Source organism: Plecotus auritus (genome assembly GCF_963455305.1).
Source record: "Plecotus auritus genome assembly, chromosome: 9".
Lineage (NCBI taxonomy): Eukaryota > Metazoa > Chordata > Mammalia > Chiroptera > Vespertilionidae > Plecotus > Plecotus auritus.
Genome location: NC_137783.1, coordinates 154,302,684 through 154,565,732, shown reverse-complemented (window position 1 = coordinate 154,565,732; position 263,049 = coordinate 154,302,684). Strand labels below are relative to the sequence as shown.

The following is a 263,049-nucleotide window of genomic DNA, read 5'->3' as shown; positions in this document are numbered from 1 at the left end:
TGTGGCCCGTGGGCCGTAGTTTGAGGACCCCTGCTCTAGACTCAAAGGCAGGCTCCCCAGCTGGTGGCCGAGAGGGTTGGCCCAGAGCCCTCGGCACACGGAGCAGGCGTGGTCCCTCCTGGAGCTCAGGACCCGCGAGACCGCGTCCCTGAGGCCTGGGGCCGCTCCCGCGCAGCCATGGGCGCTCTCGCTACCTTCCCGGCTCTCCTGGTCGCTGGTCCCGGGTTTGCCCTTAGCTGGTTCCCCCAGTGCCTCTTCCTGCGCTGGGGCCAGGCGCCTGCGGTCTCTCTCCTTCGCTTGGTCCCCTTGTTTTCTCAGGGTTCCTGGACGTTCTGTGCGTTGGCCACCCCCCCCCCCCCCCGTATCATGCACTGTCATTCCTGTGTTCCTTCTGGAAGTACCTTTCCTGTCCTTGGAAGGAGTTGGGGGCCTACAGAGGGGGTTCTGAGTGCAGCGTGCCTCCTGCTGGCCCCGTGGACAGGGGAGCCGGGCCCCACTTAATCTGTGGACACCGCGCCCGCACCAGCGCCCGTCTGTGTGCTTCCCCGCAGAGCGGCCCCGTCCGGCTCTTTGTCCCCTACAAGCGGCGCAAGAAGGAGAACGAGCTGCCCGCAGCCCCGGGCAAGAAGGAGGCCCCCAAGAACATCACGCTGCTCCCGGCCACGGCCGCCACCACCTGTGAGTCCTCGACACGCTTCCCCACTCCCCGCGCACGCTGCTGTCAGCACTCCGTCCCCCGCTGCCCCTCCCTGCCCTGCCTGCCTCTGCGGGCAGCCCGAGGTCCCCCCCCCCCGCCCCCGACCCGGCGGGCCCCCGTTTCTCCCGGGCCGCGGAGGAGTCTGCAGCTGCGTGGCGTCCCCGCCGCCGGCTCCTGGGGTCCTCCCGAGGCCCCGCCCTGCAGTAAAAGCCGCCTCTGCTCCTGCAGTCACTGTGACCCCCTCAGGACAGATCACTACCTCTGGCGCACTGACCTTCGACCGGGCGTCCACCGTGGAGGCCACGGCCGTCATCTCGGAGAGCCCGGCCCAGGGGGACGTCTTCGCGGGAGCCACAGGCAAGTGGCCTCCGCACCGCCTGACCCGCACGCGCCGCGCCCGCCTCACCCTGCGCAGCTGGGCTTGTGGGCGGCCCGGCACCCCGAGGGCCTCGGGCGGGCAGTTTCGCTGGTCGGGAGCCACGTGGCGCCGGGAGGCACGAGCTGGAGGCGTAGGGAGCTGGGGGGGGGGGGGGGCGGGCGGCGAGGGGGGCAGGACCCGGCCACCTGGAAAGCTCACAGCTGCCCAGCCCGCTCTGACCGGCGTGGCCCGTGGGGACCCACGTGGCCCATGTGCAGTGTGTGTCCTAGCAGCCATGCTGGGGAGGGGCCGTGGGAACCAGCGTTGGCTGCCTGCGCTCTGCCTCACCCCGTTCTGCCTCTTGCGCAGTTCAGACCCACCCATCTCGGGCCGCCGCCGCGCGTGGCGGGAACTGCCCCGGGGAGGGCGCCACGGGCCGTGTCTGCGCGGCCTGTCACGAGCGCCCCCCTTTCTCGCTGCAGTGCAAGAGGCGGGCGTGCAGCCCCCGTGCCGGGTCGGCCACGCGGAGCCCCACTACCCCGGGTACCAGGACAGCTGCCAGGTCGCGCCCTTCCCGGAAGCTGCGCTGCCGACCGCGCACCCCAAAATAGGTCAGTCCGGAGGGCTCCCGCATGCGCAGGTGGCTGGCCTCGGAGTTGCTGCTTTGGCGGGGATCCTGCATGACGGAGCGGGTGCTTGGCCTTGTCTGCTGGTGCCCCGGGTCGGTGCCGTGCCCACCGCCTGTTTGTCACAGGGTTTTATGAGGACCCGGGCACGCCTGGGCACACGTGTGTACAGAGACCGTGTGACCTGAGAAGCCTGGGTCACCTTCCCCCACGAGGACCGGCACGTCCCGTACCGTGAAGGGGCCTCACCCCACAGATGAGGCCGAAGTCCTATAAACTGTGGCTTCAGTCTCCCTTGCTTGTTCCATCCCCCTTTTCCCGTGTAAACCCCCTCCTCCCCCCGCCCTTACATCACGCTGCTTCTGCCCCTCCGCCGGCAGCACCTCTAGCACCCGGGCCGGGGAGCGCCCGGGCTGGGCCTGGAGGCCCGGGACCGATGGCTGCTCCCACGGGCTGTTGCCTGTTCCTGTCGCTGCTCCTGCGCTGCCCCAGGTCGGCCTGCTGTCCGAGCGCCCTGCCTCTGGCACAGCGGGCACCCGCCGGGGGCTCGGGTCGGGGTCTGCTCCTGGCCCTCTCCCGGGGCTGGCGTTGCAAAGCCGAGGGCCGGCCCCCACGCCCAGTGACCTCAGGTGGGGAGGGCTGACACCGGGAAAGGGGCCGCGCTCCCAAGAGGGCTCTCCCTGGAGGGCTGGGTGTGGACGCCCCAGCGGCCCTGGGCCCTGTGCTAAGTCCCCACTTGGTCCAAAGCACAGAATCCACAGTGTCCCGGTTCCCTTCCTTCCTGTCTTTGTAACTGTCTCCTCGGAACTGAGAAGCCTCAGTTCCCCCGTCTTCGATCGACGGGCGCGACCACAGACGCCCGGGGCTCCCTGCAGCCGGGGACGCCGCCGCGGACCCCACGCCTCCCACTGCTGGCCTTTGAAACGGAGGTTTGTGCCCTGGCTGCTGTGGCTCTGTGGTTAGAACGTCAGCCCGCCGACCCCGGGCCGAGGGTTCGATTTCTGGTCAAGGGCACGTACCTCGGTTGCAGGTTCCCCAGCCCGGTCGGGGCACGTGCAGGAGGCAACCCATCGATGCGTCTCACATCGATGTTTCTCTCTCTGTCTCTCTGCCTCCCTTCCGCTCTCTCTAAAAATCAATGGAAAAATATCCCCGGGTGAGGGTTAAAAAACAATAATAAAAACAAAATAAAAGTGAGGGTTTTGTATTATTGTCTTTATCCTTACCCAAGGACATGTTCATTGATTGTCAGAGAGAGAGGAAGGGAGAGAGAGAAACATCGATCAGTTATCTCTCGCATGTCCCTGACCGGGGTGTCGAACCCGCAACCTAGGTATGTGCCGTGACTGGGAACCGAGCCGGTGGCCCTTTGGTGTGTAGGCTGCCGCTCCCGCCAGCGGAGCCGCACCGGCCAGGGCTGTCACTCACCTCTAAGCCGAGGTGGCTATGCTGACACAGAGTCCCAGGCGTCGCCCCCGTGATGTGCGTGTTTCCCGTCACGGGCTCCCAGCAGAGGCCCCGCTTCCCCGTCACCTCCCCCCTTCCCGGCCCCGCCCCCGGGTCTGGAGGTTCCCCGTTGTGAGGCTCATCCTGGAACCCCTGTCCCCGTCGCTGTCCCCTCAGCCGGGCCGGGAAAGCTCACGGCTTGTGTCTGTCACCGGAACGTCCGGCCTCCCGCCCGGGCCGTGGAGCTGGGAGACCCGCGCGGCATTCAGCCACCGACCCCGCCCTGCGTTCCGGTCGGATGCGGTTCGGGCGGGCCGTGGGGAGCGGGGAGCCGCGCTGATGCTGCTTTTGTCTTGCTTCCCACACGTCCCAGTGCTGACCTCCCTGCCGGCCCTGGCGGTCCCGCCCTCCCACCCCGCCAAGGCCGTGTCGCCCGCCGTGGTCAACGGGCTGGAGCTGTCGGAGCCGCGGAGCTGGCTGTACCTGGAGGAGATGGTCAACTCCCTGCTCAGCACGGCCCAGCAGCTGAAGGCGCTGTTCGAGCAAGCCAAGCAGGCCAGCTCCTACCGCGAGGCCGCCGTGGCCCAGGCCCGGGTGCAGGCGGACGCCGAGCGCAAGGAGGTACCGGGAGTGCGCCGGGCGGGGGGCGTGGGGCCGCGCCTGCGGAGGCACAGGTGTGGCCAGAGACAAGTCAGAGTCGGGGCACGGGGTGAGCAGCGTGGTTCTGCCCCTTCTCCCGCCCGGCTGGGAGAGGCTGCGAGTGCGTGGGGCGGGGGGGGGGGGGTCAGGGGGGTCGTGCTGCGTGCCGTGCGTGCTGGGGTGGCGGCGTGATGTTAACTGAGCTTCGTGGGGTGCGCGAGCAAAGGTCCGATTGACTCGCTTCCACCAAGTCTGCCTAAGAAAGAATTCTACGCAAGAGACCGTTTCCACTTCCTGCATTCCCACTTCCTACAGGTCAAAGGGGAGAGAACTCTTAAGGTTTTTAATTCCTAAATGACTTCTCACCGTGCGGCTAACGGTTCTCCTTTAAAAACGTTTTACTCCCGATGACAGCTGACAGATGACGTTACGCTGGTTCCAGGGGTAGCTCAGTGGTTAGACATTTCCGGACCGCATCAGGCGACTCCCCGTAAGTCTAGCGCCCGCCGGACGCCGTAGTGATGGATTTGTTTTCAAGGAAGAAAGACGTTGCTTCTACCCGTGAAGAGAGAGAGGACTTAGAAATACTAAAACATGTCACTCCAGCCCTGGCGGTGCCAGGCGTCGGCCTGCACCCCGAGGGTCGCAGGTTGGACTCCCGGTCCAGGGCACGGGCCTCGGGTGCAGGCTCCATCCTGGTACAGAGCCGCTGGGGGGGCAGCCAGCCGTGTGCTTCTCTCCCATCGCGGCTCCTCTCCCTCTGCGGCTCCCTCTGCGGCTCCCTCTGCCCACTGCCCTCTGTACCCGCACAGCAGTGGGAAGACGCCCGGGGGCGGACAGCAATGCGCACGCACGGCACCGCACTGTCAGGAGAGGAGAAAAGCTTAAGGACCAAAAGGTGGATAATTTCTCACCCAGGTGACGCGGGTTCGGCTCTGTGCCCCCAGACCCCCTGGGGGGCTTTAAAACGAGAAGCCAAGTCGGGGCCGCCTGCGGATGAGCGCTCGCTCTCCACGTCCCCGTCCCCCGCAGCGTGGACCCTGCGGGGCCGAGACTATAAACAACGGGAGAACGGGAGTGGCTGCGCTCCCGACGACGGGGAAATGAAACCAGTGACAGCGGCTGGGCGCCGAGCCGGCCGCACCTGCTCCGCGGAGAAGTGAAAGCGCAGCCAAGAGGGAACCGAGCGGCAAGCCGTGGGGGTTCGGTTTCTTTTCACAGCGATCGCCTCAGCAGCGAGTGCGTGGGGAGCGTTTCTGTGGCAAAGGTGCTTGTGGGGACATGCCAGACACGGCCCTGGCCCGCGTGACCCGGCCTGTGCCGGGAGCTGCGTCAGCCTCCTCTGGCCCCCCCACTCTGCGTCGCCCCCTCCTCTGGCCCCCCTCCTCTGGCCCCCTTCTGGCCCCCCCTCCTCTGCGTCGCCCCCTGAGTCACCCCTCCGGGGGAGCTTCCCTGCCCCCACGCTGGGCATTGGTCCTCAGGGAGGACGGGTGCGGGTCTTGCTGGCTGAGGCAGCAGGTGCAGCCCCTGCAGGGCTGTCCCGCGTGGTCCCGTCGCTGCTCCTGTCCCGCTGCCACGCGGTGGCCCCTTGGCCTTCGTGCGCTGAGCACGTTCCCGTCTCCTTCGCCGACCCGACCCCGGCCACAGGGTCTGTGTCTGGCACCCGCTCGCCTCCTGGCTGTGGATGCGTCCTCCTTCCTGCGCCTGGCCACTCCCCGTGGCTTGTGGGGCACATTCGGGTGGAGACGGTGGGCGTCTGTTCCTTCCCCCAGCACCGTCCGGTTGGTCCCGGGAAGCGGTCGGATCCCTGGCGGGTCCTCTTCCCCTTCCTCCCGGTGGCCTGTGCCCGGCCCTCCGCCGGGCTCTCCCGGGTTTGAGGGGAACCCCTCTGGCCTCTTGCTGGAGCTGCAGCCCGCGCCTCGCACCCCGTGATTCCTGCTGTCGGGTTGCACCCCGCCTGCTGCCGGGGCTGCCCCCTCACGTCCGTGTTGTGCTACGTGGGATGTCTGAGAGGGCCTGCCCCCTCACGTCCGTGTTGTGCTACGTGGGACGTCTGAGAGGGCCTGCCCGACGCAGCGGCTCTGGCCCAGCCATGACGGTGGCCGCGCTTGCTCTCCGACGCGGCCCGGGCAGAGGTGCCGCCGCCGGGTAACCGACCGCGAACCACGTAATCCTACGCGTTAGGGGCTCCTAGGTACCGTCCTGGCCCTGATTGTTAAAATACATCCTTACTGGTTTTTAGAGAGAGTGGAAGGGAGAGGGAGCAGGAAGAGAGAGAGAGAGAGAGAAACACCAACGAGAGAGGAACGTCCATCAGCTGCCTCCTGCACGCCCCCCACTGGCGACCGAGCCCACAACCCGGGCACGTGCCCTGACTGGGAATCGAACTGTGACCTCCTGGTTCACGGGCCGACGCTCTAACCACTGAGAGAGCTGGCCAGGGCTTTGGGGATGTTTTCTTAAGGTGGAACGCTTCACGGATTTGCGTGTTATCCTTGCACCGGGCCGTGCTGCCTCGGTCCGTTTCAGTAGATGCCCGCCAAAGCGAGCGAGCGCGGAGGATTGTTTTACAGGGCGGCGATGAGGGACCCTGCGCTGGAGCGGACGCTGTGGGGCCGCTCCCTCGTGCCTGCATCCGGCTGCCCGCCCCGCCCCGCCCGCCCCGCCGGCAGTTCCCGCAGGTGAGGGCTCCGGGCTCCGTCCCGTCCAGGTGCCGGTGTGCCTGCGGCAGGAAAAGGCGGCCTGTGTGCGTGTCTCTGACAGGCTGTGCGGAAGAGCGGGGTTGGGGAACAGACACCTGGGTCCTTACTTAGAATCGTTCCCAGCCCCCCTCGCCCAGGCTGCTGAGACGGGAGTGTGGGGACACCGCGGTTCCCCCCGGGACACAGGCCAGACGGACGGACGGACGGACGGACGGAGGGGCAGGTGGAAGCTCGGGTTGGGGGCGCCCGCCGCGCAGGAATCTGGACTTGGGGCCGGCGAGGAAACGAAAGGGGAACGCTCTCCACTTAGTTCCACATCTTCCTTCCTGCCATCGGCCCCCCCGCACCCCCCCGCCCTGAACGCTCTCCAGGGGTGAGCGGACACAGACTGCAGCCACGTGTGTCCCGCGGGCGGGGCGGGCGGGGCGGGCGGGGCGGGAGCCGCTGCTGCGGGCCGTTCCCACGAGTGAGCAGCCACAGCTCGGCCGCCTGCTTCCCAGGGGCCCAGCCCGGTGGCAGTCGCGGGCAGCAGGGTGCCGGCCTGTCCCGGGGGGCAGCCAGGCCCCGCCCGGGAAGGCTGGCTCCGGGTTTCTCCGAGACCCTCTGCCGAGGTGGCTCAGCCTGTTGGGGGGCTCAGCCGGTGCCCCCGCCAAAGCCCCGGCCTTTGAAATGGTCCTTTCTCTCGGGCTGTAGATACAACGTGTCATCTTTTTTTTTTTTTTTTTAATATATTTTTATTGATCACAGAGAAGAAGGGAGAGGGAGAGAGAGGGAGAAACATCCATGATGAGAGAGAATCATGGATCGGCTGCCTCCTGCACACCCCACGCTGGGATCCAGCCTGCACCCCGGGACCTGTGCCCTGACCGGGAATCAGATTATGACCTCCTGGTTCCTAGGTCGAGGCTCAACCCCTACGGCGTGTCATTCTTGGACAGTGTATGGACTCATGGGCACAGACTGTATGGTGACCGGGGGGCGGGGTAGACAAGGGTAAAGGGGGTTAATGTAAATGGTGATGGAAGGAGACTCGGGTGGTGAACACACAACACGATGCACAGGTGACGCATTGTGGAATTGTACCCCTGAAACCCAGTGTCACCCCAGGAAATTCAATAAAAAAGAACAATATAATTTTTAAATATATTGATATTTCACAGAGAGGAAGAGAGAGGGATAGAGAGCTAGAAACATCGATGAGAGAGAAACATCGATCAGCTGCCTCCTGCACACCTCCCACTGGGGATGTGCCCGCAACCAAGGTACATGCCCTTGACTGGAATCGAACCCGGGACCCTTCGGTCCGCAGGCCGGCGCTCTATCCACTGAGCCAAACCGGTTTCGGCAAGAACAATTTTTTATTGAAAGCTGAGCACGGAGGCCCGAGAGGGTAGGTCCTCACCCTGTCAGGCTGAGCCACCCCTGCCCAACACGTGGGCCCAGCACCTGCCTGCCGGTGCACAAACCCTGGGGCCCCGAACGGTCACGCCCATTGGTGAGCGCGGGCCACCCTCAGCACCGCGGTCCTGCGGAAGGAAGGCTCTCGGGGGACACTTCGCCACTCGGAGGCTCCCTCCCGCGGCCTCAGGGGCCTGGGGCTTAGAGGCGCCGTAGGCACGAGGGAGAGACCCCACGCGTCCCTGGGGGATGCGGGCGCGGCCAGGCGGGCGGTCCAAGCGTTTCCTGCGGTCGTGCTGAGTGGCCTGTCGGGGACTTGCGGCGACAGGAACGACAGCCAGTCGCGGGTGAATTCCCGTCCCTGGGCCCACACCGCGGAGGGACCAAGGCCGGTTCTGTGCCTTTAAACGGTCATCCCAGGAACTTGTGGTTAACGCGGCGTTGGAAGGAGTCGGGGCTGGACCGGCAAACCCTGGTGACGAGAGGGAAGCTCGTGAGGACCCCGCCACGCTGTCCTCCGCGGAGTCCGGTGTGCGGACGAAGCCGGGACAGGAGGCCGCGGGGTAAGAGGGCAAGACCTCGCCCCAGCCCCAGGACCGGGCGCGCACGCAGGGCTTGGCGGCCCTGGGCGGCCTGCTCCCCGTGGACTGGAATGTAAAAGGCCACGTTTAGCGCAGCCGGACCCCTCAGGGGTTGTCCCAGCCCCGACGTGGGCGCAGCATCCATGTGTGCAGTCCGCGCAGCCGGTGAAGTGGGCGAAGAGCGGGGCCCTGGCCGGCAGGGCACAGGTCCAGCGTGTGGCCGCGTGGCTGGGGCCGCTGCACCGCAGCCTCCGTGGGGGGCATCCTGGGCCGGTGCCTCCACCCTGCCCCCCTCAGCAGACCTGCTCTCCCTGGGGATCCCTCTCCCCTGCAGGCCCCTTCACTTCCCCCCGCCGCAGGTTTCGTCACGCGCAGTCCCGGGCGACGCGAGCGCCCACGGCGGTGGTTTTCTGAGTGGCAGCGTCCGTGTTAAATATAGCCTCTGCGAAGACGGAAGCTGACGTTCAGAACAGAAACCCAGCGGCTTGCTGGGGCGGCTGCCACGTGCGGGGCTGGGGGGCGCCGGCAGGTCCTGCGGCAAGCACGTCACACGCACGGGCACACACGGGCCAGCAAACAGGTGTACGCGCATGTGGCCACAAAGAGCAAAAGCTTCATTTTCATAGAAACGGCGGTTCATTTCGACAGAGACCTGTGAATACAAAGGGCTGAAACAAATGAGTATGAGTCATCGTTAACATAAAATAACAGGACATGAACTTACCAGGCACGGAATAACTGCACAAATGAATAAGCGTAACACAAATAAACCTATTTCTCTCGTTCTCCGAAAGCGAAGTATTCCCTGTTGCGCACACCAAACAAGTCAGTCCAAGACCAATGACGTGGCCGTCGGCTGCTAGAATATTCGCTGCTGGTGTTCGTGGAGGGAAGTGGTGCGCCTGCACGTAAGGGAGATGAATGCAACACGATGATAGCAATCCGCCATTAGCGAACGTTGTAGTTCGTTATTAATTATGTATAACAGGACATTGTTAAAATTAAGTTACAGCCGAAACTGGTTTGGCTCAGTGGATAGAGCGTAGGCCTGCGGACTGAAGGGTCCTGGGTTCGATTCCGGTCAAGGGCACATCCCCAGTAGGAGGTGTGCAGGAGGCAGCTGATCGATGTTTCTCTTCCATCAATGTTTCTAACTCTATCCCTCTCCCTTCCTCTCTGTAAAAAAATCAATAAAATATAAAAAATAAAAATAAAAAATAAAAAAAATTAAGTTAAAATTTTTATTTAAAACGTGTTTTTTTAATCCTCACCTGAGGCTATTTTCCCATTGATTTTTAGAGAGAGTGGAAGAGAGAGGGAAAGACAGAAACATCGATGTGAGAGAAACACATCGATTGGTTGCCTCCTGCACGCGCCCCACCAGGGCCCGGGCCAGGGAGGAGCTTGCAACTGGTGTACGTGCCCTTGACCGGAATCGAACCCAGGACCCTTCAGTCCGCAGGCCGACGCTCTACCCACTGAGCCAACCCAGCCAGGGCTTAAAATGTTTCTTACATCCCGTTAAGTTGGCTGGGCCGCAAAAATATTTGTTGTGGGCTGCATGCGGCCCACGAGCTGGACATGCATGTTCTGGCGTGTGCCCGTCTGCTGCCTGCTGTTGCGCTCCGCACGTGGTGCTGACCTCGGGGCTGGTGTCTGCTGTGTCACCCGGTGGCGCCACTGTCACCCGGTCCACCAGGGTCAGGCTTGCATCCCTGTGTGCGGCCCTCAGCGGATCAGAGAGAGAAGCTTCAACCCCCTAATTTACACAAAATATACATTTCAGGGAGCCTCAGGGCTGGAGGGCTGGGACGGGGCGGGGACGGGGTGTGGGCCGCTGGGCAGGATCTCCTGTCACCGCCCAGGGAGAATTCTGTCCCCAGCCTTGGTCCTCTGCACACGGCGAAACGGGACCAGCTGCCCTGGAGGTGGCGGGCGCGGGCGTGGGGGCGGCCCCGGCCCTCCCGCCCGTGCCCGCGCTGGTTGCCGCGTCGCCGGCACTGACCGGCTCTGTCCGGCTCTGTCCTCCAGCAGTCCTGTGTCAACTGCGGCCGGGAGGCCCTGAGCGAGTGCACCGGCTGCCACAAGGTCAACTACTGCTCCACCTTCTGCCAGCGCAAGGTAGGCTGCCCCGGGGGGGGGGGGGGGGCGGCTCACCCTGCTTTTGGCCTGTGGTCAGCGCCCAGCCCGGGGCCCCTGTGCCTGTTCCCACCGTTCGGCCTTCCACCGAAGGAGGGTGAACGGGTGTTTTCCCGGGGCCTCGAGGCCGCCTGGCTGGGCTCGGCCTGTTGGGGGATTTCTACGGGAAGGAGGATGGCGGTGGGGAGGACGGGCAGCCTCTCCCCGGGCAGGTTCGCACCCGTGGGGGCCCTGAGCACTGTCCATTCTCAACAGAAGCGCTCGGGAGGGTGGCCGAGCAGGACCGTGTGGGGTGTGGCACGGGGCGCGGCCGGGGCTTCCCGGGGGCGGGGGCAGGGGCGGGGGAGGCAGGACAGCGCAGAGAGCCCGGCCACCTCTGTCGGGAGCCCGTCCAGGTGGCAGGCCCTGGTTCCTGTTCCTCCAGGTGTGCGTGTCCACACGCCTTCCCGTCACGCCACTGGGTACCGTGCCCTCCCCTCGCCCTGGGCCAGGCCACGTCTGCCTGGAGGGACAGCGAGGCCGGAGGCTTCCCTGGCGTCCAGCTTCCTGCAAGCCCCGGTCCAGGTTCCATGCCCACCTAGGGGTGAGGGCGGCTGGGGCCTCGCTCAGTGCCCGCCCCGTTCTCCCGGGAACCCCAGCCTCCGCCGCCCCTTGGCTGCAGCTGCAGTTTCGTTGTTGCGATTGTAAACGGCGCTGTGGCAGCGACGCAGATACAAGTGTTCCTTGGACATTTTTTTTTTTAATGTATTTCTATTGATTTTAGAGAGGAAGGGAGAGGGAGAGAGAGAAGCATCAGTGATGAGAGAGAATCATCAGTGGGCTGCCTCCTGCACGCCCCCCGCTGGGGATCCAGCCCGCGGCACGCGCCCCGACCGAGAATCGACCGGCCTCAGCCACTGAGCCGCGCCAGCCGGGCTGCACAGACATCGCTGTGTGTAGATCCCTGGGTGCCTTTCAGGGCCTCGGGGTCTGAAGGCTCCTCCTGGTTGCTGGCCTGTGAGCTGGTCCCTCAGACGCAGGTGGGCCCGGCTGGGCACCCAGCGCCCAGGCTGCGGCCTCGGCGGAGGCTCCTGGCGGCTGCCAGGGGCCAGCTCCTGTAACGGTGCCTCTCCCTGCAGGACTGGAAGGACCACCAGCACATGTGTGGTCAGGCAGCATCGGTCACCGTGCAGGGGGACGAAGTCCAGGTCGCCGAGGGCGTGATCGAGAAAGTCGCCGTGTGAGGCTGTCTCGGGCCCAGGACCCCTCGAGGACTTCGCGGGGGTTGGGGGGCGTTGAGAAGGGAAAAAACTTGCTGGCCAAGTTATGAACAGAGTTGGGGTGACCTGTGCCCTTGGAAGTGAACCCCCGCCACCCCAGGAAGGCCAGGGCAGCGAAGGCCGGGCCTCGGCGGCCGGACGGAGGGGCGTCTCACGGTGCTTTTTTATTCTTGGATCACGAGGGTCCGGTCTTACCCACGGGTGTGTTGTGTGTGTAACACGCGTGTATATATATGTGTCTCAGTAAAGTCGATCCCTAACCCAATCCCAGCTCTCACCTCCCAGACACTGGGAGGCGGGTCGGCCTGCCTCAGTCTCCCTCCTGATCTTGTGGTGAGAGAGCCTCAACTGAGGAGGCGCACAGACCTCGGGGACACCAGGCCCTGCAGCCATCTTCCCGGCCGGCTGTCACCCCAGGGGCTGGAGCAGCGGCGGGAGCTCAAGGGCCGCTCTGCCCAGGGACCGTCCCGCAGGCCTCGGAGCTGTCCGTCCCGTTTGGAAGTCACAAGCTGCGTGTAACCTCATCCCTTCAGCTCAGGCCACAGGAGACTCTGGGCTATGCCTGCCCCTCCCGGCACTGACCACTGAGCCCCACGGTGCTGGTGAGGCCGCCTCACGGCTCAGCACATGCTCAGCGTGGAACCTGGTCCTCAGGCGGCGGGAGACCTCCCCGAGGGTTGCATGGGGCCTGTGCCCTGGCACCGTCTGCCCCTGCTCCCGCCACCCCTGCTCCCGCCGCCTGGCGGCACCTCCTCTGCGGGCTGCGCTGGCTGAGCTGGGGCTTCTCTTACTTGTTTACCAAGCGCTTGTGCGGCGGCTGTGCCCTGGCGTTTCCTCTTCCTCTTCCCGCTCCGCCACCACCGGGGGACTGAAGGCTGGAGTCGGGGCCCGGGCAGAGGTGGGGCACCGGCTGGGTCGGAACCTGGCCCAGCCTGCAGCCCGCCGCCGCCCCAGCTGGCCCTGTCCTGGGATGGGCTGGTCAGCGGGTTCTGTCCGCAGAGTCTGCGACCTCAGGAGCGTGGACAGCGCTACCGGCTCCTCCCAGGCCGGCCCGGCAGGAGCAGCTGGCTCTCCTGGGAGGCTCCCTGGAACCGGGGGCAGTCACACTTCCTTCCCCCTTTTCTTCACAACAGAGAGAGGCCTCAGGCCCAGCCGGTGGCTTGGGGGGTTGAGCGTTGACGTATGTCCTGGGGGGTCTCGGTTCAGTTCTTGGTCAGGGCACACACCCCGGGTTCGGGCTCAATCCCCAATAGGGGGCGTGCGGGAGGCAGCCAATCAGGGATTCTTACCATCGATGTTTCTATCTCTCCCTCTCCCTTCCTCTCTGAAATATCCTATCTAATAATCTAATAAAGAGGGAATATGCTAATTGACCCTCACATCATCGCAAAGATGGTGGCACCCACAGCCAATAAGGAGGGAATATGCTGATCGACTGCCCCCCCTCAATGATGGCTCCCACAGCCAATATGGAAGGAATATGCTAATTGATTGCCACGCCCTCAAAGATGCCGCCCAGTCCCCTCAGCCCCCCAGGCCGCCCAGGGCTGCCCAAGGCTCAGGTAACCAGGGCCGGCAGTGGCAGCAGCAGAGGTGTGATGGGGCGTAGCCTTCCCCTGATCGCCGGGTTGCCTCCCACCCCTGAGGGCTCCCTGACTGTGAGAAGGGGCAGGCTGGGCTGAGGGACCCCCCTCCAGTGCATGAATTGTCATGCCCCGGGCCTCTATATAGAAAGAAGGTGCCCCAAACTCCAGCCACCACCAAACCTGCGTTCTGCCCCGTTCCCCGCACCCCCACCTCCGTCCGTTAGACCATTGTCCGCAGGAAACCGTGGTGACACAGCATTATTCAGCAGGGACGAGGTGGCCATGGGACAATCTCCAAGGGGGTGGGGTGGTCAGGGAGGCTTCTTGGAGGAGGGGGCAGTGGAGACCAGGAGCAGGAGAGGGTGTGTGCCCAGAGAGGGGCGATCTTCACAGGCAGAGCCGTGCCTGGTGCCCCACACGGCACAGCCATACTCCGCAGATTTAGGAGCGACCTCGGCACGCAGCCGCTGTCTCCGGGACAGACAGGAGAGCACCCGGGAAGTCCACGCTGGGCTGCGCTGGTTGGAGGGGCCGAGAGCTATGTCTTCCTGAGGGGGGTGGGTAGCTTGGGTGGCTCTGCCCTGCCTTGGCCCTGGGCCCCACCCCTCGGGCTGAGGGTGGCCAAGTGCCTCCAGGGAGGAGGGAGTCTGCCTAGGTGGGCCCAGCACCCCGGGCCCTCTCCTCAGGCTTTGGGTGTCTCTGGCAGGAGCTGTGCTCTGACCTGGAGTCAGCTCAGCTGGGTTTTCCCGGGACAGCGGAGCGCCACCTTGGCTGGTCTGGGAGGGGCCCCCCTGTGGGACGGGGCCCACACTGTGGGAAGCTTTGTCCCCAGCCCAGTGCAAAGCCCTGCAGGGTAAACTGTCCACTCTGTCCCATTGGGGCTGTGGGGGGGCAGCCAGGGCATGGGGGAGGAAGCTGCTAGCCCAAAGCACTGGGTGGGGGGCTGGGCCCTGCAGCTGGGGCTCAGGTGTGGGGGAGGGGGCCTGCTGGAGCTGTGGGCACGGTGGTGAGCCCCAGGGAGCAGAGCCCGGGCCTGGATGCCTCTCTTTGGGCCGAGCTGAGCACCCACCAACCCCTCACCCCACCCAGTGCTCCTACCTCACCCTGAGCCAGGAGTCAGTTTGGGGGGAGGGGGGTCTGTTCTCTGGGCTTCCTCAGAAGAAAGGAGGGGATGAACTGGCCTGATGGGGGTCAGGGGGCATCTGGGCTTCATGTGTGCCAGTCTCCTCCTCCTTGGCCCCTCCCGGGCTCACCCTGAGGAGACTTCTGGGCAGGTGTTGGGAAGGAATCCGTTTATCAATTTAAAAAGAACTCACGTGTCTTTAATGATTTCAGGAGGAAGGGGGAGAGAGAGAGAAACATCAATGATAGGAGAGAATCATTGATTAGCTGCCTCCTGCCCGGGAATCGAACCGGAGACCCTTCAGTCTGCAGGGGACGCTCTACCAGGGGTCCTCAAACGTTTTAAACAGGGGCCAGTTCCCTGTCCCTCAGACCGTTGGAGGGCCGGACTATCGTTTAAAAAAAACCCACAAAACTATGAACAAATTCCTATGCGCACTGCGGGCCCGGGACGCGTCGGCTGCTAAGCAGGACAGGCAGCGGCACCCGGCGGGCCGGATACATGTCCTCGGCGGGCCGCATGTGGCCCGCGGGCCGTAGTTTGAGGACCCCTGCATCCACTCAGCAAACCAGCCAGGGCAGGAGTCGGTTTAACACGTGGTACAAAATCGCCTCCTCCCCTGGCCAGGGCCTGGCCCCAGAGGCAAGGTGGGGAGCTCAGAGACGGCTGTGGGGGGGCAGGGGGGGCTCGCTCAGCAGCAGGGGCGCAGGGCCTTGCGGAAGACGGTGCGGAACTCGGCGTTGAAGAGCGTGTAGATGAGCGGGTTGAGGGCGCTGTTGAGGTAGCCCAGCCAGGTGACCGCGCTGACCAGCCGCGGGGGCACAGCGCAGGCGGGACACAGCGCCCGCGTGACGTGCACCACGAAGAAGGGCGTCCAGCAAACCAGGAAGGCCCCTGGGCGGGGCGGGGGGGGGCGAATGAGCCAGGGCCCTGCAGAGCCCGGGGGGCCCAGGGCCGCCACCCTCCGCGCCACGCCGGGAGGGGCGGGCACCCACCGACCACCACGGGCAGGACCCTCATGGCCTTGCGCTCCCTGCCGGTGATCTTGGCGCGTCTCCTGCGGGCTTGCGGCGGGGGCTGGGGCTGGGGCGGGCCGGCCTCGGGGGGCGCGACGGCGGCGGGAGGCGGCGGGCCGGGGCCGCTGGGCCGGCGGGGCGCGCGAGCGTGCAGTTTGGCGCGGCGCGCGGCCTCCCAGCGCCGCAGGCCCCGGAAGGTGGCCCAGTACAGCAGCAGCATGAGCGGGCAGGGCAGGAGGAAGGAGCACACGGACGAGTACACCACGTAGTCGCGGTCCTCCAGGCGGCACGCGGTGGGGTCGCGGCCGCGCGTGTCGTTGAGGCCGCACAGCACGGGCGCCGCCACCGCCGCCGACAGCAGCCACGTGGCGCCGATGAGCAGCAGCTGCCGCCCGCCTCGGCTCTGGCGGTTGTAGCGCAGGGGCACGGCCACGGCCACGAACCTGCGGGGAGCACCCAGAGGGCGGCGGGACTTGGGGGGAGCTGGGGCGGGGCCAGAGGAGAGGGACAGGGAGCTGGGGCGGGGCCAGCTAAGAGGGGGCGGGAGCTGAGGGCGGGGCCAGGGGAGGTGGGGCGGGGCATTGGAAGGCGGGGCCAGGGGGTCTGGGGGCGCGGCCAGGGCTGGGGGCAGGACGAGTTGGGAAGGAGCGGGGGTGTGGGGGGGAAGGGGGGCGGGGATGCGGCGGGCCCGGTGCTGGGCCGCCCACCTGTCCACGCTGATGGCGCACAGGTTGAAGATGGAAGCGGTGCACAGCATGACGTCCATGGCCATGAGCGCGTCGCAGAGGCCGGGGCTCAGCAGCCACACGCCGCCCTGGACCTGGGCCGAGAGGAGCGGGCGGGGCAGCAACAAGGGACACAAGACGCGCTGACTCCCCGGCCAGGCCCGCAGCCCCTCGCCGGGGCCCCCCCGCGCCTCCTTTTGTTAGGACTGGGAAAGGCCTGGGGAGGCGGGGGGGGACAGGGGAAGTGGACCCTGATCTCTGATGACCAGGGGCCCAGGGGGTCCCCACCCCGGGCGGAACCCAGCTGCCCTGAGGGACGCCCGCCGCTCATGTCCTCCCCAGAGCACGGCTGAGAGTCGACCGGCTAAGCTCTGTCACTGCTCTGGGATTTTGGACAAATGGCTTCACTCCTGTGCCCTCACGTGTGCAATTGTCCGGAGAACAAACGAATTGAAAATACAAAGGCCTCCTCCCTGTGCCCCGCGCCCCACCGAGGGCAACGGAGCAGCAGCCGCCCCCCCCTTCCTTCCTTCTAAATCCCCTCCCGCCCATTTGGGACGATTAGGAGCTTAAGACCTTCACGGTGACGTCTGCCCTGGGCTCTCAGGGAACCGCAGGCCATGCGTGTCCGTGTCCTGCTGGCCTCCGCCCCAGCCCTGCCCATTCACCGTCTCCGCGTTAGAAACCCGCGCCTCCCTGCCCCGCGGCCAGGACACGGTGTCCCCGCCCAGCCCTCGGAGTGGACGGGACGGCGCCCGGGGGCCCACCCAGGCCCAGGCTTGGTCTAGAGCGGAGACCCGGCCCCGTTCTCCGCGAGGCCTCTAGACCCCACAGCCACTCCCTCAGTTCTGCTGGCCCCCCAGACCTCCCCCCTCCCCGCTCACTGCCCCTCCCACTGGGGCTGCGCCCGTGCACGAATGGGGGGGGCTCCTTCCATGGGTTGCACCAGTGTGTGTTCCTGGTCACGCGCGGCTGTGGCCTGTGCAGTGATGTGTGTCTGTGCCCCAGGGGAGCCTGACTCTGTCGGTCCAGCTGTCTCCCTGGGAGGTGGAACCCCGCTGAGGGCGGAGTGGGGGGGCGGCTGGACTGCCCACGTCGCCTGCTGGGGGGCCCCGGCTGGAAGGACAGAGGCCTCTCTTGGGCAGTAACGAACGCTAAGACAGGAGGCGTTCGAGGAAGGCAAGAGGCAGGGTCACGCTGGGTCGTGGCGTGGCGGGGACGCGGCACGAAGGCGCGGGAGGGGAGCGCGCGCGGCCGGCAGGCGCTCACCTCGGAGTAGACGAACAGCGGCAGCACCAGCAGGGCCAGCAGCAGGTCCGCGGCCGCCAGGCTCACGATGAAGTAGTTGGTGGGCGTCTGCAGGGCGCGCTCGGCCGCCACGCTCACGCACACGAGCGAGTTCCCCGCGAGCACCGCGCCGATGAGCAGCACGCCCCCCACCAGCGCCGCCGCCGCCCCCGCGCCGCCGCCGCCCGGTCCTCGCGCCAGCAGCCCGTCGGCCTCTGCGGCGCTGCGGTTCCCCATGGCGCCCGCCCCGGAGCCCCGCAGGCGCTCAGCACCGCGGACAGCGCCCAGGTCGCGCACCCGGAGCCCCGCCCTCCGGCACGCCCCCGCCCGCCTCGGTCCCACAGGGTCCGCCGGGCTTGTGGGGCCCGGCGCTCGGGGTGCGCCTGTGTTTGCCCATCTTGGACTTTCCACTTCGGGGGACGGGTAGGGGGGGCAATGCAATGGCCAGGTGGGATGGGCACGGGCGGGCCCAGGTCAGGGTGGGGTGTGGCGCGCGGGTCTGAGCTCCGGGAAACCCACGGAGATGGAAGGTGGGCCGAACCACACCCCGAGGCGCTCGCGCGAGCACCCACGCCCGCGCCGTTCCACCGGCCGCGGGGATCCCCGGGTCCCCACAGTGCCCAAGCTGGGCTCCACCTCCCAGGGATACTCGTGGAGGCGCCTGGAGGCGTCGGAGGGGCCGGTTCTCACTCCACCCTGTTCGCGAGGCGTGGGAACGTACTTCCCAGGCTCCACCCGCGGGGAGACTCCACCGCAGGCTTGGGGCGCTCAGGCTCCGCCCCCTTGGGTCCCCGAGGATCCCCGGTGCTTGAGGCCCGAGGTCCGCCCTCACCCTCCCTCCGCACCCCTCTGACCCCACCCCCGCGTGCCCGGGCACGTCCCCCACAATAACTGCCTCCAGCCCAGGGCCCTGCACTCATTCCAGGAAGCAGCCCTTCGCCTGGGACCCGGGACCCTCCCAGCCCCTGGCCACCGCCTGACCCCGCAGCCTCCAGGTGGGCAGCTAAGTGGTCAGCCCCAAACCCGCTCTATCACCTTGGGGCCTGTGACCTTGAGCCCGTGTGCGCCTCCCTCAGCCTGGGACCTGGCGCTGACCTCGCGCCTTAGGTGAGAGAGGAAAGGGGGAGGGAGGGGATAAGCCCTCGGGGAGCTTAGCCATGCCTGTGGCCGAGAAAAGGAAAGCTCATGAGCCCCTCTCACCCTGCACCCCCCCGGGTCTGCAACTCACGGGGCCCATCACCCCACGTGCCAACACCATCGGGGGAGCCGGGAGGCGGGGGGCCCTGGTGCACGCAGGAGAGACGGCCTTGCAGAGCAGGTGCCCGCAGCGCCCCGGTCAGCCCGACTGTCTGCCCTCAGATGAGAGCCGGGCACAGAAAGAGCCGCAGGGAAAGTGTCTCCAGGAGAAGGCTCACTGTGGACGTCCAGACATCGCGCACCTGGCACGGAGCCCTGTCCCTGGGGGCGGTAAAGGGGGCCCTCTGGGTGGGGTACCCCAGGAACGCTGGCTTCATAGGACCCGGTGGGGAGGGCTCCCTTCCCCTCATGTTGTGCGAGAGACTGCATAAGACTGACACTGACCCTACCCACTAAAGGCATCCGGAGTTTTCTTTTCTTTTTTTAATATATTTTATTGATTTTTTACAGCGAGGAAAGGAGAGGGAGAGAGAGTTAGAAACATCGATGAGAGAGAAACATCCATCGGCTGCCTCCTGCACACCTCCCACTGGGGATGTGCCCGCAACCCAGGTACATGCCCTTGACCAGAATCGAACCTGGGACCCTTCAGTCCGCAGGCCGACGCTCTATCCACGGAGCCACACCGGTCGGGGCTGGAGTTTTCTTTGTTGGACAGAATTTTGTTGTCGTTATTGTTAATCCTCACAGACTGTGAGAATGGAAGAGAGGGAGGGAAGGGGAGCGAAAGAGAGAGAAACATCAGTGACGGCGCCTCCTGCACACGGTGGATGGAGCCTGCCACTCAGGTATGTGCCCGGGGCCTGGAGTCGAACCCGGGACCCTTCGGTGCACCCGTCCCTAGGCCGCAGCTCCAACCATTGAGCACACGAGCCGGGGCTTGCGGACCGGTTCCCGGTGAAGTCGGCTTCTCCGGCACCCTCCGGACCGCTCAGGCGCCTTCTCCCGGCTTCGTTTTCCGGCGCGGCCTAGCGGGCTGACGGTGTCCCCGCGCCTCTCCCACCGCGTGCTTGTAAATGGTATCTTTCCTGTTTTTCCCTGGTCAGTCTTGTTAGAGGTTTACCCATCTTATTGTCCTTTTCAAAGAAACAGCTTTGGGTTTCATTGATTTTTTTTAGATTTTTTATGTGTCTGTTTTCTGTTTCATTGATTGCTACTCTCATCTTCGTCATTTCCCGTCTTCTGCTGGCTTCGTCCTGAGCATCCCTTTTCCCAGTTTCTCAAAAGGCCATCGCTTTTCTTCTCTAACCTGAGCGCGTCACGCCACGGAGTCCCTCTAAGATGCGGCCCCCCCGTGCTTGTGCTTTCCGTTGTGTTCGGGTCAAAGTCCTGCCGGCCTCCCCCGAACCTTCTTCCGTGGCCCACGGATTACTCAGGCCAGTGGTCGGCAGACTCGTCAGTCCACAGAGCCAGATAGCAACAGCACAACGATGGAAATGTCTTTTGAGAGCCAATTTTTTAAAGTTCTTCTAACGCCACTTCTTCAAAATAGACTCGCCCAGCCGAAACCGGTTTGGCTCAGTGGATAGAGCGCCGGCCTGCGGACTGAAGGGTCCCAGGTTCGATTCCGGTCAAGGGCATGTACCTTGGTTGTGGGCACGTCCCCAGTAGGGGGTGTGCAGGAGGCAGCTGATCAATGTTTCTCTCTCATCGATGTTTCTAACTCTCTATCCCTCTCCCTTCCTCTCTGTAAAAAATCAATAAAATATATTAAAAAAAAACAAAAACAGACTCGCCCAGGCCGTGGTATTTTGTGGAAGAGCCACACTCCAGGGGCCAGAGAGCCGCATGTGGCTCGTGAGCCGCCGTTTGCCGACCACTGATTTAGACAGTGGTTCTCAACCTTTCTAAGGCCTCAACCCTTTCATACAGCTCCTCATGTGGTGGTGACCCCCAACCATAAGATTATTATTTTCGTTGCTACTTCATAACTGTCATTTTGCTACCGTTATGAATCGTAACGTAAATATCTGTGTTTTCCGATGGTCTCAGGCGACCCTGCTGGCGGTTCTCAGCCTGTGGGCGGCGGAGGAAAGAGAATCCACATCCTACTGCCTGTGAACCCGCACACAAAACGCAGACCAAACGGAGCGAACGGTGTCGGCCGCCTTCGGAAAGGGTCGTGCGCCGCGGCCCCGTGGAGATTTGCTGCCGGAAGCCAAGGCGGCGCCAGCTAACGCTCTCAGTGGGCGGCCCACAGCACTTGAGCAGAAAGGAGGGGGACGGGCGTTTAAGCATCTCAGTGGGTGCGGAAGCGCCTCTGACAAAATGCAACGCACTTCCGTCATCAGAAGACTCGACAGGCGAGGGGTAGAGAGCAACTCCCTCTTCGTGATGGAGGCCGCACAGCTGACCTCAGACTCAGATGAGGAACAAGACAAGGACGCCCACTCCCCCCCCCCACCCCCCATTCAGCACAGCCCTGCAAGTGCCGGTCGCAGCAATCAGGCACCCAAGAGCAAAGACATCCAGTCCCTGGCTGGTGTGGCTCAGTTGGGTGGGCGTCCTCCATGCCCCGAAGGGTCGCTGGTTCAGTTCCCGGTCAGGGCACGTGCCGGGGCTGCAGGTTCAATCCCCAGCCCTGGTCGGGGCAAGTGTGGGAGGAAACCAGTTGATGTATCTCTCACATCCATGTTTCTCTCTCTCTCTCTCTCTCTCTCTCTCTCTCTCTCTCTCTCACCTCCTTCTCCCTTCCACTCTCTCTAAAAAAAAAAAAATCAATGGAAAAATATCCTCTGGTGAGGGTCCAGGAAAATCTAAGCAGCAGGGACAGTGGGTGACCGCCTTTCGGACGAGAGGAAGGCAGTGACAGCATCCTCTGTGACAGCCGCCACACACCGTGACCCCCCGCGCTGGGCGGGCGCGGGGCAGCGGGGTTGCTCTGTGCCGGGGACGCAGATGGTGCTCGGAGTATTAGCAGACGTGAGCGGCCACGCCATAGCAAGGCGCGGAGGGACGGTCAAGGCGAGAAGCCCGCACTGTGGTTCCAGCTCTGTGACCCCTGAGGCCGGGGTGGGGGGCGCAGGTGCAGCAGGGGAGCCGGGGGCGGGACACTGCTCCCAATGAGACTGGGCGGTGGACGCGGTCACCTCACCTCTGTCCAGACCACAGGACAGCGCGGAGAGTGGCCCCCTCAGCTGGGCCTCCGTGGTAAGTCCTGTATCCGCATGGGCTCCTCCCGTCACCAGGCCGCCCCAGGGTGGGCCGAGGGGCTGGGGGCGGCGGGAGCTGTTCCCTGCAGCGCAGAACTGCCCCGGGGGACCTGCTGCTGCTGCGCCTTAACCGCCACGACCTTCAGCGCCAGGATCAGTTTATGGCGTCGTTTCCTGGATGTGAGATTGACGGTTAAGGATTTCCTGCGTCCGGCCGGGCTGTTAAAAAGCCCAACTTAATCCCCTATCGATCCCAGCTGCCTCTTCCCCCCACCTCCTGCGGCGGCCCCACCCCTCTGCTGCCTGGAAAAATACAAATAGCAATGGCGAGGCACCCCAGGCTCGGATCTGCTCCCCCCTTGCTCCCCCACACCTCTCCGCCCGCCCCTGCCCCGCAGTGAGGTGGTCACAGGTGGCCCCCACCCCGCCGTCTGCGGCCAATGGCAGTGACGTCATGGGCTAGGCTAGCCCCCGCGCCGCCCCCCGCCAGCTGGTCGCGCGCATCGCCTGCGGGGGGCCTCTCCAGGGGCCCCGCGACCAGGATCGCCCAGCCTTTCGTCCCAGCCCAGACCCTCCCGAGCCCATCTCCGAGGCCCTGGGCGCGCAGGTGCCAATGCTTAGCCTGTCACCCCCCCACCCGCCCCGCCCTGCCCCCCGTGGAGCTGCCGGTCCGCTCCGGCTGACTTCCACCCCAAGCCCGCCCAGGGGCGCCGATGCGGCGGGACTTGGGGACGGGCTGCCAGCCGGGGCAACAGATGGGGGGGCGGCCCTGACCTTCCCCGCGGATCGATGGGGCGTGACCGGGGCTGAGCGGAGCCGGGGCGGTGCTGAGGCCCCCGGCCCGCCCCTCGCTGGCCCCGGCTATAAGGGCCGCGCGGACTGGGGCCGGACAGCCGTGCTCAGCTCGCCGGGCGCCCACCATGGCCCCACGGGCCCTGCTGCTGCTGCTGCTGCCGCTGCTGCCGCTGCTCGGGGGCTCCGCCGCGCGCCCCGCGCCCCCCAGGTGAGCCGCGCGCTCCTCGGACCCCCCCACGCTGTGCCCCTCCCCGCCCGGCCAGGCCCTCACCCTCCTGCGCCCTCCCCAGGGCCCCCCGGCACTCGGACGGGACGTTCACCAGCGAGCTCAGCCGCCTGCGGGAGAGCGCGCGGCTGCAGCGGCTGCTCCAGGGCCTGGTCGGGAAGCGCAGGTGAGGCCGGGCTGCACCGGGGGGCGGGGACCCTCAGGGGGCAGGCCGGCTGGGGATGCGCCTCCTCAGCAGTCTCGCCCCGGCTCCAGGACTAACTCTGATTTGGGGTTGCGGGCAGCGAGCAGGACACTCAGAACAGCACATCCTGGACCAGGTCTGCCCAGGGGCCCTTCTGCCTGCTGTGGTCCAGCGCGCCCGCCCTGCAGACCTGGTGAGCGCCCGGGCCAGGCCTCCGCCCGGAAGCCCCGCCCCAGGCCCGTCCCCTGGACCCCTGGGGCCCCCTGGGTCAGGGCGGGCATCCTGGGTCAGGGTGGGCATCCTGGGTCAGGGCGGGCCCCCTGGGTCAGGGCGGGCATCCTGGGTCAGGGCGGGCCCCCTGGGTCAGGGCGGGCCCCCTGGGTCAGGGCGGGCATCCTGGGTCAGGGCGGCCCCCCACCCCCCTGGTCAGGGCGGGCATCCTGGGTCAGGGGTGCCTCGGACAGCGTTGGGCCAGGGGTCTGAGAGTGAGACTGAGTCAGTTCACGAGGTGGGCGGAGTCCCAGCCCCAAGCCCCGCCCCTAACCCGACTGTGGCTGCAGGACGCCCCTGAGGGCCCCCCTGGATCAGGCCTGGTCCCCCAGGCTGCCTCCTGGACCGAGGTCTGCAGTCCTGGTTTCCGGCCCGGTGGTCCCTGCGGAGACCCAGATGCGGCTGTGATGACGGAGGAGCCGGCCCTCCTCCCCGCCTCGGACCAGGGAGCCTGGACAGGGAGGGCGGGACGGGCTTGCCCTTGGCACCAATAAAGGAGGAATTCAGATCCTGGCCTGTGAGCCCGTGTGTGCAGCGCCACCGTGCAGGCAGCCTCTGGGCAGAGCTGTGGGAGCGGAGGCCGTCCGGGGAGTCCAGCGCTGTGGCCGCGCTCACTGCCCTTTAAACCTGGGGAGCCACCTGGGAGCCTCACCTTCCCGGTTCCTTATCTCTGGCATCAGGGCCGCCTCCTGTCCCACTGACTGAGCTCCCCAGCACCCTCCCCCCCAACACACACACACCCCTTGTCACCCATTCAGCAACATCAGGGACATCAAGGGGCTGAGTTTGGGGAGGCTCAGGATGGGCCGGAAGAGGTGACAGGCGGGGAGGGGGCGTCACAAGAGGCCAGGAGTCTGGGCTCCTGTCCGTGTGTGTGTGTGTGTGAGTGTGTTTGTGTGTGTGTGTGTGTGTGTGTGTGTGGTCTTGGGCGAGGGGCTTGACCGGAGCACCGTCTTCTCCAGGACGGGGGCCTTGCGGCTCCTGCGGCTCGGTGCTGGGGCTGCACACCCACAGCCTTCTCCTCCCGGACCGAGGTGGGAGGTGTGGGGAGAGGTGGGGCCCAGAGGAGAAGTGGGGTCCCCAGGGACTTTGCCCCAAGATGATTCTGGCAGAAGAGCCCGGCAGAGGGGCAGCGGGTGGGGGCGGCACCGCAAACTCAGAAGCCAAGGCCAGCCCCTTCCCGGTCCTCTTCCCCTCCGCCCCCCCCACCCCTAACCCCCTGTCCCCGTGACTTCCCCCCCTCCCGCGACCACCCTCTCCACCTCCCCGGCCCGGTGCCCGGAGCAGCCCCCGGTCTCCTTCCCGCCTCATGTCTTGTGGGCTGAGCCCCTGCATGTGACCTGGCTCCTGCCCAGCAACCACCAGGCCTGGCGCTCGGCCGGCGGGAGCCCCCTTGGTGGAGGCCAGTCCCCGGAAAGGCCATAAAGTGGGGCGGCGCCGGCAGGGGCGAAGGTCGTGGGCAGAGACTGCACCGGCACCAGCACAGCTCGGAGGGCCCTGGACGCCGGGCTCTGACCCGACCCCACCGCCCGAGATGGGGGCTTGGGCCCTGCTGCTGCCTCTGCTCCTGGCCGCGGCCCAGGCTCAGGGTGGGCTTGGCCGGGCGGGCTGGGCAGCGGGCGGGCGGGCTGGGCGGTGGGCAGGCTGGGCAGCAGGCGGGCTGGGCAGGCTGGGCGGCGGGCGGGCAGGCTGGGCAGCGGACGGGCAGGCTGGGCAGCGGGCAGGCTGGGCGGCGGGCAGGCTGGGCGGCAGCAGGAAGGCCCTGACCCTCCCGCTCCCACTTCCCAGGCTGCTCTGTGAACCAGACCTTATTTGAAATTGAGGAGAACACGGTGCTCAGTGGGCCCCTGGTGGACATCCAGGTCCCCGAGGGCCAGCAGGTGACCCTCGGGCCCTTGACCACCCTCCACGCCTTTCGGATCGAGGGGAACCAGCTGTTTCTCAACGTGACGCCCGACTATGAGGTGCGACGGCGGCCCCAGGGCCCCTGTGGGGAAGGGCTCTGCCCACAGGCCGTGACTGACCCTCTTGGGCCCAAAGGCCTCGTGGAGGGCAGACCAGGGGGGCCAGGGGCCCTTGGGGGACAAAGCTGCCTGGGCCCCTGGACTGTGGGCAAGCACCTGCCCCTCTCGGCCTCGGGCTTCTCACTGAGGAATGGGGTCGGTTCCTGACGCACGTCCGCCCCACAGGACAAGACGATGCTGCTGGCAGACCTGCAGTGCCGGAGAGGCGACACTGTGGTGAGTGCCCCCGCCCTCCTCCCGGGCTGGGCGCCCTAGTCCGTCCCTCCCCTGGGACATCAGAGCCCTCCCCGCCCCCCCCCACCCCGCCCCAGCTCGGGGCCCTCTCCAGGGACCTCACCCAGTGGCCTGTTGTCAAGCGTCACCTGTGCTGGCAACGCCCACACTTCCTCCAGCCAGACTGTCCCTGCGCCGCAGACTCGCAAACCCCACCGCCCGAGTAAGCACCTCGCCTCCCACAAGATGCCCCGGCCCCCTCGCCCCACGCGCCTCGGCTCCTGACCCTTCCGTGGAGGGAAATGGCAAACACGCAGACACAGTGAGGACGGCCAGGGAGCCCCAGGCACCTGCAGCTCAGCTGCAAGCGGCGCCCCACCCACCTCACAGCGCCCGCCTGTGCGGAACTCAGGGTGTCTCCTCTGAATCATAAGGACGCCTCTTCCTCTCCGCCTAAGGGCCCGGAGACACTCGCTGCCGGGGTCACGGAGCGCCTCTCGGCAAGGGCCCGGGCAGGGCGGCCGGATGCGCTGCTGACGCGTCCCCTTCCAGCTCCCCGCTCTCTGCTTTGATGCACGTTGGACCGAACTGCCCCGCCCTGTCCTCAAGGGATTTGGCTGGTTGCACCCCCCCCCCACCCCGGTTATTTCTCCCCAGGGCACTGGCACCGATGGTGTTTCACAAGTTGGGGGGGGGGGAGGTCTGGGCCCTGCCCAGCAGAGCTGTCCTGTGACGCCTCTGCACCCGCGCCCGGAGAGCAGGGCCACCTGCACGCACGCGGGGGGGACTGGGGGGGGGAGCGCTGACCACCACCTGCCCCCCAGGTGGCCCAGCTGAAGGTGTTTGTGACCGTGCTGGACGTCAACGACAACCCTCCCGTGTTCCCCTTCGAGGTCAAAAGAAAGGAGGTGCCCGAGGTGAGTGCGAGGGACAGCGGGGGCGGGGGGGGGGCAGTGGGGACCTTGGCCGGGGGATGGGTCCCCGGGGGTCAAAGGCATGGCCAGACCAACCCCTTTGTCCCCCAGGACACGAAAGTGAACACCATCGTCATCCCCCAGGAGGAGCTGGCGGCCACGGATCTTGACAAAAGTGACATCTTGTTCTATACCCTCCAGGAGGTGACACCGGTCAGCACCCCTCCCTCCCCAGCTCCCTCCCTCTGGGGCGCCCCCGCCCCCCCCCCACAGCCTCCCAGGGTCTCAGCTCCGTCCCCCTCAGGGTGCCGGGAGCGTCTTCTCCCTGGTGGGCACCAACTTGCCTGCCCTGCGGCTGGACCAGCCCCTGGACTTCGACAGGAGTCAGCACATGACCCTCCTGCTGCGCGTGCGGGTGAGCGGGCCCTGCCCGGGTCGGTCCCTCCCGGCCCCGCCGACCCGCCCCAGCCGGGCTCCAGGCTGACGGTGGGGCTCGGGCCACAGGACACCTGGGAGGAGAACGCGGTGCCCAGCCACAGCGCCACGGCCACGCTGGTCCTGGAGGTGCAGCCGGCGGACCTGCGGCCGCCCTGGTTCCTGCCCTGCCTCTACTCAGACCCTCACGTCTGCGTCCAAGCCCAATACCACGGGGCCATCCCCACAGGCCACAAACTGGTACTGGGGGGGGGGGGGCAGGGCGGGCTGGGTGCCCTGGGGCCAAATTGAGTCGTGCTTTTTTTTTTTTTTTTTAATATATTTTATTGATTTTTTACAGAGAGGAAGGGAGAGAGATAGAGAGTTAGAAACATCGATGAGAGAGAAACATCGATCAGCTGCCTCCTGCACACCTCCCACTGGGGATGTGCCCGCAACCAAGGTACATGCCCTTGACCGGAATCGAACCTGGGACCCTTCAGTCCGCAGGCCGACGCTCTATCCACTGAGCCACACCGGTTAGGGCTGAGTCGTGCTTTTTAAACAGCCGTGAGCATTGCTTTGTAAACCTGTCCAACCCTCTGCCAGTGCGCGGTGAGCAGACGCCTCTGAAATGAGAATGAGGTGGACAGGCCCGGCTGTCCTGGGCCAGAGCCAGACCCAACGCGGGGCCGGGGGACTGGTGGGCCCTGTGGGGCCGCCTGTCCCTGCTCCTGCCCCGAGGGGTGCACAGAGGCACCGGAGGGGGTCCAGACCTCCCCTCAAGCTGCCCGTCCCCAGGGGTGCCACCTTCTGAGACACCCATTGCTCAGACCAATCCAATGTCTTTGGGCAAAATGACTCGTTAACAATGGGTCCATAAGGGTGTCATGGGTCACCCTGCCGAGGACAGGCCCCCGGGGCGTGGGGTGCTCCGGGCACTGTGAGGGGAGCGGGAGGGGCCGCGCTGGAGTCCTCACACCAGCCCACGGCCTCCCCTCCCCCCTGTCCCACAGCCAGCCCCTCTCATCCTGCGACCTGGGCCCATCTATGCCGTGGACGGGGATCGGGGCATCAACCAGCGTATCATCTACAGCATCCTGAGGGGTGAGTGAGCCAGTCCCCAGCTTCTCTCCACTTCACGCCCGACCCCAGACCCACCCCCACATGGGCAGAGCCAACTGGGACCCTGGACCGCAGGCCTCTGGAGGGGGCCGGCCAAACCCTCCTGCATCCCCCCGCCAGGAAACGAGGATGGCACTTTTGTCATCAACGCCGACTCGGGCAACCTCACCATGGCCAAGAGCATCCCCAGTCCCAAGACCTTCCTTTTGCTGGTCAAGGTGGGTGCCCTGGCCAGGTCTCCAGGACCCTCCCCGAGCCACCGGGCGCAGGGCTCGCCCTGCGAGGACCCACGGTCACTGCTGCCTCCCCCGCCCAGGGTGAGCAGGAGGACCAGGCCCGGTACGCGGTGACCCAGGTCACGGTGGAGGCCCGTGCCGCCGCGGGGAGCTTGCCCCGGTTCCCGGAGGGCCTGTACCGTGGCACCGTGGCTCTGGGCTCCGGTGTGGGCGTGACAGTCCAGGATGCAGCCGACCCCTCCCAGCCCCTGAGGATTCAGGCCCAGGACCCCGAGTTCCCAGTAGGTGCCGCCCGGTCCCTGGGTGGGCCTGGCCTCCCCTCTGGGGGTAGGTTGGGGGCCAGGGGGGCAGCCTGGGCTCAGGGCTCACTGGGGCCATGTCCAGGACCTCAACTCGGCCATCACGTACCGAATCACCAACAACTCCAACTTCCGGATGGACGGGGAGGCGGTGCTGACGGCCGCCCCGCTGGTGCGGGCTGGTGTCTTCTACGCGGAGGTGAGGAGCCGGCAGCACCTGAGGGGCGGGGTCCAGGGGGACCTAGGAGGGACAAGCCCCCTTCCCTCCCTAGGTGCAGGCCAACAACACGGTGACAGGGGGCACAGCGACCACAGTCCTGGAGATCCAGGTCTCCGAGCAGGAGCCGCCGCCCCCCACAGGTGAGTGCCGGCCTGGTGACCTCAGGGAGGGATCTGCCTCGGGCATGCTGGGGACAGAGGCAAGCGGAGCTGTGTCCCCGGCCCCCAGGCCCCCCAGGCTCCCCAACACCCCCAGAGACTGGAAGAACAACCCAGCCCTCAAGCAGCTCCACTCCGGAAGCCCCCAGGCCCCCCGAGCCTTCTCAGAAACCCTCCACGACCAGCGCTGGGGGGAGCACGGGCCCGCATCCCCCCTCAAGTAGCTCCACTCCAGAAGCCCCCAGGCCCCCCGAGCCTTCTCAGAAACCCTCCACGACCAGCGCTGGGGGGAGCACGGGCCCGCACCCCCCCTCAAGTAGCTCCACTCCGGGAGCCCCCAGGCCCCCCGAGCCTTCTCAGAAACCCCCCTCAAGTAGCTCCACTCCGGAAGCCCCCAGGCCCCCCGAGCCTTCTCAGAAACCCTCCACGACCAGCGCTGGGGGGAGCACAGGCCCGAAACCCCCCTCAGGCACGACTCTGAAGCCACCTGCCTTGTCCACGCCTGGGGGCCCCTCGAGTGTTGGAACCAGCACCTCCCCCTCATCAGCCTCGTCCAGTGGGGGCTCACAACAGACCTCAAAGCCAGGTACCTCCCAGACGTGCCCAGGGCCTAGCAGAACCCCGCACCCTCGGTAGCACCCCCTGGCCCTGGAGTCACCCTTGTTCCCTGACCATGAGGCTGGGCGATCCTGGGGATCATCGTAGGGCCTGCCCTGCCCGCCCCAGGTTGGACCAGCAGGGCCACGTGGACTGTGAAATCCCAAGGGGAGAGCCCTGGGGAGGTGAACTGGGGGGTGTGTGTGTGGGGGGTGGGCAGGCCAGAAACCAATTTGGGATACAGTGCAGGCCACAGTTCCCAGGCCGCTCACCCCACTGGCCGAGCACTGTCCTCGCCTCCCACCTGGACCCCTCCCCTTCCTCCCCTTCGGCAGCCTGGCCCCCTGGGGTCCCTGGGAACACAGCTCCTGGGGCAGGAGAGTTCGGGGTGCTGGCCTGGCCTGTCCCAGGGCGTTCTGAGCCTGGCCACGCTGGTAAGGGAAGTGCTGGGGCTGAACTGACAGAGGGGCGGTGGTGTGGCCTGCAGGCTCGCCCGGGGCTGGAGGCGGCGCTGGGGACAGCGGCCACGGGGAGGACCAGCGCTTCTCGGCTTTGGAGATGGGGGTCCTGGGCGGGGTGCTGGGTGCGCTGCTGCTCCTGGCGCTCCTGGCCCTGGGGATCCTCGTGCACAAACACTATGGTCCCGGGTTCCAGTGCTGCTCCAGCCACGTCCTGGTGAGCCGGGGTGCAGGCGGGCAGGCGAGGGCGGGAGAGCAGGGGACAGGGGCGGGACTAGCGGTGACCCCTGTCTCTGGGGAGGGCTGGGGACGGGGTCTGCGCCCAGGCCCAGGGTCCCTGCTGATGCCTCGGCTCCCGCCTGCTCCCCAGAAGCCCCAGCCCTATGGCTTCGACAACAAGGCCTTCCTCCCCGACCACCGCGAGCCCAGCTGGTCTCCGGCCCCCAGCCCTGTCCCCAGCGGCACCCCAGCCCAGGTCCCGCCCGCGACCCCGGTGCCCTCTCCGCCCACGACCCCGTTGCCCGCGCCTCCCCCGCCTCCCGCGCCCCCCTCCCCGCCGTCCCCCGGCCAAGCCCCCGAATCCTCCGCGGCCCGGGACGAGGACGGGCCCGCGGGCGTGAGGTCCATCCTGACCAAGGAGCGGCGGCCCGAGGGCGGCTACAAGGCCGTGTGGTTCGGCGGGAACATCGGGGCAGAGGCCGACGTGGTGGTGATCAACGCGCCCTTCTCGGACGCGGACGACGCGGACGGCGCGGGCGACTCCGGCAGCGACTCCGGCGGCGACAGCAGCGGCGACGAGGGCGCGGACGCAGGACCTGGCTGGGGACCCCGCGCCGACGCGCCGGGCACCGACTCCACCTACATCTAGCGCCCTTCCCCCCTCGCACTGAGCGGAATAAAGTGTCACCTCGAACCCCGGCGGCGCGTCCGTGGCTGGGCCCCAGTTGGCACGCGGGGCGGCGGGCGCGGGGCGGGGGGCAGGGGGTGGGGGGCGGCGCGGGCGCGGGGCGTGGGGGGGGTGGGCAGGGCGATCCCTCCCGCAGCTGCGGGGTTTTCCCAGGTCCCGGCCCCCTAGCGGGCAGCCAGGCCGAGGAGGACGCCTGCACTGGGGACCCCCGCTCCACTCGACACGGAGATGCTTGGCCTGCGGGAGGCTCAGGAGCCCCCTCCAGAGCACTCGGAGGGCACAGACCCGGGACGATTGGGGAGCACAGCCTGTGCCCCCGTGGGTGGGGTCCAGCTGGGACAGTAAACACTCAGGCCCCCGACAGCGGCCTCCGGTGCGGGTTGGGGCGCCGCCCGGTGTGGCAGGAGCCAGGAGCAGTGGCTAGGCCCCGGCGGGAGATGGCGGGTGGGACCCCTCCCGCCCCTCCGCGACCCCCCACCCCCAACAACTGGGGCTGCCCCGCACGCTCGGCGCGTACACACCGCCCCCTTCCCGGCCCACACGGTACAGTGGCCGCAGCACGTGACGCCTGCGCCTGCCATGGGCTCCGCGGTGCCCGCCCCGCCCCGCCCCCGGCCCGCCCCCCATCGTCCCAGCATAAAAATGCGGGCTCCCGGCTCTCCGTTGAGACGAAATTTCCCGTCCCGGCGGCTCCGGTTCCAGGTATGCGGGGTCCCTACCCATGTGGAGCCGGAGGGGCAGCTCCTGGTTGGAGGTGGAGGCGGGGGTCGCCGAGCCGGGCGGGAGCGGGCGGGGCGGGCGGGAGCGGAGGCGCAGCCTCGCGGCGGTGGGTGGTTAGGTTTCGTTTCCCAGCGGCGCGGTGCTTCGCGGTTTCGCTTTCCCGGCGCCGGGCCCTCCAGCGGCGGTTCCCCCGTCTCCGCAGGGTCCAGGCTGCGCACCACCAGGCCAGGGCGCTGGCTCAACACCTGTGACTTCACGTGTGCGCGCCGCCACACCTGTCCTCACACTCCGCGCCACCTTTGCCGAGAAGCCCACACCTCGGCACCGTCGTGGCCCTCAGCCCTCCACCCACATCTGTGACCCTCACACCTGTAACAGCTGGGCCACACCTGTGACACCGGCCACGTTACCGTGGCCACCCATGAGCAGCCCTCCCCTCCCCTGTGGGAACACCTGCTTGCACCCGTGACCACAGACCCTCGCTCGCTGGGGGAGCCATGGCCGCTGACCCCGAGAGGTGAGAGCCTGGCCCGCCTCCCGAGCGCCCGACCCCGCGCACAGGTCCGCGCCCTGACCCGCCGGCTGCTCCGCCCACAGGGGGGCCCCGCGCGTGCTGTTCGCAGATTGGCTCCTGGGCGAGGTCAGCAGCGGCCGCTACGAGGGGCTGCGGTGGCTGGACGCAGCCCGCACGCGCTTCCGCGTGCCCTGGAAGCACTTTGCGCGGAAGGACCTGGGCGAGGCGGATGCCGGCATCTTCAAGGTGGGACCCCGGCAGCCCAGGGTGGGAGGGTGGGAGGGTGGAGGGCTGGCCTGCCGGGCGCCCCCAGGCCCACACCCTCGGTCTCTCCGCAGGCCTGGGCCCTGGCGCGCGGCAGGTGGCCGCCCAGCGGAGGCGCATGTGACCTGCCGGCTCCCGACGGCCAGCTCCTGGCGGGCTGGAAAACCAACTTCCGCTGTGCCCTGCGCAGCACCAAGCGCTTCGTGATGCTGCAAGACAACTCGGGAGACCCCACCGACCCGCACAAAGTGTTCACGCTCAGCTCCGAGGAGGGGTGCGGAGGTGGGACTTGGGGAAGCTGCGCGGGCAGAGGGAGGGTTCGCGCGGGGGGTGCTGGGACTTGGTTCTGTCCTGGGGCAGCCGCGAACGAGGTCAGATCTGTGGTTTTAGAAATTGGTCTGGGAGAGCATGGTGCCAGGTTGGAGGGGGCCCTGGGGAGGAAGCTGATGGGGGGGGGGCTATTGAGACTAGGGAAGGGGGGCATGGACCAGCTTCATGTCTCAGGTCCCAGTGCTGCCCCCCCCCCCAACTCTCCCTCAGGAAGTCCAGGCACTGACCAGGGGGACCACAAGGCTCTTGAAGATGCCCCACCCATGAGGGTAAGGCTGCTGTGTCCTCCTGGCACCCGGTGGGGTGTGCCACCTCCTGGGCTGTGGGCTGCTATGCCACCACTATCTTCCCCTGCAGGGGGGGCTCCCTGGGCCATGCCTGGCAGATGCTGGTGAGAGTCCTGGGCCTGGACCAGCCAGGTGGAGCCCCGCGCCCGGCGCCCCCAGCCCTCTGGTGAGCCTGGCTGCCTGCGCCCAGGACCTCCTGCTGGAGGCCCTGCGGCAGAGCCACGTGGAGCACCTGCTGGAGGCTCAGGCGGTGGACGCAGTCCCTCCCGAGGCCTGTGGTGAGGGGCTGTTGAACGGTGGTGCCATGCCAAGGGGAGGGGCGGTCCAACAGGGATGGTGCCAGCCAGTGAGCTAGTACAGCTGCCCCACTGCCGTCCTCAGGCCCAGAGCTGCCTGCTGGGGAACTGGAACTTCCATGGGCTGTGGAGGTGACCCCCAGCCCCAGGGCACAGCCCCAGGTCCAGATGGCAGGTGAGGAGCCAGGGGATGAGTGGGAGAGGGAGGGGCTGGAGGGGCGGGTGCCAACTCAGGCCTTTGTCCCCAGACGCAGGTCCAGCCCCTGAGATCTGGCAGCCCCCACCTGAGGCGGAGCCCTGCACCCCACTGGTGGCCCCGCCCTGCCCACAGCTCGGCCTGCACACAGAGCCCAGCCTGGGGCCCCTGCATGTGACCATCATGTACAAGGGCCGCACGGTGCTGCAGGAGACCGTGGGGCGCCCCAGCTGCGTGCTCCAGTACGGGCCCCCTGGCTTTGCCACGCAGGCCCCGGAGCCCCAGCTGGTGGCGTTCCCCTGCCCCGCCCAGCTCCCCGACCGGAAGCAGCTCCACTACACGGAGAAGCTGCTCCAGCACGTGGCCCCCGGCCTGCGGCTCCAGCTCCGGAGGACTGGGCTGTGGGCCCAGCGCCTGGGCAAGTGTAAGGTCTACTGGGAGGTGGGCAGCCCCCTGGGCTCCGACAGCCCCTCCGCCCCCGCCTGCCTACTGGAGAGGAACCGCGACACCCGCATATTCGACTTCGGCACCTTCTTCCGAGGTCAGTGGCGCCTGCCCTGGGACGGAAGTCCTTCCCGCCCTCCTGGGCCGCCCTCCGCTCACCAAGCCCCGTCCCGCAGAGCTGGTGGAATTCCAGGCTCGCAGGCGCCAGGGCTCCCCGCACTGCACCATCTACCTGGGCTTTGGACAGGACCTGTCAGCCGCGAGGCCCAAGGAGAGGAACCTGGTCCTGGTGAAGGTGAGGGCACGGCCCACGTGGGGGGGGGGGGCTGCCCCTGCCCCAGCCCCAGCCCCGGCCTGGCTGACTGCACCCTCCCTGCAGCTGGAGCCGTGGCTGTGCCAGGCGTACCTGGAGAGGGTGCAGAGGGAGGGCGCGTCCTCCCTGGACAGTGGCAGCCTGGGCCTCTGCCTGTCCAGCTTCAACAGCCTGTACGAGGACCTGGAGCACTTCCTGGAGCACTTCATGGAGGTGGAGCAGCCAGCCTAGGCCCCACGGGCCGCCCGGACCCAACAAAGAGAGCTAAGAGCCGAAACCGGTTTGGCTCAGTGGATAGAGCGTCGGCCTGCGGACTGAAAGGTCCCAGGTTCGATTCCGGTCAAGGGCATGTACCTTGGTTGCGGGCACATCCCCAGTGGGAGGTGTGCAGGAGGCAGCTGATCGATGTTTCTCTCTCATCGATGTTTCTAACTCTCTGTCCCTGTCCCTTCCTCTGTAAAATATCAATAATAAAATATACTTAAAAAAAAAAGAGAGCTAAGAGCCGGAGCTGGTGTTGTCCGGGGGCCGGGTCAGGGAGGGGGTGGTCCCCCGCAGGCCACCATACAGTGAAGACCCTCGCGTGCACACTTTGGAGTCATAACACAGACATGAAGCTCCCTGGGCACCGCGGGCGCCTGCTCCTGCCACATGTGCTGGGAGCGTGGCGCCTGGTCTTCCTCAGTGGCCAGTAGCCGCCCCTGTGCTGTGCCCAAGGCCCAGCCCCGGCCCCTACATCCGCCACGCTGCCTCTGCCCGTGCGAGGCCGCGGAGTTGGACGAACACTTGAGCCATATTTGTATTACGTTACCAGCAAAGAAAGTGGGGGTTCCCTAAACAAGAGACAGGCAGCCCCCTCCCATCCAAGGTCCCCGCTTTAGTAAACGGTTCCCCTTTCAAGTACTGAGTCAACGAGAAGTTTCTAAAGAGAATCCATTTCTGATAAATTAGAACACAATGAAGGTGTATCTACAATGTACACGTAACGTCCAGTTCAATCGGCGCAGGGCGGGCACAGACCACAAGTGATCTCCGGAACCTGGACACAGTGCTGGCTCCCCAGAGCTCGCCGCCGCCGCCGCCGCCACTCCCAACGGCACGCGGGGCCCAGGCGCGCCTCAGCCCTCGGCCGCGGGCTCCTCCCCGGCCTCGGGCCTGCGGTGCCTGCGCATGTGCCTGTACTTGTCCACGTAGGCCTTCACCAGGTTGCCCACCTTCACGGGGTTGATCTCCCCGCTCTTGCTGTGGCAGATCTGGGGGAGGGGGAGGCACCATTACCCAGAGGTCCTCTCACACCCGGACGCGTTCAGTAGTTGCCATGACCGGGCCCTGGGGGCCTGCTGGACCTACCTCCCAGGGCCACTGAGGGTCACACCATGGTGGCCAGAGAGCCCGCAGGGTGTCGCTCTCTGTGATGGAGCCTCTTTAGCAAGGAGGCCGCTGCCCTGGCACCAGCACCACCCACTCCTCCCAAGCACCTTCCTCTGTCGGACCCGGAAGCCGTGCCAGCGCCCACCTTCTGCACGGCCTTGCGGAGGATGTCCTTGTACTCCTCCTTCGTCACCTCGCGCTTCTGGTAGAAGGGCTTGATGGCCAGCTTCACCTCCTCCACCGCCCGCTCCTGCATGTGCAGCTTCTTCAGGTACTGGGGGCGGGGACGGACAGGGTGAATGCCCGCGCCGAGGCCTGCAGGGCCCTTGGGGAGCCAGGCGCTTCCCGCTGTGCCGGGCCCTGGAGGATGGAGCGGCGCGTCTCACCTCCTCGTTCTTGGCTTTCTCTGTGGCTGGCCGGGGCGTGGCTGTCCTCTCCTCGGAGTTGTTGGTGGCGGCGGCGTGGCCAGCTGGCTCGGAGGCTGTGGTCAGGACGGTGGGCACTGGGGCCAGGCTGGGTGCCGGCCCGCAGCCCGCCAGGGGGAGGCTGCCCTGCAGGATGAACTGCACGGTGGGCTGGCTGACCGGTGCGTAGGGCGGCACACTTGCGGGCAGAGCCAGGGCGGGAGGCAGGCTGGGGCCATAAACCTGGGCAGGAACAGTCCGCTGAGTGCAGCTTCGGCTGGCAACACCCTGAACCCCTCCCGAAGGTCTGAGAACCTTGGCCAGAGGGGCAGAGCTGGGAGGCCAGTGCCCCAGCCAGGCGCAGCCCCAGTGGCCCGTGTGCAAGGTCAGCGCCCTCCCCGCAGCCCCGGCACCCACCTGAGCAGGGTCCACAGTGGGAAAGCCAGGCTCTGGAAGCGGGTAAGCAGGAGGGGGCTCGGGGCAGGGTGCCTGCTGGGAGTCCACCACGAGGCCCCCGTCTCCGGGTTCCCAAGCCTCTTCCTGGGGCTGCTGGGGCCTGTGAAGTGGGGTCCCTGAGGGCCAACACAGGGGAGGTGGGTGCTCTGTGGCCACCCAGGACGGGAGGCTACTTCCCGGCTGGAAACTCCAGAGAAGCACCCCAGCAACAAGGACACAGGCTGGATGCAGCCACCTCCGACCAGAGTGACCACAGAGGCCCAGGAGCCACCGGGGAGAAGACCCCAGGTGCCCCCTCCATGCTGCCCAGCCCACCCGTGCCCCTACTCACGCAGGCCCCTGTCCTCAGCCAGAGCGCCGCCTGCCGCCTCCTGCAGGTTCCAGGTGACTCTCTTCACTGGGGCTTTAGCCCGAAGCACGGAGGTCGGGCAGGGGCCTTCCTCCTTGCCCAGCAGCGCGCCGCCCCCGGCCGGGCCTCCCGGGGCACCTGGCACCGCGGCCTTGGCCTGGTCCTGCTGGAACGAGGCCTTCTCTTGGGGACCCTTGGACCAGGGCAGGGGCTGCTCCGTGTCCTCACTGTGGATCAGCGACACCTCCCTTCTGATGGCAGCCAGGCTGTGGTCCTGCTGCTGGCGGGCCGGGGGTGCGGCGGGGGCGGGTGGGACCCTGCGCTCAGGCGAGGACGAGCCCGTGCTCTCTGGGGAGGGCGGGGAGCTCATGTCGTCGAGCTGCGTGAAGATGCCTTCACTGGAAAAGTCGTCGAAGACGTGCCCCGCCTCGACAGAGTCCACGTAGTCCAGGTCCTCGGGGGCACCTTCAGCCGGCACCTCTGGGGCAGGGGGAGCCTTTGGGGGGGCCTGGTCGGCCTCAGCCCCTTCGGGCCACGCTTTAGCTCCTGCTGAGGCCTGCAGCCCGGCCGCATTCTGCCTGCCCGGCCTCGGCTCCTCCTGGGGAGGGGGTGCTGGGGAGGCCTCCTTCACGGGCAACTTCCTCTCCGGGGAGCGGGAGCGGGAGCGGGAGCGGGAGCGAGGCCGAGAGCGCTTCTCACGGGAACGAGGCCTCCGGTGCTCTCGGGACCTGTGCTCCGGGCTGGGCGACCTGGACTTCTGCCGCCTCCTCTCACGGGAGCCCCGCCTGTCTCGGGGCCACTCGCGGCTCCTCTCCCTAGGACGGTGGGGCCTCCGGGCCCTCTCTAGGCTGCTGGGGGGAGAGCACCCCCTCCCCTGAGACCTGGACCCCGACCGCCTCTTCTTCTTTCTCCTGCTCTCGCGGTGCTCGTGCGAGGAGCTTCCCGGGCTGCCTGAGCGGGAGCGGGAGCGGGACCTCCGCCGGCCTCGGCCCCAGGAGTCCCTCTTCCTCTCCCTGCTCTTGTCCTTGGCCTTCTTCCGCTTGGTCCGCTCGTGGCTGCTGGAGCGGTCACTGGAAGACCTCCGAGCCCTGGCCTTGGCCAGGGGCCGCTTGGCCTGGTCCTCACCCATCAGAGGCGACAACGACCTGGAGCTCCTGTCCCCGGAGCGGGAGCGGGTGCGGGAGCGGATCTGCCTGTGCTCCGGGGCGGAGGCCGGCTTCTTCTGGTCTCTCTCTCGGCCGCGGGAGCTGGACGTGGAGCGGGAGCGGGACGGCGACGGGGACCGCAGCTCCACGATTCTGTGGGTGGTGGGGGGCGGGGTGTCCGGCTCCACCACAGTCACGCAGGTCACCGTGCGCTCCTCAGACCCGAAGAAGGTGCTGCGGGGCGGCCGGTCCTCGTCCTCCCAGGGCTCCTGTGGGGATGGCCTTCGCACCCGGGGGACTGAGTCCAGGCCCCCGGCGGGCTCCTCGCCCCGGAGCTGGAGCAGGCTGCAGGAAGGCCCCTGCGAGGACTCGGGCTCCGTCCCAAAGACCGTCTTCACCGTGTAGGAGGTGACGCAGCGCACCGTCTGCGAGGGCGGGGCCTTGGGGCTGCCGATGGAGATGGTGCGGGTGATCTCCGAGGGCAGGAGGCCGGGGCCCAGGCGCTCGGGGCTGCTGCCTGCAGAGCTGGAGTCCGAGCCCGTGGGGTTGAACGGGTCATAGATCTCGCTCTTGAGCTGCTTCGTCTTCCTGAGGGAGAAAAGGGGGGCGGGGTTCTCTTTCCTCTGCACCTTACTGTCGACGGGCTGGAACGTGTGGCAGAAGCCAGGGCTAGAGAATCTGCTGGAATGCGCCGTGTTCCCAGGAATATTGATCCGGAAGCTCTCGAAGGTTGAACTGCCGCCCTTCCCCCTCGAGGGTCCCAGCGGGGCAGGGGACTGAGCGCCGCCCCCGGAGTGCACGCTGGGCTCCTGGGGGCCCCTGCCGCGGGGTGAGCCCTCTGCGCGGGCCCCGAGGCCAGGCTGCCCCGGGCCCTCCCTGCCTGTCAGCCGGCTGATGCAGGAGCTGGGGATGTCCACTCGCTGCCCGCCGGCAGGGGCAGGGGCGGGGACGGGGGCTGTGTCCGCCCACCCACTGCCGCCGTCCCTTCTCATCTTTGGTATCCTGGGGAGCTGGGAGATGTCTGTTCTCCGCGGCGCTGGCCTCGGGGCCTGGCCCGGCACGGCACTCGTGGCTGGCAAGTCAGGGCCGCCGTCCGAGATCTTAGATGTGAGTCCCAGAGGCCCGGCGTGCTCACTGCCGCCTCTAACGTGTGGGCCCTCCTGCCGTTTCAAACCGGGACTGCTCCCATTCCACAAGCTCTGGGCCTGGCCTGGCCGAGGGGTCGCTGAGGAGTCCAGTCTCGCCGGAGCCCCCGACGTGAGCGCAGGGACATGGGAGGTGGTGGACCTGCCTTGACTTCGCGACCCCAGGATTCCCAGGCGCCCCGAGCTCGGTGCTGGGGCCTGGGGGCCGTCCTGGGGCCCAGGGCCTTCTCCCCCTCCAGACAGACCGACTGAGTTTCGCTGAAAAGAAACAGGTGCTAAAAGACAAAAAGGCAAATGGCCATCAGGTGCCCTCCCTCCTCTCCAAAGCTCCACGACTTGCTTAGCCTTTACCACGTGGCTTTCTCATGTACATCTCAAGTTCCTCCTACTTGTTGCTGGTGGGGCCAGCCCTGCGGGGGGGGGGGGGGGGGCAGCCCTGGGGGGGGAGAGAGCCCTGTGGGGGGGACAGTCCTGTGGGGGGGAGAGCCCTGTGGGGGGGACAGCCCTGTGGGGGGGACAGCCCTGTGGGGGGGACAGCCCTGGTGGGGGAGAGAGCCCTGTGGGGGGGGGGACAGCCCTGTGGGGGGACAGTCCTGTGGGGGGGACATCCCTGTGGGGGGGGACAGCCCTGTGGGGGGGACAGTCCTGTGGGGGGGACAGCCCTGTGGGGGGGACAGTCCTGTGGGGGGGAGAGAGCCCTGTGGGGGGGGACAGCCCTGTGGGGGGGGACAGCCCTGGGCAGCGGGAGGCTTGCTGTGGGGCTTTCCTTCCGCCTCCCCCTGTGACATTTGGGATCAGGACGTGCCCAAGCCAGTGACAGACCTTCGACAGGAGGGAGGGTGGGAGGGCTGCCCGCCCCCGCAGCGCTGTCGTCACTGGCTGCCCAGTCCCCACACTGGACCCCACCACCACCAGCTGCCAGACCCAATCAGCGGGAGGGCTCCGCGTGGCGGGCTCCAGGCCGAGAACACAGGCCTCAGGGCGGCCTCGGGCCTGCGGCTCCGTCACCACCCAAGTTATCTGCTCGTAAATGCTGCTCAGAACACGAGGGGGACAACGAGAGGAAACCGCCCCCCCCCCCCTTTACGTCTTCTGTGCGTGGGAAACGCCCCCGCCCCTCCACGCTCCCACCCACACGGAGGCGGCCTCACCTGCCCGCTTGGCGCTGAGCGAGCCGTCGCGGTGGATGGTGACGTCCGCGCTGTCCAGCATGAGGAGGCTCTGCCCCAGCAGGATGCTGCCCAGCAGGTCGGGGACCGGGGCCTCGTCCACGTCCGGCTCGGGGGCCGCGGCAGGAATGCCCCTCCTGTCGGTGCAGACCAGGCCCTGCCATCGCGCCCCCGGCCCCGCCCCGCCCCCCCGCAGGAGGGAGACCCACCCGGCCGCTCCCCTGGGAAACGGGGGCGGGATGACATCAGCGGGTGCACCCCAGTCCAGAGCGCAGCGGAGCAGCTCTGCCGTCGTGGGGGTTCGGTTAGGGTCCTTCTTTCCCCCCAAAGGCTCCCAGATTAGAACAGGTCCAGCCCAAGGCCCCCACCCAGCACCCCGCTGACGGCTCCCCACCCAGCACCCAGCACCCCCACAGACGGGCCTGCCCCGTGGCCTCATGCCCTCGCTCCCCAACAGGAAGCCAAGGGGAGTCTGGGGACTAGAGACCGGCCAGCATGGCTGCCACGCTGGGACCGCTGCCCGGGGGGATGGGAGGCCCTCAGACCCACCGGGAGAGCCCCATGGAGACGGGCCTGGCCACGGGCTGGTGAGACCGCAGGGCCGAGCGGGACAGGACCCTCCTCTTGGCGCTCAGAGGAGAAGCAGGGCTGGCAGACGGCTCTTCACTGCTGGAGGAAGGACACCAGCCGAGGGAACGGTGACCCAGGCCCGAGGCCCACAGGCCCCTCCGGCCCCTGCCCCCGTGCCCAGCAGGACGGCCCAGTGCTGCCCGCGCGGCTCTCCCCCTGGGCCGGGGCGCGCATGCAGTGCCTGGGGCAGGAGTCACGTCCCTCATTTCACTAGTGGCGACCTCAAGGCTTCACCTGCCCCCACAGGGGTGGCGTGCCCACTGTCACCCTGGGAAGGAGGGAGGGGACAGCTTGCTCCCCAACTCTGCAGAGGTGCCTCCGGCACTGCCCCCCCGCAGTCACCTGTCGAAAGGGTCCAGCTCATAGGGGTCTCCAAACACAGAGAGCGAGGCGGCCCCGATGTCCGCACGCATCAGCCCCAGGGAGGGGTCCGCAGGCCGGAACACGGACGGGATGCAGGCCCCGTGGGTCGGCCTCCGGAGGCCCAGCGTCCGCGCGATGCGCCCACGAGCTGTGACTTCGCTCTGAGCAGCCTCGAAGGGAAAGAACCGCTGACGTGAGACGCGTGGATCTGGGTGCGAGCTGGCAACACCAGCGGCGGCTGAGTCCACGCCAGACCAGAGCTGCAGGCCCCCCACCAGGCCCCGCAGGTCCCAGGCCCGTGAGGGTGGACCGGGGCCTCGGCCAGGACAAGGCAGCCGGCCCCGCAGGCCCCGAAGCCAGGTATCGCCAGGGAGCCTGCCCACAAGCCAGCAGCTCTGCCTGTGCCCTGGCCCCTCAGGCCTGGGACGCCCGCCCGCCTGCCCTGTGCGCTGCAGAGACGTGCCCCCGCGCGGCTCGCACCGCAAGGCCGTTCCAGGACACAGGCTCCGCGGAGGGCCCGGCGCCCTACCTTTAGCTTTTGTCCTTTCCTCTTCTTCCGGCGGCCCTGGCGTCTCCTGGGCCTTGTGCCCGAGCTCCTGCTCCTCACGGCCGGGCCGGGCCGGGCCTTCTTCCTCCCCAGCACTTTCCTCCGTCGTCCTGCGAAGAGGACACCGAGGGTGGGTGCTTCACGCGCCCGTGGCGTCCCCGAAGGGTGACCCCCCAAGGCTCAGCAGGGGACCTCCACGTTCACGCCTGGAGCCTTCGGTGGGAAAATCAACTGCCGTTTGGAGACCTGCCGCCCCCAGGGCAGGGCGGCGTGCACAGCAGGCCCGGCTTGGAGAGCCGCCAGCCTCCCAGCGTTCCACCAGAAGGAACACCCGACAGCGAGCAGTGACAGGGACCTGGCTCTGCACCCCTGGGGTCTAACCAGAGACAAGAACCGGGCCACCTCACGGACCCCACCCAGCCCCACCCTGTGAGCCAGCGTTCAGGCCGGACCTGTCGCCTTGGAGCTGCCAGGGCTGCTCAGTGGCAGGAGCGGCCCAGCACCCGAGAGGCACAGGAGCCTTGGCAGGGAAGCAGGGGCGCCAGGAAGGCAGCGGGACCGACCCCCGGCACATCTCCTAAACCACCCGCACGCAGCTGCGTTTGTGAGCTCACAATGGTGCTGACCCCTGTGTGACCCCCTGGGCGGCTGAGTAACGCCGTGGGGCTGAGGTCTGCGCAGAGGCCCAGCCAGGGTGGGGAAACCCCAAAGCTGTGCGGCTGGTGCAGGTGAGCCCCCTCACGGCCCCAGTGTGTCCACGGCCCCGAGCTCTGACAAACACGCCCCCCGCCCCCCCCCCCCAGCGGGCACGCAGAACCAGCAGACCAGCCCGAGCCGCGGGAGCCTCCGGGCCCCACCACCCGGCGCACGGGCAGGGACGGGCCACGGCGCGGCAGGCAGTGCTGACCAGAACACCCGAGACAGAGAACGTCGACACGCGGCAGACGCTCCGCACACCAGCAGCCCTGCCCTGGCTGCGGGCTCGCACAGCCGACACTGTAGAACCCGTGGCCTTTGTGACAATCGGAACTCCACCTGACGCTGCCTGTGCTGGTGGGCACCCTGCTCGTCCTCTCGGCACACAATGCGCTGTGGTTGGACCGACAGGAACGGCTCCCCGTGCCAGGCGCACAGCCCACACCCACAGGGAAGGGAAGACGCTGTGAGCACGGGCGGGCAAGTGCTGGGTGCTGACGAGGGAGGCCAGGGCCGAGCCGGGAGGACAACAGAGCGGCCTGCGGGTCCCTTTCTGCAGCCCGCCTGCGGCGTGGGGCTGACCTACGCCCGCCCGCAGCGCGGCTCTGACCTACGCCCGCCCGCAGCGCGGCTCTGACCTACGCCCGCCCGCAGCGCGGCTCTGACCTACGCCCGCCCGCAGCGCGGGGCTGACCTACGCCCGCCCGCAGCGCGGCTCTGACCTACGCCCGCCCGCAGCGTGGGGCTGACCTATGCCCGCCCGCAGCGCGGCTCTGACCTACGCCCGCCCGCAGCGTGGGGCTGACCTACGCCCGCCCGCAGCGCGGCTCTGACCTACGCCCGCCCGCAGCGCGGCTCTGACCTACGCCCGCCCGCAGCGTGGGGCTGACCTATGCCCGCCCGCAGCGCGGCTCTGACCTACGCCCGCCCGCAGCGTGGGGCTGACCTACGCCCGCCCGCAGCGCGGCTCTGACCTACGCCCACCCAGCGCGGGTCTGACCTACGCCGGCCCAGTGTGGGGCTGACCTACGCCTGCCTGCAGAGTGAGTCTGACCTACGCCCACCCAGTGCGGCTCTGACCTACGCCCGCCCGCAGCGCGGGGCTGACCTACACCTGCCAGAACTTCTTTAGCAAACCAACAAACAAAAACTCAAGCGAAATACAGCCAACAAGGCGTAACCACACACAGCCACCTGCCACCTCACCCAGGTGACGCCCGTCCCAGCGGGACGCTCACAGGGACGCGGGCAGCTCTGGAGCGTCCACTCAGAGCCCGTCCTCCGTGCAGGGGGGCGAAGCGAGTGAGAAACACACATCAGGAGCATAACCGTGACATCAGAAGAGACACACACGTACGACACGAGAAGAGCCGTGATGCTGAATCTTAACCCGAGAAGCGGTGTGACCGAGGCCCGTCGCCCAGCTGCCCGCTGGAAGGGCCACAATGCCCCACAGCTCGCTCCGCGGAGAGGCCGCACGTGCCAGCCCGTCGCAGAGCAGTGGCTACCGCGGTGCCCGTGGTGGGGAACGGCACCGCCTGTCCAGTCGCTCACCGCCCTGCCGCTCACTGCGGGGGAGGGACCCACACCGGCCTGGCGGGAGCGCCCCCGTGGGGACTGCGGCTCCCGGGGAACTTGGGCGCAGAGACAAACCAGGTCCTGCCCTGGCAGGGCCGGCGCCAGCCCCACACCTGGCTTACTTGTTTTCCTCCTCCGCTTGGCGGGGGCCCGCGGCGTCGTGGGGCGCTGATACACGGCTGTGCTCAGACCAGAGGCAACGGCTTCGATGGTCTCGTCAAGCAGAGAAGACACCAGGTACCTCGGGACATGCTGCACGCAGGTGGGGTTGGTGGGCACCAGGCTCACCCACACCCTCCCGAGGAGACCCGGCCAGGCCGCTGTGGGGACACGCACAGCCTGGGCCCACCCCACCAGCTGGCATCACCCTCTCGATTCCACAGACCGTGGTGCTTCCCACCAGCCGGGACCCAGGGGGGAACAGCCCAGGGGGGACCGGCCCGGGGGGAGGGGAGGCCTCCAGGGAGCAAGCTCAGGGCGAGGGTGGAGGATGAGGAGGGCCAGGCAGGCTCAGGAGCAACCGGAGCGGAGGGGCCACCCCCCCAGGACACACGGGCCGGGAGGGGCTGCAGGCGTCCACCCTGGGAGCCGGTGGTGGCGGTGGCGCTGGATGAGAGCACTAGACCCAAGTGCCCCGTCCCCTCACCCACTCCCTGCCCAGCAATGCTCCCACAGGAGGGCACCCAACTGCAGGGGCAGCCTGCCCTGAAGCCGGGCGGTGCCCAGACCCGGGGGAGAGACCCACCTGGATGCTCCGGGCAGTGGACATGCGGTTCCGGTTCACAGTGGCTCGGACACGCTCGCTCTGCCGCGTCCTGGCGATGGCCCGGGTCCGCCCCTCACGAGGCCGCAGCCGGCTGGCAGTGGGCACCACGTCGACCAGGAGCAGAGAGACCTCCTCCTCGGTCACGGGATCCGCATCTGGGAAGAAGGGAGATGCTGGGTCGCTGGTGCGGCTGGCCCTCCAGACGGGCAGCGCCGAAGCCCGGCCCCAGCCCGACTGCCCCTGCCCTGGGCCGCGTGGTCGCCGAGGCGGCGGCAGTACCTGCAGGAAGGGCGGCAGCTCCGGGGCTGGCACATCCCGGACAGAACCACTCGTCCACGGGCACCTCCTGCAGAGGGGGGTCCAAACACTCCATGTGGTACCTGCGGGAGTGGAGGGCAGTCAGACCCGGGCCCAGCCGCACCGGGCGCACATGCGTCCAAGACCACAACGCAGCCCGGGGTCCCAGGTGTCTCCCTAGCGAATCGGTCGACGTCCTGCGCGTCGGGCCTGGGGCCCCCGCTTCTCCGCTGCAGTGAGCAACGCTGGCTGCGGGCGGGCCAGCAGGGGGGGGGGGCCACGCTCACCCGGCATCGCAGCCATCGCAGAGCAGCAGGCGGTCCTCCCGGTCACTGCGGCCGCACACCTCACAGAAGGTGGGGTCCTCCTCCTCCTCTCCGGCCCTGGCACTCTCCACTGGCACCTGGAGGCGGAAGGGCTGCTGCTCACGGGGCACGTGGTGCCGACCCCTCCCCCCGGCAGGGCTGGCTGTGGGGGCCGGAGCAGCTCCCTCAGCTTCTGAAGGTTTCTCCGTGCCCCGCAGACCCACCCAGAGGCTCGGAATTAACACGCATACAGGGGGTCTTGAGTTTGGGGACCGTTTCAAGGTCGTTTATCAAGAAAAAAAAAACAGATTAAACCGAAAACCAAGCGGTGCCATGGGAGGGCCCCGCGCAGAGCAGGCAGTGGGGAGCCCACCCCACACCCCGGGCAACTGTGAGAACGGGAAAGCAACCTTCAGGCAGCAGGCCCTAAGCCAGGGGTGGGCAAACTTTTTGACTCGAGGGCCACAATGGGTTCTTAAACTGGACCGGAGGGCTGGAACAAAAGCATGGATGGAGTGTTTGTGTGAACTAATATAAATTCAAAGTAAAGGAGCGGAGGAGAGAGCAAGAGAACCGGATAGAACAGCCGGATCCGGCCCGCGGGCCGTAGTTTGCCCACGGCTGCTAACCACTCAGAAAAGGTCACATGATGGAGCAGAGACGTGGACCTAGCTGCCCTCATTCAGGCCCTGGCTGCTGCGAGGTCTGTGGACACGCCCCTGCCTCTCCTGCGAGCCCCACCCAGCAACGCTCCCCGCAGGGGTCAGCGGCCGCGGCCACAAGCAGGCCCCGCGTCTGGTGGGCAATCCCCCTGCACCTCCCGTCACACCGAGGCAGAGCCTCCAGGGAATGAAGGTGCCTGCAGGAAAAATGCCCACCCCAGGGCCCAGGCTCGGGGCCAAGGCTGCCCCCTGCAGCACAGACCCAGAGCGCGAGAAAGGATGTGGTCTCAGCAGAAACGTGCACCTCACGCACCCGGCACCTGTGGTTTTGTGCGTTTTGTAACGAAAAGCGGGTCTACAGCGAGAGCCCTGGTGCTCAGGTCTACGGTGCCTCTGGAGCCTCTCTGCTGCTCGCCCCCGATCCAGAGGCGCGGGCCCCCCAGTCTCTGCAAAGCGGAGCAGCCAGCCGACCCGGCCCCACTCCCAAGGGACCGGCCTCCCCCAGGCCCGCTGCGCCCGGGCTCCCCTCTCCCGTGGCTGCGCCCAGGGGGCTCCCCTCTCCCGTAGCTGCGCGGCCAAGGGCAGCTGAGACGTAGGAGGCGCGCTGTGGAGGAGAGGGCGCCTGGGAACCGGCCCCTCACCTGCAATGTCCCGCCCCCCAGAACCCACGCGGCTGACAGACAGGGCAGCACCCTCACCCACGGGCTTCCCGTCACGGCTGCGAATGGCAATTGGTGGGTTTCTACAAAGCGTGGGGCCAGTACGCACTCATCTCAGGAAAACGATTTTGAAAGCGTGCTTTCCCACGAGACAGAGACCATGTCATGAACACGAGTGGTGGGGGCTCCCCACAGCGTGGACACTCACCTTCTTCAGCACTTTGCCACCAAACTGGGCTCGAATACAAATGCACTTGAAGAGAGTCCGATCGACTGGACAGGAATTGGCGTTCTGTGAGAACAGAAACGGGGTCAGGACCCTGCAGGCCACCTGCACTATTAACGTCCCACTCCACACAAGCGCGTGCCAGAGCCCGCAACACGCCCCACACCCAACCAGACGTCGCCTCGTCTCCCCGCGCCGGCCCTGAGCTGAGCGCCGGGACACAGCGCGAGGCAGGAGCCGCAGCCTCGAGGAAGAGGCAGGAAGGGGAGCCGGGCGTGTGCACACGGCGTGCACAGGCGAGAAGGGAGCTGAGGGGACGAGAAGGCGCGCAGGGGACAGGTGACGCCACGGAGCCCCTTCCCTGTTCAAAGCCTGTGCCCGTGTCCCATGAGGCCGCTCCCAGGTCTCAGTACGTCCCCTCAGCAGATGTGTCGCAGAGACCGATCTTCTTGCCTCAATAGCGTTTCGCACACGAGTTCTATTGAACGCCTTTACTAGATACACCGTATACAACGCAATGCATTCATTACTGTGAGTTATAACGCCCCATATCCTGGGGCAGCCCCACTCAAGCCCCCAGCACCCCATCCCCCTGGGGTCTGGGCACCTCTGGCCAGCACAGGACGGGGCTGCACCCGGGCCTCCCACAGGCAGCCCGCAGCTCCTCTCCCTGCTGGCTCTCATGCGGGTGAGAGGGCGGAGCTGCTGTGCACACCCTCGGACGTGCCTGCCGTTTGCATTTGGTTCTCTGGCTCCCAGGGTCCCAGTGCACTCACTGTGCGAGGACATGTCACAGCCCTGGGCTCCGCCCACCCCACGGCTGGTGGCTCCGCCTCCCACGTGGGCCTCCGGGGCTGTGCAGGGCTGTTGCCCTGTGGTGTGCGCAGGGCTGTCCGCGTGCCGCCGGCCCCTGTGCTCACCGTCTACTTTAAGGCCCTCCCCTGCTGCACGCTCCCGGAGGGCAAGGAGGCCGCCAGGCACGGTGTGAGCTGCCCTGCCGCACACTCGCTCACCGAGCAGCCCCTCTGCCCGTGGGGGGCCGCTGTGTCCCCCGTGTACGCGTCCCCTGGCCCTGCCCAGCTCCACGGCCCGGGCTCTGTTCCCGGACGAGGTCCAGAGTAGCCACCACAGACGACAAAGCGCCGCGCCCAGGAGCGATTCTCGCTTGGCGTTCCTCCCCACGGAGCGCCGGGCTCTGGGGAACCTGCGCCACTGCCCCTCGTGGGAGACTCCCGGCGCCAGGGGCCACCCCCCCGGCTCTCAGCTGCCGCCCAGCCCCTTCCTCTGACGGACGTCTAAGCGCGCTCCCGCTGTGAGCCGTGGTTAACCCTGCCTCCAGCGGCCCTGCTGAGCCAGTCCCTGGCCGTGCCCTGCTGGTGTGGCATCACGGGTGGGGTGGGAGCGCGAGGAGAGCGAGGCAGAGGAAACAGGTCCCCAGGGCACGTCAGCAGGCCACACCACCTCATCGCTGCACCCTCCACGTCTGTGAGTCTCACAATCGAGTAGAAAGAGCAGGAGCAGGGCTTGTGACGTCCTCAGGAGACACGCAGGCTTCGGGGCTCTCCGGGGAGGCCCCCGGGACTCCGCACCTGCGACCCACCCCACCACGCGGCACCGCGCACCTGAGCCCCGCTGGCCCCTATGGTCCCCGTCCTGCTGGGAGCCCTCCTCTCCTGCCGCCTCTGCAGTGCGCGTCCCCCACAACCTGAGAGCCAGCGGCGCAGGCGGGAGCCGGGACCTGCGTGAGTGAGCCCCGAGGCCCCACACCTGCGGACCCACACGGGGCCGGGCACAGGCGGGCCCTCACGGACACGAGCCCGGGGCAGCGCCTCACCTTGGCCCACTCCAGGATGCAGTCCAGGCAGAAGTAATGGGCACAGCTCTCCGGCGTCCCCACGGCCTGGTCCCTGAAAGTGTTGAGACAAATCGGGCAGCTCTCCGCTTCGTCGTCAGAATCGCACGTGCCATTGGCCTCCAGCTTCCCCGGCGGGTCTGCCGCCACCAGTGCGTCCACGTCGTCGTCGCTGTCATCGTCTTCGGAGTCTTCGGAATCTTGGGAAAGAGGAGACACACGTGAGCTACCGCCACGCAGGGGAACCCGGCTCCCCCCCCCCCTCCCCCCGCAGCGAGGGGGACCCGGCCTGCCGACGGCCCCGCCGGTGCTGGCAACGGCTCCTCACCTACGCCGCTTCCAAGCCGAGGGGCACAGCACTGGCCGGGCGGCTCCAGCGGCCCCGGCCCCGGAGCAGTCAGACCCCACGGGCGGGCATGATGAGGCCAACTCCCAGGCCAGCGCCCCCAACGGCGGCCACACTCCCAACCCCTCCTCAGAGCAAGCGTGAAAGAGCCGTCTGCCTTCAGACCACACTGCCCGCAGCGGCCCCACTTCCCTCCTGGGGCAGAGAGCGCAGGTCCAGGCGGACCACGAGGCCGCCCAGGTCGGAGGCCGAGGCTGGGCCCCACCCGCAGAGATGTGAGGGGGCGCTCGGGTGGAACACGCAGCCACTGTGTTTAGTTTTCTGTCCTCCCCAAGCGCCTCTAGAACCAGGACCCCAGCGCACACAGACAGGACAGACCAGAGGTGTGGCCGCCTCGCGGTCCCAGGACTCCACCCCTTCGTCCCTCTGCGTGGCAATTCCGGTGCCCACCGCTACCGCCCAGGACCCTGCTGCCGGGCGGAGCAGCTCCCGGGTCGGGTCGACCATCAGGCGAGCCCTCCAACCGAGCCCTCCAACCGCGTTCTCCCTGGCCGGCTGCAGAGGTCCGAGGCCCTCCTGCTGGGCGGCCGAAGATGGCCGCCAGGAGCTGATGACAGTGCCCAATGGGCAGCCAGAAACCGGACCGCAGCCCTGCACCAGACCTGACTGCTGCCAACAAGCGGTGAGCCTGGAGGAGGGCGTCGTCCCAGGCACCGAAAGGTCACTAGTTCGATTCCCGGTCAGGGCCCATGCCCCCGCTGCGGGCTCGATCCCCGGTGGGGAGAATGCAGGAAGCAGCTGCCAGACAACGTTACAACCTCACATCGATATTTCTCTCTCTCACTCTCCCTCCCTCTTTCGCTAAAAAAAAGTCAATAAAAAATCTTAAAAAAAACACGAGTGAGCACAGGCAGGAGCCCCTAGCAGCGAGGACCTGGTCGGAAGCCTGGGCCAGGGTGTGCTCTGTCCACCCGAGACCCAGGGCCTGGAGGGGGGACCAAGCTCTCTGCTCGTTCTTCCAGGAGGCATGGAAGGTGATCTCCCTGGAAACCCGTTCCGTGCTTTTTTTTAAAAAAAAAATATTGACTATTTTCTTTTCTTTTTCTTTTTAAACATATTTTATTGTTTTTTCAGAGAGGAAGGGAGAGGAATAGAGTTAGAAACATCGATGAGAGAGAAACATCGATCAGCTGCCTCCTGCACATCCCTCACGGGGGATGTGCCTGCAACCAAGGTACATGCCCTTGACCGGAATCGAACCCAGGACCCTTGAGTCCGCAGGCCGATGCTCTATCCACTGAGCCACACCGGTCAGGGCTGCTCCGTGCTCTTGCACATTTTAATCTCCTGCCCTCACCAGAGAAGAGGCCTAGCAAATCGCGTCACCAAACCGAAAGGAAGTGTCACTCCGAAGTAAGCCGTCGCCCGTGGGCATGGAGGACACCCCACGGGACTGCCCCACAAGGCCCGCTCTGCACGGCGTTTCTCCCCACCCGCTCCTCACCCCTCAGCGGCCAGCACGGTCAAGCAACAATGTCACTGGGACGTTTTAGAACCAGCTGCCCTCACAGCGAGACCCAGGAAGCCGCTCCAAAGGCAGCGCGCTCACCAGATCCATCCTCCAGGTCCCCCTCCTCCTCTCCATCGGTGGCGTCGCTGAGCTCACTGCCCATGTCCTCAGAGCCCCCACCGGCACCGTCACTGCTTCCTTCTAGACCAAGACAGGAAAGAGAGGCCGGGCAGTCACACCGAGGCAGGAGGGCGGGTGCGCAGAGGCACAGTCACGGGGGCGGGGGTGGGGGGACGGGGGGGGGGGGGGGGGGACAGGGGGCAGCAGCTGCTGGCAGGGTGGGGAGGTGGGGCTGGTAAGGACAGAAGTAGGAAAAGCAAAATCCTTTGCTCTATTTACATCTGTATTGCTTACATTAGAAATGACAATGAGACATCTGTAACACTCTCAACAATAAAGGTTATTTTAAAACATTAAAAAAATAAAAGTAAGACAACAGAATGTACCACTTCTGCAATTTAAAAACCAAGAGTCCTGCAGACATCATTCAGACAAGGACAAAAGGGAACTCAGCTTTTCTTTCTAATCATTTTAAAGAGGGGGGGGGGGAGGGGGGAGGGAGGGAGAGAGAAACACCCATGTGAGAGAAAAACACCCAAGGGAGATGGGACTGCAGCCTTGGCGCAGGGACAACGCTCCAACTGAGCCACGGCCCGAGCGGGCGCTCAGCTTTCCAAGAGTCCGTGTGGCGGTGAAGCACGGGGCGGGGGGGGGGGGGGGGGGGACACGGGACGGGGGACACCCTGCTTCTCCTGAGAGGTGGTGCTGGCAGGAGGGGCGGGGCTCACCAGCATCACTGGCCAAGGTGGCAGCGCCGAGTCCCAGGCGGACATCTGGCCCCAGGCTGTGGTCCACAAGCTCGTCCAGGCTGTCCTCATCCATCGCTGGACATGGGAGTTCGCCTGAAGGAAGAACCAGAGGCGTCATTCCCAGCTGTGCCAGCGGCTAAGAACGGCAGCCATTCCACCCGTCGCACCCTTGGTGACACGCGTCCGTCTGCAGGACAGGAGGCCGAGCTATGCGAGAACGGCACGGCACCCCGGCCACAGCGCTGTGCACACAGGGAAGACAGGTTCTCGTCTACCGATCCGTTCAGTGCGACCTCAACCGGCAACGAGCCCACGTCAGCCTGAGCTGCAGGTTTTTACGGGGACGAAACGGCTTGTCAGGAGCTGAGGCGAAGCAGGGCTTTCGACAGGGGGTCACCCAAAAGGCCTAGGTGGGAAGCAGGGCACTCCCCAGGCAGATCCCGCTCAGCAAAGGCCTGCCAGCGGGTCTCTGCTCCAGACCCCCATGGGAACCGGAGCATTAGCTCGCCCGAAACTTCCCCGGAGCAGCAGGGGGCCATGGGGAGCTACGTGAGGCTCTGCCCCTCAGCCACCATGTCCACTACCCTCGGGCTCCTGATCTCCAAGGGGGACACCTGTCGGATCTCTCTGCAAGGCCTCTGCACGGATAACACAAAGAGCTAGACCAGTGGTCGGCAAACCGTGGCTCACGAGCCACATGCGGCTCTCTGGGCCCTTGAGTGTGGCTCTTCCACAAAATACCACGGCCTGGGCGAGTCTATGTTGAAGAAGTGGCATTAGAAGAAGTTTAAGTTTAAAAAATTTGGCTCTCCAAAGAAATTTCTATGTACTGTTGATATTTGGCTCTGTTGACTGATGAGTATGCCGACCACTGACCTAGACAGACGGCCTTCCCTCACCAGAGCCTCCAACGCTGGTCCCCAAATAAGGGTTCCTTCCCATCAGGTGACCCTCAGAGGACCCCTCAGAGGGAGCCACTCAGCGCACTTCCTGCCAGGCAGCCTCCTGCCCTTCTCCAGAGGCAGAAGCACCAAAGCAGGAACGGGGGGGGGGGGGGGGGGGGGCGGGGCGGGGATGGCTGGGCCAGCAGAGAGCCCAGCCAGGAGCCAAAGGCCCTCCTGCTCGGACCCCACAGGGCCTGCCTCAGAGGACAAGGAGGCCATGATGGGTGCAGGCAGCGGGCTGGGGCTATCACCACACAGAGCTCCCCGGGAACAAGCCCCTGTGGGGCCGGGGCCGGGGCCAGTTCACACCCAGCAGCCTGCTCCCCACACCAAGCTCCAGACTCCGGGACAGCAGCGGGCGCTGAATGTGGTGACACTGCCAACGGCCACATGTGCTTGGACCTGGGAACAGTAACCTCAGAGGGTTTGGCGGAACTGTTAGCCCCGTAAGCCGAGTGGCCCCAAGTTAAGAAACCCAGCCCCAGCCCCACTGAGGAAGGGTCTGCACCCCGAGTGCTTGGTGCCCGGGCAGCGCGGCAGGACCCTGCTTGTCCTGCGCCCACGTCCTGGCCACGACTTCTGCTGAAGACCACAGACCAAAAGGTGACAGGGCCACGGCCCACCCAGGAGCGCGCACCTGTCCACAGGCGCCAGGGCTGCAGAGCTCGGCACAGAGGGCTTGTAACTAACCTGCGGCCGCGAGGAGCCCCAGAGCAGGGGGGCAGCCCTCCCAGGTCCTCACCCCGAGGCCATGCTTCACAGCCACTAAGGCAAAGCATAGCGGAGAGCACCTGGCTTCTCCCCTGGGGCGCTGGCAGGGCCTGCCTCAGAGGACAAGGAGGCCATGATGGATTTGGCACAGGGGGCTTGCCAGAAATGCCAGGGAAGGCGTCTGACCTCGAGGAGGGCTGCATCTGTGGGCAAAGTCCCGCGGGCCTAGCTGTCCCTCCAAAGGCCTCTGCACACCCCTGCACCCGGGCAGGGGAGCCCCGGTCCTGAGGCTGCATCATCACACAACAGTACATGCTGGCTGCACCCCGAGAAGGGACCTGGGTAGCCTCCAAAGGTACTTTCCGGAGCCAGCACCTACACCAGAACCAAGGAAGACACCAGCCAGGGACGCCAGCAGCAGCCAGCTCCCACAGGCCCAAGTTCCAGAGCACGGCCAGAGGCCATTTCTGCGGGGAAGCCCACGGCCCCCCTCCGGGGTTCTGGCTGCCTTTCGGGTGCCGGCAGCATTCTGTGGTTCCGCTGCTCAGCCTCCAGTTCTGGGGGCACAGGGGGGCAGGAGTTAAAGCAGGAAGGAATTTCCCCTTCTCTTCAAATCCAGGGCCCCAAACCAGCCGCAATTCTGACCACTGCTAAGGACGGACAGTCTCCGGAGGGTGGTGCCTGCAACTGGGCCGGGCCTGGACTTGGTGGGCCGCTCTACATTCGCCGGCTGTCATGGCGGCTGAGACCGGGAAACTACCCTGCCCGGAACCCCAGAAAGCTAAGACGCCACCGAGGGGCCACACAGGGGCTCGCCCAGTGCAGGGAACGGGCCAGAAGGGGCAGCTACTGCTGCTCTGACTCAACATTCTTCCCGTAGGTCCAGAGAGAGGAAAGACGTGCTGAACCCCACGTCAAACCTCACCCGAGCCTCAGGTTCTGTGGGTCACCGGGCAGGTCACCCTTCGGCTGCTGGACAGACAAGCAGATTGTAAACTCCCGGGTGCTGGGGGGCACTGGCGGGCTCCTTAACCTCTCTGGGCTCAAAGCGAGCCCCACCGACTCCCGAAAGACTGTCGTAAACTAGCGACTTAAGGACGAGGGGACCATCCCCTGGACGCCACCGGCCTGCCCGGGCGCAGGCGCAGCCGACGCAGCAACGTGGGCCGAGAGCTGGAAACGAGTTGGCGGAGGGTCACGGCTCGCTCGAACGGGACGGCGGCGGCGCGGGGGCGGGGAGTCACAGGAAGGGGCGAGGGCGAGGGCGGGGGCGAGGGCGGGGGCGGGGGCTCCCCGCGGCCCGGACAGGAAGGCGGCCATCCCGGAAACCCGCCTGCAGGCCGCGGGGCCCCCCAGCCCCGGCGCGAGGCCTCCCCCCCGCCGCCCGCCCGCCCGCCCGCCCGGGACGCAGGCCTCGCTCCTACCGGCAGGCCGCAGACAAAGCGCGCGGCGCCCGGGAACCACCGCGCGGCCGGGACGCGGCAGGGACCCTGGGGCCGGCGCCGCCCCCGCACGTACCCGGGAACCTCGCGCCCCGCCGGCCGCTCCCGGGCGCTCGCCGCTACCGGACCAAGAGTCTCGACTAGGCCCGGCCGCCGCCGCCGCCGCCGCGCGCGCCCCTCGACCCGGAAGCGCACGAGCCGGCTTCCGGGTCCCTCCCGCCCCGCCCGTTGGCGGGAACCACAGACAAGGGAGCGCAGGAGAAGCCTGAAGCGGAGGAGAAGGCCGTTCCTCGCGGTCGCGGGCCTCGGGGCGCTGGAAACACTGTGTGGTTGAGGACGCACACCCGGAGACCCGGGTCCGGGGAGAACTTGGGGTGTCCACGCCCCCGCCGCTGGGTCGTCCCGGGCCGCCCCCCCGACCGGGAGCTGGTGCAGTCCGATCCGCGCCCGCCGCCCAAGGCGAATGGGAGCGGCCGTCCGCTCACCTGGGGCCCCGCCCCCGCCCGAGCCCCGCCCCCTAGGGCGAGGCCCCGCCCCCACCAGCGTCCTCGGCCACCGGCTGCTTCGCGCCTCGGTTCCCTTGCGGACGGGGCCGGGCTGAGCCCTCTGTGCGCGGCTCCGGCGAGGACACCCCCCACCGCGGGCCCCGCCCCGGTGCACACCAGAGCTCAGTGACCGCTGTGCCCCGTGCCCCGCGTGGTGTGGGACCAACGGATTCGCGCTGTGGTCGATAAGCAGCGTGGCACCGGGGCGCAGTTAGGGACAAGGACAGACTTGACAAAGACGGAGGAGGGCTGGGAGTGCGGACAGGACCAGCCGGGCGGACAACGGCGTGGCTGGGCCCGTGCGCCGCCGAGTGGCCGAGAGGCCGCCCTGCAGGGCCAGAGGCTCTGGGGAGCTGGAGGGTCCCAGCAGGAGGACGTGCACTGGCTTATAGGAACCCCTGGGAACAGGCTGGAGCGGCGAGGGCGGGCCCGCGGGACCAGTCAGGAGGCCACTTCCGTGACCCCCTTTAGGGACCATCCTGGCCCAGGTCAAGATGGGAGCCATGCTCAGGGGAGGCCCTGGGGAACCTGAGGACACACTTGGGGCTTTTTTTTCAGGGGTTGGGGCTTCCGGAAGCCATCCAGGAAGGGGCCTGGGTGGAGCCAGGTGGTGGCCCTTGGCGACCCTCCGGACAGCAGCACGGGGGGGGGGTATGGGGGAGCTGGAGGGAGTTAGAGAGAATGGGGCCCTAGCCAGTTTGGCTGGCTCAGTGGTTAGAGCCTGCTGACTGAAGTCAAGGACAGGTACCTGGGTGCAGGCTTAGTCCCAATGGATGTGCCTCTCTCACATCGATGTTTCTCTCTGTGGGTCTCTCCCCCTCCCTTCCGCTCTCTCTAAAAATCAGTGGGGAAAATCTCCTTGGGTGACACGGATTAACCACAAGAAAGAGCATGAGAGGCGAGTAATGGAGTAATGGGACAGCCTGCACCACGTCTTTGCGGTGTGTGGCCCAGCAAGGGGAGGTAGCTGAGGGGGGGCCACCAGGGGGCTGAGTTATGTTTTGTTAGGAGAGAGAAGAGCATCCTTACTCGGTCTGGAAAGGACTTTGCAGAAAGGAAGAGTAGACGATGCCAGAGAGGCGGGGACCCCCACAGTGAGCCCTCTCTGTGGGCCCAAGGGGTAGGGTCTGGAGAGGGTGGCTGGCACAGCACAGTCCCTCTTGGGTGTCACCAGGCCAGGCTTGGGCGCCAAGCGTATCCATCGCGGGACCTCGGGAGAGTTTCTCAACCTCTCTGTGCCTTAGGGCCCGTGGCCGTGGAAGAGGGGTGCCGAGGGCTGGGTGGGGGAGTACAGCAGCAGCACTCGGGTGGGGCCCAGCGTGGCAAGTCCCCTCAGCTCGGAGCCTGACTTGTGCTGGCCTTCTACCCACACACCCAGCTGCCAAAGACCACGCGATATAAGGACACCGCCCAGGAGGATGCTCCACGTGGGGGGACGGCGCCCTGCTGAGCTCCTGGGAAGGAACTGGACAAGCAGCTCACGATCAGCTCGGAGTCCCCTTGGAGGGGGCCGCCCTTCTCACTGCCGGGAATTATCACCATAAACACACGCACCATCGATGAGATGCAGAGAACACTGCCTGCCTGGCCCTGGCCAGTGTGGCGCAGTGGGTAGAGCGTCAGCCTGCCCTGAAGGGTCCTGGGTTGGATTCCGGTCAAGGGCACATGCCTAAGTTGCAGGCTCCATCCCCAGGAGGGGGTGTGCAGGAGGCAGCCAATCAATGATTCTCTCTCTCCCTCTCCCTTTCTCTCTGAAATCAATAAAAATACATTAAGAAAGAAAAAAAAAAAGAGAGAACACTGCCTTAGCAGGCATCCTTGAGCAGGGCCAGTTTTCCCAGCCACGCCAGCCTGTGCTCAGACGTGAGACGTCTCCCCGGGAAACGGTGCCAGAGCCACTGGTCTGGGCTCAGACCGAGCACAGGTGGTACCCCTTGAGAACAGAGGCATGTATCTGTACCCCCCACCTGTTGAAACAAATACCTTAACACACACACATTTGGACACCTTCCCTACACACCCCCATCAGTACTGTCCCCTCTGGCCCGCCCTGACCAGCCACCCATCTGCCACCTCTCACGTGCTAGCACCAAGCAGGACACGTGGGCACCCTGCCCACTTGTCCCTCACAGACCTGCACCCTGAAGACCTTGCTGTGTCCCCGGGGTGTGCCGGCACCCCTGCTCCCATCCTCCCAGGCACAGGCAGGCACAGACGGCATGTGCACAGGAGGGTAGATCTGGGCTGGGAGCGTCCCCTGTTCTCTCCAGCCCCGGCCAGCCCCTTCCCCCGTCATGCGGCCCGCACACACCCACAGGCTGGAGCTGGAAGAGGACACAGGCAGGGCTGTGTGCCCCTGCTCAGGAGGGCTGTGTTACTTTCTGGGGGGCCTCTGTAGCCAATGACCACAGACTGAGTGACCCCCTTCAGGGACCATCCTGGCCCAGGTCAAGATGGGAGGCACGCTCAGGGGAGGCCCTGGGGGGAACCTGAGGACACATTTGGGGCACCCCAGAAGAGACATTTTTTCCAGTGAAAACATCCCAGAAGAGACTTTTTTTTCAGTGAAATTTATTCTCTCACAATCCGGGAAGCCAGAAGTCCAAAATCAAGGCTGGCAGGGCCACGCCCCCTCCCACGGCTGTAAGGATAACCCTGTCTTGTCCCTCTGGGTGTGGGTGCTCCAGGCTCCCTCGGCTGCCTCTGGTGCCCCAGGCGCTGCCTCTGTCTTCACACGGCCTCTGCCTGGATGTCTGTCTCATCCGCCCGAGGACATGGATTTAGGCCTGCCCAGGCAATCAGGGTGACCTCACCTCAAGATCCTGGACGTAATGGAAAAACCCTTTCCCAGTGAGGCCACATTCACAGGGTCTCCAGGGGTGGGCAAACTTCTTGACTCGAGGGCCACCATGGGTTCTTAAACTGGACCGGAGGGCCGGAACGAAAGCATGGATGGAGTGTTTGTGTGAACTAATATAAATTCAAAGTAAAGGAGCGGAGGGGAGAGCAAGAGAACCGGATAGAACAGCCGGATCCGGCCCGCGGGCCGTAGTTTGCCGGTGGGCATTAGGACGCGGACATGTCTTTTTTTTTTTTTTTTTAAATATATTTTATTGATTTTTTACAGAGAGGAAGGGAGAGGGACAGAGAGCCAGAAACATCGATGAGAGAGAAACATCGATCAGCTGCCTCCTGCACACCCCCCACTGGGTATGTGCCCACAACCAAGGCACATGCCCCTGACCGGAACCGAACCCGGGACCCTTGAGTCCGCAGGCCAACGCTCTATCCACTGAGCCAAACCGGTTAGGGCACAGACATGTCTTTTTAAAAATATACTTTTCCGCCCTAATTGGTTTGGCTCGGTGGATAGAGCGCCGGCCTGTGGACTGAAGGGTCCCTGGTTCGATTCCGGTCAAGGGCATGTGCCTTGGTTGCGGGCGCATCCCCAGCGGGGGGTTTGCAGGAGGCAGCTGATCGATGTTTCTAGCTCTCTGCCAAAAATCAGTGAAATATATTTTTTTAAAAAATACTTCCCCCCTGGTTGGTTTGGCTCAGTGGATAGAGCGACGGCGTGTGGATTGGGTTTGATTCTGGCCGCGGGCACATGCCCGGGTTGTGGGCTTGATCCCCAGAGGGGAGAGAGGGGGAGGCTGCCAATCAGTGATTCTCTCTCATCATTGATGTTTCTATCTCCCTCTCCCTTTCCCTTTCTCTCTGAAATCAATAAAAGTATATATATATGTACTTTGATTTATTTTTAGAGAGGGGAAGGGAGAAGGAGAGAGAGACAGAAACATAGATGATAGAGAAACATCAATCAGCTGCCTCCTGCACGCCCCCTACGGGGGACAGGCTGCAACCCCAACATGTGCCCTGATGGAGAATTGAACCTTGACCTTTTGTGCAAGGTTCAACGCTCAGCCACTGAGCCACTGGACAGGCCGAACATATCTTTTTTAAAAAAAATATATATTTTATTGATTTTTTACAGAGAGGAAGGGAGAGGGAGAGAGTTAGAAACATCGATGAGAGAGAAACATCGATCAGCTGCCTCCTGCACACCTCGCACTGGGGATGTGCCCACAACCAAGGTACATGCCCTTGACCGGAATCGAACCCAGGACCCCTCAGTCCACAGGCCGACGCTCTATCCACTGAGCCAAACCGGTCAGGGCCGAACATATCTCTTTGAGGGACCACTATTGAGCCCACTAGGGCACCGTTACGGGGGCAACTGGAACTGCCGGGACTGGGGGCACACCTGGGGGTTGTACCAACAGGGCAAGATAGAAATGGGGAGTCACCCTGACTCTCCATGTCCCCGAGGCCCAGACTTCTTCCCTCCGAACCTTTGCCCTGTCTGCCCACCCCCCGTCATGAAGGTGTGGGCCTCCTCGGGGAACCAGGTGATCCAGGCCTTGGTGACCCCTCAAATTCTGACCCACTAAAGCTGATCCACTCATCGCCCTGTGCTCCTTCCCCATCCACAGGTGGCCACACCCCCCAACACCCTGCACCAGCTCTCACGCTCCTGAGGTCCCAGCCCTGAGCCAATCCAGGCGACAGTCTCGAGGGAAGAAATAAAGTGACTGTGATGGTGGGGAGGGTGCAGCAGTGGCCTTGCTGGGTCTGTGGCAGCTGAGCCCAGACTATGAGGGATGCAGACTCGTCACTGGGGGCAGGGAGGCCCAGGAGTGGGCTGTCAGTTGGAGGCAGGAGGGCTGAAGGAGGGCAGCCAGGCGGCCAGGGTGGCTGGGGCCCTCACCCTGGGCCAAGGACCGCGGTGCCAATGGAGAGCCGAGGGGACCTTTGGAGCTGCCTGGAGCCAGGAGAGTGGGGACTCCAGGGAGGGCCAGGCTCTGGTGGATTTGAGGGAGGTGGAGGGAAGGGGAGCTCTTGCTGACCGTGGAGGGGGCACAAAAAGCTTATGAGGACCCCCTGTACCAGGAAGAAAAGGGGAGCAGGCACCTCTCTGCCCAGCCAGGGGTCTGGATGACCTGATTCTGCCTCAGGGATCCCCGGGGCCATGGGGGCATGAAGGGAGCGGGAAGAGAAGGGGCCAGGGCCGAATGTCCCTCGGCGGTCACCTTGGGGCTCCTTGAGGACTCACTAACTCCGGGTCTGAGCCAGTTGCCCTGATTATTCCTCTCCAATGCCCGGACAGGCTGGCAACGCCAGGGGACCAGCCGCTCGGACCCTGGGCCCGCGCTCCGGACTCCGAGCCTTCCCACCGGAAGGATCCAGGGCGCCCAGGGCCGGCCCGCGGGGTTTGCGGACAAACCGGGCAGAGTCAGAGTCCACACCAGCTCTGTCCCGCCAGCCAGACCCCCGAGATGGGTGCGGGCGAGGCGGGCAGTACGTGTGTCCCGAAAGCCGAGGCCCCTCCTCGGTCCCGGCCCCGACCCCCGGCCCCGGCTACGTGCGCCGAGTCCCGCGGATGCCCTGGGAGGCGCCGGCCCCCGCGCGGCGGGTGGGCGGGGGACGGCGCCTCGGGTCGAACCACCGGGACGGGCGGGCGGGGGAGCGGCCCGCGAGGATGTGCTGAGGCGCCCCAGGCCCCGCCCGGCAGGTGGCGGCCCCGCCCCGAGGCCGACGTGCGGAAAGGAACGCGCCGGCCGCGCCCGCGAGGGGCCGCGCGGCGGTGGGCGTGGCGTCCGCACCCCCCTCGCTCCCACTGGCTGCGGCGTGGCAGGACGGGCCCGGCCCGGCCGGCAATTGGCTGCGGGGCTCTCATATTTGCATACGGACCGGGCGCGGGGCGCGGGCGCGGGGCCGTGGGGGCGCGAAGGGGCCGCGGCCGCTGCCGAAGTTGGGCCGAGAGCCGGCGACTGTCCCGCACCGGGGGTGCAGGTGACGCGCTGGGGGTCCCAGGCCGGCGGGCGGGGGCGCATCCCACAAGCCGCCCGCCCTCGCCAGCTGCAGGGGCTCGGACGCCCAGGTTGGAGGGGAAGGAGGGCTGGGGTGCGAGATGACTCCTCCGCCTGCCCGGCGTCCCTCCAGGCGCAGGGCAGCCACTGCCCACCGCACACTGCGCTGCTCCGGACCCACTGTGCGTGTGACAGCGGCTGATCTGTTCCTGGGCAGCGCGACCGCCCCGGCCCCTCTGTGACCCTGCGCTGTCGGGCAGGGGGAGGCCACACCGGGCAGGGAGAGGCCACAGGGTGTCGGAGGGCGTGCGTCCAGGTGAGGGGAGGGGGGCAGGGCGCCCCTATGGAAGGGTCTGCCTGTTGGCGTCCAGCAAACACCCCGGGGGTGGGAGAGAAAGAAGGGGCATTGAGCGGGCTTCGCTGCCCTCATGAGAGGGCTCAGGCGGGAGCAGTGCCCTCTTGGAGGAAACTTTCTTCCCGTGTGTGTGCCAGGGTGCCAGCTGCGCGCGCTCCTGGGATGGTCTTCTGGATGCCGTGCTGACTGGAGCCTCCAGGACCCACTTCTGAGGGCCCCTCTGGGAACTTTGAGGAAGACAGTGACGGACGTGGCTTTTCTGTGCATTTGGACCACTTCAGGGAGGCCACTGAGGAAGTGAGGACGGCAAGGCCCCATGCGTGGTGCCCAGCAGGGTACCCCTGTCCCCCTTCCTAGGTGGGGCCCTGGCGTGGTCCCGCGGTCCCGGGCCTGAGCGCTGGGCCTGCCTCCCCTGCTGGGTGCTCTCAGGTGCACCGAGGAAACGTTGAGCTGAATGCCTACCGCAGGCCCTGGCCCTCTCTGGGCAGCGGGGTTGATGGCTGGCGCCGGGCCTGCTGTTGTCCGAGAGGCCTGAAGGCCTGGGGTGGGCTTGGACTTCGCTTTGGAAGGACCCTGTCCTGATGGTCACTGTGGTGTCACGCCCAGCAGGCTTGGTGGGGCCTGGTTCTGCAGGTGACAGGGAGGCTGTGGCTGCCTTGGGCTTGGGACCTGTGGAGCTGTTTTACAGCCACTGGGCAGTGGCTTACTGTGGGTGGCCCTCAGCGAACCCAGGTGTGTCAGCCAGCCCTAGGGGTGAACAGGAGCTGTGAGGTCAGTGGGGGCGCCAGTGCTGTCCTCCAGCACAACCTGACCCTGAAGAGCAGCAGCGGCCGGTGATGAGGGCTGCTCCGTCCTCACACAGGCAGGTCTTGCCTCACCTCCCGGGGAGCTGGCCTGGCCCTGCCGCTGGGTCCTGCCCTGCAATTAACCGGACACGTGGGGGGAGCTGGGCTTGTATCATTGTTTTCAACGTGGAAGTTAAAACTCGAAAGTAAACTTGTCAGCCAAAGGCTTGCTGAGTGACCGGAAGCGCTTCTGGCAACATTTGGTGGGGTGGCATTTCGTGCATCTGGAATAGCCCCCCTGCCCCACCCTCTTCGCTTTGGCTGCGGGCAGAGAGGACCCCTTCTGAAGTGGGCTCCCGAGCCTGACAGCCAGGAGCAGACCCGGGACAAGCCCCTCGTGGTGGCTTCAGGGCAGGTGTCCCTGGAAACGGGCGCAGAACAGGGGTGCGTGAGCTCAGCCAGCTCGGTGCCTGCTCCCTTTGGGGCTGGGAATCTTGGTGAGGAAGCTCGTCATACCGGGGAGGACAAGGGCTAGTCCTGCCCGTCCCCCGTGTGTGTGTGATTGTGTGTGAGTATGTGTGTGTGAGTGTGTGGGAGTGTGTGTGTGTGTGAGTGTGTGTGTGTGTGTGTGTGTGTGTGTAGGATGGTCCCTGCTGGCTCCTGGCTTTGCCCCTGCTGCCCTGGGTGCTCAGTGTGGGAGGTGATCCATGCAGTGTCTCCGGGCTGGGGCCCAGATCCGTCCCTCCTTCCTGAGTGTGGGTAGGGACTGTGGGTGAGGGGAGCAGGCCCAGAGCTCCCAGCCCTTCCACCAGGACATGGCCCCATCCGCCTTTCCAGTCCAGGCTACACCCCATGTGACCCTGTGCTTGGATCTGTCTGGGGCTGCAGTCAGGCCAGTCCTGGCCCCACGGGTCGGGAGCAGGCTGCTGAGCTGGGCAGCGCAGACAGGAGGGTGGCCGGGCTGGGAGCTTCCAGAGGATTCCTCCTGCCACCTGGAGTGGCCCGGCCACTCCCCATGTGCGCTGTCTCGGCAGGAAAGGCCCCGCCCCCACCCCCCGCCGCCATGGCTCCCCGCAAGCTGGGCTCTTGGCTTCCCTGCTCCTGAGGCTTAGGACTTCACGGCCCCTATGGTCTGCTCCAAAGAAGTGGGGAGCACCAGGCCTGACTCAGGGCCACCCCAGGAGAAGGCTGACTCCATCCCAATGTTGCCAACCCCAAACCTCAGCCCAAACCCCCATGACCTAGGATGTCACCATCCTGGTCCCCAGTACCCGTGGCTGCACCCGAGGCAGAGCGCCCCCCCCCCCGCCCCCGCCCCGCGTTGTGGCCGTCACAAAGGTCTCTGGTCTTCATCACAGCCCTCGGAGCCGGGAGCTGCGGCCCTGCCCAGGGAAGGACTGCGAGTTGGACGCCTGCCCTGACTTCAGGGCTGCAGGCTCCCAGCAGAGGCTTCCCGCCCACCTGGGGAGCTGGGGGGTGTTGGGAGGCAGGCGGCCACACCCTCACGGGCCTGAAATGCTCCTCTGAGCAAAGCTCCCTGGGCCTGGCCCACAAGCTCGGGAGTCCTGGGACCCACCCACAAGCTCTCAGCCTTAGTCAACCTGACAGGCAGGTCTGGCGTGTCCTGGAGTCCTCCTCTCCAGGGCACCCCAGAGTGGGTGGCAGCTCCTGCTGGGGAGGCACAGGCCCGGGAGGGGAGCGAGATGGGAGGGGGTCCGATAAAACCGAAGCCAGGGCTCCCGCCTGACCCACTCTACCACCAGGCTCAAGCTGCAGAGGGCTCCTGGGGGGCACGGCAGCCTGAAATCAAAGGCCCTGGGAGCCCCCCTTCTCAGGAACCCTGGCTGTGGCCAGCCCCCCGCAGCTCGGGGTACTCCCCAGTGACCCTGGGTGGAGTCTGCAGTGTTAGACCTCATAGACCCCGCCTAGGGCCGCCTCAGGACACACTCAAGCCACTTCAGGCAGTTTATTGAGGTTTCAGTGTCGTGGTAGGGGAGGCAGCACTCACACACGCGTGTACTCACGCACTTGAACACGCACACGTACTGAAGGATGCCTCCCACACGCAAGCACAGACCCACGGACTGAAAACAGCATCCACGCATCTCCGGTCCCCAACGGAGAGCGGTGGCCTTTGGGGCCCAGCAAGTTCTGAGCTGGCCGTGCCCCCAGCTTCTCCAGGGGGCTTGGCGGGCTTGGCAAGTACCAGGTGAGAGTCTTCAGCCTCCTTCTGACCCAGTTCCGGGGTGCTCTGTCTCAGGTGTAGGGCCCGAGAGCTTCCAACTGCGTGGGGGCATGAGTCCTCTCTGACGGCCGATCCTTCTGTTACCCCGGCTAGGCTGACCCTGGCTGCCCTCGCTCGTGTCGTCAGAGCCCAGGGCTGGGCTGGCAGTCCATTCATTCCGGGCCGGGGCAGGGGCTGCTACCTCCAGTTCTGCCTCATGGGGGAACCTGTGGAGAGGACACAGGCTGAGGGGGGCGGGGGGGCCGCAGGAGGACCTCATCCCACCCAGAGGGGGGCAGACAGACATACCCTCTGGGCTCAGACTGGACACTAGGGCAGGACTCCGGGGGGCTCCCGGGAGGGGCTTTCCTCTGGCTGGAGGCATGAGATCCTGTGGGGAAAGCAGGTCAGCTGGGAGCTGGGCTGGGCCCCTGCCAGCCCGGCCTTCCTCGGGGACCCCTCTGACCTGCGTGCCGGGAGCAGCCCCCGTCTGCTGGATGAACTGCTGCAGGTTACACTGACGCAACTCCCGGTTCAGCTCCTCGAGCTCCTGGGCCTGGGCCTGGGGCACATGGGACCCTCAGTGGGCACAGCCACGAACCTGGTCGGACCCCAAGACCAAGCCCCGATCCACCCGTGTCCGGTCCGGGTGCCAGTCCCATGAGCTCACCTGCAGGGCGTGCTCTGCGGCCTCTAGGGCCCTGCTCACCAGGGCCAGGCTGCCCTGCACCTCCGCGCTCTGCCGCTCCTGGGCAGCCAGGTCCTGGCGCAGGCGTTCTGTGGCAGATGCTGTGGGCGAAGGGGGCCCGGGGGCCTCCGCAGCCAGGTATAGCTTGTCCTCCAGGGCACGCGCCTGGGCGTCTAGGGCCTGCAGCCGGGCAGCATGCTCAGCAGTGGCCGCGCTCAGGGCTTGCAGCCGGGACTGTGCCTCCCGCTCCCGCGCCTGCTCCCTCCGCAGCTCCTGCTCCCAGAAGGCCTCCTGGCCCAGCTCTGCTGCGTTCCTCTGCACCCTCCGCTCCAGGTCCTGCAGGTCTTCGCAGCGGCCGGGCATCGGTGCTACAGAGGCCACCGGCTCAGGCAGCGCCAGGCCAGAGGCCAGCCTGGGATACCCCAGGCTGAAGGTCAGTGCTTTCTGGGGCTCACGGTCCAGTGCTGGTCTGGGCTTTGGGGGAAGGCTGGCGCGGATTGGGCAGCGCTCAGGAGGTGGGCAGCTGTCTGAGGAGGGCCTCCCGGTGAGGCTGGGCCCTGTCCGCCGCAGGACAAACTGGACATCGCTGGCAAACTGTCCACAGGTGGCCTGGGCACCCACTGGACACTCCTGGGGCAGCAGCTGCCGTTCCTTCTCCCTGAGACGCTGCACGAGCACAAAACGGCCCGTCTGGCCTGGGGTGGGGGAGAGGGGTCAGCCTACATCCCCCCACCCCTTGTCCCCTAGATTGAGAAGCAAGGGGAGGGCAAGAGGGATCAGCAACTAGCCCCACCCTCCTTGGGGGAAGATGGGACCAGAGGGCCAGGCCCCACCCCAGGTCCACCTGTTGGGCCTGTCTGTCCCCAGGGGACTCACCTATAGCTTGAGCTAGTGCGACAACCACTTCCTGACAGGTGGTCTGCTCCGAGACGCCACAGACCACTCGCTGGATGCCGTCCACCCACACCTTCAGCTCCATGGCCGCAGGCCCAGAGGGCATACCCCTGTCCTGCAGGTGAGGGCCACAATGTCAAGCCCTGCCTGGCCCACCTTTCTTGCTCCCCCTGGCCTGTCCCTCACCCACAGAACTGGTTCAGAGCTGCCGCCCTGCTAGCCTGTGCCCAGGCCTAGCCGCAGGCCACACATTCCTGGGGTGGGGGTAGTCAAGACCAGCCCCCCAAAGGGGAGAACCAGTCGGCCCTCCCGGAGCACTCTAGGCTTCCCCACTTCCCAGCCTCCTCTGGCACCGCCCCACTCCCGGAACAAGGAGAATCATTAACCAGATGCGGGACTTCCTGCACCCCCCCCCCCAGTCACCTGGCGCGGAGGGCATTGCCACTCCCGCGGGGCGCCGTCCCCAGTACCCAGGGGCGCCCGTAAGCCAACTCTGCACCCCGCTGCCATGGGAACGCACCCTGCCCCGGTACTGACCTCGGCCCTCTGGACCCACCGAGCCGGGAGCAGGCAGCCCCCGCCCACTCCCGCCGATCGCAGCGCTCGCAGGAGAGGCCGCCGTCCCTGCCGCGGGGCGGGCGCAGGTGTGGCCCCCACGCGCGACCCGGCTCCTGAGCCTCTCTCTGAGTTGCCGCCGGACTCAGGAGGCTCCCGGACTCCGCGCGGCTCACCTGGGCGCCCGCCGGCCTCCGGGACCCGAACTCGAACTGACTCCTTCCCAGCACCCGGCGCCGCGGCAACCTGCCGCCTCCTGCGCCGCGGGAGCGCCCATGTCCGCCACCCATTGGCCCGCAGCCCGTTCGCCCAGTCCCGCCCCGCGCGCTCGTATTGGCTTCTTGGCGCGCCCGCCCACCCCTCGCACACGTCCATTGGCCACCTTCTTTGGGCTCCGCCTCTCCCCATTGGCTCCCCGCCCGCCCCGCCCCCCTCTGCGCCCAGGTGTGGGCGGGGCTTGGCGGCGCGGAGTGGCCGGTGGAGCTCCGGTCCACTCACGTCCAAAGCCCGCGAGCTACGCGGAAGCGCGAGCCTGCAGCTCAAGGCGCCGCGTGGGGCAGGTGTCTGGCCCCATTCCCGGGCCCACTTCCTTAGAAGCCGCCCAATCTGACGAGTCTCCCATCTAGGGCGGGGGCCCGGGCCTGGGACCCCGCAAGCCCGCCAGCGCCCAGAGAGAACCCTGCCTGATGCGCCCCCAGCGCCAGGGTCCCCCCTGTCCTGCTCCCTCGGGGCCTCGGCGGCAGTCATGGGATACATGGGGCCAGGGGGGCTGGGGAGCCGCCGGCCCTCTCTCGCTGCAGCCCGGCTGACCTTCCTGGTGGGGGAAGGGGCCCACCCTCGGAGGTGCTGGTGACAAAGGCCCTGGGCTCTTTGTCTGAGCCTAATTCTCTCCACCCCTTCCTGTCCCTAGTGGGGCCCAGCGCCCTCCTGAGCTGTGGACACGCCCTCTGCCTGATCAGTCCTACTGTCCCACGGCAGAGCCCAAGCCAGCTCTTCAGCCATGGTCCCTGCCCTAGCCGGTTTGGCTCAGTGGATAGCGCATTGGCCTGCAGACCGAAGGGTCCCGGGTTGGGATCCGGTCAAGGGCACCAATCGCAGTTGCAGGTTCCAGGTTCCTCCCTGGCCGGGCCCAGATCGATGGGGGTGCATGCAGGAAGCAACCAATCCATGTGTTCCTCTCACATGGATATTTCTGTCTTTCCCTCTCTCTTCCTCTAAAAATCAATGGAAATCCTAAAAAAGAACCAGTTCTGCCCTAATCAGACTGGACCCGGGGCGGTCTTCCTGCCTGCCCATGTTCTGTCCAACACAGGAGGTCCCACATGAACAAAAGTTGAAGGTCTGAATAAATGTATGTTGAATGGGTGAAGGTGGGGTGTGGTGCGGTGGGGTGGGGTGGGGGGCCAAGGCTGGAGGGCATTTGCCTTGTGGGTCAGGTCTGGGCCTCACTCTTGTTCCAGGGCAGAGGGAACACTTGTCATGATTATGGGAATGTCCCCAGGGGTCCCTCAGTGACCAAGGTGGTGGAGACGAGCAGGGGAAAGTGAGGTTTCTGGCTTGTGGGTCTGGTGGGTGGGCACAGAGAGCAGAGACTGTGGAAGGCGCTCAGCAAGCCCCTCCCCCAGCTTCTGGGGCCATCCACTGCTTCCTCTTCCCCCTCCTGACGGTTCGGCCCAGTGAGGTCCGAATTCTCAGGAGTGTGGTCCTGCTGGTGTGTGGACACACTCACAGGACAGCAATACCCCCAATACTCACTGATTGATCTCCATGGGCTGGTTGGGGAGGGCCTCCCCCAGAGCAGGTTGGGGGTGTTGGGCTGAATGATGGCCATAGCAGGCCCTGCTGGGCACTCGGTGTACCCCGGGCCTTCAGAGGTTACTTTGGGCTTCTCCTTCAAGCTGGACCAGCCCTCCAGGAAGAGGAGGTAGGAGGCCTGGGGCTCACTCAGGGCCATGGTCTGGGGTCACCCTGGAGGCTCCTGGTAACAAACAGCCCCTCCCTTTCTGGGTGCTGGTATCCATGGCAATGCTACAGAGCCTTTCTCTCCCCAGGCCTGCTTGGATTTCAGGCCTCAGGTGAGTGTCAGAGGTAGGGCCCTAGGTCTTGGGGGGTAGGGGGGAGGGACATGGGCATCATGGGTAAAGGACCAGAACCTCTGGGACCCTTGCTGTAGGCTGGGGTGGGTACCTCAGATCCTGGAGGGCAAAGCTGATAGTGAGGAGACTACAGAGAATGTATGAAAACGCAGGTGACATGTTGCTCAGAGGTGTGACCTGCTGCCCTGGCCTGGTCAGAAACACACAGGAGGTGTGGACACCCACATGACCCACAGTCTGGTGTCCCCTGGAGCAGAGACACATGCTCCGGCCTCCCTGGAGAGCCACCCCAGGGGTGCTGCCTGGGGCCGTCAGCCACACACGTGCACGTGGCTAAGGAGAGCCGTGCAGGAATGTGTGCACCTGGCATACAGGGCACACAGCCCCCCTCCCCACTCAGCTCCTCCAAGAACATCCAAAATGGCCCCCAAGTCTTACCCAGAGGATGGAGAAGCCAAGGAAGAGGCCCTCCCATCTCCGGTGGATGGAGAGCCAGTCAGCGGCCCCCTGGAGCCTCCGGCGGACACACCTGCAGACCTGGTGGCTCCCGCCAGCCGCAAGGACACCAAGCGCAGCTCCACACAAGTGGCCTCCGCCAAGCTGCCGTAAGGAGGGAAGGGAGAGGTGGCCAGCCACTTAAAACCCAGGCCAGCCGGCGGGTAGGGCCTGATAAGCAGCTGGGGTGCTGGCTTTGCAGACTGGCCCCCGAGTCCCTGGATCCCCACACACTGCGGCTGCTGTGGAGGCAGCGGGAACTGGAGATCCAGGCCCTGCGGTCCCTCCAGAGCCAGCAGGATACCCGGCGCTCCCGCATCCTGCACGAGGTGGCTAGGCTTCCACAGAAGAGGTAGCAGCGACAAGCTAGGCCCCGGCCCAACCCCGTCCTGGTCTGGCCCTAACCGCCGGTCTCGGCCTGACCCCAACCCAGCCACGGAGGCTGACCAAGAACCCAACCTGATCCCGGCCCTGACCCTTACACTGACCTTTGCCTCTTGCCTGACCCTAACCCCCCACCCTGATCCTGAAAGATCTGATACACTGCCAACCTGCCTAGACCCTGACCTTGAACATGTCCGTGGGTGCTGAACCCAACCAGGACCCGCCTCCAACCCCGACCTCTCAGACTCGACTGGCCCTGGCCGGGGCGGCAGCACCCTGTGCCCTGGGGCCCCTCCCGCTCCCCTCCTTGACTGCCAACCCAGTAGTGGGGGCCACTGAGCTCGCCCCTTCTCCCAGCTCTCACAACCAGGAAAAGCTCCTGCAGACCCAGATCCAGAAGCTGGCTCTGGAGTTAAAAGAGCAAAAGGAACAGGCCCAGCTGGTGAGAGGATGGGGAGCTGGGCAGGGGTTGGCTTTGGGGAGGGGCAGGGGCAGCGAAGGCCCCGCCCACCGTGCGCTCTCCTGGAGCAGGAGAAGAAGCAACTGGAGGAGCAGCTGGAGCAGGCCAAGGGCGCGGTGCAGCAGCTCGAGGCCCAGCTGGAGGCCCTGCACAGGTCCTGCCTGGTGAAGCTGGCCAGCTCCTCCTGGGTGGGCCGCATGCTCAGGTCATCCACCGGCAGCGTGGAGGTGAGCCTGGCCCCGCCCACCCTCCTGCCTCCCAACCCAGCGGGACCAGGTTTGAGCTCTTGCTGGGGATTGCCTGCCCCCCCCCCCCCCCACCTCAGGCTGCCTCAGGACTGTGGCCTGAGACAGGGAGGCACCACAAGCCCAAGGATCCGGGCCCACCTGGCACTCAGCAAGTGTCTGCCTCGGGTGCTGGTGAGGCCGAAGGGGAGAGATGTCTTGGGGGGACAGGTGCCCTCCCCCCAGCCCCTGCCCACTGGCCTCTGGTCCCTCTTGCAGGTGGTGACTGCGGAGACCCTGCTGGACCTCAGCGACGCCTCTGAAAATGATGAGGCCTCCCCTGCTCACGAGGTGAGCGAGGTCCCCCACGGGCATCCATGGCTCTGAGCGAGGGGAGGGCCACATGCCTGTTGCTTTGTGGGCAGGGTTTCCGGCTGGAGGATGTGGACTGGAACGCCGTTGCCCATCGATACCCCAACCTCTTGGCCAACCTGCAGTCGAGCTCGGATTTCAAGTGACTGTGCTGGGCAGGGAGGGATTCCCCCAGGGGCCTGGGAAGGGAGTGCCCCTGGACAAGTCACTTGAGTCTGTTGAGAGTCCGTTCTCTGATCTCTAGAACAGGGTAGGGGATGTAGGGAAGGGCTCCGGGCCATCTCTGTCCTGCCCAGAGCCCTTTTCCCCAGGCTGAGTCCTGGGGCCCTGGACCACAACTTGGGGTGCCCTGCCTACCGTGGGGAGGCTAGTTGGGGGTTGGGCTGGGTCCGGGAGCAGTAGCCCGGCAGCTAGTGAGCAGACTGTGGCCTGCAGGCGCACCTCACGCCGGCAGACCGCACAGCTCCCACCCGCCTCACCGCCTGAAGAACGCGGCTCCGGGCTGGGCAAACCTGAAGAACGCGGCTCCGGGTTGGACAAACCTGAAGAACGCGGCTCCAGATTGGGCAAGCTGCACAAGGACACTGATCGCAAGAGTGTGGAGTGGAGTTCCCTGCCCTTGGTGGGCACCAGCAGCTCGGGGGGCACTGATTCTGACCCCGGCCGCCGCGGCGTGCAGAAGGTGACAGGGCGCCCGCCCCAGGCGCCAGGCCACATTTCCTACGAGCAGATACAGGCTCGGCCCCGGAGTTCCATCCGAAGCTCACAGGACTCTCGGCCCCGGAGCTTCATCGGGGACTCGCAGGACTCTCGGCCCCGAAGCTTCATCGGGGACTCACAGGACTCTCGGCCCCGAAGCTTCATCAGGGACTCGCAGGACCTCCGTGCCAGAAGCTTCATCAGGGATTCGCAGGACCTGCGCGCCCGGAGCTTCATCAGGGACTCGCAGGACCTGCGTGCCCGGAGCTTCATCAGGCAGTTGCAGGACTCTCGGCCCAGGAGTTCCATCCGGAGTTCCACCAAGGACTCGAAGGCAGAGTCTGAAGGTGGCGTGGGGTGGGCCTCCGTGCTTTCTCCCTTCTGCCCTGCAGGGCCCTGGTGATCTGTGTCCAATGCCCTTACGCAAGGTCCCCCAACTGCCTCGCCTTTACGGTAGCTCCGAGGGAGGCTGCTGGGCGGCTCCTTCAGCCTCTCTAGGGATTAGGGGGTCTTGCAGGCCCCCTGCTCTGACTCGGACCCCTCCAAGTACTAGGAGCTACTCCTCTGCTCCCCTCAGCCCCCAGGGTCCAGCCACCCCTCCTGCGCTGGGCCCCTGGCTCTGCAGGCCAGCTGGCCTCACAGGAGATGTCCCCAGAAGATGCTCCATCGGGGGTCCGGCTCCCAAACAGGCCTCCCCTCTCTCGCAGACCGGATCGGCCCGGTGCGCAAGGCCCGCGCAGTTTCCGACCACTGGCCGCTGACGCACCCCTGGAAGTGAGCGCGGGAGACGCAGGCGGGGCAGCGCGGGGCGGGGGGGGGGGGGGAGGGGGGCAGGAGCCATCTCCCCACAGGAGGGGCCCTGACTAGCCACTCCCGCCCCAGCCGGAAGGGCTCCTGCCTGAAGATCGTGGCCGTGAACGTTCGCGAGAGGTTCATCCGCATCCTGAACCAGTCGATGGAGGAGACGGTCGACCTGGGAGGCTTCACGCTGCAGCAGCTCGAGCACGACTTCCCCGTGTACTTGTACCGCTTCCCGCCCCGCACGCTGCTGGCGCCTAAGCACCACGTCACGGTGTGCCCCGCTCCCCTCGAGCCCGTGCGCGCCCGGCGCCGTCCCCAGGTCTGGGGCAAGTGGTCTGGCAGCACCAAGAAGCAGCCGCCCTCGTCCGTGGGCCGAGGGCCCCGCCACGGCGGCTCCAGCCGAAGCTTGGTGACTTTGCTCCTGAGCCCCAAGGGCGAGGTCGGTGCGGGTCCCCGCCGGGAGGCTGGGGGAGGCCTCGCGGGGCGGGGTGACCGAGCGCCCTGCCCGCCCGCCCGCCCGCAGGTCCTCAGCGAGTACCGGGCTCCGCCCAGCGTGACCCCCGCCCCGACGACCGTCGACGACAATACCAACGTGTCCATCGACCGCTTCCCGCTCCCGGACGCCCAGCCTGCGGCCGACACTCACGAGCAGGGGCGCCCGCCTCGAACCCCGCGCAACCATCGGGTGCCCAAGGCCCGGGCCCAGAGCCGCCGGAGGCCGAGGTGGGGACCGTGGGTCCCTGGATCTCCGCCTCTTCCCCAGGCTCTGCCCCCACAAAACGTCCCCCAGATTCCGTAGGCCTCGCCCTCGCCAGGCCGTCTCGGGTCATTCAGGGCTCCCCTCAGAACGCCCCCCTCCCCAGCCCTGTCCCCGCCCGGACCGCCCCTTTATCGCGGGCGGGTGCGGGCCCTCACAACCCCCTCGCCCCACCAGGACACGGACCCTGCTGCCGCGCCTGACCCCCAGCAAGCTCTTCAGCCCCGAGGAGGTGCCGGAGCCCCCCGAGCGCGCAGAAACCGACGCGCGGGAGCCTCTGCCCGCCATCCCCCGTGAGTGTGCGTGCTTGGGGGCCAGGAGGGACGGACGGCCCGGCAGGATGGGCGAGGCCGGCACGACGCCCCCTTCACCATTGTCCCACGCAGAGGACTGGCCGGTCCTCGCAGACTATCAGGCAGGGAAGGAGCACAAGGAGCACAGGGTTCGGGTGAGTGCACGCGTGCGGGGCGTCGCGGGTGGACCGCCCCGCCGTTCTCCGTGCAGCCCCGCCCCGCCCCGCCCCTTCCATCCCCCCTTCCGCCCTGACCCCGCCCTTCTCTGTGCAGCCCCGCCCCTTACATCTCCCCTTCCGCCCCGGCCCCGCCCTTCAACGTGCAGCCCCGCCCCTTCCATCCCCCCTTCCGCCCTGACCCCGCCCTTCTCTGTGCAGCCCCGCCCCTTACATCTCCCCTTCCGCCCCGGCCCCGCCCTTCAACGTGCAGCCCCGCCCCTTCCATCCCCCCTTCCGCCCTGACCCCGCCCTTCTCTGTGCAGCCCCGCCCCTTACATCTCCCCTTCCGCCCTGACCCCGCCCTTCAACGTGCAGCCCCGCCCCTTTCATCTCCCCTTCCGCCCTGACCCCGCCCTTCAACGTGCAGCCCCGCCCCTTTCATCTCCCCTTCCGCCCTGACCCCGCCCTTCTCTGTGCAGCCCCGCCCCTCCCTCCCGGCCACGCCCCCTTCGAGGCCCGCCCACCCAGCCCCTCACGCCCGCGCCCCCCAGGTGTGCCGGAAGAGCGTGGACCGGGACTGCCCGATCGTGGCACTGTCGGTGCAGAGCATGACCGAGAAAAGATTCGGTTTCCGCCTCCTTAGCTGCCCGCCCATTCCCGTCAACGCGTGTCGGCCGGTGTAGAGCCGGGCTGGGGCGGCCTCTCCGTGACTGTGGCGGCGGCGGGGCAGCGTGGGGTGGGGCGCCGGGGGGCCACGGGAGAAAGCCGTGGGAGGCAGGCAGTGCCAGCTGCATAATTTATTGAACCAACGTCACCTACGAAGTAAACTGCATTCTGTACACTTGAGAGTCGAAAGGATTCTCTTGGCTTCCCGGTGGCCGCTCCCCGTCCCTACAAGTCCGCCTGGGATGGGAGGCCTGGCCGCGCGCTTTGATGCCTAAGGCAAGCTCTTGGCCTGGGACCACAGCTCCAGGGGTGGCTGGAGGGAGGTGGCGGGGCGAGTTCGGCCTGGGCCCCATCTGGTCTCTTCCAGGCCTGGAAGGTTTGCCCCACAGAAGTGGGGGCTGGGCAGTCCCAGGCTCTCTCTCCTGTGCCTCCTCCCTGGTGGTCCCAACTCCCCACTTCCCTCCAGCAAGAGGGGCCTCTCCTGTGCCAGGCCCACCTCCTACCCCCACCACTTCCCCCCAGATGATCTGGGTTCCATGAGGCTCCACAAGCGCGCTGGGGCCCAAGGGCCCTGTCCCAGCCAGCCCGGCAGTGGGCGGGGTTTACACTAGGGGTGGGACTGGGCTGGGGTGATGGGCTTCAGGTGTGGCAAACACCACAGGGCTGGGGGTCTGGCTGCTGGGTCTGGTGCTGGCCTGGGGCCTGGACATCCTTGGGCTGGAGAGCTCGGGCCTGTGGCCACTTCCAGGGCTGATCTCAGAGCAGCCAGCCCCGGTCCCAGGCCAGGCCCCGAGCGACCCAGGGCTCTGAGCCGACGGCCCCGGAACTGCAGGTCTTTAGACCCCCAGGAGCTGCCGCTCGAATCAGGTGGCATGGGGACCTTGGGGGGAGAGGGGAGCAGGTTATAGCCCGAGGTCCTGGAAGGCCCTGGAAACCAAGAAAAGAGCCTATCAGACAAGGATCCCACCAAGGAATCATGGGATAGGGGTCACCACAGGCAGAGCTGCAGTATCCACTGGGGCTCCTCCCTTAACCTTTCACTTTCCCAAGGCAGTACCTCTCTGCCCTACTCCTGCTCCCCGGAGAAGCTGTGCCCTCCTCAGGGTCACCTCTGACCCTAGCTTGAGCTGAAGCCACCTCCTGGGCTCTGGCTGTGGGTCACCAGGTCCTGTCCCAAGGACCTGCTCACAGGCTGGTTGGCGGCCCTCGGCCAGTTCCTAAATCTCTGCTGTGGACCAAAGCCTGCACCCACTTTGGCGGACTGGGCAGTTGTCCGGGGTCACCCAGTGCCTACCTGGACCCAGCCTGGAATGGGGGGCTCTGATACCCCTTCCCCCCTCCTCCAGGGCCCCCAGCGTCTGTCATCACTCCAGCCACTCCTTCTGTCTTCTCTGGTGACTTCTCACCCTCCATCCCTCCACTAGGCGGCTGGCCTTTGACCCCTCTTGACTAGCTGATCTCAGGGTCCACCCTCTCCTGCCCCTCCCCCCAGTCCGGCAGGTGGAGAGGCAGAGGCTTGGCCCTGTACCCTTGATGGGGGGGGTGGGGCGCGGGCAGGAGGGCCATTCAGCCAGCCTTCAGCCTGTGCTCCTGCTTACCATGCCCCTGCCTAGGCTCGCTATCCTGCTGTTCCCCTGCCTGCTTAGACCCTTCCTCCAGGAAGCCTCCCTGGGCTGCCCTAGGGGAGGCGGCTCTGCTTCGCAGCCCCTGGGTTTGCTCCACTCTGCCCCTGTCACTCGGAAGCCAGTGTCTCTTGGGGAGAAACTCACCTGGCCTGCGTCTGTGGTCTGAGCCCAGCGCAGGCCCTGTCTGCAAGATGAAGGGAGGCACCCCTCCCAGTCCGGTCTCCTGGGCTCTGTCCCTCTGCCAGAGCCTGGCCCTGCTCCCTGAGAGCTGCCCCGGGCCTGTCCTGCTCATTGGCCATGGCCCCTCGCTGCCCCGACCCTGGCCCTTTTCTGGGGTGCCTTTTGTTTCTCGTTCAGCCCTGGTGACCTTATGGTCCCATGGGCTCAGGGGAGGGGCACTTGGGATTGTCCCCTCAGTTGTGAGCCCCCCACCCCAGGAGAGGACCCCCGGGGTCATAGCCTGCTCAGAGCCCCGGGGGGGGGGGTGGTGGTATCCCGCCATGGCCTGTGGCTCTCAGTACCTGGGACCTGGCTGGGGGAGCTGGGAGAAGTCTTGGGCTCAGCCTTGTCCTCTTGTTCCTCAGGGCCCCGCCGTGGGCCCCAGGGAGCTGCTGCCCCTGCCTGCCCAGAATCCAGGCGCCTGCAGGGGAGAGGGCTGGGGTGGGGCAGGGGCAGGGGCTGCAGCCCTGCCCCGCCTTGGAGCCATTCCCAAATGAGTGTGACCGGGATGGCACCCAGCCTCGGGCTCCCATGACCAGCTCCTCCGGCCGTCCTGGGGACCAGTGACTGCTCAGCCACGCAGCCCCAGCCGGGACCCCCCACCAGACACGACACACATGGCGGGCTCCGTGCAGGGACAAGCACCCACCGCAGATGCAGTTCCCTCCACGCCCGGAGTCCAGCCAATGCCAGGAGGTCCCGGCTGTCTGCAGGGTCAGGCCCTGGGGTGGAGGCCCTGGTGGCCAGGTCTTCAGGCCTGTGTGGGGGCAGCTGCTCTGGGGGCACCCAGGTCTGAGAAGGGAAAGGGCTGGTTTGGGGGCGTGGAGGGGACTGGGCGGGCAGCAGGCTGGGGGGAGAAAGACTTATTCGGCTGCAGAGGGCGTGGGAGAGCAGGGGCCTGGCCCGCAGTGGCTATAGCTCAGGGCGCTGGCAGGCCAGGTTGCTGTCCACTCTGGAGGAGAGCCCAGGACGCCAGTCCATTCTGGGGAGCGAAGCCCAGGACACTGGTGCCCTGTGCGTGCTGGGTCCCGGCTCCTGGGGGACAGGGCGTACCTGGCAGCGGTGCTGATGCTCCCGAAGGCCCTTGGTGGGGTTTCCGCAGAGGACCTGGCCGGAGCCTGAGGAAGGAGGAGTGGCTGGGCCTGGGTTGGGTTGAGGGCTTGCAGGGTCAACTTCCTGCCGAGGGGGCCAGTTACCGTGGGTGAGGTTGCTGGTGTCATCCTCTGGGGCTGTGTCCTTGGGAAGCAGAGCTTCGGCCACGGGTCCCCCAGGGGCCAGCAGGGAGAGGGGCCAAGGCCTGGCGGCCCGGGGCTGGAGCTCGGGCCGGGATAGCTCAGGGCCGAATCTTCGAATGGGGTCTCCGGGCGGATGATCTGCCCGAAGGTCAAAATCAGAGGTCACCAACGACCCCGCCCGCTGGCCAGGCCAAGAGCCCCCCAAGGCTCTGTCCACAGACCAGGGACCCCGGCCACCCAACACCTGTGTGTCCCGGGGCCCAGGTTTTGGACCTCCTTCCTCTTCCTCTTCTGATGGGTGTGGGGGCCCCAGCCAGGCGCTGCTCACAGGGAGGGTCCTGGCCTGGGGGCAGGTGTGCAGGACTCTGGGGTGCCTGGTTAAGGCTGAGAAGAGAGAGTACGCGAGGCGGCTCATCTCTGAGAGGCCTGGGGACGTGGGGGGCTGGCGGTAGAGAGCTTTTGTCTTAGGGGGGGCACGGGTAGAGACCTCTCCTTGGGCAGCCCTTGCCGAGGCCGGGGGTGGGGGTGGAGCTGCGTACCCAGCCTGGGCAGCAGGCTGTCCAGGACACTGCCCTCCTTGATGGCCTCCTTCACCAGGAGCCAGTCCTGGTCCAGCTTCCGAGCGGCGGGCAGGCCCGTCTGCGAGGCGGGCATCTCGTCCAGGACCTGCAGCTGGGGGATGAGCTTCCTCACCTGTGCCCTGTAGTTGTAGCCCTGGGGCACCTGCAGGGCAGAGAGGGGTGGCAGGCCTGGGGCCGTGGGCCCTTGGGGCCAGCTGAGTCCTGGGGCCACTTGCCCCAGACCCACTGTGGGTGGGGGTAGGGTTGGTGCCTGGTTCATTCTTGGGCACCAGGGACTTGGGGGACCTGGGTTCTCACCCAGGTGCTCTCACTGTCCAGGTTCATGGCCAGGATCCAGGGGTGCCCTTTGGCCTGTGGAACTGCCCTGAGCTCAAAGCGCTGGCCCAGTTGGCCAGAGCCGATGGCAGCTGGCAGGGCAGGGGCTGTGAGCTGCAGTGTGCACAGCAGGGCAGGGGCGTGTGCAGCTGTGGGTGTGCAGAGGCTTGCAGGCTGTGTGTGTGTGTGTGTGAGTGTGTACACACAATTCTATGTGGAAAAGGTACAGAGCGTGCGTGGTTCCACGTGGCCTGTGCACGTGGCCCTGTGGGGTTTGTCCAGCCCAGGAGGGTGCACTGGCAGCTGCCAGGCCTCTAGCTCACAGGGAATGAGCCACAGGGTGCAGGTGGCCCCCAGGCCATGGGAGGGGCAAGGACCTGAGCCACAGAGCGGCCCCCTCCCTCGCACACGGCCGGCTGGCCCCGCACGCACCTTGCTGGAGGGGCTTGGCTGCAGGCACACCAGGTTGCCCTCCAAGGTGAGCATGGCCAGCCGCGGGCACAGCTGCAGGTAGCGCACCTGCCCCAGGTCCTCCACGTTGTTGCCCTCGAGGTCTAGCACCTCCAGCTGCTCGAGCAGGCAGAGCGGGCTGAGGTCCGAGACGTTGTTGTAGGAGACATACAGTTCCTGGGGCGGCACGGGAACCTCAGCCAGGGCCTGGCGTGGCGCCCTCCCCAGCCCAGGGCACCGCACACCCACCTTCAGGGCCAGGAGGGAGCCGATGCCATCCAGGTCGGTCAGGCCACAGCGAGCCAGCCACAGCACCTGCAGGCGGCCCAGGGAGGTGCCCAGGTCTCTGCAGAGGGCAGGGCTGGGTGGTCAGTGCTTCCTCGGGTGGCGGGCCATGCCTCGTGCCCAGCCACACCTACACCTGCTGTCCCCGGGTCCACGGCAGGTGTGAGCGTGGCAACCTCCAGGCTGAAGAAGGGCTCCCTGCCTTCCCTCCAGCCGGCAGCCCTGGTCTCGGGCAGGCAAAAGGGAGGGCCCGGGCCGTGCCTGTGCTGGGCAGCTCGGCCCAGCCTCACCACACCAGGCATGCAGTGCACCGTGCCCCCACCTGTGGTCCCAGGAGGGCACTCACCTCACGGAGCCCAGGCGGCTGTCATTCAGCTTCAGTTGGCTGAGGTTGGGCAGGTGCACCCCTGTGGGCCACAGGGAGGAGGTCAGAGGCCCGCCCGCCTGCTACCCCCGCCCGCCTCTCTGCACCCTCGCTGCCCCTCTGCCCCTGCTGCCGTGGCTTCTCTGAGGCGGGTGCAACGTTTCTTTTTCCTTTTGCGGCCAGGCTCACATGAGGGGTGCAGCGTGGGGCGCAGGAGGCGTGCCTGAACCAACAGGGCCACGTGGAGGCCTCCAGGAGCTGGCTTGGAGGAGGGGAGCCAGCGGGCATGGGGGCGAGGCCACCAAAGTTTGGGTCCCACTCCCAGCCACCTCCCAAGGCCCTCCCATGGGCACCCCCAGCCCGTGTCCCTGAGCATCCCCAAGTCCCCGGGAAAGGGTTCTGAGCTACGGACTCCTACCCGGGAATGGGCACTGGCCCTGAGACAGAGTCCCCAACCCCTGGAAAGAGGAATGCGGGGCGGGCCTGTGGGGTGCAGGGAAGGCCCGTGGGGTGCAGTGGTCCAAAGAGCAGAGCCTGGCGGCAGGGCCCGAGCGAGCAGGCCCGCAAAGAGCGGTCTGGCCTTGACCGTGGTGGGTGTGGACAGCGAGGGGCTCTTACCGAAGTTGCCCAGGCTATGCTCACGGGTATCCACGCACATCTCCAGCGTGCTCACCAGCCGCAGGTCGTCCACCTGGGCCAGGGCCTGCTGCAGAACCACGGGGGACTCAGCCCTGGGGGCTGGACAGTGGGCCCTCCCTCCCAGCGCCCCTCCTTGGTGGCCCTCCTGGCCTGTCCCAGCCTTGCCTGTGTGAGAGGCTCCTGGTGTGTGGTGCTGGGCAGGTGACAAGGCCAGGTGCACCTCCAGGCCCAGCCAAGGTGCCATGGGGGTCACTGCCCTGCCGGACCCTGCTCCTGGCACTCCCTGGGCATAGCCAGGCCAGACCCAGTCCCACCCTGTCCTGCTGTCTGGGGTAGGGGTTGCAAAGGACAGGAGCTGGGGGTGGACCCCTTCCGACGTGACAGCTGCCTGCTGGACGGGGGCACCGGGAGGTGTGGGCAGCGGGAGGCACGGGGACAGGGCCTGGTGGGAGTGTCCCGTCCACCTGCAGTGACCAGACAACTAGGACCCTTCTCTACGCTGGCCAGGAAGGTGCGGGACCTCAGGCAGCCAGGCTGCGTGCTGGCGGGTGCATCACCCCGGTGGGTCCAAGGAACCCTCCAGTGTGAGTGTGGGTGCGGCGATGGAGGGCTTGGCAGTGGCAGCGATGGAGGGCTTGCGTCCGCCCCTCACCGCGGCCAATGGTCAACAAGCGTGGCCAGAAAGGGAGGTGGGGTGCTGGGAGGTGCAGGGCTGCCCAGGAGGCCACCAGCGGGGACCTGTAGTCACAGGGCTCAGTAGAACCTGCTGGCCTGAGGGTGGGGCGATGGCAGGAACACCCCTCCCCGCGCCCCGCTTCTGGACAAAGCCTTCATCAGCTGCCCCAGAGATGACCCCACCAGCTCTCGTCTCCTTTACTCCCCATACTTGGCACCTGCGTGCTGTGCGCCTGGAGGGTTTGCCGCCCTCAGTCCTGAGAGCCCAGGGCACAGTGGTGCTCAGCAAACACCTGTGGACTTCCTACCTCGCTCAGCCCCTGCTGGGGCCTGAGCATCTGTCCCCAAGCAGCTGGGCTCGGCCCCAGGGGTGAAGCAGGCACAGGGGCACATCCCTCAAACAGGCCAGGCCAGGAGGGCCGGGACAGAGGGCAGGAGGGACACCAGCCGCCTGAGCCCCGGGCCCCAGGCTCCCCCCACTCACCAGTCGGGCAGCTGACAGGCACTCCTCCGCCAGCCGCTTGCCGTGGCCGTCCCTGTGGCCGCCCGGGGCCTTGCTCTGCGGGCAGGGGTTGTACGGGCCCTGCCAGCTCAGCTCCCGCACTAGGACACGAGCCATGTTGGGCCGAGGCCCAGGGGCCTGCTCCTGGCTGGGTCCATTCGCATCCAACCTGCTGAGGCCAAGGCAGGGGAGGGGTGGCCCGCACAGCGGTCACGGCCCCACACAGCCCCAGGTCCAGAGAAGGCCCAGTGGGGTCTGCACCAGCCCGGCCTGCCGGCAGGCCTTGCCGCCCCTCCCTGGGACTTGGCTCACACCCCCGGTCAGGGCAGGCCACCCTCCCTGTGTGCCTTCAGGGTCCAGGGGAGGAGTCTGTCTGCTGTGACCAGCAGGACCCGGCCTCAGCCTGTGCTTTCTCCATCCGATGGTCTCTGAGCCCGGGGGGGGGGCCCAGGACCGGGGTCGCAGGCATATCCCCCACCCACCCCTGTGCCCAAGGAGCCCCCTCACCTGGAGGCAGAAGCCTTTTCCCACTGTGGGTCAAACATCCGGGCATGGGGGTGGCATGTGGCCCCAGGCGGCACCTGTAAGAGGGAGGAGAGTGGGCCAGGTCCTGGCCCAGGTCACTGTGCCCCGGGGACCCCGACAGGCTGGGCCAGGGCCACAGGGCCCAGAAGCAAGCAGGAGCGGAAGTGGCAGGGCTGACAGCCCGCTCCTTTCCACCATACTGATGGGAGACCTGGCCTGGCCGATGAGGCAGACAGCCAGGTGGGAGAGAGAGGGGGTCCTTCCGGTGCTAATGCCTGGCCCTCATTCAAACCTCCACTTCCTCTAGCCTGAATCCACCCTCTCTCCAAAAGGGGTTCTGGCTCTCCTGCCTGGTCCGTCCCCCAGGGGCTAGCCTCAGTAGCCCCTGCCCCTCCTGCACTCCCCACACCGCAGGCGCTGGGGACCACCTGCACCCGGCTCACGTGGCTTTGCTCCTTAAAGACATAGATGCCTGTGCTGGGCCCCAGACCCTGGAATCATCTCTCGGGCCAGCACCACAAGTCTGCCCGGAATGTCCTGCCAGCCTCAGGCCACCGGGAGGCTGCAGGCTGGCCAGGCTCAGTTCCTGGGGTGCTCACAGGCAGCACGGGGATGGGCCCCGCACCCTCTTCCCTGTGTGCCTGAGAGCATCTGGCTGCAGGGCCTGCCCTTGAGTAGGGCCAGAGGGTCTGTCCAGTCTGGCCCAAAGGTCTTGGGGTCCAGCAGGGCCTGGGTTGGAGGCTGTGGCTCCCATCTCGACACTGTCCCCTCACTTTCATGCGCTGGCCCGAATCTGTCCACACTGTTCACGGCCTGTTCCCTGACACTCCGTGAGTCCCCCACACTGGAGACCTGAGCCCTCTGTCTCCACGACCCACGCTAATGCCAGCCCCTGGCCTGGCTCATCAGCTCTCTGGGTCCCCTCCACCTCTCCATCCTTCACTACTACGCGGGAGAGGCTCTGAAGCCAGGGCCTACTCCCCGCCCAGTCCGCACCAGGGAGACCCCCCCACCCCCCCAGGGTCTGCTCCCAGCCTCCTCTCTCCCCCCAGGGGCAGGGCTTGGCCCCTCCTATCTCAGTGACGGGAGCCTCTTAAAGCACAGCCGGGGGAGGGGGGTGCAGGCAGGGTCCCCAGGGGACCAGATTTAACTTGTGGGGCATCACTGAGTCCCCCCTGACATTGCAGCTTGATCCTCGCACCCGCCCCTTGTCCTGTCCACCCTCTGGCACCAGGCCCGTGACCCACAGACGCGCTGGCCCTCACCTGAGGGCTCCGCCCCAGTGCCCGGCCCTGCGGGCTCGGCCCTGGGCACCCTCCGCCGCCGGGCGCTCTCTCCGATTCCGGGTTGTTCTTCCGGCCGCGGGGTTGCGGGACCTGGGCGCCATAGCAACAGGGGCAGGACCTCATTTGAATAATCAAATATTCATGAGCCGCCGAACCGTCTAGGCTCCGCGGGGCCGAGACACACCCCTTAGCAACGGTTGCTATGGCAGGCTGCCGGCGGGGCGGCGAGGGCAAGGTCGGGGGCGAGGGCAGGGGTGGGGTTCCGGGCGGGTGCAACCCCCCACGTGCGAGGGCGCCCCTCGGGCTGAGGTGAAGGCAAGGCGCCGGCAGACCCGGGGGGGGGGGGGGTGCGCGCAGACCGGCCAGGTGTCTGCCGCCGCAAAGGCGATCTGTGGGAGGCGCCGTGAGAGCCGTCCGAGGGCGGGGTTCACCTCCGCCTGCAGGTGTGGCAGATGCCACCTCAAAAGGAAGCGCTGTGGGCAAGGACCCCCGAGGACAAGGACCCCACTGGATGCCCGAAGGGGAGGCCAGGTCCGCGTCCACGAGGGACGCCGCCGCCGCCTTTACTCCGCGTCTGTTCCAGCCGCGGCACGGAGCGCGGGACGGGCAACCCGGCACCGCCGCAGCACGTGGGGTCGGCGCCGTCGTGGGGGCGGGACGGCCCCCCAAGGTCAAGGCCTGCAGCGGGGTGAGCTGCGGGAAGAACTGCGAACCTTCGCGGGAGGGGGCTGGTGGCGCGGCAGAGGGGTGGGGTGCTGGCTGCGCGTGTATCACACCATTCTTTCTTGTGAATAGAGGGTGTCCACGCGTTACTCTGACATTTTTAAATCATGTTAGAAACATGTCTTTCTGAGAGTCCTGAAAGGGGCCGGTTGGTGCTTTGATGGGTGGGGGAGCTTCAGTTGTGGGGCGCCGTTTGTTAACTGGGCCACACCGCGAGCTTCTGCAGGGCTGGATGTCGGGGTTTGGGGGGAGCTGGTAGGCCGGCAGTCTGTGGGGCCTGCCCAAGTTGGGGGAGGTAGGTAAGGGGGTATGGGGCTGAGCGCTACGTGAGAAGCAAGATCCCGGTGCATACGGGGCAAAAAGATTGAGCCGGCCTCGCTCGGCTGCGGGCTCAGATGCCCCCGCTCAGACCAAGCGCCCCTGCACTGCCCGCCCCTGGGTGCACGACCATGCCCGGCCGGTGGTCCTCGCCGAAGCTGCCAAGCGTCCTGGGAGGGAGGAAGCGGCCATCCCAGAGCCGCCTGCGGGGAAGGGGGTGCAGGACAGCCGGGCCACTGAGGATCTCAGTCTCCGGCTCCTGCCCCCTCCCTTCTCAGCCAGATCCTGGGGGGCGCCCATGGTGCCGACTCTGCGGGCTCCACCCTCCCGGGGGGTTGTTTTCCGCTCCAGGGCCCTCGGTGGGCTGCGCGGCGCCGGGAAGACCTCGGAGGGCGTGGACGCGGCTGTGTGCGCCGTCGAGGTGCGGAGTAGCCCGGCGCGGGGCTCCCGGAGCGGCTCCTGGGCCTCGAGCGGGACTCCGGCGACCCCACCCCAGACCACACCCGCCCGCCGACTCGCTTCCCAGTACGGTCTCTATCTCCCTGGGAGCCCGCCCTGTTTCCGGGAGAGTCCGGGGCCTCCCCGAGAAGCTGTCGCCCGGGACCCTCGGCTCCGGCCCCGAGGACCTCCTCCAGCGCCGGCGGCGACAGCCCCCAAGGCCGCGGCCCACGAGGGCCAACCAACCCGGCACAGCCCTCCGCGCCTTCTGCTCCCGGAAGCCCCGCCCGCCACCGCCCCTGACGGGCGGGCCGGTAGACCAACCGCAGTGTGGCTGGGCGGGGCTGGAGGCAGGGTCCTGGGCGCACGACCAATGGTAGGCCGCGCAGGGCTAATGGACGGATGCGGGGCGGGGCGGGGCGTGCGCGGCCCGGGCGAGTGTCCGCCGCCCGCGCTCGAGTCCGCCGTCCGCAGCCGGAGCCGCACCCGCCGCGGTCGGAGCCCATGCACCGGGGGAGTCACGCGCTCCGGCCCCCGCCCCGGCCCCGGGGGTAGTCGTGCCTGTGAGCGGTGAGTGCGGCGGGGGGCGGCTGCGGCGGGAGGGGGATGTTGGAGTCGGGCGGCGGGGCCGAGCGGCCCGGAGCCGGGAGCCGCCGTCCTCGCTGGGCGCGCGGGGGCGCAGGTGAGCCGCGGGCGGGGCGCTGCGGCTCGGGGTCGGGGCTGCGGGCGCCGGGGCACCGGGTGTGCCTCGTCCCGGCCGGCTCCTCGGGCTCCGTTTTCCTGGCTCCGTCCTCCTGGCCCCCCAAGTGCCCTCAGCTAGTGCGCGGGGCTGCTCTGCGCTGAGGCCTCCCGGGCCACGCTCTAGGCGGGGTCTGCCACCCTCCACAGTGCCAGGATCCCTCCGAAGAGCTCGGGCCAGCGGGCCAGTCTGAGGTTTAGGACGCCCGCTGTTTTTTCTCACAAGGGCACCCCCTCATTAAACATCAGAAGTTGGAGACACCCGCAATAGGGCCTTGGCCTCAGGCCCTTTTTCATTCCCACCTGTCTCCCTGCTCCCACACCTCCTTTGGGTCTCCTGTTGGTTAACCTGTGCTTCCCTGAAACCCTGCCCCCCGCTGGCCTCCTCATCCGCCTGGTTTTCTCCCAAGTTCCCATGGCAGGACGACACCCCGGGTTCCGGGGCTTAATCACAAGGAACAACAACAGCCTGTAATTATTGGAATGGAGAGTCTAGGACCTTCCTAGCCTAACCGTGGGTGTCCTCCACAGCTCTCTGAGCCCACCAGGCCGGGGTTGGGTTCTTCCCGTGCCCGGAACAGCTCCTGGCATGCAGTAGGCGCTCGGGAGCACTTGCCGAGTGCACCCATATGCCTGGTGGGGCCCGGGCCGGCTGAGGGTTGGCACTGGCCTGCCTGGGCACGTTGCTGTGCGCTGCAGTGTGGCAGGACCTGTTCCTGTAAGGAGGGGGCCCTGTAACCTCAGCCCCAGGCGCCTCCAGTTCGGGCGTTCTGCCTACCCAGCAGCTTCTAATTTGGGTGCATGGTCGGGAGATGCTCTCAGCTGTCAGCCCTGCCTGGGGGGCCAGCTTGCTGCCTCTCTCAGTTACCAAGTGCGGCTGCAGATGCCACAGGTGGGCCGCCGGCCGTTATGCTGGCTGCCACCCCCCTTACCTGGATGTTGGGGCCCAGAGCTCAACTGGTCTGCCGGCTGGGGCCTGGGTGCGGCTGACAGGGCTTCCTTGACAGGTGGGACAGGAGGCCGCCACAGCATCGCGAGCCGCGGCCCTGAGGAGCGATGACCGAGTACAAGCTGGTGGTGGTGGGGGCCGGAGGTGTGGGGAAGAGCGCCCTGACCATCCAGCTCATCCAGAACCACTTCGTGGACGAATACGACCCCACCATCGAGGTGAGCGGCCCGCTCCTCCCCCCAGCACCACACCCTCTGGGGGGCCTGTCTTCTGCCTGCTCTGCAGGAGCGGGTCCCCTTGACGGAGGACCTGGGGAGCACAGGAGGGGCTGGTGATGCTGCTGCCACACCCCCCAAGGAGGGGTCCCTGAGCGGTGTCCTCCCACAGGACTCCTACCGGAAGCAAGTGGTCATTGACGGGGAGACGTGTCTGCTGGACATTCTGGACACGGCGGGCCAGGAGGAGTACAGCGCCATGCGGGACCAGTACATGCGCACCGGGGAGGGCTTCCTCTGTGTGTTCGCCATCAACAACACCAAGTCCTTCGAGGACATCCACCAGTACCGGTGAGCGGCCCGCCCTCGGAGGCGTCCCTGTCCTTGGTGTGTGCGCCTGGATGCAACTGTGCCTGCAGCCCGCCCGCCAGCCAGCTCACACCTTCCTCCTTGCAGAGAGCAGATCAAACGGGTGAAGGACTCGGACGACGTGCCCATGGTGCTGGTGGGGAACAAGTGTGACCTGGCTGCACGGACCGTGGAGTCCCGGCAGGCACAGGACCTCGCCCGCAGCTATGGCATCCCCTACATTGAGACTTCCGCCAAGACGCGCCAGGTGAGCTGGCACCCCGCCCACAGCTAGCCAGGGCCCCGCCCCGCCCCGCCCCGCCCCGCCAGGGAGCCTTGCTCATCGCCCCTCTCCCTCAACACAGGGCAGCCGCTCTGGCTCTGGCTCTGGCTCTGGCTCCGGGACCCTCTGGGACCCTCCGGGACCCCCGTGACCCAGCTGCCCCTCGCGCTGTAAGTCTCCCGGGACAGCAGGGCAGCGAGGGAGGCCAGGGCCGGGGTCAGGGCTGAAACAGCTCTAGGGGAAGGTAGAGGTGGAGGTCCCTGGAGAGAGCTGTCTTGAGCCAGGCCGGAGCGGTGACCCTGGGGCCCCAGCCCCTCTGCCCCCAGGGTGCCTCGATCCCTTAGCAGGAGGGCCGTTGGGGACAAGGGCAGTAGCTCAGAGGTGGGCACAGGGTGGTCAGGCTCAGAGCCAGGCCTGGGGCCTCCCTGCACGGGGTGGGGGGGGCTGCTGAGGAGCAGGTGTCTGATGGGGGCGCCCTGAGGCAGTGAGAGGAGCAGCACGCGGCTCTTTGAGGGTGCAGGTGGAGAGGGGGCTGGGATTCTGCTGGAGCTTACGGCAGGCTCCCTAGGCCTCCGTGTCTCCTCCCCTGCTGGGCCCTCCGGCCGAGGCCCGGAGCCCCCTCTGAGCGGCTCCTTCTCCCCAGGGCGTGGAAGACGCCTTCTACACGCTGGTGCGCGAGATCCGGCAGCACAAGGTGCCCAAGCCGAGCCCGCCGGACGAGGGCGGCCCTGGCTGCATGAGCTGCAAGTGCCTGCTCTCCTGACGTCCCTGCGCGTCCTGGGTGCCCGCCCCGCACAGGAGCCCGGAGGTGCCGGATGCTGGGAGGAGGGGAAGGAAGGAAGGAAGGAAGGAAGGAAGGAAGGAAGGAAGGAAGGAAGTGCTGCCCAAGCCTGGCCATCCCAGGGCTGGGGGACAGAGTGACCGTGGACCTCCCAGGACGCTTTGCACAGACTGGTGAACCGAGGCCTCCGGCCCCAGCCGCGCCTCTATTTGCAGCCCGTCCGGCCCCCTGGGCGCAGGTTCAGTTGCAGTAAATTATTTGATGGTCTTGACCCTGGCGTCTGGCCAGCTGTGGTGTGTGGTCTCTCATGGGGTGGGGGATGGGGGGTACGGGGGGGGGGCTCGGACCTCAGCTTCCTCCAGCCAGTGGCCCCTCGGCCTGAGTCGTCAACCCTGCTGCCCTCTCTTGTTGAGGGTCTGGTCTGCCTGTCCCTTTGCACCCCCCTCCCCCCCAGCCACGGGGGGGCCTGTTGCTCCCAGAGCTCTCTGGTCACCGGCCCACGTGGCTTTGTGGGGCGCAGGTGGCCGCGTGCCGCTCTGAGGGCCCGTCCTTCCACCACAGGGGCTCACTCTCGTTCAGACTGCGTCAGGCCAGGGCGCCCTGCCCTCCAGGCCCAGGGCATCACGGGGACGCTTCAGGTCCCGCTGGAAGCAAGCAGGCGGTGAGCTCCTTCCTGGGCCGTGTGGCTGGCGCAGGGCGTGCCCGTGGTGCCCTCATGGCTGCCCTGGGCCGACACTGGTTACCTCCAGGCTGCTGACCCCCAGGGTCTGCTGGGTCCACCCGGATGCCCAGCCCCAACCTGGTTTTCCAAATCAGAGCAGGAGAGGAGGTGCACAGGACCGGGGCTCTCCCTACTCCTGTGACCCCAGAGCAGCTGTGGGCAAACTACGGCCCGCGGGCCGGATCCGGCCCGTTCGGCTGTTCTATCCGGCCCGCGGAGCCGAAAGAGCGGAGGGTTCTCTTGCTCTCCCCTCCGCTCCTTGACTTTGAATTTATATCAGTTCACACAAACACTCCATCCATGCTTTTGTTCCGGCCCTCCGGTCCAGTTTAAGAACCCATTGTGGCCCTCCAGTCAAAAAGTTTGCCCACCCCTGCCCCAGAGGGTGAATCAGGAGGGCTGTGCTGAGGCCCCCTGGGGGAGGGGAGGGCACACTGCAGCCTCCGAGTTCCGCCATCCAGGCTGAAGGCGCCTGAGCCAGCACCGGGCTCCGGGGTCCAGGCTGGCCTCCAGGGGCAGCTTCAGGAGGCATTCTAGGTGTGGGCACGTGTGCCAGGCTGGGAGAGTCCCCGCCTGTCCCCCAAGGTGCCTCGGCGGCGGGGGGGGGGCTGCTGCTGTGCTCTCACAGTGGGGGAGGGGGAAGTGAGGGGCACTGGCCAGCAAAGGGCCCGCCCACTCCTGTGGCCTCAGTGGAGGGGGCCCTGCCCAGCTCCGGCCGCACCTCCTCCGTGGCCTGGGCTCTCGGCCGCACACGGTCACTCCTGTGCACCTTGAGGGCTGTGCCGTGGCCGAGGGCCCATGCTGGCCTCCAGGGTGCGGGCGTCCCACAGCTTCAGTGAGTGAGGGGCCTGGGGACGGCAGGTGCGGGTGGGGCAGCCGAGCAGGGCCCGCTGCCTCGGGTCCAGGTAGTCCCCCCGGGGCACTCGGAGCTCCTCTGGCTGACCTGCAGGTGGCACGTGGCACCTGGACAAAGCTGCTCCCCCCAAGGCCACTGGGTTCGGAGGCCAGTTCAGCTCGACTGGTAACCAGGGGCAACGGCGCCTGCCGCTCAGTGGGACTGACCCCGACCCAAGAGGAGCCCGAGCCTGGTACTGGTGCCAAGTGGGCCAAGGGCTGCGCCACCCCGGGAAGCCGGGAGGGGCCGTGCCCAGGAGCCCAGGTGCCTTTCTCCAGGATGGGCCCGAACCCTAACCCTGTCCCGCAGCGCAGCCGCAGCGCCGAGGCAGGCCCTGGCTTTGTGAGGGTGGAGTGGGACTGGCTGAGCGGGGCCCCAGGGACAGAGCATCCTGTGACGGGGTCTCTCTGGGCAGCCCCACCCCTAACGGAGCCCCGGAGGAACCACCTATTGGGGAGCAGAGGGTGTTCCGGGTGGGGCCTGGGTCAGCCCTGGGGGGGGGCGCTGTGCTCACCAGTGGGGCTTCCCCTTCGGGAGAGCTTTCCCGCGAGGAGCTCACGATGGGCCTGGGACCCCTGGACTGAAGGAGTCTGAGAAGCCCCTCCCCCCACAAATGAGAGCCTGCTCCCAGGTCAGGCACTGGCAGGTGCCCCGCTGAACCCAAGGCCGCCTCTCCCACGGTGGGGCCCCTGTGTGCCGACACCCCCAGAGAGGAGGCTTGCTCCTTCCAGAGAGGACTGAGGGGCCAAGGACAGGCCCCTCACGGAGGCCCAGCATCGGGGCACCCTGTGCTGAGGGGCCAAGCAGACATCCCAGCCCTGGCTACCCACTTCCCCACGATGGCCACCGTGGGCATGGGGGGCCCAGCTCCGAGGGTCAGAGAGCAGACACCTGCTGGGCTCAGGGGTCAGGCTGGGGCACACGCCGCCACCTGGGCCTCGTCCAGCCACGGCCCGAGGCGCTGGGTGCGCCAGGCGTGAGGCAGAGGGTCAGCGGGATGTGGGAGCAGCGGGATGTGGGAGCAGCGGGATGTGGGAGCAGCGGGATGTGGGAGCGTCGGGCGGGGACAGGGCTCAGCTGTGGCTACAGAGCCCGAGGCCGGTGGAGGCCGCGTCCCCGCTGATGGGAGAGGCCGAGGCCCGTGGGGCTGTGCAGGTGGCTCCCCTCCTGCGGTGGGGTCTGTCTCGGCCGGCAGCCGGCAGGCCCGCTCACTGTGCCTCTCGCTGGTCCTGGGCTGGGAGATGGCGACGTAACCACGCACGCCGAGTCCAGTGTCATCCGAGGACTGTCTGTCCATCTTTGTCTAAGTGTCTGTTCAGAATGTAGGCCCATTTTTTAGCGGATCATTTGTTTTATTGAGTTTTAATAATATTTTGTTCCAGGTCTGTGTGAGTCCTATATTAGATGTAGGATTGCAAATATTTTCTCACTCTGTAGCTTTCCTTTTTGTAAAAAAATATGTTTTTATTTATTTATTTATTTTTTTTAGAGAGAGGAAGGGAGAGGGATAGAGATAGAAACATCAGTAAAAGAGAAACATCACTGAGCAACACACACTGATGAACAAAAACATAACCTGAGTCATAGAAGCATCGAACAGACTGTCCAACCTCAGAGGGAAGGCGGGGTGGTGGTGGTGGGAGGGGTGAGGGGGTAAGAGATCAACCAGAGGACTAGTGTGCATGCACATGAGCATGACCAATGGACACAGAGAGTAGGGGGTGAGGGCATGTGCTAGGGGCTGGGGGCGGCCTGGGGGAGGTTAATGGGGGAAAAAGGAGACTTATATAATACTTTAAACAATAAAGAATTTAAAAAAGAAAAAGAAACATCACTGATCCGCTGCCTCCTGCACGCCCCCTACTGGAGAGACGTGGCCTGCAACCTGTGCATGTGCCCCAACAGAATTGAACAGGGACCTCTTGGTTTGTAGGCTGACGCTCAACCACTGAGCCACACCAGCCAGACTCTGTATCTTTCCTTTTCACCCCCCCCCCCTTTTTTTTTAAAGAAACCAATTTTTAAAATTGGTTTTAGAGAGAGCAAGGGGAGAGCGAGCTAGCTAGATATAGAGAGACAGCGATTTGTTGTTGATGCGTTCACTGGGTGAGTCTCGTAACGGGGCTGACCAGGGACCCAGCCCAGATCGGGACAGCGCTCTGAGGGAGCTGCCTGATGGGCCTCCTCTCCACTCCCCGAGCAGTGTCTCCACCGCGTGCAGGCCTTCAATTTGGATCAAGTCCTGTTCAGTTTCTTCGCTCATGCACATCTCACTAGATCAGCCGTGGGCAAACTACGGCCCGCGGCCCGGATCCGGCTGTTCTATCCGGTTCTCTTGCTCTCCCCTCCGCTCCTTTACTTTGAATTTATATTAGTTCACACAAACACTCCATCCATGCTTTTGTTCCGGCCCTCCGGTCCAGTTTAAGAACCCATTGTGGCCCTCGAGTCAAGAAGTTTGCCCACCCCTGACCTAGAACCACCTCTTCCTCAGCTCCCATGGCCGTGCCCTCTGGCGCTGGCCACAAACGAGTTCCCCACTCCACACAGAAGCTGGGGTCACGGATGGAAGCACCGAGTCACACCTATTTCTCAGCCCATCTATTGCCGAGCTTCCCAAGGGCTTTGAGTGCAAACCAAGTACAGGCAGTCCTCGGGTTCCACCGGAGATCCGTTCCTACGGCGCGATGTAACGCGATTTCACCGTAAGTCGGAACCCACCTACATAAGCACCTCCGTCACTCACATGGAGCACAGACACAGCAGTAATGAAGTGAAACAGTAAAAAAATTTACAAGAAAGATAACTCCTGACCTTTACTTGTGGTAAATCCTATCTAATAAAAGGGTAATATGTAAATTAACCAGCCCTCTGTCACAAAGATGACAGCGCCCATAGCCACAAGATGACGGTGCCCAGTCCCCTCAGCCCCACCAGAGTCCCCCAGTCCTGGGGGGGTGGCCGCTGAGAGCGGGCAGCGTGAGCGTTTCACCCGGCTGTGGAGGGCCTCTGGGCAGTGGGCACAGAGCAGCCAGGCCCCACAGAGAGCAGAGAACCACGGGGAGTGGGCCTAAGCCATCAGGGCTCCCGGATTGGAGAGGGTGCAGGTCGGGCTGAGGGACCCACCCCCTGTGCACAAATTTCGTGCACCGGGCCTCTAGTAAATAATAAAAAACATAAAGCACATGTACATTCGTCGAAATGACGAACTTCTTTTTTAATAAATAAATGGGAGATGGTGACGTAACCATGAAGTGATATAAGTCGAGTCTGACGTAACCCGAGGACTGTCAGTACCGGTTGCACTTGGTGGTCTTGAAAGAGGGAGGTGGCCTCATTTCTTGAGAACTAAAGGGCCGGGCACAGTTAATACAAAAACCCACACACCCATTAGATTGCTACCGAGACAGGGAGGGATGTGGAGGCCAAGACCCAGAAGAGGGCTCAGCGAGGTGTCACCTGGAGCACGTGCTGAGTCGGGAGACAGCGGCACGGGGCCGAGGGAAAGTGCATTTCAGGGCTGTGTGAGGGGGGGCCGTAACCCTCCAGGGCTGGATCCTGGAGGAGCGGCGGAGCCAGAGAGCAGGAGGAAGTGAGCTGGGCTTCGAGTGATCGCCGTGGGAGGAAGCTGATCTGACCTCTGCTGGGGCGCCTACCGGGCCGTGTGGGAGGGGAGAGGACCACCCCGTGCACCACCCTGTCACCCAATTCCGATGACTTCTTACACACAGACGTGCAGCACGCAGGCAGACGCCACCAGCACGACAGGAGGCGTGACGTGATGAAAACGACCCCAAAGAGATGCAGATAACGGAGCTATCTTTAAAATACTGGTAACTCTTTAAGGAAAGGACTTTAAAATAATGGTACTTCCTGTACTCAAGGAGCCAAAAGATGAGATTAACCAATCTGGGCAGGGGGAGACCTGAAACAGAAAACAAACAAAAACTGTAAAAGACAAAAATAGAAGAAGTGGGCGGCAGGACGCCCTGGAGGGTGGGCAGTGCGTTACTCAGGTGAAGAGGGACCTGAGCCAGATGGCAGGGGAAGGCCGGGTCTAGGATGGAGCAGCATCAGAGGAGACGACAGCTAGTGACGGGCATGAGGCGTGGTCACGGCGGAAAGGCGGACCCGTCTTTAGCTGGAGCTCAGAGGGAGAGCAGAACAAGAACAAGCATCCGGAACACCTCGGGGAAGAAGCGCTAAGCCTGGCTGGTGTGGCTCAGTGGGTTGGCCATCATCCCGTGTACGGAAAGGTTGCCGGTTCGATTCCCGTCAGGGCACATGCCGGGGTTGTGGGCTTGCCCCCTGGTAGGGGGCGTGCAGGAGGCAGCCGATCCATGTTACGCTCTCACATCAATGTTTTTCTCTTCTCCCTCCCTCTCTCTGAAAATAAATAAACTATTCTTAAAAAAAAAGAGCTGCCCTGACTGGTTTGGCTCGGTGGATAGAGCATCGGCCTGCAGACTGAAAGGTCCCGGGTTCGATTCCGGTCAAGGGCATGTACCTTGGTTGCGGGCACATCCCCAGTAGGAGGTGTGCAGGAGGCAGCTGATGGATGTTTCTCTCTCATCGATGTTTCTAACTCTCTCCCTCTCCCTTCCTCTCTGTAAAAAATCAATAAATTAAAAAAAAAAAGAGCTAAGCATTCCCCCAAACTGATAAAAGATAGCAAGCTACATGTTCTAGAAGCACAATGGGCATCAAGAAGGATAAATTCCAGGAAAGACACATCCAGGCACAACACAACTGTAGCCCCTTATCAGCAGGACACGTTCCAAACCACCAGAGGACGACTGAGTCACGGATGTACGAATCCTACATAGACCGTGCTTCCTCCTAGACATGCATGACTGGGACAAAGGTCAACTTATCTATTAGACACTGTAAGCCTGGCCGGCGTGGCCCAGTGGGTGAGCGTCGACCTGTGAACCAGGAGGTCACAGTTCGATTCCTGGTCAGGGCACAGGCCCAGGTTGTGGGCTCGATCCCTGGTGGGGGGCGTGCAGGAGGCACCAATCAATGATTCTCTCATCATTGATGTTTCTGTCTCTCTCCCTCTCCCTTCCTCTCTGAAATCAATAAAAACATATTAAAAAAAATAAATTAGACACATTAAGATTAATAACTAGTAATAAACTAGAACAATTATAACAATAACTGTAATAGAAGTTTATATAAACACTAGAGGCCCGGTGCATGAAATTTGTGCAGGGGGGTCTCCTTAGCTCAGCCTGCACCCTCTCCAATCCGGGACCCCTTGGGGGATGTCCGACTGCTGGTTAAGGCTCGATCCCAGGTAGGTTTGGAGTTGTGAGAACATGAAACAGTTATCCTGTGTGTGTGTGTGTGTGTTAATCCTCAGCCGAGGATATTTTTCCATGGATTTTTTTTTTTTTTAGAGAGAGTGTGGAAGTGGCTGGCAGTGGGGGAGACAGAGAGAGAGAAACATTGATGTATGAGAGAGACATTGATTGGTTGCCTCCTGCACATGCCCTGATGGGGGTTGGGGATCGAGCCTGCAACTGCGGTACGTGCCCTGGACCAGAATCGAACCAGTGACCTTTAGTCCAAGGGCCAACACTCCAACCACTAAGCCAAGCCAAGAGTTTATTAAACTCTAAGCCAAGGGCAAGAGTTTATTCTTGTCTTATTATTTATTAATGATTGTATCATTTAAAATTTATTTATTTATGGACTTTAGAGAGGAAGGGGGGAGTGAGACATCCTTTTGTTGCTCTACTTATTTATTCATTCATTGGTTGATTCTTGTATGTGCCCCCACCAGGGGTCGGACCCACAATCTTGGCCTATTGGGACTATGTTCTAACCAACTGAACTACCTGGCCAGGGTTATTGCATTATTTTTTAAAAAAATATATTGATTTCAGAGAGGAAGGGAGAGGGGGAGAGAGAGAGAGAGAGAAACATCAATGATGAGAGAGAATCATGGACCAGCTGCCTCCTACACACCCCACACTGGGGATTGAGCCTGCAACCTGGGCATGTGTCCTGAGAATCGAACCTCCTGATTCATAGATCGATGCTCGACCACTGAACCACGTAGGCTGGGCTACTGTATTATTTCCCATAAGAACAACTGTAGCCCTGGCTGGTTTGCTCAGTGGATAGAGCGTCAGCCTGCGGACTGAAGGGTCCCAGGTTCGATTCCAGTTAAGGGCATACGCCCAGGTTGTGGGCTAGATCCCCAGTAGGGGGCCTGCAGGAGGCAGCCAATCAATGATTCTCTCTCATCCTTGACATTTCTCTCTCTCCCTCTCTCTTCCTCTCTGAAAGCAATCTTCTATAATAATAAACGCGTAATATGTTAATTAGACCGGACGTCCAGAAGGACGACCTTCCGGATGAAGCCGGGGCTACAAGGGAAGCCTGGGTCCCAGATGCCAGAGGGAAGCTGGTGCTGGCAGCCGGGGGAAGGAAGGCCTATTCTTTTTTTTTTTTTAAATATATTTTATTGATATTTTACAGAGAGGAAGGGAGAGGGATAGAGAGCTAGAAACATCGATGAGAGAGAAACATCGATCAGCTGCCTCCTGCACACCTCCCACCAGGGATGTGCCCGCAACCAATGTACATGCCCTTGACCGGAATCGAACCCGGGACCCTTCAGTCCACAGGCCGACGCTCTATCCACTGAGCCAAACTGGTTTCGGCAGGAAGGCCTATTCTTGCATGAATTTCGTGCATCAGGCCGCTAGTAAAAATATATTAAAAAAAAAAAAGAACATCTGTAAACCTACGTTTGCCCACCCTGAAAAGAGGAAACCTTCACAGCACCCAGGAAGGCAGGCCATCTTCCAAGGAATAACTGACCGGAAGCATGGGAGCCGGAAGGCAATGGAACGCCATCCCGGGCGTGCTGGCAGGGGGATGTGCAGACCTTAAATCTACACAGTGAAAATGCCCTTCACGCACAGAAGACACGGACATTTTCGGGTCACAAGACTGGCGGAATCCCTCCCCAGCGAGCTTACACCACATGCAACCCTCCCAGGATCCCTGTCTGTTCTGCTCCATGTTGAACTGAACCCTCAGCACGAACCACACGGCGGCAGGAAGGAGTGACTCGGTGTTTACTGCATGAGTGCATTCAGGTGAGACAATCACCAGCATTTACTGATGTGGGCGAAAGGGGCCACGTGCTGACCTGACAGCTCAGGGGAGCCTTGCATGGCGGTCTTGCAAACTCAGAGACCTAAAGGAACCACAAAGCATGGTCTGAAATTAAACTGTAACTAAAAGCATTGATGGTGGGCATTCACCTCCTAGGCCGGTATCTTCCCTGACAAGGTCAACCTTTACCTTAACTGATCCTATCTGTCTTTTTGCATCTAGGATAACACACCCTTGAAATATCTGGGTAACCTTGTAACTTCCCTTTTTCTGGAGCCCCTGGGGCACAACCAGATGTGGTGGGCGCCAGGACAGAGACCACAAATCCCTTCATTATCATGTTCATTGTCCCTGCACCCACCTAAGTATGTGTCCATTATTTTACTTTTTATCCAATCCCAGGGGTTTCCCCTGCTTTGCTTTCTCCCACCTCCTTAATCCATCACCAATGGATTTCATGTCACCCACCTATGTCCCTCCTTTGACGGCCATGTATAAATACAGATGTAACCCGCCGTTCCCCAGAGCATCATCTCAATTCCTTGAGATTCTGCTTCCCGGCATATGTCCCACAGTTTGGCTCCAATAAACTCACACAAATTCTTTACAGGTTTCAATGCGTTTTTTTTTTTAAAGAAAAAACTTTTTTTCATTGATTTTTTTACAGAGAGGAAGGGAGGTTAGAGAGTTAGAAACATCAACCAGCTGCCTCCTGCACACCCCCTACTGGGGATATGCCGCAACCAAGGTACATGCCCCTGACTGGAATCGAACCCGGGACCCTTCAGTCCACAGACCGACGCTCTATCCACTGAACCAAACCAGTCAGGGCAATCAATGCGTTTTTTTTACGTTAACACTGACAATGCCGGATGAATGAAACTTACACAATAGCGATGATCCTTCCTTTCGTGTCTGCCTACCAGTCTATCAACGTCTGTTTGTCTCTCTCTGTGCGGCAAAGTCGGGGCTCCCAGATCTGGACTCTGCTCTAACTCACGGGCCCAGCCCCCTGCCCGCACATTCATGGCCCGGCCCTGGAGAGGCGGGCCCTCACCGTGACCTACGTCCGAGGCCCATTCATCCATCCACCCCAGGTCCCAGCCTTGCCCTGTGGGCGGCAGAGAAGGCCGCACCTAGACCACCGCCCCTCCCCGCTGCCACTCCGCAAAAGAGAGCCGCACGGGCCCCACGCGAAGTCCAGTCTGCTCACCGCCCCGCAACGCGGAGCCGCCCAAGCCCCGCCCCCGCTGCTGGACCCGCAAGTGGCTCCGCCCCTCGACAGAGCCCCGCCCCGTGGCCACGCCCACTAGGCTTGGGCCGCCCAGGCCGGACCACGTCCCCATCGCGGGTGTGGACCGGGCAGTGAGGCCTCGCCCCGCTAGGCCCACCCCGCCTCCCGTCGGAGTGCATGTCTCCTTCCCGGTTACAGTCCAGTGACAGTCCGCTGTGGTCCCGTGGTCGGTCACTCCCGCAGCCCGACCACCCGAGGGCCAAGAAGACTGCGGTCCGCCCGGGGTCAGCCCTTCCCGGCGCCGGCCTCGGTCGGGCCGCCTGTGGACGCGGTCATGCTGCTCAAGCGAAACGCGCTCGCGAGGCGGGGTGGGAGACGCCGGGACGGGCGGTGCTCAGGGGCGGGGAGAAGGTGGCGGCCGGCTCGGGGGCGGGGCAGGCGAGGCGGGCGGATGTCGGCGCGCCCCGCGGACGTCAGAGCGTCCGACGCATCTCTGCGCGTGCGCACCGGCCCTGCTCCCGGGGCACGCTGGGAGTCTGGGCGCGGCGGCGCTGCGCCTGCGCGGGGGGGCGTTTCCGTGGCTGGGCCTTAGCGTGGTCGTGGTGCGTGCCTCCCTGAACCCCTGATGCGGTGGCGCCCAGCCCGCCCGACAAACTAAGGCCGGTGTAGCCAGACTTTCTCCCCCAAGTCAAGTAATCCCCGGCCTTACTCCCGAAGGAACCGAGCCCCTGCAGGGACAGCCTTGGCAGAGGTCCGGCCCGGGCACTGGGCCTTGGGCGTGGCCATGTGCCCGCTGGGGAACTCTGTCCTGTTAGGTCACCTGAGAACCTGGGGGGCGCTGGGTCGGCAACTCAGGTGGGGGAGAGAAGACGTCATTGGGACAGCACCTCGGGGGGCCGCGGGTCCTGGATGGCACAAGGATTGGAGAGATGGAAAAACGGGGCCCACGCTTGGCGGTACTGGGCTGGCACCAGCCAGAGCGCCCACGCCGGTGTGGAGACGCGCGGGTGCGGGGAGAGCTGGTGGACTTGTGCAGCTTTGCAGGACAGCAGGTCAGCGGTGTCTTGGAAGCAGCTTAGAACCAGGCAGGCCCCCCTCTAGGATGGTGTCGAGGTAAGAAATGCCCAAACCTGTAGGGACTTTTTATGCATTTGTTAGAGCCAAGCTGACCGCCTTCGCCTCGGAGCAACATCTCTGCGGGTTGAGAAAACGCTCCGAACACGGCAGCTTTGCCGCTTCTGTTGCAAGTTAGAATAAAAGGAGGCGGCGCAGGGGAGGTGGTCACATGGAATCCACGGGTGGTAGGTTAAGGGGGCGGTAGAAAGCAGAAGTGGGGGGAATCTCTGAGATTGGATGAACAAACAAACACAACAGGGGCTGCGGGTTCAAATCAAAGCGTCCACAGGGCTGGCTCCTTCCCGAGACTCCGGGGGAGCATCTGCTTCTGGACTCGGTCCAGCTCCTGGGGCGCCTTCCTCCCGTTCAGAGTGCATCCGCTGCCACACCCCCCTTGACTGGGACCCCAGGTAACCCAGGACCACCTCCCTCCCTGGGGTCCCTCACTGAGTCACAAAGACCCCTTTGCCATGTAGAGTGACCGCTGGCAGGTTTGGGGATTAGGACGTGGACACCTTTGGGGGCCTTTGTTCGCCCACCGTTCCTAACATCTGGATTTTACTGGACGACGGGCGGTGTGCTGGAAGGGCAGGAGCCCAGGCACAGATGTCAGAAGACGGGCATCCCGGGTTTCCCGTCTTACTGCCTCTGTCCGGTTTCCCACAAGAGCACGCCCTGCTCCGGGCACAGAAGTCATGTTGAAGTTCAAGTTGACAATTTGCACCGGCTGCGGGGCGGCTTCGGGGACGGGGCCTGTGCCTGGTGGCTGGCCCAGTCTAGTCCTGGGCTCTCCAGACCCCCTTGCTACACAAGCAAGGACTGGCCCAGCCGAATACTCCCCCAGACTGAGGGCGCTTCCCTTGATCCCTCCAAAGAACAGACCACCGGGCACCGGTCCTCCTAGCCTAGCACCTCAGCCCGGTGAGCAGCCTCCCCCCGAGGCTTGTGAACGGGCTTCCAGCCCCTCCCCCAGCCAGCCACCTGGCTGCTGTCGCCTGGCCACTGCCTCACCCCATCCCCCAACCCCCCCTTTTATTTTTAATTATAAGAGAATGTTTATTTAGAAAGTTACAGAGGTAGCAGAGTGAGCCAGGGCGATCTAGGCCCAGGGAACACGTAGTAGAGGAAGAGGGCCTTGGAGCATAGGAGAGAATGCGGAGGTACCGCCTGGAGGGAAGAAGTGGGGGACGCAGGCTCGCGCTCCTGTGAGCAGAGCTGGGGGAAGGAAGGGGAGGGGGCTCCCTTTTATTCGCAGTATTACCCCCTGGGCACTTTCCTCAGTCTAAATACTTATCAGTTTACTTCTGAATTTCATGTCCCACTCTGGACTTTGAGCTCCACCAGCGCTGGCTGAGAGCTTTCCCCTGCTTCACTCACGCACGTGGCCCAGGAACTGGCGGGCACACAGTAGGTGTTCAGCGAACGGCTGACTGCCTGAGCGATGAGAACACAGTGCAGGAGTCAGGAGGGGCCACTCAATAGCAACGTCAGCCGGTTGACACGTGCCAGCTGCGGGCGCCCATGGAGGTGGCCTCCCAGGCGGCGTGCACCTGAGTGTTTCAAACAACGCCTGTGTCTTGTGATGCAGCTTAAACATTCCACTGTGCGCCCGAAGCTCGCTCCGGGCAGGAATCGTTTTTTTCTTAGATGTCAGCGTGTGAGTTAACGTGAAAACATTCAAACCTGTAAAGAATTTTTGTGAGTTTGAGCCAAACTGTTGACAGTTGCTGGGAAGCCGTATCTCAAGGATTGGGAGACTAGTGCAGAGAATGGCGTTTTTTTCATCTATTTTTATCCATTGCAATCCAAGGAGGGGACGTGGGTGGGTGACACTAAGTCCACTGGTGACGGATTAGGGAGGCGGGAGAAAGCAAAGCGGGGAACCCCCTGGGATTGGATAAAAAGTGAAATGACGGACACATGCTTAGGTGGGTGCAGGATAGTTAACAGTCAACAGTTGACATGATAACAAAGAAGGAATCTGTGGTATCCGTCCTCGCCTAGGCACCTCAGGCTGTGCCCCCAGGGGTCCGGAGAAGGGGAGTTACAAGTTACTCAGACATTTCAAGATAGGTGTGTTATCATAAATGCAAAAGTTCAGGTAAAGGTTGACCTTGTCAGGGAAGATACTGGCCTGGGAGGTGACTCCCCACCATCACTGCCTTTAGTTGAAGTTTCATTTCAGACCATCCCTGTGGCACTGTAGGCCCCCGCCCCCCGCCCCCCGAGCTGTCAGGGGCCCCTTTCGTCCACAGTGGGCATGTTATACATGAACCATTTTCCTGCTGCTGGACCTTTAGGTGGTTTTCAGGGTTGGACGGTTAGCAAAGGCTGCAAACGACACTGAGCTGTCTCCCAAGCGCGCGCACGAATATTTCTCTGGCCTGGTGGGCAGACGTGGACGTGCACGCGTTCTTCTCCCATCGCTTCGCGTCCACGTACACCCTCAGTCACTTCCTCTTGGCCGGTGTTCCGTAGCCAAGAGGCCCGGGTGTTTTGTTTCGGCTCCAGGGAAACCGGCTGCTGGAAGAGGGCGGAGGGGACCCGGCCGCGGCCTCCAGGGGGCCAGCCCGCCCCTCCCTGCGCCCCCGCCCCCGCCTGGGGCTGGCGCCCCTGCCCGGAGTCGGCCGGTCCCCTGACCCGGATCTGGCAGATAGAACTCAAAGGCCGGGTGGGGGCCACAAGGTGGGGGGCGGGGGGGCGGGAGAGCAGGCGCGGACCGGCTCTCAGGGGCCATGCCCCGCTCGAGGCCCCGCCCCTGCCCCCGCCTTTATCCCGCGTCCCATCCGGAAGCAGCTGGTAGAGTGAGGAGGCACCGGCGGCGCCAGGTGAGCTCTGGGGTTGAGGGGGGACAAGGTGAGGTCTGGGGTTGAGGGTTCCCGGCCGGCGGGTTGCGGGGGACATTCCGCGGCGTCCCCGGCGGAGCGGGCGAACTCGGGTGGTTCCCGCGGGCGTTTCCTGCGGCCCGAACAGGGAGGGCGCAGCCGGGCCCCGATACGTAACACGCGCCGGCTGATCGCGGCCTGTCCTGGGAGGACCGTGCGGGGAGTCCCCGCGCTGCAGAGGGGGCCCACGGTCCCCGGCGCCGGCTCGTGGGCCCGGGGCCCCCCACCCCCTGGATGCAGGCCGCCCTGGCGCAGGTCCTCCGCGGCCTGCTGCGCGCTGGGGACCAGATGGAGCGGCTCAGCCCCGGCCCGGCCCGGGCTCTCGGAGCAGCCCAGCTGGGGGCGGGGCCTGAAACGCGAATGTGCTTGTACCGCGCTAGACGAGGGGTCTTCACTGGGGGCATGTTGGGGGGATGTCACACGTTTTCATGGGGTTTTCAAAGGCCCAACGCAGGGATGCCCCAGTGTCTCGTAGGCCCTGGGGTGGGGGTGCTCTGCGATGGGTGTCCTTTTTGGTCCTGTCCTTAACCTCAGACCCTCGCGGTGGGTGGAGCCCCCATGTCTGGCTGGCTTCCTCGAGGGGGTGCGCCTGGGAGAGCAGTGGGGGTCAGGTGGTCCCTTAGGCAGGGAGGGCCCCGCATGGGTGCTCTGGCCTCTTCCTCCCGCAGGGCCTGAGGGTGGCCTCTGAGTCAGCGTCTGGGTGACCACACCCCGGCCCCCAGGGTGGGTGGGCTCCCTCTTGTGCTCACGTGCTCTGGTGACCGCAGTCGGTGACACCGCCAGTCAGCCGCCCTCGACCCAGTTTCGTCAGGCCCATGTGCTGGGACCTGTGAACAGGACTTGCTGCTGGGAGTCCCTCCTTGCTGCCCTGCCCCCTGACTGGGCCCTGCTCCAGCCGGGATGGGAGGGGCAGCCCCTTCAGCGAGGCTGGGCAGTGCCAGGCTCCATGCAAACAACAGCGGGAGACTTCTCAGGAGTGGGAGGGGGGTTTCGAGTGAGGCAGAGTTCTCAGGAAGCGGGAACCAGGACCTGGCACGGGCTGAGTCATCCTGTTTGGCAGGGCTTCTAAAGGGCAGTTCAAATCACATCGTTTTCTGGGCTTTCCATCGCTCTTGGACGAACCCAGGTCCCTGCCCTGCCCTGCCCACCTCAGCCAGGCTGGCCGCCCCACCAGGCCCCAGGCTCGTTCCGGCTGCAGCTGGTCCCTGGGCGGTTTGGGGCCCTGTGATCTGCTCCGTCACAGACCTGCTGCCAGAGGCCTCGCTCCCCGCAGCCCGCCTGGGTGACCTGGCTCCCCGTGGGCTCACCCAGGGTGGCGGAGGGTGGACCCTGGCCTGCCCAGAGCCCCGGCCCTCAGAGGGGATCAGAGCACTGACTGTGTGAGGTCCGCACCCCACCTGCATGTCCCGTGCTGGGCACTCGCGGCTGGTGCCCCAGAGAGCTGCTGCGGGACTGCAGGCTCCTGTCCCTCCCACCCCGCTGCCTCGGGGTGAGGCCTAGGTCCTCGCATCTTGGGGAGGGGCCTCTGGCTTTGGGCTGCTCTTAGAGGGGAAAGCTGGCCGAGCAGGCAGGCAGGTAGGGCTTCCACAGCACTGCATGGATTGCCAGTCCTGTGCCCCCCATCCCCGTCCCCTGCTGGGGTCCCCCTGCTGTGTCCAGGCCCACAGGCCACCCTCCCAACCCGTCCGTGCCCTGGCCGGGGCAAATGAGAGGTGGCAAGCCCAGGCCCCGCCCTCTCCCGGGCAGGAGGTGCCTAAAAGGCAGGTGCAGAGGCCACGAGGGGAATGCAGCCTCAGCTCCCGCAGCCATGTCCCCAGGCTCTGTGGCCGCCCGTGTCCCCAGGCTCTGTGGCCGCCCATGTCCCCAGGCTCTGGGGACACTGGGGCCTTTGCCAGGGGAGCCAGTGGGTGCAGCTCCCTCTGCCCTCCCCCCGTTTTCACTCCTGGCGACCGAGGGGTACAGGGGCCCAGGAAAGGAAACAGCACTGGCCTGCGACCTGAGAGAACTTGGCTCCAGTGCCCCCCTCCCTCTGCTTCCACCCAGAACACACTTGCCTTTCACCATGAGTCTCAGCCTCCACTACCAGCAGCTGAGCGACGCCCGGTGGACGGAGCTCCTGCCTCTGATGCAGCAGTACCAGGTGGTCAGGTACGGCCAGGTCCCCTGGGGGTGGCCGCTGCGCCCCGAGGGCCTGGTGTGCCTCCTGATCGGGGGCACAGTGTCAGCCGATTTTCACACGGGTGACATGTTCCTGTAATTTTCCCCAAATATTGACAAATGTAAATCCCTTCCTGGCTCAGTGGGCGGGGCTTGGCACGAGGCTCTGAAGGCGGTGGGCAGAGCAGCTGGCCGGGGTCTCTGCCTCGGCCCCTTCCTCGGGGACAGCCACTCGGCTGGCGACATGGAGGTGCTGCCCGCCCCGCCCACTGTCGGGTTCCGAGCCCAGCAGCTCCTCGGGCCTCACAAGAGGGCCCGTGCCTGCTGGGCGTCTCTTGAACTAGTTTAAATAGATTGCGGTTCCAGAAGGGTTAGGAAGATGGTTTTGGGGTGCCCTTTGCCCCGCTTCCCCTGAAGTCAGCGCCCAGGGCCTGGGGCTCTGGTCAAATGTGGAGCCAGCACAGCCGCCTCGACTCCGACGTCACGGCTTTCCCACTGGCCCCTCCGTCCCGGTCAGTGCAGGATCCCGTGTGGCATTTGGCTCCTCCTGACTGGACGGCCCCCCGTCCCTCCTTGCCCGTCTGCCTGCTGGGCCGGCTCAGGGCCGAGTCCCATGGCTCTGGCAGCAATACACAGAAATGAGGAGGCCGAGTCCCGCTGGCAGGTCGTGGTGTGGAGTGTGTGGTCGCGACGGCATCACGTGGTCACCCCGGTCACTGCCCGCCTGTTCGGGGGTGTCTGCCGGTTGTCCCCGGAGCCACTTTCTCCCGTGGTCATCGATAGGCAGCTGGGCCACGTGCCAGGCACTGCTGGCGTCCTGCTTCTGCGCAGTTTTGCCTTCGGACGTTGGCATCCCTCGGGGGACTGTGCCAGGATGTCACGGCTGCCGGGCCTTCAGTTCCTTGTACATTGTGGGTCCCCCCCCGCCCCCCGTGCTATCGGCGTCCTGGTCCTGCTGCTGGTCTCACGGCCGTCTTCTGCTCAGGTCTCCCCCTGGCTGTGCCCTGGGGGCGCTCGCTTCCTGGGAGGTGAGAGCCGCTTGGCATGCTGGCCCCACCCACGAGCCATGGCGTGCGTGCCAATGTCTTCCACTCAAGTGTCCCGAAACGACCCACTCACTCTCTCTGTTCCATTTAAAACGTCGAGGTGTGACTCCCTCATTCCTGGCCCAGAAACGGGTCGTGAACTGCTCCATGGCATGACCACCGCGTGTCCCGCCCGTAGGCTGGTCGACTGTGGCATCACCGAGGGGCGCTGCAAGGACGTGAGCTCCGCGCTCCGGGACAACCCCGCCCTGACCGAGCTCAGCCTCTCCTCCAATGAGCTGGGCGATGCCGGCACACACCTGGTGCTCCAGGGCCTGCAGCCCACCTGCAAGATCCAGAAGCTCAGGTGAGCCCATGTGGCCGCAGCCACATGCACTGGGGCCTGGGGCTCCCCCTGCTCCTGAGGGAGGTGCACAGTGACCCACTCCTGCTCCTGAAGGAGGCACATCTCAGGCCTCTCTCCCCCTCCAAGCTCCCCCTCCTGCCCTGGGCCTGGGACCTGCACCCTGGCCAGCCAGGCCACACAGCCCGTGATGGGCGTGGCCTCCCTGTGATGGGCGTGGCCTCCCTGTGATGGACATGCGCTCCGACAGCCTCCAGAACTGCAACCTGACCGAGGCCGGCTGCGGCACCCTGTCCAGCGTGCTGCGCTCCCTGCCCACCCTTCGCGAGCTGGACCTCAGCTACAACCAGCTGCGGGACGCGGGCCTGCAACTGCTCTGCGAGGGGCTCCTGGACCCCCAGTGCCACATCGAGCGGCTGCAGTGAGTGTGCCCCTGCCGGGTCCCTGATGCCCGCTCCCCTGCCTGGGTCACCACCGCCCCCACCCGCTGTCACTCGGCTTCGCCCACGTTGGTGCAGGGAGGTTTGAGGAGGGGCTCTCGGCACACGTTCCTCCTGTGACTGTGGGTCTGTGACCCTCTCCAAGGAGCTGGCAGCTGGCCCGTGGCCCCGCACTGCCTGTGTGGCAGGCGGCGTGGCACTGTGAACCTGCAGATGGGCTCAGCGATGTGGGGGAGGCTGAGCGTCTTGCTCCGGGTCCAGGACTTCTGAGCTTGGGTACCTGTGCCGGTGGGTGGTCTCCAGAAGGGTCACCGCCCTACCCCCCCGCGCAGCTCTTGGTGTCCGGGGCCCAGGAGGGAGGAGACGTTCCTGGGGGAGGGCTGACTGCCCCCCTGTCCCCAGGCTGGAGTACAGCAACCTGACGGCCGCCAGCTGCGAGGCCCTGGCCGCGGTGCTCAGGGCCAAGCGGGAGTTGAAGGAGCTGGGGGTTAGCAACAACGACATCGGCGAGGCTGGTGCCCGGATGCTGTGCCAGGGCCTGGCCGACTCCACCTGCCCACTGGAATCACTCAGGTAAGCGCTGGGCTGGGGTGGGAGGCGGGTCGGGGGTGGTGTCTGCAGCTGCCACAGCGCTTCCTGTGCCCCAGGCTGGAGGGCTGTGGCCTCACCGCGGCCAACTGTCAGGACCTGTGCGGCCTCGTGGCCGCCAAGGCCTCCCTGAGCGAGCTGCAGCTGGGCAACAACAAGCTGGGGGACGCGGGCATCACGGAGCTGTGCCCTGGGCTGCTGAGCCCCGGCTCCAGGCTCAAGACCCTGTGGTGAGTTGGGGGCTGGGCAGAGGGCCGTGGGGTCCAGGGTAGCTCTGTACAGGCGTGTCCCCGCCCTCCCCCCAGGCTGTGGGCTGGCCAGGTGGGGTGGGGAACGCCCCTGGTGGCCCTGCTGTGACGGGTCCCCTGCCCCTGCAGGCTCTGGGAGTGTGACATCACGGCCAGTGGCTGCAAGGACCTGTGCCGGGTGCTCAGAGCCAAGGAGAGCCTGAAGGAGCTCAGTGTCGCTGGCAACGAGGTGGGGGACGAGGGCGTGCGGCTGCTGTGTGAGAGCCTGCAGGAGCCCGGCTGCCAGCTGGAGTCCCTGTGGTGAGTGCCCGCTCCGGGGACGGGCCTGTGCAGGGAGGAGACGCCCGAGGGGACCTCTTGAGGCCACCCGCAGGCCAGGTGGCCCTGGGGGAGGGGTGGCCTGGTGGGGACACTGCTGGGGGCTGAGGACCAGGACCTGCTGCCGCCCGAGGGGGAGAGGCAGGCAGGTCAGGGGCCATGGAGATGGGAAGGCGCTGAGATTCTCTGGGCGGGGTACGGGGAATCCCCGGGGTGCCCGAGGGCCGGGGCTGCAGGTGTCCTCCGTGTCCCCAGGATGAAGTCCTGCAGCCTCACGGCCGCCTGCTGCCCGCACGTCAGCGCGATGCTGGCCCGGAACCGGAGCCTCCAGGAGCTGCAGATGAGCAACAACAAGCTGGGCGACGCGGGCATGGAGGTGCTGTGCCAGGGCCTGGGCCAGCCGGGCACCACCCTGCGGATGCTCTCGTGAGTGAGCGTCGTGTGTGTGTGTGTGTGTGTGGGGGGGGGGGGGGGAGGGCGGCCAGCATACCGGTCGGCCCCGTCATTGTGGGTCTGTCCCCCCTCACAGAGGAGCCCCTTGGTCCTGTCCTGCTCGGTCTGTGCGGGCCTCTGGGTGCCCACAGCGTCAGGCCTTGGGGGGCTGCTTGTTTCTGACGGGCGCGCTCAGGAACCCCCGTCAGGCCTCGGGGCCCACCCTTGACTTTTCCTTCGCTTTCCCTTCTCTGCATCGTTCCTTTTCTGTCCGTCACAAGTTTCGTCTTTGTTCCCTGTGTCCAGCTTGTGCTTCCCTGGGGACGGCTCTGGCCTCGGGGTCTTGAGTGGGCGGACCCGTTCAGGGCTCCGGGGCATGGCGGTGAGTGGGCCCCGCTGGCCCACGTGGTGGCGGCGGCACAGGCCCAGGTCACGCAGCCAGTCAGTGGCAGCCCGAGGTGGTATGCCTTTGTCCTGACCTCTGCCCTCCTGTCCGCCCAGGCTGGGGGACTGCGAGGTGACCGACGAGGGCTGCACTAGCCTGGCCGCCCTCCTGCTGGCCAACCACAGCCTGCTCGAGCTGGACCTCAGCAACAACTGCATGAGCGAGGTGGGCGTCATGAAGCTGGCGGAGAGCGCCCAGCAGCCCAGCTGCCCCCTGGAGAAACTGGTGTAAGTGCTGGGCGGACGGGGGTCCAGGGCTGCTGGCTCAGCCAGACCAGGGAGGACGTGGAGGGGGTCCCCTGGCTGTGCCCCGGCCCACACGCCCCCTGCCCCTGCGCAGCCTGTTCGACATCTACTGGAGGGAGGAGACGGAGGACCTCCTGCGGGCTGTGGAGGAGAAGAAGCCGGGCCTGAAGATCGTCTGCTGAGCCTGGCCCCTCCCCGGCGCCCAAGTCCCGAGGGGCGGGCCAGCTCTCGGGGCTGTCACTCCTGGTGCCTTAGCTTTAACGGGAGAGAAATGCTCAAACCAGCTTCTGCAAACATTCTGGACGTTTGTAACTATTAAAGCATTTTGGGTAGAAGGTCCTGTCTTCCCCGTGAGTCCCTGAGGTTCTGCATTGCAGGTGACGCTTTTATGAATGCTGCCTTGCAGGCCCTGGCCAGGTGTGCCCCAGGGGACCTGCTCCCTGCGGCCCTGGCCGCCGCCCCGCAGCCCCTTCCTCAGGGCCTGAGAGGACAGCAGGGGTCTGCCCGGAAGCCAAGTCCTGCCCACACGGGGCACCAGAATGTGCTCTCTGCCTCAGAGGCCTGGCTCACCTGTGGCCGTAGGCCTCCACACTGCTGGGCCCAGCGGGGTCCGCTGACGCCCCTCACCTGCCAGCACAGGGTGACCTGCCCTGATGGGCACAGTCAGGAGGCATTCTGGCCGCAGCAGCTGAGTCGGTACCTGCAGTTGGTACAGGAGAGGGGAGCTCAGCCACCACCCACGGGGACGGCACAGAGCGAGGAGGGAGGCTGGGACCTAGAGGCGTGACCATGGACACAGCACCATTGCACCTGCCGTGGCGCGGCTCAGCCTCGGGGACGCGCACTGGGGGTGGAGCTGGGGACCCGGCACCGAGCGGGTCTAGCTCAGGATAGAGCAGAGCCAGCCTGGGGGCCGGGCACTCCACAGCAGAGCCAGCCGATCCTGGACACTCCTGAAGTGAGGGCAGCCCGTGGCCACGCGGCCTCCACAAGCAACAGGGTGCTCGCCGGGACAAGGTTCAGGGGAGGGGCAGCTGGGGCCCCGGTGCTCTGCAGCCCTTTCTCATAACATCTCGGTTTGAAACTCCCCAAAAGGAGTTGACAATCAAACAGCTAAGGAAACCACCCCTCCCCAGCAGGTGGGACTCAAACTCCGTACTTTTCAGGGCAGATGCGCTTAGCCCCCCAGCCAGGGTCCACCGCCCCCACACCCCACCCAGAACCAGCTCCCAGGCCGTCTCCCCATGCAGGCCCCGCCAGGGGCACAGACAAAGCAGAGTGGGTGACCCCTGTGCCTAGGCCGGCAGCCCTGCCCCTGGACTCCTGCCGCTCTGGGCGACGACCCCAGGGAGGGGGTGTGGGGTCAATGAGGACACGAGCTTCGGACCATCGCCATTTATTTGTTCTGTCTGCTCGTGGAGATGACCAACTTGGGGCCAGAGACCCAGGACCCCTCCTTCCAACCTTGGGCACAGCCCCCTGCCCCCACGCCCTCTGTGTCAGCTGGGCTGGAGGAAGGCTCCGAGGAAACGGCTCAGGGCTGCAGCTCGGATTGCCCGTCTCGGCCATCTCAGGAGCTGGTGGACCCCCTCAGGAACACGTGGGGCGCGGGGCGGAGGGGGCTGGCGGGGATCAGGGCTTGGTGTGGCCCAGACGCCTGTGGGCAGATCAACAGAAAGCGGACCACTGCCCAGGGCGCACCCCAGCCGCACTGTCAGATCAGGAGCCAGGAGCCCAGAGTCCAGGGAGTGCACACACACCACACGCACACCAGCCCTGGGCTGGGGCCTCCTCCGTGTCCCTCCGGGGCCTCGCTGCTGCGGGGGGAGAGGGAGGCCTGTCGGAGGCTCCTGACGGGATCCGAGGAGGAGGGGACACCACCTGTGTCCTGGCAGGTGTGGGGAGGTCAGTTCAGAGCCGGTGCCCCCTCCCTCTCGGCCTCCGGGGGCTCCGGGGGGTTGTCTGGCCCAGACGGGTGCCTGTCCGCGTGGCCAACAGTGTTGCCCTGGTCACTGCTGCTCTGCTGCTTCTGCCGCCGGGTCTCCTTGTACCGCAGGGTGATGTCCCTGGGGGCAGTAGGGCGGTCACTCGGCCTGCAGGGGCCCCAGGGCCTGCCCCGCACGGCTGAGTGGGGCGGACAGAGCCACACAGGACCCGACGCGCTACCCCGCCCGGGACGGGCCTCACCGCAGGAAGAAGCGCCAGACGGTCCAGGTGAGCACGAGCACGGAGCCGAGCGTCCAGCACTGGGCGATGTAGAAGGGCAGGGACAGCGTGAGTGTCTGCGGGTCGTACTTGACCACGATGAGCAGCTCCGTGGCCGTGATGGCGGCCACCAGCCAGGCCTGCTGGCCCAGCTTCTTGTGCGGCTTCCTGCAGGGGGAGGCACGCGGTTGAGGGCGCCGAACCGCCTGCGTGCGCACAGGCCCTGCCCTGCCCGCCCCGCCCGCGGCTCACGGGTCGTCCATGAAGTCGTAGATCTCCCGCATGGCCACGCCGCCCACGTTCACGAAGAACACCAGCCGCAGCAGGACCAGGGAGTGCTCCGGGGGCAGCCACAGCACGAACTTCAGGTAGAACGTGTTCAGCTCTGCCAACAAAAACTGGGGGACAGAGGAGTGTGGGCGGCGAGGCCGAGCCCAGCGGGCCGTGCGCGGGAGGCGGCCGGCCTTACCACCAGGATGATGCCGCACACGGCCAGCCAGCGGCGCAGGCTGGAGGCGGGCTTCCACTCGAAGCGCACCCAGCTGTAGGGCGTGAACTGGAAAGCGATCCTCTTCATCTTGCCCCTGGAGCCGGAGGAGGGGGTGAGGGGGACCTCAGCAGGTTCCTCGTCCCGGGCCCCCCAGCCCTGGCCTCGCAGGCCTTTTCCTGGACCGTTTCTCTCTTTTAAATTCGAAATAAAGAAGGCAGAGCCTGCGACCACGCCATGAGGAGGGCGCCCTGAGCAGGGCTGCAGGCGGCGCCGCGGGCCACACAGCACGGGCTGACGTCCCGCCACTGGGAGGGCCTTCGAGGTTCCCACGGGCCGACGTCCCGCCACTGGGAGGGCCTTCGAGGTTCCCACGGGCAGCCCAGGGTCAAATCCCGGGTGGCGAGTACAGGAGGCAAAACCCTCGTCCGCCCCCTCCCGAGACACGTCGGATGGCACAGGGCCTGGCCCTCAGGGCCCCTCCAGGCCCCACCCCGACGCCCAGGCCCTGCAGCAGCACACTCGGTAGACGTACTTGTAGGTCGGAATGTTCCAGAGGCCCTGCCACTTGTACGTCTTCAGGGACAGCCACTTGAGGGTCTTCATGCCGCAGTAGATGCCCAGCCCATTGCAGATCAGCACGTCCATGATCCACTGGAGGCAGGAGGCAGCCCTGTGGACCCTGCAGCTCCGTCCGGCCTCCCCTGAGCCCCCCTCCCCCTCCCTCGCAGGGTGGGCGGGCCTGGGTGCGGGACACGAGGCCTGAGGCCCGGCCAGGGCGGGAGCCCCCGATCACCGGCACCTACGTGGTCCCACCAGCACTCGCTGAAGTTGGGCAGCTGGTGCTCCAGGCTGTACTCCAGGAACTCGAACATCACGCTCACGATCGTGCACGTCCACCAGTCGCGGATCATCAGGGTCTGCAGGCCGGGGGCAAGGGCACGCCCGCTGCGTCAGCCCCTCCCGAAGCCGCCGCTCACTCGGGAGCAGGGCAGGCACAGGGCGGGGCCGGGGGTCTTCTCCATTATTCTCCCGGCCACCACACCGCATGCCACGGACGGGCGCCCGGCGGTCTTGCGCTGTGGCCCCGGCCGTTGCTCATCAGAGTCAGACCACTCGGAATGTCAACCCACGACCAGCAAAGGCCAGGCCCCAGGGCGGGTGGCAAACAGGACATGCCAGCCCACCATGAGCTCCTCACCTTCAGGTACCAGCCAATGAAGTGCGCGGGCACGAAGCCATCCAGCTTGTCCTGTGGGAGAGACGCAGGCCTCAGACACTCCCCCACCTGTGCAGCCCCCAGCCCTGCCCGGACGGGGACACCCGCACAGCCTGAGGCCGCCTCCCCTGGGCACCCCCAGGGCCCCTTGAACAGCGCCTGCCAGGCCCCAGGGACGATCTGGGTTGCACCCCCGTGCTGAGGCTGTGTGGACACGCCCTGACCCCAAGGACGCAAGGCGCCCCTCCCGTGGGGACCGCTCCACACCGCACCCTGGCCCCGCCCCTCCCCTCCTGGGCCGTCCTTACCCAGACGTTGTGGAAGGGGTCTGTCTCGTTGTCTGCGTCGTAGATGAGGCAGTTCCCCCCATAGTCCCTCTCTGGCAGCGGGACCCCCAGCCTGGGGTCCACGTACTTCAGAAACTGGCGGCCGTCCTGCACCGTCTGCAAGGCCAGCATCCGTGTGAGCAGGCCCCGCCCCGCCCGGCACTGACACCCCAGCCGCCCGGCGGACGGTTTGTGGCACGCAGACGACACTTCTGCTGACCACACGCCGTCCCCCTCCTCGGGCTGAGCAGGCTGGTGAGTCCCAAGCTCCAGGTGACGCTCCGCCCCCCACAGGACCATGCCGTGTGGGGTCACAGGTGCGCCTCCCGTGGGAGGGACGGGGTGGCCCTGGCACTGGGGTCTCAGATCGCTGGTCTCGCTGCCCCTCCCCACGTCACACAGCGTCAGGAAGCCCCTCCCTCTCAGATACCAACGTAAGCACACACCCTGGGGCCACGGTGACGGAGGAGGCGACCCCCACACGCTCATCACTAAGACCCCGTCCCCACACCCTCCCCACGGAGCAGCCCAGCGAGGCCGCGTGACAGGCGGCACCCAGACCCGCGTCTGTCCCACAGCTGAGCCCTCCCGTCCCACATCCTGTCCCACGGCTGAGCCCTCCCGTCCCACATCCTGTCCCACGGCTGAGCCCTCCCGTCCCACGTCCTGTCCCACGGCTGAGCCCTCCTGTCCCACGTCCTGTCCCACGGCTGAGCCCTCCCGTCCCACGTCCTGTCCCACGGCTGAGCCCTCCCGTCCCACGGCTGAGCCCTCCTGTCCCACGGCTGAGCCCTCCCGTCCCACGTCCTGTCCCACGGCTGAGCCCTCCTGTCCCACGTCCTGTCCCACGGCTGAGGCCGGGATCTCTGGAAGCGTCCCTCAGACAGGGATGTGCTGCAGAGCTGAGGTCACCGTGTGCTCTGTAACCACGGGTCTGAGGATGAGCAGGGCCGAGTCCTGAGCCAGCGGGCAGCCAGCAGGGGCAGAGTCTTGGACACTCAGCCCTGTAGTGTGAACACCGCGTGGATGTAAGAAGTCATCGGAGGACGGGCCACCGCGGCAGACACACCTTGAGCCCACTCTGCAGAGGCCGGTGAGGCCTGGGCCCTCCCTTGTGACAGGGCTCCCATGACCGGACGCAGCCTGGGGGGGGGGGGCAGACGCAAGGAAGGAGGGTGCGAGAGTGACAACAGTGTTTGTTTACAGACATGAGCGTGGCCGTGCGCCTGCGGGGCCTCGCAGCTCCGACACCCCTGGGCCTCTGCCCTGAGACCTTCCTCCAGGGAAGGACAGGGCTCCTGCGAGAGGGCCGGTCTGGCCGGGCAGGAAATGCCAGGATGGGCCTGCAGTGTCTTCTGGTGCCGGAAAGAAGGGAAGTGCCCAAACGTACAAGACGAAACCAAGTAAAATGCCCAGAACCCACCAAGACGGGGGTGAGGCGCGCAGGAACCGAGTGAGTGAGCTCCCAACGGCCCAAGCCATCGGCCATGGAATCAACCCAGTGCTCGGTCCCACCCAAAGCTCCACAGCCATCGCTGACAGCACTGCCATGAACGAGGCGGGGCCCTGACAAGTCCCCACCCCAGGGTGCTCCGGGCCAGGAGGCGGCTGTGCGAGGCCACACCCTCCCGAGTCCCAGGGAGGGAACGTGACACCCGGTGGGGGTCGAGGTATGGACAGCGACAAGTGATGTTGGCCGTTCGCACCTTTATCTGTCAGATCGCGAGGAAAACACCAGATGGATCCCAGGTAACCCTGACCCCCACACCAGGAAAGCCCCGCACAGGACACGACACGGGGTGCCATGCCCGTGAGCACGGGCGCAGGACCCTCAGCACAGCGGGGGGAGCTCACCGCGCCCCGGGTGGGTCCCCGAAACGCTGGTTGGCTCAAAATGAGAAAGCAAGCTGACGTAGTACAGACATCACGCCACAGAGGGAACACCCACACGCTCACCTCGTTTGACGAACCCCCACACGCTTTCAGGATAAAGACACTCAACTTCCTGCAGGAGCAGGGCACTGCCCCACCTGCAAGGCGCCCAGGGAACCCCCGCTGACGGCATTCTGAGCGGACGGACAGGAGGCCCTTCCCTGAAAGCAGGCCGCCCGCTGCCCACCTCCCAGTCTGGCTGCCGGCTGGGCCTGGCTGCGCAGTGTCATGGCGAGAGGGGAGGCGGCACCGGGTCAGAGAGGAGGGCACAGAACCTCCCTGTGCAGGTGGCGCGACCCGTGTCCACAGGATGCCCAGAAACCCACCCAAACAGCAGCAAAGAACGGTCAGAACGAGCCAGTTCAGCAGCCGCCAGCCACGAGCTCCACGCACAAGAACGAGCCGTTTCTAGAGAACTCGAACGAGCAAAGCAGCATGGAAGTGAGAGCCCCCCCCCCCCCCCGCCGCTCCCAACGCCAGGAGGCGGAACCACGAGGAAGTGCCAGCGCCGTTCCCTGAACTTGGAGACGGAGAAGCTAGAGACGCGCTCACGCAGGCCGTGCTCGCGGTGGAAGGCGCCCCTGCCCGCTGCACCCCAGGGCCCGTCAGCACCCCACCTGCCGCCACAGAAATGGAAACGGGGACCCTGAAAGGCACCTGCAATCGCAAGAGACGTCGTGGGGTCAAAGCACCCGGGAAAGCAGGAGCAACACTCCCCGTTCCACTTCCCGCTGAAGGGACGCGTGACTCCAAACCCGCCAACGCCCCCAAACTGCCCCGGCCACCGGACCGGCGTCTGTCTGATCGCTGCCCCAGCCCAGAGGGCCTGGGGAGGTGTGACCGCTGAGTTCTCTGTGGGGCCCTGGGACAGAAAACAGGTTGGGGGGGTGGGGACCCCAACAGAGGAGAAGCTACTGAGACGGGCTTCTGGTGGCAACGAGGCTGCAATCGCACAAAACAAGGGCCCAGGTGCAGCCTGCCCTGACCGTGTTCACGCACACAAACAGGTGTTAACACACAGCACTGCACGCCTGTCCTGACCGTGTTCACGCACACAAACAGGTGTTAACACACAGCACCGCACGCCTGCCCTGACCGTGTTCACGCACACAAACAGGTGTTAACACACAGCACTGCACGCCTGCCCTGACCGTGTTCACGCACACAAACAGGTGTTAACACACAGCACTGCACGCCTGCCCTGACCGTGTTCACGCACACAAACAGGTGTCACTCTCACAGCACCGCACGCCTGTCCTGACCGTGTTCACGCACACAAACAGGTGTTAACACACAGCACCGCACGCCTGTCCTGACTGTGTTCACGCACACAAACAGGTGTTAACACACAGCACCGCACGCCTGCCCTGACTGTGTTCACGCACACAAACAGGTGTTAACACACAGCACTGCACGCCTGTCCTGTGTTCACGCACACAAACAGGTGTTAACACACAGCACTGCACGCCTGTCCTGACCGTGTTCACGCACACAAACAGGTGTTAACACACAGCACCGCACGCCTGCCCTGACCGTGTTCACGCACACAAACAGGTGTTAACACACAGCACCGCACGCCTGCCCTGACCGTGTTCACGCACACAAACAGGTGTTAACACACAGCACTGCATGCCTGCCCTGACTGTGTTCACGCACACAAACAGGTGTTAACACACAGCACCGCACGCCTGCCCTGACCGTGTTCACGCACACAAACAGGTGTTAACACACAGCACCGCACGCCTGCCCTGACCGTGTTCACGCACACAAACAGGTGTTAACACACAGCACTGCATGCCTGCCCTGACTGTGTTCACGCACACAAACAGGTGTCACTCTCACAGCACTGCACGCCTGTCCTGACCGTGTTCACGCACACAAACAGGTGTTAACACACAGCACTGCACGCCTGCCCTGAGAAGGAGACTTGACCACGTGACCACTATCCCCGGCCGCCTGAGGGTCCGGAGGCTGTGAGCAGGAGGCACTCGGAAGTGGAAGCTCGCCATCGAGGCGCGCTCACTGAACTAAGCAGGAGGCATAGTAACAGCACGGGCGCTAGAGGCAGGGATGCTGACCCAACACCCACACCTCCCCTGACCGCCCGCAGGACGCGCACCCGCAGGGAGAGAAGCACACGGAGCCACAGCTGGTCAACCCCCAAACAGAACCCCAACCCCAGTGAGCACCGCCGGGGCCGCCTGACCCGCTGAGAGCACCACGTCCCGGGACAGATGCGCTTCTGTCCAGCGCTGGTCCTGCCCCGAGCCGAGTTCCTGCCTCTCCAAGCCAGGGCGGCCCACCAGGTGCCCGAACGGGAACCAGTCCCTACACTTGGCCCTGCCCCCGCTCCACGGCGAGGCCGCCAGGGCAGAGCCCACGAGCACACCTGCACCGAGGCCCAGGCGCGGAGCTCCACGCTCAGAACACAGCTTCTGCTGAAAGGCGACGTTTCAAGGTCCCTCACAGCTTCCACTCACTTTTTAAAATAAGTTTTTATTGACTTTTAGAGAGAAAGGAAGGGAGAGGGAGAGATAGAAATATCAATGATGAGAATCATCGATCAGCTGCCTCCTGCACGCCCCCTACTGGGGATCAAGCCCTCACCCTGGGAATGTGCCCTGACTGGGAATGGAACCGTGACCTCCTGGTTCATAGATCGACACCCAACCACGGAGCCACACCGGCCGGGCCTCTGCTCCCTTTTCTGGGGTTCAGCCTTGCTTCTGTGGACCTGGAGGACTCCCTGTGCTTAACCAGGCAAATGTCAGGACCAGAACCTGGCAGCCCTAGGGACAGAGGCCTCCCAGGCAGACTGCGCTTCAGGGACAAGCCTTTGACGGAGCCCTGGGCCTCCTGACGGCACAGTGTTCCTGTGGCGGGCGGGCCTTATAAAGCAGCTCCTGGTATCCTCTTTCCACCAATAGGCTGAGACCAGCACCATCCAATCCAAGCTGCACAGCTACACCTCATTTGCATCACACGGACCAATCAGAGCAGCTCCATTACAACCCATCAGAAGGTATGAAGCTGACCAATCAGACTGTGTAAATCCATTCCTCATTTGCATAGGAATGGGCCAATGGGGAACCAGGGCAGGAGAGAACTTGCTCTGCGAGAGACAGCCTCTCCTCTGGCTGCAGGAGGCACGTGCCCTTCGGGTCCCCAGTTTGCAAGCCGTCCACCTGAATGCATCTTGAAGTCTCCCCCTTTCCACACCTCAGCCGGACTCCCGTTGGCAGCTCGAGGGGCTGCCGTGCAAAACCTCTGTCACCGCTTTCTTCCCTGGGGCCACGTCATCACCTAAATTCCCTGTGCGCCCCACCCAGAGGAGCGCTTACCTGGAAGAGGATGAAGATGAGGAACAGCTCGTAGACCACGCTGACACACAGCCAGAACCTCCAGTACGCTGCGAAGACAGAGCACAGGGTCAGGAGCCGGGCCCACCGTCTGGACACACCCCTGTTCTGGCCTCAGTCCAGCAGGTTCCTTAAAGCCTGACCCGACTCAGATGCGAGCACGTTTCTCTCCAGGGGTTTCCTGCCTTTCTCCCATTCCAGACCTCGAACCTTCCTTTCTTTTTCTGGCCTCACTGCAGCGCACAGGGCCAGCGCAGACACGGACACGCTGTCCTGTGCTCACTAGCCGTGCTTCTGGCTCAACACCCCCCAGGCCACAGGCAGGTGCTGGTGGACACCTTCGATCATGTCCAGAAAATCTTTTTTTTCTTCGTGTTTTTATAGATGTCACAGAGGAAGGGAGAGGGAGAGAAGGACAGAAACATCCATGATGAGAGAGTCACTGGTTGGCTGCCTCCTGCACGCCCCTCACCAGGTATTGCGCCCAAAACCTGGGCATGTGCCCTGACCAGGAATCAAACTGTGACCTCCTTGTTCACAGGTCAATGCTCAACCACTGAGCCACGCCGGCAGGGCTATCAAGAAACTCTTAGCCCTGGCCCGTTTGGCTCAGTGAATGGAGCGTTGGCCTGGGGACTGAAGGGTCCCAGGTTCGATTCCAATCAAGGGCGCATGTCTGGGTTGTGGGCTTGATCCCCAGTGTGGGGCGTGCAGGAGGCAGCCGATCCATGACTCTCTCTCATCACTGATGTTTCTATCTCTCCCTCTCCCTTCCTCTCTGACATCAACACAAATATTTTTAAAACCTCCTGGAGTTCCAGTATGCTGTTACCACAGTGAGTGTAAGACTTCACTTTTCTGCACTGAGAGGACCAGCTCCTCTCTGCAGTGCGAGTGACGAACACATTACTGCACGCTCTGATGCTGAGCCGGCCCGGGTTCCTGGGAGAACCTAATGTGGCACCGTGACACCTGCGGAGGGCCCGTCTTCCGTCTCCACCGGCACCGGGAGCGTGTCCCTGTGGTGACTGTTATGCGTGGAGTTGTGAAGAGAGCAGATCTTAAATGTTCTCGTCACCAATGTGTGTGTGTGTGGTGTGTGTGTGTGTGGTGTGTGTGTGTGTGAGGGGTGGTGGTGGTGTGTGTGTGTGTGTGGTGTGTGTGTGTGGGGGGTCTGTGTGTGTGTGTGGTGGTGGTGGTGTGTGTGTGTGGGGGTCTGTGTGTGGGGGGGGTCTGTGTGTGTGTGTGGTGGTGGTGTGTGTGGTGTGTGTGTGTGGGGGTCTGTGTGGGGGGGGGTCTGTGTGTGTGTGTGGTGGTGGTGCGTGTGGTGTGTGTGTGTGGGGGTCTGTGTGTGTGGGGGGGTCTGTGTGTGTGTGTGGTGGTGGTGTGTGTGGTGTGTGTGTGGGGGGGTCTGTGTGTGTGTGTGGTGTGTGTGTGTGTGTGTGGGGTGTGTGTGTATGGGGTCTGTGTGTGTGTGGGGTGTGTGTGTGTGGTGTGTGCGTGTGGTGTGTGTGGGGTGTGTGTGTGGGGGGGGTCTGTGTGTGTGTGTGTGTGGGTCTGTGTGTGTGGGGGGGTCTGTGTGTGTGTGTGGTGGTGGTGTGTGTGGTGTGTGTGTGGGGGGGTCTGTGTGTGTGTGTGTGGGTCTGTGTGTGTGTGGGGGGGTCTGTGTGTGTGTGTGGTGGTGGTGTGTGTGGTGTGTGTGTGGGGGGGTCTGTGTGTGTGTGTGGTGTGTGTGTGTGTGTGGGGTGTGTGTGTATGGGGTCTGTGTGTGTGTGGGGTGTGTGTGTGTGGTGTGTGCGTGTGGTGTGTGTGGGGTGTGTGTGTGGGGGGGGTCTGTGTGTGTGTGTGGGGGTCTGTGTGTGTGGGGGGTCTGTGTGTGTGGGGGGGGGTCTGTGTGTGTGTGGGGGGGTCTGTGTGTGTGGGGGGTCTGTGTGTGTGTGTGGTGTGTGTGTGTGGGGGTCTGTGTGTGTGGGGGGTCTGTGTGTGTGTGTGGTGGTGGTGTGTGTGGTGTGTGTGTGGGGGGGTCTGTGTGTGGGGGGGGGTCTGTGTGTGTGTGTGGTGGTGGTGTGTGTGGTGTGTGTGTGGGGGGGTCTGTGTGTGTGTGTGGTGTGTGTGTGTGTGTGGGGTGTGTGTGTATGGGGTCTGTGTGTGTGTGGGGTGTGTGTGTGTGGTGTGTGCGTGTGGTGTGTGTGGGGTGTGTGTGTGGGGGGGGTCTGTGTGTGTGTGTGTGGGTCTGTGTGTATGGGTGTGTGTGTGTGGGGTCTGTGTGTGTGTGTGTGTCCCGCATGTGCTACACCAGAACACAGCAGGCTGTGCCTCAGCCAGGCACCTCCCCCCGCTGCCTGTCACCCCAGCAGGCAGGTCGGCTTTCCCTGCGGGAGGAGGTCACGGGAGGGCGTCTAAAACTCTTCTAAAACGCTAGGGGAACGTGCCTTCCAGAACCGCGGTAACCCTGTTTAATAAAAGCTCACGGTCCTCCTTTCCTTTGCAGATGACGCAAAGCCCCCAGCCGACTCTTAAGAACAAGTTCACGGGACGAGAAAGGTGCGCTCACGAGCTTCTTAGCCTCCGGGCCAGGGGAGCTGGCCGGTCCTTCCGGGATGTCTCCAGCGCCGCCCGGGGCAGCGTGCCCCGTTAGAACTGGGATGTAGGTGCGGGCAGACGGGTGGGAGTGGGGAGGTGCCAGGGCCTGAAGTGCCAGGTGGGAGTGAGAGCTCTGCAGCGCCAGGCGTTGCGCCCCCACGGGTCTGCAGGGCCCGCCGAGCCCTCAGGGGCCTGCGCTTCCTGTGCCCGAGGAGCAGCCACGGGAGGGCCAGGCTGGGCAGCAGGCGGTGAAGTGTGAGCAGGGACAGTTCCTTCTTAGACTGCTTGCTGGTTCTTGTCTCATTGCTGTGTCACAGCTGTAACCCTCCCCTCCCCTGCCGTGTGAGACCGCCGCCCGCAGAAAGCAGTGCGGGTGCCCTATGGCAGTGGTCGGCAAACTGCGGCTCGCGAGCCACATGCAGCTCTTTGGCCCCTTGAGTGTGGCTCTTCCACAAAATACCACGGCCTGGGCGAGTCTATTGTGAAGAAGTGGCGTTAGAAGAAGTTTAAGTTTAAAAAATGTGGCTCTCCAAAGAAATTTCAGTCGTTGTCCTGTTGATATTTGGCTCTGTGGACGGATGAGTTTGCCGACCACTGCTTAGGGCGTCGGCTGAGCCCTGGGCCTGGGCAGGAGCAGCCGAGGCAACAGGCGCGCTCCCCTTGGGCTCCCAGTGGAAAAGCTTGGAAAATTCTCCCTGGTCCCAGGGCTGCGATAGCAGTTCCTGGGCTGATGGTGAAATCACGGGGGCTGCCCTCACCCCAAGAATTGGGGCCTCCCCGCCTGCAGGCGCCCCACACATTGCTCCCCATGGACCAAGCCTGAAGGCGTCCCTTCCCCCACTGCTGCTGTGCACCCCAGAGCCCCCTCACTGTCACCTTGTGGTGCCCACCCTCCCCCGGACATCCAGCAGCACCCCCATTTCCACCCCAGGAGGCTGGTCTCCAGCCCCGATTCAGGACGCCCCGACTTTCTTCCTGAACATCGCATCTGGCCGTGGACAGCGCTGGCGGTGCCGCCCGACTGGCCCTGGCTTTCGGGGGGGGGGGGGGGGACACATCGGAGGGGAAGTGCCTTCTCGAGGACAGCCAGGGTTCCAGAGGGAAGCCCAGAGCGTCTCCTCCAGGGACGCCGGGGGGGGGGGGGGCCGCCCCCACAACACTCCTCTGTGGAGCCAGGACCCTCCCCCGTCCCCGGGGTGTGCGCAGGCCGGGCATCCGCCTGGCGGGAGGCGTGGCGAGCTCCCTGCCAGCCACTAGCTCAGGAGGCCCTGGGAGAAGGTGCCCGGGCAGCTCCGCCTCAGCCACGCCACGGGCCAAGGACAGGAGTCTGCGGAGCCAGCGACGGAGAGGCGGGCAGAGCGGGCTCGGGCAGCCCACCCGGCGGCCCTCTGCAGGGGCGGCTTCAGGCTCACCCCCCAAAGCGACCAGAGGGGCAGCTTTCCGACAGAGGTGACCAGGGGCCACGTGCCAGAGCAAGCAGCTGCCCACGGGCCAGGCCGGTCCTGCAGGGCCGTCTGTCCCCCGCACCCTGCGCCTGTGCCCTGTGCCCGTGAGGGATGCGGTGACTTCAGCGCGGACCACTTAGGCCGAGCCCCGATCCAGCCTCACTCTTCCTTCCAAGTCGCCCACCAGCTGCCTGCAGTGGCTTTTCGTGCGGTCCTGGTGGTTTCTCACCTCCCATGCTGGTCAGGAGTCACTGTTCTGAGGCAGGAGGCGAGTGCAGACCCCGAGGGGGAGGCCCTGCAGCTCCAGGGGGCCCGCCTGCAGCCCCTGGCCCTCCGTATGGCCGGGCCCTGCCACTTGGGGGGCTCAGAGACGGGGCCCTTGCTCACAAGCATGGTGCCCACTAGGCCTCGAACCCGTCCCTTCTGAGGGCCAGTGGTGGTCGTCAGGGCTGCTCCTCCCGGGACTCAGATGGAGAGCCCAGATGTGCGCTCAGGCGGCGGGAAGCTCACGGCAGCTCCTGGGACCGAGGGGCCTCCGCACGGAACTGGTTCACTGGGGCACGTTCCAGTGGCGGCAGAGCAAGCAGCCATAGAGTCAAGCTGCCAGCCCTGGCCGGGTGCTTAGCGGTTAGAGCGTCGGCCAAGGATCGGAGGTTGTCGGGTTTGATTCCGGCCGAGGGTAAGTTCCTTGGTTGCAGGTTCGTCCCCAGGAGGCAACCAATCGATGTGTCTCTTACGTCAATCTCTTCCTCTCTCTCCCCCCCTCCTCTCTCCCTCCCTTCCCCTCTCTCTAAAAAAAGTCAATGGGAAAAATATCCTCGGGGGAGGATAAAGGAGGAAGGAAGGAAGGAAGGACGGACGGACGGACGGACGGACCCAGCTGCTGTCCGATAAACAAATAAGGAGGTGCCTGTGTCGGCCTGCGTGGAAATCCATGACGCGAGGCCACTCGCACGCTTCTGACTTGTAAAGCAACGTACGTGCCGACGTCTACGAACACGTCAAAGCTTAGCAGTGCCATCTGGTGAGCGGTATTTACTTTCACTTAAAAATATTTTTGCATTTCCCAGGTTTTCTATGGTAAATACACACCCCACTGAGACGAAAGGGAACACGTTACTACATGTGACCCTTCCGGACAACCGAGCCCGCCGCCCCCAGGGAGCTGGAGCCCCAACACGCCGGCCGGGCAGGCGGGCCCGGGGTTGTCAGGACCCCCCTAACTTCGGGGGCAGGGACAGACAACGAGCCGCAGACAGTGCTCAATGGCAGGGCGGACGCCTCACGCCCAAGGCACGGCTGCCTGCTGGAGCCACCCCGGCGCCACTGGACAGTCCTGGGACCCTCCCCGCAGGAGCCGGGGGAAGGCAGAGGCAGAGAGGGGGGAGGGGGGGCTGAAAGAACAGGAACCCCCCATTCACCTCCTCTGAGGGCCACAGCGCGGAGGCTGGCCCGGGAGGCAGGGCAGGGCAGGCAGGGCAGGCAGGGCACTCACACGCAGCAGCACCGCGCGGGCACACACACGACGAAAGGCACGTTACCTGGGTGCGGTCTGGAGAACGGCCCGTCTTTAGCTTGTGTGACTCCAAAACACAAGAAAACCAAAATACTGGCCACAATACCTCTGCGAACAAAGAACAAACAGCCCTCAGTGTGCGTAAGGCAGGTCCACGCTGGCTTCTCCCAGGCGGGAGGCGAGGGGGCCCCCAGGATGCCCGCCCAGGGACAGCCCGACCCCAGTGGGGCAGGGTGGCTGGAAGCTGGGCCTGGGGCGCCCTCGGGAGAAGAGCCCTGCCCTGGGCTGCGCGCTGTACCTGAGTCACTACCCGACGCACCGCTTCCCCTTCCGGGACACCCGGTCCCGCCCCCGCCTGGGCCTGCGCACACCTGTGGTGCATCTGTCCTTCCCTCTGCTCAGCCGCCGCGGGTTAACCGGACTCAGTGCAGCCAGTGCACTTAGCCAGGCGGGAGCAGCATTATCTTTTCTGCCCCCATTGGCGGGCCAGCCCGGAGCACCCCGGCAGGCGGCAGCCGCGGAGGTCGGGCTGTGGCCAGGAGCAGGAGGGGGCCTCCTGGCCTCCTTCTCAGGTGCAGCGGAAGTTAGTTTGGCGGGAGTGAAACTGGCTCCGTGGCGTGGCGACTCCTAGGTTTTCTTTACTGACCCTTTCCTCCCAGAGATGGCCATTTTCCCACGTCCACGTCCCTTGCGTCGTTTGCCACAAGAAGGGGCCACAGCAGGGACAGGACACAGGCGCAGAGGCCGGTGAGCGTCGGCTGAGCCTGACGCCGCTGTGGGTCTCCCACGGCAAACCAACGAGTTATCCTTCCGTCTGGGTCTGTGTCCCAGGGGCTGGGCTCGGTCTCTGGTCTCCCCCTCCGGACGGCCCACGGAACGGGCGCAGCAGGCAGGCAGTGGGACAGACTGGGTTCCGAGGGTCCGTTCCGACTGCGCCCGCCTTCGGGGAAGTGTGCCATGGGAAACCCGGCCCCTCAGGGCCTGTCTCGGCCTGCGTTACTTGTTGGTTCTGGAACAATCCCACCCAGTAGCGCCTGCCGGGCCACGGGTTAGCCAGTGGCGGCGGGAGGTGCCTCATGTCCCGTGGGAGCGGAGAGGCCAGCGCACCGCCTTCCTGTCGCCCGTGCCCTCTGTACCACGAAGACTTCTGCAGAAGGAAACGCTACGGAGACGAAGGGACCGGACCCTACGGTCACTGGCCACAGACACAGACCCTCTGCACCGGAAACACTCCTCCACTGAGAATGTTCAGACAGCTCTCACCACTACAGCACTTCCCCTGGTAACTACAGAAAGACCAAGTTGTTATTGTTGTTTAAAGTCTATGTTTATTGATTTCAGAGAGGAAGGGAGAGGGAGACAGAAACATCAGTGATTGAACCACTGACCGGCTGGCTGCCTCCTGCACGCCCCCTCCTGGGCATCGAGCCCGCAGCTGGGCATGTGCCTGACCAGAATCGAACCGTGACCCCCTGGTTCCCAGGTCAACCACTGAGCACACCACCGGGCCAGACTACTGTGTAAATGAGGACTGAGAAATCTAGCAGCAAGCCGCACAGACAGACACCGCCGGGAGCCTTGCCGAGTCACTGCCTCCACGTCCCCTCAGGAGCCCCACACGTGCTAATAAAACATGAGGTTAACGAGCCCTGGCCAGTGTGTTCAGTGGTTAGAGCAGCACCACCCCGTGCCAAAGGGTTTCGGGTTCGATTCCCGGTCAAGGGCATGTACCGTGGTGGCAGGTTCGATTCCCCAGCCCCAGGTGGGGCGGGTGCAGGAGGCAACCAGTCGATGTGTCTCTCTCACGTCCATGTTTCTCCCCCACAACCCCTTCCATTCTCTCTAAAACTCTCTGGAGAAAATATCCCCACGTGAGGATTAAAAACAAAAACACACACGTTAGGTTACGTAACAACAGAAACGGGGAGGCCCCAGGGAGACGCCATGAAGGTGAGAGCCTTTCAAGGTGACTGAGAAATCAGGTGACTAAAGCAAATTCTGACGGGAGCAGAGGAAGACGGAGAGGAAAGTCCCCACTCGTCCCAGGTGGGGATCCCAGATGGTCATTAAGATACTTGAGAGGATTCAGTGACTTCCTGACCAGAAATGTGGTGACAGGGGGGACGCAGGCGCAGAGCCTGCTGGGAGCTTTTTAAAGGCCCCTCCCTGAGCCAAGATGAGCCATGTGCGCCAGGGACAGAAGCTGGTCAGGGATAACTAGTTAGACAGGAAGGTCAGCCCGTGACGTCACTGAAGTTTCACCACAATTCCTTGGGAATGCAGAGCAAATGCCCGCAACTCACAAACCTCGATGAGGCCAGGATGCAGCTGCAGGAGCGGCTGGAGCCCACCTGCCTTCGCCAAGGCTGAAGGACACAGGCGCCCTGGCCAGGGACACATGCAGACCTTCACCGCGCTCTCCAGACACCCTCAGAGGGCCTCCACGTCCCGGGGGACCCCTCACTTCCCCCAGGCTCCAGGTCTCCATGCATCTGTGTGTGCTCAGGTGTGCTGTGTGGCATTCTCTACCTCTGCTGATACTACTAATTTGTAAAAGACCTCTATTTTTTATTTTAATCCTCACCTGAGGATATGTTTTATGTTTTTTAATTGATTTCAGAGAGGAAGAGAGATGGAGAGAGAGACAGAAACATCAATGATGAAAATCATTGATTGGCTGCCTCCTACACCACCTACACTGGGGATCGAGTCCGCAACCCGGGCATGTGCCCTGACCAGGAATCAAACCGTGAGCTCCTGGTTCATAGGTCAACGCTCAACCACTGAGCCACGCCAGCCGGGCTGGGGTGAAGTCTTTAGCAATGGCTATATTTGATGTGCACTTAAAAATGGTTTCCTGAATCTCTTTGAAACTTTCAAGTTTTGCTAACTACAATAAATGATAGAAATTCACTGAATATCCAGACTATTTCCAAGTAAGATAAAATAATGAAACATTAATTACTGAACACAGATTCATCTACTTTAGTGTCTTACCACAGAAGAACCAATGATATTCAGCTTTCTTAGTAAACACATCTTGTGCCTCATTGAAAGAGCATACAATGAAAAAGCACACATTTCTAGAAATTACGAAACGTATTCATAAATTTATTAACCTATGGATCACTGATGTGACAGTTCAAAATTGCTTCTTAGTTTTCACCAGAAATTAAAGTTTCTGTAGATTAAGAATTCTAATATATGTAATTAAAGCTACAAATAATAATAATAATAATAATCCTAATATACAAAAAGCCAGGGGCCATCACGACCGAAACAACCGGATGGATGACCGAACAGCAGACTGCGTGGGGTGACAAGGCTGGCAGGGGGTTAGTAAGGGACAACCAAACGACTGAACAGCAGGCTGCGTGGGGCTACCAGGCCGGCAAAGGGGCAACTGGGGGCAACCAGGCTGGCAGGGGGTGAAGGGGCGACCAGGCTGGCGGGGGGGATGGCAGTTGGGGGTGACCAGGCTAGCGGGGGGGGGCAGTTGGGGGCGACCAGATTAGCAGGGGGGGCGGGCAGTAAGGGGCAACCAGGCTGGCAGAGGGGGGCAGTTGGGGGTGACCAGGCTGGCAGGGGGGCCAGTTAGGAGCGATCAGGCCGGCAGGCAGAGGCGGTTAGGGGTGATCAGGCAGGCGGGGGGGAGGCAGTTAGGGGCAATCAGGCAGGCAGGCGAGCAGTTAGGAGCCAGCAGTCCCGGATTATGAGAGGGATGTCCAACTGCCGGTTTAGGCCTGATCCCCATCCTCGGGATTGGGCCTAAACCGGCAGTCTGACATCCCCCGAGGGGTCCCGGATTGGAGATGGTACAGGCTCAGCTGAGGGGGACCCCCCCACCCCCTTGCATGAATTTCGTGTCCCGGGCCTCTAGTAATAATAATGAAGTAGGGAAAACAACTGTGTACACCAGAAAAATAGGGCATGTTTTGGCTTAAAAACAGGTGGGAGGCGTGGAGATGTGTTTTTGTTAGGGGACATGACAGTGATTTTGTCCTGTGATTTCCGCATGAGTCAGAGAACAAGAGACGAACTAAAAGGGAGAAAGAGAGCTGTAAGAAGTTTGGGAAGAGAATTCTTGGGGAGGAGATTTCCTGGGTGACCAAGATGGGTAAGAGTGGATGGAGGCCTTTAAACAGCTTTCCTGCGAACCGTGGATCAGCCTCGGCTTCCTGATCCGTCAGGGACAGACCTCCTCCTGGTCTCCGCCGAGGAGACACTGAAAACTCCCTGCCTGGGAAGCAAAGGGCGTGTGGCTCGAAGAGAACCTGCTGTGTCTATGTGGCCGCGTCGGGCCGTCGATTCTGTGAGAACACCGCTCGCCGCAGCAGGAGCCGTATCTGCGTCCGAAACGCAAAGGTCCAGCCACAACACGCAAAGGCGGGGCCCGTGCTGCTTCTGCGGCCACGTCCCCTCCTCCCAGCCCAGGGCCGGCCTCTCATCCTGACGCCCCGGCCCACGGCCACAGTCTGCTCCTAAATCAGAGGAAGGAAGATGGGGGGCCACGGCTGTGAACTGAACAGCGTCGGCTGTGGGCACCCTGGCCGCCCACTCCCGGCGTCTGCACCCCTTCGCCCGTGCAGCGCAGGTGAGCTGGCCCCACGCAGCTGACCTCAGGACGGGAGGTCAGGTGCTGCTGCGTGCACCACTGCTGGGGGGCTGAGGCCTCACAGTGCCTGGGGCTGGTGGAAAATGGTTTCCACGTGGGGAGCGCCTCCCACAGCCACCCGTGGTCGCGGCCTGCCTCTCTGAGCACCTCAGCGTGTTGGAAGCCTGCGCACCCCCTGGAATCAGCCCGCCCCCATCACCTCGACCAAGAGCCAGGCCACAGGCTACGGAAACCGGGTCCCAGCCGAGCAGATCTCCACACGGACTGCATGGTGGGGGGTGACGGCCGTGTCTGTGACTTCCTGTCTGGAACACTGCCGGTTCTCTCCCTTTTTTTCCCCCCACATAAAGAAAATGTTCTCTAGGTTCGCTATGACTTAGAGCAATTCGGTAGGTGGCACCTCTGTAAGCAGAACTGAACATTTATTCCCCGGCAGGTGCAGGAGACTATGTAGCCTGGGCACCTGGAGGAGACAGGACTCACCAAACCGACGGGCACCGCAGGGGAGCCCGATGCGAGTCCCTGCCTTGGCTTTTCCGGCCTCGAGGTCAAGCTCGGCCTGGAGACTGCTCTGAGCCGCTGGGCACTACTCCTGCTGCCCCTGTGCAAAGGACAGGCCACACACGCTGACACTAGACCCCTGCTGATAACCAGTCTGTCTGTCTGTTAATCCTCACCTGGGGACGTTTTCCCACTGATTTTTAGAGAAAGCGGGAGGGAGGGGGGAGGGGGAGGGGAAGAGAGAGCGAATCACCGATTGAGGTGAGAGAGACACATGGATTGGTTGCCTCCTGCATGTACTCGACTGGGGGCTGGGGAACGAACCTGCAACCCAGGTACATGCCCTGACTGGGGCTCGAACCCAAGACCCTTCGGTGCACCGGCAGCCCTCTAACCCCTGAGCACCGCCAGTCAGGCCGCCCTCTGACTGTGTGTTTTCCGGTGGAGTTTTAAGAGTTCTCTGCGTATTTTGGAAACAAGTCCCTTATCAGGCATGTTCTGCAAACATTTCTGAGCAGTCTGGGGCTGGTCTTCCCTGGATCATCTGTACGCTTATGCCACTATGTAACGCCACCATGCCTCCAACACATAAATGGGCCACAGACACGTGCCGTGCCGGCGGCCACTCCCAGCAGCGAACCGGGCCAGAGAGGCGCCCTGTGATGTCACAAGCCACTGTGCGGTGGAAGCAGCACACAGGTGCTCGCTGAGCGACGCCCCCAGAGCTGAACAGAGGACAAGAGGCCTGGCTGACGGGGTGGGGCCTGAGGCCCGTGTATGTTAACTTATACACCAACGTGACTCACACAGAAAATTAAACCTACTCCCCCAAAGTGACAGAGCCTGTTAAATCCCCAAAAGAACAATGGCACACACAAGCTGGAACTGAAAGCTTAAGGAAGATCATTCCCTAAGGCAGTGGTCGGCAAACCATGGCTCGCGAGTCATATACTGTCATATACTACCCTTTACCTGTTTGCACACAATATGCCACAACTGCCGAATCCTCACAGCTTCCAACTACATGGTAACATTTAGTCTAGTCCAGTGGTCGGCAAACTCATTAGTCAACAGAGCGGCAAACCGCGGCTCGTGAGCCACGGTTTGCCGACCACTGCCCTAATGTGTTCAGTGTCAGTGTTTGAACATAAGCAGGACCTGTGCGTGGAACCTGCCCGAGGGCATCGAAGCTCTGAGGAGACGTCAGCCCTGCAGGGAGCGGCCCGCCCGAGGGTGCCCCAGGTGCTGCCACCTGCTGGGGAGGCCCAGTCCCGGGCCTGGGAGGCGTCCCAGGACACTCTGCCTGGGCCACTCCAGCCAGGGCCACCTGCTTCCTGCAACAGGACTTGCCCAGTGACGTCGGAACTGCTCATCTCTGCGCCATTTCACAGCGATGGCACCTCGCCAGTGTGGCCACGTCCTGCCCCGGCCTCCCTGCCCAGCTGGGCCGGACCCTCCACACAGCGAGACGCCTAAGGAAACCTGGCCGGCGCCGAGCCTCGCCAGAGGGGGTCTCGCCGGGGAGGGGCGCCCTACGCAGCCCCCTGGCCCCTCACAGACCCCGGGAAGGATCACCAGTCACAGCCCCAACAGAACGGTGTCCAAGAAACGGCTGCCAGGACTCAGGGAGAGGCCGTCCCGCCCGCAGCCTCCGGCCCGCCACAGGCCTTCCTGAAGAACGTCTTCCTTTTCTCCCTAAAAGAACGCTTCTCTCCTCTGCCTCTTCCACTTGCTGTAACTTGCTCGTTCCTGGTTGTAATTCTTTGCTGTTCCCGAATAAACCCATTTTTTTCTGGTCAAATTACTTATTTTTTTAAAGTCAACAAATCCAGCCAGACAAACTCAGAAAAGATCACGTTCTACTTGGACATCCCCTCTGGGCAAGCATGGGCCCCTGCCAACAGCCTCCGGGCCTCCCGTACCCACAGGTCCAGTGTCCTCCCCACGGGCCCTGCTGCAGAGAGCACAGTCCCGGGCCGCCACAGGGCCCAGGCACAGCCCCCTCCCTCCTCCCCGCAGGACCCAGGGCCCGGGCCAGCTTGCCACAGGCCTGGGTGCAATCAGGGGCCGGGCCCGAGCAGGGCACAGGCAGCAGGAGGCAGAACCCGGGGAGAGGCTCGGGTGAAGCAGGAGATGGCGCGGGAGAGGGGGCAGAAACCCCACGGTGGAGCCAGCATGACAGGTGAGGACAAGACGGGGCTCCTTGAGGGAGCACAGCCCTGAGGCCAGACCCCGGCAGCCACTGCTAACGGGGACCAGCTGGGAGACGAGGCTCGCAGCAGGGGGCTCTCCAGACCCCCCCACAGCAGGCCCAGGACACAGCTGACAGGAGGCACCCGGCCTCTCGACGGGCCGCGGACACCTGCAGAGCACACAGCGGCCACAGCACACTCCCCGGCGGTGGTCGGACCGCACTTACAAAAGCAAGCGCTGCCCCCCGGGAGGGTTTACAGCCCGTCCCGCCCACCGCAGCTGACCAGCGGTCCCTGGCACGGCCAGGCCTCAAGGCTCTGCCCCACCTGGTGCCCGAGCCCTGCTGGCTCCCTCCCTCCGTCCCAGCAGGCAGCGGGCCGCTTACCTCTTGGTGTTGTAGGCCGTGTCCTGCGGCGTCTCTTCCAGCAGAGTCACGTAGCCCAGCACGCAGGTGAGGATGAAGAGCACGGTCAGCGTGTGCGCGCGCCTGCAACCAAACACCGCGCGTCAGGCCTCACGTGGGACGCGCACCCTCCAACTCAGAAAACGGGGCTGAGCGTCCCTAGCTGGGGGGACCCCGAGCTTGGGGGAGACCCTGCATCCGGAGGGAGGAGCACTCAGCACACCGGAGCACTTCGGGCTGCACTCGGGCCCGCTGGAGCCGCGCATGCTGCTGGCGGGGCGGGCAGCGGTGATGGCCAGCCTTGTGAGCCGTGCCATGACCAATCTGAGGCCCCGGGACCACAGCCCAGAACAAGAAAGGGAAGGCGCTGAGGGACCCACAGCGGAGGGTGCACCCTCACAGCCCAGAACAAGAAAGGGAAGGCGCTGAGGGACCCACAGTGGAGGGTGCACCCTCCTTAAGCCTTCTCTTAGGAGAGCTGCGAGGCGCTGAGGGAGGCGTGGGCTGTGGTCCCGGCCCGGCCCTTGGCCTGATGTGGGAGGAGAGAGGCAGCTCACCCGGAAGCAGGCCGCAGTGGCCCGCGTCCGACACTGGCCTGGGCCCTCTGCGAAGGGCGGCACAGCCCAGCTCCCAGGCCCCCACGAGCAGGGGTCCCTGCAGAGACCACAGGACCCGGAGTCTCAGTGTCTCCATTTCCAGGAGATGGTTCCCTCTTGGGGGGAGTCCATACCCAACGAGAACATCCTCCGGAACGAAAGGCTCTCAGGGGGGAACGCGGCAGGCGGCCCAGCACCCTGCTCTACAGGAACTGCTGCGAGGCCTCGGCAGGGGGGGGAGCACCAGGAGGCGCTGGCGGCCACCAGGAAGGAGGAAAGGGCACCGGAAATGCACGTGAAGTCGACTCTTCTCCGCGTGCGCTCTTCTTTTTACCACATTTCAGTCTTTTTTTTTAATGTATTTTATTGGTTTTTTACAGAGAGGAAGGGAGAGGGATAGAGAGTTAGAAACATTGATGAGAGAGAAACATCCATCAGCTGCCTCCTGCACACCTCCTACTGGGGATGTGCCCGCAACCAAGGTCCATGCCCTTGACCGGAATCGAACCTGGGACCCTTCATTCCGCAGGCCGACGCTCTACCCACTGAGCCAAACCGGTCAGGGCCACATTTCATTCTTAACCTTTGCTACAGCTCGGAAAGGAGAGCATCAGAGCATTACTGTCTTCGTTTTACAGGTGAGGAAACCAAGACAGCAAGCAACTGGGCCGAGTCCAGAGCCAGGGCGTCTCTGAAGCATATGCTGTCCTAGCAACACCAGCGTTGGACCACCGTCATTCTCGCCGCAGAAGCACAGAGAAGTAGGCACCCCACATGACAAACAGCTCGTGAGGAGAGCAGGGCTGGGAGGGGAGCCGCTCCAGGCTAGAGAAGGTTTTAACGAAAGGTGGGATTCAAGCAGGCCCTGCAGAAAGCACACGATGGACGGACGGACGGGGCAGCTCGCTCAGGGTCAGCAGGATGAGGCTGTCCTTGGCTCCTGAGGAGAGCCAGCTGTCTCAGGACCAGGGAGAGCGCCGCGCGGCCCTTCCAGCCAGAGGGAGGAGCCCTGTCTGGCAGCCGTGGCCCTGATGTGGCTGAGTGGGAGGGCGTAGGGGCTTTCACTGAAGCCCTAGCCCAGTGGTTGGCAAACTGCGGCTCACGAGCCACATGCGGCTCTTTGGCCCCTTGAGTGTGGCTCTTCCACAAAATACACGACCTGAGCGAGTCTATTTTGAAGAAGTGGCGTTAGAAGAAGTTTAAGTTTAAAAAATTTGGCTCTCCAAAGAAATTTCAATCGTACTGCTGCTATTTGGCTCTGTGGACTGATGAGTTTGCCGACCACTGGCCTAGAGCAACACTCCAAACACCAGACAGAAAATAAGAACGTGGTGCCCGGCCAGTGTGGCTCAGTGGTTGAGGGTTGACTATGAACCAGGAGGTCACGGTTCTATTCTGGTCAAAGGACAGGCCGGGGTTGCAGACTCCATCCCCAGGCGGGGGTGTGCAGGAGGCAGCCAATCGAAGTCTCTCTTACCGATGTTTCTCTCTCTCTCTCCCTCTCCCTTCCTCTCTCTCTAACAATCAATAAAAACACATTTTTTAAAGAAGAAAGTAAGAACACAGTGGCTGAGGCGGAACACAGCAAAGAAGGCAGGACGGCAAGGGGACGCAGAAGAGTGGGCCGCCTGGGTGCGAGCGTGTCAGAACTACGAATGCGGGGATGACGGGATGACACAGGACCCCAACTCAGGGAGACGGCCCACAGGTGCCGCTCAGCAGGAGCGGAGGTGCACCAGGGGCGGGTCTGGAGGAGGAGAGCAGGCCTGGCACATGGGGGGGGGCTCGCACCTGCTGGTGAGGTGGTCACAGGGGCCACGTGTGCGAAAGCTCAGGGAACTGCACGCCCTGCAGTCAGTGTCACTGTACGGTCACTTAAGGGACAAAACACGCCAGAAAGTATGAAACGGCCTGTGGGCACCAGGTCAGGGCGCAGGACAGCATGCTGGCAGGGCTCAGGCCAGCAGAACGGTCCCGCAGGCCTTCGAGAGGTGTCCCCTGAGACCAGGCCAGGAAGGAGCAGGGAGCAGGACCCCGCTGGGCCAGTGCTCACCCGACCTCCAGTGGCGGCCAACAGTGCTCCCTGCCTTGCACACGGCCATTCCCACTCCTGTGGGAGTACTGGGGGAGGGGGCGCTGAGGAGACTCTGCAGGCAGACCTGCTCCGCCCACATCCCCACCCCCCCACCCCCGCCAGGGCCAAGCGTGCACCCTCTGCTTTGGTGGCTAATGGTCACTCTGGGGAAGGTGTGGGCCCTGTGGTCAGGACAGGACAGCAGCTGTAAACCCTGTGCCTTCGGTCGCTCAGCAAGGGTGAGGGCGTGAGGACAGCTGGCTCTCTGCCCGCTGTCAGTCACCCACGCACTGTGCAGCGTGGGCAGGAAGGCAGGCCTGCCAACCTGTTTGAGAAAACACGAGGTGTGGCCAGACACGGGCACAACAACGCCTCAGCCAGGGGAGGCCGGAGCAGAGGCCCGGCCCAGATGTGCAGGGGCGTCGGGGCTGGGACACTGACCGCACACCAACAGGCAAAAGCTGGGCGTCATGCTTCCCAGATGTGGGCGAAGCCGGCAAACTCCTCACCCACAGTGACTGAGAAAGGCGCGCTCCGGTACCCGGGCGCCTAGAGCACCCCCACACCCTGCCGGCTCCTGTGCGGCCCACTGCAGGCGGGCGTGGGTCCGGAGTGGGCTCCCCTCAGGGCAGTGTGGGACGAGCCCACGGCAGGCACTCCAACAAGTCCCAGGGGTCAGGAAGGCTGATAACCCGCGGCCCTGCCGCCTGCAGGGGGCGAGCCACCGCACTCTCCTGGGCGGCTTCCCAGCCGGCTCTGGAGGTGAGCGGACACCTCTTCGGGCGGCTCCTCCGTGGCTGTGGCCGCTGGATGGTCCCACCTGAGACCACAATTAGCAGAAGAAGCAGGGTCCTTGCCACCCTGGAACCCTGCGGTCCTCACACCTCCTCCCATGGACTCGGTTTGGGGGAGCCCACACCCCGTGGCTGATAAGCAGTAATAGAGAAACCCCAAATCTTCGCACGTGGCCTTCACACCATCATCATGGGCCAGGGGTGGGCCAACTTTTTGACTCGAGGGCCACCATGGGTTCTTACACTGGACCGGAGGGCCGGAACAAAAGCATGGATGGAGTGTTTGTGTGAACTAATATAAATTCAAAGTAAAGGAGCGGATGGGAAAGCAAGAGAACCGGATAGAACAGCCGGATCCGGCCCGCGGGCCGTAGTTTGCCTACGGCTGTCATGGGCCCCAAAGAAGCCCAGCCTCCTTTGAAAAGGAAAACCTTAAAAGCAAGATTCTGAACGGCACACGTGTCCCTGAGGGAGGTGGGACAGAAAGTCATTTCCACAAATACGTATTTTTAGTCTTTAATTTCTTGTAACACGCACTATTAAAACCCTCGAATAAAGGAAGAGTTTTAAAGTCCTAGCACAAGTCAGTGAGGGAAAACTCAGGTCAAATGGCTAAGCTCTGCAGGGGCAGGACTGCCAGGCAGGCACTGGGGGCCCCGCAGAGGGGAGGGCGAGGCCCCAGATGCAGCGCACAGACCTGGTCCCCCGCCGGCGCCAGAGCACAGCGCATCTCACACCTGCGGGGAGGGGAGTAGCCAGGACCACCCACCCCACCCGCAAGGCAGGCCCCCGAACCAGCCTGCCCTGTGGCACCCCTTCTAAAAAGCCTTCCTGGCCGGTCGCCCTCCGCACAGGCAGGCTCAGCTTCAGCTTCAGTCTGGGTGCCCCAGCTCCCACGGACCACGCGCCCTGGGACCCGTGTTCGGGGCTCCGGGTGAGGGGGTGCTCCCGGCTTCTGTTGGGCTGGGGCAGCCCCGTCCCTTCAGCAGGCTCTGTGCCTCATGAGACCAGGCTTGTGCCAGAAGCTGCCAGCTTAGTTCCAGAACCGTCACTGGCACCAGGAGGGGCCGGGCCAGAACCTGTCTCCGGGGGTCACCCGCTGGTCTGAGAAGATGGTGCCCTCCCCCCTGCAGCTGACAGGACAGCTGGACAGGCCTGAGCACACGCAGCACGTCCAGCAGGACCCAGCAGCACTGGGCCACCAGCTCTGGGCGACACCCCTGTGACAAGGCACCCCATCCCTCTCTCCCTCCCACTGGCCCCTCACCCCACCCCACCCCACCCCACCCCAGCATGTTATCTCCCCACAGATAACAGCTGCAGGCACCCACAGGAGAGACGCCCCAACACCCGCCTCCCCGCATCTCCCCTGAGTCAGACACAGCAGGACTCCCCCCCGCCCCCCCGCCCCCCCACCCCCGTCCCTGACACACGTCTCCTGAGGTTTCCCCTGGGGGGCAGCGCGGCGGGCCGGCTCCCCTCACTCCCGGGTGTCCCACCACGGGGTCCTCTGGAGAGCCGTTTCCAGGGCTGCCTCTCTCTCCCTGCGCATTCGGGGGGCAGAGGCCACAGCTCCACCCCCGGGCTCACAGGCCAGCACAGCGTCTCAGCTGGACCCGCCAGACACCCGCAAAGAAAAGCACCGGGGCTCTCTCCCCCCAGGGAGCAAGGAGAACTCAGGAGGGTGAAGGGTTAGACCAAGGTCAGAGCCATCGGCAGAGGAGCGCCCCTGGGACCTGCCGGCCACCCCTCCAACACACGAGTGCCACCCCACGTATAGCCGGAGCGTGAGCTCTCCCAACAGAGGCGCCGCCCCCGCGACCCCCACCGCAGCCGGGGGCAGCCCGACCCGAGGCGGGGGCTGGGACGCGCGCCCCTGGAGCCCTGGCCCGTCAGGCGCCCGAGCGGCGGGCGGCAGCGCCGTGAAGGGACGCGACGAGGGCAGAGGCGGACTCTGCACCGGGAGGTCAGGAAAAGCCGGTCTCAGGTGAGGCTGAGCCACGTCCTCCGGGGTCCGGGGGAGGGAAGCGGAGATGCTGGGACCACCGGGCAGCCGCGGGCCGGCCCCCTGGCCCCCGTCACCGCGAGGCCAACGACGTGGCCACGCCCCCGCGACCCCGGCCGGACCCCCGGCCCCGCCACTCACCAGAAGAAGGTGTTGGTGCCGTCGTCGTAGACCTCGGACTCGGTGCTGCGGCGGCCGGCGGGCGCGCCATCCGGCGGCTCCTCCAGCGCGGCCTTGCCCGCGGGCACAGGGGACCCCGGCCGCGGCCCCCCGGCGCCCCTGCGCTCGCCCCGCCGCATGGCGCCTCGGCCCCGAGCCGCTCCTCTCCGCACCTTGACCTCACGTTCACCGGGTCACCGCGAGAGCACCGCGCACGGCGCACGGAGCGCCGGGAAGGGGTCGCGGCGCTCGCCGGCGGGGTCTCCGGAGAGCAGGGGCTGGGGGCGGCTAGGAAAGGGTAGGCGGTGCATTGTGGGACGTGTAGTCCGCACTTCTGGGCCGCGGGGCATGCTGGGCCTCGTAGTCTCCGACCTCAAGAGTTAGAAGCGGTGCTTGCTGGGAAGGATGCCGCCCGGTTGCTAGGTAACCTCCTGCGGCTTGCTGAGAGCCGCCTGATGCTGGGGCTACCCTAACCCCCCGCCCCCGGCGGCCTGACCGGAGCCGGCCCCCCAGCCCCGTCCGCGCTTTCCTGGAGCGCCTTCCTGGTGGACCCCCGGCCCCAGCTACAAGGGACCAGAGCTGCCAGGATCTCCGGACTCTAGCCTGCAGGATCTCGTGAAATTGGCCCGTTAGAATAGTGAGGACTTGTTGATTTGGGGTGACTCAATTTGTTGATATAGACTGGCCCCGCAAAAACCTGTAGCCCTGAGCCACTCTGAGAAACAGTCTGACAACAACTCAGTTAAACACAGGTACCGTGTGACCAGCAATTCCCCTCCTAGGTATACCCAAGAGAAGTGAAAATGTGCTCACAAAACTTATACCTAGACGTTCACAGCCAGTTATTTAAAAAAATAAAAGATCCAGGCCCACCGGCGTGGCTCAGTTGTTGAGTGTTGACCTATGAACCAGGAGGTCATAGTTCGATTCCTGGTCAGGGCACATGCTCCGGTTGTGGGATCCATCCCCAGCGTGGGGCGTGAAGGAGGCTTCCGATCAATGATTCTCTCTCACCATGGATGTTTCTATCTCTCTCTTCCTCTCCCTTCCTCTCTGAAATCAATAAAAATATATGTTTTAAAAAATGAAGTTAAAACAGCCAGTTATTTACCAGAAAAGTGGATTTATTCAGGAACCGCAGGGGATTGCAATTTGGGACAAACATGCTATAGCAGAAACTATGGGCCAGTCCAGCAGGCAGAGGAGAGGAAGGTCATTTACAGAGAAAAAGGCAGCTGTGAGTGAAAGCCCATTGGAGGAAAGTGAGGTGGCTGCTCCTTGGCCAAGTTGCCATGGTTCCCACTGGCTGGGCTTGTTGGGCGAGGAGAAATTCTTCCTTCCTCCCACGGGGGCCTTCCTCCCGCTGGGTAGTAGGGACACATCTGGCTGGGAATGCAGGGTGTCTTTTCCTGTTGAGTCTGTAACTGAGATTCTTCCCATTGACCTGGAATTATGTGTGAGGGCTCCCCCTTCAGGCCTCCCGACTCCATTTAAATGAGGTTTCTTTTTTTCGTTTTCACAGCAGCATCCTATATAAGAGGCTAATACGCAAATTGTCTCCTCAGGAGTTTGACTGACCGGGAGTTTGACCACTTGATATGACGTGCGCTGACCACCAGGGGGCAGCGCAGAATGAAGGAAGGAGCCGGCCAGCAGCCAGCAGCCAGCAGCCGGCAGCCGGGGGGGGGGGGGAGGAAGCAGCCCTGATGGCTGGCCAGGCCTAGGGACCCTACCCATGCACGAATTTCGTGCACCGGGCCTCTAGTTGTTCATAATAGCCAAAAGCGGGAAGCAGGTAATGTCCGTCAACTGACAAATGGATACACAAACTGTGTGTCTCCACACAACGGAAAATTACTGGGCCATGAGAGGAATGCAGTTGTGACACATGCTACAACATGGGCGAACCTTGGAAACACTTATGCTAAGCGGAAGAAGCCAGTCACAAGAGACTACATATTATATGATCTATTTACATGAAATGTCCAGAATAGGCAAACCTGTGGAGACAGAGAGTAGATCCGTGGTCACCAGGGGCCGGGGGAGCGACTGCTAAAGGGTCCTGGGTTCCTTTTCCAGGCCATGAGGATATTCTAAAGTGGACTGTGTTGATGGGGGCACATATCAGTGACGATACTAAAAACGAATGAAGTGGTTGGGCGTTGTCCCTGTGCACCAAAAGGTTGCCGGCTCGATTCCCGGTCAGGGCACATGCCCAGGTTGTGGGCGCTATCTCCAGTAGGAGGGGGGGAGGGTGCAGGAGGCAGCTGATGTATCTCATATCTCACATCCATGTTTCTCTCCCTCTCCCTTCCTCTCTCTCTAAAAAAAAAAATCAATTAAAATAATTTTTAGCCCTAACCGGTTTGGCTCAGTGGCTAGAGCGTCGGCCTGGGGACTGAGCGGTCCCGGGTTCGATTCCGGTCAAGGGCATGTACCTTGGTTGCGGGCACATCCCCAGTGGGGGGTGTGCAGGAGGCAGCTGATCGATGTCTCTCTCTCATCAATGTTTCTAACTCTCTATCCCTCTCCCTTCCTCTCTGTGAAAAATCAATAAAATATATTTTAAAAAATAAATTAAAAAAATAAAATAAAATATCTTTTAAAAAAACACAAGCTAATAAACTGTACACTCTAAATGGGTGGGTTGTATGGTATGTGAATGATAGATCAATAGAGCTATTAAAATATAACCCGCAAAACCATATATATGGGGGCTGCTCCCGCACACAGCCAGGCCTGCCAAGCAAGGGGTCCGGTTGTGTTCTGGTTGTGATGGGACCCTGAGTCTCAGCCCCTGACCCCTACGTGGAACCTCCCAGCAGGCTGCCAGGAAACCCTGGCTCCGGTAGGTGTGCATGGGGCCTTCCCGGGCCTGCTGCTGCCCTCTGCCTGCCCTTGGGTCCATTCCCTGCGCCAGGCTTCAGCGCCTTCCTAGGGTGGCCAGCGTGGCCAGGGTGGCCAGGGTGGCCAGCGTGGCCGGGCAGCCAGCGTCTCTGTGGCCAATCTCGAGTTTGTGTGCGAGTGAGTGGCGGTGAGGCTGGAGGGGACAGACAGGGCTGGACTTTGGTCTCCACCCTGAAGGCCACAGGCAATCACGGTGCAGTTGGCGTCACCGCCTGCGCTGTCGGGGAACCAGTTCCCAGGCACTGCCCTTGAACAAGCAGACCCCGTGGGACCCACTTTGCCCAGGGAAGGGATGCTGGACTCGAGAGCAGCCAGTGTCCAGAGCAAGCCAGCCTCTGGCCACCCGGTCCTTCCAGCTAAAGCGCCCCACGGGCCTGAAGCCATCCTTCAGGACCCCTGGTCTCCCGCCCCAGCTGGTGGCGCTCAGTGTCCCGGCATCATTTTGGCGCTGTTGGGGTCCATTCCTGGGTATGTGTCTGTCTGCCAAACTGCACCCAGAGTCCTTCTCCACAGGGGGACCCCGCGGCCTCTCCAGAGCGCAGAGGCCGGGCAGGGCGTTATACCGGCGCGCCTGGGGTTCCAGTCCAGTCGTCCCGGCCCGGGCGGGGCCCGTGGGACCGAGCGTGGGCGGGTCGGTTGTGGGCGGGGCCTGGGCGGGGCCTGGGCGGGGCGGGAGCAGGGCCGGGGCGGGGCGGGAGCAGGGCGGAAGGGGCGAGCCGGGCGCCCTCTGCCCCCGCGCGGATCACTCGTTAGTCGCCTTTGAGCCTGGCCTCCTGCCAACGAGAGCTCCCAAGGTTTACAAACGCCGGCTGTTGTGATCTTTACACCCCGCAGGTCCTAGTTCCATCTCCGGTTCCGAGACCGAGAAACTCAAGCACAAGAACGTGGGTGACCCCCGCCCCCCGCGCCCAGCTCCTTCTCCCCCGACGCCCCCGGGAGCCCGCACCCCACAGTGAGCCCTGCACCGGAGCTTTGCACCTGGCCCTATCCGGGTCTCACCTCCGCCCGGTCCCTGTCCTGACCGCCCCCCTTCACCCTGGTTGCAGCCCTGCGTGCCCCTCCCCTTCGGACACAGACACGGACACGGACACGCGGGGCGGCAGGATTTGGAGCCCAGCGGGGAGGGAGCGGCGTGCGCGCCTAGGAGGCCGGTTTCAGGTCCATCGTGGGGCTCAGGGTCCCCGCGGGGGGAGGGTGCAGAGGCCCTGACCTTCCCCGGCGGCAGCGGGGATGGGCTGGCCGCCCGCAGCCCCAGCGGCCAGGGCGGGGCAAGGGCTTTGAAGGTGTCCATTTGGCCTGACTCTGGGGTAGCCAGACGAAGCTCGCGTGGACATGGCCTGGCCGCAGAGCCCAGGTTTCCTCAGGCCTGCGGGACCCATTCGTGGTGGTGAAAACGATGGCGGAGATGCTTTCTTAAAACACCTGGGAGAGAAGCCTGCAGGTTTGTAAAGGAACAGTGACTGCGTTTCCTCGGGGGTGGTACGTCTGTCTGTGGAGGTGAGTGGGTTACAAAAAACTGTGCCGCCACATGCACACCCACCCCCTGGGCCTTCCCTGCGGGTGGGTGCGGAGATTGGGGACAGCAGGGGTGACCGATCAGCCAGGACAGCTCCTGTTCCTGAGACGAGAACAGGAACTGGTGGGAATGTGTGGTGGAGGGAGAGCAGGTGTCTCTTGGGGGAAGACGTCAGGGACCCCCATGCCACCTGGTGTAACAGGCTCCCGCGGACCTGGGCAACAGGGGCCCAGCCTGGGCGAGGGTCTCCCCTGCAGGGGCCTGCAGCCAAAGGGGCGGGAGTGGGGGGCCGGGACCAGCCCAGAGGGAATGCAGGAAGCCGGCCGCCAGCTGGCCCTGCGCTGCCTCCTAGAAGCATCCTCGGTGAGACCTCCGAGTGTCTGGGCCACATGCAGCCATTGGGGCCGGAGGACAGGGGTGCTTGCTCCTGCCTGGGGCATCCCACCTGGGGCCCTCCTAGAGGCTCTGTCATCTGGACCTGCACTGTGGGGGGCCCCCAGGGAAAGGGGTTGGAGGAAGTGGGAAGGGGCCCTGCCCCCGGCTGCCCCAGTTCCTCAGAGGGAAGAGGACCGGTGGGCCAGGCTCCGTGGAGTCGGAGGAGGAAGGGCAGGGAGCAGGGTCCAGGGTCCACGGGGAAGAAGGAGGCTCCCGTGGGCCTCTGCCGAAGTTCTCTGCCCAAGACGGGGCCGGGGGGGAAGTTTGCCAACGGCCGGGTGGCGAGGGCCATGCTGTCTTGGAGGGACTGGCCCCCTGCCCTGTGGTTTCTGCCCAGGGGGTTCCTGGGACCCAGGCTGGGGGGCAAGGCTGACAGAGCCCTGGGCCTGGGCTTCACCTCCCAGCCCGGTTTCTGGCTCGATCCCTCGTGGTCAGCGTGCAGGAAGCAGCGGATTGATGTTTCTCCCTCTCCCTCTCCTTTCCTCTCTCTCTAAAATCAATAAAAATATTTAAAAAACAATAATAACGAGTCCTGGTCTGGCCGCCTGCAGATGCTTCTCTGGGCCACAGCGTGGGGTTCCCGGCGTACCAGTCACAGCCCACCATGGGTCCCCCAACAGAAATGTATCATCCCTGCGGGAACCCACAGCTAACATGTCACCCTTGGGTCCGAACCCACGGCTGCCTGCCCAGGGCTGCACTCCAACGGCACTGGTGCTCCTGCCCCCTGACACTTGGGGTGCTCCTGCCCCCTACCCCCCGCCAGCCGCGCCCTGCTGAGCGCCTGCTCTGTGCCCTCAGCTCTCAGAGCCTGGCGTCACAATGCAGGGGCTCAGGGCAGAAGAGACGTTTCCTGTGGCGTCTGCCTCCTCCTCCATCCTCCGAGCCGTCTCTCCTCTAAGGGAACCCACTCTGGACTGGGGGGGGCGGGGGGGGCGGGGCTGGGTGCTGGAGGGGACCTGGGAAAGCTGAATCCTGGGCTCAGGAAGAGTGAAGGGGGGCAGGGGAGCTAGGGCATTGGGGAGCGCTCGTGTGCCCCCTTCCCTCCCCCGTCACCCCTGGGAGCGGGTGTCCCTCTGAGCCCATCTTCCAGGGGCAACCTCTGCAGGTGAGGGTGCAGGCCCTTGGGAGGGGTGCGCCCTCCACCCTGCGCTGGCTCCTCCCCACTGCCCGCAGCGGGAGGGCGGGGAGGGAGCAGGAAGGTGAGTCCCACGCGGAAGTCAGGTAGGACCCGCCTGGCTACACCGGGCTCCGGGCTCCGTGCTGAGCCACCTCCACTGGTGGAGGGACCGCGAGGGCTGCCAACACGCAGGTGAGTCGGCTGCTCTGGGTCCCGCCTGTGGCCCCTGCAGCAGCTCTGCCCGCCTTACCTGGCGCAGGCCCCGGGGTTCCTGGGACCCAGGCTGGGGTGCAAAGCAGACAGAGCCCTGAGCCTGGGCTTCAACTCCATCCTCCGGCGAGAGGAGGAGGGCGCTTTCCTGGGGTCCCGGCGCCTCCGGGGCGGTGGGGGGGGTCCTAGTGAGTGAGTGGGGCCTAGATGGGCAGGCCTGTCCGCCCCCAGGCCCTGCGTCAGCCTGGGGATCCCCTCCCGTGCCTGGGCAGCTTTGCCCTGTAGCTGGTGCCTGAGGGGAGGGTGCCCTGGCCTCCAGGGTGGGCTGACCTTGGGTTGGCGGGGCCAGGGTAGCCAGCCGGGCCCTCTGCTCCCTGGGGTCCTGCCCAGGCAGAGATGGGTTGTCTGAGGGCGACTGGAGTCTGGTTTGGGGGACAGAGCAGGTGCGTGAGGCGGGAAGGTGGGCAGGAGGACGTCCAGGAGGCACCCTTTCTCCCCGCTGCCCAGGGAGTCTGCAGGGCAGGCCAGCACCTGGGCGGCAGGAGAGGCCCAGCGAGGGAGAGCGAAACCAGCCTCCCTGGGCCACGCAGGGCCCTCCCAGGCGTGGGCTAAGAAGCAGCCTCACTCCGCCTCCGCCCGGCTGCTCGGCCCTCCCAGAGCAGGCGGATCTGTCCCGGGATCCCTCAGAGCAGGCGGATCTGTCCCGGGATCCCTCAGAGCAGGCGGATCTGTCCCGGGATCCCTCAGAGCAGGCGGGTCTGTCCCGGGATCCCTCAGAGCAGGCGGATCTGTCCCCGGATCCCTCAGAGCAGGCGGATCTGTCCCTGGATCCCTCAGAGCAGGCAGGTCTGTCCCGGGATCCCTCAGAGCAGGCGGATCTGTCCCTGGATCCCTCAGAGCAGGCAGGTCTGTCCCGGGATCCCTCAGAGCAGGCGGATCTGTCCCTGGATCCCTCAGAGCAGGCAGGTCTGTCCCGGGATCCCTCAGAGCAGGCGGATCTGTCCCGGGATCCCTCGGGAACACCCAGGCTCCCCCGCTGCCCTCCCTCTGTGCAGTCAGGCCCCTGCTGGGGTGGGGGAGCGGCTTGGGGCTGGCTTCAGGTGGGTGGGAGCGGCAGCACCTGGCTTGGCGGAGGTGAGAGAATTAACCCTTTGAAGGGCAGGTGCAGACCCAGGCAGCCATGCTCAGCGGCCCAGCCCCCCAGCCCCCAGCTGGATCTAAGCCCACGCTCCCCCTGCCCAGACCCCTCCCGGGGCTCCCCGCACCTGAGCAGTCCTCCGTGGTCTGGCTTCTGCCAGCCCTGCAGCCTCAGCTCCTAGCGGCTCCCTCTGCTCTTCATGCTTCTGCAAAGCTGCAATGCTGAGGACCAAGCCCCCGGGAAGAGTGACCGCCAACTCTCACAGGCGCCGGGTGCCAGGTCCCTAGGAGTAGGAACTGCCAAGTCCTTGGAGGTGCTGGGTACTAAGTCCCTGGGAGTACTAAGTACCAAATCCTCAGAGGTGCTGGTACTGAGTCCCTGGGAATACTGGGTCCTGGGAGTACTGAGTACCAAACCCTCAGAGGTGCTGGTACTGAGTCTCTGGGAATACTGAGTCCTGGGAGTACTGAGTACCAAACCCTCAGTGGTGCTGGTACTGAGTCCTGGGAGTACTGAGTACCAAACCCTCAGAGGTGCTGGTACTGAGTCTCTGGGAATACTGGGTCCTGGGAGTACTGAGTATCAAATCCTCAGAGGTGCTGGTACTGAGTCCTGGGAGTACTGAGTTCGGGGAAGTACTAAGTACCAAACCCTCAGAGGTGCTGGTACTGAGTCTCTGGGAGTACTGAGTCCTGGGAGTACTGAGTTTGGGGAAGTACTAAGTACCAAACCCTCAGAGGTGCTGGTACTGAGTCCTGGGAGTACTGAGTCCTGGGAGTACTGAGTACCAAACCCTCAGAGGTGCTGGTACTGAGTCTCTGGACACCAGTCGCATGCTCTCCTCAGAGCCTGCTTCCTCTCCCAGGAGCTACTCCCACTTCTTTGCCTCCTGCCAGCCTCTTGCCCCACAAGGCCAAGCTCCAGGCTCCCCACCCTGACTGTAGGTGCTGGCCCCTCCGGACCCCCGTGCCCCTTATACCACACACTGCCCAGGAGGGCTGCGCACAGGGCAGGCCACTTCATCTGTGGGCGTCTGGGGACGCCTGGATGGCAGCACACAAAAGAATGAATCGACAGTGACATACAGATGGGTAGCTGCGGGGGGGAGGGGGAGAGGGGGCAGGAAGGAGGGAGGGGCAGGCCTGCTTCAGAAGCTGAGAGGTGGAGCTGGGGGGGGGCATTTGCTCAGGGAGGGTGGGGGCAGGATGTCCCCTCGCTGAATGATGCCGAGCTTTCGGGGCTGCGTCAGGGGGGCCCGGGTGTGATGTGACCCTCAGAGATAGTGAGGGGAAGCCCCCATGCATCCGTGTGCAGCTGAAATGGTGTCACACGTGTGTGTGCTCCATGTAGCCCACCGGCCAGCTGGGTGGTGGTCCCTTCTGCCCAGCCGTGTTGCTGGTCCCGCTGGTGACCTGGAGCCAGAATGGGAGGGACAGACAGAGGGCCCCTTCCCAGCTCTGACTCCTGGTGGGAGGGAGTGCCCCCGAGTACAAGTCTATCCCTGGTTACAGTGATTGGGACATACTTACACGCACAGGGATCTTGTTTATCTGAAACGGGAATGGGACGAGGCGGCCTGTACACTCACTCCCTGGCAGTCCTGGAGGGCAGACTGGCTGGAGCAGTACAGTCAGGCCTTCTGGAAGAGGCGTGCTCGAGCTCGGCAGGAATGTGGTTGGAGAAGGGGCGGGTTAGCAGGTGGGGCCCCAGCAGGACCCAAGTCTTGGCCGTGGGCGACTGGTGTCAGGGCGGTGAGCCGGGGCCTCCAGAGGGCAGGGGCCATGGCAGAAGCCTGGGGCCAAGGGGGGGCCACGGTGGGGTGGGGGTGCCCAGACCTGCCAGCAGTTGGTGTGCGGCGGGTCCTCTGATGGATACAGCCCCTAGATTGTCCCCCGAAACCCCTCTCCCTGGGAGCTGCCAGCCGGGACGCAGGCTGAGGTCCCTGTCACCCAGGCAAGCACAGCGTACTCGGCGCTGTGCGGGGGCAGCAGGATGCTTGGTGTGTGGCATCGAGCCCGGTGGGGCTGGCACTGTCACGGCCAGGCTGGAGGAGGTGGGTGATCTCGCCTGAGGCCGTGTGGCTCTGGGCTCTGAGGCCAGGGCCCTCGCCCTGCCCCTCAGCTCAGGGCTCCCAGGTGACCTGCTCTGACTGTGGACCTTGGCCCCACCCCCAGCCGCCTGGCTCCCCACAGAGGGCCCTGGGTCACTGTCTCAGTCCCCCGCCCGCGCCCGCTCCCCCTGCTCGGTGGTTTAGCACGGGGTCCCATGTTATAAGGAGTTATACATACAGAGCGGGCCACTTCCCCTGAAGTCAGCGCCCAGCGCCTGGGCCCTGGTCAAAATGAGGACCAGGCCCTAGCCGGTGTGGCTCAGTGGATAGAGCGTCGGCCTGCGGACCAAAGGGTCCCAGTTTTGATTCCGGTCAAGGGCACATGCCTGGGTTGCAGGCTCGGTCCAATGTGCAGGAGGCAGCCAATCAATGATTCCCTCTCATCATTGATGTTTCTCTCTCTCGCCCTCTCCCTTCCTCTCTGAAATCAATAAAAACATTTTTTTTTATATTTTATTGATATTTCACAGAGAGGAAGGAAGAGGGATAGAGAGCTAGAAACATCGATGAGAGAGAAACATCGATCAGCTGCCTCCTGCACACCTCCCACTGGGGATGTGCCCGCAACCAAGGCACATGCCCTTGACTGGAATCGAACCCGGGACCCTTCAGTCCGCAGGCCGACGCTCTATCCACTGAGCCACACCGGTTTCGGCAAAACATTTTTTTAAAAAATGAGGAGCCAGCACAGCCGCCTCGACTCCAACACCACCCGCCTTCCCACTTCCCTGCCCTGGTCGGTGAAGGACCCCGCGTGGCATTTGGCCACCTCCCGTCTGGAAGGTCCCCTCTCCCACCTTGTCCTTGGCCCGTTGGGTCCTCCGCTCAGGTCTGGAGAGGTCCCTGTGAAGTCTTTCATGCTGAGACGGGACTATAGGTTTTAGGGAGGGGACCGCACACTGTCACAGCGCATCCCTGACCTCTAAGTGCCATCCGTGACCTTGACCTTCACTGCCTGGTTGCTCCTCTGAGAAGCGACGCCTGGTTCCGCCCACACTCTCTTCATTGGCCAGAGGGCAGCCCACACCCCGCAGGAGAGGAGGAGGCAGCCCCTCCCGCTCCCGGGGCCACAGAGGCCTGCACCTCTCCACTTCCTCCCTAAGCTTCCGACGGTGCCGCGTCCGTGTGTCTGTCCCGGACCTGCGGGTCCTCACTGGCCTTCTTCATTTTGCGGAACTGGGTCACACGTCACGTTGGACCCCAATGCCGCGTGGGAGGAGCGGCCCGTTCGTGTTCCGGCGGCACGATCTGCCCCGTGTGGGGCCACCACGGGGTCTTCACCTGCGCGCCCGCCGGCGGGGATGCGCGTTATCCCCACCGTTTCGGTGTGACGTTTGCGGCGATGAGCGCCCTGTCCCTGTCCCCAGCCGTGGCGGGGCGGGGCTGTGGGATGTTCCACTTTGTTGACCAAATCCACGTGCCAACGTGTGCTCCCGGGCAACACGGGGTTCTGCCGACTTTGGCACTGTGGCCCCTTAAAGCGTTTGTGACCAAAGGGGTCGCAGGCGGCAGGCCCCTCCCGGCCACCTGACCTGTTTCCTGAATTCCCCGAGTTCCATGTCTTCCCCCGTGCGTGCTCCACGGCTGTGAAGCCCCTGTTTGCGCCCCGGTGGGTGTGGCTCAGTGGATAGAGCGTCAGCTTGTGGACCACAGGGTCCCGGGTTCGATTCCAGTCAAGGGCATGTACCTCGGTTGCGGGCTCCTCCTTGGCCTGGGCCATGGTCGGGGCACGTGCAAGAGGCAACCCATCGGTATGTTTCTCTCCCACGGCTGTGTCTCCGTCCCTCCCCCCTTCTCCTCTCCCTGAAAGATCAGCGGAAACATAGCCTCGGGTGAGGGTTAGCGAAAAGCAAACCAGCAGGCAGGAACCCCGCTCGCAGGCGCCTGTGTTAGGGGCTGTGTCTCCTCGGGGCTCAGGAGCCTGGGCCATCCTTCCAAAGAGCTGCCGCTGGCCCTGCAGCCCAGGGTCGCCTCCCTGTTTGCTTCCTTCCCGCCTCCCCACCCCCCCCCATTAGGGGAAGCCCCTGGTGCAGCAGATGCTCTGCGGTGGGGACAAGCTCAATCCTCCCTCCCCGCCCCAGGGTGAAGAAAGATTCCAGATCCTGGTGGGGATGGAAGGGGACAGCTACCCGCTGATGGACATCGGCGCTCCTGAGGTGAGTCTCTGCTCAGACCCCCTGGGCCCGGCCCGCTCCGTCCCCCTCCCCGTGCCCAGCCCACGCCTCCCTTCTGCAGCCTGATCGCCCCGACCAGACGCTGACGGACTACGTCCTGGTGGCCGATTATCGCACCCAGAGGAACCCCAGGCAGGTCCAGCAGCAGCGGCAGTTCCTGAAGGACCTGCAGGGCAAGGGCTTCCAGTACAAGGTGGGCCGCCCGGAGCGGGCCCTGGTGCCGGCGGGGCCCGGGGAGCGGGCTGGAGGGTGGCCCGTGGTCGGTGCCTGCGGTGAAGGGGCTGGGCCAGCGGTTGGGATGGAGGGGGAGGGTCCCCAGGGGGATAGAGAGTCCGCTGGGCCCACCCCCAGGTGAAGGAGGACCAGGAGAAGGTGTTTTTTGGGATCCGAGCGGACAGCAGGATCTTCAGCCTGTACCGCACGCTCCTCATGGAGGCCGAGGGTCCAGCCCCCAGAGCGGAGTCAGCCTGGCCGCTCCTCATCCCGGACACCACCAGGTGAGCGGCTGGCCCAGCGCCCGCCCGCCAGGCGGACCCCCACCTGCACCGCACAGGCCTGGTCCTGCAGGAGAGGCCCCAGGCACGGCCTCGGGCTCTGTGTGTTTCCACACGTGTGAAAGGGTGCTGACAGGCCTCACCTCTTGGAGTATTCTGGAAGTTCCATGGCACTTACAGGGCGGGCAGGGGCCCGGCCGGCGCGCTGGCTCAGGGATTGAGCGTTGACCTATGACCCAGAAGGTCACCGTTCTATTCCCGGTCAGGGCACATGCCTGGGTTGCGGGCTCCGTCCCCAGTGTGGGGCATGCAGGAGGCAGCCGATCAGTGATTCTCTCTCATCATGGATGTTTCTATCTCTCTCCCTCTCCCTTCCTTTCTCTGAAATCAATAAAAATACATTAAAAATAAAAAAGGGCCGAAACCGGTTTGGCTCAGTGGATAGAGCGTCGGCCTGTGGACTGAAAGGTCCCAGGTTCAATTCCGGTCAGGGGCATGTACCTTGGTTGCGGGCACATCCCCAGTGGGGGGTGTGCAGGAGGCAGCTGATCGATGTTTCTCTCTCATCGATGTTTCTAACTCTCTATTCCTCTCCCTTCCTCTCTGTAAAATATCAATAAAATATATTAAAATAAATAAATAAATAATAAGAATAAAAAAGAAAGGAAGGGTGGGCAGGATACGGAGAGGCCGAGAGGACCTGCCCTGCCATCCCTTTTGGCTCTGAACCCAGAGGCAGACCCCACCACACCCCTCCCGGCCCTCCGTGCCGGCTTCTCAAGAACCCAGCTCCTGCTCTCTCTCTGAGCACCTGCTTCTTCTCCCCACGGAGCCCCAGCTCTACAGTCTGGTCCACCTGCCCCCCCCACCCTCCTCCATCACCTGCCCGGCTCACCCCAGGCCCCTCCGAGCTCAGCGGGGCCGTGGTAGTGAGACTGGCCAAGGACACTTTGAGCACGTGGATCCGAGGCAATGGAGGGGCTCCTGGGGGCGCAGGGGACCTGGCGGGTCTCGGGGCGGAGCAAGGGGAGGATGATGAATAGAGGCACCTTGATGGGGTCTGGGAGGACCAGGCCAGGGCGAGGGCCCTGGCACGGCCGGGGGACCACGTCTCATAGGAGAAGGCTCAGGAGGAGTGTGGCTCTCCAGTCAGAGGCCCCTGTGCCACCTCCTAGTTGTGTGGCCTCGGGCAAGTTATGCAGCGTCTCTGAACCTCAGTCTCCGCAGGGCAGAGGGTTGTAAAGAGGGTTCGCTTACTAAAGCTGTAGGGTGTGCTCCAGACATGTGGGAGCTCCCGGGAGGAAGTGCGGTTGGAGGTGGGGGTCAGGCCAGGCTTCTGGGGTCCTCGGAGGAGAGGGACCGCTCCAGATAGAGCCCCGGCCTGGAGCCACGGGGTGGCTGCACCCTGGCGGGATTTAAGGAGGTCAGGGTGGGCTGCCAGAGGAGACCTGGGTCTGGGCTCCGCCAGGTGGTGAGGCTGGGGCTCCCCCTGGATGGCTGGGGCCTGGACCTGGCTAGCAGGGCGAGGTCCCCCGAGGTTACACGGTGCCATCCTGTGTTTCAGAATCCGGATCGTCAACTTCATCCTGAACTGCAGGACGGCAGCTGGCGGTGAGGACGGGGCGGGCAGCGGCCGGTCAGTGGCCATCGGGGGGTGTGGCGGCGGGAGGATGTGGCCGGGTCCTCCTCCCCGCCCTCCCCTCTGACCTGAGGCTCCCTGTGACCTTCAGACACATTCCAGGATTTGGTGAAGGACGGGGTCTTTGAGACCCGGTTTCCCCTGCACAAGGTGAGGGTGGGCTGGCTGGGAGGGCCTGGCCGCGGGCGGGGCCAGAGGCAGGAGCCCTCACTCAGTCTCCGGTGCCAGGGGGAGGAGAACCTCAAGAGGAAGTGGGCCCGTTGGAGAAACATGTTCCGTGAGCAGCCCATTGACGAAATCAGGTAATACTGCCCCAGCCACACCTGTGTCCCCTCACAGCTATACCTGTGCCCCAGACCCACCTGTGCCCCAGACCCACCTGTGCCCTAGCACCCATCTGTGCCCCAGCACCCATCTGTGCCCCAGACCCACCTGTGCTCCAGACCCACCTGTGCCCAGACCCACCTATGCCCCAGACCCACCTGTGCCCCAGACCCACCTGTGCCCAGACCCACCTGTGCCCCAGACCCACCTGTGCCCCAGACCCACCTGTGCCCAGACACCCACCTGTGCCCCAGACCCACCTGTGCCCCAGACCCACCTGTGCCCCAGACCCACCTGTGCCCAGACCCACCTGTGCCCCAGACCCACCTGTGCCCCAGACCCACCTGTGCCCAGACCCACCTGTGCCCCAGACCCACCTGTGCCCCAGACCCACCTGTGCCCCAGCACCCACCTGTGCCCAGACACCCACCTGTGCCCCAGACCCACCTGTGCCCCAGACACACCTGTGCCCCAGACACACCTGTGCCCAGACACCCACCTGTGCCCCAGACCCACCTGTGCCCAGACACCCACCTGTGCCCAGACCCACCTGTGCCCCAGACACACCTGTGCCCCAGACACACCTGTGCCCCCAAACACACCTGTGCCCCAGACCCACCTGTGCCCAGACACCCACCTGTGCCCCTTAGACACACTGTACCCCCAAAGAGACACCTATGTGCCCACAAATACCTGCACCCCCACAGACACACCTATACCCCTAGCAAATGTGCTGTCCATACAGACTCTCCTTGCCCCCCCATGCCCCGTCCGGGCACTGGCCTGGGCCGCCACCCCTGGCAGGGGGCCCTGACGGGCAGCTGTGCCCGTAGGAACTACTTTGGGGAGAAGGTGGCCCTGTACTTCGCCTGGCTCGGCTGGTACACCTACATGCTGGTCCCTGCGGCACTGGTCGGCCTCATTGTCTTCCTGAGCGGCTTCTCGCTGTTCAATGCCAGCCAGATCAGGTGGGGGCGGGAGGGATGGGGGCAATGGGGAGGATGGGGTGGAGCAGGTGGGGTCCCCCCCAGAAACGGGTGGCGGAGGGGCGGGGCCTGAACTGGGTGGACAGGGTCACCGACTGGGAGGAGTGGGGTCAGGACAGGGTGGGAGCGGGGTGAGGGGGTTCAGGAAGAGCCGTGCCAGCCAGGTCCCCGCACCCCCAGCAAGGAGATCTGTGAGGCCCACGACATCTTCATGTGTCCACGCGGCGACCACGGCCGCAGGTACCAGCGCCTCTCGGTCACGTGCACCTTTGCGAAGGTTTGCTGCCCGGCCCCCCCGCCCTGCTGCCCCCCCTGCCCGCTGGCTTGCTCCTGCCCCGCAGAGCTGGGCGCCCACCGGGGGTGGGGGGAGGCGGCCCCAGCCCGCGTGTCCCTCTCTCCAGCTCACCCACCTCTTTGACAACGAGGGCACGGTGATCTTCGCCATCTTCATGGCCCTGTGGGGTGAGTTGCTGGGGCTCCTGGGGGGTGAACTCCAGGGCCCCTCTGCCCCCCTCGCCGCCCCCCCCCCCCCCAGGGACGCCTGTGACCCCTCCTCCGCCGCAGCCACGGTGTTCCTGGAGTTCTGGAAGCGGCAGCGGGCCCGCGTCGTGCTGCACTGGGACCTGTACGGGTGGGACGAGGACCAGGTGAGGCCGGGCCCTGGGGGGGGCGGGGGGGGACCTCCCAGCGGCCGTGTGGCCGCCCCTGCTCTGTGGTGTGTGTTCTCTCATCGGAGGCGGGTCCTCTGCCTGAGGCCTGTGCCCCGTGTCGGAGGCCTGTGTCCTGTTTCAGAAGCGTGTGTCCATGTCTGAGGCCTGTGCCCGTGTCTGAGGCCTGTGTCCATGTCTGAGGCCTGTGTCCTGTATCAGAAGCATGTGTCCATGTCTGAGGCCTGTGTCCATGTCTGAGGCCTGTGTCTGTGTCTGAGGCCTGTGTCCTGTGTCTGAGGCCTGTGTCCATGTCTGAGGCCTGTGTCCGTGTCTGAGGCCGGTGCCCGTGTCTGAGGCCTGTGTCCATGTCTGAGGCCTGTGTCTGTGTCTGAGGCCTGTGTCCTGTGTCTGAGGCCTGTGTCCATGTCTGAGGCCTGTGTCCGTGTCTGAGGCCGGTGCCCGTGTCTGAGGCCTGTGTCCATGTCTGAGGCCGGTGCCCGTGTCTGAGGCGTGTGTCCTGTGTCTGAGGCCTGTGTCCATGTCTGAGGCCTGTGCCCGTGTCTGATCCGGTGCCCGTGTCTGATCCAGTGCCCGTGTCTGAGGCCGGTGCCCGTGTCTGAGGCCTGTGCCCGTGTCTGATCCGGTGCCCGTGTCTGATCCAGTGCCCGTGTCTGAGGCCGGTGCCCGTGTCTGAGGCCTGTGTCCGTGTCTGAGGCCTGTGTCCATGTCTGAGGCCGGTGCCCGTGTCTGAGGCGTGTGTCCTGTGTCTGAGGCCTGTGCCCGTGTCTGAGGCCTGTGTCCGTGTCTGAGGCCTGTGCCCGTGTCTGATCCGGTGCCCGTGTCTGATCCAGTGCCCGTGTCTGAGGCCGGTGCCCGTGTCTGATCCGGTGCCCGTGTCTGATCCGGTGCCCGTGTCTGAGGCCGGTGCCCGTGTCTGATCCGGTGCCCGTGTCTGAGGCCGGTGCCCGTGTCTGATCCGGTGCCCGTGTCTGAGGCCGGTGCCCGTGTCTGATCCGGTGCCCGTGTCTGAGGCCGGTGCCCGTGTCTGATCCGGTGCCCGTGTCTGATCCGGTGCCCGTGTCTGAGGCCGGTGCCCGTGTCTGAGGCCTGTGCCCGTGTCTGATCTGGTGCCCATGCCTGAGGCCGGTGCCCGTGTCTGAGGCCTGTGACCGTGCCTGAGGCCGGTGCCCGTGTCTGAGGCCTGTGACCGTGCCTGAGGCCGGTGCCCGTGTCTGAGGCCTGTGACCGTGCCTGAGGCCGGTGCCCGTGTCTGATCCGGTGCCCGTGTCTGATCCGGTGCCCGTGTCTGATCCGGTGCCCGTGTCTGAGGCCGGTGCCCGTGTCTGATCCGGTGCCCGTGTCTGAGGCCGGTGCCCGTGCCTGAGGCCGGTGCCCGTGTCTGAGGCCGGTGCCCGTGTCTGATCCGGTGCCCGTGTCTGATCCGGTGCCCGTGTCTGAGGCCGGTGCCCGTGTCTGAGGCCTGTGCCCGTGTCTGAGGCCGGTGCCCGTGTCTGAGGCCGGTGCCCGTGCCTGAGGCCGGTGCCCGTGTCTGATCCGGTGCCCGTGCCTGAGGCCGGTGCCCGTGTCTGAGGCCTGTGCCCGTGCCTGAGGCCGGTGCCTGGTGCCCCAGGAGGAAGTGGCGCTGGAGCTCATTAACTGCCCAGACTACAAGCTGCAGCGGCACCAGCACTCCTACCTGAAGAGCACCATCATCCTCGTCCTGTCCCTGCTCATGGTACTCCCCGGAGCCCGGGGGGGTGGGGGGGGGACCCGGCGGCGACCCCTCTGAGACCCCGGCCCCCGCAGATCTGCATCATGATCGGCATGGCTCACGTCCTGGTGGTCTACCGCGTGGCGGCTGCCGCCGTCTTCAGCAGCTCGGCCCTGCCCTTCCTGGAGGAGCAGGTGACCACGGCCGTGGTGGTGTCGGGGGCCCTGGTGCACTATGTGACCATCCTCATCATGACCAAGGTGCGTGGGCGGGGCAGGGGTCCCTCCGCTGGGGCCCATAGCCCAGAGCGAGCCCCCCTCCCCGTCTCGCCCGCAGATCAACAAGTACGTGGCCCTGAAGCTCTGTGACTATGGTGAGAGGCCGAGCCCTGGCTCCTGGGAGGCGGGCGAGGTGGACGCGGTGGGGGGGGGGGGGGGCGGACCCCTGCTGTCCCCGCTGCCTCTCCCCAGAGGCTGGAGTGGCACGGGGACACAGCTGGGGGTGGCGGGAGGCCCTGAGGGTCTGAGCAGCAGCCCGTGTTCTCCCAGAGAAGTCCAGGACCTTCTCGGAGCGAGAGAGCAAGTTCACGGTGAAGTTCTTCACTCTGCAGTTCTTCGCGCACTTCTCCTCGCTCGTCTACATCGCCTTCATCCTGGGCCGGTGAGCGCCTGCCTCTCCTCCCTCGCCTAGCCTGGGCACACCGGCTCTCTTTATATATATATATGTCTCATTTATCGTAGAGAGAGGAAGGGAGAGGAGAGAGAAGCATCAATGATGAGAGAGGATCATGGATCGGCTGCCTTCTCTTCCTCTCCACTGTCCCCCTCGTCCCCCACACCCCCTCTGTCCTGCCCCACCCCCCCTTGTTGGGGGCAGGGTGCAGGGCTCAGTCTCCCGTCCCTCCTAGGATCAATGGTCACCCCGGGAACTCTGTGCGCCTGGCGGGCTTGTGGAAGCTGGAGGAGGTCAGTCTGTCCTGGATGCCCGCCCTGCCCCCTCCCCGTCCTGACCTCCCCCTGCCCCTGCCCTGCCCCCCTCCCCTGCCTGACCTCCCCCTGCCCCTGCCCCCCTCCCCGTCCTGACCTCCCCCCTGCCCCTGCCCTGCCCCCCTCCCCTGCCTGACCTCCCCCTGCCCCTGCCCTGCCCCCCTCCCCTGCCTGACCTCCCCCTGCCCCTGCCCTGCCCCCTCTCCTGCCTGACCTCCCCCCTGCCCTGCCCCCCTCCCCTGCCTGACCTCCCCCTGCCCCTGCCCCCCTCCCCTGCCTGACCTCCCCCTGCCCCTGCCCTGCCCCCCTCCCCTGCCTGACCTCCCCCTGCCCCTGCCCTGCCCCCCTCCCCTGCCTGACCTCCCCCTGCCCCTGCCCTGCCCCCCTCCCCTGCCTGACCTCCCCCTGCCCCCGCAGTGCCACCTCAGCGGCTGCATGATGGACCTGTTCGTGCAGATGGCCATCATCATGGGTCTGAAGCAGACGCTCAGCAACTGCATGGAGTACCTGAGCCCGTGAGGACCCCTCCTCTCTCCTCCCTCCTCCCCCTCCCTCCTCCCTCCTCCCTCCTCCCCCTCCCTCCTCCTCTCCTCCCTCCTCCCTCCTCCCTCCTACCCCTCCCTCCTCCCTCCTCCCTCCTCCCCCTCCCTCCTCCTCTCCCTCCTCCCTCCTCCCTCCTCCCTCCTTCCCCTCCCTCCTCCCTCCTCTCTCCTCCCCCTTCCCCTCCCTCCTCCCTCCTCCCTCCTCCCTCCTCCCTCCTTCCCCTCCCTCCTCCCTCCTCCCTCCTCCCTCCTCTCTCCTCCCCCTTCCCCTCCCTCCTCCCTCCTCTCTCCTCCCTCCTCTCTCCTCCCCCTTCCCCTCCCTCCTCCCTCCTCCCTCCTCCCTCCTCTCTCCTCCCCCTTCCCCTCCCTCCTCCCTCCTCCCTCCTCCCTCCTCTCTTCTCCCCCTCCCTCCTCCCTCCTCCCTCCCCCACCCCTCCCCATCCTCCTCCCCAGTGCCCAGAGCCAGCGCTCCGGGGCCCTCCACCCCAGCACTGCTCCCTGCCCCTACCTGGCTGCGGTCCCCCCAGGTGGCTGGCCCACAAGTACCGCTCCATGCGGGGCAGCGAGGCCCGGGACCCCGAGTTGAGGGACTGGCAGCGCAACTACCGCCTGAACCGCGTCAACACCTTCAGCCTGTTTGACGAGTTCATGGAAATGAGTGCGCGGAGCGGGGCTCAGGGTGGGGCGGGGGCTGGGCTGGGGGCCGCTGGGGGCGCGGAGCTCGAGGTGACCCCCCCTGTCCCCGCAGTGATCCAGTACGGCTTCACCACCATCTTCGTGGCCGCCTTCCCGCTGGCCCCGCTGCTCGCACTCTTCAGCAACCTCGTGGAGATCCGCCTGGACGCCATCAAGATGGTCCGGCTGCGGCGACGCCTGGTGCCACGCAAGGCCAAGGACATCGGTCAGGGGCCCAAGGGGCTTGCTGCGCAGGGCGGGGCGCTCAGCATGGGGGCCGGGGTGGCCCGGGGCGCTGGGACCAGGCTACTTCCCTTCCCCACACAGACAGCCCCCCGTCTTCCTGGGTGGTCGGCCCAGATGCGGGTCAGGCCCCGGGAAGGGCCAGGGCTGGCACCCACTGTGCGGATCTGGCGGAAGCGCCCGCAGCCTCCTCGGGGCGCTCGGCAGACCACAGGGAGCGGATGGAGGGAGGGGTGCAGCCGCCGTGGCAGGGACTGAGGGCAGGTGGCCCAGGCTGGCCGCACGGAGCGGCAGGTGTCAGGGGTGGGCAGAGAGCTGGGGGCGGGAAGCAGGCAGAGCGAAGGACCTGTGTGAGTGAGGCCCCAGTCTTGGGCTCAGGGCTCCACCCTGGGGTGGGGACCCACGAGGTGGAGTAGGCTTGGGGGGCAGCTGAGGGCTTCAGACAGACAAGGGAGGCAGGGGGACCTGAGCCCCTTCCCGTCTATGTCCAGCCAGGGGCTCGGGAGAGCGAAGGCCGGGCTGTTGGCCTTGGCCCAGGTGTCCTCACGGGGCCGGCCCCGGGGCTGCCACGGGGTGCCACTCCCAGAGGTGGGACGAGACCATCCAGGCTCTTGGCTTGGGGGCTGGACGGAGGAGGGGGGGCAGGCAGCACCAGAGGTTACGGCCGGAGGACCCAGACAGCCTCTCCCCACTGCTTGGCAGGGACCTGGCTGCAGGTGCTGGAGACCATCGGCGTGCTGGCGGTCATTGCCAACGGGATGGTCATCGCCTTCACGTCCGAGTTCATCCCCAGAATGGTCTACAAGTACCGCTACGGCCCGTGCCGGCAGGGCACCCGCACTTCAGTCGAGTAAGGGGCGCTGCCACACACCCCCCAGCAGGGGGGGGACTCAAACTGTCCAGAGACCCCTGGGGAACCTGGCCCAACCACAGCTCAGCAAGGGGAGCCGGGGGGAGCCCTCGGTGCCGCCAATATTGCCTCTGCCCTGCCCTGCGGACCCGGGGCCCGAGCCAGGAGTGCTGACCGGGACCCCAGTGGGGGCGTTAGGCCCCAGAACCAGCTGTTTCCTGAGCAGGCACTGAACACCTGCCCCCCCCCCCCCAAAGTCAGACCCTTCGTGGCCTGCCTGGCACAAGGCTCCCACCTAAGGCTCCCTCGGCCCTTGGCAGGGGAGGCAGGTGGTGGCATCCGGAGCCCCTTCAGCCTCCCCCAGGGCCCCTCTCCCACATGGAGGAACGAAAAGGGGTCTGCTCTGTGCCCACCCCGTGGAGACCCGCCAGGCAGGAATCAGCTCCCGGGAAGCACCCACACAGCCTGCAGCCCGCCCCGTCTCCTCTCCCCTCCCACCAGCTGCCTCACCGGCTACATCAACCACAGCCTGTCCGTGTTTCACACCAAGGACTTCCGGGACCCGGTCAGGATAAAGGGCTCAGAGAACATCACCGAATGCAGGTTTGGACCCCCCCGACCGCCCCATGTGCGCCCTCTGAACTCCTGACCCCTGACCCCAGGTCTGGCCCCATCCCAGGTACCGGGACTACCGCAACGCTGAGGACTACAACTTCTCGGAGCAGTTCTGGGTCCTCCTGGCCATCCGCCTGGCCTTCCTCATCCTCTTCGAGGTGGGCCAGGACGGGGGTCCTCCTCCCTTCCCCACCCCCCCCCGCCTGCCTGACCGCCTCACTCAGCCCCCACCCCGCCCCCAGCACGTGGCCCTGTGCATCAAGCTCGTGGCGGCCTGGTTCGTGCCGGACGTGCCACAGTCGGTGAAGAACAGGGTCTTGGAGGAGAAGTACGAGGTGCTCCGGAGCAAGCTGTGGTGCGGGGGGCCGAGGAGGGGGCCGGGCCTGGGCCTAGGGGCCACCCCTGCCTCCAGCTCCAGCCTCAAGAGCACAGATGTGTGAGGGCCCCAGAGCGGCTGCTGGCACCAGGCAGGGACGCAGCCGCCGCCGCCACCACCGCCTCCACCCTGCTCATGGCCGTGTGTGTGTGTGTGTGTGTGTGTGTGTGTGTGTGTGTGTGTGTGGAGGGGGGTGTAAGAAGGCTCACATGTATGTGGGTGTATGTGAGGGGTCCTGGGGGGCCTGTGTATATGTGGGGCCCAGGGAGGCCCATGTATATGAGGGACACTGAGGGGGGAGGTCCGTGTATATGAAGGGTCCAGGGAGGCTTGTGTATATGAGTGGCCTGGGGCGGCCCCTGTATATGAGGGATCTTGGGGGGGGGGTGTCTGTGTATATGAGGGGCCCAGGGAGGCCTGTGTATATGAGGGGCCCAGGGAGGCCCCTGTATATGAGGGATCTTGGGGGGGGGGTGTCTGTGTATAGGAGGGGTCCCAGAAGGGGCACTAGGGCATCCGTGGACAGCACACTTATCTGCTCCATCTGTTGGGGCTCAGGCTTGGCCCAGCCCTGGCTTGAACTCTGGGCGAGCACTGCCCCCCATACAACGGAGGGGGTGCTTCTTATGCAGCCACCACACAGGAAAAGCAGCCGTTGCCGGCCCCCTCTGGCTCCTGGGCCCCATCCTGCCCCACCCCCACCCTGGCTCGCCCGAGGCCCTGACCCCAGCTCTCTGGCTCCCCTTCGCCAGCAGAACTTTTTATAATAAAATAAAACCTCTTTGTGCCAACGTTTGGGCCTCTGGTGCATTGCGTCCACCCTCAGGACGAGGTGGGGACTGAGGCCCGGGTGGGGAAGGTCTGGAGGTGGTGGCCTCCTGGCCCTTTTCCGGGTTTCCCTGAGCTTCCAGGTGAGAGGCACCTTACTAGGGTCCTACCCTCCCTACACCTGGGCTTTGGGGGCTGGAGTCAAGGCAGGCTTCCTGGAGGGAGAGGAAGAGCTGGGGAGGGGGAGCGGAACCACACACAGAGACCCCGGTAACCCCGGGGATGGTGGACTCTCCAAGTCGGCGGGTTTGGCCTCTGCCCCCAGGCCTGGCCGCTGGGCGCCAGTCTTGAGTGGCAGCCTTGGGCGCAAAGCAACACTTGGGTCCGCCCTCAGCCCGGGTGATGGGCGGGCCTGCACCTGCCGCGCCGCTGGGGCTGTCGCCGCTGCGCACCTGACCCAGGTGAGCCGCCCCGCCCCCGCGGTCGCGCGTCCCAGGTCTTGGCAGCAGATGCGCGGCAGTCACGGCTCAGACCCACGGGGGTGAGTGGAGGTCGCCGACTCCCAGAAGTCGGACCCAGGCCTGGTGCTTGGGGAGCCAGGCGGGCACCTTGCCCCAGGAGCCTCCGGGCGGGCGCGGTCCCGCAGGAAGTGGCTCGGAGCCGGGCTGGCTGCCCGCGTCGCCGGAAGCCCAAGCCCGTCCGCGCACTGGTCTCTTGGGCCTTCCCGCTCCGTCCGGCGCGAGCAGTGGCTTCCTTGTGACCTTTGCGCAGGAGAGGGGGGCGGGGGGCGCCAGGACCTCCACCAACGCCCCAAACCCGGATCCTAGACCTGAACCCTCCGAAGGCCGGGGCGGGGAGGGGCTGGGCGGGGGAAGGGCTGGTGAGCGACCCGAGAAACGTGCAGGGGGCGCGGCGCACCGGTCGCCGGGAGGAGCTCCCGCCCTCCGCGCGCTCCCGCCCTCCGCGCGCCGCCCCGGCCGCGGCTCTCCGCACCTGGAGTGTGGGGTGCTAAGTCCACCTCGGGGAAGGCGGAGCGCGAGCTGTGGGGCGTGTGGCGGGGGAGGACCGTGCTCGTGGGCCCGGGAGAGCAGCACGGAGCCCTCGGCCCGCGTGGCCACAGCCTCCGATGCACGTTCTTTGCTTCAGGAGAGACGCCCCGGGGCGCAGAGGGGCTGCGCGCCCCGCAGGAAGGGGAGACGCTCCGAGACCGTGGGTGCTGAGCAGCAAAGCCGTCAGCGAGGCTGGGGCTTAAGGGGGAGGAGGCCGGCTTTCTGTGAACCGCGGCTGTGGAGCCCAAGGTGCTGGGGGGGTGCAGGGGGCGCCCTTGGATTCGGAAGGGCTGCTGGGGAGGGTGCCTGAGGCCACGTGGGTTTTTCCGCTCCCCTTGGAGGGTGGGCCTGGGAGGCGAAGGAGGATGAGGTGGACGAGAGCAGAGGGAGCTGGGGAAAGATGAGCACACAGATTGGGGGACAGTCCGGCTGGAGCGCTGAAATCCCGCAGCCTGGGGGGCTGGGGCACGGGGGAGAGCTCAGCTCTGCTTCTGCGGGTGCTCCTGGGCCTGTCGCTGACTAGGGCGGGAATGCCCGGGGCCTCACATCTCCTAGCCTCCAGGCCACTGGCACCCCGAGGAGAGGCTAGGACAGCTGGTCCCTCCAGCAGGCCCAGGCTCGGTTCTGTGGGACCCTCACCCAGGATTCTTGAGGACCGCAGTGGGGTTGGCAGGGCTGGGACAGGGTCGGATGCGGGGTGTCGGAAACCTGATGCATTGAAGAGGCTCCTCTGGTGGCCCCGCGTGGGTGAGGGTAGGCACAGGGGCCCGTTTCTATGGACATCGGTACCAGCCACCTGTTGCTAGGCCCTGAGTCCCAGGTCTGCCTGGAGCCGCTGGCTGCCCCCCACCTGGCCTCTGCTAAGGCCCCTGTTGACTTCCTTGCCTGGAAAAGGGAACGCTGCCCCCCCCCACCCCCGCCACCCCCAAGCCGGAAACCAAGGTCCCCAGGATCCCTCAGCCCACTTGTAACTGCTCACCGTTTGGGGGCTATGCTGGGAGGGAGCCAGAGAGCCCTGCTCAAGGCCCCGTTATTGACAGAAGTTTCTGTAGGACCCCTCCCCCACCGACAGGTCAGCGGTTAGAGACACAGGGGCTGCTCACTTGGGGGGAGGACATGGAGACTCCCCCACTTCCCTGGTGTGGTGTCTGTGAGGTCTGCAGGAAGCAGGCCACACTGCCCAGCGGGCCCTCCAGTGTGTGCGGGACGGCCCGACGGGGGTCTCCTCACCAGGACCCCTCACGTTGCCTGGACCCCAGCCTCTGCACCCTCCCGGCACCTCGGGCCTGGCCTCGGGAAGCGGTGCCCGGGCTGGGGCGGGCCCAGAGGAAGGAGGCCTTGACTCAGAGTTACAGGAAGAGCGGCAGGCGGGGCGGGCGGGGCCAAGCCACTGCCCGCCTGCCTGGAGGGGGTGGGCGCCTGGGTGGGGTTTAGGGTTAGGAGAGGATGTGACTGCACGGCCAGGAAGCTTCGGAAAAGTTCTGATTAAAACACACACACAAAGCCAGGTCCTCGCCCCGCTGGGCGATGGGTCCCCGGCAGCCGCGGTGGGACCGGGCCGGGGCCCTGCTGAGCGGAGGCTGCGCCCAAGCACAGGTCAGTGACACCCATGACCAGCGCTGCTTGCAGGACAGAGCCGGAACCAGGTGACCGGGCGCCCTCCCCCTCCCTCCGAGGCCTTCCCGGCCTGAGGCCTGTCCTGGGGTCAGCCTGGCGAGGGGAGGCCTGCAGCGCGGGTGCCTGGGAGAGCGAGGGACACAGGAGGCTGCGTGTGCGCCGGGGGGGGGGGGGGGGGAGGTCATGTATGTGGTGGGGACATGCAGGTGCTCCTGGCTGTGTCCCTGGCAGGAGCTGTTCCAGGGTGTGCCCACTGTGTGGGCCACAGAGGGCTGGAGGGGTGGGGAGTGTCCACGTGCGCACACACACGGGCCAAGGTGGGAGCTTGGTGCAGGGGGTGGGTGTGCAACCAGACACGGGAGGGGGGGAGGGAGAGGAGGGTGTGCAGAGAGCCCTATGCAGAAGTGAGTTGAGAGGAGTGTGAAAGGGTGAGTGTGCAGGGGGGGCCCCCTCCTGGCCACATGAGGGTGCCAGAGGGATGCCCACTGTTCCATCCTGGGCCATCACCACGGCCCCGGGGCAGGTGAAGGTGAGTCGAGGGCCCGGTGCAAGGGGCTTAGAGCGACTCTGTTCTGGCGTCCCGGCGCCCTGCTCCATCCCAGAGGCAGCCAGTGCACAGCGTTCAGTTACATGTTAACTCCTCCTGTTCTTGTTTAACTTGCTCCCTGGGGATGTGGCAGCTTCTGACCCAACCTGGCAGCCTGACTGACCCACCGCAGAGACAGAGAGCGAGTCCGCCAGCCCTGGGGTCCAGCCTGCTCAGCTGAGGAGCCGTGGAGCCAGGGGTGGCGCCGTGTCCGGCTTGCCCGAGGAGGCCCTGGTCAGACCATGGCAGGTAGATGGGTCAGAGGGACGGGCACGGGCCCCACTCTCACCTCCAGCACCTCCCTGGCGCCAGAGTGCCATTTAGCCCAGGCTCTGCTCCCCTTCCTCCAGGCTTGTGGGGGGGGGGGCCCAGGGCGTGGGCGGGGAGGAGGGCTGCTGGGCACCACGCCATCAGGCGGTGGCTGTGTGCTCTGACGCCTGCTCATGCTCAGTCCGATCGGTTTTAAGAAGAGAAGCTCAGGTCTCAGGAGGTAGGAAGGCTTGCCCGTGGTCAGCAGAGGGTCCTGGGACCCTGGCTTCCATCTCAGGTGGAAGGTGCTGGCACCCCCAGCACCCCCGTCCCCCAAACCACAATGCCCACACGCACTACAGCTCCCCGGTGGGGGGTGGGGCTGAGGCCCTGTGCCTGGGGCTCACGTCCTGGGCGAATGAGCCGTCCGATGCCGGGCCCCGTTCTCCATGGGACTCGCGGACGGACATGGTGTGACCACCAAGCGGCCCAGGCCCCTGGCTGGCCTTGTGGCTCCTGGCCCTCAGACCGTCCGTGGACGGGGGAGCCTAGTGTCCTGAGCGCGGCTAACCCCCCGGGTCCTCTCTCTGCAGGCGTCTGCGACAGGCCCCCCAACTTCCTCTCCCCTTCCGGAAACCAGGCTCTGGGGCCTGCCCTGGGCAGTGTGGTCACTCTGAACTGCACGGCCTGGGTGGTCTCCGCGCCCCAATGTCCGCTGCGCCCAGTCCAGTGGCTAAAAGACGGGTTGCCGCTGGGGAACAGCAGCGATTATGAGCTTCGTGAGGACTCCTGGTAAGAGACCACCCTGGACACCTACGGCCAGTGGCCTCTGACCTACACCCTGGTCTGTCCCACCTGGACATGGCTGGGGCGTGGCCTCCCAGACGTGACACGGGCACAGTGCCCCTATGGACACAGGCTGAGGGTCAATGACCGGAGGGGCAGGCGGCCCGGTAGGCACTGTGCACACGGCCGGGGACCATGGGTGCCAGCAGAGTGCTGAGGCCTGAAGGAGGCACTGGCCGTTGGGCCACACCTGGGATCAGAGCACCCCAGGACCCAGACCTGGATTAGGGTGACTTGCTAGACAGATCCATACCCCCTCCAGGTTCTGCCACTTCTCTTAGCTCATGGCCCAAGAGCTGCCCAGGAAGCCACACCTGCAGGCTCTCAGCATCCCGGACAGGCGGGGCTCTGGGGTCCCCCGATGCTCTCGGGCCCCCGGTGAGAGATTGGGGCCTGGTCTCCTCAGGGTCAAGGCCAACCTGTCAGAGGTGCTTGTATCCAGTGTCCTGGGGTTCAACCTGACCAGTGCTGAGGACTATGGGACCTTCACCTGCTCCATCCAGAACATCAGCTCCGCTTCCTTCACTCTCTGGAGAGCTGGTGAGGGGGTCCCCGGGGTTCAGGGGGGCAGGGAGCCTAGAGGCTGGATGGTGCTGGTGAGGGGGTCCCGGGGGCTCATGGGGGAGGAAGGGGGGGCAGGGAGCCTAGAGGCTGGAGGGTGCTGGTGAGGGGGCAGTGGCTCAGGGTGCAGCTCTGTCCCCAGCCCCAGCAGGCCACTTGGCCGCCGTGCTGGCCTCCCTGCTGGTCCTGCTGGCCCTGCTCCTGGCGGCCCTGCTCTACCTGAAGTGCCGACTCAACGTGCAGCTCTGGTACCAAAATGCCTACGGGGAGGTGGAGATGAACGGTGCGTGGGCCATGGTGCGTGGGCGGACGGCCTGCACGGGGTCAGCGCCGGGGGTGGCTTCCGAGGTGGGCAACAGGGACACCTGGGCCCTGGAGGGCTCCGGGGAGCACACATTCCGGAAGGAGGGACTCCACGCGGGTCCGGAGGGCACAGGGCCTGGGTCTGCTGCCTGGGTCCTGGTTCGAGGGCTCCATTAGGCACCCTGCATTGGGGAGGGGTCGTGGGCGGGCCTGAGCCCTGTGCCAGCGTGAGGAGAGGAGGGTTAGGGGACCCCAGGAGACAGCGCCTGGAGGGGGGGACCTGGGCCTGGATAGCGGCCGAGCTGACCCACTGCCGTCCGCAGACGGGAAGCTGTACGACGCCTACGTCTCCTACAGCGACAGCCCCGACGATCGCAAGTTCGTGAACTTCATCCTGAAGCCGCAGCTGGAGCGGTGTCGGGGCTACAAGCTCTTCCTGGACGACCGCGATCTCCTGCCGCGGGCAGGTGCGGGCGCGCTCGGTTCCCGCCCCTCCCTCGGCCTGCCCCGGACCCAGGCCCCGCCCCTCCCAGGCGCCTGGCCCCGCCCCTCCCAGGGCCCCGCCCCGGACCCAGGCCCCGCCCCTCCCAGGCGCCTGGCCCCGCCCCTGCCAGGGCCCCGCCCCGGACCCAGGCCCCGCCCCTCCACCCCCTTCCTTAACCCAGGCCCCGCCCCTCCCAGGCGCCTGGCCCCGCCCCTGCCAGGGCCCCGCCCCGGACCCAGGCCTCGCCCCTCCACCCCTTCCTTAACTCAGGCCACGCCCCTCCCAGGCTCCTGGCCCCGCCCTAGGTCGCAGCCTGTCCCCCGCCCCTCCACCTTAACCCAGGCCACGCCCCTCCCAGGCGCCTGGCCCCGCCCCCTGCCAGGGCCCCGCCCGTCTCGACTCGGACCCTCCCTGCCCGCGTCGGTCCCAGCCCGTCCCCGGTTCCCGCAGAGCCCTCGGCCGACCTCCTGGTGAACCTGAGCCGCTGCCGTCGCCTCATCGTGGTGTTGTCAGACGCCTTCCTGGGGCGGCCCTGGTGCAGCCACAGTTTCCGGTGGGTCCCGCGCTGGGGGGAGGGGGTGGGGTGGCTCGGCGCGACCTGCTGACGGTGCCGCCCCCGCAGGGAGGGCCTGTGTCGGCTGCTGGAGCTCACGCGCAGACCCATCTTCATCACCTTCGAGGGCCAGCGGCGCGACCCCGCGCACCCCGCGCTGCACCTGCTGCAACAGCACCGCCACCTGGTGACCCTGTTGCGCTGGCGGCCCGGCTCCGTGGTGCGGAGAGGGGGGTGGCTCTGAGGGGCGGGGGTCCCGTGGCCGCTGCCCCAGGAGCCTCCTTTGAGGTTCCAGGAGCCAGTGAACACGCCGCGGGTGTATTGTTGGGGGCCCTGTGCCGGCGCTTCCAGTGTCTGCATCCCCCGTGCGTTCCCACCCGCTAAGTGCCCCGCCTTGGCCCCCAGACGCCGTCCTCGGATTTTTGGAAAGAGCTACAGTTGGCGCTGCCACGGAAGGTGCAGTACAGGGCGATGGAGGGGGACCCCCAGACGCGGCTGCAGGATGACAAAGACCCCATGCTCATCGTGCGGGGCCACGTCCCGGAGGGCCAGACCCTGGACCCCGAGCTGGACCCCGACCCTGAGGGGGACCTGGGTATGTGCACCCAGCCCCACCGAACCCCGGGAAATCAGGGCTGAGGAGCCCAGAGAGGGGCCCAGGTCAGGGGACTCCTCCCTGCCATCTGGGGATGGGCTTGACCCCCCAGGACCCCCTCACCTCACGGCTTCTTTCTCAGAGGCGCTTGGGCCTGAGACCTGGCCAGTGCCTCTGGGACCTCCAATGTCACTCACTACTCAGGAGGGTGAGCAGGGAGTGAGCGGGCTTCAGGCCTGGTGGTACCCCCCAGGTGTCCGCGGGCCTGTCTTTGGGGAGCCATCAGCGACGCCGCATGCGAGCAGGGCCTCGCTGGGAGAGGGCCGGGGCAGCGAGGTGGACGTCTCGGACCTTGGCTCCCGGAACTACAGCGCCCGCACAGACTTCTACTGCCTGGTGTCCAAGGAGGACATGTAGCCAGCCCCTCCCGCCCTCGACCGGGAGTCGGACCTGGAGCCCTGCCTGCCTGTGGCCTGGGGACCCCTGGGGGCGGGGGTGGCCCCGTGCCCCTCCTTGTGCCAGAAAATAAAGTCCTTTTGGACCCTGCCTCTGCCTCGTCCTGTCCTCTCCTGGGCAGGAAGGGGGTGTGCACCGTCCTGGCTGGGGCACCTCTCACTTCCATCTTGGGCTCCCCAGGGCCCCCCACCCCACCCTTTTTTCATTCCCGTGGCCTCTCAGTCACCAAATCGGGCTGTCCACTCCCACCCTCCCCCTCTCCATCTGCCAACTCTCCCCCTCTCCATCTGCCAACCCTCTCCCCTCCATCTGCCAACCCTGCCCTCTCCATCTGCCAACCCTCCCCCCTCCATCTGCCAACCCTCCCCCTCTCCATCTGCCAACCCTCCCCCTCCACCTGCCAACCCTCCCCCCTCCATCTGCCAACCCTCCCCCTCTCCATCTGCCAACCCTCCCCCCTCCATCTGCCAACCCTCCCCCTCTCCATCTGCCAACCCTCCCCCTCCACCTGCCAACCCTCCCTCTCTCCAGCTGCCAACCCTCCCCCTCTCCAGCTGCCAACCCTCCCCCTCTCCAGCTGCCAACCCTCCCCCTCTCCAGCTGCCAACCCTCCCTCCTTCTGCCAACCCTCCCTCTCTCCATCTGCCAACCCTCCCTCCCTCCATCTGCCAACCCTCCCCCTCTCCAGCTGCCAACCCTCCCCCTCTCCAGCTGCCAACCCTCCCCCTCTCCAGCTGCCAACCCTCCCCCTCTCCATCTGCCAACCCTCCCCCTCTCCATCTGCCAACCCTCTCTCCCTCCATCTGCCAACCCTCCCCCTCTCCAGCTGCCAACCCTCCCCCTCTCCATCTGCCAACCCTCCCCCTCTCCAGCTGCCAACCCTCCCCCTCTCCATCTGCCAACCCTCCCCCTCTCCATCTGCCAACCCTCTCTCCCTCCATCTGCCAACCCTCCCCCTCTCCATCTGCCAATCCTCCCTCTCTCCATCTGCCAACCCTCCCTCTCTCCATCTGCCAACCCTCCCCCTCTCCATCTGCCAACCCTCCCCCTCTCCATCTGCCAACCCTCCCCCTCTCCATCTGCCAACCCTCCCTCTCTCCAGCTGCCAACCCTCCCCCTCTCCATCTGCCAACCCTCTCCCTCTCCATCTGCCAACCCTCCCTCTCTCCAGCTGCCAACCCTCCCCATCTCCATCTGCCAACCCTCCCCCTCTCCAGCTGCCAACCCTCCCCCTCTCCATCTGCCAACCCTCCCCCTCTCCATCTGCCAACCCTCCCCCTCTCCATCCTTTGCCGGCTCAGGCACGTCTTGCTGGAGCCTCCTTGGGACCCACTGCGAGGGGCAGCATGGAGTCCCCCGTCCCCTCTGACCAGACGGATCCCGAGGAGTCAGGCCCCTCAGAGACTCGGGTGCTGAGCTTTGCGGAAGGAGCCCTTTGCTGGAAAATATCAGTGGGAGCTTCGTAACCAAGGGGCCTGGCTCAGTGAGATGGGGGAGGGTCCCGAGCTCAGATGGACAGCTCAAGAGTCCCTGGTCAGGGTACCCCCGGGCCCAAGGAGGGCAGGGCAAAGAGAGGTGCTGGGTGCCTTTGCCACATGAATGGTCCCCAGCTCTGCTGGGCCCTGCGCCTCAGGTGGCACTGAGGCCTCAGCTGCCTACCCCATCTCCTCCGCTCCTGGCCAGCTCTCCTCTCTGGCGTGGCAAGGCCTGTGTGAGCCCAGGGCAGGCCTGGCTGTGTTTGGGGACACTGGAGTACCCCAGGGGTCAGACCAGCTAAAGAAGCATGTGGGTCCGGCCACAGTGGCTCAGTGGTTGAGCATCGACCTGTGAACCAGGAGGTCACGGTTCGGTTCCCGGCCGGGGCGCATGCCCAGGTTGCAGGCTCCATCCCCTGTAGGGGGCGTGCAGGAGGCAGCCGGTCCATGATGCTCTGTCATCGTTGATGTTCCTCTCTCCCTCTCCCTCTCCCTCTCCCTCTCCCTCTCCCTTCCTCTCTGAAACCAATAAAAACACATTTTTAAAAAGGAAGAAGCGTGCGGGACCGGCTGCTGTCTTCACAACCACCTTTATTTTCAGTGCGGGCTGTCCTGAGGCACTGCGGGCCATGGACAGCCCACCTCTGCCAGTGTGACCCGGTCCCCACCCCATGCACCAGAGCAGCCTCAAGCCCTGCCCACTCCCTGCCCTGCGGAAGCCACATCCCCAGCTGCAAGCCCCGTCCCCTGTCCTCCCTGGTGGCCCAGGCCTTTCCCAGTTGCACGCGGGGGCTCCAGCGAGCGGCCCCGGGCCAGCAGCCTTCTCCTCCAGGCGGCCCTCCAGCAGCAGGGGCTGGGCCCGGCCTCAGGAGGCTGGGCGAGTCCTGTCCTCCTCCTCCTCCTCCTCCTCCTCCGGGAAGGCCTCACCTAGGGGCCCAGGAAGTCCTCCTTCCGATAGCCTTTCTGCAATCAGGTGGGGGCGCGAGTGAGATGGTGCCGGCCGCCCTGCACCCACCCCGCCCTCCCTGGGGTGCTGGGATGGACCCTGTTTCCTTGGCCTCCACCCGTCTCCGAGCCCCTCCCCGTGGCCTGCCTGCCCCGACGCCAGAACCTACCGCCCGGAAGTCTCGGTGGAGCTTGTTGTATTGCCACAGGTTGGCCAAGAGGCTGGAGGCTGCCCGGGAGGACTTCTCGCTGTCGGGGCTGGGGGGGTGAGGGCAGGGGTCAGTGAGGGCCAGGCTCCGCCAGAAGGCGGGGGGGGGGGGGCCGGGGGAGGGGGATGCTCACCCATCACGCCTCTTCTTAATGAAGACCAGCTTGCGGAGCCCGTCGAAGTACAGCAGGTCGCGGGCGGCGATGGGACTGGCCACCACCAGGTTGTTGAGCACCGCGATGATGTTCACCAGCACGTCCGCCGGGGGGCACTTCTCGCCCACGCTGCCCGGCAGCTTCTCGATCAGGTGACTCACCACCTTGGTGGCTGCGGGAGACCGGGAGGCAGGTCAGCGTCGGCCCCACTCCCAGCCCGTCTGCCCGCAGGCTCGCCAGCAGCCAGCCCGGCGGGGGGCAGAGCCCACGGGGCGGGCGCGGACTCACACATCTCGTCCTTGTTCCTGGCGTTCCGGGACAGGTTTCGGATGAGGCCGGTCAGCGAGCGCAGCTGATGGTGGTCGGCCGTGCGGACGCGGTCCAACAGCGGGTTCAGGATGCGCTCCTGCTCCAGGGCCAGGCGGCTGAGCACGCCCGCCCACTGCAGGCGGGAGAGGGGCCGGTGGGTGCAGGTGAAGGCGCCGGCGCTCCCCTGGCATCCCCGGAGCCTACCCCTGGGGAAACTGAGGCAGGACGGCCGGGACCTCGCCAGGCGGGCCCCCCTGGACTTAGACCTGCTGGGTACCTCCCCTCAGACCCAGCACAGCATCCCAGACACCCCCTCCTTCTTGTCCCTCCTGCCCAGCTCCGAGGTCTCCTTTCCTGCCTCCCTGGGTCATTCTGGCCCATCCGAAAGTTTGCGTCCGTCCCCCTGTCCCTGTCCCTCTCCCAACGGACTGTCCACTCCCGGAGAGCAGGCTCTCACGCCCGCGTGTCCCCTGCGCGTGTGCAGGAGCGGGTCCCGTCCGCCCAGGGCCCTGCTCGCGGCCTCACCCTGCGGTCGCCGGCGGTGATGTTCTGCAGGGCCCCAGCGGCTGCCTCCGTCGTGTGCCGGTTGAGCTCGCAGCGCTGCAGGAGGCGGTTGTACAGGCCCACAATCTGGGGGCTCCAGAGCCACTCGAGGCCCTTGGGGTCCTTGGACACCTCGGCGAAGGTGAGCGCGTCGGCGGTGATGGGCATCTGGGCGGTGGGCACAGAGGTCAGCCAGGGTCAGGCCAGGCCCCCTGCTCCCGCCAGCCCAGGCCCGAACCCACCTCTCGCAGCCGCCGGCTCTGCGGCGTGAAGCAGCCCACCACCTCTCCGGGCGGCGCCCCGGCCATGTCCCTGCGGCCCCGGCCCTCGAGGCGCTGCAGGGCTGACGGCGGCATCTCGTCGTACAGGCGGTAGGACAGGTTTCTCAGCACGCACACGGCGTTCTCCACGCTCTGCGGGAGCGGACTATGGTCAGGACGGGCTGGCCCCTCCCCTCCCCCGGCCGCCCTCCCCACCGGCCACCCCTCACCTTGTCCTCGCACTTGCCCACGTCCAGGGCCTGGTTGATGTAGGTGACCAGGGCGTCCACCAGGCCATGGCACTCGCGCATCTTCTGGCGAGTGGCCTGGGAGGCCGAGCTGAGGTTCCTGAGGATGGAGGCCGATCAGAGACCGCCCCCCAGGGACCCCGGGAGGAGCCCACCCCACAAGCACCGGGACCTGAGGGCTAAAATCCTTAGTGCCCGCCCCTTCTGCCCCTGCGCTGGCCCCTCGGCACCTCCTGCTCCTGGACCCTGGCCCCACTGCATCCCCCCCCCCCCACCTGGAAAGGCCCGGAGGAGGTTAGAAAGGTCAGATCAGGTCCCTGGTGTAATGAGACCTGAGCCTGTGGGCCCAGAGTCCTGACATCACCTGGCGGCCAGTCCCACTGCGCCAGCACCTCTGTCTTTTAGTTTTTAAATATAATTTTAACGATTTCAGGGAGGAAGGGAGAGGGCAAGAGAGACGTCCATGATGAGAGAGAATCATGGATCGGCTGCCTCCTGCACGCCCCCTCCTCCCCCCGCCCCCGCTGGGGATCGAGCCCGCACCCCGGGCCTGTGCCCTGACCGGGAATCGAACCGTGACCTCCTGGTTCCTAGGTCAACGCTCAGCCCCTGAGCGCAGCGGCTGCCTCAGCACCTGTGTCTTGCTGGGTTGACTGCTTCTCTGCCTCCTCGCTCAGCCCTCCCGGCACCCGTGCTCCCGGCCTCTCCGCCCCGCCCGTGGGCGCACCTGAGGAAGCCGGTGGCGTTGTAGAAGATCTCCGCCTCCGAGGCGTTCTGCTGCAGGAGGGGCGGCCCCCCGGCCCCCGAGAGGGGGCTCAGCACCAGGTCTGCCAGCTGCTCCAGCGTGTCCCGGGCCAGGCGGTCCTTCAGGTGGTCGCTGGAGGACAGGTTCCACAGGATGCCTGGGCGGGAGGCCGAGGCCCTGGTCAGGGGCAGGCCGGCCCTCCCGCTGGCTCTTCCGGGACGGGGACGGGGACGGGGACGGGGACGGTGGGAGGAAGCGTTTAACCTCTCCCGGGCTCCCCCTGGGCCAGGCGTGGGGAGCCTCACCGAGCGCCCCGGGACAGCTGAGTGCGGCCTGCAGGGTGGCGGGGCTGCAGCGGCCCCAGGGACATGGCCCCGGACACTGGAGACCCACCCCAGGGTAGTCACGGGGACCAAGGAAGGAAGTGGGACAGGGAGGGCAGGCAGGGAGGGGCAGGTGAGGGGACACAGGCTGAGTGGGACAGGTGAGGGGCCACAGGCAGGGACAGGTGAGGGGACACAGGCAGAGAGGGACAGATGAGGGGCCACAGGCAGAGAGGGGCAGGTGAGGGGCCACAGGCAGGGGCAGGTGAGGGGACACAGGCAGAGAGGGGCAGGTGAGGGGACACAGGCAGAGAGGGGCAGGTGAGGGGCCACAGGCAGGGACAGGTGAGGGGACACAGGCAGAGAGGGGCAGGTGAAGGGACACAGGAAGAGAGGGGCAGGTGAGGGGACACAGGCAGAGAGGGGCAGGTGAGGGGCCACAGGCAGAGAGGGGCAGGTGAGGGGCCACAGGCAGAGAGGGGCAGGTGAGGGGCCACAGGCAGGGGCAGGTGAGGGGACACAGACAGGGGCAGGTGAGGGGACACAGGCAGGGACAAGTGAGGGGACACAGGCAGAGAGGGGCAGGTGAGGGGCCACAGGCAGAGAGGGGCAGGTGAGGGGCCACAGGCAGAGAGGGGCAGGTGAGGGGCCACAGGCAGAGAGGGGCAGGTGAGGGACCACAGGCAGGGGCAGGTGAGGGGACACAGGCAGGGGCAGGTGAGGGGACACAGGCAGGGGCAGGTGAGGGGCCACAGGCAGAGAGGGGCAGGTGAGGGGCCACAGGCAGGGACAGGTGAGGGGCCACAGGCAGGGACAGGTGAGGGGCCACAGGCAGGGACAGGTGAGGGGCCACAGGCAGGGACAGGTGAGGGGACACAGGGAGGGACAGGTGAGGGGACACAGGCAGGGACAGGTGAGGGGACACAGGCCGAGAGGGGCAGGTGAGGGGACACAGGGAGGGGCAGGTGAGGGGACACAGGCAGAGAGGGGCAGGTGAGGGGACACAGGGAGGGACAGGTGAGGGGACATAGGCAGGGACAGGTGAGGGGACACAGGGAGGGACAGGTGAGGGGACACAGGCAGGGAGGGTCAGGTGAGGGGACACAGGGAGGGACAGGTGAGGGGACACAGGCAGGGAGGGACAGGTGAGGGGACACAGGCAGGGAGGGACAGGTGAGGGGACACAGGGAGGGACAGGTGAGGGGACACAGCAGGGGCAGGTGAGGGGACACAGGGAGGGAGGGGCAGGTGAGGGGACACAGGCAGAGAGGGACAGGTGAGGGGACACAGGCAGGGAGGGACAGGTGAGGGGACACAGGGAGGGACAGGTGAGCGGACACAGGTAGGGACAGGTGAGGGGACACAGGTAGGGACAGGTGAGGGGACACAGGCCAAGAGGGGCAGGTGAGGGGACACAGGGAGGGGCAGGTGAGGGGACACAGGCAGAGAGGGACAGGTGAGGGGACACAGGCAGGGACAGGTGAGGGGACACAGGCAGGGACAGGTGAGGGGACACAGGCAGGGGCAGGTGAGGGGACACAGGCAGGGAGGGACAGGTGAGGGGACACAGGGAGGGAGGGACAGGTGAGGGGACACAGGGAGGGAGGGACAGGTGAGGGGACACAGCAGGGGCAGGTGAGGGGACACAGGGAGGGAGGGACAGGTGAGGGGACACAGGCAGGGACAGGTGAGGGGACACAGGGAGGGAGGGACAGGTGAGGGGACACAGCAGGGACAGGTGAGGGGACACAGCAGGGACAGGTGAGGGGACACAGGCAGGGACAGGTGAGGGGACACAGGCAGGGAGGGGCAGGTGAGGGGACACAGGCAGGGACAGGTGAGGGGACACAGCAGAGGCAGTGGCGGCGGCACCTGTGACGTTCTTGCGCAGCTCGTCGTCCTGCTCCCGCAGCGTGCGCAGCAGCTCGAAGATGCCGTTCTCCTCCACCAGCGCCAGCTTGTTGTCCGCGTTGTCGTAGATGAGGTTGCGCATGGCGCCCGTGGCGTGGCGCTGCACCTCCTGGTTGGCGTGGTTGAAGAGCTTCACCAGCCGGGGCACGGCCTGAAGACTGCGGGCCTGCAGGCACAGCACGCGCTGTTAGCCCATGTGTGCACGCTGTGCAGGCGTGTGCGGGGGTGTGCGGAGGTATACAAAGGCGTGTGCAGAGGTGTGCAGCTGTGTACCAAGTGTGCAGGTATGTACAGAGGTGTGCAGGCGTGTGCAGAGATGTGCACGTGTGTATAGAGGTGTGCAGGCATGTGTGGGGGTGTGCGGAGGTATACAAAGGTGTGTACAGAGGTGTGCAGCTGTGTACCAAGTGTGCAGGTGTGTACAGAGGTGTGCAGGCGTGTGCAGAGGTGTGCAGGTGTGTACAGAGGTGTGCAGGCGTGTGCAGAGATGTGCAGGTGTGTACAGAGGTATACAAAGGCGTGTACAGAGGTGTGCAGCTGTGTACCAAGTGTGCAGGTATGTACAGAGGTGTGCAGGCGTGTGCAGAGATGTGCACGTGTGTATAGAGGTGTGCAGGCATGTGTGGGGGTGTGCGGAGGTATACAAAGGTGTGTACAGAGGTGTGCAGCTGTGTACCAAGTGTGCAGGTGTGTACAGAGGTGTGCAGGCGTGTGCAGAGGTGTGCAGGTGTGTACAGAGGTGTGCAGGCGTGTGCAGAGATGTGCAGGTGTGTACAGAGGTATACAAAGGTGTGTACAGAGGTGTGCAGCTGTGTACCAAGTGTGCAGGTGTGTACAGAGGTGTGCAGGTGTGTGCAGAGGTGTGCATGTGTGTACAGAGGTGTGCAGGCGTGTACAGAGGTGTGCAGGCATGTGCACAGGTGTGCAGGTGTGCAGGGGGATACAGAATGCAGGTATAGGCAGGTGTGTGCAGGTGTGTAGAGGTGTGCCGTCGAATGCAGGTGTATACAGGTGTGTGCAGAGGGGTGCAGTGTACGCAGACATATGCAAACCACTTCCTCCTGCTCCTCCTCTGCTGAGGAGACTGGCAATATGAAGCCAGCACAGTCCCCTGGGGTGAGGGAGGGGGGTCAGGGACCAGAGGTCAGGGAGAGGTGGGGATCACAGGGGTGTCGCAGGGCGGTCACCTGCTTCTTGGCCGCTGCGTCACTGTAGCACTTGTGCTGGATGTAGGCTGCTCCCAGCACCTGCAGGTTGGGGTCTGAGGCCATGAGGTACTTCACCGCTGACGGCAAGTCAATATCATCGAAGCTGCAGAGACAGGGGTCAGGGGTCAGGCTGACCCTGGGGACAGCGGGGGCCCAGGCAGCGCCCCCTCCCCACGCCAGGCCAGCTCACCCGCTGCTGAGCCTCTGCAGAGCGCGCTGGCCGCCGTAGCTGTCCAGGCCGCGCACATCGGGCAGGTGGCCCGCGTCGCCCAGGCTGAGGCTGCGCACGGAGGGCGCGCGGGCCACGGGCTCCAGGACACCGCCCAGCACGGGCCCCGCCCCCACGCGGCTGCGGTGGCTGCTCTGGAACCGCTGCAGGGTGCGCATGGCCGGGGCACGGATCGTCCGGCTGGGTGGCCCCTCGGCGGCCTCGGGCCAGTCCAGGCCCCCTGTCCGCCCGGAGCTGGCGCTGGCCTGGCGCTCATAGGCGAAGGCCCTGTAGGCGGCGGCGGCCGCGGGCTCCAGCTGCTCTGACGCCACGCTGCAGTGGTCATCCAGGCCCCCGGGCCCCAGCCTCAGCGAGCGGAGGGACAAGGTGTCGTAGTCCACCCGGCTGCCCCCGCCACCGCGCTCGTGGAAGGACACCGGCCGGGTGGGCATGGGTGCGGCGGGCAGGGCTCCCACGTACCCCGCAGCCCCAAAGGCGCTGCCCCCGTTGTGGGCAGAGCTCAGCCTCCGACTGCAGCTCAGGTCCACGGCCGAGCGGGAGGACCAGGCGGCCGGGCTATAGGCGGGCTTGGCGATGGGCCGGAAGGTCTGTGGGCAGGATGGGGATGGCAGTGAGCGGGGGCCGGGCTCTCCCTGACCCTGGGGACCACAGCCCCCTCCCCCGCCAGAGCCTCCCCCATGTGGCCGCAGAGCCCAGAGTCTGCAGGCTGGAGCGGGTGTCACTCACCGAGGCGCCGTCCCCACTCAGGCCCTGGGAGCGGGAGCTGAAGCCGGCCTGCAGGGTGTGGTACTGGCCTCGGGACGCGCCTGTGGACAGGGACTGTGGTCGCTTGGCGGGGCTCAAGGCCTCCTGCCTCCCCCTCCTGGACCCTGGGACCCACCGGGGGGTTGGGGGGTGGGGGCCTTGGCTCTGGTCCTTGCCATCTGTCTCCACCGACACCAGCCCCGGTGGTCCCTCTCCCACAGCCCCCCTCACCTCCGGCTGTGCTGGGGGACAGACGTGCTCACCCCATGACCTCCCAGTCCCTTGGACAATGAGCCAGGGACTCCTGCATCAGCTCTCCGCTCTGCAGGGCTCAGCGCCTGGCCCCCCCCTCCAGGCAGCACACTGACCTCCTGCAGGCCGGTGCTGGGCTGTGGTCAGCAGGGGTGAGGCTTTGCTCACCGTCTCCCTGGACCAGTCTGGCCTGAGGTGCAGTCCCCTGTCCCACCTGGCAGAACCACACCCGCCCATCCGACACTCTGACTGAGGGCGCTGGCGCCAGCCCGACTCCACAGTGAGTGGACAGACCGGTGGGTGGGTGGGTGGGTGGGTGGCGGATGGAGGGTGGAGAGACGGGGGACAGACCCGTGTGAGGATGGACAGACAGAGTGAGAGGGGAGCCTGGAGGATGGAGGGTGGGAAGGATGGGGAGCAGGCAGCTGGGGGGCAGACGCGGGAGGACAGGCAGATGGGTGGGGTGTGGGTGGGCAGATGGGCGGGTGGGCAGATGATGGGAACATAAGGCAGAGCAGAGGGGCAGACTGGGGTGGGTGGGCGCCTGGGATTCGAGGAGCAGGGTCTTTTGACAGGAAGGGGCTGCCTGGGGGTCAGCCTCTGCCAGGGTCCCTGCTGGGGCCACACCTGTGGCTGAAGGGAGCGGCCTGTCCCCTCCGGATTGTCCAGACCCGCCCTGGTTAATGAGGCTTCTAGGCAGGAGCTATTAACCCTTTGACGCTAGTGAGGCCCAGCCTTGGGGGGGCATGCCCCCACCCCAAATTATAATCTTCCTGCTCCTAATTGGCAGGGCAGCCAGGGTGGTAATTAACCCCCCCGTGCCATCCTCCACCCTCTGACCCCTGGGCACCGACAAGGCCACCATTGAGGATGAGGCTGGGAGGGTGTGGGGGGAAGGACCTGGGAATCCAGGCCGCCCTGGTGGCCCTATGCTGGCTGACCTGCCCATGAACCTCCGTGGGCCGGGGTCTCCTCCCTGACACCCTGAGAGGTGCATCTTGCTGTCTAACTGGTCCCAGTTGCTGTGGCTCGGTGAGGAGGACATGGCGTTAACATCCATGCACACACACACACATCACACGGGATGCACACATGTCCATGGACACACACGCTCACAGGGTGCACACACATGTGGACACACACTTACATTCACATTGAGTGCGTGCACGCACACACACACACACACACACACACCAGTGACGCACACACACTCACATCACACGGGATGCACACACATCCATGGACACACATGCTCACAGGGTGCACACACATGTGGACACACACATTCACATCGGGTGCACACACACACACCGGTGGAGCTAGGATTCCCGCACAGGGCAGGCTGCCTGGCCCCGAGGCCCCCCACCCTCTGTTCTCATGGAGAGTATCTGGGTCACTCCAGGGGCCTCCCCTGCAATCCCGCAGGGGCCCTGGTCAGACCAGCAGACGGTGGCGCCCATCCAGGATTCCCAGACCTGCCCTCATGTTTCTGTTTCTGTTTGTCTGCTCCTTCCCGTGGGGCATGGGGGTGGGGAGGGTGCTGGCGTCTCTCTCCTGGGGCTGCCGTGTGTCTGCCTGTGTCTGGGACCATGTGTGAGCCTGTCATGGGGAAGGGACGTGTGTGCGTTCTGGGTTTGCCCCGAGATGGGCCTGGCTGGCTTGCCATGTGCTGCTCTTCCTGTCGTCCCCCCAGGGGCTCAGGGCTGGGGGGCAGGTGGTCCCCCCCCCCCCCCCGCACTCCGCCGCCAGGCTCGGCGGGAGGATCGGCGGGAGGATCGGGGTCCCAGTAGTTACTAGGAGGCCCCACCCATGGCTTCTCCCACGCCCGCCAGGGCGGGGCAGGTGACTCAGTGCAGGCCTCAGTGAGTCAGGGAGCTGAACCCTGGAGTCAGCCTCCACCAGGCCTCTGGCCCTGGCACCACCACGCCCGCCGAGGCTGCCTCGGAGCCTCCCCACCGCCCGGCGCCCACCCTGCGGCCCCGCCTACCTCGGGCTGCCCTGGCGACCCCATCGGGCTCGGCGGTCCCGTTGTGCCTGGGCTGCTGGCCCAGCTGCAGGAGGCGGGCACGGACCTGCTCCTGAACCCGAGCGGCTCGCAGGCGCTCGGCCTCGGGCCCCTCTGCGCCCCGGCGGTCCAGCTGCAGGTCCGAGGGCAGCGCCAGGGAGCACACCCCGGCCTCGGGCTGCAGGGCCGACAGCAGGAAGTTACCGTCCTGCATGGCGGCAGGCGCGGCGCTGGGTCTGCCGGGCCTGGGCCGCCGAGGCCGCCTCCAGCCTGAACTGTCTTCACGTCTCGTCCCGAGCCGCCCTGTCCCTGAAGTCCCCTCCCCGCTGGCCTCACCCAGAGCCGCCTGGAGACAGATGCCCGCCCAGCCCCAGCTCGCGGGGGGCGGGGACACCTGGCCAGGTGGAGGGAGGGGCCCCGCCTGCTTGAGGCGGAATTCGGGCGGAAGAACAGGCCCCTGGTGGCCCAGGTCCCAGCCTGGCGGGGCGCCCCTCCTCCAGCCCACCCCGGACGGGGCCCGGGTTTGCTCCCTCTGCGAAGGCTCTCCACACCTGGGGTGGCCGTGGGCTCACCAGGCCCCATTGTGCCATGGCCGGCCGCCTCTCTGGGGGTGGGCTGTCCCTCGGGGCAGGGGGTGGGGCGCTCTAGGCAGCTCCAGGGGCCCAACCCTGAGGCTGAGGTGGGCCTAGGCGGGGATTGGCATTGAGAGTCACCTTTAGGGCCGGGGTCAGTGCTGAGGGTCGGGGTTGCGGGTGAAGGGCTTAAGAGGAGCTTCAGGGTGGAAGGGCCCTGTGGAGCCCTGGTTGCCATGCTTGGCACCTGCAAGGCCCCGGAAGCTCACCCCTGGGGTATGGCCCTCCAGACCCCGGTCCCTACATGCTGGAAGCCACCTCCAGCCCCTCCCCCACATGCCTCAGAGGCCTCAGGGCCGGCTGGGCCCTCTCGGACGTCCCTCCCAGGCTCCTGCCCCCCAGGCTGTGGGGGTGGGAAGCCATTTCCAACCCGTGAGTCAGGGCTCTGCAGGGCCGTGATGGCCGTGATGCGATGGGCAGGCGGGGCTGCCCCAGGGGGCTGACTCAGAGGGGCCCTCCTCCCAGCCTCCTGTGCAGAATCCAGGAGTCCCACAGAGCCCCAACTCAGAGGTGTTGGAGTTGGGGGGGAAGGCCCAGCGGGTCTCCCTGAGTCCCCCCCCAGCTGGACCAGCATCTTCAAGGCCGCCTGCCCGGGTAGGCCTGGCTTGGATCCAGCAGAGGCCCCTGGTACCCTGAGTGAGGATGGAGGGCGGGGTGGGCAAAGTCCTGTTCTCCTGGCAAAGTCCTAGGGGACCCTCCAACGAACAGCCCCTCTCCCTCAAGCCGGCTCCAGCCCTAGGCCCTCCCTTCAGTGGTAGAACCCGCCCCCCAAGACATTGCCTTAATCTGCAGGGGTCCTGGGAGGGACTGGGTCCAGATGGGAATGGCAGTGGGGGCAGAGCCTGGGGGACCAGCGGGAGGTCAGTGTGTAGGGGGAGGCGGGGGTGGGGTACAGAGGGTCCCTGGAAAGGTCAGGGCGGAGGCTGGGGTGGGGCCTCTGGGCTGGGGGAGGCGGTGGGGACGGGAGACCTACCCTGGCAGTGGCTGGGCCGCTGCGGGGCCCTCGGCTCATCCCGGCGGCGGCTGCTGGCGGAGGGGTCCCCGGCTCCGTCCCAGGCCCAGCGAGCTCGTCCGAGAAGGCCTCTCACGGCGGGCCCGAGTGTGGGGGCACGGAGGGCGGGGTGGGCACGCCCGCACGCCCAGCTCATCAGACCGGTTGCTTTCCTGGGAGACGTGTTTTGTGTGGAAAAATCCTGGGAGACAAGTTTGTGCGGCGCTGAGCGCACCCGGAGGCGCACGCACGCCCGGGCACGGCCAGGCCCGCCCTCCACGGGGGTCCGGCCGGCCTCCCTGGGCCCCGGCGGCCTGGCCTGGCCCAGGTTCCGGGCGGAGGTCTGGCAGGCTTGTGAGGAGAGGCTTGGGTGGATGGGGCTCTGGTGGGGTCCCTGCCATGGAGAGGGAGGGGTTGCCGGTGGGGGTGGCCCCATTTTCAACACTCTGCAGGGTCCTCGGGCCAGTTCGAGGGCTTCGGTGCCCAAGGCGGTAAGGAGCCTCCCTGAGGACATGTGACCCACGCCCCCGTGGGTGACTCGGGGTCTCGGGAAAGCCTGGGGTCCCGGGCTCACGGGCTCCCTTTCTCTAATTGCTGCAGGGCCCGTGGGACCAGCTGTGGCCTGGACCTGTCCCCACTGCTCTCACCCCAGGCTGGAGCCCCTCCGACCCCGGACCCGCGCAGTTCGGTCCTCCGCTCCCAGACCCAGAGTGTGGGGTGAGCACAGGAGGTCACAGTGGGCTTTCGGAGGAGGCAGGTCTGTGGCCGCGGGAGGGGGGTTCACCCGGAAGCTTAGAGACAGACATGGGGCCCACTGGGGGGCAGACTCCGGGGGCCTCTGGTGCAGCATCAGGGCGCAAACCTGGAACCTGAGGGCCCGGAAGGGGGAGTGAGCGACTCTTACTGGGGAGGCGGGCGGCTGGGGGCGCTGGGCAGGGGGGAGCCTTCATCCGACGGCAGAAAGGATGGGCTGGGGCGCCTACTGAGGAGGGGACCCCCAGCGGCCGTCACAACCATCCCTGAAAGAGGAGTTGGGGAAAAAGAAGCGGGGGGGGGGGGGGGGGAGTGCGGGGGAAGGGAGCCTCAGGGCCTGGAGCCGGAAAGGGGGTGGTGGAGGAGGACCCCTAGAGCTGCTTTGGTGACTTGAAGCTGGGGGAGGGGAGCCTGAAGGGGGTTATTAGGAGAAGATGGGGGGAAAGCTTGAAGATATTAGCAGCAAAATCATATTCAGAACAAAATTCAGGAGCGCGCAGGCGCAGAGAAGCAGCCGCGGGGGGGGGGGGGGGGCGGGGCGCAGCCACAGGTGGGGCGGGGTCTGGGTTTGGGGCGCAGCTTGTCCTCCAGGCCCCCAGAGGTCCGGCGTTTGCTGCCTCTGGGCCGCACCCACGCTCCCAAACCTTCCAAACTTCCAACCTCCTTGGCGGTTTGGGCTCCCTCCAAGGCCAGCCCAGTCCCCGCCTTCTCCAGGGAGCCCACCTGGATTCCCGCCCTGGGCCCGCCCCTAATCCCCGGTGACCTGGGTGGGGCACCCCTGACCTGGCATCCTCGGCGTCCCCACCTTCTACCTGTGCCTGCGGTGCGGAAGGTACCTGAAAGGTACTAATAGGCCCTCATAGGCCCCAGGTGGCACCTTCATCCACTCCCACTCCCCACCCCCACCCGTCCCTCACCCGGAGCCCTTCCTGTGCACCCGGCTCATCCCTGGGAAAGGTGTGTGTGACCATGATAGACGCAGCCTCTCACAGGAGCCCCCCACTTGGGGTCTGTTGGGGGGGAAGGGGGGGCGGTGGCCCACAACGCAGTGATGCCCGTCAGGACGGTGGGGCAGCCGGGAGCCTCTGAGACCCTTTAACTGCTCTCAAGGCAGTGGAGCTGGGGAGGCCCCAGCAGGAGCCCGCGTTGCACTGGAGGCCCCAAAATGCCTGGAGGGAGGAGGAGCAATGGAGTCCTGGGTGCTTCTCCGCAGGGAGTGGCTGTTAGGTTTGTGTTTCAAAGGAGCATCAGCCTCGGTGGGGAGAGGGAATGAAAGGGAGCAGAGACCAGCGGGGCGGGGTGGCCTGGACCCGGTGGGGGCAGCGAGCTCAGATAGGCAGCTGGTCCCCTTCCCGTCACTGGAGGAGTGAAAGCCGGTGCCGCCTCGGTCAGAGTCCCGAGAGAAGGGGTGATGAGGGTGCGCACGCACGGTTCATCGAGGACTGCCCCCCAACAGGCAGGGGGCGGAAAAGTAGCACACTTGGCCTTTAACCCTCACAGGACCCAGGAGGCCAAGTGTGACTGCCTCCCTTTTTTTTTCTGTTCTTAAATCCTCACTCCACTGATTTTCAGAGAGAGGGGGAGAGAGAGGGGGACAGACAGAGAAACTCATCGATGGGTTGCCTCCTGCACAAGCCCCAACCAGGGCCCCGGGCAGGGGAGGAGCCTGCAACCGGGGTACATGCCCTTGACTGAATCGAACCCGGGAGCCTTCGGTCCGCAGGCCGACGCTCTGTCCACCGGGCAGGCACGCCAGCGAGGGCCCATTGCTTTTCAGAGCGAGTGGATGTCCGAGGGCCCTCCCGCTCCAGGCCCAAGCCAGAAGCTCCCAGGGAGAGGACACAAAGGGGACAGCGGTCTTGGAGGTGGAGGTGGGGTCGGCGTGACCACGGCAGCTTCAGGTCCGAAAGGCCCTCGGGAGCAGGGCCGGGGCCACCCCCAGGCGCAGGGCTCTCGGCGTCACTGTTCCCCCAGGAGAGCCAGGCAGAGGACCAGTCAGAACTAAAAAAAATATTTCATTTCTTTCTGAATAAAAAACGGACAGACAGAACCCTTGGAAATCCTGAAAACAATAGCATCGCTACGGCAAAATTTCACAGAAATCATCGCACAGAGTGTGGGGACCAGCCGCCCGACCCGCTGGCTGTCCAGGCAGCCTCTCGGGGGAGGGGCGTGAGGGGCAGCGGCCTGCAAGGGGGGGGGGGCAGAGAGGGGCAGGCACAGGGGGCAGTGCCCTGTGGTAAGGCCCTGGGTCCCAGGAACCAGGCTCAGGACTGCAGCAGCGACTGGGCGGGTGTCCTCCCTCAAGCTCCCTCCGCCTGGGAGCCCTTCCGGCCACGGCCACGGCCACGGCCACGGCTGCGCGTGGCCCACATGCCCCGTCGGGAGTGGTAGTGGTGGTAGAAGTTCCTCAGGCGCAGCCGCTCCACCTCCAGCCCCGCCTGCAGGACCCTGGGTGGAGACGGGGGTCAGGGCGGTGCTGAGCTGCAGGACCCTGGGTGGAGACGGGGGTCAGGGCTGGGGGCGGTCAGGGCTGTGCTGAGCTGCAGGACCCTGGGTGGAGACGGGGGTCAGGGCTGGGGGCGGTCAGGGCGGTGCTGAGCTGCAGGACCCTGGGTGGAGACGGGGGTCAGGGCTGGGGGCGGTCAGGGCGGTGCTGAGCTGCAGGACCCTGGGTGGAGACGGGGGTCAGGGCTGGGGGCGGTCAGGGCGGTGCTGAGCTGCAGGACTCTGGGGTGGGGCGTGGTTTCGGGGCCGGGGTGGGCGCAGGCCCGCAGATCCTGGGTGAGGGAGGAAGATGGGAGGTCTGTCTCCACGAGGGTGGGGGTCACCTGTCCAGGAGCTCCCAGTCCTCGCCACCCCACTGGTCCCGGAACTCCTCGGTGTTCATGCCTCCGACGCGGTCGAAGTCCGACTTGTAGATCCCGAAGAGGCCGAAGCCGTTCACCTCCCAGTACCCTGGGCAGGAGGGTGCCCTTCAGACACCAGGCCTGGGAGGCTTCCCCAGACCTCAGGGGGGCAGGGGGGGGGGAGGGGGGCCCCCTTCTGTGCTGGTCATAACCTAGGAACCCTGCACACGGGTGGAGAGCTGGGGGAGAACCTGGGCACCCTGGGAGGGGGGGTCCTACACACTGCGGGGCTTTATAGGGCTCCAAGGGGATCCCAGGCCAGCCTTGGGGGGCGGGAGAGGCCCCAGGCTTGACCGTGGCGTTGGTGGGGCGGCCATTACCGTGCGGGTCCGCGGGCGAGCTCCCGCAGCCCAGGCGCATGACCACGGGGGCGAAGGCCAGCCGGCCCTCCACGCAGTGCTTGCGGATGGAGTCCAGGATGTTGGGGGGGAAGTGGATGTGCAGGTCGCAGAGGAACACGATGCTGCTGGCGTCCTGGGGGCCGCGGAGGTCAGGGAGCTGCCCTGGGGAAAGGCCCGTCCTCCCTTGCCCCCCCCATCCCCCCGCCCCTTCACGCACCTCCACCGCGTCCACTCCGGCCTGCAGCCCCGCCGAGCGCTCGAAGTTCCCGGCTCGCCTCAGGTACTGGTACCTGGGGGCGGAGACAGGTGTGATTCCTGGGGGCAGAGAACCCCACCTGCCCCGCAGGGAAGACCCACCCACTCGGTGGGATCGCCCTGTGTGTGCGTGGGGCGGGGTGCGTTACCGGGGCAGCCGCGCCGCGCGCAGGGCCCGCTCCACATCCATGTCCTCGCTCTCGAAGTCCACCAGGACGACGCTGAAGTGCGAGTCCCCGGTGCGCGCGTGCAGAGCGGCCATGTCCGCCAGGAAGCGGGCCACCCAGCGCGCCTGGTTCTTCACTGGAGAAGGGGGGGCCACCAGCCAGTTCCACCCCACGGCGTGTGCCCACCCAGACCAGTGGCGCTTCCTCCCCTTCCCACGAGGCCTCCGAGCGCTCCCGCCACCCAAACCAGTGCCTCCCCGCAGCCCGCGCGCACCCCGCAGCCCGCGCGCACCCCGCAGCCCGCGCGCACCCCGCAGCCCGCGCGCACCCCGCAGCCCGCGCGCACCCCGCAGCCCGCGCGCACCTGGCACGATGAAGTGAACCATCACATCCTGGCGCCAAGCCAGGCGCAGTGGCCGGCAGAGCTCGGGGAGGCCGTCGGGGCGCGCGGAGGCGGAGGGGGCGGCGGCGGCGGCGGGCTCCGGGCTCTCCTCGTCCCAGTCCGCGTCCCCCGCGCGGGCGCCCGGCAGCCGCAGGAAGACGAACTCCGACAGGCGCCGGCGGCCGCCCCCGCGCTCCTGCAGCTCCAGCTCCAGCAGGAAGCGGCTCCCGCGCGCCGAGTCGCGGCGCTTCTCCACGTTCACGATTCGCAGGAGCGCGTAGAGCCTGCAGGCGAGGCCGGGTCAGCCCCAGGGCTCCCCTCTGCGCTGCGCCCCAGCCCCCCGAAAGGAGGGCCTACCTGTCGCCCCACCACACCTCACACCCCGGGGCAGTTCCCAGAAGGGAGGCCCACACTTTGCCCTCCCTCCCAGGGCAGCCCACGCGGGGAGGCGCCCCCAGCCCAGGCGGTCTGTCCTCTCTCCCTCCCGGTCTTTCCCACTCGCTCCGGACGCCCAGTGGCACCACCACACACAGGACGAGGGCCCAGCGTCTGACGCTGCGTTCTAGGACCGTGTCTCCAGCCCGACGCCTCAGGACCCCCCACGCTGCACGAGCAGACGTCCTTTTCCCACGGGGTCCTGGTCCTGGGGGGTCCCTCTGGCCAGCTTGCCCCCTCCTCCCCCTCCTCTGAGAAGCCGCCCTGAGCCTCCCTGGCACTGGTGCAGGGGCTGTCCTGGTCCCCGAGGGAAGAAGCCAGTGGGCCTGCCCCCAGCCCCTCCCCTTCAATTCTCCCTGCTGAGCCCCTTCCCTGCCCTCCACTCTGCCCCCTTCTTTAAAAAAAAAAATATTTCTATTGATTTCAGAGAGGAAGGGAGAGGGAGAGAGAGGTAGAAACATCAATGATGAGAATCACTGAGCAGCTGCCTCTGCCTCCTGCACGCCCCCCACTGGGGATGGAGCCACAACCCAGGCATGTGCCCTGACCGGGAATGGAACCGTGACCTCCTGGTTCCTAGGCTGGCGCCGGGCACCCACTCTGCCCTCACACTCCCTGCCCTCTGCCTCTGGGAAAACAGGACCCTAACCTTGGGCCACGTCGGCTCCCCAGGGGTCCAGACTCCCGCTCCCACCCCTCCTATCTCCACCACTCTCTCCCTAAAAGCAGGGGCTTTCTGCCCCAAATGCTCTGGATCTGTCTGCACTTTCATTCTTGGGGTCACAGCCGTGACCACTGTACTAAACAGACCCCCTTATGCCCGGGGGCCCCCAAGCTGCTCTCAGGCTTAGAGCCGAGGGCAGGCGTGTCCTCTCGGCCACCTAGAATTGACTCTCCCCACCTCCAGCGTCCAGGCCGCCCATCACTGCCATGGTCACGGTCACGGCAAGCCTGCCAGTCATGTCCCCAGGGGGTCCCCTCCCATCCAGTCCCCTCCATGGCAGCAACACGTCTGTCTTCAACCCACACAGGTCAAACCCCTGTCCTGCTCAAAACCTGGCATCACAGGCCAGAGATACGATTCCCCGAGTGGCTTTCGGGGCCCACAACCAGGCTCTGCCCTCAGACTCGGCACAACTCGGGAGAGCTGCCCCCCCACCACCCCGTGCTTCCACGGAGGCCAAACTGGGGGCCCCGGGCCTGGGTGAGACCCCAGAGGGCGCTGAGGCAGGAGCCCTGCGCTTTCCCTGGAGTCAGGGGGAGGCCCCTCTGGAAGGCCTAGCAGGACTGTGCCAGAGAGGAGGGGCTGGGTCGCTGAGCTTGACCTTCGGGGTGTCTGTCTGGAGGAGTGGCCTGAGAGCCTCAGAGGCATCTTTGGGTCCAGGTCCAAGATGAGGCCACCTCCAGACCAGCTCTGGGGAAGGTCAGAGGGTCCCAAGGAGGCAGGGCCTCCGCCCCGAGCCCCCCCTACCCTCCGTGGCGCGCGTGCCCGCCCCCTACCCGCCGTGGCGCGCGTTGAGCCGCTCCATATACTGAGCCACCACGTCCACGGCCTCGGCCTCGGGCAGCTGCAGGTTCCCGGACACGTTGCAGCGCAGGTCGTTCCAGTCGGAGCGCAGCAGCTCGAAGTCCATGGCGCCCACGCTGAACGTGCGCTGCCAGTCGATGGCCTCCTCGCGCCAGCGGCCCGCCGCGGGGCCAGCCGCCTCCTCGCTGTCCTCCGAGGCGACCTCGTCCTCCGGGGGCCCGTCATCGTCCCCTTCCTCCTCCCCCTCCTCCCCAGGCGGCTGTGGCCGGGACACCTGGGAATAGCTCAGGAAGGAGGTCGCAGGGCGCGCCTCCGAAGGCGCATTCAAGTTCTCCGTGGGGCCCGTGGGGCTCAGCAGCGGTGCCCGGCCCTCCCGGCTCCCCTGCGTGGCCTGCGCCCAGGCGGGGGGCTTAGGCTCTGTGGCCCGGGAGCTGCTGGTCCTAGGGCCTCGAGACCGAGGCCGGGGCGGGCGTGGGGGCGCCCGCAGCTGCACCCTGGGCAGGGGCCTGGGGCGCAGGAAGATGCCGGGGAAAGGCGGCCAGGGCACGCTGCCTGCACTGAGCGGCGCCAGGGCCCGAGCGGGCGCCCGTAGGCCCGGCCGCACCCGAGTCACGTAGACCTTTGGGGGCGGCTGCGCGGCTGCAGAGCGTGGGGGCGGGGGGCGGCCTAGGAGGAGGGGCAGCGGGGGTGCGGCCCGGGGGGCCCAGCTGAGCGCCCGGGAGCGCCTGGAGGTGCGCTCCTGTTCCGCGCTGGGAGGCGTGGGCGGGGCGGGGGTAGCTCGGGCCTCTGTGGGGGCTGCAGGGGTGGGGAGTCGGCGGCTGCTCTGCATCAGGGCCCCCTCCGTGGGCTCCAGACTGTTGAGCAGCTCCCCCTCCTCCTCTTCCTCCAGGAAGTCTGCGGAGAGCGGGCTTCAGCCTGACACCCACCCCCACGGGGCACCGGCGGCGCGGGCGCTGGGGGCCGCGCACAGGGGCGCACAGGGACACTCACCGTCCGGGTTGAGGAAGAGGAAGGCTCGGCGCTGCGCCTGCTCGGCGTCCTCCCCCGCCTCCTCCCGGTCCATCTTCATGTACTTGTAGAACCCGAACCTGAGGCGCAGGTGCGGGGCAGGCGTCACAGGCTCGCAGAGGCCCCGCCCCCTCCCCGGCGCGCCCGCACCCACCTTTCCAGGTACAGCGGCGACTCGCGGTAGAAGCACTTGTTGTCCGTCTCCATGTGCGTGAGGCGCGTGTGGTCGTTGGGATAAACGAAGGACAGGTACACCTGGGGCGGCACAGGGGGCGCAGGGGGGGCTGCAGGGCCGGGCGTCCGGGGGGCCAGGCCCGGCCTCGGGGCAGCCCCGGGTGGGGCACTTACAAACTGCAGGCCCTGGTATCTCGCGATGGGAAAGTCCTTGACCACGTAGGTGGGGGCATAGGCGCACGGCTCCAGCACGTTCTCCAGGCTCGAGGGCTCCACGCGCGGCGCTGCGGGAGCGTTGGTCACAGCGCGCCAGCCCAGACCACCCCCCCCCCCCCCGCTCCGCTTCCCCCTGCCCCACAGCCCCGCTCACTGAGGAAGAAGGTGTCTCGGGGGTCCGGCCTCAGCATGTCCGCTCTGGGCTCCTCTGGCGGCAGGCGCCCCCCCACGTGACTGGCTGGGGACTGTGGAACATGGGCCACGTGGTCCATCTTCAGGGAGGACTCATCTGGGGGCGGAGGGATGTGTGGGGTCCCCAGAACCCCATCACCCCTCCCTGCCCACTCCTAGAGGCCACCCCAAAGAGACCACCCACCAGGAGCCCACCCCCTCCCCAGAGGCCCCTCGCACCTGTGTACAGGGAGATGTGAGCAGGCCCTATGACCTCAAACTTCAGGCCAGGCAGGAAGGCTCGCCACTGGGGGTGGAGAGGGTGGTCAGGGCCAGAGAGCGGGGTGGGGAGGGGCGAGGGGGGGGGGAACATGGCTTGGACAGCGAGGAAGGGGGCTTCCCTGACAGGGCAGTGGGGAACTAGCGGGGCCACCCCTTCAAGGATGCAGGAAGCTCTGAGGTGGAGGGGAGAGGGGTCCTGGGAAGGGGCAGGGAAGCTGGGGGTGACCCAGAAGGCGGGGGCCTGGCACAGTTAAGGGCACCCATGCCCCATTCAAGCCCTTCCTGACACCCAGAGTGCTCCCTCACCTCTGGCTATGGTGCCCCCCGCCCCAGCCACTGCTCTCTTGGGGGCCTACTGGCCCCCTCCGCTCCCCCCTCCTGGAGCTGCTCCTCAGTCTCCTTTGCAGACCCAGTCCCTCCCCACTGCTCTCAAGTTGGGGTTTCTGGGGGCTGTCCTGGGCCCTCTCCCCTTCCCAGCTCACCCTGGGCCCTGTCAACTACCCATCCCCCAGATTCTGCAAAGTCACCCCACACCTGTGTCTCAGCCTGGACCCTCTGCCGAGCTGAGCTTGGGTGACACCTGCGACATTCTGGAGCTGGGATGGGGGCGCCCTGGTCCACCAGGTCACTGGCCCACACTCAGGTTATGCTCAGCCAGCGTCCTGCCCCTCTTTCATCCCCACCTCCCCAACCAGGGGCCCATGGGGAGGTGACAGCTTCTCTCTACACCGTGGCCTGCAGCTGTCCAGGGCCGGATGCTCCGGGCGGCTCCTGGGGCACCCCGCTCCGGATCCTCTCCCCCTGGGTCTCCCTGTGAGCCTCATTACTCCCGGGCCACTGCCTCCAGGCAGCCTCCCAGCAGTGCTGCCTGCCGGGTCCCTACGTGGCTGCCATGCCAACTAGACAGGAAGCTCCGGGGAGGTCCAGTCCCTTCCCTTCGTCGGGGGGGAGGCGGGGGGGGGGGGCACTCACACCCACTTCCACGTGGTCCGAGCCCTGGTCGTCCTGCTTGTGCAGCAGCTCGAAGTAGTACCTCCGGGAGGCCATGAGCCTGGGGACACGCGGAGTCAGGGGCGGGCCTGCCATGCCCCAAGAACCCCAGGAAGATGGAGCCGGGGGCGGGGCGCAGGGCCTGCTCCTTGGGGACGGCGGTGTGGCAGGGCGGCCGGATGCAGCGTGATGTCACCCAGGCCCTCACGCACACGCGTGCGCACACGCACTTCCGGCCACTCACCGCCTGGGCTTGGACGTCTGGGAGCTGAACTTGGTGAACTCTCCAGGCGCCGTCCACTCTGATCCAGTCTGGGGGGCAACATGGGGGGGTGGAGGGGGTCACCCTATCCTGGGGAGCACCAGCCCCATCCCACCCCATCCCTAAGAAGCTGGAGGAGACGGGACGGAGGCCACAGGAAGCCCCGTGGAGAGAGAGGCAGGTGTGGATGGAGGGCAGGGCTGGGGTCACGGCTGGGGAGTAGGGGTACCTTGCCCACAAAGGCCACCAGCTGGGCACCTGCCGGGCTCTCATTTGGGCTCAGCCAGAACTCAGAGTTATCGTCGGAAGCCACAGAGAACTGGACATCTCCTAGAGCACAGGCCGGGGCTCAGGAGCTGTGGGCCTTCGGGACGCCCCACACACACATCCCCCAGCCCCGAGTCCCCGCCTCCCGCACCATCTCTCGCCGGGTGGAGGAAGCCGAAGATCCGGAGTCCGTAGTTCTTCCACTTGGGGGACACAGCCAGCTTCTTCACGGTGGTACGTGTCTGGGGGCAGCAACCTCTGACGTCAATGCCCACTCAACCCACCCCGGAAGGCCAGCTGTCCCCTGCACCCCGCCTTTCCCCCGCCCCCCGCACTCACGTGAGGGAACAGCGGGAAGTGCAGGTTCCTCCTCAGATGGCCCACGGCGCCCCCACACCAGTCCTCGAACACATGCAGGTTCACCTGTCCTTTGTACTGGGGGGGAGGGGGTCTCACTTTCCACACAGCGCCCCCCGCCCCAGCCTTCCCCGGACCACTGCAGGCTGCAGAGCTCACCTCCTCCCGCCAGGGGGGTGCTTGATGTGTGAGGTTCAGGGGGGGCGGCCTTCCAGCTCCCCCAGAAAACAGCACGTTCAGGTCCTGGCTGCTGGGCTACAGGAGAAAGGGCCCCAGGATCAGAGCTGGGAAATGTCTCCTGAGCACAGCCCCGCTCAGCACGGCCCCCACGCCCACGCGAGCCCACGTCCGGCCACGCGGGGGCTGGGGCTCCCGTGCTCCGGCTGCGCCCTCCACGCACACAGCCCGCACGGTGGCCGCAGGGGCCCACGTGCGGAGCCCAGGTGCTCTTCCCACAGCCCCGCTCACCGCCTGCTCCTCCTCGCGACTCTCGCTGGAGTCCTCTGCCCTCTGCGTGGACAGTGCGGCCCGGACCCCCCGGCTGTCTGTCACACCGCTCAGCTTCTCACCGTCTGGGGGGGACACAGGGGTGTGACCAGGGCCAGGCTTTCTCCAAGGCTGCAGCCCCTGCCGCTGGGGGCCAGGCACCCGGTCCCACACGGCTGCACCAGGGCAGGAAGGCCAGTGTCTCCTGCCGAGGCCCCTTCTCCCTTATGCTCCCCGGTCCACCAGCTGCCCCCACTCCACTGGGACAAGTGCTAGGTGCTTTTCCACATCCCGCGGGGGGCGGGGGGCGTGCTAGAGCCTCTGCCCGGCTTTTCCCAGCCCCCTGGCAGCTGAGGTGAGGGAGCAGTTATGTGTGTGCACATGCTAGTGAGCATGTGTGCACACACACCCCATCTGGCCATCCTCATCAGTGGCTCCACCTCCAGGAAGACCCCCAGGGCTGCCCTGGGCCCTCAGCACTTTTCCCATGTGCTGGGATGTCTTGGGTCCGCCTCTTTCCAGAACGGAGCGCCCGCTCAGGGTTAGCTAGTGCCAAAGCTGGTTGTCTTGTGGTTAAGCCACCCCAGCCCGTGACAATGCCACCTGCTGCCCGTGAGGCAGGGTCTGGGACCACCAGCCTGGGCAGAGGAGGGGCAGGCACACTGGGCTGGCTGCTGGCGGGTCCGAGGCCAGGGAGGCCCTGGAGGGACACTCTCCCTGGGGACCGCTCCCAGGTCTGACTGTGAGCATCTCCAGAGTTTCACCACCCCAACTCCCCCCGCCCCTGGAGCAACCTCCCGGGGACACCTGCTCCGGCTGTGACATCCATGCCCGTCCCTCCATCCAGACCCCGCTGGATTCCCGTGGGGACACAACTGTCTCGGGCCCCACCTCTGGGGAAGGTGGCCGCCTGTGGTCTCCGTCTGTGAGACCCTGTGGCACCTGCCCACCTGGTCCTCACCCGAGTCTCTATCCAGCTGGGAGGTGAGCCCCCAGGGCCTCCCAGCCGAATCCCACAGCCTGGCCTGAGGCTGACTCCCACCAAGCCGTCTGTGGGCCTTGGGGTGCAGTGGGGGTCCCCGTCCAGGCGGCCACCACAGTTCTGCAGGGCTCAGCCCCAGCCCAGGTCCACACAGGCTCCCTGCCTCCCGCGGACTGTCCCCCAGTGCACGGCTGCAGGACCCCAGGAAGGTAGGCGGCCTCCGGGGATGTGAAGGCCACAGGCCCAGTCCGGATGTGTGTGTCCAGCAGCTGCCCAGGAAGGCGCCACACGAGGCTTAATCTCCCAGGACCCTGAACAGCTCCTGCCCGCCGGTTAACCTGGTCTTAGAAGTGGGGTTCCCAGGCCTCCACCCCTCCCTTTTGCTGAGCTAGGCTCCGTGGCTGCTCAGGAAGTCTGGGTGGGGAGGACTGTGGTTGCTCTGGTTTTGCTCTGTGTCACGCTCTGGGGTCCTGCCTCCTGCCTCCGTGCTGCTCGCTGGAGGGGCCCTGGGGGCTCGTTCAGGGGCTGAGCAGCGCTGGAGGCCTGGAGCGCCTGGTGGCTGTGAGGGTGTGGCCTGGGGTCTGTGAGGCCAGGTGTTGGGGACACCACAGGAGGCAGAGGGGCCTCAGCAAGTGGGGATGGGAAGGAGGCTGAATGGGGAGGTTTGGACTGGGTGGAGGGGCCCCAGATGTGGTGAGTCAAAGTCCCTCTTCTAAGTCTTTGGGAGGCAAGACGCTCACCCCTTCCCCGTCCTAAGGACCCTCACTCCCTGAGGTGCTCCCCTCTCCGATGTTCCTCTTCTGGGGTTCCAGGGATTCTGTCCCTCCTCCTATCGCACTCCGGTTTTCCTGCTGTTCCTGCTGTTGGGATGCTGATCCCCGAATGTCTCAAAGGTCTCCTCCTCCAAGAGGCCTTCCGATTCCCCTAGCTCAGGGCAGGACCCGGCCCCTGGCTCTTTCCCACGGGCTCACCAGGAACTGATTTGCTTCCTGGGTTCACTGTCTGCCCGGCTGGAGTGTGAGTGCCGGGAGCCTGTTCACCCACGGCTGGTCCCCAACACAGCCCCGGATCCCAGGTCACCGAGGGCACCCCCTCTAGGGAGCCTTCCAACTGCAGGGGTCAGCTCGTCCCCCCAGCGCCACCCCGAGCCGCAGGTGAGGAAAGCGAGGCTCTGCTGTGGACACGGGCAAGTGGCTGAAGCTGCAGCCGCTCGGCTCCTGGGGGTCCCAGCGGCAGGGCCTGAGGGAGACCCCTCCAGGAGCCCCGTCCCCCTGTCGCTCCGGGCTCCAGGCCGGACCCCGAGTCCGCCTAGTTCAGGGGCGCTCCCAGGAGGGTCGGCTCCTCTTGAATGACGTCATCGGGCGTCCGGGACCAGGCGAACCGCGCCCCCCGCCCCCCGCCCCGAAGTGGCCGCGCTGGGAGCTGGGGAAGGGCGGACGGGGTCTGCCGGCGAGTCTGGCCCACGCCGGGAGCCGCGTGCGGTGGGAGGACCCGGTCCCGCGCTGCTCGGGGGCCCTCCCCGCCCCCCGCCCCAGGCCGCGCGCCCCGCCCGTACCTCGCCCGTAGCCCAGCCGCTGGCGCAGCGCGCGGCCCTGGCGCCCCAGGCTCAGGTGCACGTACGTGAGCCACGCGGCGCAGGTGAGCAGCAGCAGCAGGAGCAGCAGCTTGACCTGCTTGCGGAGCTTCTTCACCGGGAACCACGGCATCGCGGCCCCGCCCGCCCGCCCGGCCCGCTCAGCGCCGCCGCGGTGCCGGTCTCCCGCGCTCCCCGCGCCGCACCCTCCGGCCCCGCATGGCCCTTTGTCCGCCGCCCGCGGCCACAGGCTGCGGCCGCGACCCCAGGCTGCCCTTGGCCGCGGGCCCGGGGTGGGCGGCGGAGCGGCTCCGGCGGCGCCCCCGCCCGCCGCTCGGGCTCCACGCTCCTGGGGCCGCGGCGGGACCGAGCAGCATCCACGCTGCAGGGCTACCCACCGTGAAACGGGCCCGGCCTGCGCGCGGCGCGAGCCAATCGGGTCCCGTCGGCCCCGGGGAAGCCAATCCCGGCGCGGGAGGCGGGCCGGCGTGCTAGGCTGTGCCGGGCGCCCGTTTCCACGCAACGCGCGCGCATCCACCTGGGCTCGCCGGCCGCGCAGCGCGGGGGCGCGGGGATCCGGGATGCGGAGCGAGGGGAGCGCTGGACGAGGGGCTGGGGGAGGGGGAGATGGGAGGTGCGGAGGCCCTGGGGTTGGAGGGTCGGGTCAGAGATGCACAGGTGGGCGGGGGTGCGGTGGGGGTGGGGGATGGGAGGTGCGGAGGCCCTGGGGTTGGAGGGTCGGGTCAGAGATGCACAGGTGGGCGGGGGTGCGGTGGGGGAGGGGGAGATGGGAGGTGCGGAGGCCCTGGGGTTGCAGGGTCGGGTCAGAGATGCACAGGTGGGCGGGGGTGCGGTGGGGGCGGGGGATGGGAAGGTGAGGAGGACAGTGCGGGACAGGGAAACTCGGGGTCGGGAGGAAAGCACTGGGGACAGGTGGTGCGGGCCCCGGCGCACTAGGGCAGGGGCGGCACAGAGGACCGAGACGTGAATGCTCCGAGGATGCGGAGAGGACAGGGCGCGGACACAGCGGGACCGGGAGGGTCGCAGAAGTGGAGGGGACTGGGGACGCGGCGGGAACACAGCGGGGCACCAGGCTGTGTAGGGATGGAGTCCGTGCGAGGTGCAGGCTGTGGGAGGGGGCGGCAGTGAGCGCAAGGGGAACAGGGTGCGGGGAGGACACGGGGCCTTGGTGGATGAAGGGGAAGGCGGGAGATGTGGGACAGCTGGTCTTGGAGTTGGAACAACCCTTTGCAAACAGCCAACCAGAAGGGGTGGGTCTCAAGGTGAAGGGAGAGAGGGGAAGTTGGGGGACTGAAGTGGCTGGGTCTGGGTCGGTGATGAGGATGGTGGGGGGCTGGGTGCACAGGGCCAACAGCTGGGTGGAGGGAGGCTGAGGGGGGTCTCGGCACAGGCTTCGCCCTGAGAAGGATGAGGAGCCACCAAGGGGCCCGATTTGGGGGCGGGCGGGCAGGGCAGGGAGTGGGGTGGAGCGGAGAGGCCGAGGCAGAAGGGGCAGGACCCACTGGAAGGAGCGCGGGGGCGCCCTGGCTGAGGGGCAGGGTCCTGGGCATGGCTCTTGCCCAGCTGGTGGAGTGTGGGTGCTGATGCCCTTGGCCCCGCCTGCTCCGCCAGCCCTGTGCTCTGCCAGCCCTCTGCCCAGCTCCACCCCCTCCCTCCTCCCCTCCAGCCGCCTGGCCCTGACTTCCCTTGCTCTGCACATTCCAGGTGTAAAGCAACTCTGTGACGCCCTGTGGGTCAGGAACCAGGAACCGAGGGCCCAACAGGCCGCTTCCCTCTGCTCCGCAGTGTCACGGCCCAGGTGGGGAGACATCATGGCTGGGGCGGTCACAGGCTGGCAGAGGACCTGAGCGAGGGCGCTGGGCTGGGCACAGAAGGTCACCAGGGAGCAGACGCTGGGAAAACGAGGACCTCGCCCCTGGGTGGCCTTCCCGCCCCTGGCACGTCTCTGGCCGGGTGGTCGGACCCCTGACCTTCCATTCCCCTGTCATGCAGTTTAACCCCCTGCCCTTTCCTCCCTAAAGATGACATCGAGGGCCTGGTGCTGTTCCAGCTCCAGGCCCAGGAAAGCAGCAAAGCCAGACGAGTGACGCGGTGGCAGCCTCAGGACCGGCCGCAGAGACTAATGACCGCCAGCCCTGGCTCCGACCAGCTGGTGGAGACCCCCCGCCCTGAAAGAGCACCCCCGGAGGGCTGGTGAACATTCTACTGGGCCCTCCCTTACGATTCCCGCCTGAGAGCAAGAGCGAGAAAGAAAAATACCCTCCATGCAAAGGACCCAGCACGCTATCCCCCAGGGGAGCAGCGGGCAGCGGCAGCTCATCCCAGGCTCACCCCCTGGCCCCGTCTCCAAGGCCCCCCCTCCTCTGACTTCCCAGTGAAGTGGGGCCCAGCCTGGGCTCTCCTGTGGCTTCTGTGCTGAGCCCTTCCTTGTCACACTGTCCCCAGTGTGTCTTCGCTGCGGCCAACGCCTCCTTGCCTGCTTCGCTGCTCTTTGTCTCTCTCTTTCTTAAAAATGTATTTGTATTGATTTCAGAGAGGAAGGGAGAGGGAGGGAGGCGGAAACACCATTGATCGGCTGCCTCCTGCACGCCTCCTATGGGGGATGGAGCCCGCAACCCGGGCATGTGCCCTGACTGGAATCGAACCCAGGACCCTTCAGTCCGCAGGCCGACGCTCTATCCCAGGGGTCCTCAAACTTTTTAAACAGGGGGCCAGGTCACTGTCCCTCAGACCATTGGAGGGCCGGACTATAGTTTAAAAAATAAAACTATGAACAAATTCCTATGCGCACTGCGGGCCCGGGACGCGTCGGCTGCTAAGCAGGACAGGCAGCGGCACCCGGCGGGCCGGATACATGTCCTCAGCGGGCCGCACATGGCCCGCGGGCCGTAGTTTGAGGACGCCTGCTCTATCCACTGAGCCAAACTGGCCAGGGTTGCCCTTTGTGTCTTGAATGAACTCTTTCCTTCAAGAAGACAAGAACTTGCCGAAACCTGTTTGGCTCAGTGGATAGAGCGTCGGCCTGCGGACTGAAGGGTCCCGGGTTCGATTCCGGTCAAGGGCATGTACCTTGGTTGCGGGCACATCCCCAGTAGGAGGTGTGCAGGAGGCAGCTGATCGATGTTTCTCTCTCATCGATGTTTCTAACTCTCTATCCCTCTCCCTTCCTCTCTGTAAAAAATCAATAAAATATATTTAAAAAAAAAAAAGAAGAAGAAGACAAGAACCGAGGTCTCGTCGCCTTCCAGTAACACAGTGATTCTGGTGGCCGCGCTGGGCCCTCCGGGAAGTTCCACACCCCGGAGGGGATGGCCCAGCTGCCATCCAGGGCATGGCCTCTGGGCTCCAGCAAGCCTGGCCGTGTGAGTCCCTGCACGCTGTTCCGCCACCGGCCGCACAGGTTCGAGGCGGTGACACAGACTCCCGCCCCCAGGGAAGACTGTCCAAGAAGTCGCAGTCTGTTCGCACAGCGCCACGCTGTCCCTCGTCCTTTTATTTTAGCCTCGAGGCACAAATGGAGTTGGCCCCGCTCCTCTGTAATGGGGTCCTGTCACCCTTCCTTCAAACAGGGCCACTGGCCTCTTCCCTACCTTCCTTCTGTACCTCCCGTTCTCATGCCTCTCCTGCAACTCACTTTTTAAAAATATATATTTTTTGCCAAAACCGGTTTGGCTCAGTGGATAGAGCGTCGGCCTGCGGACTGAAGGGTCCCAGGTTCGATTCCGGTCAAGGGCATGTACCTTGGTTGCGGGCACATCCCCAGTGGGAGGTGTGCAGGAGGCAGCTGATCGATGTTTCTCTCTCATCGATGTTTCCAGCTCTCTATCCCTCTCCCTTCCTCTCTGTAAAATATCAATAAAATATATATTTTTAAAAAAATATATATATATATATTTTTATTGCTTTCAGAGAGGGAGGGAGAGGCAGAAACATCAATGAGGAGAGAGAATCGTAGATCGGCTGCCTCCTGCACGCCCCACACTGGGGATGGAGCCCACAACCTGGACACGTGCCCTGACTGGGAATGGAACTGCGACCTCCTGGTTCCTAGGTGGACGCTCAACCCCTGAGCCACACAGGCGGGGCGGGACTTATTTTTTGATTTGTGCGCAGGGATGCGGTTAGGGTTAAGCCACATGCAGTGGCGGAGGCAGCAGATGCTGGTGACACTGCACCCACAGCGTCAACAAACGCAAGAACTGAGGGTTCAGACCAAGGTCAGCCTGGGGTCACAGACTGAGCTGTGGAGAGGGCGACCCAGCGCCTCTAGTGGTTGCCACTGAACCCCCGGACCTAGTCCTCTCCTCGGCCCCCCAGGCTGCCCTGGTGGGGGGCAGACTCCTGGCTTTAGCAGCAGGGTGAAGGCAGTGGGGTCCATGCCCAGGGACAACAGCCAGGACCTGCCCGCCAGGCTGGGGAGTGGACACAGCCCTAAGGCGGCAGGTTCGACCCCGCTTCCGTGGGTCACAGGGACAACGCAGCCTGAGGGTCCGCGGGCCGCGTGGGGAGCGCCTCCGGCTGTGTTTGGGGCATTGTCACTGTCAGGCCCTCAGAGAGGAAGCTAAGGGTCAGAGGTGTGACCTGCACCCCCTCTGACCCATGATCTGAGTCAGGCCCCCTGGAGCATGGCTGAGGCCACGCAGCGAGTCCCCTCACTCTGCAAGTGGACGGATGGCGCATGTGTGGGATCATAGGAGCAGGCGTGGTCCCTGCCCGTCAGCATGTCCGCCCTGTGACAGGGTGGCCCAGTCTGTGGCAGTTGGAGTTCAGCTGAGGGTCAGATTATTGAGGGAGGCAGTCTGTCTGCTGTGGGTTCCGCATGTCCTTGCTGGATGGTCAGACCTCAGGGCCACCAGTACGAGGCTGAGCAGCTCAGCCCCTGCGGGGAGGTCAGCCACTCAGCAGGCTGCGGGCCCTGCCGCTGACCCGCATCCAGCCCCGGCCTCTGACCTCTTCCCTCCGCTGGCCTCCCCCGCGGCAGCGAACAGCCCTGCTCACCCCGGGCCTTGGCACAGCCCTCTCCTCTGCCAGGTCCCTGGGGCAGGGCTCGCACCCCCTCCCTTCCTGGGGGGCTCCCTCCCTCATCACAGCTTACACAGCACACGCCCTGGCTCCCTCCTCAGACCCTGAGGCTCTCTGTCTCCCGGTCGGTTTGCCTTTTCCCTGCTGCTCTCTAGGCTCCACGAGGGGAGGGCAGCCTGGGCCTTCTTGCTGCTGCCCCCAACCTCCTCTTCCTGGGCGGGTGGGGTGGGGAGCTGCCCAGACTGCCCTGCGCCCAGCTCCTCTGCACCCCGCTCTGCTCTCCCTTGGCTGTGTAACAAGTGGGGCGCGCCCTTGGGGGTGTCCTGCAGCGCTGGGATGGGGGTCTTTTTGGGGGTGTCCTGCAGCACTGAAATTGGGGTCTTTGGGGGACATCCTGCAGTGTTGGGGTGGGGGCGTACTTGGGGTTGACCTGCAGGGTTGGGATGGGGGCCTTTTGGGGGGGCATCCTTGGGGTTGACTGGCAGCGCTGAAGAGACCCGGGGAAACGCAGCAAACCCTTCCTGGGGACGCTGGCCCTGACCCCCTGACCCCGCGGACAGCACCCTGCCAGCCACCGGCTCCTCCCACCATCCTGGTGGGTCCTCTCCAGGTGCCCTGGGCCAACAGAAACAGGTTAAAACAGACTCCGCGCCAGGCCCGTGGCCGGGATCCCCAGTAGGGGGCGTGCAGGAGGCAGCCGATCCATGATTCTCATCATTGATGTATTTATCTCTCTCTCCTTTCCACTCTAAAATCAATAAAAACACATACAACACACACACACACACCCCAAAACAAAAAGAGGTGCCTCATGTTTGGGTCCCCCCTGCCTAAAACGTGTCCAATTTGGGCTTCAATCTCATCAGAAATGCGACGGAGGCTGATCAGGTCAGAGTTCGGATAGAGTTAGAAACGAGGTGTTGTAGGGCCCTGGCCCGCCCTGACTTTGGGGTGGGGGCTGCCGGGGCATCTGGTAACAGCTCCTCTGGGGGCCCCCAGTGCTCCCCCTCTTCTCTGCCCCACACAGCCCCGCGCTCGCGGTTTGCCAGGCGGCCACCAGGGGGCGACGCAGGGCCACGCGCGGCTGGAGGGACCCGCGCAGGCCGCCGGGCTCCTCCCCTGAGTGGGCGCGCGCCCTGCCAGGGCTGAGGGTCTGCGTCCGCCGGGGCCGAGGGGGCCGGGGCCGAGGGTCCGGGGCCGAGGGGGCCGGGGCCGAGGGGGCCGGGGCCTGGGCGGTCGCGGCAGCCCGTGTGCTGTGTCCGGAGACGGCGACCCCTTTGCTGGCGCCGCCAGGAGGCCGTGCGGGCGGTGCTCGCGACCAGACCCTGCGCGCGGGCCGCGGGCGGGTGGAGGGCGTCAGAAGGTCCCGGGAACCTCGCGTGCCTGCAGGCCCGGGACCCCCACCCCCACTCCACCCCCCAGGCCGCAGAATGGGGCAGCATGGAAGGGGGGAGCTGGGGCCCTTTGGGGGAGTTGGGGTCAGGAATGAGGTTGGCACTGGGGCGGGGCGCAGGGTCTGGGGGCGGGGAGCGCGGGTTGAGGGCGGAGCGGACCATCCGTGGGGACGGGGGACCGGGGCGTGGGGCAGGGACACGACAGGCGCGGGAAATCGGAGCTGGGACCGGGAAAGTGAGGGTTCGGGGGCGGGGCGCACGGGGCGGGGCCGCAGGGCCTGTGGGCAGGGGCGCGGTGGTCACCTCCCAGGCTCGCGCCTTTGGGGGAGAAATGTTGTTTCCCCGAAGTCACGTGCGCGGGGCGGGGCGGGGCGGCCTGGTTGTTGTTAGAAGGCGGGGGGCGGGGTCCGGGATGGGGCTCAGGGCCAGGATGGGGCTCTGCGTGACTGCGGCTGCGAGAGCGAGGCCGGGAGGCGGGGAGGGTGCGCGCTCTGCACCTGGCCCCGCGGAGAGAGGGGGTGGGGCAGGAACACGGACCGTGGGACCCAGCAGGGACGGGGTGCAGCTCAGAAGAGCCGCCACAGGTGGCCCCGGCCGTTCCCTCAGGTCTGAGCCTTGGGGGGGCTGCGCCCCAACCGCCACAGGGAGGCGCCTTCCGAGAACTGCCTGCACCTTGGCCCCTGGCCCTGCTCCCGGGCAGTGATAGATGGGCTGATAGAGCAACTGAATTAATCTGAAAAGTAACCATATTGATTCTACATCCTGGGGCACAGGTGCCTATGGGGACAGAGGGCTCAGTCTCTCTAAGGCCGTGCCCCTGCCTGCTCCCTCGGATCCCGGGCAAAGGGAGGCGGTGACTCCCAATGTGGGCAAGGCACCCAGCAAGCAAGCAAACGGGGAGCACCAGCAGACCGTCCCCTCCCTCCCAGAGTCAAGGCCTCAGCTCGGTGCCTGACCAAGAACAATAGCTGGATTGTGGGGCTCCCCGCCCCCCAGCCCCTCCCCTGGCTAGGCCTGTCCCCCCACCTGCTGTGAGACGCGCTTTGGATGCGGGAAGCGCCCTGCTTCTGGGTGGGCTGGCCTCAGTAAACGCCTAATAGGACTCAACTCTGCCGTCGGTATTGGCCGCAGCCACAGGCAGCCCAACCCACCCAGGGTTTCCGGTAACCAGGAGGCTGACCCGGACCGACCCTGAAGTGGGAATTGGGGTGGGGGTGGAGGGATCCCTAAGCAGGGCCAGCTGGAGAGGAGGAGCCAGGACACTCCCAGACCAAACCTCCCTGCCCCCTTGCAGACTGTCCTTAAAAAAACACAAAAAAGCCCTAACCAGTTTGGCTCAGTGGATAGAGCGTCTGCCTGCGGACTGAAGGGTCCCGGGTTCGATTCCGGTCAAGGGCATGTACCTTGGTTGCGGGCACATCCCCAGTGGGAGGTTTGCAGGAGGCAGCTGATCGATGTTTCTGACTCTCTATCCCTCTCCCTTCCTCTCTGTAAAAAATCAATAAAATATATTTTAAAAAAAAACACAAAAAACTTTTATTAATTTCAGAGAGGAAGGGAGAGGGAGAGAGAGAAACATCAATGAGGAGAGAGAATCATGGATCCGCTGCCTCCTGCACGCCCCACCCTGGGGATCGAACCCACAACCAGGCATGTGCCCTGACCCAGAATTGAACCGTGACCTCCGGGTTCCTAGGTCGATGCTCAACCACCAGCCACACCGGCCCGGCCGGGCCAGACTGTCCTTCTGAGGACTTCTTTCTGGTGACCAGCCCAGCAGATGGGGACCGTGTAATTAGCACAGTGTCCCCCTTGGGGCGAAGGTCCTGTCCCCACAGCCGAGTCAGGTTCCCTGGGCCCCGGCCATGCCCACGGCAGGTGTCACCTGGGCCTGCAGGCCCCTGTGAGGGGCCCCTGGCTGCCGCTGTGGCTGTGACAGAGCCCCGTCCCCCGGACCCAGCGCTGAGTCCGGAGCTGCAGGCTCCCCTGGGGCTGCGGGGGGTGAGCTCAGACCTCCCGCTCCTCAGCGAAGAGCCTCCCCTGTAGGATCAGCACGGGCTTTGCTCCCCCAAAAGGTCCCCCATCCCCACCCCAACCCCCAACCTGTGTTCTCTTCACCACTGAGACCCGATGCTGAGTGTGGCCACCAGCCTGTCCCCCTCCACCTCTCCCAGAAGCCTCACCCACCAGGAAGGGCCGGCCACCCTTAGCAGCCTGTGGGTGTCCGCCAGGCTCCCAGGGGTGGGGGTGGGGGACAGCTTCTCACACCCTGATGTGGACGAGAACAGCGTGCATCAGACACACTCCCCGCTGGTTTTGAAATAAGACTTTAAGAACGTTCATACATTCATCGCAGGTAAAAAAAAAAACCTGCTGTTTGAATGTTAACCCTGCTATTCTGGCTTCTGCACACACTCACTTGCTTCAACAATAGGGTAGTTACCTCAGCACATAAACCCATCCCACATCACAAAGGTTATTCTCCTGGGCCCGTGGACCAGAACCACAGGAGATCGATTCCCACAGACTCAGTGGCTCCAGGAGTTGAAACGGCAGACAACTTTTAGAGGTTATTAACTTGGCTCAATTCTGCTTCTGTACCATCCGCTTTCGAAAGATGGGTCCACATGCCAATCCGATGTCCAGCAGGATGTGGCTGGGGGCTCGTTTAGAGCAAAGGAACATTTCTGTGGGTTAGACCTTTAGAAGGACTGCCTGCACCTGGAACGGCGCGGTCGTGAGGGTGGACTCCACCTGCGTGTGGTGCCCTCGCGGCCGTCCTGGCCAGCTCAATCAATCCTCGCCTGCTTTTTTAAATCCATCAGCAGCCTCCGGTGGTCTTATTCTGACTCCAGGGTTCGACCCCACAACAGTTTCTGCCCCACAGAGTCCAGCAGCCCAACAGTCGCGCTCCAGGGGGACACAGCACGAGGCAGCTCGGAGCTGGGAGAGCGGCCGCTCACAACACCCTGTGAGCAGGAGGCCTTCGCCAGGCCCGTGTCCCGGGGGGAGCACCACCCACAGCTCAGGCTCAGCTGGCTGGTGGTCAGGAACCAAGGCCCTCCCTGTGCTCTGCAGGAGGTGGCTACTTCAGGGAGACACTGAGGTGAAGGGGTGGGATAGTAAGTACTTCTGGACCGTGACCAGCGTGGCCAGAGAGCGGATAGGAGTCCTGAGTAGGGGTGACGGGGGATTGAGAAAATGAAAGGGACAGACACAGAGACAGCAGGGCAAGGTGGGACAGCTGTCCTTGATGGCAGTGATCCAGAGCTGATGCAGTGTTTTTATTTTATACGGTATAATTCCAGGAAGCTTTACTAGAGTTAAAAACAAAAAAAATTATGAGAAATCATGGTTAAGGATCAAGCGGTAATTTTTCATTCTTTGTGGCTTCTTTGTAACTGTCACTCCTGGCTGAGCCCGGGTAATTGCGTCCTTTCCTTGCGCCTGGATGAACTTAGATAATGAACCCCCCCCCCCCCCCCCGCCCCAGGCACCTGAGCTAAGGGTCAGGCTGACAACATACCTGCCTCTGGCATGGTGCGTTTCTGGGACGTGGCTCTGCCGATGCCACTGGAGTGAAATGCTCACGTGCCTCCCCAGGCGCTCTCCCCAGTGGAAGGGAGACTTCGTGGACTTGGGAGCGAGAGGAAGAGCGGCGGTGCAGTACTCACAGCAGACAGAGTGCGCCTTCAAGCAAAGGCTTTCCCAAGAGGCAAAGCGGGACCAGCCGCTCCGCTGCTGGCTGCTGCTCCGAAGGAACCCAAACCCTAATTGGAAAAGGCCCGTGACCCCCCACATGCATCGCAGCATCACTCACAACAGCCAAGATGCAGAGGCAACCGGGGCACCAGCAGAGGAGGGAGAAAGCAGTGGTGCGGCCGCGCCGTGGCCTAGGACTCAGCCACGAAGAGGAGTGGACTCTCCATTGGCGAGGCGTGGGTGCACCGGGGGGCGGGAGGGGGGACTGTGTGGTGTGAAGTCAGACAGAGAAAGACAAATGCCGGAGGGTTCCAAAGGACAAAATAACACAACAAACAGATGGGGGGCCGGGGGGCTGGCTGAAGCGGGGGAGGGGGCTCAAAGGCAGGAACTGGCAGTTACAGAGTGGTCCCGATGCCAGGCCTGCTCAGGGGGTGCAGCTGGTGACACTGTCCCACTACGGACGCCGTCAGATGGACACTAGGGTCATCAGCGTGAGCACCTGGTGAGCTCCGTCTAGTCCAGGGGTGGGCAAACTTTTTGACTCGAGGGCCACAATGGGTTCTTACACTGGACCGGAGGGCCGGAACAAAAGCATGGATGGAGTGTTTGTGTGAACTAATAGAAATTCAAAGTAAACATCATTACATAAAAGGGTACGGTCTTTTTTTTTTTTCATTTCAATAGTTTTATTCATTTCAAACATTTTAACAAGAAGAATGTAAACACTAATTATTATAATTTGAAACTTCAAAAAATGGAGGAATCATAGCACAATAACATACCTTCTATTGAAGATGGCAAAGGCAAAATAAAATTGCCTAACGAAGGAAAGGTACAAAAGCCTTTCAAATTAAACTTAAATATAATAAAATAATTTAAAACTAAAACAAATAGAAAAGAACAAAATGTGTAAACAGTAAATTAAACATTTTCTTTAGTGCAACTTCCAAATGATGCCCGGGACGTCGATGTAGATGGCAATGTAGACTGGATTGAAAGGGTTTTGGTCTTTAAAACATCAACTTCAGTGGGAACAGTGTTGTTGGTCTCCTTTTTAGCTAATGCTCTGACACTGTGCTCTCCAGGGGCGTGTCTCCCTACATCACCATGATAACGTGTCTGCGCATTCCCAGGGTGATGTCGGGGGACCGTCCGCGGGCATTTCAAGGAGCCTCTGGAAGATGGAGAGGTTGTTCCTTCTACTGAATGGGGGATATAAATCCGCCCACTCAGAAGAAGGAGCTGCGGCCGTGTTTCCCGACGTTGCCATGTTAACACTGCTGCTGGTGAAGGAGCGGAGGGGAGAGCAAGAGAACCCTCTGCTCTTTCGGCTCCGAGGGCCGGATCCGGCCCGCGGGCCTTAGTTTTCCCACGGCTGGTCTAGTCACTGGTTTGTGCACCTGACGCTCATGGAACATTGTCCATCAGCTGCCAAGGACAAATTAGAAATTGTCTAAATCAAAGGATCCCTAGCCCTCACTGGTTTGGCTCAGTGGATAGAGCGTCAGGCTGGGGACTGAAGGGTCCCAGGTTCGATTCCGGTCAGGGGCATGTACCTTGGTTGCGGGCACATCCCCAGTGGGAGGTGTGCAGGAGGCAGCTGATCGATGTTTCTCTCTCATCGATGTTTCTAACTCTCTATCCCTCTCCCTTCCTCTCTGTAAAAAATCAATAAAATATGTATATTTTTTAAAAAAATAAATAAATCAAAGGACCCTTTCCCACCGTGAGCCGAGACTCAAAGAAATGGAACTAAAATTCTTAAGTTCAGCCCCTTTCCCCAGCTGCCGGTAAGGTGCTCGGTTCTTCCGAGGAAGCTAAGGCCGCGCTGGGGTGAGGCCCTCACTTCATCCGGTGACTAGCACCGCTCCGGCAGCGCTCGCCCAGCACTCAGCCTCCCCATGGCCTCAGTCTGGGAGCTCGCCCGCATCGACTCGGCCCTTCTCCTGCAGGACGCTGAAGTGCCGGTGACGGAGGATAAGATCAACGCCCTCAGTAAAGCAGCTGGTGTGTATGCTGGACCTTCCTGGCCAGGCTTGTTTGCACAGGCTCTGGCCAGTGTCAACCCTGGGAGTCTCATCTGCAGCGCAGGGGCTGGCGGACCTGGCCTGCAGCTAGTGCTGCCCCAGCAGGAGGTCCCGCCCCCACCCCCCCAACGCTGCTGCCCCAGCGGAGGAGAAGAGAGTGGAGGCCCAGAAAGAAGAATCTGAGGGGTCTGCTGATGACATGGGCTTTGGGCTTTTTCACTAAACCGGCTCTTTGGTAACACAGTCAATAAAAGCTGACCTCTGCTAAAAAAATAAATAAATAAATAAAATAAACTTCTTAAGTTCAAGTCCAAAAAGTCCAGGACCAGAAAAACAACCCCGAAGGCGGGACAGACGTTGCTGGGGTTCCCGCAACCCCACGTGACCCCAGTCCTGGGCGGCTCCCCTGCTGGCGGCTGGGCTGGGCAGGACTCGCCCTGGGACCTGCCCGGACGGGGCGGCCTTGGCGGTGTGCCGCCCCCGGCAGGCAGGTCCGGAGGGAGCTAGCTGGGTAGGAGCTGAGCTCAGGGTCCCCGGGACAGTGGGAAGGGCTGTGTGTTCTGCTTCTTTCTCAAGGTTCTGGTGGCCGCGCCCGGAGGGGGAGGGGGAAGGGGAGGGGAGGGGGAGGGGGAGGGGAGGGTAGGGGGAGGGGAGGGTAGGGTAGGGGGAGGGTAGGGGGAGGGGAGGGGAGGGTTCTGGTCACCTCTGCCAGGCCTTCCCTCCCGCCTGTGGGGTTGCAGCCTCCAGGGTCAGAGCCACAGGCCCAGAGCCTCCCTGGGAGACACCCAGGGCTCTGGGAGGTGGGCCATGTTCCCGGCACCAGGTCTGAGCAAGTAATGGGTCCACATCCCCGCCCCCGGGTGCTGATTCTTCCGTCATTTCACAACCACATTCCCTGTGGCTCAGAACGCATTCCACTGGCTGCCACCAGAAAACTCCCTGTGGATCCGGCCCCGCCAGACAGCTGCCCCTGACAGAGCCGGCCGGGAGCCCTTTATTTATTTATTTATTTATTTAATATTTTTTATGGATTTCAGAGAGGAAAAGAGAGGGAAAAAGAGATAGAAACATCCATGATGAGAGAGAATCATGGATCGGATGCCTCCTGCACACCCCCAACTGGAGATCAAGCCCACAACCCAGGCATGTGCCCTTGACCGGAATCAAACCCGGGACCCTTCGGTCTGCAGGCCAACGCTCTATCCACTGAGCCAAACAGGCTAGGGCCAGCCTGGAGACCTTTAAAACTCTGGGCTCCCCGTCCCCGGGGTCTGGCGCCATTTGTGGGCTCAGCCCATCTGGTCCCCAGGTGACCTAATCCTATATGATATAAGGCTAATATGCAAATCCACCGAAAGGCAGAATGACGGGTTGCTGTGATGTGCACTGACCGCCAGGGGGCAGAAGCTCAATGCAGAAGCTGCCCCTGGAGGTCAGTGCGCTCCCGAAGGGGAGCACCGCTCAACCAGAAGCTGAGTCCACGGCTGGCGAGTGCAGGCACTGTGGCAGGAGCCTCTCTAGCCTCCGCAGCAGCGCCAAGGATGTCAGCGGGACATCCACTGAGGGCTCCCGGACTGGGAGAGGGCGCAAGCCAGGCTGGGTGACCCCCTGAGCACACGGATTTCATGCACCGGGCCTCTAGTGGATTCATAATTCTTTACCACTTTGGCCTCGTGCGTGCCTCCTTCGGGGACCCTGACCATCACCAGGTCTGCACGTGCTGCCTAAGTGGGGTGTCTGCCCTTCTCAGACCCTCAGGCAAAGGCCCGGCTCCCCAGGACCCAGGTGGAAATTCCGGGGGGAAGGGGAGGCCAGAGGAGCCAGGCTGGTCCGTTCAGAGGACACAGCTCAGGCTGGCGCCCCCACTCCCCGAGGGGGCCAGGGGGCCCGACTGCCCTGGGTCTGGGCCCAGGCTGATGGCTCTGGGAGGAAGATGCCTGCCTGGTGGATGGGCAGAGTTGGGCTACAGAGAGGTGTTCCCTCCTCCCCCTCCCCCCGCCCCGCTCCCCAGAACCTTGGACGGTCAGTGTCTTCCTCTCCCTCCCAGACCAGAGGATGGAGACGAAGGAACAGCCCAGGGGACACCCTTGGCAGGGGCAGGGCCACACCAGGGCCAGCCTGGCACTGAGACGCTTGGCAGCCTCCTCAGAGACGCGCACGCAGCGGGAGCAGCACGCCTGGAGGGCGGCCCGGCCCCCGATGGAACCCTGGGTGCCGGGCAGGCGGACACGGCGCAGGCGCAGGAAGTCCGGGCTGCCCCGAGCTCAGGCACAGGGGCTGGAGGTAAGCAGGCTGGGGTCTGACAGGAAATGGGAACATGGGGGGCGGGGGGTCCCCTGAGCCACGGTGGGAAGGGAAGAAAGGCCTTGGACAAGAGTTCACGTCCAGGCGCAGAAAAGGAGAAGGCGAGGCCCCTTGGCCCGATGGGCGGTGTTCAAGGGGCTTTCAAACACCATAAACAAAGCCAAGGCCGTGGACCGATAAGGAGAAAGTGTTCAGCCCTAAACCGCAGGCCACTGGCCAAGGCCCCTCACGTGCCGGGAACCTTAAAGCTGAGCCAGAAACGTGGAGGGACCCATGAGCACCACAGACATTAGAGAAAGAAAGGAATGCCCCAGCCGGTGTGGCCCAGTGGGTAGAGCGTCGGACTGCGGAATGACGGGTCCCGGGGTCCATTCCTGGTCAGGGCACGCGCTCAGGTTACAGGCTCGATCCCCAGCTGAGGGCGTGCAGAAGGCAGCTGGTCCATGATTTTCTCTCATCACTGATGTTTCTCTCTCTCCCTCTCCCTTCCTCTCTGAAATCAATAAAAATATATTGAAAGGAAGGAAGAAAGAAAGAAAGAAAGAAAGAAAGAAAGAAAGAAAGAAAGAAAGAAAGGAGGGAGGGAGGGAGGGAGGGAGGGAGGGAGGGAGGGAGGGAGGGAGGGAGGAAGGAGGAAGGAAGGAAGGAAGGAAGGAAGGAAGGAAGGAAGGAAGGAAGGAAGGAAGGAGGAAGGAAGGAAGGAAAGAAGGGAGGGAGGGAGGAAGGAAGGAAGGAAGGAAAAAAGGAAGGGAGGAAGGAAGGAAGGAAAGAAGGGAGGGAGGGAGGAAGGAAGGAAGGAAGGAGGAAGGAAGGAAGGAAGGAAAGAAGGGAGGGAGGGAGGAAGGAAGGAAGGAAGGAAGGAAGGAAGGAAGGAAGGAAGGAGGAAGGAAGGAAGGAAAGAAGGGAGGGAGGGAGGAAGGAAGGAAGGAAGGAAAAAAGGAAGGGAGGAAGGAAGGAAAGAAGGGAGGGAGGGAGGAAGGAGGAAGGAAGGAAGGAAGGAAGGAAGGAAGGAAGGAGGAAGGAAGGAAGGAAAGAAGGGAGGGAGGGAGGAAGGAAGGAAGGAAGGAAAAAAGGAAGGGAGGAAGGAAGGAAGGAAAGAAGGGAGGGAGGGAGGAAGGAAGGAAGGAAGGAGGAAGGAAGGAAGGAAGGAAAGAAGGGAGGGAGGGAGGAAGGAAGGAAGGAAGGAAGGAAGGAAGGAAGGAAGGAAGGAAGGAAGGAAGGATCTTCCAAACATAGCGACACAGGCATTGAGGGGATGTGGCGGTTTAGGGCTTTAGAGTTGGGGTGCATGGAGGAACTCAGGGCTACAGAGCCGAGAGGGTGCATCTCCACAGCGAGGAGGCGGCGCAGCTGCATCGCCAGGAGCCGGGCTGGGAGACCCGCAAGGTCTCTGCTCACAAAATCCAGGAGGAGGAAGGAAGCCCCAGGGAATGGACGACACTGAGGGGGGCGGCCTCGGGGTCCCCATAGTAACCAGTTCCAAGGGGACAGTGGCCAATCAGAGGGGCTGTCCGCACGGACCCGCAGCCTTTAGAAGCCAGGGAAACAGGAAGCGGGGCCCTTCCTCCCCCGTGGGCGTCTGCGCTGTTCTTTAGTGAACCTCCACCGGGCCCCACCTTCTGGCCGGGGACTCACTCTTCCACTCCAGGGGACACGCGTGGTCCCGTCCAAAGCTCCCGCCCCACAGGGAAGGGGCTGCGTCCCCTCGCGGCGGGGGTCAGCGTGCGGGCAGGTCTCCCAGGAGGAGTGGCCTCCGGCCCAGGCCCGGGTCTGGCTCAGGCCCCGTCGGATCCCCAGGCCGTTTAGGGAGAGGCCGTGCCTCCTGTCCCCTCAGCGACGGCCTCAGCTCAGAACCATCCCCGTGCCGGTCGCGGGATAGCGGGTTCGGCTCCTCCCCCGCACCCGGGCCCGGTGCGCACCCCCAAATCCACAGGGAGCGATCGGGCCAGGAGGCATCCCCCGAGTCTATGAGGGAGGACACCCCCCCACACCCCCCGGGGCCGGAAGGGCGGCTCCTGGAACAGCAGGCACCGGAGGAGGGGAGCTGCGTCCAGGTCCGGGGGTGCGGCTCCGCGGAGGGACGCTCAGGAGTGGGGCCGGGAGCCCACGCGCGGGGCCTGCAGGAGAGCCGAGCGCGTGCCCAGCTCGGTGCACACGCCTGGACGGCTCGCTGTGCAGAACGGAGCTTGCACCGAGGCTCAGGGGAGGCCGGTGGGGTTGGGTGGCCCCCAGGGGCCCTATGAAGTCGTGGTTCCCCATCTCCACACACAACATGGACAGAAACACACACGTGTTAGCTCACGTACATGTATGTCCATCTCCCCCTGCGGAGCGGCCTGGACGCTCGACACCCCCGGCCGAGGAGCCCGCCAGGCCCGGGCCTCGGCCCGGAGACCTTCCTCCATGAAGCACCAGGGCTCCTGGGAGAGGGCCGGGCCCGCGGGGCGGCCATGCCCATGGCCCTGGCGTGTGCTGAGCCCCGGAATGGAGGGATGGCCCACCGAGGACACAGAGGAGGCTGCAGAGGGACCCGGCGCCCACGCGGGAGCCCCAGCGTCTCCTCCACGTGAGCAAGGCCTCCTGAGAGCCCTGGACTGTCGGCCACCGAGGACAGTGAAGGGCCTCTCGGGTCTCCATGAGAAACCGGTTAGACGGGGACACGGAGAGAAGGGACAGCTGTCCTCGCCGTGGGGCTGCAGCTAGGACATGAGGACAGAGGGGAACGGAAAGTCACAAATGTCCCAAACGTGATCGTTGTAGGAAGATCCACCAATAGGGTGAACTGCAGGTCCCAGTTCGGGGAGAGGCCCGTTCTGTATAGTCTTCCAGGATCTGCACAATACATTAATGATGTGCCAAGAAAACGGTGATTTGGCACTATTTATTTATTTATTACAATACTAGAGGCCCAGTGCATGGATTCGTGCACATTGAAAGGAAATTATTTAGAAGGTGGCCGGCGGGGCAGGACTGGGCAGGACAGGCCGGACACGCCCTGGAGCCAACCTCCCACAGTCTCTCCTGGCTGCCTGGGCTTGAAGGGTGTCTGTAGAGTGAGGGGGGTCCCTCCAGCAGGTGGGGTCCCTTAGCCTGGCCTGCAGGGATCGGCTGAAACCGGCATCCTGACATCCCCCAACCAAGTGGTCCCGGAGTGCGAGAGGGCACTCTGCAAAGTTGCTGTCGCTGTGCAGCTCCTGCGTTGAGTGTCTGCCCCCTGGTGGTCATTGCACATCATAGCTACTGGTTGGACGGTTGAACATCAGATGGTTGCTTAGGCTTTTATATATAGAGATATTTTTATTGATTTCAGAGAGAAAAGGAGAGGCATAGAGAAATAGAAACATCCATGATGAGAGAGAATCATTGATCAGCTGCCTCCTGTACGCCCCCTACTAGGGATGGAGCCCGCAACCCCGTCATGGGCCAGGACCGGGAATCCAACCGTGACCTCCTGGTTCATAGGTCAACACTCGACCACTGAGCCATGCTGGCCGGGCCCGAAAACGGTTATTTTACATCGAGACACCCCGCAGACACCATCCTACAGAGATTAGGGTCACATCACAAAATCAACGCCTGGAGCTCCGGGCACCACCTTTCTGCAACATTGTTGCCAAAGATCATGGCAAGCGCAGGAAGGACTGGGAGCTGTGCTACAAAGTAGCTGGTGGATGCTGCTGCCTTCAGGAAAGACAAGCACTCAAGGGCTGTCACAGGTCGGCCGAGGGACCTGGCACAGGGCAAGGATGTCCGTGCAAACATCGGTGACCTGAGAGTTAGGTGTCCAGTTTAGTAACAGTCTTTTTAAAGTGGATTTCAGCCCTAACCGGTGTGGCTTAGTGGATAGAGCATCGGCCTGCGGACTGAAGGGTCCCGGGTTCGATTCCGGTCAAGGGCATGTACCTTGGTTGCGGGCACATCCTCAGTGGGAGGTGTGCAGGAGGCAGCTGATCGATGTTTCTCTCTCATCGATGTTTCTAGCTCTCTATCCCTCTCCCTTCCTCTCTGTGAAATATCAATAAAATATATATATATATAAAAAAAAAGAAAATAATTTTCTCTCCACCCTTCTGTGCCCGCAGGTCCCGCTCACCCTGGTGCTGCCCAACTTAACGGGACGTGGGGCAGCTCTGCAGAGCCCTCCGACCGAGACCTCACGCCCAAGCCAGCGCAGAGGTGAGAGTGTTGACCTCCAGCTGCACACACGGAACCAAAGACCCCGGGCAGGACTGGCCTTGGACGCGGACCTCTCAGAAGCAGAGGGCCTGCTGTCTGGGGGGGCCCCGAGACTGACGCCCCTTACCAGAAAGGCCCGAGCTCCAAGGCCCCCGGATGAGGAGAGATGACCTCCACGCTTCCCATGACCATCCCCCCAAGCCCTTGAACGCCGGGACCTAGTCCGGTGAACACCGCAGAGCGGAGGAACGGATAGGGTTGCCAACGCCGTGGTGGGCGCCTTCTCGGTCACTGAGCCTTTCCTTTCTCCAAACCCCGACCCACTGGGTTCTGACCGTCCGAAGCGCCGGGCGCACACGGTTGGATGTGGCCGCGCGGCGGGGTCCCTGGCTGAGACGCCCTGCGTTGGACACAGAACCCCAGCAGCACTGCACTGTGTTCCCCGTGGGTTGGAGCGTCCGGCCATGCACCGCAAGGTTGCAGGGTCGAGACCCAGTCCGGGCACGTGCCTAGGTTTCAGGTTCCGTCCTGGTCAGGGCATGCACAGGAGGCAGCCGATGGGTGTTCCTGTCTCACATCAATGTTTCTCTCTCCCTCCCCGCCTTCACCTCTCTCTAAAATCGATGTTAGCCCTAGCCGGTGTGGCTCAGTGGATAGAGCGTCGGCCTGCGGACTGAAGGGTCCCGGGTTCGATTCCGGTCAAGGCCATGTACCTTGGTTGCGGGCACATCCCCAGTGGGGGGCGTGCAGGAGGTATCTGATGGGTGTTTCTCTCTCATCGATGTTTCTAGCTCTCTATCCCTCTCCCTTCCTCTCTGTAAGGAATCAATGAAATATATTTTAAAAAATAAATATATAAAAATAAAATCAATTTTAAACTGTCCTTGGGTAAGTATTAACACAAATAAACAAAAGCCAGATTAACAGTACAAAACAGCCATGGGCAAACTACGGCCCGCGGGCTGGATCCGGCTGTTCTATCCGGTTCTCTTGCTCTCCCCTCCGCTCCTTTACTTTGAATTTATATTAGTTCACACAAACACTCCATCCATGCTTTTGTTCCGGCCCTCCGGTCCAGTTTAAGAACCCATTGTGGCCCTCGAGTCAACAAGTTTGCCCACCCCTGGTACAAAACCAAGAGATTAATAACTTCAGTGCCTCCTGCATACCGTGAGAGACCCCCAGAACCCCGAGTCGCCCAGGAAAGGCCCACGATGCCACCATAAACATCCCCTCCAGCTGAACACAAACCATGGGGGGGTGTCAGAGGCCATAAAGGGAGGGGGCCAGGGGAGCACAGCACACAGCGTAGGCCCTGACACAGACCTGCCTCCGCCTGTTCGGCGTGGATGGTGTTACAGAATTCGCCAGGCGACCGGGAAATACACAGGCGCACCCGGCGATACGGGAAAACCCCATTCATTTCCAGATGCACCAGGACGTGACTCAGGGCAGCCTGTGTCCAAATCCTGAGCAAGCAGACATGGAGAAAGCTCTCCCTTTCTACCCTTTGGTGTCTTTGTCCCCCGAATAAGGATCAGACTTCCGGACCTTTCCAGGGCTTTGCAAAAAGCCCCGTGTGTTGGGATGGGGCCCGTGAGACCACACCTAAGGCCTGGCCTGGCGCCAGCGCTGCTACCCCCCTCTGGGGGCTGTGTATGGTTCATGGTGTATGGCCTCTGTCAAATGGGAGCATTTAGGTAAATAGGTCTTGCGAGACCAGATAATTAAGGAAGGGGCAGTGACTAGACTCTAGGCTAACAGGAATGTGCATTAGGGATACTGATTAACTAGTGTTAACACTAGTTACAGGGCGAGGGTGATAGCCGCCCCCTCCCCCCTCCCCCCAAAATGTCTCATCTTCCTCATCAATAGTGAAGTATGGTAGCAACCACCCTTGGGTAAAAATTGCTGTTTAATAGTTTAACCTTGCTGCTTTGGGTTCTGTGCTCGTTTAAAAGTTATTTTGATTTTCTGAACTTATGTATGATTGAAAACTCCCTTGATGGCGGTTTGCATATCCCATTGATTGTGATCTCACGGGTCATCGAAGCTCATTCCTCTGGGACCCAGGACAGACAGTGATCCTAAATTGTCTCAGTAGCTACAGATAACTGAGTGTCGGTGGACTCAGGGGTCCCGGAATCTGGACAGCACAATTATTCTAAATCGTCCAGGTGGTCCCAGATAATGCGTTTCTGTTGATTCAGTGATTCGTAGATACGTTAGATAACTAACTTGCTCCAATTCTGCTTCTGTAAAAATGCTTTTTCACAAAACAGGTTCCTCATTCCAGACCCAACGATGTAATCGACACCTTTGTGATATTCTGCCAATATAAGCCAGATGTGGCGAGCTGTTCGGGGCTGCGAGGTCTGGAGCGCTTTTGCTCCCTCGTATGCCGCCGGCTTTTAATAAATGACTCCATAATTCGACCTTTTTTTGAGGCGTCCTTTGTAAGATGGGGGTTACACTATATGAGGCCAGCCCCTCTTCCCACAGCACAGACGCCCTGACCGTGTGAATGAGTCTTGCAAAGGGGATCCAACTTCTCTCTCGGGGCTTCTGTGCTTTGTGAACACAGTTCGCCTGAAACAACCCTGACCTCAAAGCAGCACGCTTCGCAGGAACAGCGGCTGCTCCCGGTGGACTGTGGACGGAAGGGGCCACACGCCGACCTGACAGCTCAGGGGAGGCCGGCCTGGCAGGTGTGCAAACTCAAAGCCCTAAAATAACCACCAAGGATGGTCTGAAAATGAAATACTTCACTGCAAACAGGTGCCAGGGCGGCGTCCTGTCCCGGCCTGTATTTTCCCGACAAAGATCAACGTAGATCTTAACTGAGCTCATTTGTCTTTGGGCCTCTAAGTTAACAATCGGTGAGACTTCTGGGGAACTTGTCACTTCCCGTCCCCTCCCCCCACCCCTCAGGGCACAACGAGGCACCAGGACGTTCCCTCACTGTTATTGTTATCCTGTCCGCTGCTCCCCCTGTTAACCACCCTGCGGGCATCTGCGTAAAAGGAGCACATGTCCATCATTTCACTTCTTATCCAATCCCAGAGGTTCCCTGCTTTGCTTTCTCCCGCCACCCCTAATCGATCACCAATGAATTTCAAGTACCCCAATGACATATTTTCCTTTGGATGGTAATTTATAAAAACAAGGTATGAACTCCCCATTCTCCGGAGCATTATCTCAATTCCTTGAGGCTCTGCTTCTCCCCATAGGTCGCCAGTTTGACACAAATACACTCACAACATTCTTTACAGGTCTGAACCATAACATCCCCTTCAGGGGGTGACTCCAGACACCAGAGGCACCCCGGGGCCCATTACAGCCTCAGTGAGGACCTGGGGTAGCTGAGACAGGCCTGACTGGAGTGACAGGGACAGGAAACGCCCCCCCCCCTCCCAGCCCGGCCCCCGCCTTCCTCCCCAGGCCTCCGCCTCTCTCTACTGGGCTCTGGTGTAACCTGACACTCCCTCGGCCGGGACGCCCTCCAGGAACATCGCCAAAACACAACTTGGGGGAAAACGAAACTTACAGGGAAAGGAAGCACCACTGAGGCTCCGTTATCCTGGGGTCCAGATCCGCACGCCGTCTGCTCCGCTCCGACACCATGAACCCCAACTCCCAGCCCTTCTTCCCTGGCGCCCGCACCGCAGTGTCCCCATCCTATGAGGTGCTCAAGGAGGAACACGAGGTGTCTGTGCTGGGGGGTCCCCAGAGCTCGATGGCAGCGAGGACGACGGTCATCAACGTGCAGACTGACACGGTGGTGCCCGACCACATCGTCTGGTCCCTGTTCAACACCCTCTTCTTCAACCCCTGCTGCCTGGGCTTCGTGGCGTTCGCCTACTCCGTGAAGGTGGGTGCGCGGGCGCTGCCTGGAAAGCGTGTGCGACTCCCACAGGTCTGCTGCCCAGACGGCCTTGGGATGGAGGAGCCCACGCGTGTGTGTGTGTGTGTGTGTGTGTGTGTGTGTGCAGGTCACGGTGAGACGGCCTGGGGACGGCAGGATCAGCCTTTGTCCCCTGGACTCCAAGGAATATCCTGTGGATCAAGCCAGAAATTACACTCCTCTGACTCACCCTGTGGCTTCAGGGCTCTGAATAGAGAACAAAAGTTCTCAAAAAACCCGGAGCCCTGGGAGGGGGGGTGTGGAGAAGCCTGCTGGGGGCCAGAGCAGGGGGAGAGGAGCCCTGAGGCCCTGGAGAGGCTGAGAGGCTGGAGGGAGGTCCCCCTGGCCTGGCCTGCTCAGGCTCCAGGGAACAGGGAGGGGGTCCCTGACCTGGCTGAGGGCAGGTGGAGGCTGGTCTGGGCAGGGAGCAGCCAGGGGCGGGCCTGAGTCCCAGCGCCTGGCTGTCCCCAGGGCCCGGCCAGACCCCTCACCATCATCTCTTCTCCCCCAGTCTAGGGACCGGAGGATGGTGGGAGACGTGATTGGGGCCCAGAGCTATGCGTCCACCGCCAAGTGCCTCAACATCTGGGCCGTGGTCTTGGGCATCCTTGTCATACTTGCCGTCATCATCACGGTCATCGTATTTTACACCACTGCAATGAATCGCGGCTACGGGGGTTCCTTTCACCTGCCCCAAGACTGAGGCCCTCACCCCTTTCCCAGCTGCGCAGACGCACAGGTGTCTGCAATGGAGGTCAATAAATAAAGCACGTGTATGTGACAGCGCTGTGTCTTCACCTGGGGAGGGTCCTGTGAGAGCCCATCTGCCCCTGAGACTGAGCCCACCACCACCTGCCCCCTGCCTGCTGCCCAGAGGTCAGGAGGGGCCTGGACCCGAAGCCAGGAGCGGCCAGGCCATCCTCCCTGCAGGAGCAGCGGTCCGCTCCCCGCCCGCGCCCCGCTCCACGATGTGAGCCATGAGCTGGGACCCGCTTGTTCAGGAGTGTCTCCTCCACCCACCCCGCCCAGCCTCCCCGTCTTTGTCCAGGCCCTTCCCAGAGTCTGGGGCAACGCCCTACGCCTCAACGGCTCACCGCCTCCGCCCCGCCCACCTCTTAGCCCCGCCCCGCCCGCTTCCTAGCTCCGCCCCGCCCGCTTCCCAGCCCCTCCCACACCCGCGGCGCTCCACCTCTCCGGCCCCTCCCACTGTGCCCTCCGCCCTCGAGGTCACGCCCACACCCAGCGGCCACGCCCACCGCCCTCCGGCTCCGCCCACCACCCGTCAGTCCCCACATTTTCCCACCTGCCTGTCAGCCCTTCGCCCACACCCCGCCCACCACCCAGCACCGCCCACTTTAGAGCTTCGGGCCCACTGCCCTCGGGGACCGGCCACAGAGGAAAGTGTTCCCGATCCCTCTGCCCAGCCCTGGGCCCTGCACAGGAGGCCCTCATCCTTCCGTGAGGCACCCAGCTTCCTAGGACGTCCTCCTGCTCACCCTCCTCCCAGGACCCCTCCCCAGGGAGTCACCCTCCTCCCGCGACTCCTCTCCCCCCACCAGCTCCTACCTAGGCCTAACCCCGCACCAGCACCCGCAGGAGCTCCTGTGCGAACGCGGACGCTCCTCGCTCCTGAGGGTCCCGCTGAGGAAGGAGCGGGAGGACCGCGCTGGGTGCAAGTCGCGGGGCAGCACCTGTGCCTCCGGGACGTGGGCCCGCGGGTGAGGGACAGGCGCTCCCTGGGCTGTGGGTGTGAGTCCCTGACTGCCTGGTGCACTGGCGCGGCTCCGCTCCGGCTGCACTTGTGCACCTGTTGGAGGGGAGGTCCCGGCGGGCCCTGGGGAACTGCCCCGCGACCCCGGAGCCCGCACCGCTCAGGCGCCCCACACGGCTGGGGGTTGAGCATTTCAGCTCCCACGGCTCCCCACTCAGCCTGCAGGTGGAGTCGCATGCGCTGCGGGTCTTATGACGGTTCCATTGGCAAGATTTACACTGACCCTCCAAACACCTGGTCCAGAGCACTGCCGCGTTTTTGAAAATATCTATTCGGCCCTGACCGGTTTGGCTCAGTGGATAGAGCATCGGCCTGCGGGCTGAGGGGTCCCAGGTTCGATTCCGGTCAAGGGCATGTACCTTGGTTGCGGGCACATCCCCAGTAGGGCGTGTGCAGGAGGCAGCTGATCGATGTTTCTCTCTCATCGATGTTTCTAACTCTATCCCTCTCCCTTCCTCTCTGTAAAAAATCAATAAAATATATTTTTAAAAAATGAAAATATCTATTTGATTTCAGAGAGGAAGGGAGAGGGAGAGAGAGAAACACCAAGATGAGAGAGAAACATCGATCAGCTGCCTCCTGCCCACTGCCTCCTGGCGATGGGACCAGGACCCCGGGCATGTGCCTCCACCTGGAAGGGAACTGTTCAAGGTCCACATTCAACCTCAACCGCTGAGGCACCGGGGCCGGGCCCCACCTCTGGCCCCGGCGATGACCACGGGATGCCCGCCCATCGGCTCCTGCTTCTCCCCACCCCAGGGGAAGGCGGAAACTCCTTTTCTGGTTCTCAGGCCCCAGCTGCTGCTCCCGGGGACACGCATGCTCTGTAGAGCGATCTCGGCGCTGTGCTGGGAGGGAAGGAACCCCCAAGGCACCCAGGGCCTGTTGACTGCAGACACACCTCCAGCCCAACCCGCAGGCCCTGCCAGGAGCGGTGGGTGCGCCTGTGCTGCTGCACCCCGGGGGGGGGGGTTCTCAGGTGCACGCGTCACACCCCAAGCAGGCCCCCCCCCCCCCCGCCAGGAGCTGCGCGGGGTTCCGAAATCGGCAGCTGTGGGCAGGTTTGGTGACTCGGATTTCCAGGTGACCACAGCCGACCTGTACTTTTTTTTTTTTTTTTACAGTGGCTCTCACTTCATTTCCCTTTCTCCTCCGGGTGCGGCGGGGCAGGGGGGTGGGGGGAGGAGAAACGCCCTTCTCCACTTTTCCCAGTCTGTTCTCGGCGCTGATCTGCCATGGAGAGCTCGGGCCTGGCCTGGCCGGTGTGACTCGGTTGGTTGAGGATCGTCCCGTGCCCTGCTACGTGCCTGGTTCTAGTCCAGCTCAGGGCACCTACCTCGGCGGCCGGTTCCATCCCAGGTCTGGGCATGTTTGGGAGGCCACCGACCCATGTTTCTCTCTCCCTCCCTTCCTCTCTTTCTAAAGTCAACAACAAACACAGGTTTTCGGGTGGGGAGTAAAAGAAACACACACACACATACACACAGACAGACAGGTAGCAGAAAAGCAAGAGTTTAATAACGTGTGAGCCCCCTGCGTACATGACAGACCCCCAGGGAACAGAGTAGCCCCGGAAAGGTCCAAGCTGCCATCCTAATCATCACCCCGCCGCCGCTGAAGAGCACACATGTGCGTGTGGGCGTGCACGCGTGTGCGGGAGGCCGTTAGGGAGGTGACGGACAAGCGCCGTGAGCAGGGTTGTTGGTGATGCAGGCTTGTCGCGGTCTCCTGGGGAACTCTCTAAGATCCCCGCGGGAGAAGGGGAAGTGGCAGCAGCTTTATTTGTGTGACGTTACATGTGTCGGCTTCCAGAGTCTCCTGCCCCTGAGGCCGGCCCTGGAAGAGGTGCAGCTGTGTGGCTAGTAAGGCCAGAGCGAGGCCCGTGCCCAGCGCTTCCCGTCCGTGTGGCAGCGGGGCGAGTTGGGGGTCTAAGCCGCTTAAAGCCATCAGCCCACGTGGCCGGGCACCGTGGGTGCGGGGCAAGTCCTGCCACAGGGGTCCCAGGGGGCTGGCTCCCTGCATCCACAGCAGAGAAGGGAGGAAACTTCCTTTGTTCAAAGTTTTAAACATTCATGTTTCCTGTGCTGGCCGTGGCCCCACCCATCCTGGCCTCTCACTTTATTTCCCTTTCTCCTTGCGGTGGGGGGTGGGGGGGGGTGGGGAACACCCCCATTTGTTCCCAGGTATGACTGGCGGAGGGTAAGGCACCCTCCCAGGTCACTCAGACCTTTCCTGGCATCCATACACCTGGCCGTCCCTTTCCTGCTAAGCAACCACCAGGGTATGACAACGGCGTTAGGAGCGGCTGGGGATGAGGCCAGCCCGTCTTCCCACAGCACAGACTCCCTGAGCATCTGCCGGAAACCGGTCATTGTCTCACTAATAGAAAGATGGGGACGAGGAACCTGGAAGGCTGGTCTACCTTGAAGCTCTGAAAGGTCAGAGCCAGCCACTCCCTATCTAACTGAGACAGCGGTAGCTGAAGCAGCTTCCCCACCAAATAGTCCTGTAAATCCTTCCTGATGAGATAATCTGCCTGTTACTGGGATGGCCTGCCTACGGGCCATGGGTGCGTCCCAAACCTGAATAAAAGGGATGGCCAGGCCAAAGCAAAGGGTAGTCCTCCCACTAGAGGGGGGCTTCCGCCTGGCCCCCATTTCCCAAATTAATATTTCTCTAGTCTTCTTTCATTTGTGTGCGGCCTCCTCCAGAACCCGAACCCTGAACCGGAACCCTGAACCACGCGGGATGTGAAAGGGGTTCCCACAAGCATGTGAATGAGTCTTGCAAAGGGGATCCAACTTCTCTTTCAGGGCTTCTCTGATTTCTAAAAACAGTACGCCTAAAACAACCCGGACCTCAAAGCAGCATACTTCGCAGGAACAACTGCCGCTCCCCTTCAGGGGGTGACTCCAGACACTACAGACACCCCCAGGCCCGTTACAGCCTCAGTGAGGACCTGGGGTAGCTGAGACAGGCCTGACTGGAGTGACAGGGACAGGAAACGCCCCCCCCCCTCCCCAGCCCGGCCCACGCCTTCCTCCCCAGGCCTCGCCTCTCTCTACTGGGCTCTGGTGTAACCTGACACTCCCTCGGGCCGGGACGCCCTCCAGGAACATCGCCAAAACACAACTTTGGGGAAAACGAAACTTACAGGGAACAGGAAGCACCACTGAGGCTCCGTTATCCTGGGGTCCGGATCCGCACGCCATCTGCTCCGCTCCGACACCATGAACCCCAACTCCCAGCCCTTCTTCCCTGGCGCCCGCACCGCAGTGTCCCCATCCTATGAGGTGCTCAAGGAGGAACACGAGGTGTCTGTGCTGGGGGGTCCCCAGAGCTCGATGGCAGCGAGGACGACGGTCATCAACGTCCAGACTGACACGGTGGTGCCCGACCACATCGTCTGGTCCCTGTTCAACACCCTCTTCTTCAACCCCTGCTGCCTGGGCTTCGTGGCGTTCGCCTACTCCGTGAAGGTGGGTGTGTGCCCGCGCTTCCTGGAAAGCCTGTGCGAGCCACACAGGTCTGCTGCCCAGACGGACTTGGGATGGAGGAGCCCACGTGTGTGTGTGTGTGTGTGTGTGTGTGTGTGTGTGCAGGTCACGGTGAGACGGCCTGGGGATGGCAGGATCAGCCTTTGTCCCCTGGACTCCAAGGAATATCCTGTGGATCACGCCAGAAATTACACTCCTCTGACTCACCATGTGGCTTCAGGGCTCTGACTAGAGAACAAAAGTTCCCAGAAAACCCTGAGCCCTGGGAGGGGGGGTGTGGAGAAGCCTGCTGGGGGCCAGAGCAGGGGGAGAGGAGCCCTGAGGCCCTGGAGAGGCTGAGAGGCTGGAGGGAGGCCCCCCTGGCCTGGCCTGCTCAGGCTCCAGGGAACAGAGAGGGGGTCCCTGACCTGGCTGAGGGCAGGTGGAGGCTGGTCTGGGCGGGGAGCAGCCAGGGGCGGGCCTGAGTCCCAGCGCCTGGCTGTCCCCAGGGCCCGGCCAGACCCCTCACCATCATCTCTTCTCCCCCAGTCTAGGGACCGGAGGATGGTGGGAGACGTGATTGGGGCCCAGAGCTATGCGTCCACCGCCAAGTGCCTCAACATCTGGGCCGTGGTCTTGGGCATCCTTGTCATCCTTGCTGTCATCATCACGGTCATCGTATTTTACACCACTGCACTGAATCGCGGCTACGGGGGTTCCTTTCACCTGCCCCAAGACTGAGGCCCTCACCCCTTTCCCAGCTGCGTAGACGCACAGGTGTCTGCAATGGAGGCCAATAAATAAAGCACGTGTATGTGACAGCGCTGTGTCTTCACCTGGGGAGGGTCCTGTGAGAGCCCAGCTGCCCCTGACACTGAGCCCACCACCACCGGCCCCCTGCCTGCTGCCCAGAGGTCAGGAGGGGCCTGGATCCGAAGCCAGGAGCGGCCAGGCCATCCTCCCTGCAGGAGCAGCGGTCCGCTCCCCGCCCGCGCCCCGCTCCACGATGTGAGCCGGGATGGGCGTGGTCAGAGCCCCCTCCACCTGCCCCGCCCCGCCTCCCGGGCTTCAGGTTCTCCGCGGGGCGACTGGAGCGTCAGTCACGCCTCAACCACTCAGCCCGCCCCCGCCCCTCCCACCACTTAGCTTAGCCCCGCCCACTTCTTAGCCCCGCCCACCTGCCTGGATACGCCTGCATATTCGGTGCCGCCGACTCCACGCTGCACCCAATGCTGCTCCTCCCTTCCGGTCTTCGGCCGGGTCCACCTGGTTCGAGCCCTGGAGAACCAGCTGCCCGCCTTTCCCGCTACGCCTACCCGCCCTGCTGCCTGCTCTTCGCCCGCCCTCGCGGTGCCCCGCCCACATCCTGTCCCGCCCACCAAACTCACACCCGCTCCCGGCCCCGCCCTCCCATCCCACCAATCGGGTCGTGCAAATTCCCAGCCCCGCCCAGATCCCCTCCACACTCCCACCATCCAAGCCACGCCCACCGTAGGGCGGGGGGCGCCCACATCCGGGTCAGAGCGGCTGTTCCGCGGTCGGACCTCCAGCAGCTCACGGCCGCGTCCCGGCGAGCACAGCCGGCTGCACCTGCCGCTGCCCTGCCCGTGCGCCCGCGGGAAGCCTCGGGCGTCCGTGGGATTTCTCCAAGGATCGAGGCCACGGGCTCTGTGCCGGCCGCACCAGAGCGTCTCCCACCGGCGGCACGTCCGTCCCAAGTCACAGCCCCCCGACGGCTTCCTTCCAGCGCGCAGCTCCCTTCCTGACCGCTGTCCCGCGGGGGCTCTCCGACCCGCCCTGGGCGCTGAGGCCGGGGTCGGCGTCCCCAGGCGGCGGCCCCTCCCCTGTCCCTGGAGAAGCAAAGCCTTCCTCGACCGGTGGGGGTCCGCCAGCCTCCCACCCTGCAGGAACATCTTCCCTGGGCCTCAGCCCCTCCTGCTCTGACGCGGGACCCCGGGGCGGGGGGCACCCTCCTGCGAGGCATCCCCACCCCCCACAGACAAAGCACAGCCGCTGGGCCCAGGATTAGGTGCTGCAGGGTGGTCACAGCGGGTGTGGGTGTGGGTGGTCCCTCCCTCTGGGCGGGGACTGAACGGAGAACCAGCGGGAACAGGAGCTGCCCACAGACCAGAGCCAGCAGGCCCACCCCGCCCCGCAGCTGGAGCCCAGGCGAGCCGGCCCCAATGGCAAGGCTCCTGCAGAGGCGGGTCACCTCCCTGACTCCAGCCCCCGGCCACCTGGCCTCCAGCCTCTCCAGGCGCCTGTGCAGGGCCTGGGGTCAAGGTGAGGATGGCTCCAGCCCACGTGCATCCGGGCCCTGGCAAAGGCTCAGGCCCAAAGCCCGAGGGTGCCCATGGGCTGGGAGACCCTTCCTGCCACTGGCAGCTCCAGCCAGCAGGCCCAGCCGGTTTGGTGAGAGGATCGGTCCTTCCTCTCAGGGTTTCTGTCCCTTGAGGCTGAGGCCTCTGTCCCTCCCGGGCCACTGGCTGCCCCTAACCCTGCCCCCTGCAGAGGAGCAAGGACAGACCTGGTGGGCCGCTCAGGAGGGGCTGGGGCCTGGGCTGCACCCCTGCACCCCACGTGCAGACACCGTGGCCTCCAGAGGACCCGCCAGCCGCCCTCACCCAGCACCGCTGCTCCCAGCCACTCGGAGTCAGCGAGGCTTGTCCTCGGGGCCAAGGGTGATCTGGCCCAGAGCCCCTTGGGTCAGGGTCAGACACTGGGAAGGAGGGACCCCCCCCCTCCTAGGCTCCTGGTCCAGCCGCTGCTCCCAGCTGGAGGCCAGAAACCAGGAACATCTGAGAAAGTGCCAGGACCCCTCCGAGCAGCACGGGGGGCTGTCTCAGGGGCGGGCTGGGGACTGGGCAGTGCCCTGGCCCAGGAAATGCCAGCAGTGTCACGTACAGGTGCACTTTATTGAGCTCAGCTGCAGACAGGTGTGTGTACAGGTGCAGGATGAAGGGGGGGCGCCCGGGCAGGGCCAGCAGGGGGTGGGGAGGACTTGGCACCTGCCATGGCGGCTACTACAAGAAGCCTCTGTATTTCTCCATCATCCCACTGATGACTCCCGGGAGCACAATAACCAGGAGAACAATGAGTCCGATGGTCATAAAGATGCCCAGGACCACGGCCCAGATGTTGAGGCACTTGGCGGTGGACGCATAGCTCCGGGCCCCAATCACGTCTCCCACCATCCTCCGGTCCCTAGACTGGGGGAGAAGAGATGATGGTGAGGGGTCTGGACGGGCCCTGGGGACAGCCAGGCGCTGGGACTCAGGCCCGCCCCTGGCTGCTCCCCGCCCAGACCAGCCTCCACCTGCCCTCAGCCAGGTCAGGGACCCCCTCCCTGTTCCCTGGAGCCTGAGCAGGCCAGGCCAGGGGGGCCTCCCTCACAGCCTCTCAGCCTCTCCAGGGCCTCAGGGCTCCTCTCCCCCTGCCCTGGCCCCCAGCAGGCTTCTCCACACCCCCCCTCCCAGGGCTCCGGGTTTTTTGAGAACTTAGAGCCCTGAAGCCACATGGTGAGTCAGAGGAGTGTAATTTCTGGCGTGATCCACAGGATATTCCTTGGAGTCCAGGGGACAAAGGCTGATCCTGCCGTCCCCAGGCAGTCTCACCTCGACCTGCACACACACATGCACGCACACGCGCACATACACACACACACACACACACACACGTGGGCTCCTCAATCCCAAGGCCGTCTGGGCAGCAGACCTGTGGGGGTGGCACACGCTTTGCGGGGAAGCCCCCTGCACCCACCTTCACGGAGAAGGCGAACGCCACGAAGCCCAGGCAGCAGGTGTTGAAGAAGAGGGTGTTGAACAGGGACCAGACGATGTGGTCGGGCACCACCGTGTCCGTCTGGACGTTGACCACGGTGGACATCACGGTCCCCGGGTTCTGGGGACCCCCCATGAAGGCCACCTCGTGTTCCTCCTTGATCATCTCCGGCTTTGGGGAGCAAGCAGGGTCCCAAGTGAAGAAGGTGGACGCGTCCTGAGGCAGAGACCGGAGCGGTGTGGCTGCAGCTGCTGAGACTGCTCAGGCCCCTCCCTCCCCGGGGGGGAGCTCTGATTTCTTTAAGTTTCCATTTCCTGGTCTTTTCATAATTGATGGTCTGGTGGGTGTCGCGGGGGTGGGGGGCGGGGGGGCACACTCATGTTTTGTTAGGAGGGTGTGGGAGGAAATCCTGAGGTCTCTGTCTTCGTGTGAGTTTCCTGTCTGTGTCACGCATGTCAGTTCTTGTCTTCTCAAGGAGCCCTTCCCCACCTGGCAGCCACCCATCCTCCCCCCGCCGAGGCCCAAGCCTGTGAGGTCGCACCCCCACACAGAGCCCTACCTGTTGTCCCGTGGACCCCGCACTCCAGCCCAGAGGGAGACCCACCCCACAGCCCCCCCTCAGCTGGCACAGGGCTCTTCTCCGAAGCCCATGCTGTGGGGGGGGGGGGTGCCTCCTGGTGGGGCCTGGACCCAGCAGCCCCTGTTGCCTGTCCCAGGGGGCCGTGAACAAGGACATGGGCGCCGGATGGGGAGGAGGCGGCTGGGGTGGGAGAGGGAGGATTCGGGGCGCAGGGCAGCATTTCACATCAGGGCCCAATGCTGGAGGGGACGGATGGGGTGCATGGCCATGCCCTGCTCGCCTGGCCTTCCTGGGACCCTTTGTCCTGCCTCAGCGCACCCCGTGGCAATGTGTGGGCTTCGGCCGGAGGGAGGCGTTACCTGTGCTGAAGCGGGTCCCGTGTGGGCGCCGCTGACGGGCACCCTGGCCCTGTCCCACCCCCACCACCTGCAGGAGCCCAGGCAGGGTGCCTCTCCTGTCTTTTGGGGACCACAGTTAGTGGCCTTGCCCCCTGGCGGCCAGCCCGGGGTCCTCCCTGCCGCCTCCCACTCCCCTCAGCCTCGGGCTGGCCGTGCTCTGTGGGGACGCGGTGGCCACTGCGCCCTGGACCGTGGCGCGTTCCTGTGGAGACGTGTCGTCGGGTTTTGAAGGCTCCGGAAGGAAAAATAATTTTTTTGTAAGATTTAAAACATTCCATCAATACCGTTTTTGATTATACGTTGAGATTCTATGTCAGATTATTGGTTCTGATGAAATAGGTCCGTGGTGGGCAAACGGCAGCTCGCGAGCCACATGCGTGCGGCTCTTTGGCCCCTGGAGTGTGGCTCTTCCACAAAATACCACGGCCTGGGCGAGTCTATTTTGAAGAAGTGGCGTTAGAAGAAATTTAAGTTTAAAAAATGTGGCTCTCTTGCCAAAACCGGTTTGGCTCAGTGGATAGAGTGTCGGCCTGTGGACTGAAAGGTCCCAGGTTCGATTCCGGTCAAGGGCATGTAACTTGGTTGCGGGCACATCCCCAGTAGGAGGTGTGCAGGAGGCAGCTGATCGATGTTTCTCTCTCATCGATGTTTCTAACTCTCTATCCCTCTTCCTTCCTCTCTGTAAAAAAGCAATAAAAATATATTTTTTTTAAAAAAAAAATGTGGCTCTCCAAAGAAATGTCAATCGTCGTGCTGTTGATGTTTGGCTCTGTGGACTGATGAGTTTGCCGACCACTGAAATAGGTCATTGGCATAAACCCTGCTGCTTCTGTCCTGCTCTTGTTTACCGTGGCCACTGCGCCGCCGGCACGCACGCTGGACAGAAATGGGGGGCCCTCCCAGGAGGGGGTGTCCTGTGGGGACCAGGGGGGCGCCTGTGTTTCTGGGGGATGAGTACTGGGTCCCAGTGTGTGTCTCCCACCCTCGAGGCCCAGGCCAGGTTACTGTCAACAGGGGCCGTTGCCACATGCACCCCGCCCAGCCCTGGGGCGCGCCCCCCACCCCCCACCCCACAGGCTCGCTGTCCCGAGCACATTTGGGTGCCACCGTGAGGCCCTCACCCCTCGGGGCCTACACCACCAGCGCTGCTGTTGGCTCCAGAGTCCGTGAGCCGCCGTGTCGCCCACCGCGCTGGCCCGCGGCCGGCCCTGGCTCTGGGGCCCCACTGTGTGCCCGGGCTTGGCATCGGCGGCCTCGGCAGACCGCCCTTCGCTCTAACGACACCCGCTTCTTCGGGTTCACGCCTGCACCCGAGGCCGGCTGTGCCCACTTCCTGTCTTTCTTACGCATCGCGCTGCAGAAAGTATGACATACGCCCCTTTATGTGCGACACCCCCCAGGCCCCGCCTGCCTCCGAGATCCCGCACGCCGTGCCCGCCGGCTGCCGTGCTCTGGCCCACCCCTTCATCCGTGTACTTCGTTCGTTAGATTCCGCCTGAGTGGGATCACGGGCCACTCGCCTTTCTCTGCCCGGCTTCCTTCGCTCAGAGCAGGGGTGGGCAAACTTTTTGACTCGAGGGCCACCATGGGTTCTTACACTGGACCGGAGGGCCGGAACAGAAGCATGGATGGAGTGTTTGTGTGAACTAATATAAATTCAAAGGAAACATCATTACATAAAAGGGTACGGTCTTTTTTTAAATTTCAATAGTTTTATTCATTTCAAACATTTTAACAAGAAGAATGTAAACACTAATTATTATAATTTGAAACTTCAAAAAATGGAGGAATCATAGCACAATAACATACCTTCTATTGAAGATGGCAAAGGCAAAATAAAATTGCCTAACGAAGGAAAGGTACAAAAGCCTTTCAAATTAAACTTAAATATAATAAAATAATTTAAAACTAAAACAAATAGAAAAGAACAAAATGTGGAAACAGTACATTAAACATTTTCTTTAGTGCAACTTCCAAATGATGCCCGGGACGTCGATGTAGATGGCAATGTAGACTGGGTTGAAAGGTTTTTGTTCTTTAAAACATCAGCTTCAGCCGAAGCCGGCGTGGCTCAGTGGATGGAGCGTCGGCCTGCGGACTGAAGGGTCCCAGGTTTGATCCCGGTCAAGGGCATGTACCTTGGTTGCGGGCACATCCCCAGTGGGAGGTGTGCAGGAGGCAGCTGATCGATGTTTCTCTCTCATCGATGTTTCTAACTCTCTATCCCTCTCCCTTCCTCTCTGTAAAAAATCAATAAAATATATATTTAAAAAAAAAAACATCCACTTCAGTGGGAACAGTGTTGTTGGTCTCCTTTTGAGCTAATGCTCTGATCCTGTGCTCTCCAGGGGCGTGTCTCCCTACATCACCACGATAACGTGTCTCCGCATTCCCAGGGTGATGTCGGGGGACGCGTCCGCGGGCATTACAAGGAGCCTCTGGAAGATGGAGAGGTTGTTCCTTCTACTGAATGGGGGAGATATAAATCCGCCCACTCAGAAGAAGGGGCTGCGGCCGTGTTTCCCGACGTTGCCATGTTCACACTGCTGCTGGTGAAGGAGCGGAGGGGAAAGCAAGAGAACCCTCCGATCTTTCGGCTCCGCGGGGCGGATAGAACAGCCGAATGGGCCGGATCCGGCCCGCGGGCCGTAGTTTGCCCACGGCTGGCTCAGATGATGCTCTCCGGGCCCTCCACGCTGGCTCAGAGGTGAGCGCCTCCTTTTTCCTGCTGCAGAGCACGCCCTGGTGGGACTGGGCCGCGGCGTCTTACCCACTCGTCTGCTGAGGGCCACTCGGGCTGTTTCCGGATCTCAGCTACTGCACTGTGTGCTGCTGTGAACGTGGGGTGCACGCTTTCCCACTGGGGCTCTGGGTGGCTTAGGGTATATTCCAGTTCCATATTTAACTGTTTGAGGCAGGGGGTCCTCAAAGTACGGCCCGCGGGCCACAGGCGGCCCGCAGAGGACATGGATCCGGCCCGCCGGGGGCCGCTGCCTGTCCTGCTTAGCAGCTGACTCGTCCCGGGCCCGCAGTGCGCATAGGAATTTGTTCATAGTTTTTTTTTAAACTATAGTCCGGCCCTCCCACGGTCTGAGGGACAGGGAACGGCCCCCCTGTATAAAAAGTGTGAGGACCCCTGGTCTGAGGGCACTCCGTTCTGTTCTCCACCGCCTGCATCCCCACCAGCAGGGCAGGAGGGTCCCTTTCCCCGCACCCCGCCAGCCCTCGTCTGCTGTGATGGCTGCTGGGGCCGTTCTGACAGGTGGGAGACAGCTCACTGGCCTTTGGATTCGCACCTCTCAGAGGATCAGTGACTTGGAGCATGTTTTCATGGCTCTTGGCCGTGTGGCCGTCCTCTCTGGGGAAGAGTCTGCTTAGTCCTTCCCCATTCTCCTGCTGGTCCCCGCGTTCCCGCCATCTCAGCGGAGACCACCGGGTGCCTTCCCCGCCCAGCGATGACACAGGCCGGGGTCCTGGGTCGCGCCCACCGCCCCCCAGCTGCGCCCTGGTGGCCGAGCCGGGCCCCTTCTATTGTCGCCCACGGAGACGTCGTCGTCGTCGTCGGGGTGTAGCTGATGGTTGTGTCCTTGGGCACGTGCACCCCGGCTCCCCGCCCCGCACCCCCTCCTCTGTGAGGGGTCCCTCTGTGCCCACTTCTCTGTGAGGGGTCCCTCCGCACCCCCTCCTCTGTGAGGGGTCCCTCCGCGCCCCCTCCTCTGTGAGGGGTCCCTCCGCGCCCCCCTCCTCTGTGAGGGTTCCCTCCGCGCCCCCTTCTCTGTGAGGGTTCCCTCCGCACCCCCTTCCCTGTGAGGGTTCCCTCCGCACCCCCTTCTGTGTGAGGGGTCCCTCCGCACCCCCTTCTCTGTGAGGGGTCCCTCCGCACCCCCTTCTGTGTGAGGGGTCCCTCCGCACCCCCTTCCCTGTGAGGGGTCCCTCCGCACCCCCTGCAGGGGGCTTGCTGGTGCCCGAGCCCCTCCCTTTGTTGCCCTGAACACACCGCTCTTTCCCCTTCGTTCCCGAAGCCACTTCCACTGGGTGTGGAGCTGCCAGGTGGCCGTGGTGACGCGTCCCACCGTCTCCGGTTCCGCTGTGGCTGTGTCGTCAGCTGCCCACGAGGCGTCACCCCGCCTAGGAAACACGCCCGTGCGGTCCTCAGGCTGTGGGTGCGTCCGTGTCCCTGGGCTCTGCGGGTTTACACGGTGTGCTGAGTGTGGGCGCGTTCCCCTCTCCTATATGTTACTAGAGGCCCGATGCACGAAATTCCTGCGGGGGGAGGGGGGTCCCTCAGCCCAGCCTGCACCCTCTCACCATCGGGGACCCCTCACTCCTAACCGTCTGCCTGCTCGATCCTTACCGCTGGCTCACCGCCCCTTAGCACTCCGTGGAGGCAGAAAAGGCTCCCGCCACCGCCGTGCACTGGCCAGCCGTGAGCCCAGCTTCTGGCTGAGCGGTGCCCCCGCTGTGGGCGCGCCCAGGAGCTGCTCCTTGGTGGTCAGTGCGCGTCACGGTGACCGGTCCTTCTGGTCATCCCGCCGTTAGGGTCGCTGGGCTTTTATATCTATAGATTGCTTTCAGAGAGGGAGGGAGAGGGAGAGAGAAATAGAAACATCAATGAGGAGAGAGAATCATGGACCGGCTGCCTCCTGCATGCCCCCCACTGGGGACGAGCCTGCAACCTGGGCACGTGCCCTTGACCGGAATCGAACCCGGGACCCTTCAGCCCACAGGCCGACGCTCCTTCCCCTGAGCCAAGCCAACTAGGGCTCCACGGCTCTTTGGCTTCCCTCTCGGGCCGTCTGGTGCCCCTGCCCCAGGCCGGCTCACGCAGAACCTGCTGGGCGGGGTGGCTGCGGGCCTTCCCCGGCAGCTCGGCCCCCTTGGCTGGCGGCGGGTGGCTCCCAGGACCCAGGCATCGGCCCCTCCTCTCTGCGGCGGCTCCACCGCGTCTTGGGCTTGTTTTCTTCTGTTTCGGTTCCTCCTCCACGCAGGTGTGTGGGTGGGCACCCTCGGAGGCCTCCGGAAAGACCCTCGTCACCGCCTACCTCTGAGCCACATCTTACACTGAGCCACCACGCCCCTGCGTAGTCCCGTCCGGAACTGGTTCTGCGTGCTTTCAGACTGTTACAGAAGACGGGAGAAGAACCAAGCAGCGCTTAGAGAGATGGCGTTACACTCTACTATTACGCGTGGGCGGAGAGAAACTGTATCTCAAATTCCGGCCCCAACATGCAGGAACTTTCCCTGTTTATATGTTTTTACTTTCTTTGTCTCCCAAATATGGGGTGTTTCCGGTCCCCTTTGCAAGTTCTTAAAGAGCCCCTATGTGCTGGGGCTTTGAGACCTCAACCAAGGGCTTGGCCTGGCGCCAGCACTGATAACTTCGTCAAGGGAAGGTTTAATGACCTCTCTGAAGTGGGAGTAGTCTTATTTTTTTTTTTTAAATATATTTTATTGATTTTTTACAGAGAGGAAGGGAGAGGGATAGAGAGTTAGAAACATCGATGAGAGAGAAACATCGATCAGCTGCCTCCTGCACACCTCCCACTGGGGATGTGCCCGCAACCAAGGTACATGCCCTTGACCGGAATCAAACCCGGGACCCTTGAGTCTGCAGGTCGACGCTCTATCCACTGAGCTAAACCGGTTGGGGCAAGTGGGAGTAGTCTTATTTTCCTTATTATTAAAGCAAGCAAGCATCTACAGAAGCCAAATAGCAGGGTTAACATTTCAAACAGCAGGTTTTATCTAAGGTGGATGCTTTCAGACTCCACCGGAGCATCTATGGGAGGTGCTGAGGGATGCGGGATCCGGCAGGAGGGTGAGTGTGGTCCCGTGGGGTCTGTTTGGGGAAGTCCTCCTCGATGCTCTGGCATCTCCGCCGCTCTGCACCAGCGGGCACCGCTCTTCCTCTTTCGTGCCTGCGAGTCCGGCTCCCTTCGTTCTTCCAGTGCTTCTTCCTCTCCGCGTCCTTCCCTTTTGTTCCCGGACACACTCCCCCGCTCCGTTTTACAGTCCCCGTGGCCGCCAGGTGACCGCCAGGTGACCGCCCAGGTGACCTCCCAGGTGAACCCTCCAGGTGACCTCCCAGGTGGACGCCCGGCTGGCGTAGCTCAGTGGCTGAGCGTTGACCTGAGAACCAGAAGATCACAGCTCAATTCCCGGTCAGGGCATATGCCCAGTTTGTGGGCTCGACCCTCAGTGAGGGGTGTGCAGGAGGCAGCCGATCAATGATTCTCTCTCATCATGGATGTTTCTATTTCTCTCTCCCTCTCCCTTCCTCTCTGACATCAATAAAAATAGATTTTAAGGAATAAATAAGACTGGCTGCTCTGAAAAGCCATCTTTGCATTGTTCCTGTGGCTTCCTCTCCGCTCACTGCAACCACCTCCGCCGCGCGCCTCCTCCACCGCCGCGGACCCCGGCAGCTTCTTCGCCAGAGTCCTCCAACTCTCGCTTTTTTTGAAAAAAATCCTCTGCACAGGATCGCTGGCGTGCCCCACCATGTCAGACCCGGCCGTGGACACCAGCTCCGAGATCACCACCAAGGACTTCAAGGAGAAGAAGGCAGTGGTGGAGGAGGCAGAGAACGGAAGAGATGCACCTGCGAATGGAAATGCTAATGAGGAAAATGGGGAGCAGGAGGCTGACAAGGAGGTAGATGAAGAAGAGGAAGGAGGAGGGGAGGAGGAGGAGGAGGAAGAGGAAGGTGATGGTGAGGAAGAGGATGGAGATGAAGAGGAGGAGGCTGAGGCAGCTACAGGCAAACGGGCAGCTGAAGATGATGAGGATGACGATGTGTTTTTTGTGTTTTTTTAAAAAATATATTTTATTTATTTTCTTACAGAGAGGAAGAGAGAGGGATAGAGAGTTAGAAACATCAATGAGAGAGAGACATCGATCAGCTGCCTCCTGCACACCCCCCACTGGGGATGTGCCCGCAACCAAGGTACATGCCCTTGACTGGAATCGAACCCGGGACCCTTCAGTCCGCAGGCCGACGCTCTATCCACTGAGCCACACCGGTCAGGGCGAGGATGACGATGTTGACACCAAGAAGCAGAAGACCGATGAGGATGACTAGACAGCAAAAAAGGAAAAGTTAAAGGCCTCCGTGACCTAGTCACCCTCCACTTCCCGTCTCAGGATCTAAACGTGGGCACCTTCGAGCAGAGACTCCCGCCCGCCTGCCCACCCACCCACCTCAGCAGTGCCACCTGCAGATGACACGTGCTCGTCACCACCCAACCAAAACCACAACGTGAATTTGCCACAGGGGAGAAAAAAGAACCCAAACTTCCAAGGCCCTGCTTTTTTTTCTTAAAAGTACTTTAAAAAGGAGAATCTGTTTGTATTTTTTATTTACATTTTGTATTTTTGTACATATTGTTAGGGGTCAGCCATTTTTAATGATCTTGGGATGACCAAACCAGCCTTTGGGGCATTCTCTGTCCTACTTCTGACTTTACTTGTGGTGTGACCATGTTCATTATAATCTCAAAGGAGAAAAAAAACCTTGTAAAAAAAAGCAAAAACAACAACAAAAAAACAATCTTATTCCGAGCATTCCAGTAACTTTGTGTATGTACTTAGCTGTACTATCAGTAGTTGGTTTGTATGAGATGGTTAAAAAGGCCAAAGATAAAAAGGTTTCTTTTTTCCCTTTTTTTGTCTATGAAATTGCTGTTCATTTATTTATTATTATTATTTTTAATATATTTCACCGATTTTTTACAGAGAGAAAGGGAGAGAGAGTTAGAGACATCGATGAGAGAGAAACATCGATCAGCTGCCTCCTGCACACCCCCCACTGGGGATGTGCCCGCAACCCAGGTACATGCCCTTGACCGGAATCGAACCCGGGACCCTTCAGTCCCCAGGCCGACGCTCCATCCACTGAGCCAAACCGGCTAGGGCTGCTGTTTATTTTTTTTGGCCTTTTTGATGTATGTGTGAAACAATGTTGTCCACAATAAACGGGAATTTTATTTTGCTGAGTTGTTCTAAAAAAAAAAAAAAAGAAAAAGAAAGAAAGAAAGAAAGAAAGAAAGAAAGAAAGAAAGAAAGAAAGAAAGAAAGAAAGAAAGAAAATCACCGTTTTCCTGGCACATCATTAATGTATTGTGCAGATCCTGGAAGACTATACAGAACGGGCGTCTCCCCGAACTGGGACCTGCAGTTCAGCCCATCGGTGGATCTTCCTACGGCGATCAGTTTGGGACATTTGTGACTTTCCGTTCCCCTCTGTCCTCCTGTCCTAGCTGCAGCCCCACGGCAAGGACAGCTGTCCCTTCTCTCCGTGTCCCCGTCTAACCGGTTTCTCATGGAGACCCGAGAGGCCTTCACTGTCCTCGGTGGCCGACAGTCCAGGACTCTCAGGAGGCCTTGCTCACGTGGAGGAGACGCTGGGGCTCCCGCGTGGGCGCCGGGTCCCTCTGCAGCCTCCTCTGTGTCCTCGGTGGGCCATCCCTCCATTCCGGGGCTCAGCACACGCCAGGGACATGGGCATGGCCGCCCCGCGGGCCCGGCCCTCTCCCAGGAGCCCTGGTGCTTCATGGAGGAAGGTCTCCGGGCCGAGGCCCGGGCCTGGCGGGCTCCTCGGCCGGGGGTGTCGAGCGTCCAGGCCGCTCCGGAGGGGGAGATGGACATACATGTACATGAACTAACACGTGTGTGTTTCTGTCCATGTTGTGTGTGGAGATGGGGAACCACGACTTCATAGGGCCCCTGGGGCCACCCAACCCCACCGGCCTCCCCTGTCCCTCGGTGCAAGCTCCGTTCTGCACAGCGAGCCGTCCAGGCGTGTGCACCGAGCTGGGCACGCGCTCGGCTCTCCTGCAGGCCCCGCGCGTGGGCTCCCGGCCCCACTCCTGAGCGTCCCTCCGCGGAGCTGCACCCCCGGACCTGGACGCAGCTCCCCTCCTCCGGTGCCTGCTGTTCCAGGAGCCGCCCTTCCGGCCCCGGGGGGTGTGGGGGGGTGTCCTCCCTCATAGACTCGGGGGATGCCTCCTGGCCCGATCGCTCCCTGTGGATTTGGGGGTGCGCACCGGGCCCGGGTGCGGGGGAGGAGCCGAACCCGCTACCCCGCGACCGGCACGGGGATGGTTCTGAGCTGAGGCCGTCGCTGAGCGGACAGGAGGAGGCACGGCCTCTCCCTAAACGGCCTGGGGATCCGACGGGGCCTGAGCCAGACCCGGGCCTGGGCCGGAGGCCACTCCTCCTGGGAGACCTGCCCGCACGCTGACCCCGCCGCGAGGGGACGCAGCCCCTTCCCTGTGGGGCGGGAGCTTTGGACGGGACCACGCGTGTCCCCTGGAGTGGAAGAGTGAGTCCCCGGCCAGAAGGTGGGGGCCCGGTGGAGGTTTACTAAAGAACAGCGCAGACGCCCACGGGGGAGGAAGGGCCCCGCTTCCTGTTTCCCTGGCTTCTAAAGGCTGCGGGTCCGTGCGGACAGCCCCTCTGATGGGCCACTGTCCCCTTGGAACTGGTTACTATGGGGACCCCGAGGCCGCCCCCCTCAGTGTGTCCATTCCCTGGGGCTTCCTTCCTCCTCCTGGATTTTGTGAGCAGAGACCTTGCGGGTCTCCCAGCCCGGCTCCTGGCGATGCAGCTGCGCCGCCTCCTCGCTGTGGAGATGCACCCTCTCGGCTCTGTAGCCCTGAGTTCCTCCATGCACCCCAACTCTAAAGCCCTAAACCGCCACATCCCCTCAATGCCTGTGTCGCTATGTTTGGAGGTTCCTTCCTTCCTTCCTTCCTTCCTTCTTTCCTTCCTTCCTTCCTTCCTCCCTCCCTTCTTTCCTTCCTTCCTCCCTCCCTTCCCTCCTTCCTTCCTTCCTTCCTTCCCTCCCTCCCTTCCTTCCTTCCTTCCTTCCTTCCCTCCTTCCTTCCTTCCTTCCTTCCTCCCTCCCTCCCTCCCTCCCTTCCTTCCTTCCTTCCTTCCTTCCTTCCCTCCTTCTTTCCTTCCTTCCTTCCTTCCTTTTTTCCTTCCTTCCTTCCTCCTTCCTTCCTTTTTTATTGATTTCAGAGAGGAAGGGAGAGGGAGAGAGAAACATCAGTGATGAGAGAAAATCATGGACCAGCTGCCTTCTGCACGCCCTCAGCTGGGGATCGAGCCTGCAACCGGAGCACGTGCCCTGACCAGGAATGGACCCTGGGACCCGTCAGTCCGCAGTCTGACGCTCTACCCACTGGGCCACACCGGCTAGGGCATTCCTTTCTTTCTCTCAATGTCTGTGGTGCTCATGGGTCCCTCCACGTTTCTGGCTCAGCTTTAAGGTTCCCGGCACGTGAGGGGCCTTGGCCAGTGGCCTGCGGTTTAGGGCTGAACACTTTCTCCTTATCGGTCCACGGCCTTGGCTTTGTTTATGGTGTTTGAAAGCCCCTTAAACACCGCCCATCGGGCCAAGGGGCCTCGGCTTCTCCTTTTCTGCGCCTGGACGTGAACTCTTGTCCAAGGCCTTTCTTCCCTTCCCACCGTGGCTCAGGGGCCCCCCCGCCCCCCGTGTTCCCATTTCCTGTCAGACCCCAGCCTGCTTACCTCCAGCCCCTGTGCCTGAGCTCGGGGCAGCCCGGACTTCCTGCGCCTGCGCCGTGTCCGCCTGCCCCGCACCCAGGGTTCCATCGGGGGTCAGGCCGCCCTCCAGGCGTGCTGCTCCCGCTGCGTGCGCGTCTCTGAGGAGGCTGCCAAGCATCTCAGTGCCAGGCTGCCCCTGGGGTGGCCCCGCCCCTGCCAAGGGTGTCCCCTGGGCTGTTCCTTCGTCTCCATCCTCTGGTCTGGGAGGGAGAGGAAGACACTGACTGTCCAAGGCCCTGGGGAGCGGGGCGGGGGGAGGAGGGAACACCTCTCTGTAGCCCAACTCTGCCCATCCACCAGGCGGGCATCTTCCTCCCAGAGCCATCAGCCTGGGCCCAGACCCAGGGCAGTCGGGCCCCCTGGCCCCCTCGGGGAGTGGGGGCGCCAGCCTGAGCTGTGTCCTCTGAACGGCCCAGCCTGGCTCCTCTGGCCTCCCCTTCCCCCCGGAATCCCAGCCTGGGTCCTGGGGAGCCGGGCCTTTGCCTGAGGGTCTGAGAAGGGCAGACACCCCACTTAGGCAGCGCGTGCAGACCTGGTGACGGTCAGGGTCCCCGAAGGAGGCACGCACGAGGCCAAAAGTGGTAAAGAAATATGAATCCACTAGAGGCCGGTGCATGAAATCCGTGTGCTCAGGGGGTCACCCAGCCTGGCTTGCGCCCTCTCCCAGTCCGGGAGCCCTCAGTGGATGTCCCGCTGACATCCTTGGCGCTGCTGCGGAGGCTGCACTCGCCAGCTGTGAGCCCGGCTTCTGGCTGAGCGGTGCTCCCCTGGGGGAGCGCACTGACCACCAGGGGCAGCTTCTGCATTGAGCTTCTGCCCCCTGGCGGTCAGTGCACATCACAGCGACCAGTCATTCTGCCTTTCGGTCGATTTGCATATTAGCCTTTTATTATATAGGATTAGGTCACCTGGGGAGCAGATGGGCTGAGCCCGCAAAGGTGCCAGTCCCCGGGGACGGGGAGCCCAGAGTTTTAAAGGTCTCCAGGCTGGCCGTAGCCTGCTTGGCTCAGTGGAGAGAGCGTTGGCCTGCAGACCGAAGGGTCCTGGGTTTGATTCCGGTCAAGGGCACATGCCTGGGTTGTGGGCTTGATCTCCAGTTGGGGGCATGCAGGAGGCAGCCAATCTATGATTCTCTCTCATCATGGATGTTTCTATCTCTCTTTCCCTCTCCTTTCCTCTCTGACATCCATAAAAAATATTTAAAAAATAAATAAATAAATAAATAAATAAAGGGCTCCCGGCCGGCTCTGTCGGGGGCAGCTGTCTGGCGGGGCCGGATCCACGGGGAGTTTTCTGGTCTCAGCCTGTGGAGTGCGGTCTGAGTCACAGGGAATGTGGTTGTGAAATGACGGAAGAATCAGCACCCGGGGGCGGGGATGTGGACCCATTACTTGCTCAGACCTGGTGCCGGGAACATGGCCCACCTCCCCAGAGCCCTGGGTGTCTCCGAGGGAGGCTCTGGGCCTGTGGCTCTGACCCTGGAGGCTGCAACCCCACAGGCGGGAGGGAAGGCCTGGCAGAAGGTGACCAGGGCCCTCCCCTCCCCCTCCCCCTCCCCGTCCGGGGGCAGCCACCGGAACCTTGAGAAAGAAGCAGAACACACAGCCCTTCCCACTGTCCCGGGGACCCTGAGCTCAGCTCCTACCCAGCTAGCTCCCTCCGGACCTGCCTGCCGGGGGCGGCACACTGCCAAGGCCGCCCCATCCCCGTCCGGGCAGGTCCCAGGGCGAGTCCTGCCCAGCCCAGCTGCCAGCAGGGGAGCCGCCCAGGGCTGGGGTCACGTGGGGTTGCCGGAACCCCAGCAATGTCTGTCCCGCCTTCGGGGTTGTTTTTCTGGTCCTGGACTTTTTGGACTTGAACTTAAGAATTTTAGTCCAGCCCTGGCCGGTGTGGCTCAGTGGATAGAGCGTCGGCCTGCGGACTGAAGGGTCCCAGGTGGATTCCGGTCAAGGGCATGTGCCTGGTTGTGGGGACATCCCCAGGAGGAGTGTGACTGTTCGGCTGCTGCGCTCTGTGGGGCAGAAACCAGCGGGGAGTGTGTGTGATGCCGCTGTTCTCGTCCACATCAGGGTGTGAAAAGCTGCCCCCCACCCCCACCCCTGGGAGCCTGGCGGACACCCACAGGCTGCTAAGGGTGGCCGGCCCTTCCCGGTGGGTGAGGCTCCTGGAAGAAGCAGAGGGGGACAGCCTGGTGTCCACACTCAGCATCGCGTCTCCTTGGTGAAGAGAACACAGGTTGGGGGTGGGGGGCCTTTTGGGGGAGCAAAGCCCGTGCTGATCCTACAGGGGAGGGTCTTCGCGGAGGAGCGGGAGGTCTGAGCTCACCCCCTGCAGCCCCAGGGGAGCCTGCAGCTCCGGACTCAGCGCTGGGTCCGGGGGACGGGGCTCTCTCAGCCACAGCGGCAGCCAGGGGCCCCTCACAGCGGCCTGCAGGCCCAGGTGACACCTGCCGTGGGCATGGCCGGGGCCCAGGGAACCTGACTCGGCTGTGGGGACAGGACCTTCGCCCCAAGGGGGACACTGTGCTAATTACACGGTCCCCATCTGCTGGGCCGGTCACCAGAAAGAAGTCCTCAGAAGGACAGTCTGGCCCGGCCGGTGTGGCTCAGTGATTGAGCATCTACCTAGGAACCCGGAGGTCACGGTTCAATTCTGGGTCAGGGCACATGCCTGGTTGTGGGTTCGATCCCCAGGGTGGGGCGTGCAGGAGGCAGCGGATCCATGATTCTCTCCCGTCATTGATGTTTCTGTATCTCTCTCCCTCGTTGAAATCAATAAAAATATTTATTTTGTAAAAAGGACAGTCCGGAAGGGGTGGAGGTGTAGCCACCGAGTGTGCTGGTTTTCCGGTGCGGGGAGGGGTTCTGTGTCGCCTCGGGAAGAATGAGCTCCGCGGAGCCGAGGATTTAAGCCAAAGGGTGGAAACGCATTGGGAGCAGATTCCGGCTCCCCGCACGGGGGGGGGGGGGGGGGGCTCCCACGTGGTCCAGGGTGTAGATGGCTCCCAGCTGCTCCCTATCCATCCGTGTCCTGGCCTGACCGCGCCCCTCCATTGTCCTTGCGCAGCACCGAGCGGAACTCTCCGTTTCTGCGCCGTCTCCGCCCCGGGTCCCTGAGCTCCACTTCCCGGGGGTCGCTGCGGGCGGGGTCCCTGCCTCCTGCCTCCTGCCGAGTCCGGAAACATTCTGCCATCGCTGCGCGGGGGCTCCAGCGATCCGGCGCTGGTCCGCCTGCCTGTTCCCCGGGGCCCCGCCCGCCTTCCCAGCTGCCTGCTCTCACCGGCGCCCCCTCCCCAGCGGCCCCGCCTAGGGATCCAGCTCCCCCAACCCAATCCTCCCCCCACCGCAGGGCCAGGCGCCAAGGTGCAGGCAGTTCTCGGAAGGCGCCTCCCTGTGGCGGTTGGGGCGCAGCCTCCCCAAGGCTCAGACCTGAGGGAACGGCCGGGGCCACCTGTGGCGGCTCTTCTGAGCTGCACCCCGTCCCTGCTGGGTCCCACGGTCCGTGTTCCTGCCCCCCCCCCCCTCTCTCCGCGGGGCCAGGGGCAGAGCGCGCACCCTCCCCGCCTCCCGGCCTCGCTCTCCCAGCCGCAGTCACGCAGAGCCCCATCCTGGCCCGGAGCCCCATCCCGGACCCCGCCCCCCGCCTTCTAACAACAACCAGGCCGCCCCGCCCCGCCCCACGCACGTGACTTCGGGGAAACAACATTTCTCCCCCAAAGGCGCGAGCCTGGGAGGTGACCACCGCGCCCCTGCCCACAGGCCCTGCGGCCCCGCCCCGTGCGCCCCGCCCCCGAACCCTCGCTTTCCCGGTCCCAGCTCCGATTTCCCGCGCCTGTGGTGTCCCTGCCCCACGCCCCGGTCCCCGGTCCCCCGTCCCCACGGATGGTCCGCTCCGCCCTCAACCCGCGCTCCCCGCCCCCAGACCCTGCGCCCCGCCCCAGTGCCAACCTCATTCCTGACCCCAACTCCCCCAAAGGGCCCCAGCGCCCCCCTTCCATGCTGCCCCATTCTGCGGCCTGGGGGGTGGAGTGGGGCTGGGGGTCCCGGGCCTGCAGGCACGCGGGGTTCCCGGGACCTTCTGACGCCCTCCACCCGCCCGCGGCCCGCGCGCAGGGTCTGGTCGCGAGCACCGCCCGCACGGCCTCCTGGCGGCGCCAGCAAAGGGGTCGCCCTCTCCGGACACAGCACACGGCCTGGCCCGGCCGCCCAGGCCCCCTCGGCCCCGGCGGGCGCAGACCCTCAGCCCTGGCAGGGCGCGCGCCCACTCAGGGGAGGAGCCCGGCGGCCTGCGCGGGTCCCTCCAGCCGCGCGTGGCCCTGCGTCGCCCCCTGGTGGCCGCCTGGCAAACCGCGAGCGCGGGGCTGTGTGGGGCAGAGAAGAGGGGGAGGAGTGGGGGCCCCAGAGGAGCTGCTACCAGATGCCGCGGCAGCCCCCACCCCAAAGTCAGGGCGGGCCAGGGCCCTAGGTGAGCCGGGTAGGAAGAAGCCCGGAATTCCCTTGGGGGGCGCAGGGACCACAGCTGAGCAGCGGCTGCAGCCTGTGACCGCCGGCCCCTCCCCAAGGACGCTGGGAGACGCGGAAATCCAGACAGCCCATTGGCCACCCACCCCAAGGGCAGGTGGAGTTAAGGGCCAGGTCTCAGGTCGGTGCGTCGGCATAGAACTGATGACCAGTCTATTGATCACCCCGAAACGCCCAGTCTCTAGAGCCCTTCAAACCGAGGGTCCCCGTGTCCGCTGTCCCTCCCGAGCATGCCTCCCCCGCTCCCCACACTTCTCAGGCCCACATCCCCAAACTCTAAGGGACCCAGGAGGCTGGCAAACAGGGAGCAGCGGGCAGCAGTGGTTGGTCCCCACACCCTGGGGCAGGCAGGGGGAGGGAAGGCACAGGCGCTCCTGGGGGGGGGGCACGGGGTCCTCCATCCCAGGGCTGTTATGGGGGAGATGGGGGGGGGCGGCCCCAGGGGAGGAGCTCAGTAGAGCAGCAGCTCCAGGGGTGTCCCCGCAGGGCTGTGGTCTCCCAATTGGCTGGGCCACAGCGCAGAGCCATCATTCCGGCAGCGGGCCCTGACCTCAGCGTGGCTGGTTTGCTGCTGATCTGGGCCTGGAGCTGAAATACAACTGAGGTCTAGGTGTTATCTTAGGGAGCAGAGGTCTGGGGGTCCCCACCACTTGCCCAGCCTCAAGCTAAGGGAGAAGTCCCCCTGGGGTGAGGGCCCACCCTACCGCTGATTGCCCATTGCTGGGCCCCTGGGGCTCCCACCCCGGGGACCCTCTGCACCTGGCCCTGGTCCTGGCTCTGCTCACGTCTAAACTGTCTAACTGCAGACCCACTGGGATGGTGGGAGGAGCCAGGGGCTGGGCCAGCGTCCCAGGAAGAGATGGCTGCATTTCCCCAGGTTCCTTTAGTGCTGTCGGACACCCCCAGAGACCCCACCCCAGCGCTGCAGGACACCCCCAGAGTACCCCACCCCAGCGCTGCATGACATCCCCAAAAGACCCCCATCCCAGCGCTGCAGGACACCCCCAAAAGACCCCCACCCCAGTGCTGTCGGACACCCCCAGAGACCCCACCCCAGCGCTGCAGGACACCCCCAAAGTACCCCACCCCAGCGCTGCAGGACACCCCCAAAGACCCCCCACCCCAGTGCTGCAGGACACCCCCAAAGACCCTCCACCCCAGCGCTGCAGGACACCCCCAAAAGACCCTCCACCCCAGTGCTGCAGGACACCCCCAAAAGACCCTCCACCCCAGTGCTGCAGGACACCCCCAAGGGCGCGCCCCACTTGTTACACAGCCACGGGAGAGCAGAGCGGGGTGCAGAGGAGCTGGGCGCAGGGCAGTCTGGGCAGCTCCCCACCCCACCCGCCCAGGAAGAGGAGGTTGGGGGCAGCGGCAAGAAGGCCCAGGCCGCCCTCCCCTCGTGGAGCCTAGACAGCAGCAGGGAAAAGGCAAACCGACCGAGAGACGGAGAGCCTCAGGGTCTGAGGAGGGAGCCAGGGCGTGTGCTGTGTAAGCTGTGATGAGGGCGGGAGCCCCCCAGGAAGGGACGGGGGTGCGAGCCCTGCCCCAGGGACCTGGCGGAGGAGAGGGCTGTGCCAAGGCCTGGGGGTGAGCAGGGCTGTTCGCTGCCGCGGGGGAGGCCAGCGGAGGGAAGAGGTCAGAGGCCGGGGCTGGATGCGGGTCAGCGGCAGGGCTGAGACGGCAGTGGGTGTCCTGTGCCCCTCCCAGCAGGCAGAGGGGCGCACGCGCGGACCATTTGGTGAGGAGGGGATGTGGGGTGCGGGGGGGGGGGGCGGCCTCGGGGCCATTCCAGGGCAACATGCTTCCCAACCTGGTTCCGGGGCTGCCACTCAGGACCCCTTGCCCACAGGGCGGGGTGGGAGCGCGGGTGTGGAGGGGGGGCCTGCCCAGGGCTCCTCCCGACCTGGGGTGTGAGATGCGCCGATGCCCTCTCTCCTGCTTAGCCCAGCTGTTCCCCGCCCGGGGCAGCCGCAGGGCCAGGGCCTTGGCTGGGAAGGGGGGGCCCGGGTGGGAGCCCCGTCCCTAGGACTCAGCCCCTAGGACTCAGCGCATCTGCTGAGCGCTCACCAGCCGCTGTGGGTAAAGGCTCCGGGTGTCCTGTTTGCCACTTCCCATGGAGTTTAGAGCCAGTGTGAGTGTGAGTGTGAGTGTGTGTGTGTGAGTGTGAGTGTGAGTGCGAGTGTGTGAGTGTGAGTGTGAGTGAGTGTGTGAGTGTGGGTGTGAGTGTGTGAGTGTGGGTGTGAGTGTGTGAGTGTGAGTGTGTGAGTGTGTGTGTGAGTGTGAGTGTGAGTGCGAGTGTGTGAGTGTGAGTGTGAGTGAGTGTGTGAGTGTGGGTGTGAGTGTGTGAGTGTGGGTGTGAGTGTGTGAGTGTGAGTGTGAGTGTGTGAGTGTGTGAGTGTGTGAGTGTGGGTGTGAGTGTGTGAGTGTGGGTGTGAGTGTGTGAGTGTGAGTGTGAGTGTGAGTGTGTGAATGTGTGTGTGAGTGTGAGTGCGAGTGTGTGAGTGTGGGTGTGAGTGTGAGTAAGTGTGTGAGTGTGGGTGTGAGTGTGAGTGTGAGTGTGTGAGTGTGGGTGTGAGTGTGTGAGTGTGAGTGCGAGTGTGTGAGTGTGAGTGTGAGTGAGTGTGTGAGTGTGGGTGTGAGTGTGTGAGTGTGGGTGTGAGTGTGTGAGTGTGAGTGTGTGAGTGTGTGTGTGAGTGTGAGTGTGAGTGCGAGTGTGTGAGTGTGAGTGTGAGTGAGTGTGTGAGTGTGGGTGTGAGTGTGTGAGTGTGGGTGTGAGTGTGTGAGTGTGAGTGTGAGTGTGTGAGTGTGTGAGTGTGGGTGTGAGTGTGTGAGTGTGGGTGTGAGTGTGTGAGTGTGAGTGTGAGTGTGAGTGTGTGAATGTGTGTGTGAGTGTGAGTGCGAGTGTGTGAGTGTGAGTGTGTGAGTGTGGGTGTGAGTGTGAGTAAGTGTGTGAGTGTGGGTGTGAGTGTGAGTGTGAGTGTGTGAGTGTGGGTGTGAGTGTGTGAGTGTGGGTGTGAGTGTGAGTGTGAGAGGGCACATGTGTGGCTGATTGTGAGCGAGTGAGCGCGTGCACACGTGTGCATAGACGGGGGCAGGGCTGGGGGTATGGAGCCCCCAGGGACCCAGAGGCTGACTTCAGTGTGAGCCAGGCCTTCCCGAGGGGCCGGGACCCTGGACCCTAGCGGGGGGCGCGGGGGCGGGCTTTGCTGGAGGTGCTACCGCTCAGCCTGGGAGCCAGGCAACCCCACCCCTGCCTCTCCCCAGCCCTGCCTGTCTCAACATCCCTGCCTCTCCCCAGCCCTGCCTCTCCCCTCGCCTGCCTCTCCCCACCCCTGCCTCTCCACAGCTTTGCCTCTCCCCACCCCTGCCTCTCCCCAGCCCTGCCTGTCTCAACATCCCTGCCTCTCCCCAGCCCTGCCTCTCCACAGCTTTGCCTCTCCCCTCCCCTGCCTCTTCCCTCCCCTGCCTTTCCCCTCCCCTGCCTCTCCCTTCCCCTGCCTCTCCCCAGCCCTGCCTCTCCCCAGCTTTGCCTCTCCCCTCCCCTGCCTCTCCCCTCCCCTGCCTCTCCAGACCCACGGTCCTCATGGGGCATGGAGAGCCCGTCCCGTCTTAGCTGCCTCCGGGCTGAAGGTGGGGGACAGCCCCAGGGCCCATCTCCGGAGCCACACCTGCCCCAGAGCCTCCCCCCACCTTCCCGGCCTTGAGGCTGCAGTACCCATGTCCACGATGGGGACACTGAGGCCCAAGAGGGTGGCTGGGCGGCCAGTGACGGTGCTGAGGGAAGCCCGCACTCCGAGGCCGGGACACTGGGCAGGGCTTCACGCGGGCACCTGCTCCGGGAGGGGCCTTCCAGGGCCTGGGCCACGGCAGGCAGGACGGAGCGAGTGTGTCTGCGTGTGTGTGTCTGCGCGCGTGTGTGTCTGTGCATGTGTGTGCGTGTGTGTCTCTGCGTGTGTATGTGTGTGTCTCTGCGTGTGTGTGTCTGCGTGTGTGTGTGTGCAACGCAGGGGAGGTGGGAGCAGCACCTCGTCTCCTGGCTCAGTCCCCCCTGCCTCTGCTGGTCTCTCCCCCACCCGCCCCGACCCCCAGCCACACACCCCAGCCCTCCCTCTGGGACCCCTGATGACACCCAAGTTCCCTACCCCACGACCTTGCTTGACACCTGGTCTCCCCACCACAGAGGAGGGGCCAGGTGAGGAAGGAGGAGGGGCCACATGAAAACGGGGGTGTGGACACGGGATGTGCTCATGTGGCCACGGGTGGGGTCGTGTGACCACGGGTTTCGGTCACGTGAACACAGACGTGGCCGTGTGAGGGGTGGTCATGTGACCATGGGTTGTGGTTGTGGCCACGTGCTGACCTGACAGCTCAGGGGAGGCCTGCTGGCAGTTTTGCAAACTCGGAGACCTCGAGGAACCACAAAGGAAGGCCTGAAATTAAACTGGAACCAAACGCAGTTTCTAGTGAGCAGCCACATCCCAGGCCGGGATGCTCCCTGACAAAGATCAGCTTCGCCCTGACCTGAGCCCGAGACAACCACCTGGGAAAGGCAGGGTAGCTTGTAACTTCCCTTTTCCCGGACCCCTCGGGGCGCCACAAGTGGCACCGGGCAGAAACCACGAGCCCCCATTGTGACTGTCACCCGGTTAGCTGGGACCGCCAACTCTGCGGCCCCACCTCAGCTAAGAAGCATGTGCCCATCACTTCACCGTTTATCCAATCCCAGAGCTCCCCCTGCCTTCTCCCGCCTCCCTAATGTGTCACCGATGGAATTCATGTAAAACCCCCCACTGTGTCATCTTGGATTGTAATTATACAACCAGACGCACCCGCCATGCCCCGGAGCGCTAGCCCAATCCGCGAGACGCTGCTTCCCGGCAGTTGTTGACAATTTGGCTCAAATAAACTCACGAAATTCTTTACAGGTTTTAACGTTTTTACGTTGAACACCACCTGCGACTGCCGCAGCAGGAGGGAGCAGTCACGTGGACAGGGGGCGAGGCCATGTGACCGTGCGAGAGTGGGCACGTGGACAGGGGGCGGGGCCACGTGATCACATAAGAGTGGACACATGGACAGGGGGCGGGGCCACGTGATCACATAAGTGGGCACATGGACAGGGGGCGGGGCGTTATGATCACATAATAGTGGGCACGTGGACAAGGGGTAGGGCCACGTGATCCGGGAGCATGGGCACAAGGGGGCGGGGCCACGTGAAGGGAGGCGGCCAGGAGCCCCCAGAAGCGGAAGAGGCAGGAAGGACCCTCCCCCAGCCCTCCGAGGGAGCACAGCCCCAGACGCTCTGATTTCAGATTCCGGCCAGACGGGAGAGCACGTGTTCCTGTGCGTTTCGGAGTCTTAGTCATCGGGCCGCAGCCTCAGGAAACAGACCCTCCTTGTCCCTCCTTCTGGGGCTTTGACCGGGTCCTGGGAACCGCTGAGTCCTGTGCCGGGCAGGGGGGACCCCCTAGACCTCTCCCTGCAGGGCTCACAGGGAGACCCCTTCCTGTGTCTGTGCCTCGGCCCCGCCTCCCGCGCCCCCGGCTCCTCGGCAGGGCCATGCAGTGGGCACAGCGGGCTGGCTGCTCGGTGGGAAGAGCAGGCCCCGTGGCTCAGGGACCCCTCAGGGTCTCCTCGCTGCCTTGCTGAGCCGTCCCCTCCCCTGCAGGGTGGTGCAGGGCCCCCCAGCCCCATCCTCACCCCCCCACCCCGGCCTTCCCCCTCCTGAGTCCAGCCCGGGCCTCCGCTTCCTGGAGCACCGGGGTTGACAGGAGCTGACAGCTGGGTTGTGGTGCCCATATTCTAGACGCCAAAACGGAGGCTCAGAGAGGGGAGCTGAGGTCCCTCCCCCCAGCCCGCCGCCCCCTCCACTCAGCCCAGCTCACAGGCGGCTCCCCTGCGGCCCTGGTTGCCATGGTACCAGAGGAGGGGGAGGAGGGAGGGGGAGGGGGAGGAGGGGTCGGAGGGGGAGGAGATTCCTGAGAAGCAATCCCAAAACCCACGGGCTGGCCCTCCTTCCTCACCCCTCTCTCCAGCTTCTCAGCCTCCTTTGGGGGGTAGGCGGGGCCTCTTCCTGGCCCGGCAGCCGGGAGCAAAGGCGGCCAAGGAGGCGGAGGGTCCAGGAAGTGGGTTCTGGGACCCCACCTCCCCCAGCAGGCTTCCTGGACCTGGGCTCCACGCCCTCCCCGTCCCCGGCACAGCCGGGTTCTGGGTGACGCTCTCCGGGCGGAGCCCCTGGAGTCGGCTCGATGCCTGGAGTCTGTCTGTCAACCCTCCGCCGTCGTTTTAGGTCTCACTTCTGCTCTCCTGCCTTTCCTGCTGGGACCGCACGTCACACGGGTCACTTGACCCAGCGCCCCCGGCTCTCGCGCCCCCTCTCCGTATGCCCCACCCCATGCCCTTCCCCTGCTGTCCGCCCAGTCCCTGCAGAGCTCCGTGCCAGCTCAGGAGCCGCTCTCCTGCTCGCACAGGGACCCCGTGAGTCTGAGCGGAGCGCCCGCAGGCTGTCCCTGCAGCGTGGGGGTGGGGAGGAGCGGGCAGAGCTGGGCCCTGGCGCGGCCACCGTCCTGCACCGCCCGCCCGTGCCCTGGAGGGACCTCTGGAGGGACCTGTCAGCGGTCCGGTCTCCTCTGTCAGCGGTCCGGTCGGCACCGGCGCCTGGGGGTTGGGAGGCGCAGATGAGGGCGTCCGGGTGGAAGGCGGGAAGGCCCTGCTCTGCCCGTGGGAACTGTCAGCGCCCATGGGGTGAGGGCGGCGGAGTCCGAGCCCGTCCTCCACTCAGCCAGACAGCCAGGCATGTGTGCGCACACGCATACACACACACATGTGCGTGCGCTCGTTCACACTACACGTGTGCAGGTGCACGTGCCCACAGCCCACAGGGGCCTGAGCGCATCACTTGACGAGAGCCGCGTGCACGTCCCCTGGAAGCACCCGAACCAGCCTCAGCCCCACAGTCCACACGGAGCACACGGAGCTGAGGGGGGCGAGCCGGGCTCCTCCGGGCTGTTTTCCTTCCTTCCTTCGTCCCGTCCCTTCCCTTCCTTCTTTCCTTCCTTCCTTCCTTCCTTCCTTCCTTCCTTCCTTCCTTCCTTCCTCCCTCCCTCCCTCCCTCCCTCCCTCCCTCCCTTCCTTCCTTCCTTCCTTCCTCCTTCCCTCCCTCCCTTCCTTCCATTATATTTTTATTGATTTCAGAGCGGACGGGGGAGAGAGAAGCATCCATGATGAGAGAATCACTGACCGGCTGCCTCCTGCACGCCCCCACTGGGGATCAAGCCCGCAACCGGGCATGTGCCCTTGGCGGAGATCAAACCCAGGACCCTTCAGTTTGCAGGCCGAAGCTCTATCCACTGAGCCACACCAGCTAGGGCTCCGGGCTATTTGCTTTTGGCCAAAGGACTTGTCATCACATAATATATTGGGGTTGGGAACCCGCGCCCACCCCCGGGGCCTGGGAGGCCTTCATATAATTTGACCAGCGAGCAAGGGGGCTGGGAACCCCAGGGCCTTCCAGCAGCCTCTGCCTAACGGGATTTGGGGAGCAGGAGGGGGCCCTCCCGCCTTCTCTCAGGCGGGCTCAGCAACGTCTCTCTCTCTGTTTCTCTCCATCTATCCATCTACTTCATCTGTCTGTTTCTTTCTCTGTTTCTCTCCATCCATCTCTGTCTCTGTGTGTGTCCAGCAATTCCACTTCTGGGCACATACCCAAAAGGACTGAAAGCAGCCCTGGCTGGTGTTGCTCAGTGGATAGAGCACCGGCCTGGGGACTGAAGGGTCCTGGGTTCGATTCCAATCAAGGGCACGTGCGGGGGTTGCAGGCTTGGTCCCCTAGGCAGCTGATCAAGGATTCTCTCTCATCATTGATGTTTCTAGCTCTCTCTCTCTCTCTTCCTCCCTAAAATCAATAAAAATATATTTTAAAAAACTTTAAAAAGAATCAATAAACGTATTATCCGGTGAGAATGCAAATAAATAAATACAAATAAATAAAACCCACCAGGACTGCCTTGAGAGTGCTCATTGCAGGGGGTGGGGGGTGAGGGAGGTGGGAGGTAGGGGTGAGGGGTGGGGGTGGTGAGGGGTGCACTGAGACCCAGTGAACAGAATCACCCATTCCCCAGCGGGCGGGCAGAAAGTGGACACCGAAGGGCAGGGCAGATGAGGGTCTGGGGTGCTGGGCAGAAGGGCCGTATGCACATGGCTCGCGGCCAGGAGGGGGCAGCAGAGGGGCCCCGTTTGCAAGACCGGGGACCAGCTGCCAGGCCAAATGATCAAAGGCGGAGGACCGGCCCTGACCGGTTTGGCTCAGCGGATAGAGCGTTGGCCTGCGGACTAAAGGGTCCCAGGTTTGATTTGGGCCAAGGGCACGTGCCCGGGTTGTGGGCTCCATCCCCAGCCCTCCCACCCCCCAGTAAGGGGTGTGCAGGAGGCAGCCGATCCATGATTCTCTCCCATCATTGATCTCTCTCTCTCTTCCTCTTTGAAACCAATAAAAATATTTACAAAGCCAACTGGTTTGGCTCAGTGGATAGAGCGTCGGCCTGCGGACTGAAGGGTCCCGGGTTCGATTCCGGTCAAGGGCACGTACCTTGGTTGCGGGCACATCCCCAGTGGGGGGCATGCAGGAGGCAGCTGATCGATGTTTCTCTCTCATCGATGTTTCTCTCTATCCCTCTCCCTTCCTCTCTGTAAAAAAAATCAATAAAGAGGAGAAACCAAGATGGCGGCATAGGTAAACACCTAAACTGCTGCCTCGCACAACAATTTCAAAACTACAACTAAAAGACAGAACGGACACCATCCAGAACCACAGGAAAGCTGGCTGAGTGAAAATTCTACAACTAGAAGGAAAGAGAAAAGCTCACAGAGAATTGGAGGTACGGCAAAGGGTCTTTGTGCGCGCAGAGAGGAAGGGCGGCTGAGAGCCTGGCTGACTTTCTCTGGCGGAAGGGGGAAGGAAGCCCCCGACCACACTGAACCCCAGTTCTGACTGCACTGAACCCCAGTTCCGGGCGAACCCCTGGGGACCCACGCTCTTACGGGGGGAGTCTGGACTCACGGGCGGAGACACGAGCTGGGAAAGGCAGAAGTCTGAAGGCGCGCGCGGGCCAGTGCACACAAAGGCTGCGGAGGTTGCCACAGGCTTTCCCTAGTGAAAGGGAGTCAGAGGATCCTGACTGCACTGAGCCCCAGTTCTGACTGCAGTGAACCCCAGTTCCAGGCGAGCCCCTGGGGACCCACGCTCTTGTGGGGGGAGTCTGGACTCTCGGGCGGAGACTCGAGCTGGGGAAGGTGGAGGACTGAAAGCGCACGTGCGCGCAAGGGCAAGGCTGACAGGAAGCCAAGACTGAGACTCCACCCCATCCAAGCTGAGCACAGAGGCTATTGCAATTTGGCAAGTCTAATCCTATAAGGCTGTCTCCAGCACCGAACTTCTCCCAGCATAGACACAGCTGATCCTTACAGCCAACTGGCCCGGAGGTCAATTCTTCCCAGTGATACCAACAACAATAAAGACTTAATTACAACAAGGCTGTACACACAGTCCACAAAGGGGTGCACCAAGAGTGTCCACCTCAGGTTAACTGGGGAGGCAGACCCACTGGGCCATATTGGAAACCTAGCACAAATATCTACCTTACCAACTCAGGGAAGCAGTGAAAATGCGGCGTCAAAGAATCAGATCACAAACGAAAGAAATGGAGGAAAACAAACGACTGGATATAGAATTCAAAACCACGGTTACAAGGCTTTTTAAGAATATCCTAGAAAAGGCCGATAAATATAACGAGACCCTCGAAGATATGAAAAAGGACCAACTAGAAATTAAACATACACTGACTGAAATAAAAAATATTATACAGAGACCCAACAACAGACTAGAGGAACACAAGAATCAAGTCAAAGAATTGAAATACAAAGAAGCAAAAAACACTCAACCGAAAAAGCAAAAAGCAAAAAAAAAAAATCCAAAAAGTTGAAGATAATGTAAGAAGACTCTGGGACAACTTCAAGCGTACCAACATCAGAATTATGGGGGTGCCAGAAGAAGAGGGAGAGCAAGATACTGAAAACCTATTTGAAGAAATAATGACCGAAAACTTCCCCCACCTGGTGAAAGAAATAGACTTACAAGTCCAGGAAGCCCACAGAACCCCAAACAAAAGGAATCCAAAGAGGACCACACCAAGACACATCATAATTAAAATGCCAAGAGCAAAAGACAAAGAGAGAATATTAAAAGCAGCAAGAGAAAAACAGTTAGTTACCTACAAGGGAGCACCCATACGACTGTCAGCTGACTTCTCAACAGAAACTATGCAGGCCAGACGGGAGTGGCAAGAAATTTTCAATGTGATGAATAGCAAGAACCTACAACCAAGATTACTCTACCCAGCAAAGCGATCATTCAGAATTGAAGGGCAGATAAAGAGCTTCACAGATAAGAAAAAGCTGAAGGAGTTCATCACCACCAAACCAGTATTATATGAAATGCTGAAAGGTATTCTTAAAGAAGAGGAAGAAGAAAAAAGTAAAGAGAAAAATTATGAACAACAAATACATATCTATCAACAAGAGAACCTAAAAATCAAGTGAATTAAAAACCTGAGGAACAGAATAATCTGGTGAATATAATAGAATCAGGGGCATAGAAAGGGAGTGGACTGATAATTCTCAGGGGGAAAGGGGTATGGGAGGGTTCATGAAGAGAATGGACAAAAATCATACACCTATGGATGAGGACCGTGGGGGGGAGGTAAGGGCAGAAGGTGGGGTGGGAAATGGGTGGAGGGGAGCTATGGGGGGAAAAAGGAGAAATAATTGTAATAATCTGAATAAAGATTTATTTAAAAAAAAATCAATAAAAAATATATTAAAAAAAAAAAAAAAAGGCGGAGGACCTGGCGGCAGGAAGACAGTGCGGGCCGCGCAGGGAACACTCCTTAACCAGACAGAGAGCCCGCACGCGGCCCCCCGACCGCCAGGACACTGATTTGAGACGAAGGTGCGCCCCGCCCAGGGAGAGCGGGGACTTTCACGTCTGTGTTCCAGGGCGTCTACAGCATTTACGGCAATTACCTCATTTACAGCATTTATGGAATTTACAGCATTTATGGCATTTACAGCAGGGAAGCGGGAAATGGAGCTGGAGCTGAACCCAGCCTCCCGGATGCTCTCCAGCTGCACCAGAGGCTCAGAGGCGCCGGCAAAAAAAAAAAAAGGTAATAATAAAATTTCAATTTATTGTTAAAAAATAACAAATTCATGATCTTGAAATAGGAAGGGATTTCTTAAGAAAGACACTAAAAGCACTAACAATTCAAGGGAAATACTGACCATTTCAAATATATGACACTGACTTTGTTGTGTTTGTTTTTTTTTTTTAAATATATTTTTATTGATTTCAGAGAGGAAGAGAGAGAGAGAAACATCAATGATGAGAGAGAATCATGGATGGGCTGCCTCCTGCACGCCCCCCACTGGGGATCGAGCCCACCACCGTGGCCGCGGGGGCCCTGTGGAGGGTAGAGGCACCGTGGAGCGCACCCACCTCTCCCACGGGGTTCTGATGGGGCAAGGGTCTGTGTGAGCTCAGGCATTTCCCCAGCAGCCCCCAGTTCAGGGGAGGGGAGAACCCTGTGTTGAGTCCAGATGAAGGTCTGGGGGTGGGGAGGAGAGGGGACCCTTGGCTGTGGTGGCCCGGAGTGGGGGCCGTTGGATGAGAAAGTGCAGCCCTAATCCCCAAAGCCTGCTCCCCACATCCTCATCAGACCCTGTTTCCTTTTAAAAAAATGAAATCTCGCCCTACGGGTTTGGCTCAGTGGATAGAGCATCGGCCTGTGGACCAAAGGGTCCCGGGTTCGATTCCAATCAAGGGCACGTACCTCGGTTGCAGGCTCTTCCCTGGCCCCGGCCCTGGTCGGGGCAAGTGCAGGAGGCAACCAATCGATGTGTCTCTCTCACATTGATGTTTCTCTCTGTCATTCCCTCTCTCTTCCACTCTCTCTAAAAGTCAATGGGGAAAATATCCTTGGGGGAGGAGGAGGAGGGGGAGGAGAAGGAGGAGGGGAAGGAGGAGGAGGAGGAGAAAGACAGAAAGAAAATCTTTTCGCCCGGCTGGTGTGGCTCCGTGGTTGCGTGCTGACCCAAGAGGCTGCTGGTTTGATTCCCAGTCAGGGCACAAGCCCAGGTTGCCGGCTCAGTGTCCGGTGGGAGGCGTGCAGGAAGCAGCTGGATGTTTCTATCTCTTTCTCCCTCTCCCTTCTTGCTCTAAAAATCAACAAAAACGTATTTTAAAAATCACATGAAATCTTCGGAGGTCTCAGGAAAACTTGAAAATGGCCATCGCGGGACACCTAGAGACAGCGCTCCCGGCTCGCCCAGCCACGTGGCCGGCTGGAGGAGACGCTCCAGGTCAGAGGACACGGCAGGCGGGGCTGCGCCCCTGGGGCTCGCGTGCCCTCAGAGCAACATGGACAGAACCACGCATGTCAGACTGTGGTTTCAGCACCCTGGGGATGGACGGCTGTCACCGAGCAGCACAGCCCAGGCCGCACCTCACACTGGATGTCCGCCTGGGCACCATCTGTCATAAGCATGTTGCCTCTGCTTGTACTGGAGTTCGCACCCATGAACGGCAGAATCACTCACACTTTCTTAAAGCCGACACTGGGGGGCAGCCCAGGGTTCAGATTCTGTGGCTCCCAGGTGGGGCGACACTGCTGCTCAGAGGGGCACAGGGGACAACCCTTGTCCTGTAAAAACTTAAATGCAAAGTAAGACAGAGTCAATGCATCCATAATGATTAATTATTGGCTCAGGCGTGTTCCCCAGCAAGGCCACACCCCAAGGCCTAGGTGGGTTCATCCGGAAGGCCCCTAGAAGGACCTTGACACAGCAATGCTGCGACTCCACCCAGAGAACAGACCATAAAGTTTTATGAGACACTCACTCATTCCTCGGACACCCCTCCCAACCAGCCAATTACCACTTATAAACACCGGAGGAGTCACTTCTGAGAGAGCAGGAGACAGGGAGGGCCTGAGCGGTCCCAGCAGCGGAAGCCACACCGCTCCGGTCTCTGCCTCAGGACGCGTCCACCTTCTTCACCTGGGACCCCACCTGCTCCCCAAACCAGAGATGATCAAGGAGCAACACGAGGTGACCAACCTGGGGTATCCCCAGAACCCGGGGCCCGTGATGTCCACCGTGGTCCACGTCCAGACTGACACCGTGGTGCCCGACCACATCGTCTGGTCCCTGTTCAACACCCTCTTCTTCAACTACTGCTGCCTGGGCTTCGTGGCGTTCGCCTTCTCCGTGAAGGTGGGTGTGCGGGGGCTCCCCGGAAAGCCTGTGCGACCCCCACAGGTCTGCTGCCCAGACGGCCTTGGGATGGAGGACCCCTCATGAGCGGTTTCTGTGCGGATGTGCTGGGGGTCAGGCGGCGGCTCGTCCAGTGAGAGTCCGCGGGGGGCTGCGTGGAGGGGCCTGCGGACGGACGGGCGCCACCTGTCTCCACCCCCTGGAGCTCTCCTTTCCGTCCCAACTACAGCTCCGTCCTCCACATCTGCCCCTCAGGCCTCAAGTCTGGTCCAGAAAAAGGCAAAGTCCTCAAAGATGCTGAGCCCTGGGGGTGGGGGTGGGGGAGGGCAAAGGGACCAGGGCAGGGGGAGAGGAGCCCTGAGGCCCTGGAGAGGCTGCAGGGCTGTGAGGGAGGCCCCCTGGCCTGGCCTGCTCAGGCTCCAGGGAACAGGGAGGGGGTCCTTGACCTGGCTGAGGGCAGGTGGAGGCTGGTCTGGGCGGGGAGCAGCCAGGGGCGGGCCTGAGTCCCAGCGCCTGGCTGTCCCCAGGGCCCGTCCGGACCCCTCACCATCTCTTCTCCCCCAGTCTAGGGACCGGAAGATGGTGGGAGACGTGATTGGGGCGAAGAGCTATGCGTCCACCGCCAAGTGCCTCAACATCTGGGCCGTGGTCCTGGGCATCTTTATGACCATCGGACTCATTGTTCTCCTGGCCCTTGTGCTCCCGGCAAACTTTCGTGCAGTTCAGCAGGGCATGCAGAATGGCAGAGGCTTCTAGTCGCTGCCACAGCAGGTGCCGAGTCCTCCCCACCCCCCGCTGGCCCTGCCTGGGCGCCCACCCCTTCATCCTGCACCTGTACACACACCTGTCTGCAGCTGAGCTCAATAAAGTGCACCTGTCCGTCACACTGCTGGCATTTCCTGGGCCAGGGCACTGCCCAGTCCCCAGCCCGCCCCTGAGACAGCCCCCCGTGCTGCTCGGAGGGGTCCTGGCACTTTCTCAGATGTTCCTGGTTTCTGGCCTCCAGCTGGGAGCAGCGGCTGGACCAGGAGCCTAGGAGGGGGGTCCCTCCTTCCCAGTGTCTGACCCTGACCCAAGGGGCTCTGGGCCAGATCACCCTTGGCCCCGAGGACAAGCCTCGCTGACTCCGAGTGGCTGGGAGCAGCGGTGCTGGGTGAGGGCGTCTGGCGGGTCCTCTGGAGGCCACGGTGTCTGTACGTGGGGTGCAGGGGTGCAGCCCAGGCCCCAGCCCCTCCTGAGCGGCCCTCCAGCTCTGTCCTTGCTCCTCTGCAGGGGGCAGGGTTGGGGGCAGCCAGTGGCCCGGGAGGGACAGAGGCCTCAGCCTCAAGGGACAGAAACCCTGAGAGGAAGGACCGATCCTCTCACCAAACCGGCTGGGCCTGCTGGCTGGAGCTGCCAGTGGCAGGAAGGGTCTCCCAGCCCATGGGCGCCCTCGGGCTTTGGGCCTGAGCCTTTGCCAGGGCCCGGATGCACGTGGGCTGGAGCCATCCTCACCTTGACCCCCAGGCCCTGCACAGGCGCCTGGAGAGGCTGGAGGCCAGGTGGCCGGGGGCTGGAGTCAGGGAGGTGACCCGCCTCTGCAGGAGCCTTGCCCTTGGGGCCGGCTCGCCTGGGCTCCAGCTGCGGGGCGGGGTGGGCCTGCTGGCTCTGGTCTGTGGGCAGCTCCTGTTCCCGCTGGTTCTCCGTTCAGTCCCCGCCGCCAGAGGAAGGGACCACCCACACCCACACCCACACCCGCTGTGACCACCCCTGCAGCACCTAATCCTGGGCCCAGCGCGCTGTGCTTTGTCTGTGGGGGGTGGGGATGCCTCGCAGGAGGGTGCCCCCCGCCCCAGGGTCCCACGTCAGAGCAGGAGGGGCTGAGGCCCAGGGAAGATGGTCCTGCAGGGTGGGAGGCTGGCGGACCCCCACCGGTCGAGGAAGGCTTTGCTTCTCCAGGGACAGGAGAGGGAGCGCCGCCTGGGGACGCCGACCCCGGCCTCAGCGCCCAGGGCGGGTCGGAGAGCCCCCGCGGGACAGCGGTCAGGAAGGGAGCTGCGCGCTGGAAGGAAGCCGTCGGGGGGCTGTGACTTGGGACGGACGTGCCGCCGGTGGGAGACGCTCTGGGGCGGCCGGCACAGAGCCCGTGGCCTCGATCCTTGGAGAAAGCCCACGGACGCCCGAGGCTTCCCGCGGGCGCACGGGCAGGGCAGCGGCAGGTCCCGGTGCAGCCGGCTGGCTCGCCGGGACGGGGCCGTGAGCTGCTGTGGAGGTCGGACCGCAGAACAGCCGCTCTGACCCGGATGTGGGCGCCCCCGGCCCCACGGTGGGCGTGGCTTGGATGGTGGGAGTGGAAGGGACCTGGGCGGGGCTGGGAATTTGCTCGACCCCATTGGTGGAATGGGAGGGCGGGGCCTTGTCGGTGGGGCGGGGCCTAGCGGCGGAGGGACCCGCTGCGCCTCCCTTTCCGGCCTCCGGTCTGGGCCGCCGCGAGCCTCCTCCCGCTGAGCAGCGAGCGTTTCCTGACCCAGAGCGGCGGGTCCGCCAGCCTCCCCGCTGCAGGGCCGTCCTCCCTGGGCCTGACGCCCCTCCTGCTCCGAGTGGGACCCTGGGGACTGGGGCGTCCTGGGGAGATCCTGGGGCTCATCCTGGGGACACCACCCCGCAGGCCGCCTCCTGGCTTTAGGGCGCTGCTGTTGGAGCAGAGACGGGGGCGCGGGTGAGGGGTGGGAGGACCATGGCCGGTGGCCGGTGCCACTCCCCTCCCCCCCCCCCCGCCCCGCTCCGCCCCGCTGGTTGCCAGACGGTCCGCCCTGAGGCACCCTGAGCACCTGCACATGGGAAACCTTGGCAGAACCAGGTGCGGGCCTCACTTCCGGGTCAGGGCCCGGCTTCCTCTTCCACCTGAAGAGCAGGGATCACCTGGGCTCTCTCCACCGGCGGCCTGAGACGATGGGGACCTTGGGGGCCAAGGGTGTTCTGGTCCAGGGCCACTGTTCCCCAAATGAACTTGTGCTGGGTCAGGGCTCAGCCCTCTGGGAAGGAGGGGACCCCCCCCCCCAAGCCTTTTTCATGTGTTGCCCCAGCTTGGGGCCAGGTGCAGGTAAGGCGCTGGCCGCCACCCCAGGGCAGCAGGCAGGGGGGCAGGTGGGGGTGGGCTTAGTCTCAGGGGCTCTCACAGGTGAAAACACAGCATTGTCACATACATGTGCTTTATTGAACTCCATGGTAGACTTGTGTGCGTCTACACAGCCGGGAACACATAACAGTCTCGGCTACAGGCAAGTACCAGCGGCCTCTGTAACTGTGTGACATCAGAATTGCTTGGAAGTAGATAAAACGATGAAATGAATGAGGAAACTGACCAACCCAAGAAGGGCAAGGGTCAGCGCACAGATGTTGAGGCACTTGGCGGTGGACGCATAGCTCCGGGCCCCAATCACGTCTCCCACCATCCTCCGGTCCCTAGACTGGGGGAGAAGAGATGATGGTGGGGGGTCTGGCCGGGCCCTGGGGACAGCCAGGCGCTGGGACTCAGGCCCACCCCTGGCTGCTCCCCGCCCAGACCAGCCTCCACCTGCCCTCAGCCAGGTCAGGGACCCCCTCCCTGTTCCCTGGAGCCTGAGCAGGCCAGGCCAGGGGGGCCTCCCTCACAGCCTCTCAGCCTCTCCAGGGCCTCAGGGCTCCTCTCCCCCTGCCCTGGTCCCCAGCAGGTTCCCCCCTCCCCCCCCGCCACCATCCCCCAGGGCTCAGGGTTTTCTGGGAACTTTTGTTCTCTATTCAGAGCCCTGAAGCCACACGGTGACACACACACACACACACACACACACACACACACACACACACACACACACGGTCCCCGGATCCCAAGGCCGCCTGGGCAGCAGACCTGTGGGGGTGGCACACGCTTTCCGGGGAAGCCCCCCGCGCACCCACCTTCACGGAGTAGGCGAACGCCACGAAGCCCAGGCAGCAGGGGTTGAAGAAGAGGGTGTTGAACAGGGACCAGACGATGTGGTCGCGCACCACCGTGTCAGTCTGGATGTGGACCACGGTGGACATCACGGGCCCCGAGTTCTGGGGACCCCCCATGAAGGCCAACTCGTGTTCCTCCTTGGTCATCTCCATCTTTGGGGAGCAGGTGGGGTCCCAGGTGAAGAAGGTGGACGTGTCCTGAGGCAGAGACTGGAGCGGTGTGGCTGCCGCCGCTGGGACAGTGGTCAGGCCCCTCCTTCCTGGGGGAGTTCTGATTTCTCAGAAACGTCCATTTCCTGGGGTTTTCAACACCGCTGATGTGGCTGGTTCCTAGGAGGGTGGAAGAAACCCATGAGGTCAGGTGACATAAGGACAAATGGGGAGGAAATCCTACAGTCTTCGTGTGAGTTTCCTGTCTGTGTCACGCATGTCAGTTCTTGTCTCCTCAAGGAGCCCTTCCCCACCCGGCAGCCACCCATCCTCCCCCCGCCGAGGCCCAAGCCTGTGAGGTCGCACCCCCCACACAGGGCCCTCCCTGTTGTCCCGTGGACCCCGCACTCCAGCCCAGAGTGAGACCCGCCCCACAGCCCCCCCTCAGCTGGCACAGGGCTCTTCTCCGAAGCCCATGCTGTGGGTGGTGGGGGGGTGCCTCCTGGTGGGGCCTGGACCCAGCAGCCCCTGTTGCCTGTCCCAGGGGGCCGTGAACAAGGACATGGGCGCCGGATGCCGGAGGAGGCGGCTGGGGTGGGAGAGGGAGGATGCTGGGCATTGGACAGCAGATTGCGTGAGCCCGGCCCTCCTTCCTCCCTCCGTCCCCCATCATTGTGCAGAGGTGTTGTTGGGTGGTTACAGGCGGGGCGCCAGGTGGGAGGTTGGCTCCGGTCTTCGGGCCCGGCCCCTTCTCGGGGAGCGGTCGGGGCTCGGAGGAGCAGGGCGCAGCTCTGTCTCTAAAGGGTCAAGGTGTGCCGGTCGCCATCCGCAGGCCTCACCTGCGTGGAGGCGGGTGTGGGTGCCCATGGCCCAGGCCTGGCCTGGCCCTCAGAACCCCTGGCCTCCCCCCTGGCAGCGCAGCAGGTCAAGGCTGCATCCCAGCCTCCCGGTGCCCCCGCGGTGCCCCCGTGGCCCAGAGGTCTGGCCTCCGCGCTGGGCCTCAGCTTCCAGGTTCTGGTCCTGTGAGCGCCTCCCCCGGGCCCCGCAGGTGCTCAGAGGTGGGCAAACTTTTTGACTCGAGGGCCACAATGGGTTCTTAAACTGGACCGGAGGGCCGGAACAAAAGCATGGATGGAGTGTTTGTGTGAACTAATATAAATCCAAAGGAAACATCATTACATAAAAGGGTACGGTCTTTTTTTTTAAATTTCAAGAGTTTTATTCATTTCAAACATTTTAACAAGAAGAATGTAAACACTAATTATTATCATTTGAAACTTCAAAAAATGGAGGAATCATAGCACAATAACATACCTTCTATTGAAGATGGCAAAGGCAAAATAAAATTGCCTAACAAAGGAAAGGTACAAAAGCCTTTCAAATTAAAGTTAAATATAATAAAATAATTTAAAACTAAAACAAATAGAAAAGAACAAAATGTGGAAACAGTACATTAAACATTTTCTTTAGTGCAACTTCCAAATGATGCCCGGGACGTCGATGTAGATGGCAATGTAGACTGGGTTGAAAGGTTTTTGGTCTTTAAAACATCCACTTCAGTGGGAACAGTGTTGTTGGTCTCCTTTTTAGCTAATGCTCTGATCCTGTGCTCTCCAGGGGCGTGTCTCCCTCCATCACCACGATAACGTGTCTCCGCATTCCCAGGGTGATGTCGGGGGACCGTCCGCGGGCATTACAAGGAGCCTCTGGAAGATTGAGAGGTTGTTCCTTCTACTGAATGGGGGGATGTAAATCCGCCCGCTCAGAAGAAGGAGCTGCGGCCGTGTTTCCGACGTTGCCATGTTAACACTGCTGCTGGTGAAGGAGCGGAGGGGAGAGCAAGAGAACCCTCCGCTCTTTCGGCTCCGCGGGCCGGATAGAACAGCCGAACGGGCCGGATCCGCCCGCGGGCCGTAGTTTGCCCACGGCTGTGCTAGCTGCAGCCGTTTCCATGGGAATCGGTCCTGTTGAAAGAGTGGGTGTGGCCCTGCGCTCCCCTGGAGGAGCCGGCGTGCACTGGGCCGTGGGGGGGGAGGGGGGCGGGCGTGGAGGGAGCCCCGGCCTGGCGCCTGGTCTGGAGAGGGCAGGGGCTTGGGACGCAGCTGCTACAAGTCCTGATGGGCTGCACAGGCCAGTGCGGGGGGCGGGGTGGAATGGGGGGGGGCAGCCCGCCCACTTCGGCTGTTTCCCTGGCCGCGGGGGGCAGCTCAGCGGGTGCCCCTCCCAGGGCTGATGAGGGTCGCGGATCCCAGTGGCGTGCGGTGAGGCGGAGGCCGGGACCTGCTGGGATAACCGTTACTTCCCGTGCGTGGAAAGACGGCAGGTTACCATCTTCCACCACGTTTGTGACCCGTCAGCCTTATTTCTGCAAACTTTATTTCTGTCCCTCGACGACACCGTCATTCCCGCGTCAACGCGCTGTGCCCGAGGCTGAGTCAGCGTCCCTGCGCCTCCTTCTCCTTGTGCCTCGCGCTGGACCCACGGGCCGGGCCACAGTCTGTCTCTCTCTCTGTCTCTGTCTCTCTCTCTCTCTCTGTCTCCCTCTCTCTCTCTCTCTCTCTCTCTCCCCCGAGCCCCCAAGGGACATGCTCGTGGTTTGGGGTACTTTCCCCGCAGCCTGTCTGCGCTGTGTACTGATGGTTCCGTCTTTGTGTTGACACATCCCCTGCTCTATCTCGTTTGTTCGACGTGGTTTTCTCTGCTTCTTTGAACGTATCCAGGAGATTTCCTCTTTTTCTAGTAAATGCGTGTGTAGCCTTCCTGAGACACAACCCAGCTGACCACGCTCCCCAGCGGGTGGCCCACAGCTTCCTGTTTATCCACCGGCATTTCTCACAGCCCCTGGGTGGTGGTGGTGGGGGGGGGGCGGGGAATAGGGCTTTGAAAACGATAAAATGCGGCCATTGGACCCGGGTCTGCCCCCCCAGGGGCACCGCTGCTGCGCCCGCCTCTTAGGTAATTCTGATCGCTCTGTCCTGCGTGGCCTCAGGTGACTGTGTCGAAATCTGTGGTGAACTCATGTTTGGACACAGATTACTCAAATGACTGAAACCCGTAAGCCCCAGTCTTTGCGGGGGGTGGGGGGAGGGCTTGGGGGTGTCAGGGAACATGTCGGGGCGCACCCGCAACACGAAGGTGGGCCGCTGAGAAACCTGAGCCTCCTGCTCCCGGAGCGGGGGACATGGGCCTCGCCCCGACTTTCCGGAGCCCGAGCACATCCCTACGCGCGCGCGTGTGTGTGTGTGTGTGTGTGTGTGTGTGTGTGTGGCTTCAGGAGGAATTCACACGACATACAATTAACCGCTCGAAACTGTACCTTCTGGTGGCATTTCCCGCACTCGATGTGTGCAACCACCGGCTGTCTCTAGAGTCAACTTTTCTTCACCCCAGGAAAGCACCCAGAGGCCATTAAGTAATCACCCCCACTTCCTTGTCCCTGTCCCCAGGTGGCCCGACACCCAGCTCTGTCTCCATGGAATTGCCTGTGCCGGGTGGAGCCTGTGAAAAGAGTCGTGATCTTGAGTCCGTCTTCTTTTTCTTTGCAAAACGCCTTTGCGGGCCGTCCCCGGGGTAGCGCGTGTCAGGACTTTGTCCCTTTCAGGGCTGAGCAACGCCCGCCGGGTGTGCACCTGGAGGGTGAGGTGTTCGGTCTCACCCACTGCCGGGCACCTGGCCGTTGCCACCTGGGGGCCAGAATGCTGCCACGTCTCCGAAGACACCTGGGGTTAGAGTTGCTGGGTCGCGAGGTAGCTGTTTGGAGGCGGGCAGCTGCCCCATTTCCCGTCCCGCCAGCCCTGCGGGAGGGGTCGGCTTCTCCCTCTCCGCCCCACACTTGGTATTCCCTGGGACTTCGGTGACGTCCATCCTGATGGGAGTGACGTGGCAGTGTCATATTGTAAATCAGAAGATGCCTTAATCAATAAGCCAGATGTATTTGGAGTCCTGTTCATTTTCGCTAGCGCGAGCGGGCCCAGAAGAAATATTTTTTTAAAAATATATTTTATTGATATTTTTACAGAGAGGAAGGGAGAGGGATAGAGAGTTAGAAACATCGATGAGAGAGAAACATCGATCAGCTGCCTCCTGCACACTCCCCACCGGGTATGTGCCCGCAACCAAGGTACATACCCTTGACCGGAATCGAACCTGGGACCCTTGAGTCCGCAGGCCAACACTCTATCCACTGAGCCAAACCAGTTAGGGCCCCAGAGGAAATCTTGCTTCTCAAATTCTGGGGCCCAATATGGTGGAAGTCTCCCTTATTTACACACTGAGTGGCCAGATCATTATGACCTCTGAACGCATAATCATCGGGCCACTCAGTGTATATCCTATATAATAAAAGGCTAATATGCAAATTTTCTCCTTGATCAGGAGTTCAACCAGCAGGCAGGCTGGCCAACTGCCTGTGTCCCCTCTCACTGGCCAGACCCCACCCATGCACGAATTCATGCACCGGGCCTCTACTATACACACACACACACACACTGAGTGGCCAGGTTATTATACATTCAGAGATCGTCATAATCTGGCCACTCAGTGTATGTTTTTCAGCTCTTGGTTTTCCAAATTTGGAATGAGACTTCTGGACCTTCTGAGAAAAAGTCCCATGTGCTGGGACAGGCCATGAGACCATATCTCAAGGCCTGGCCCGGCGCCAGCACTCACAACTCTGTCTGGGACATAGTTTATGGCCTCTCTGGAATGGGGAGTAGTCTTTATTTTCCCTATTATTTAAGCAAGCAAATGTTTACAGAAGCCAGAATAGCAGGGTTAAATTTTAAACAGCAGTTTTCACCCAAGATGGAGGTTACTATGCTCCTTGTGGTTCGATTTACATTTCTTGGTAATCATAATGGCGACTATCTTTTCAGATGCTTGTTGGCCATTTGTGTGTCTTCCTTTAAAAAAAAAAGTATGTTTTTTAAAATTGATTTCAGAGAGAGGAAGGGAGAGGGAGAGAGAGACAGAAACATTGATGAGAGAGAAGCATGGATCAGCTGCCTCCCGCAGCCCCCCACTGGGGATCGAGCCAGCAATCTTCTCGGAGAAATGTGATTCAGGTTCTTTGCCCTTAAAAATTGTCATCGTTTTTGTTGTGTTTTTTTCTTTTCTTTTCTTTTTGTTAATTCTTATCTGAGAATATTTTCCCTCATTGGTTTTTAGAGAGAGTAGAAAGGAGGGAGGGAGGGAGGGAGAGAGAGAGAGAGAGAGAGAGAGAGAGAA

General features: G+C 64.1%; 22 protein-coding genes and 1 pseudogene across 59 annotated transcripts in view; 14 read left to right on the top strand and 9 right to left on the bottom strand.

Annotated features, from left to right (window-relative positions):
• Nucleotides 1-12,110, top strand: part of DEAF1 (DEAF1 transcription factor) — a 17,907-nt gene extending 5,797 nt beyond the window's left edge. Inside the window, exons 7-12 of the mRNA XM_080643140.1 lie at nucleotides 552-678; nucleotides 926-1,054; nucleotides 1,538-1,666; nucleotides 3,501-3,748; nucleotides 10,479-10,568; nucleotides 11,705-12,110. Of these exons, the coding sequence (XP_080499266.1) occupies nucleotides 552-678; nucleotides 926-1,054; nucleotides 1,538-1,666; nucleotides 3,501-3,748; nucleotides 10,479-10,568; nucleotides 11,705-11,809 (828 nt within the window). The 3' untranslated portion in view covers nucleotides 11,810-12,110. The remainder of the gene's footprint in view (nucleotides 1-551; nucleotides 679-925; nucleotides 1,055-1,537; nucleotides 1,667-3,500; nucleotides 3,749-10,478; nucleotides 10,569-11,704) is intronic.
• Nucleotides 12,111-15,245: 3,135 nt separating this feature from the next.
• On the bottom strand, nucleotides 15,246-17,819 carry DRD4 (dopamine receptor D4; the record flags this gene model as incomplete). Its single annotated transcript, XM_080642084.1, has 4 exons — nucleotides 15,246-15,448; nucleotides 15,550-16,013; nucleotides 16,278-16,390; nucleotides 17,565-17,819. 4 exons carry the CDS (start codon nucleotides 17,817-17,819, stop codon nucleotides 15,246-15,248), a joined length of 1,035 nt encoding a protein of 344 aa, XP_080498210.1.
• Nucleotides 17,820-22,637: 4,818 nt separating this feature from the next.
• On the top strand, nucleotides 22,638-23,833 carry SCT (secretin). Its single transcript, XM_080640171.1, has 4 exons — nucleotides 22,638-22,934; nucleotides 23,017-23,118; nucleotides 23,237-23,329; nucleotides 23,697-23,833. Exons 1-4 carry the CDS (start codon nucleotides 22,852-22,854, stop codon nucleotides 23,812-23,814), a joined length of 396 nt encoding a protein of 131 aa, XP_080496297.1. The 5' UTR covers nucleotides 22,638-22,851; the 3' UTR covers nucleotides 23,815-23,833.
• Nucleotides 23,834-24,845: 1,012 nt separating this feature from the next.
• Nucleotides 24,846-30,982, top strand: CDHR5 (cadherin related family member 5). 4 transcript variants are annotated; one of them, XM_080688477.1, is made up of 15 exons: nucleotides 24,846-24,995; nucleotides 25,195-25,370; nucleotides 25,596-25,646; nucleotides 26,468-26,560; nucleotides 26,669-26,770; nucleotides 26,862-26,972; nucleotides 27,062-27,232; nucleotides 27,988-28,078; nucleotides 28,217-28,314; nucleotides 28,413-28,613; nucleotides 28,717-28,830; nucleotides 28,904-28,991; nucleotides 29,479-29,595; nucleotides 30,094-30,281; nucleotides 30,435-30,976. In XM_080688477.1, exons 1-15 carry the CDS (start codon nucleotides 24,941-24,943, stop codon nucleotides 30,930-30,932), a joined length of 2,154 nt encoding a protein of 717 aa, XP_080544603.1. In that variant the 5' UTR covers nucleotides 24,846-24,940; the 3' UTR covers nucleotides 30,933-30,976. The 4 variants fall into 4 exon arrangements, with proteins under 4 accessions (XP_080544603.1, XP_080544602.1, XP_080544601.1 ...); XM_080688476.1 differs by having other exon boundaries at nucleotides 24,855-24,995; nucleotides 29,401-29,595; nucleotides 30,435-30,982; XM_080688475.1 differs by having other exon boundaries at nucleotides 24,861-24,995; nucleotides 29,080-29,595; nucleotides 30,435-30,982.
• Nucleotides 30,983-31,592: 610 nt separating this feature from the next.
• IRF7 (interferon regulatory factor 7) lies at nucleotides 31,593-34,818 on the top strand. The gene is made up of 10 exons (XM_080688382.1): nucleotides 31,593-31,673; nucleotides 31,894-32,208; nucleotides 32,289-32,451; nucleotides 32,544-32,751; nucleotides 33,010-33,068; nucleotides 33,157-33,364; nucleotides 33,468-33,557; nucleotides 33,631-34,119; nucleotides 34,199-34,317; nucleotides 34,402-34,818. Exons 2-10 carry the CDS (start codon nucleotides 32,189-32,191, stop codon nucleotides 34,564-34,566), a joined length of 1,521 nt encoding a protein of 506 aa, XP_080544508.1. The 5' UTR covers nucleotides 31,593-31,673; nucleotides 31,894-32,188; the 3' UTR covers nucleotides 34,567-34,818.
• A 300-nt stretch (nucleotides 34,819-35,118) lies between these two features.
• On the bottom strand, nucleotides 35,119-54,963 carry PHRF1 (PHD and ring finger domains 1). Of its 7 annotated transcripts, none has more exons than XM_080641876.1 (18): nucleotides 54,854-54,963; nucleotides 51,660-51,773; nucleotides 50,911-51,012; nucleotides 48,938-49,155; nucleotides 47,086-47,169; nucleotides 45,539-45,654; nucleotides 45,234-45,334; nucleotides 44,934-45,109; nucleotides 44,311-44,527; nucleotides 41,897-42,024; nucleotides 41,347-41,537; nucleotides 40,924-41,043; nucleotides 40,357-40,511; nucleotides 36,898-39,480; nucleotides 36,528-36,682; nucleotides 36,093-36,353; nucleotides 35,852-35,980; nucleotides 35,119-35,588 (listed from the first exon to the last, which is right to left on the bottom strand). In XM_080641876.1, the coding sequence occupies exons 2-18, from the start codon at nucleotides 51,751-51,753 to the stop codon at nucleotides 35,454-35,456; spliced, it is 4,965 nt and encodes a 1,654-aa protein (XP_080498002.1). In that variant the 5' UTR covers nucleotides 51,754-51,773; nucleotides 54,854-54,963; the 3' UTR covers nucleotides 35,119-35,453. The 7 variants fall into 7 exon arrangements, with proteins under 7 accessions (XP_080498002.1, XP_080498004.1, XP_080498006.1 ...); XM_080641878.1 differs by having other exon boundaries at nucleotides 40,924-41,040; XM_080641880.1 differs by having other exon boundaries at nucleotides 44,311-44,440.
• A 9,307-nt stretch (nucleotides 54,964-64,270) lies between these two features.
• On the bottom strand, nucleotides 64,271-66,983 carry RASSF7 (Ras association domain family member 7; the record flags this gene model as incomplete). 4 transcript variants are annotated; one of them, XM_080687809.1, is made up of 6 exons in its annotated part: nucleotides 64,271-64,783; nucleotides 64,866-64,947; nucleotides 65,023-65,118; nucleotides 65,227-65,939; nucleotides 66,121-66,253; nucleotides 66,676-66,962. In XM_080687809.1, 5 exons carry the CDS (start codon nucleotides 66,242-66,244, stop codon nucleotides 64,755-64,757), a joined length of 1,044 nt encoding a protein of 347 aa, XP_080543935.1. In that variant the 3' UTR covers nucleotides 64,271-64,754. The 4 variants fall into 4 exon arrangements, with proteins under 4 accessions (XP_080543935.1, XP_080543934.1, XP_080543932.1 ...); XM_080687808.1 differs by having other exon boundaries at nucleotides 64,284-64,783; nucleotides 66,870-66,983; XM_080687806.1 differs by having other exon boundaries at nucleotides 64,284-64,947.
• Nucleotides 66,984-69,209: 2,226 nt separating this feature from the next.
• On the top strand, nucleotides 69,210-74,115 carry LMNTD2 (lamin tail domain containing 2; the record flags this gene model as incomplete). The annotated part of the gene is made up of 12 exons (XM_080640762.1): nucleotides 69,210-69,394; nucleotides 69,487-69,636; nucleotides 70,026-70,110; nucleotides 70,200-70,355; nucleotides 70,632-70,703; nucleotides 70,778-70,866; nucleotides 71,160-71,770; nucleotides 72,131-72,197; nucleotides 72,306-72,663; nucleotides 72,748-72,947; nucleotides 73,159-73,429; nucleotides 73,984-74,115. The coding sequence occupies 12 exons, from the start codon at nucleotides 69,210-69,212 to the stop codon at nucleotides 74,113-74,115; spliced, it is 2,376 nt and encodes a 791-aa protein (XP_080496888.1).
• A 100-nt stretch (nucleotides 74,116-74,215) lies between these two features.
• On the bottom strand, nucleotides 74,216-82,853 carry LRRC56 (leucine rich repeat containing 56). Of its 2 annotated transcripts, none has more exons than XM_080640819.1 (13): nucleotides 82,779-82,853; nucleotides 81,496-81,569; nucleotides 80,971-81,160; nucleotides 79,791-79,878; nucleotides 79,155-79,215; nucleotides 78,773-78,869; nucleotides 78,506-78,700; nucleotides 77,717-77,900; nucleotides 77,139-77,315; nucleotides 76,996-77,060; nucleotides 76,592-76,734; nucleotides 76,245-76,363; nucleotides 74,216-75,025 (listed from the first exon to the last, which is right to left on the bottom strand). In XM_080640819.1, the coding sequence occupies exons 2-13, from the start codon at nucleotides 81,531-81,533 to the stop codon at nucleotides 74,706-74,708; spliced, it is 1,677 nt and encodes a 558-aa protein (XP_080496945.1). In that variant the 5' UTR covers nucleotides 81,534-81,569; nucleotides 82,779-82,853; the 3' UTR covers nucleotides 74,216-74,705. The 2 variants fall into 2 exon arrangements, with proteins under 2 accessions (XP_080496945.1, XP_080496946.1); XM_080640820.1 differs by having other exon boundaries at nucleotides 80,971-81,157.
• Nucleotides 82,854-84,684: 1,831 nt separating this feature from the next.
• HRAS (HRas proto-oncogene, GTPase) lies at nucleotides 84,685-87,869 on the top strand. Of its 4 annotated transcripts, none has more exons than XM_080640870.1 (6): nucleotides 84,690-84,848; nucleotides 86,024-86,183; nucleotides 86,353-86,531; nucleotides 86,637-86,796; nucleotides 86,894-86,981; nucleotides 87,455-87,869. In XM_080640870.1, exons 2-5 carry the CDS (start codon nucleotides 86,073-86,075, stop codon nucleotides 86,960-86,962), a joined length of 519 nt encoding a protein of 172 aa, XP_080496996.1. In that variant the 5' UTR covers nucleotides 84,690-84,848; nucleotides 86,024-86,072; the 3' UTR covers nucleotides 86,963-86,981; nucleotides 87,455-87,869. The 4 variants fall into 4 exon arrangements, with proteins under 4 accessions (XP_080496994.1, XP_080496996.1, XP_080496995.1 ...); XM_080640871.1 differs by having other exon boundaries at nucleotides 84,708-84,795; nucleotides 86,110-86,183; XM_080640868.1 differs by lacking the exon at nucleotides 86,894-86,981 and having other exon boundaries at nucleotides 84,685-84,848.
• Nucleotides 87,870-98,663: 10,794 nt separating this feature from the next.
• On the top strand, nucleotides 98,664-108,174 carry RNH1 (ribonuclease/angiogenin inhibitor 1). Of its 2 annotated transcripts, none has more exons than XM_080687174.1 (10): nucleotides 98,664-98,689; nucleotides 103,621-103,725; nucleotides 104,959-105,126; nucleotides 105,374-105,544; nucleotides 105,966-106,136; nucleotides 106,211-106,381; nucleotides 106,529-106,699; nucleotides 106,973-107,143; nucleotides 107,651-107,821; nucleotides 107,934-108,174. In XM_080687174.1, the coding sequence occupies exons 1-10, from the start codon at nucleotides 98,679-98,681 to the stop codon at nucleotides 108,019-108,021; spliced, it is 1,398 nt and encodes a 465-aa protein (XP_080543300.1). In that variant the 5' UTR covers nucleotides 98,664-98,678; the 3' UTR covers nucleotides 108,022-108,174. The 2 variants fall into 2 exon arrangements, with proteins under 2 accessions (XP_080543300.1, XP_080543301.1); XM_080687175.1 differs by lacking the exon at nucleotides 98,664-98,689 and adding an exon at nucleotides 101,202-101,520.
• Nucleotides 108,175-109,219: 1,045 nt separating this feature from the next.
• Nucleotides 109,220-136,567, bottom strand: PTDSS2 (phosphatidylserine synthase 2). The gene is made up of 12 exons (XM_080641232.1): nucleotides 136,234-136,567; nucleotides 130,606-130,707; nucleotides 122,937-123,019; nucleotides 117,350-117,417; nucleotides 112,059-112,193; nucleotides 111,733-111,783; nucleotides 111,338-111,451; nucleotides 111,067-111,185; nucleotides 110,514-110,628; nucleotides 110,297-110,442; nucleotides 110,027-110,212; nucleotides 109,220-109,905 (listed from the first exon to the last, which is right to left on the bottom strand). Exons 1-12 carry the CDS (start codon nucleotides 136,389-136,391, stop codon nucleotides 109,746-109,748), a joined length of 1,437 nt encoding a protein of 478 aa, XP_080497358.1. The 5' UTR covers nucleotides 136,392-136,567; the 3' UTR covers nucleotides 109,220-109,745.
• An 8,571-nt stretch (nucleotides 136,568-145,138) lies between these two features.
• On the top strand, nucleotides 145,139-158,016 carry ANO9 (anoctamin 9; the record flags this gene model as incomplete). The annotated part of the gene is given in 24 exon segments (XM_080640761.1): nucleotides 145,139-145,240; nucleotides 145,242-145,328; nucleotides 147,763-147,843; nucleotides 147,923-148,054; nucleotides 148,213-148,358; nucleotides 149,920-149,966; nucleotides 150,086-150,144; nucleotides 150,223-150,296; nucleotides 151,152-151,286; nucleotides 151,485-151,581; nucleotides 151,706-151,766; nucleotides 151,869-151,951; nucleotides 153,585-153,689; nucleotides 153,761-153,925; nucleotides 154,002-154,038; nucleotides 154,214-154,325; nucleotides 154,573-154,630; nucleotides 155,069-155,166; nucleotides 155,721-155,851; nucleotides 155,942-156,094; nucleotides 156,814-156,961; nucleotides 157,463-157,564; nucleotides 157,641-157,734; nucleotides 157,819-158,016. Coding segments are annotated over 24 exon segments (2,505 nt in total).
• Nucleotides 158,017-159,106: 1,090 nt separating this feature from the next.
• Nucleotides 159,107-166,112, top strand: SIGIRR (single Ig and TIR domain containing). Of its 16 annotated transcripts, XM_080641295.1 has the most exons (11): nucleotides 159,200-159,261; nucleotides 159,867-160,018; nucleotides 162,067-162,221; nucleotides 162,815-163,013; nucleotides 163,474-163,607; nucleotides 163,771-163,911; nucleotides 164,255-164,398; nucleotides 164,866-164,968; nucleotides 165,038-165,188; nucleotides 165,374-165,563; nucleotides 165,817-166,109. In XM_080641295.1, exons 3-11 carry the CDS (start codon nucleotides 162,215-162,217, stop codon nucleotides 165,978-165,980), a joined length of 1,233 nt encoding a protein of 410 aa, XP_080497421.1. In that variant the 5' UTR covers nucleotides 159,200-159,261; nucleotides 159,867-160,018; nucleotides 162,067-162,214; the 3' UTR covers nucleotides 165,981-166,109. The 16 variants fall into 16 exon arrangements, with proteins under 16 accessions (XP_080497423.1, XP_080497421.1, XP_080497422.1 ...); XM_080641297.1 differs by lacking the exons at nucleotides 159,200-159,261; nucleotides 159,867-160,018 and adding an exon at nucleotides 159,107-159,181; XM_080641296.1 differs by lacking the exon at nucleotides 159,867-160,018 and having other exon boundaries at nucleotides 159,206-159,261.
• A 1,954-nt stretch (nucleotides 166,113-168,066) lies between these two features.
• Nucleotides 168,067-177,793, bottom strand: PKP3 (plakophilin 3; the record flags this gene model as incomplete). The annotated part of the gene is made up of 13 exons (XM_080642943.1): nucleotides 168,067-168,457; nucleotides 168,610-168,697; nucleotides 168,782-168,974; nucleotides 169,091-169,244; nucleotides 169,637-169,822; nucleotides 169,897-170,067; nucleotides 170,145-170,262; nucleotides 170,890-171,064; nucleotides 173,103-173,307; nucleotides 174,329-174,452; nucleotides 174,540-175,165; nucleotides 175,305-175,384; nucleotides 177,562-177,793. The coding sequence occupies 13 exons, from the start codon at nucleotides 177,791-177,793 to the stop codon at nucleotides 168,422-168,424; spliced, it is 2,388 nt and encodes a 795-aa protein (XP_080499069.1). The 3' UTR covers nucleotides 168,067-168,421.
• Nucleotides 177,794-181,950: 4,157 nt separating this feature from the next.
• Nucleotides 181,951-192,904, bottom strand: B4GALNT4 (beta-1,4-N-acetyl-galactosaminyltransferase 4). Of its 3 annotated transcripts, none has more exons than XM_080642934.1 (20): nucleotides 192,723-192,904; nucleotides 190,168-190,271; nucleotides 189,859-189,954; nucleotides 189,682-189,777; nucleotides 189,494-189,584; nucleotides 189,305-189,405; nucleotides 189,058-189,125; nucleotides 188,796-188,874; nucleotides 187,782-187,848; nucleotides 187,525-187,659; nucleotides 187,329-187,438; nucleotides 187,135-187,235; nucleotides 186,963-187,060; nucleotides 185,945-186,866; nucleotides 183,992-184,293; nucleotides 183,610-183,763; nucleotides 183,423-183,495; nucleotides 183,185-183,338; nucleotides 182,787-182,913; nucleotides 181,951-182,449 (listed from the first exon to the last, which is right to left on the bottom strand). In XM_080642934.1, exons 1-20 carry the CDS (start codon nucleotides 192,871-192,873, stop codon nucleotides 181,957-181,959), a joined length of 3,522 nt encoding a protein of 1,173 aa, XP_080499060.1. In that variant the 5' UTR covers nucleotides 192,874-192,904; the 3' UTR covers nucleotides 181,951-181,956. The 3 variants fall into 3 exon arrangements, with proteins under 3 accessions (XP_080499060.1, XP_080499061.1, XP_080499062.1); XM_080642935.1 differs by having other exon boundaries at nucleotides 181,951-182,406; nucleotides 192,723-192,903; XM_080642936.1 differs by lacking the exons at nucleotides 189,058-189,125; nucleotides 189,305-189,405; nucleotides 189,494-189,584; ... (2 more) ...; nucleotides 190,168-190,271; nucleotides 192,723-192,904 and having other exon boundaries at nucleotides 187,525-187,615; nucleotides 188,796-188,868.
• Nucleotides 192,905-204,783: 11,879 nt separating this feature from the next.
• On the top strand, nucleotides 204,784-205,132 carry LOC308233808 (large ribosomal subunit protein P1-like; annotated as a pseudogene). Its single transcript has one exon. The product of its transcript is annotated as a large ribosomal subunit protein P1-like (transcript).
• A 9,714-nt stretch (nucleotides 205,133-214,846) lies between these two features.
• Nucleotides 214,847-216,075, top strand: LOC308233258 (interferon-induced transmembrane protein 3-like). The gene is made up of 2 exons (XM_080640157.1): nucleotides 214,847-215,260; nucleotides 215,805-216,075. The coding sequence occupies exons 1-2, from the start codon at nucleotides 215,012-215,014 to the stop codon at nucleotides 215,994-215,996; spliced, it is 441 nt and encodes a 146-aa protein (XP_080496283.1). The 5' UTR covers nucleotides 214,847-215,011; the 3' UTR covers nucleotides 215,997-216,075.
• A 4,045-nt stretch (nucleotides 216,076-220,120) lies between these two features.
• LOC308234700 (interferon-induced transmembrane protein 3-like) lies at nucleotides 220,121-221,532 on the top strand. Its single transcript, XM_080642937.1, has 2 exons — nucleotides 220,121-220,543; nucleotides 221,090-221,532. Exons 1-2 carry the CDS (start codon nucleotides 220,295-220,297, stop codon nucleotides 221,279-221,281), a joined length of 441 nt encoding a protein of 146 aa, XP_080499063.1. The 5' UTR covers nucleotides 220,121-220,294; the 3' UTR covers nucleotides 221,282-221,532.
• Nucleotides 221,533-223,437: 1,905 nt separating this feature from the next.
• LOC308234701 (interferon-induced transmembrane protein 2-like) lies at nucleotides 223,438-224,573 on the bottom strand. The gene is made up of 2 exons (XM_080642938.1): nucleotides 224,300-224,573; nucleotides 223,438-223,749 (listed from the first exon to the last, which is right to left on the bottom strand). Exons 1-2 carry the CDS (start codon nucleotides 224,483-224,485, stop codon nucleotides 223,564-223,566), a joined length of 372 nt encoding a protein of 123 aa, XP_080499064.1. The 5' UTR covers nucleotides 224,486-224,573; the 3' UTR covers nucleotides 223,438-223,563.
• Nucleotides 224,574-231,639: 7,066 nt separating this feature from the next.
• LOC308234703 (prothymosin alpha-like) lies at nucleotides 231,640-232,379 on the top strand (the record flags this gene model as incomplete). 3 transcript variants are annotated; one of them, XM_080642942.1, is made up of 2 exons in its annotated part: nucleotides 231,640-232,093; nucleotides 232,344-232,379. In XM_080642942.1, the coding sequence occupies exons 1-2, from the start codon at nucleotides 231,800-231,802 to the stop codon at nucleotides 232,377-232,379; spliced, it is 330 nt and encodes a 109-aa protein (XP_080499068.1). In that variant the 5' UTR covers nucleotides 231,640-231,799. The 3 variants fall into 3 exon arrangements, with proteins under 3 accessions (XP_080499068.1, XP_080499067.1, XP_080499066.1); XM_080642941.1 differs by having other exon boundaries at nucleotides 232,341-232,379; XM_080642940.1 differs by having other exon boundaries at nucleotides 232,332-232,379.
• Nucleotides 232,380-253,511: 21,132 nt separating this feature from the next.
• On the top strand, nucleotides 253,512-254,475 carry LOC308233807 (interferon-induced transmembrane protein 2-like; the record flags this gene model as incomplete). The annotated part of the gene is made up of 2 exons (XM_080640760.1): nucleotides 253,512-253,719; nucleotides 254,284-254,475. Exons 1-2 carry the CDS (start codon nucleotides 253,534-253,536, stop codon nucleotides 254,473-254,475), a joined length of 378 nt encoding a protein of 125 aa, XP_080496886.1. The 5' UTR covers nucleotides 253,512-253,533.
• A 2,420-nt stretch (nucleotides 254,476-256,895) lies between these two features.
• On the bottom strand, nucleotides 256,896-257,994 carry LOC308234411 (interferon-induced transmembrane protein 3-like). The gene is made up of 2 exons (XM_080642053.1): nucleotides 257,635-257,994; nucleotides 256,896-257,168 (listed from the first exon to the last, which is right to left on the bottom strand). The coding sequence occupies exons 1-2, from the start codon at nucleotides 257,824-257,826 to the stop codon at nucleotides 257,013-257,015; spliced, it is 348 nt and encodes a 115-aa protein (XP_080498179.1). The 5' UTR covers nucleotides 257,827-257,994; the 3' UTR covers nucleotides 256,896-257,012.
• Nucleotides 257,995-263,049: the final 5,055 nt, after the last annotated feature.

Excerpts from the sequence above, each read along its gene's own strand:
- SCT (XM_080640171.1), top strand. The coding sequence starts at position 22,852 with ATGGCCCCACGGGCCCTGCTGCTGCTGCTGCTGCCGCTGCTGCCGCTG. Across the intron at positions 22,935-23,016 it reads GCGCGCCCCGCGCCCCCCAG|GGCCCCCCGGCACTCGGACG; the intron begins GTGAGCCGCGCG and ends CGCCCTCCCCAG. Across the intron at positions 23,119-23,236 it reads GGCCTGGTCGGGAAGCGCAG|CGAGCAGGACACTCAGAACA; the intron begins GTGAGGCCGGGC and ends GGTTGCGGGCAG.
- CDHR5 (XM_080688475.1), top strand. The coding sequence starts at position 24,941 with ATGGGGGCTTGGGCCCTGCTGCTGCCTCTGCTCCTGGCCGCGGCCCAG. Across the intron at positions 28,079-28,216 it reads CATCTACAGCATCCTGAGGG|GAAACGAGGATGGCACTTTT; the intron begins GTGAGTGAGCCA and ends TCCCCCCGCCAG. Across the intron at positions 30,282-30,434 it reads GCTGCTCCAGCCACGTCCTG|AAGCCCCAGCCCTATGGCTT; the intron begins GTGAGCCGGGGT and ends CCTGCTCCCCAG.
- IRF7 (XM_080688382.1), top strand. The coding sequence starts at position 32,189 with ATGGCCGCTGACCCCGAGAG. Across the intron at positions 32,209-32,288 it reads ATGGCCGCTGACCCCGAGAG|GGGGGCCCCGCGCGTGCTGT; the intron begins GTGAGAGCCTGG and ends CTCCGCCCACAG. Across the intron at positions 32,752-33,009 it reads CTCCGAGGAGGGGTGCGGAG|GAAGTCCAGGCACTGACCAG; the intron begins GTGGGACTTGGG and ends ACTCTCCCTCAG.
- PHRF1 (XM_080641876.1), bottom strand. The coding sequence starts at position 51,753 with ATGGATGAGGACAGCCTGGACGAGCTTGTGGACCACAGCCTGGGGCCA. Across the intron at positions 45,110-45,233 it reads AGCTGCCGCCCTTCCTGCAG|ATGCGGATCCCGTGACCGAG; the intron begins GTACTGCCGCCG and ends CCTTCTTCCCAG. Across the intron at positions 35,589-35,851 it reads TCCGCAAGGCCGTGCAGAAG|ATCTGCCACAGCAAGAGCGG; the intron begins GTGGGCGCTGGC and ends CCCCTCCCCCAG.
- LRRC56 (XM_080640819.1), bottom strand. The coding sequence starts at position 81,533 with ATGTTTGACCCACAGTGGGAAAAGGCTTCTGCCTCCAG. Across the intron at positions 78,870-79,154 it reads AGCCGCCTGGGCTCCGTGAG|AGACCTGGGCACCTCCCTGG; the intron begins GTGAGTGCCCTC and ends TGCCCTCTGCAG. Across the intron at positions 76,735-76,995 it reads AGCATCAGCACCGCTGCCAG|ACCTGGGTGCCCCCAGAGCA; the intron begins GTACGCCCTGTC and ends TTCCCTTCTCAG.
- HRAS (XM_080640868.1), top strand. The coding sequence starts at position 86,073 with ATGACCGAGTACAAGCTGGTGGTGGTGGGGGCCGGAGGTGTGGGGAAG. Across the intron at positions 86,184-86,352 it reads AATACGACCCCACCATCGAG|GACTCCTACCGGAAGCAAGT; the intron begins GTGAGCGGCCCG and ends GTCCTCCCACAG. Across the intron at positions 86,797-87,454 it reads CTTCCGCCAAGACGCGCCAG|GGCGTGGAAGACGCCTTCTA; the intron begins GTGAGCTGGCAC and ends CCTTCTCCCCAG.
- RNH1 (XM_080687174.1), top strand. Across the intron at positions 105,127-105,373 it reads TGCAAGATCCAGAAGCTCAG|CCTCCAGAACTGCAACCTGA; the intron begins GTGAGCCCATGT and ends GCGCTCCGACAG. Across the intron at positions 107,822-107,933 it reads TGCCCCCTGGAGAAACTGGT|CCTGTTCGACATCTACTGGA; the intron begins GTAAGTGCTGGG and ends GCCCCTGCGCAG.
- PTDSS2 (XM_080641232.1), bottom strand. The coding sequence starts at position 136,391 with ATGCGGCGGGGCGAGCGCAGGGGCGCCGGGGGGCCGCGGCCGGGGTCC. Across the intron at positions 123,020-130,605 it reads ACGGCCTACAACACCAAGAG|AGGTATTGTGGCCAGTATTT; the intron begins GTAAGCGGCCCG and ends CTTTGTTCGCAG. Across the intron at positions 111,784-112,058 it reads ACCCCTTCCACAACGTCTGG|GACAAGCTGGATGGCTTCGT; the intron begins GTAAGGACGGCC and ends TCTCTCCCACAG.
- SIGIRR (XM_080641291.1), top strand. Across the intron at positions 163,014-163,473 it reads GAGCTTCGTGAGGACTCCTG|GGTCAAGGCCAACCTGTCAG; the intron begins GTAAGAGACCAC and ends TGGTCTCCTCAG. Across the intron at positions 165,189-165,373 it reads GCTGGCGGCCCGGCTCCGTG|ACGCCGTCCTCGGATTTTTG; the intron begins GTGCGGAGAGGG and ends CTTGGCCCCCAG.
- B4GALNT4 (XM_080642934.1), bottom strand. The coding sequence starts at position 192,873 with ATGCCGTGGTTCCCGGTGAAGAAGCTCCGCAAGCAGGTCAAGCTGCTG. Across the intron at positions 190,272-192,722 it reads GCGGCTGGGCTACGGGCGAG|ACGGTGAGAAGCTGAGCGGT; the intron begins GTACGGGCGGGG and ends TGTCCCCCCCAG. Across the intron at positions 189,778-189,858 it reads CACCCCCCTGGCGGGAGGAG|TACAAAGGACAGGTGAACCT; the intron begins GTGAGCTCTGCA and ends CCTCCCCCCCAG.
- LOC308233258 (XM_080640157.1), top strand. The coding sequence starts at position 215,012 with ATGAACCCCAACTCCCAGCCCTTCTTCCCTGGCGCCCGCACCGCAGTG. Across the intron at positions 215,261-215,804 it reads CGTTCGCCTACTCCGTGAAG|TCTAGGGACCGGAGGATGGT; the intron begins GTGGGTGCGCGG and ends CTTCTCCCCCAG.
- LOC308234700 (XM_080642937.1), top strand. The coding sequence starts at position 220,295 with ATGAACCCCAACTCCCAGCCCTTCTTCCCTGGCGCCCGCACCGCAGTG. Across the intron at positions 220,544-221,089 it reads CGTTCGCCTACTCCGTGAAG|TCTAGGGACCGGAGGATGGT; the intron begins GTGGGTGTGTGC and ends CTTCTCCCCCAG.
- LOC308234701 (XM_080642938.1), bottom strand. The coding sequence starts at position 224,485 with ATGATCAAGGAGGAACACGAGGTGGCCTTCATGGGGGGTCCCCAGAAC. Across the intron at positions 223,750-224,299 it reads CGTTCGCCTTCTCCGTGAAG|TCTAGGGACCGGAGGATGGT; the intron begins GTGGGTGCAGGG and ends CTTCTCCCCCAG.
- LOC308234411 (XM_080642053.1), bottom strand. The coding sequence starts at position 257,826 with ATGGAGATGACCAAGGAGGAACACGAGTTGGCCTTCATGGGGGGTCCC. Across the intron at positions 257,169-257,634 it reads CGTTCGCCTACTCCGTGAAG|TCTAGGGACCGGAGGATGGT; the intron begins GTGGGTGCGCGG and ends CTTCTCCCCCAG.